General features: G+C 54.8%; 85 protein-coding genes and 2 non-coding genes across 87 annotated transcripts; 48 read left to right on the top strand and 39 right to left on the bottom strand.

Moving 5' to 3' along the window:
- Positions 1 to 7,519: 7,519 nt before the first annotated feature.
- ColSpa_00359 (protein esc1) lies at positions 7,520 to 9,098 on the top strand (the record flags this gene model as incomplete). Its single annotated transcript, XM_049266571.1, has 3 exons — positions 7,520 to 7,634; positions 7,695 to 8,678; positions 8,731 to 9,098. The coding sequence occupies 3 exons, from the start codon at positions 7,520 to 7,522 to the stop codon at positions 9,096 to 9,098; spliced, it is 1,467 nt and encodes a 488-aa protein (XP_049122528.1).
- Positions 9,099 to 10,103: 1,005 nt separating this feature from the next.
- ColSpa_00358 (ribonucleoside-diphosphate reductase large chain) lies at positions 10,104 to 11,462 on the top strand (the record flags this gene model as incomplete). The annotated part of the gene is made up of 3 exons (XM_049266570.1): positions 10,104 to 10,234; positions 10,314 to 10,682; positions 10,817 to 11,462. 3 exons carry the CDS (start codon positions 10,104 to 10,106, stop codon positions 11,460 to 11,462), a joined length of 1,146 nt encoding a protein of 381 aa, XP_049122527.1.
- A 1,352-nt stretch (positions 11,463 to 12,814) lies between these two features.
- On the bottom strand, positions 12,815 to 12,898 carry ColSpa_tRNA_002. The gene is given in 2 exon segments: positions 12,815 to 12,850; positions 12,863 to 12,898. It is a non-coding gene; the product is annotated as a tRNA-Arg (tRNA).
- A 501-nt stretch (positions 12,899 to 13,399) lies between these two features.
- On the bottom strand, positions 13,400 to 13,933 carry ColSpa_00357 (2-aminomuconate deaminase; the record flags this gene model as incomplete). The annotated part of the gene is made up of 1 exon (XM_049266569.1): positions 13,400 to 13,933. One exon carries the CDS (start codon positions 13,931 to 13,933, stop codon positions 13,400 to 13,402), a length of 534 nt encoding a protein of 177 aa, XP_049122526.1.
- Positions 13,934 to 14,612: 679 nt separating this feature from the next.
- ColSpa_00356 (putative serine-rich protein) lies at positions 14,613 to 15,573 on the top strand (the record flags this gene model as incomplete). The annotated part of the gene is made up of 2 exons (XM_049266568.1): positions 14,613 to 14,733; positions 14,798 to 15,573. The coding sequence occupies 2 exons, from the start codon at positions 14,613 to 14,615 to the stop codon at positions 15,571 to 15,573; spliced, it is 897 nt and encodes a 298-aa protein (XP_049122525.1).
- Positions 15,574 to 15,852: 279 nt separating this feature from the next.
- On the bottom strand, positions 15,853 to 17,852 carry ColSpa_00355 (peroxisomal targeting signal receptor; the record flags this gene model as incomplete). Its single annotated transcript, XM_049266567.1, has 2 exons — positions 15,853 to 17,622; positions 17,658 to 17,852. 2 exons carry the CDS (start codon positions 17,850 to 17,852, stop codon positions 15,853 to 15,855), a joined length of 1,965 nt encoding a protein of 654 aa, XP_049122524.1.
- An 843-nt stretch (positions 17,853 to 18,695) lies between these two features.
- ColSpa_00354 (putative exopolygalacturonase B) lies at positions 18,696 to 20,795 on the bottom strand (the record flags this gene model as incomplete). The annotated part of the gene is made up of 1 exon (XM_049266566.1): positions 18,696 to 20,795. One exon carries the CDS (start codon positions 20,793 to 20,795, stop codon positions 18,696 to 18,698), a length of 2,100 nt encoding a protein of 699 aa, XP_049122523.1.
- A 2,186-nt stretch (positions 20,796 to 22,981) lies between these two features.
- Positions 22,982 to 24,760, bottom strand: ColSpa_00353 (N-lysine methyltransferase SMYD2-B; the record flags this gene model as incomplete). Its single annotated transcript, XM_049266565.1, has 3 exons — positions 22,982 to 23,892; positions 23,954 to 24,143; positions 24,209 to 24,760. The coding sequence occupies 3 exons, from the start codon at positions 24,758 to 24,760 to the stop codon at positions 22,982 to 22,984; spliced, it is 1,653 nt and encodes a 550-aa protein (XP_049122522.1).
- A 552-nt stretch (positions 24,761 to 25,312) lies between these two features.
- ColSpa_00352 (protein translation factor sui1) lies at positions 25,313 to 25,837 on the top strand (the record flags this gene model as incomplete). Its single annotated transcript, XM_049266564.1, has 3 exons — positions 25,313 to 25,574; positions 25,633 to 25,700; positions 25,814 to 25,837. 3 exons carry the CDS (start codon positions 25,313 to 25,315, stop codon positions 25,835 to 25,837), a joined length of 354 nt encoding a protein of 117 aa, XP_049122521.1.
- A 1,920-nt stretch (positions 25,838 to 27,757) lies between these two features.
- ColSpa_00351 (NADH-ubiquinone oxidoreductase 17. subunit, mitochondrial) lies at positions 27,758 to 28,482 on the bottom strand (the record flags this gene model as incomplete). The annotated part of the gene is made up of 3 exons (XM_049266563.1): positions 27,758 to 27,899; positions 28,003 to 28,244; positions 28,348 to 28,482. 3 exons carry the CDS (start codon positions 28,480 to 28,482, stop codon positions 27,758 to 27,760), a joined length of 519 nt encoding a protein of 172 aa, XP_049122520.1.
- Positions 28,483 to 29,071: 589 nt separating this feature from the next.
- ColSpa_00350 (nucleotide exchange factor SIL1) lies at positions 29,072 to 30,337 on the top strand (the record flags this gene model as incomplete). The annotated part of the gene is made up of 1 exon (XM_049266562.1): positions 29,072 to 30,337. One exon carries the CDS (start codon positions 29,072 to 29,074, stop codon positions 30,335 to 30,337), a length of 1,266 nt encoding a protein of 421 aa, XP_049122519.1.
- A 474-nt stretch (positions 30,338 to 30,811) lies between these two features.
- Positions 30,812 to 31,667, bottom strand: ColSpa_00349 (40S ribosomal protein S15; the record flags this gene model as incomplete). The annotated part of the gene is made up of 4 exons (XM_049266561.1): positions 30,812 to 30,881; positions 30,953 to 31,249; positions 31,418 to 31,494; positions 31,647 to 31,667. 4 exons carry the CDS (start codon positions 31,665 to 31,667, stop codon positions 30,812 to 30,814), a joined length of 465 nt encoding a protein of 154 aa, XP_049122518.1.
- Positions 31,668 to 33,597: 1,930 nt separating this feature from the next.
- Positions 33,598 to 34,650, bottom strand: ColSpa_00348 (arabinogalactan endo-beta-1,4-galactanase; the record flags this gene model as incomplete). The annotated part of the gene is made up of 1 exon (XM_049266560.1): positions 33,598 to 34,650. The coding sequence occupies one exon, from the start codon at positions 34,648 to 34,650 to the stop codon at positions 33,598 to 33,600; it is 1,053 nt and encodes a 350-aa protein (XP_049122517.1).
- A 4,610-nt stretch (positions 34,651 to 39,260) lies between these two features.
- Positions 39,261 to 40,787, bottom strand: ColSpa_00347 (sterol uptake control protein 2; the record flags this gene model as incomplete). Its single annotated transcript, XM_049266559.1, has 2 exons — positions 39,261 to 40,631; positions 40,719 to 40,787. The coding sequence occupies 2 exons, from the start codon at positions 40,785 to 40,787 to the stop codon at positions 39,261 to 39,263; spliced, it is 1,440 nt and encodes a 479-aa protein (XP_049122516.1).
- Positions 40,788 to 47,540: 6,753 nt separating this feature from the next.
- On the top strand, positions 47,541 to 48,796 carry ColSpa_00346 (cystathionine gamma-lyase; the record flags this gene model as incomplete). The annotated part of the gene is made up of 2 exons (XM_049266558.1): positions 47,541 to 47,656; positions 47,701 to 48,796. The coding sequence occupies 2 exons, from the start codon at positions 47,541 to 47,543 to the stop codon at positions 48,794 to 48,796; spliced, it is 1,212 nt and encodes a 403-aa protein (XP_049122515.1).
- A 534-nt stretch (positions 48,797 to 49,330) lies between these two features.
- Positions 49,331 to 51,051, bottom strand: ColSpa_00345 (uncharacterized protein; the record flags this gene model as incomplete). The annotated part of the gene is made up of 2 exons (XM_049266557.1): positions 49,331 to 50,733; positions 50,787 to 51,051. 2 exons carry the CDS (start codon positions 51,049 to 51,051, stop codon positions 49,331 to 49,333), a joined length of 1,668 nt encoding a protein of 555 aa, XP_049122514.1.
- A 655-nt stretch (positions 51,052 to 51,706) lies between these two features.
- ColSpa_00344 (arsenical-resistance protein Acr3) lies at positions 51,707 to 53,046 on the bottom strand (the record flags this gene model as incomplete). Its single annotated transcript, XM_049266556.1, has 4 exons — positions 51,707 to 52,342; positions 52,396 to 52,503; positions 52,562 to 52,704; positions 52,773 to 53,046. 4 exons carry the CDS (start codon positions 53,044 to 53,046, stop codon positions 51,707 to 51,709), a joined length of 1,161 nt encoding a protein of 386 aa, XP_049122513.1.
- A 2,661-nt stretch (positions 53,047 to 55,707) lies between these two features.
- ColSpa_00343 (uncharacterized protein) lies at positions 55,708 to 55,911 on the top strand (the record flags this gene model as incomplete). Its single annotated transcript, XM_049266555.1, has 1 exon — positions 55,708 to 55,911. The coding sequence occupies one exon, from the start codon at positions 55,708 to 55,710 to the stop codon at positions 55,909 to 55,911; it is 204 nt and encodes a 67-aa protein (XP_049122512.1).
- A 4,023-nt stretch (positions 55,912 to 59,934) lies between these two features.
- On the top strand, positions 59,935 to 63,980 carry ColSpa_00342 (UPF0613 protein PB24D3.06c; the record flags this gene model as incomplete). Its single annotated transcript, XM_049266554.1, has 2 exons — positions 59,935 to 62,651; positions 62,705 to 63,980. The coding sequence occupies 2 exons, from the start codon at positions 59,935 to 59,937 to the stop codon at positions 63,978 to 63,980; spliced, it is 3,993 nt and encodes a 1,330-aa protein (XP_049122511.1).
- Positions 63,981 to 66,690: 2,710 nt separating this feature from the next.
- On the bottom strand, positions 66,691 to 67,401 carry ColSpa_00341 (uncharacterized protein; the record flags this gene model as incomplete). The annotated part of the gene is made up of 1 exon (XM_049266553.1): positions 66,691 to 67,401. One exon carries the CDS (start codon positions 67,399 to 67,401, stop codon positions 66,691 to 66,693), a length of 711 nt encoding a protein of 236 aa, XP_049122510.1.
- A 3,662-nt stretch (positions 67,402 to 71,063) lies between these two features.
- ColSpa_00340 (monothiol glutaredoxin-7) lies at positions 71,064 to 71,964 on the top strand (the record flags this gene model as incomplete). The annotated part of the gene is made up of 2 exons (XM_049266552.1): positions 71,064 to 71,592; positions 71,645 to 71,964. The coding sequence occupies 2 exons, from the start codon at positions 71,064 to 71,066 to the stop codon at positions 71,962 to 71,964; spliced, it is 849 nt and encodes a 282-aa protein (XP_049122509.1).
- A 1,562-nt stretch (positions 71,965 to 73,526) lies between these two features.
- On the top strand, positions 73,527 to 74,591 carry ColSpa_00339 (uncharacterized protein; the record flags this gene model as incomplete). The annotated part of the gene is made up of 1 exon (XM_049266551.1): positions 73,527 to 74,591. The coding sequence occupies one exon, from the start codon at positions 73,527 to 73,529 to the stop codon at positions 74,589 to 74,591; it is 1,065 nt and encodes a 354-aa protein (XP_049122508.1).
- Positions 74,592 to 77,640: 3,049 nt separating this feature from the next.
- Positions 77,641 to 77,907, top strand: ColSpa_00338 (uncharacterized protein; the record flags this gene model as incomplete). Its single annotated transcript, XM_049266550.1, has 1 exon — positions 77,641 to 77,907. The coding sequence occupies one exon, from the start codon at positions 77,641 to 77,643 to the stop codon at positions 77,905 to 77,907; it is 267 nt and encodes an 88-aa protein (XP_049122507.1).
- A 2,860-nt stretch (positions 77,908 to 80,767) lies between these two features.
- On the top strand, positions 80,768 to 81,932 carry ColSpa_00337 (uncharacterized protein; the record flags this gene model as incomplete). Its single annotated transcript, XM_049266549.1, has 2 exons — positions 80,768 to 81,676; positions 81,735 to 81,932. The coding sequence occupies 2 exons, from the start codon at positions 80,768 to 80,770 to the stop codon at positions 81,930 to 81,932; spliced, it is 1,107 nt and encodes a 368-aa protein (XP_049122506.1).
- Positions 81,933 to 82,218: 286 nt separating this feature from the next.
- On the bottom strand, positions 82,219 to 83,360 carry ColSpa_00336 (ribosome biogenesis protein tsr1; the record flags this gene model as incomplete). The annotated part of the gene is made up of 3 exons (XM_049266548.1): positions 82,219 to 83,152; positions 83,229 to 83,285; positions 83,347 to 83,360. 3 exons carry the CDS (start codon positions 83,358 to 83,360, stop codon positions 82,219 to 82,221), a joined length of 1,005 nt encoding a protein of 334 aa, XP_049122505.1.
- A 1,786-nt stretch (positions 83,361 to 85,146) lies between these two features.
- On the top strand, positions 85,147 to 86,526 carry ColSpa_00335 (serum paraoxonase/arylesterase 2; the record flags this gene model as incomplete). The annotated part of the gene is made up of 4 exons (XM_049266547.1): positions 85,147 to 85,403; positions 85,472 to 85,901; positions 85,958 to 86,432; positions 86,483 to 86,526. The coding sequence occupies 4 exons, from the start codon at positions 85,147 to 85,149 to the stop codon at positions 86,524 to 86,526; spliced, it is 1,206 nt and encodes a 401-aa protein (XP_049122504.1).
- Positions 86,527 to 87,581: 1,055 nt separating this feature from the next.
- On the top strand, positions 87,582 to 88,455 carry ColSpa_00334 (peroxisomal membrane protein 4; the record flags this gene model as incomplete). Its single annotated transcript, XM_049266546.1, has 3 exons — positions 87,582 to 87,611; positions 87,674 to 87,789; positions 87,948 to 88,455. The coding sequence occupies 3 exons, from the start codon at positions 87,582 to 87,584 to the stop codon at positions 88,453 to 88,455; spliced, it is 654 nt and encodes a 217-aa protein (XP_049122503.1).
- Positions 88,456 to 91,328: 2,873 nt separating this feature from the next.
- ColSpa_00333 (chanoclavine-I aldehyde reductase fgaOx3) lies at positions 91,329 to 92,504 on the top strand (the record flags this gene model as incomplete). The annotated part of the gene is made up of 1 exon (XM_049266545.1): positions 91,329 to 92,504. The coding sequence occupies one exon, from the start codon at positions 91,329 to 91,331 to the stop codon at positions 92,502 to 92,504; it is 1,176 nt and encodes a 391-aa protein (XP_049122502.1).
- Positions 92,505 to 94,375: 1,871 nt separating this feature from the next.
- On the bottom strand, positions 94,376 to 95,354 carry ColSpa_00332 (ribosome biogenesis protein RLP24; the record flags this gene model as incomplete). The annotated part of the gene is made up of 5 exons (XM_049266544.1): positions 94,376 to 94,501; positions 94,560 to 94,695; positions 94,755 to 94,813; positions 94,872 to 94,973; positions 95,016 to 95,354. The coding sequence occupies 5 exons, from the start codon at positions 95,352 to 95,354 to the stop codon at positions 94,376 to 94,378; spliced, it is 762 nt and encodes a 253-aa protein (XP_049122501.1).
- A 605-nt stretch (positions 95,355 to 95,959) lies between these two features.
- On the top strand, positions 95,960 to 96,595 carry ColSpa_00331 (homocitrate dehydratase, mitochondrial; the record flags this gene model as incomplete). Its single annotated transcript, XM_049266543.1, has 1 exon — positions 95,960 to 96,595. One exon carries the CDS (start codon positions 95,960 to 95,962, stop codon positions 96,593 to 96,595), a length of 636 nt encoding a protein of 211 aa, XP_049122500.1.
- Positions 96,596 to 97,074: 479 nt separating this feature from the next.
- On the bottom strand, positions 97,075 to 99,708 carry ColSpa_00330 (serine/threonine-protein kinase nak1; the record flags this gene model as incomplete). The annotated part of the gene is made up of 2 exons (XM_049266542.1): positions 97,075 to 97,878; positions 97,927 to 99,708. 2 exons carry the CDS (start codon positions 99,706 to 99,708, stop codon positions 97,075 to 97,077), a joined length of 2,586 nt encoding a protein of 861 aa, XP_049122499.1.
- An 896-nt stretch (positions 99,709 to 100,604) lies between these two features.
- Positions 100,605 to 101,061, bottom strand: ColSpa_00329 (60S acidic ribosomal protein P2; the record flags this gene model as incomplete). Its single annotated transcript, XM_049266541.1, has 3 exons — positions 100,605 to 100,651; positions 100,711 to 100,840; positions 100,903 to 101,061. The coding sequence occupies 3 exons, from the start codon at positions 101,059 to 101,061 to the stop codon at positions 100,605 to 100,607; spliced, it is 336 nt and encodes a 111-aa protein (XP_049122498.1).
- Positions 101,062 to 102,051: 990 nt separating this feature from the next.
- On the top strand, positions 102,052 to 103,308 carry ColSpa_00328 (uncharacterized protein; the record flags this gene model as incomplete). The annotated part of the gene is made up of 2 exons (XM_049266540.1): positions 102,052 to 102,057; positions 102,127 to 103,308. 2 exons carry the CDS (start codon positions 102,052 to 102,054, stop codon positions 103,306 to 103,308), a joined length of 1,188 nt encoding a protein of 395 aa, XP_049122497.1.
- A 1,186-nt stretch (positions 103,309 to 104,494) lies between these two features.
- Positions 104,495 to 106,474, bottom strand: ColSpa_00327 (uncharacterized protein; the record flags this gene model as incomplete). Its single annotated transcript, XM_049266539.1, has 2 exons — positions 104,495 to 105,323; positions 105,375 to 106,474. 2 exons carry the CDS (start codon positions 106,472 to 106,474, stop codon positions 104,495 to 104,497), a joined length of 1,929 nt encoding a protein of 642 aa, XP_049122496.1.
- Positions 106,475 to 107,224: 750 nt separating this feature from the next.
- On the top strand, positions 107,225 to 107,992 carry ColSpa_00326 (DNA-directed RNA polymerase III subunit rpc8; the record flags this gene model as incomplete). The annotated part of the gene is made up of 4 exons (XM_049266538.1): positions 107,225 to 107,236; positions 107,301 to 107,496; positions 107,553 to 107,703; positions 107,758 to 107,992. The coding sequence occupies 4 exons, from the start codon at positions 107,225 to 107,227 to the stop codon at positions 107,990 to 107,992; spliced, it is 594 nt and encodes a 197-aa protein (XP_049122495.1).
- A 106-nt stretch (positions 107,993 to 108,098) lies between these two features.
- On the bottom strand, positions 108,099 to 109,053 carry ColSpa_00325 (ER membrane protein complex subunit 3; the record flags this gene model as incomplete). Its single annotated transcript, XM_049266537.1, has 4 exons — positions 108,099 to 108,283; positions 108,337 to 108,504; positions 108,551 to 108,945; positions 109,007 to 109,053. The coding sequence occupies 4 exons, from the start codon at positions 109,051 to 109,053 to the stop codon at positions 108,099 to 108,101; spliced, it is 795 nt and encodes a 264-aa protein (XP_049122494.1).
- A 358-nt stretch (positions 109,054 to 109,411) lies between these two features.
- ColSpa_00324 (signal recognition particle) lies at positions 109,412 to 110,206 on the top strand (the record flags this gene model as incomplete). Its single annotated transcript, XM_049266536.1, has 3 exons — positions 109,412 to 109,451; positions 109,515 to 109,798; positions 109,880 to 110,206. The coding sequence occupies 3 exons, from the start codon at positions 109,412 to 109,414 to the stop codon at positions 110,204 to 110,206; spliced, it is 651 nt and encodes a 216-aa protein (XP_049122493.1).
- Positions 110,207 to 110,839: 633 nt separating this feature from the next.
- ColSpa_00323 (MMS19 nucleotide excision repair) lies at positions 110,840 to 114,622 on the bottom strand (the record flags this gene model as incomplete). The annotated part of the gene is made up of 5 exons (XM_049266535.1): positions 110,840 to 111,907; positions 111,960 to 113,744; positions 113,798 to 114,387; positions 114,443 to 114,505; positions 114,568 to 114,622. The coding sequence occupies 5 exons, from the start codon at positions 114,620 to 114,622 to the stop codon at positions 110,840 to 110,842; spliced, it is 3,561 nt and encodes a 1,186-aa protein (XP_049122492.1).
- A 1,741-nt stretch (positions 114,623 to 116,363) lies between these two features.
- ColSpa_00322 (methylenetetrahydrofolate dehydrogenase [NAD(+)]) lies at positions 116,364 to 117,559 on the top strand (the record flags this gene model as incomplete). Its single annotated transcript, XM_049266534.1, has 3 exons — positions 116,364 to 116,569; positions 116,676 to 117,408; positions 117,467 to 117,559. 3 exons carry the CDS (start codon positions 116,364 to 116,366, stop codon positions 117,557 to 117,559), a joined length of 1,032 nt encoding a protein of 343 aa, XP_049122491.1.
- A 4,641-nt stretch (positions 117,560 to 122,200) lies between these two features.
- ColSpa_00321 (uncharacterized protein) lies at positions 122,201 to 123,050 on the top strand (the record flags this gene model as incomplete). Its single annotated transcript, XM_049266533.1, has 2 exons — positions 122,201 to 122,833; positions 122,907 to 123,050. The coding sequence occupies 2 exons, from the start codon at positions 122,201 to 122,203 to the stop codon at positions 123,048 to 123,050; spliced, it is 777 nt and encodes a 258-aa protein (XP_049122490.1).
- A 58-nt stretch (positions 123,051 to 123,108) lies between these two features.
- ColSpa_00320 (uncharacterized protein) lies at positions 123,109 to 124,623 on the top strand (the record flags this gene model as incomplete). The annotated part of the gene is made up of 1 exon (XM_049266532.1): positions 123,109 to 124,623. One exon carries the CDS (start codon positions 123,109 to 123,111, stop codon positions 124,621 to 124,623), a length of 1,515 nt encoding a protein of 504 aa, XP_049122489.1.
- Positions 124,624 to 126,257: 1,634 nt separating this feature from the next.
- On the top strand, positions 126,258 to 126,767 carry ColSpa_00319 (uncharacterized protein; the record flags this gene model as incomplete). The annotated part of the gene is made up of 1 exon (XM_049266531.1): positions 126,258 to 126,767. One exon carries the CDS (start codon positions 126,258 to 126,260, stop codon positions 126,765 to 126,767), a length of 510 nt encoding a protein of 169 aa, XP_049122488.1.
- A 576-nt stretch (positions 126,768 to 127,343) lies between these two features.
- On the bottom strand, positions 127,344 to 128,452 carry ColSpa_00318 (GPN-loop GTPase 3; the record flags this gene model as incomplete). The annotated part of the gene is made up of 2 exons (XM_049266530.1): positions 127,344 to 128,183; positions 128,405 to 128,452. The coding sequence occupies 2 exons, from the start codon at positions 128,450 to 128,452 to the stop codon at positions 127,344 to 127,346; spliced, it is 888 nt and encodes a 295-aa protein (XP_049122487.1).
- Positions 128,453 to 130,595: 2,143 nt separating this feature from the next.
- On the top strand, positions 130,596 to 132,094 carry ColSpa_00317 (S-M checkpoint control protein rad4; the record flags this gene model as incomplete). Its single annotated transcript, XM_049266529.1, has 3 exons — positions 130,596 to 130,673; positions 130,751 to 131,299; positions 132,035 to 132,094. 3 exons carry the CDS (start codon positions 130,596 to 130,598, stop codon positions 132,092 to 132,094), a joined length of 687 nt encoding a protein of 228 aa, XP_049122486.1.
- A 1,006-nt stretch (positions 132,095 to 133,100) lies between these two features.
- On the top strand, positions 133,101 to 133,199 carry ColSpa_tRNA_023. The gene is given in 2 exon segments: positions 133,101 to 133,138; positions 133,156 to 133,199. It is a non-coding gene; the product is annotated as a tRNA-Leu (tRNA).
- A 6,178-nt stretch (positions 133,200 to 139,377) lies between these two features.
- Positions 139,378 to 139,902, bottom strand: ColSpa_00316 (uncharacterized protein; the record flags this gene model as incomplete). The annotated part of the gene is made up of 1 exon (XM_049266528.1): positions 139,378 to 139,902. One exon carries the CDS (start codon positions 139,900 to 139,902, stop codon positions 139,378 to 139,380), a length of 525 nt encoding a protein of 174 aa, XP_049122485.1.
- A 1,361-nt stretch (positions 139,903 to 141,263) lies between these two features.
- Positions 141,264 to 142,679, top strand: ColSpa_00315 (1-phosphatidylinositol phosphodiesterase; the record flags this gene model as incomplete). The annotated part of the gene is made up of 1 exon (XM_049266527.1): positions 141,264 to 142,679. One exon carries the CDS (start codon positions 141,264 to 141,266, stop codon positions 142,677 to 142,679), a length of 1,416 nt encoding a protein of 471 aa, XP_049122484.1.
- Positions 142,680 to 144,610: 1,931 nt separating this feature from the next.
- Positions 144,611 to 145,908, top strand: ColSpa_00314 (uncharacterized protein; the record flags this gene model as incomplete). The annotated part of the gene is made up of 2 exons (XM_049266526.1): positions 144,611 to 144,924; positions 144,957 to 145,908. 2 exons carry the CDS (start codon positions 144,611 to 144,613, stop codon positions 145,906 to 145,908), a joined length of 1,266 nt encoding a protein of 421 aa, XP_049122483.1.
- Positions 145,909 to 146,295: 387 nt separating this feature from the next.
- ColSpa_00313 (uncharacterized protein) lies at positions 146,296 to 148,386 on the bottom strand (the record flags this gene model as incomplete). The annotated part of the gene is made up of 2 exons (XM_049266525.1): positions 146,296 to 147,852; positions 147,880 to 148,386. The coding sequence occupies 2 exons, from the start codon at positions 148,384 to 148,386 to the stop codon at positions 146,296 to 146,298; spliced, it is 2,064 nt and encodes a 687-aa protein (XP_049122482.1).
- An 890-nt stretch (positions 148,387 to 149,276) lies between these two features.
- On the top strand, positions 149,277 to 150,318 carry ColSpa_00312 (putative dehydratase NIT22; the record flags this gene model as incomplete). Its single annotated transcript, XM_049266524.1, has 2 exons — positions 149,277 to 149,400; positions 149,558 to 150,318. 2 exons carry the CDS (start codon positions 149,277 to 149,279, stop codon positions 150,316 to 150,318), a joined length of 885 nt encoding a protein of 294 aa, XP_049122481.1.
- Positions 150,319 to 150,617: 299 nt separating this feature from the next.
- Positions 150,618 to 151,285, top strand: ColSpa_00311 (tumor susceptibility gene 101 protein; the record flags this gene model as incomplete). The annotated part of the gene is made up of 2 exons (XM_049266523.1): positions 150,618 to 150,789; positions 150,840 to 151,285. The coding sequence occupies 2 exons, from the start codon at positions 150,618 to 150,620 to the stop codon at positions 151,283 to 151,285; spliced, it is 618 nt and encodes a 205-aa protein (XP_049122480.1).
- Positions 151,286 to 151,288: 3 nt separating this feature from the next.
- On the top strand, positions 151,289 to 152,455 carry ColSpa_00310 (tubulin-specific chaperone E; the record flags this gene model as incomplete). Its single annotated transcript, XM_049266522.1, has 1 exon — positions 151,289 to 152,455. The coding sequence occupies one exon, from the start codon at positions 151,289 to 151,291 to the stop codon at positions 152,453 to 152,455; it is 1,167 nt and encodes a 388-aa protein (XP_049122479.1).
- A 338-nt stretch (positions 152,456 to 152,793) lies between these two features.
- ColSpa_00309 (uncharacterized protein) lies at positions 152,794 to 153,126 on the top strand (the record flags this gene model as incomplete). The annotated part of the gene is made up of 1 exon (XM_049266521.1): positions 152,794 to 153,126. The coding sequence occupies one exon, from the start codon at positions 152,794 to 152,796 to the stop codon at positions 153,124 to 153,126; it is 333 nt and encodes a 110-aa protein (XP_049122478.1).
- A 164-nt stretch (positions 153,127 to 153,290) lies between these two features.
- On the top strand, positions 153,291 to 154,157 carry ColSpa_00308 (uncharacterized protein; the record flags this gene model as incomplete). The annotated part of the gene is made up of 1 exon (XM_049266520.1): positions 153,291 to 154,157. One exon carries the CDS (start codon positions 153,291 to 153,293, stop codon positions 154,155 to 154,157), a length of 867 nt encoding a protein of 288 aa, XP_049122477.1.
- A 1,016-nt stretch (positions 154,158 to 155,173) lies between these two features.
- Positions 155,174 to 156,163, top strand: ColSpa_00307 (pyridoxamine 5'-phosphate oxidase; the record flags this gene model as incomplete). The annotated part of the gene is made up of 1 exon (XM_049266519.1): positions 155,174 to 156,163. The coding sequence occupies one exon, from the start codon at positions 155,174 to 155,176 to the stop codon at positions 156,161 to 156,163; it is 990 nt and encodes a 329-aa protein (XP_049122476.1).
- Positions 156,164 to 156,792: 629 nt separating this feature from the next.
- On the bottom strand, positions 156,793 to 158,742 carry ColSpa_00306 (cytoplasmic dynein 1 intermediate chain 2; the record flags this gene model as incomplete). Its single annotated transcript, XM_049266518.1, has 1 exon — positions 156,793 to 158,742. One exon carries the CDS (start codon positions 158,740 to 158,742, stop codon positions 156,793 to 156,795), a length of 1,950 nt encoding a protein of 649 aa, XP_049122475.1.
- A 1,020-nt stretch (positions 158,743 to 159,762) lies between these two features.
- On the top strand, positions 159,763 to 160,319 carry ColSpa_00305 (ATP synthase subunit e, mitochondrial; the record flags this gene model as incomplete). The annotated part of the gene is made up of 3 exons (XM_049266517.1): positions 159,763 to 159,786; positions 159,944 to 160,133; positions 160,246 to 160,319. The coding sequence occupies 3 exons, from the start codon at positions 159,763 to 159,765 to the stop codon at positions 160,317 to 160,319; spliced, it is 288 nt and encodes a 95-aa protein (XP_049122474.1).
- Positions 160,320 to 161,338: 1,019 nt separating this feature from the next.
- On the top strand, positions 161,339 to 163,874 carry ColSpa_00304 (dolichyl-diphosphooligosaccharide--protein glycosyltransferase subunit stt3; the record flags this gene model as incomplete). Its single annotated transcript, XM_049266516.1, has 4 exons — positions 161,339 to 161,465; positions 161,674 to 162,348; positions 162,400 to 163,549; positions 163,604 to 163,874. The coding sequence occupies 4 exons, from the start codon at positions 161,339 to 161,341 to the stop codon at positions 163,872 to 163,874; spliced, it is 2,223 nt and encodes a 740-aa protein (XP_049122473.1).
- A 1,904-nt stretch (positions 163,875 to 165,778) lies between these two features.
- Positions 165,779 to 167,485, top strand: ColSpa_00303 (uncharacterized protein; the record flags this gene model as incomplete). Its single annotated transcript, XM_049266515.1, has 1 exon — positions 165,779 to 167,485. One exon carries the CDS (start codon positions 165,779 to 165,781, stop codon positions 167,483 to 167,485), a length of 1,707 nt encoding a protein of 568 aa, XP_049122472.1.
- Positions 167,486 to 168,896: 1,411 nt separating this feature from the next.
- ColSpa_00302 (serine/threonine-protein kinase RIO1) lies at positions 168,897 to 172,774 on the bottom strand (the record flags this gene model as incomplete). Its single annotated transcript, XM_049266514.1, has 4 exons — positions 168,897 to 171,557; positions 171,613 to 171,912; positions 171,965 to 172,662; positions 172,744 to 172,774. The coding sequence occupies 4 exons, from the start codon at positions 172,772 to 172,774 to the stop codon at positions 168,897 to 168,899; spliced, it is 3,690 nt and encodes a 1,229-aa protein (XP_049122471.1).
- Positions 172,775 to 174,776: 2,002 nt separating this feature from the next.
- ColSpa_00301 (uncharacterized protein) lies at positions 174,777 to 176,350 on the bottom strand (the record flags this gene model as incomplete). The annotated part of the gene is made up of 3 exons (XM_049266513.1): positions 174,777 to 175,049; positions 175,308 to 175,736; positions 175,775 to 176,350. 3 exons carry the CDS (start codon positions 176,348 to 176,350, stop codon positions 174,777 to 174,779), a joined length of 1,278 nt encoding a protein of 425 aa, XP_049122470.1.
- A 185-nt stretch (positions 176,351 to 176,535) lies between these two features.
- On the bottom strand, positions 176,536 to 178,861 carry ColSpa_00300 (protein SKG3; the record flags this gene model as incomplete). The annotated part of the gene is made up of 3 exons (XM_049266512.1): positions 176,536 to 178,317; positions 178,460 to 178,617; positions 178,744 to 178,861. The coding sequence occupies 3 exons, from the start codon at positions 178,859 to 178,861 to the stop codon at positions 176,536 to 176,538; spliced, it is 2,058 nt and encodes a 685-aa protein (XP_049122469.1).
- Positions 178,862 to 188,120: 9,259 nt separating this feature from the next.
- Positions 188,121 to 188,868, top strand: ColSpa_00299 (putative protein transport protein Sec61 subunit gamma; the record flags this gene model as incomplete). Its single annotated transcript, XM_049266511.1, has 2 exons — positions 188,121 to 188,757; positions 188,813 to 188,868. 2 exons carry the CDS (start codon positions 188,121 to 188,123, stop codon positions 188,866 to 188,868), a joined length of 693 nt encoding a protein of 230 aa, XP_049122468.1.
- Positions 188,869 to 189,344: 476 nt separating this feature from the next.
- On the top strand, positions 189,345 to 190,298 carry ColSpa_00298 (rubrofusarin-specific efflux pump aurT; the record flags this gene model as incomplete). Its single annotated transcript, XM_049266510.1, has 2 exons — positions 189,345 to 189,522; positions 189,574 to 190,298. The coding sequence occupies 2 exons, from the start codon at positions 189,345 to 189,347 to the stop codon at positions 190,296 to 190,298; spliced, it is 903 nt and encodes a 300-aa protein (XP_049122467.1).
- A 1,196-nt stretch (positions 190,299 to 191,494) lies between these two features.
- Positions 191,495 to 195,196, top strand: ColSpa_00297 (uncharacterized protein; the record flags this gene model as incomplete). Its single annotated transcript, XM_049266509.1, has 2 exons — positions 191,495 to 193,891; positions 193,943 to 195,196. 2 exons carry the CDS (start codon positions 191,495 to 191,497, stop codon positions 195,194 to 195,196), a joined length of 3,651 nt encoding a protein of 1,216 aa, XP_049122466.1.
- Positions 195,197 to 198,636: 3,440 nt separating this feature from the next.
- ColSpa_00296 (uncharacterized protein) lies at positions 198,637 to 200,050 on the top strand (the record flags this gene model as incomplete). The annotated part of the gene is made up of 2 exons (XM_049266508.1): positions 198,637 to 199,012; positions 199,104 to 200,050. 2 exons carry the CDS (start codon positions 198,637 to 198,639, stop codon positions 200,048 to 200,050), a joined length of 1,323 nt encoding a protein of 440 aa, XP_049122465.1.
- A 1,066-nt stretch (positions 200,051 to 201,116) lies between these two features.
- ColSpa_00295 (golgi apparatus membrane protein TVP23) lies at positions 201,117 to 202,110 on the bottom strand (the record flags this gene model as incomplete). Its single annotated transcript, XM_049266507.1, has 3 exons — positions 201,117 to 201,720; positions 201,897 to 201,942; positions 202,011 to 202,110. The coding sequence occupies 3 exons, from the start codon at positions 202,108 to 202,110 to the stop codon at positions 201,117 to 201,119; spliced, it is 750 nt and encodes a 249-aa protein (XP_049122464.1).
- A 741-nt stretch (positions 202,111 to 202,851) lies between these two features.
- On the top strand, positions 202,852 to 203,867 carry ColSpa_00294 (citramalyl-CoA lyase, mitochondrial; the record flags this gene model as incomplete). The annotated part of the gene is made up of 2 exons (XM_049266506.1): positions 202,852 to 202,897; positions 202,951 to 203,867. 2 exons carry the CDS (start codon positions 202,852 to 202,854, stop codon positions 203,865 to 203,867), a joined length of 963 nt encoding a protein of 320 aa, XP_049122463.1.
- A 5-nt stretch (positions 203,868 to 203,872) lies between these two features.
- On the bottom strand, positions 203,873 to 204,253 carry ColSpa_00293 (uncharacterized protein; the record flags this gene model as incomplete). Its single annotated transcript, XM_049266505.1, has 1 exon — positions 203,873 to 204,253. The coding sequence occupies one exon, from the start codon at positions 204,251 to 204,253 to the stop codon at positions 203,873 to 203,875; it is 381 nt and encodes a 126-aa protein (XP_049122462.1).
- Positions 204,254 to 206,534: 2,281 nt separating this feature from the next.
- On the bottom strand, positions 206,535 to 206,795 carry ColSpa_00292 (uncharacterized protein; the record flags this gene model as incomplete). Its single annotated transcript, XM_049266504.1, has 1 exon — positions 206,535 to 206,795. One exon carries the CDS (start codon positions 206,793 to 206,795, stop codon positions 206,535 to 206,537), a length of 261 nt encoding a protein of 86 aa, XP_049122461.1.
- A 6,870-nt stretch (positions 206,796 to 213,665) lies between these two features.
- ColSpa_00291 (cold-inducible RNA-binding protein) lies at positions 213,666 to 214,567 on the top strand (the record flags this gene model as incomplete). The annotated part of the gene is made up of 5 exons (XM_049266503.1): positions 213,666 to 213,685; positions 213,763 to 213,835; positions 213,988 to 214,094; positions 214,190 to 214,434; positions 214,491 to 214,567. 5 exons carry the CDS (start codon positions 213,666 to 213,668, stop codon positions 214,565 to 214,567), a joined length of 522 nt encoding a protein of 173 aa, XP_049122460.1.
- Positions 214,568 to 215,142: 575 nt separating this feature from the next.
- Positions 215,143 to 216,336, bottom strand: ColSpa_00290 (glutathione-specific gamma-glutamylcyclotransferase; the record flags this gene model as incomplete). The annotated part of the gene is made up of 2 exons (XM_049266502.1): positions 215,143 to 215,714; positions 216,165 to 216,336. 2 exons carry the CDS (start codon positions 216,334 to 216,336, stop codon positions 215,143 to 215,145), a joined length of 744 nt encoding a protein of 247 aa, XP_049122459.1.
- Positions 216,337 to 219,260: 2,924 nt separating this feature from the next.
- ColSpa_00289 (programmed cell death protein 6) lies at positions 219,261 to 220,338 on the top strand (the record flags this gene model as incomplete). The annotated part of the gene is made up of 4 exons (XM_049266501.1): positions 219,261 to 219,301; positions 219,370 to 219,388; positions 219,516 to 219,816; positions 219,875 to 220,338. The coding sequence occupies 4 exons, from the start codon at positions 219,261 to 219,263 to the stop codon at positions 220,336 to 220,338; spliced, it is 825 nt and encodes a 274-aa protein (XP_049122458.1).
- A 737-nt stretch (positions 220,339 to 221,075) lies between these two features.
- On the bottom strand, positions 221,076 to 221,482 carry ColSpa_00288 (uncharacterized protein; the record flags this gene model as incomplete). The annotated part of the gene is made up of 2 exons (XM_049266500.1): positions 221,076 to 221,228; positions 221,267 to 221,482. 2 exons carry the CDS (start codon positions 221,480 to 221,482, stop codon positions 221,076 to 221,078), a joined length of 369 nt encoding a protein of 122 aa, XP_049122457.1.
- Positions 221,483 to 223,038: 1,556 nt separating this feature from the next.
- On the bottom strand, positions 223,039 to 224,391 carry ColSpa_00287 (uncharacterized protein; the record flags this gene model as incomplete). The annotated part of the gene is made up of 1 exon (XM_049266499.1): positions 223,039 to 224,391. The coding sequence occupies one exon, from the start codon at positions 224,389 to 224,391 to the stop codon at positions 223,039 to 223,041; it is 1,353 nt and encodes a 450-aa protein (XP_049122456.1).
- Positions 224,392 to 232,528: 8,137 nt separating this feature from the next.
- Positions 232,529 to 233,393, top strand: ColSpa_00286 (uncharacterized protein; the record flags this gene model as incomplete). Its single annotated transcript, XM_049266498.1, has 3 exons — positions 232,529 to 232,669; positions 232,734 to 233,192; positions 233,274 to 233,393. 3 exons carry the CDS (start codon positions 232,529 to 232,531, stop codon positions 233,391 to 233,393), a joined length of 720 nt encoding a protein of 239 aa, XP_049122455.1.
- Positions 233,394 to 234,256: 863 nt separating this feature from the next.
- Positions 234,257 to 234,879, bottom strand: ColSpa_00285 (uncharacterized protein; the record flags this gene model as incomplete). The annotated part of the gene is made up of 2 exons (XM_049266497.1): positions 234,257 to 234,534; positions 234,630 to 234,879. 2 exons carry the CDS (start codon positions 234,877 to 234,879, stop codon positions 234,257 to 234,259), a joined length of 528 nt encoding a protein of 175 aa, XP_049122454.1.
- Positions 234,880 to 235,324: 445 nt separating this feature from the next.
- On the bottom strand, positions 235,325 to 235,609 carry ColSpa_00284 (uncharacterized protein; the record flags this gene model as incomplete). Its single annotated transcript, XM_049266496.1, has 1 exon — positions 235,325 to 235,609. The coding sequence occupies one exon, from the start codon at positions 235,607 to 235,609 to the stop codon at positions 235,325 to 235,327; it is 285 nt and encodes a 94-aa protein (XP_049122453.1).
- A 793-nt stretch (positions 235,610 to 236,402) lies between these two features.
- On the top strand, positions 236,403 to 236,705 carry ColSpa_00283 (uncharacterized protein; the record flags this gene model as incomplete). Its single annotated transcript, XM_049266495.1, has 2 exons — positions 236,403 to 236,447; positions 236,556 to 236,705. 2 exons carry the CDS (start codon positions 236,403 to 236,405, stop codon positions 236,703 to 236,705), a joined length of 195 nt encoding a protein of 64 aa, XP_049122452.1.
- A 2,051-nt stretch (positions 236,706 to 238,756) lies between these two features.
- Positions 238,757 to 244,558, top strand: ColSpa_00282 (uncharacterized protein; the record flags this gene model as incomplete). Its single annotated transcript, XM_049266494.1, has 7 exons — positions 238,757 to 239,434; positions 239,487 to 239,506; positions 239,576 to 240,051; positions 240,204 to 242,253; positions 242,308 to 243,087; positions 243,140 to 243,387; positions 243,438 to 244,558. 7 exons carry the CDS (start codon positions 238,757 to 238,759, stop codon positions 244,556 to 244,558), a joined length of 5,373 nt encoding a protein of 1,790 aa, XP_049122451.1.
- A 577-nt stretch (positions 244,559 to 245,135) lies between these two features.
- Positions 245,136 to 246,638, bottom strand: ColSpa_00281 (protein ESC2; the record flags this gene model as incomplete). The annotated part of the gene is made up of 2 exons (XM_049266493.1): positions 245,136 to 246,273; positions 246,343 to 246,638. The coding sequence occupies 2 exons, from the start codon at positions 246,636 to 246,638 to the stop codon at positions 245,136 to 245,138; spliced, it is 1,434 nt and encodes a 477-aa protein (XP_049122450.1).
- Positions 246,639 to 248,038: 1,400 nt separating this feature from the next.
- Positions 248,039 to 249,215, bottom strand: ColSpa_00280 (putative MFS-type transporter; the record flags this gene model as incomplete). The annotated part of the gene is made up of 4 exons (XM_049266492.1): positions 248,039 to 248,469; positions 248,556 to 248,641; positions 248,698 to 248,708; positions 248,865 to 249,215. 4 exons carry the CDS (start codon positions 249,213 to 249,215, stop codon positions 248,039 to 248,041), a joined length of 879 nt encoding a protein of 292 aa, XP_049122449.1.
- A 907-nt stretch (positions 249,216 to 250,122) lies between these two features.
- ColSpa_00279 (uncharacterized protein) lies at positions 250,123 to 251,155 on the bottom strand (the record flags this gene model as incomplete). The annotated part of the gene is made up of 2 exons (XM_049266491.1): positions 250,123 to 251,058; positions 251,108 to 251,155. 2 exons carry the CDS (start codon positions 251,153 to 251,155, stop codon positions 250,123 to 250,125), a joined length of 984 nt encoding a protein of 327 aa, XP_049122448.1.
- Positions 251,156 to 257,380: 6,225 nt separating this feature from the next.
- On the top strand, positions 257,381 to 258,373 carry ColSpa_00278 (uncharacterized protein; the record flags this gene model as incomplete). Its single annotated transcript, XM_049266490.1, has 4 exons — positions 257,381 to 257,579; positions 257,685 to 257,713; positions 257,775 to 257,918; positions 257,990 to 258,373. 4 exons carry the CDS (start codon positions 257,381 to 257,383, stop codon positions 258,371 to 258,373), a joined length of 756 nt encoding a protein of 251 aa, XP_049122447.1.
- Positions 258,374 to 259,351: 978 nt separating this feature from the next.
- Positions 259,352 to 260,643, top strand: ColSpa_00277 (putative transaldolase; the record flags this gene model as incomplete). Its single annotated transcript, XM_049266489.1, has 2 exons — positions 259,352 to 259,420; positions 259,654 to 260,643. The coding sequence occupies 2 exons, from the start codon at positions 259,352 to 259,354 to the stop codon at positions 260,641 to 260,643; spliced, it is 1,059 nt and encodes a 352-aa protein (XP_049122446.1).
- Positions 260,644 to 261,114: 471 nt separating this feature from the next.
- ColSpa_00276 (uncharacterized protein) lies at positions 261,115 to 261,424 on the bottom strand (the record flags this gene model as incomplete). Its single annotated transcript, XM_049266488.1, has 2 exons — positions 261,115 to 261,184; positions 261,237 to 261,424. The coding sequence occupies 2 exons, from the start codon at positions 261,422 to 261,424 to the stop codon at positions 261,115 to 261,117; spliced, it is 258 nt and encodes an 85-aa protein (XP_049122445.1).
- Positions 261,425 to 261,727: 303 nt separating this feature from the next.
- Positions 261,728 to 262,588, bottom strand: ColSpa_00275 (uncharacterized protein; the record flags this gene model as incomplete). Its single annotated transcript, XM_049266487.1, has 3 exons — positions 261,728 to 261,924; positions 261,975 to 262,243; positions 262,413 to 262,588. 3 exons carry the CDS (start codon positions 262,586 to 262,588, stop codon positions 261,728 to 261,730), a joined length of 642 nt encoding a protein of 213 aa, XP_049122444.1.
- Positions 262,589 to 266,789: the final 4,201 nt, after the last annotated feature.

The raw sequence follows: 266,789 nt of genomic DNA, 5'->3' as shown, positions 1-266,789 counted from the left end.
GGCGGGTCCCTTCCGTACAGAGAAGCGTCACCAACGCAAGAGTCTCTCCAGGCGCATGTCAAGTCGAGGCATCCAGAGGCAAGGGGGGACACGAAACGGCGATACCGAGATAGGGGTTCGTCAGCAAACAGGCAAGCCCCGAACCCATTGTTTATTTTGGTGGACGGTGTCGATCAAATGCATTGCTTCTTTGGTAGTGATTGTTGGAGCCGAAGTGATGGAGGGCGGCATGAAAAGGAAATTTTTGAGGGGCCCAGCGACCTGGCTTGCCGGTATGTTTGAGCAACGTGGCTGGCGGCGGATGTGAGTTCGTGCGGCCATGCAAGCAAATGCCGTGCGGCAGCGAGCATTGGTTAAAGTCTGGCACGACTTGATCAATTGGCGGCGTCCTTTGCAAAGGCACCAGGCGCCGCTGCATTCGGCTCTAAGACGAGATCAAGCACAAGAGGGTTTGGTTTACTGCCGGGGGCGTGCCTGTGGTGTCAGAAGATGCAAAGAAGCAATGATCGACGTCAAGCCTCTGCGCGGGAGGGATTGCCGTGATGGAGAGGTGGGAGATCCCCTGCCCATGGTGGTGAGGCTGTTGAAAGGTGGGAACCGGTAATAGTAGGGACTGGGAATTGAGGAGGAGAGGCGTGAGAAGGTTTTCAGCCAACGAGCATGTCATGGGAGCCGAGCAGCAGGTACCTCGGTACTGTGGCGTGGAGTCGGTACGTTGTAGGACGAATATAATTGGCACGGCCTCTCCATGGCAAGCAATGTTGAGGGCGGATGAACCTTGTGACAGCCATGAGGCACGACGTAGTGTAGGAGCTGCGGCAAGCGTCTATCTGGCCGCGTGGTGTAATCGTGTCAGAACTGAGGAGAAGAAGAAGAAGAAGAAGAGGTGAAAGTTTACTTACTTGGAAAGGATAAGTTGGGTCCTGGAAAGGGTGGCGTTGCATGTACCTCGTCAGTACTCGGTACAACGCTCACGTGGTCGGGAGATCGCGCATTGCAGCAGCGACGGAATGGGAATGAATGCTGCCGGGCTCGCATGGCGAGGTAGGTACTATGTACACGGAAAAAGGGTACCGCCTCGTGGAAGCCCCGTGTGCTATGCAGCGGAATATACCATAGTAGGTAAGAGCCTGCTGACGACATGGTCCAAGGAGTCGATGCATTACCTAACACGCTGTGGAGAAGAAGGGACTTGGGGAAAAAACGACTGAAAAAAAGAAAAGAAAAAAGGCCCAGCAGGAGGGACGGAAGGATCGACGCTGGACGTGGGAAGGTGCTGCGAGCCCGCTTTTCCTGCCGCCAATCCGATGCCAAAGGTGGATGAAGTTATGTGGGAAGCGACCATCGAGCAGAAGTTGTGCAAGCATGCACTTGGTTGGATACAGACAAGTTGAGCGAAGGTGATCGGTACGTCTCCACGTGCCCGAGAAAAGCTGAGTGCCTTGGTCTCGGGCTGCTCTGTGCTGCCCGAGCTGAGGCCCCCACCCTCTCTTCGCCTCCCACAATTCACCGCAGGCTGGCGCCACGTTCGCCTTGCACAAAACACAAAACAGACTCGGCGGATATGTACCTGAGGTGAGGCAGCGTAACGGCACCCCACACGCGCCAGCGGATCGACAGCTGCTACCGGCTTCCTCTGCTCCATGCTCATCCCAGTCCTAGTCTTCAATTTGATAAACTATGTACAATGAGGGAGACGAAGGGGGGCTGCTGAGATGACACAGCGTACGTAAACCACCTGGCTGATGATGGTAAGGAAAAGGTACCGCTACACAGCGACTATCAGTGCCCGGCTTAGACCCGATCAGCTCCCAGCATCGCAGCATCTTTTCCAGCGCAGATCACCGACCGTGCCGCCGAGAATAACTCAATGCAAAGAGGAAATAAAAAAAGAAAAGTCCTTCTTCCCTCCCCCACTTCGCACGAGGCTCCCTTGTCGAGACTTGGCGGCTAGCGCGATCACATCCTTCCAACACACACACCACACGCACCGCACCGGGCCCACCACTTCGTCCGCCTTTTCGTCGTAGCCGCCCCTAGGCCCAGCCACTGAGGCGCGGACTTTATCTGTTCCGGAGCTGCTTGTCAATATTTGTCGTTGGGCTGGCACGTTAGGAGGGAAAACAGAGTTGACGGTATTTGCACGGAGACTGGGCGTTTGTCTCAATCAGACGGACGTTCCAGACCCAGAGCTGGGTACGATCAGAGCCGAGCACTGGCCGACAGGCACACCGCGTGCGAACCTCGCAATGAGAGTGTCCTTCCTCGCGAGTACAGTGGCTAGCCCAGCAGAGGTGGGCCGGTAGTACAATACCACGTAGGTAATGTAGGAGAGGCTCCCCGTTGATGCTGCTGCTGCTGAGTTGCGATGCTGAGCTAAAAAGACATAAACGCAAATCAACTCGGCTCGAGTCCGGACAGTCCGTATCGTGCGTCGAGCGATGTGGAAACTCTGAATCCAAAGGGCCGCCAACGTGGGGTTTTTCTTATTGTCTTGCATGCCACAACGGACGCCGACACAAGCACCACCCTGATGCTTTGCCTGCATGTGCCATTATGGAATCTTTTCCTCGAGGTCATGTACGTCCCGTGTGCTGTGACCCGGAGGACATATCTTATTGCCCGTCTGATACCTGGGATTGGGAGAGCAAGCGAAGAAAGGACCAGATCCGCGAGGAGGAACCGGGCTGTACCTGCCACTTGTCGAGCCAAAACGGTCCCCGACCAGTGCTTCAGCCGTCTCTCTTGACGGAAACATTCCTCTGCGCCAACATCTAGCCAAGCCGCGCGGGTTTTCATCCATCGCAACAACAAACAACAATAATAAGACCACAACCGGTCCACCCACTCACCCAGATGCCTACCTACAAACGTAGATACGCCAGCGGCTCTTTGTTGGACAGCGTTGCATCACCGCCAGTGGACACGAACAAACACCACCACCACCAGCGGGCACCTGTAATTACCTGTCAGCCAACGCCGGCCATCACCTTGTCGCACTGGCACATCTTGCTTTGCAGTGCCATGGTTCACTGAAAGCCAAAAGCAAAGTAGCCCCCAAAAGAACCGAGACATATTTTTTTTCTTCTTCTACTGTGGGTTTGTCGGGTCTTCCCCTTGTCGTCGTGCTTGTCCGCTTGAATACTCGCAGCTTCCCCCTCCCCCCCCCACAGACAGCCGCGAGTATCTGTACGTTAATCTAGACGCAGTGCTCTGGGTTGAGGATTGCCCTGGTGCTGGCCAAACGAATTGGCTTGTCCGCTTGGCTGGGCGTTTCCCTTCGCGCACGGTTGTGTTTCCTGCTTACGTCTCCCGTCTCCCGTCTCCCGTCTCGGCTCAGGCTAACGTCCCTAGCTCGAGAGGGGGCGAATGACGATGGACTTTGGGGCTCTTTGTCGATGGTGGTGGTACAAAATCCTCGCAGACACTGACGCTTTGCCGCATGGTATGCACATGGGACCGATCGGCCTAATCCAGTCGCCTGGATTGCTACTGACATGGCGGGATGGATCCGTCACCCACGAATGGACGTGCACATCCCGCATCGCCCATCGCCCGTCGCCCATCGCAAACGGTGCCGCTCCCAGCTTATTCCCAGCCCGGTGCGCACGAGGCAAACAGCTAACGCGACCTGCAAGGCCCCGGCTGGAATCGAGGGTGCTATGACCGCTGCCAGCTCCGCACGCGGTTACCATGCCATGCTCCGCCTTGTACACTATGCTGGGGGTGCCCACCTCAATCACCACCTACCTACTGCGAGGCACAACCCATAGCGCATTTGCTATAGTACACCATTATTAGTACCTAGACAGAATCCTGTCCTACCACCATGCAGTGCGGGTACGTACGGTAGCGACCTCAAGGCTCGAGTAGTGTAGTGTACAGGTAGCAAGCCCCTGCCACTTGGTCGTTTTCTTATGCTCCCAGCATCGCCAACCCGATGTGGTGGCTCGTGGATCCGACGACGCTGGCTCTGGCCGTCTACCCTGCCATCTATCGGGTTACAACCAGGATGCAAGAAACACCATCCTCTTCCGTCTCGTCCCCGGGACCGGGGGCTCATCCTAGATTGACAGCCCTGTCCTGGCACCCAGATCCCTTCCTTCCTTCGGTGAAGAAAAGAGAAAAGGGACTCTGAGAGGAAGGGATCCTAGGCTTCAGATTTTCCAACCCCAACCCCATCGGCATCGACTACCAGCACCACCCGACCCGTCTTCTCCCTCAACTCGGCAAAGTGGTTGCGCAGAGTACATTACAACGCGTCAAACTCCATGACAGACGACTTTCCTACGCCGATTTGATCATTGTAGTGTACCAAACCACAGCAGCGGACCAGGCAGCACCGATGGGGACTCGATCGAGTCGTGAGAAAGGGGCACGAGGGCTTTAGGTTTCGGGGATGGACGATCGACTCCCTTTCTTTGTTGTCGATTGTCCTTGTTTTGATTCGGGTCCTAACTGGACTTCGCTACGCAATCCCATTGCCATCAATCGATATCTGCAGCACATAAAAAAACATGCTAGACGGCCGGAAGTGTGCCAGTTTTGGCAGCATCTGGGCCTCGACCTTTGCTCCTGCCACCGCTGGAATTCTCGGCCGACCTCCCCCCTCCTTGGCCGCTGTGCTGGCTCCGAAAAAGTCGACAGGGTGCCTAGACCGTGATACGACGTGGCATAGTTTGCAGATGTCTGTCCTGGGACGGATACTGGCGATCTTGTTCCGGCTGCAAACAACCACATCGTCGAAATTTGATCCAGGGACCAGATCGGCGTTCGAGTCCGAGCCACGAGAGTGACGCCTACACGGCCGCGATGGCGTTGACACACGCTGTTCCAAATACCTAACAAAGTGTCCAAACAAACGATCGGGCCGGCTTCCTTGTCTCTTTGGGTCGGCGTGTCTGGCATTCGTGGCTCGCCGAGCTTCCCAACTTGCTTATGGCCCCCTCCAGTTCGCAAGCCCCGGGCCCGGGTGGCATCTGGTCTCGATCACTGTGAGACGAAACATGAAAACAGCGGGTCCGTCATCAGAATCCGCCATCATTTTTCATTCCTTCTGTTGTTAGCCGCCTCTCGACGTCGTCCGCGAGACTCGTCTTTGGAACGACCTGGCCTGACCAACGTGCAGGCCTGATTTGGTCAGGCATGGCATCGGCGGCGTGGCATGGTGCAGTGCCTGTGGCTCCGGTGTCGCTCGGCAGGGCTTGCTGCGGTTCTACCTATGGGTAGGAAACATGGCGATTGCCGGTCGCCTTTTTGACGCATCCAAAAGGGTTACAAATTTCGAGTGTGTCTGCAGCTGCCCACTGCAGCCGCCGCCGGTGTAATTACGCAACTGTCTCGCTGTCTCGAGCATTCACCCATCCGGTTGGGAAACCCGTCTGGCTTGTGCTCACACGAATACCAGGACTGGAGGACAATGCGATGGAGGTCCCCAGCAGAGACTGAACCACAACACGAGGAGCCAGAAGAGCAGCAGCATTGGGGATGGCGCACAGTTGCTCGAGGAAGGTGTGTTGCCCCCGAGCCATCAAACGTAGAGCTGAATAGAGGCTTTGTTCAGAGAATACTCTTGACATACACCTCCACCACAAAACACGAGAGTACGCACACGCACACCACACACGCACCACACGCGGCTGTTAGCAAAAACCTTCTCCAGGATGCCACACGGCGAGGGGGATGCTCGATGCATGTGAGGGCGGCGGCCCCACTTTCATCGGAGACGTCCCCTCCCCTCAAGCTTCCCAGAAGGGGTGTGGTACATCCACGAGGGCGTACGTATCGATACATGCGCGAGACCAGGCTTTCTGGAGGTCATGTCCGCGCAGGGACAGGGATAGTCATCGTGGGCTGAGACAAACAAATTAGGTACTCGCTACCGCCGAGTCCGGGAAACAAGAAACGTGAACAGCGCCCATGCGTGCACAAAATCCCCAGAGCAGAGTTCGGCTTTGCCGCCGTGTCGGCCACGAGGCGGCTGGTCTGCAGGGTAGGACAAAGAGAAAAATCGAGTGACACACCCTAGGCACACAGCGTAAGGACCGAGTCGAGGATACTTGACCGCCAAGTACTGCCTCGCCTGGCTTAACACGGACGGTAGACCCCCATGCGCCCTGGCTGCTTGTTCTTGGAGGCGTGGACTGGCGCTGGACAGTCGTCGGGCACCAGTGAGAGGGCCGGCAGCGACACCCCAAAAGGGCACGGGTACATTCACTCGATCGGGCTACGTCCACACTTTATTCAAGGAGTCCGCCTGTCTGCGGTAGCGCTATAGTACCTTACCTTACCTTACCTTATTTCCAGGTTTGAGGATTCCTCAAGCGCGCTGGATGGCTGGAAGACGGGGGGGGAAAGGGGGGAGAAGCAGAAGAAGGTGCAACAAGGAGGATAGAATGGTGGTTGTTGATGACGAAGGCCAGAATCAAGTCAGTCTTGCCAAAATTACTTCCGCGTCATATGCGTTGGTTTGCCATCTCTTGCCCTGCCCGATTCTTCTCTGGCTGTCCCCGATGTGCGATTAATGTCCACAAGCACATCTTCGCTGTTGCCCCTGATTCTTTTGGCAATTATTCTTTCTTCATATTTTTTGCGGATAAACAAGGTAGACTGTTCTCCTTGACGTGAGTTGGGACGTGGGACAAGGAAGAGAGTACCTCAGATGCAGTTTAGTGCCATCCACCAGTGTGCGAGTCTGAGAGTGAGAGAGAGAGAGAGAGAGAGAGAGAGAGAGTTTAGCTTCACTCCCCCTCCCCTTCTCTGTTCTGTACCCAGAAACCCTGTCTTGTCTTGCCCTGTCCTGGGCTTGTCCTAGCCTGCCCTGTACGTCCTCTCCCCCCAACCAACCCCGGTACGAAGACCGTCGTCTTGACGCTCCCCCCCCTCCACCCTTACCACCAGCATCCGTACTTCCTACAGAGGTACATATCTGAGCCTGCTACTGCTGCTTCTGCTCAGGCCAAGTCGCCCGCCCTTCCACCCACCTAGCGCTCCCGCCTGCTCAATTCCATCTTGTCCCCTCCCACCCCAGCTCCCGTCTTCTCAATCTTGAAACTGACTGCCTCGAGCCGTCTTCCTCCACACACCCGCCTTTCTCTACCTCACAGCACGTCGGCCTTGGAGTTCATTAGACCTCTCCTCCTTGCCCCCCGACTTCGTCCTATACAATCCTCCCCATCCCACCTTCGCCTGCTCGATCTCTTCCCCCCTTTTGCCAACTTCTCGCTCGTTTACTATCGATCCCCAACGATTCGAGCAGCCTGCGCGTTCAGACGCCTTTCGAGAGGCTGCTGTCGCTTTCGCATGTTGAGCGCAACTCGACCCTAGTCAATCTGTTTCTTCGCGGCGGCTCTACCAACCAACCAACCAACCAACCAACCGGCCCCTTTTCTTCGTTGCGCCCTTGTTTCGAGTCTTCACCCGGCCATATCACGCATCACGACCAGAAGGTTCTTACGCCGTCTTCGCACCCGTTCCTCACTCTCCAGCATTTGTTCCCAGACAGCTGCCGAAGCACAACATGGACACACAGCGACCAGGTTCTCAGAAGCTCCCTGCGGGATTGGCAGGGGTTTTGAACCCGGACGAGAACCGCGACTCGGCTTATTTTTCCAGTACAGATGCCTCGAGCAAGCGTATGTTGATCAAGAGCCAACAACGTGCTGAAGACCGTGATTGACCCTTTACCTGTGCAGACAACTCCGCCGCTTCAGGCATGGGCACCAATGTCCTCAGTCCCACCGGCTCTGGCTACCAGTCTTCGCTAGCAGACAAGACGCCTTCACCTGTCACCACGAACATGGTCCCTCAACCGCTGGTTTCGCCTGCGCAGAGTAATATGAGCGTTGCTTCGATGGTGTCGCCAACAACGGTTGGCGGCACTGATCCGCGTCGATTCGAGCGTCCAACGTCATTGGACTCTGGTGTAGCCCACGACATGATGGGTCCCGGGTCTCGCAGAGAGAGCGTCGACAGCAGGATAAACCAGGGTTTCCACGACATGAGATTGGGCGGGAACTCCCCGTACGCAAGCCATAACCAGTCGACAACCTCGATACAGAACACCCTTAACCAACAACGCAACCCCCGTAATGGCCTGGACAACCTTTCCGTACACCGCATCTCCAACGGGTATCAACCCAGTAATGACCGAAACCCCGAGAACCCCAAGATCATCCGAACTGCTCCGGCCATTACCGGTCCTGCGACAAGCAACATTGCGAGAGCTGCGGAGCCCACAAAGGGTCAGGCATGGGCGTTCCCCGAGGAAGATATACAGCGAATCGGTCCTCACGACACCTATCTCGACTCCAGGCGAAGCAGCATTGCTGAGTCAATAGCCAGCAGCCAATTCACGACGGAATCGAGACTACCACCCGGTCAGAGGCGCTTGGACGAGCCTGCCGACTTCAACAACCGTCTGTCGAGCACGTCTTCCGAGTTCCCTCCCGTTCACCATCATTCGTTGCAACATAAGCAGATTGGAGACCTGCGCGACGATGACGCCGCCTCGCGAACCGGTTCCCAGCCGTACAGCCGCACACCCGAGCTGCGCAAGAGCCATAAGCTGGCGGAGCGGAAGAGAAGGACAGAAATGAAGGAGCTATTTGACCAGCTGCGCGACTTGATGCCGCAGGAGCGCGGCTCCAAGGCATCCAAGTGGGAAATTCTTACCAAAGGTATGTGCACCCCACCTGTCGAGGTTCATGACGTGAAGCTGACACAGCACAGCAATCTCGGAACACCAACGGATGGCTGAGGTCATGCGTATTGTGCAGTCGCAAAACACTACGCTGGCTCAGGAAAATGACGGCCTTCGGCAGGATAACCACAACCTACGCGTCGACATTCAGCGTATGCAGAACGAGTTGCACAACATGCGGCTACAACAATCTCCGCCAGGCCAGGCGCCAGCTCAGTCACAGGCCGCCCCACCGCCTCCGCCGTCAGCGGCCTACCAGACAGATCCCTACGCGAATCGTCGTGAGTTGCCACCTATTCGGGGCTTGAACGGCAGCATTACCAACGGACCGGATTCAATGACCGGCGTTCAATACGAGGCCCCGAGGATCAATGGGTACCGTCCCGAAAGGTACTGAGTCTTGCGAACTACGGGATGAGATGATACCTCGGGGGGCGCCAAGTTCTGGCTTGCTGAACGACGCAAGCTTTTCTCGTCTCCCTGTCACGATGGCGACCTCTGCGTCCAGGGCTCGGGACACATCCGACAAATTAGTGATTGGCCTGGATGGTCGACCTACCAATACCCTTTGCACCATATCCGCGGCCCGGATCACGGGTCTGCGTGTTCTATTACAGTTCTGTACCTACACCGGAATGCACTGCGCACCGGGATGCCCTTTGTCGGCTTGTCTCTTATGTTTTTTTTTTCTTGGTTGAATGTGTCAATACTAGCAGTGCGCCAACGGCTCACACTTTTGGTTGGTCTGACAAGGCGGGACAACATTGTACTTTCGTCCTTGGTCAGTGGGGAAATAAAAAAAGTCGGACGGCGCGAGTTCTTTCTAGTGTTTGGGGAGTCAAAGCTCGACACGGGAATACCGAGAAGGCCATGGCGGGATCGAGGGTTGGAGTGTCTGGTGTATATACCCACGTGATGGTCTACGGGAAAGAGTCGATGGCTCCTGGTGCGCTTGATGTGGTCCATTGCTTTGCGTTGGGAAGAAGCAGAAATCTCGTGGGAGGATCCGTACACCGGGTTCAATGGTTGACGGAGGAAATCAATGACTAAAATCCAGTCTGTCTGAACAGACGGTTAAAAATGAGTGAACAGGCGACATTGGGTTTGTTCTATCGGGGACGAGCCTAGGCCTCTCCCTGTCAGCGAGCAGTGTATGACTTTCGGGCGATAATCTTCTCCTAGACGAGATATTCAGATTCAGCAAAAATCAGAAAATTTTCCACGCCAATCTGAATCCCATGGCGAACCACTCCTGAATCTTGACGAAACCCGCCGACAGAGCTCAAGCCTCAGTCGGCAGGGGTGGACAGGCGATTGTGGCTCCGGGTGGATCCCCGGCGACGGGAAGCTAAGGCCAAATGGAGGCTAGCGTCTGGCAAACGTCAGGACCCTCGACACGGTCATGCCAAAATTTCTGTTCGTCGTTCGCCCAGGCGACCTCACCTACTACATCAGCACCTTTCGCCGCCAACCCTTTTGCCCTTTCCTCTTCATCAACACATCCCATATTTCCCGTCTTTCCAACCAAAAAATGTGAGTACTCGTGCAATTGTATCGGTATGGCGCTGGTTGAACAAACAAGAAGCTAATCGAGGACTTTCCCCAATGGCAGGCATTCCATCCGTCGCGCGGCCACCCGCGCCACCTTGACCAGCTCGGTCTCCGCCGCCGCTGTTGCGCCCAAGTCACAGACCATCTCGTCCGCTCTGCGTGCCCTCAACGCCGCCGCCATCTCTGCCAGATACTTCTCCGTCGCTGCCCCCAGGGCGTTCTCCCGTTCCGTTGCGTTCCGCGACGAGCAGCAGTACCAGCAGGAGGAGGGCTCCCAGGCACCTCGCGAGCAGAGACAGCCGCGTCAGGACCCCAGCGAGCACGTCCTCTTCGTCCAGAACTACTCCTTCGACGTCAAACCCGATGACCTGAGCGAGGCGTTTTCCAAGTACGGTGAGGTTGTTGGCGTTTCGATGCCGCCCAAGAGAACGTAAGTTTGTCCCCGTTGTACTTGGCGTACAAGATGCAGTGTTTGCGTTCCAGTTTTCCCCGCGGAAGAAGATGGGGCGCAGCTGAAAATTCTCCCATCACATCGATCAGGGGCTAACCTCTCTGCGCGCACAGTTTCTGTTTCGTCTACTTCAAAGACGCCGAGTCTGTCATCACGGCCGCCGAGAACGTCGACGGAACCTTCTGGCACGGCCGCCGCATCGTCGCCAAGCCCCGTCCGGCCGGTGAGCGTCCCCAGGGCGGCAGAAGGGACAGCGGCGACAGGGGAGACGGCCGGCCCGCCCGCGTCAACCGGGCCTACGACGGCCCACCGACTAACACGCTGTACGTTGGCAACATCGCCTTCGAGGCGTCGGATGCGGACCTGAACAACCTCTTTGCCTCGCTCAAGGACGTCACGGACGTGCGTGTCGCCGTGGACCGCGCGACGGGCTGGCCGCGCGGCTTCGCGCACGCCGACTTTGCCAGCATCGAGTCCGCTGCGGTTGCCATTGAATCGCTCAAGGGTGCCCAGATCCGCGGCCGTGACCTCAAGGTCTCGTTCGCGCCGGCGACCAAGGAGACGGGCCGGAAGGACCGCCAGAACCGCAAGGGCCGGAATCCCCGTGAGCGCGAGCGTGGCAACAACAGGTCGCGTGACTACAACAATTCGCAGAAGGAGGTTGAGGAGCGCGTCGAGGTGGAGCACGAACAGGCCGAGGAGGCGCAGAAGGAGCAGAAGCCCGAGGCTGGCAAGCAAGACATGAACTGGAACGCCTAAGTTTGGCGAGTCTGCAAAGACGGGAGAGAGGAGAACTCCAGTCCAGTGTACGAGAAGAAAGTGGACGCGACTCTTCTTTTTTTTTTAAGATACTTCTGACGTGTCGTATTTTCTACTTTACTACTTTATTTCCCGCGCAAGCCACAGACGAGCTCGTGGTGAGATGGGGGGAGCAGAGGTGGAAGGCTTAACCGCGAAGTGTCATGAACAGGCGAAACGATGGCAAGGCGACAAACAGCGGAGGTTGTTGCAATGGCTCCATCGAAGCGAGCGACGGAGACAGAGAAGAAAAAAAAAGGGGGCTGTGCCGAACGAGGCTTTGTATAATATGAAACTTGTAGAAAGAAAGGGCCACGACGACGGCTTTTTGCATACATGACGGCCTCATGTATGGAAAGAAAAAATGTATAATCTCTTCTTTACAGGCCCATGTTTCCCGCTGTTCGTTCCCGGTGCCACACTGTTCCTGGTCCGTTTCCTTGGCTCGGTTGTCCCCCCCGGGCAACCTGTCCCGGCTCCAAGCGGGACGAAGGCCGGCTCTGGGGTGTCGTCATGGGGAGCCCGGCGAACAAGAGGAGCCATCGACAAGCCAGCAGCACCCCGGCCTTTCGAAGCACCGACCGGCGGCCGGCCTGAGATGTGGGGCGGCCCTGCCGCCAGAGGTTCAGTGGTGCTGGTCAATCCCGACCCCCGGTCGTCGTCCCGTCCGGCTCTTATCTCTCTTCCCTCCCCCCCCTCCTCTTTCCCTATCTCCCCTTTCCCCCTTCTTGTCTTTCGGCATAATCCACACGGGCCATGCAGTCCAACCCCGCGGTGCTGGGCAAAGCTTTTTTCTCTGCACGCCCGGCGATCCCCGTCCGTCCGCCCGACGTCGAGTCAGTCTTGACGTCTTCCTTTTTTGGAACAGCCGCTCCCGCTATTGTTTCCCCCCTCCTCTCCTCTTCTCTCCTCTCCTCTCCTCCCCACAGTTGCAATGTTTCTCGTTGATGGGCGAACAGGCAGGGCCCGGCGCATGTGAAGGCGTCCCCTAAGCCGGTGTCGCCGTAGCGGCCTTTGGCTTACTGCTTCTTCCGGCTCCTCGGGCCCCCTCCCCTCCCCCCTCTGGCGTGGGGTCGGCGACTCCACCCGCCCGGCCCCCCGGCCGAACGACCTGCCCCTTTCTGGCACCCTCCTTCCAGCGCCCTTTTCCACGTTCGTCGTGGCCCGGGCACGTGGTTGGTCCGCGCTTTGGTCAGGCCCGCCGCGTCGAGTCCCACCCACCACGGACGATCCTCGCTAGTCTCTCACCCTAGCCCACCGACTTAAAGAAAAAAACAATTGGGCGGAATCCAGCACAGATTGCAAAAGAATATTGACCAGCCTGGGGGTCGAACCCAGAATCTCCTGATTGCACGAACGAATCGTAGTCAGACGCCTTGCCATTGGGCCAACCGGCCGCTTGTCCTGATGGACTTGAGCTTTGCTTGTTGAAAATTCACAATGGAGAGTGGTTCAAGAATGGAGAGACTGTCGTGATCATGTTTAGCAACCACTTTGAGGCAAGAGTGCCGACGACCATGGCAGGGAGTCACGGCCAGAGAATAAGCAAGAGACGTTGAAGATTGTTGTTATGTTATTCTCCTGTTAACCCAGGCTTGCTTTTATCATCGAGGCACATGTTTCTGAGTCTGCCAAATAGTGAAGAGTGAAAAGAAGAAATGCTCTGACCACGCAAGCGAAGAACGAGCCAAAGTCATCGTCACAAGTTCTATTTATACTTTCCAACGCATTCAATCCCGCGGTAAGTGAGCGACGTTTCGACTCGTGCGTTTCCATCACTCTTCTCCTTCGATAACAGCGGTACACTTGACCTCCACAACCATCTCCTCGCCCGGCAACTCCCTAACGCCGACCGTCGTCCTCGCCGGCGCCTCCTCGAACCTCGGCCAGAACCCGTTCTAAACCTCGTTCATGGCTGCGTAGTCCCTCTTCATGTCCACCAAATACACAGTCGCGTCGATGATGTTCTCCAGCCCGCCCCGGTTGTTCGTTACCTGTTTGATTACGTCGTCGATGTTGCGCAGGATCGCGGCCGTCTGCTCGCGCACGTCGAGCCGGAGGGTGCTTCCCTCGCTCGGCGTTTCAACGTCGTAGGAGCCGGGTGGGCTGTTGGAGACGGTCCCAGCTCCTGAAAAGGTGCCGTCTGGACGGCGGGACGACGTCCCCGAGATGTAGAGCGTGCGGTGGACGGCTGCCGGGGCGAGACGGCCGCGGGGGTAATTTGCGAGGCCTTTGACGGTCCCCGTAGGAAAGATGGCTGCCTCGCCGTTGTTTGGCACAATGAGTGCAGTTTTTACTGGACCTCTGAGCGTATCTAGAATGTGATGCTGTGCTGTTTGGCTGCTGGTGTTTCTACGCGGCGTTGCTCCCAGGGCAACGTGCGTATTTATGGTCCAAGGAGCCTGGAGGTAAAGCCCGACACCGGTCCTCATCAACAGTATGCTCTTATAATTGCTTGAGCCTTCCATAGGGTACTCTATAGGCGAGAATTCCCTGTTCCAAAGTTAACCAGCCTGTCGTCGGAGTCCTGATGCTGTCGCCGAGTGACTATCGGCATCTTTTCAAGTCACGCCGTTAGTGCCAGTCCCCTGACACGCGACGACACTCAGTCGATGTAGGACATTTCAGCAGCAAATGCAATGTTGGCTTGTCTATTTAAATGCTGATTTCCTATCGCAGTGATTCGGTTTTTGAGGGCAGCAGCTTTCTTGATTACTTGTTCCCTGAACCTTTGGTGTTGGAACCAATCGTCGATCGCCCTGGTTGAACACACTCGCTCAGTCAGTGATTATTATCTGCGCGAGTTGTCTCGATGGGGATTTGGTTTGAAAAACGAATCAGAACGCATATGAATAGATTTCGAAGCCAGCAGCCCAGACATAACCCTTCTTCTATCCAGTATCAGCAATGGCAAACCTCTCAACATGTCCTCCCCTGACCAGGGACTCAGTTGTTCAAGCCCACAAACTCATCGCCTCTCACATCCATCTCACTCCTCTCCTCACAAACAAGACCCTGAGCCAAATTGCCTCCACCCCGCGAGAGCTCTCGTCGATAGGCGGCCGCAGGCCTGCGAAGCCTGTCCTCCGACTTTGGTTCAAGTGCGAAAACATGCAGCGAACAGGCGCTTTCAAGGCTCGCGGTGCATTCCACGCCATAGAGCGACTCAAGCAGGAACCGGGCTGGCTCGAGAACGGCGGACGGGAGAAGGGTGTCGTCGGATACAGCGCAGGTAAGATTCTCGTGACCAAACGGCTCTTCCCCCTCGTCTCGGTCGTTAACGATGTAACCGCCAGGCAACCACGCCCAAGCTCTCGCCCTGGCTGCCGCAGAAAACGGCATCTCCTCCCACATTGTCATGCCAACCACGACCCGCCCCAACAAGATCGCCGCAACGAAAGGCTACGGCGCCAACGTCGTCGTCTCCGGCCCCGACTTCTCCGGCCGCGAAGCCGTTGCCGCGCAAATCGTCGCCTCCACCGGCGGCCGCCTCGTCCCGCCTCACGACCACCCGGACGTGATCCTCGGCCAAGCCACGGCTGGACTCGAAATGCAGGCTCAAATCGCCGAGCAGGAGCGGTCCCCCGCCAGGTTCGACGCAATCATCGCGCCCTGTAGCGGCGGTGGGTTGTTGTCCGGTACCGCGCTGAGCTGCGAGGGCACTGGGATCAAGGTCTTTGGCGCCGAGCCCGAGTTCGAGGGCGCCGATGACGGGCGGAGGGGGTACTACTCCGGCACGAGGATCACGGAGGTCAAGACGAGAACGGTGGCGGATGGTTTGGTCGGGACTATTAGTGCTACGCCGTGGAGTCTGATCTATGAAAGGAGGCTAGTGAGCGGCATGTATGCCGTGTCTGAGGAGGAGATCTTGGAGGCCACCAAGCTCATCCTCGAAAGACTCAAGATGTGGATTGAGCCAAGTTCTGCGGTCCCACTGGCGGTTGCGCTGTATAATGAGGATTTCAGGAGCATGGTCGAGCGAGAGTCTGGCGAGAAAGGTTGGGATCTGGGGCTTATCGTTAGTGGAGGGAACATTGGTGTGGATGGCTTGGTGAAGCTGTTCTCGGCGTAAGCCAACTCTGCCACATGCTTGCAAATGGTATAAATAAATCACTTCAATACGATTTCAACAGTACGGGACCCCATTGAAAGGCGTGAAGGTGGCAAAACTATGCCTGCTGTTTGTTCCTATTCAATGCGCCTGTTAATGAACGTCCCCAACAATGAGTTTGCAGGACGTAAAGATGCTCGTGATAGGCGTCGTCTCATCATTCTTTTCAAGCCACCCACGTGAAAGCTACATGTTTGGCGAATCCAGGTCCGCTCTTCCTTCCACGCTCCACGACGACACCTAGAAGTCGAACTCGCCTCTGAAGATCTCGGGATCTACACCCGCAACCGTCTTCTCGGCCAGGTCTCGGCGTCCCATCTGCGTGAACACCCTTCTCAAAGTGTCGTAGAGCGTTGTGCTCCGGTTCTGGGCCGTCATACGGTCAATCTGCTCGTCGAGTTGAGCTGTGTTGGTACCGCCGCGTGAGCTCTCGCCACTGCCCAGAATCTCGTACGCCATGTTGCGGCCGCTCTTCTCAATGGCCTTGTGCATGTTGAGCGCCGCGAGGAAGTGCGACGCAGCCTCAGCGTGGCATCCAATGTTGATGCAGCTGACGCCAAGATTGTAACGGGCACGCACGAAGTTGGGATGAATGCTCAATGCCTTCTCGTACGCAGCAATAGCCTCCTCAGAGCGGCCAGAGTTAGCGAGGGTAGCGCCGAGACGATTCCAGAGAAGATGCAGCTGCTCTTGCTGGTTTGAGGTTCCAAGTTCCGAAGAGTGCAGAGCCGCCGTGAAGCAGTCGACAGCCTTGTCGTACTCTTCAGCACCATAAAATAGGACGCCGAGACCGACCTGAACATCAGGATCCATATGTTCGCCATCCGGGCTGAGTTGTGCAGCCTTGATGAACAGACCGGTTACCTTGTCATGCAGCTGTTGGCGGTCGGTGAATCCCATCTCGGCCATGGGGTGCAAGTCCGTTGGTGCGATGATGTTTGGGTATTTAACCGAGAGCCAGCGCTCGAGTGTCCGGTAGGCGGTGCTATCGTATCCTTCGTTGGTGTAAGAGACGGCCAAACCCATGAGAGCAGCCAAGTTGTTAGGATCTTGCTTGAGAGCTTGCTCAAGCGCACGGATTGCAGCAGTCTCCTTCTCGTTCTGTGCCTGTGCCGATCCAAGGTACACCCAAGCCTCGGTGTGCTCTGGGTTCTGCTGGACAGCAGCCTCGAATGCGAGAGCTGCCAAGGACAGGTTTCCTCCCTCGCGCATGATGCGTACGCCCTCATCGAATGCGTTCTTCTCCTCGCTGAAGAAGTTGTCCTCCTCGAAAAGGTAATTTTCGATCACAGGGTCACCGAGTCTGCCCCAGTCTCCGTTCATGCCGGTGAAGTCTGGACCCCAGTCTTCGCTGTCGAACTTATCGAACGTCGTGTCGTCGACCATGCCTTTTGCTGCTGCAGTTTCAGCCTGGATTCCTCTCCATATTGACTCGAAATCGCCGAAGCCTGTCTCACTTTGCATTGCCCGGTCCATTTCCTCCAGTTCAGGCTCCGCCGCCTGGGCCTCGGCGTCTTCCTTCTGCTGCAGTTCCATCTGCGCAAACTGTTCTTCCCATTTGTTGTCGTCAAGCTCCACAAGCTTCCCCTTGCCCTTAACATCCTCGTGCTGCGGTTGCTGTTGCATAGGCTGCTGTTGCATAGGCTGCTGATACATAGGCTGGAACATGCCCTGGCCCATCATGCTGTTGTATCCCATGCCCATCCCCATGCCCATCCCCATTCTCGGTTGCTGGGCCATCTGACCGGGCATCGGGCTTGCTCTCGCCGACGAAGGCTGCTGGTTCATCTGTCTGAAGCGCGCGAAATCCTCAGGGCTGAACTGTGTGCCTTGGGGTGCGTTAAAGGCCGACTCCATCGCGGCTTGGTTCTGGAAATCGTTCGCCCATGTTGGTGATGTCGAGTTCGCGCGGAGGTGCACACTGTGGGCAGGGTCTATCCGGACAGCGCCGTTCTGCATGGGCAGCTCTTGTTGAAGGCCGGGTGCCTTGTTGAGGAAACCGTTCATCATCTAAGATATCGTTAATTAGTCTACAATCATCTTACTTCAATACTGGGGATCATGTCTACCTCATCTTGTGGGGTGCTCGCGCCAGCGCTTCTGAAGCCGCCAGCAAGAGCATTAGGGCCACGCTGCACCAGTCTGTCCCTCTGTAGGCTGTTGTCATCTTGGACATGTTTCTGAAACTGGCTGAGGGGGTTGCCAGAGGTTGAGCATTCTGCGCCACCGAGGAACGACATCTTAACGGTCGCGGGCCACACGGGAAGCGTCGGCTGAAAGTGAGATCGTGGGACTGCACGCGATTTCCGGATCAGATTGTGTAGCCAACAGTGTGTTGATCTGGTTTTCAAGATGTGTGAATGCGAAGGCGAAGACGCGTTGTTGGTTGGAGAAGGCCAAGTTGGTAGGCAAGAAGGACTGGTTTGTAATTTGGGCTATGTTGAGCAATTGCGTCTCCGAGCAGATACCGAGGCAGGCCGGCGGCGGGGGGCTTAGGCGCGGCAACGGTTGATTGCTTTCTCCGCTGCCGGAGGCGGGGTTAGCCAATCAGAGAGCATGTCTAGGGAACAGCCGATAGTGGGGGAGCGTTTGACCCCGGCGGCCCAAGCCTGGAACTCCGAAGCGCGCATGTGAGCTGCACATGGGTACGAGTCGGAATATGTCACTGTCACCATGAGCTGAAACAACTGCCGCTCACACTCCGGGGTGTCATCCGAGCATCCATATTTTGCCGGCGTAGTTAGAGCTGAAGAAACTATACCGTCTCGACTCCATAAGGGGGATGGATACTATATTATGCTTCAAAATGTGAATAGAGGCACGTTACTATGGGAATCATTTTGTTGGAAGCTGAGGTTTCGGATTCCTCCCAAAAGCGGGTATCCTCTCTATACCGTGACCTAGGGGTATCATCTATGAAAATCTGACCAGTCCAGCAGCCGCTGAGATGCATCTTCTTCCTTTTGAGGGTCCCGTGTGTTGACGTTGTGTTAAATGAGGTTGATGTACAGAACAAAGGCGCTCAATGGGCCCTTCTGAGTGACCCCAAACCTCTCCCATCCTCAAAATGCCCGGTTAAAAGGCTATTTTACACCGATGAAGCCGATGCTCTGTCTCGCCTTTCTGACCGCACGTCGGAGGGCTTGCTCCTCCTCGTCTGTCCATTTGACAGATAGTTGATCCCACTTCTTTCCGGGGGTGTTATACTCCCGCTTCCATTGCGAGTGCATTGCTTGGAGCCTGCTCATCTCGCGAGGATCGCCGGAGCCTGTGTATACGATGAAGGCCGTGCATGGCGGGAGACTGGCGTGGATGGCTTGGAGAGAGACTGAGAGACGTGCTAAGCACTGCTCAAGAGGTGACTTGCCTAGCTTTTCGTCAAGCTTTGTATCAAACTCGGGAGGGCCACCATCACTGTTGGCGCTTTCAACCCGGTTCTTGTTCCACCAGCCTTGCAACGCCTCAAGCTCTCGCATCCGACCCCAAACAAAGTCAACGCCACCGCCTGGGATCTCCAACCCGTCTGCATCGCCCTTTACAGCACGGATGACGCCGTTGACGACATCCGCGTCAGACTTGCAGCCAATTTGGTAGGTCGCTCCAGCACCAGGACCCTTGGACGGGTCACCCCAGTCCACAGCGGCGCTCGTCTTGCCCGTAACTAAACCACCTGCCTCGCCGCCCTGCGCCTTGTATGCAGTTCCAGCCCTGGCTAGCCGGCGAAATAGGTTCTCGCCCTGGGAGTCGGACGCGCCCCACATTTTCCCCTTCTCGCACTTTTGTCTCACAAGATCCAGGCAAGCGCGGGCGTCCTCGATCGGGTTGTGTCCGTTGGCGCCGCCTTTCTGGATCTCGCGGTTGAGATACTTCTGACTCAGCCACTTGAGCGATGATTTGAGGGGCGGGCCTCTCGGGTGGGGGTAAATGAGGGAGGTGTCGACGATAAACGGGTGAGAGAAGCGAAGAGCCTTCAAGTCGGACTCAAGCGAGTGACCGATGAGAATGGTTCGCGGAGTGATCAGGTCGAGGAGCTTCTGTTGAATATCCTTCAGAGTGGTCGTGACAGGCTTCAGCATCTCCTCTGTGATACCGGAGAACTGAGTGACGTAGTTGATGATAGGCTTTTCTGGCTTCACCAACTCGTCCATAATCAAGTCTCCTGACCATGAGATGACACTGATACGCGTGAGAGAATACTCGTTCTCGCCTGTCATGCACATCTCGCAGTCCAATGCGAGGCATTCTCGGCCAGCTGTCATGCTGCCCTGCTCGACCTCTCCCTCGGGCACTTCGCCATCTTCAAGCTTGTCGACCTTGGATACGGCCCATCCCTCCGGAACCTTGAATGCCGCCCTCCTCTCTTCGTTCTCAATGAGAGCTGGATGAATGAGATGGCCAGCAGTCTCCAGTTCTTCAAGTGAAGCCAAAAATTCGGTGATACGGGTTCGCTCGTTCTTCCAGCCACTGGGCTCCCGTGCCGGTTTGGGGCCCTTTCTGTCGTCCTTGTTCTTGGGCATAGGTGCAGTCAGAAACGTGCCCATGGGCGAGTGGAGCTTCATGTACTTGTCATCGCCAGGTGCCTTGACAGGCCATAGGTGAGGGAACATGTTGGCGAATCCCTGGAGTGCCAGCGGAAGACGCTCAGCCGAGAGAGCTCGGGGGTAGTAGTCGTCGGGTGTCGTCTCCGTTCGGTCCTGATTACTAGCCGGGCCAGATGTATACTTGTCGAAGTTCACAGCCTCGTTAAACATAGCCTCCTCCAACCCAGGTATCATCAATACCACAATCTTTCTGAAGTTCGGTCGGTGCGACACGGAGACCCAATTGGGACCCGTTCCGTCGGCGAAGAGGTAAAGAACTAGGTCGCGAAGCATAGCAAGGTTGATCTTGGCGAACAATTTCGCACTTGAGGAGAAGGTAATGGCAGGATAGTTGTTGGAACCCTCGCGAGGAACCTTCTTGCGCTTCTTGTTGGATCGCTCGACCTTGGTCCACCCCTCGTCGTCATCGTCAGGGGCCGATCTTTTCAAGCTTCCACTGCTTTGAGTCTGCGACGAGCTCTCGCGCGAGTCGGATTCGCCATTTGATGTCTTGCTCTCGACTATCGATTGTTGCGGTAGGCCGGCAGTAGTTGTTTCGGCCTCTTCGCCACCGCCCTCGCGGTTTCTGCGGTTCTTCCCCATGTTCGTTGGCCTCCAGTGATCTACGATGCTCAGCCAGAGGTTCGGACGTGGAAAGAATCGAAATGCGTCTGGGACAGTGGTGGGGTTGTAGCTTCGTGAATTTTCGCACTCGAAACCCAGCAAAAAAAAGTCCCTTGAACTGAAGAGCGCAAATGCGATGGTCAATTACGGGCTTTGCGGGGCGCGTCAATCGACATGGGTTTAGATAAGATAAGGCCCCGGCCAGGGGTCCTGGTCTATAGCTCCTACGCCTCACTTTCCCAGTCAGGGAATTACACTGAGTGTTGGCCGACCCCAACGCTGCTGTCGTAACACAGCTCGACCTGTGGCTTTCCTCCTCAAGCATGCGATCTATTTCAATTACCGAACCTCTATCAAATCCTCCGTAACTAACCCGTTTCTGATCAGGGAAATATTTCATGTATCCCGTGTTCGCCGCGACACTCCAATGCCACCCAGCTTCCTGTCGTTGAGACACTATCATAATCGGTTGTTAAAGAAGTGCGAAAACATAGAGATCATTCACTGCCGGTGCAAAAGCTGTCGCGCTGTGTTGGCAGAGTTCTTCAATATCTGGGTCCAAGTTGGGAAAACTTATTTCAGTCCGAAGATCGAGGCCACGGGCGATGTTTACATGGACGCCAAAGAACCTACAAGAGTCGGCGAACCACAGACTCTTGTTGCCGAATGGTAGGGAACGGGACTGCAATTGCGCCACTTGAACGCGATGATTCGTAGGACTGATAGCGCTTCAAACAGCGAACTTGAAGATGTCGTATGTGCCAATTGCAGCAAGGTCGTTGGCCTCAAGTGCTTGAGTAGCCCCGTCAATCATGTTCTTGACGAGTAAGTCTCACTCCCTTGCGCGGGCACCGACTAATCCACTTTAGCTCCCAAGTGCTACTCAGAAAAACTTCTGTGGTTTTCTTGACAGACAACGGCAAAGCGGCACAGCTGGAGATACGTCGCAAGCTGAACCTACGTGATGGACCACGAACAGAGTCGCGTCCAAATCATGGGTTTCGTAAGTCGTCCGACTCGGACGCTCCCCGCTTCAGCAGTGGACACACGCCCCTTGACTCCGAGCCCATCAACCTCTTTCGCATACAGGCCGATCACGAAACCCAGCGAGAAGACATTGAGAGGATCGATACTGCAGGATACCGGATAGCATCCCAGCTCGATAGCGCCATTTCGCGCATCGAAAGCGAGGCCAAGAGACTCCATGCAACTATAAGCGGACTGCAAACAAACATCGATAATCACAAGGCCGACCTGAGCACCGCTAGAAAAGAAAGTCTGAAGAGAGGGGACGACATACATAATGACTCCAATATAATACAGTTGGGGAACCAAGTTCAAGCAATAAGCGTTACTGTACCCGAGATACAGAAGCTCTCAAAAGATGCAAGGAGTGAGACGGACGAGCTTCGAGCAGAGACCCAAGCTACTCGAAAAGACCTGCCACGATTAGAAGGAACACTGTCAGACTTACGACAAGAGCTTGCTTACGTGAAGAAAGCCTCCCAAGACAGTCTCAATACGTCGAAGAATAACATCAAGGAGATGGCCAGTCTGGGGCGGAGCTGTCACAACTGAGGCAAGCCATGGAACAATACCGCTCAAAGAGACTGGTTCCGGCAAATCCACAGCTTAATGTTAGAGAACTGGACATTCTGGCAACCAACATCACCAAAATTGGGACTCGAGCGAGCCAGATCGAGTCACTGCAGATAGAGTTCGATCTTTTCAAGAGCAGAATTCAGCGATCGGAGTCCAATGCAGAGCATTCTGCACAAACACAGGAAGAACAAGTATTGGCATCGATGCCACAGACTAGTCATCCCCCCGAAACTGCTTTCCGAAAGCCTAGCATCAAGGCGATATCCAGCGGTCAAGATCAGGGAGAACCGATTGGGATCCCTTGTAACACTGTAACACCTTCATCCCCTGCTTCATTGCCGCGAGGCCGTAAAAGAAAGCCACCTACAGAGCGTCTTCCACAGCCGGCTGGGATCGTTCAGGCCACACGACTCACTAGGTCAAGTACAGGTACCCTCGACCGCAGAAGTGTCAAAAAATCGAAGCCCTCCAAGCCTGCCAACGGCGATGGTTGGAAGTAGCCCCGATGGAAACACCGAAAGTCCTGATAAAGGACGCTGAGCCGTTTTACTACACAGGGGATATCATGAGGCGGACAGATCATGGTCCTGGCCCAGGTCTACTTCTAATACAACTTTTCCGAGCTCGGACAACATTTTGACCGGCTCCACCAACCCGTACCTGAAGAACTCCTCCATTCCGTTCGGATCGTTTCTCCAGGCATTGATCAAGGCGTTATCTTTTTCTCGCCCTGGGAGACTTTCGATATCGGTCAACATCTCTTTGGCCAAGACCACGACTTCCCAGTCAGCTGACGGCGCTTGGGGGCTGTAGACGTCGATGATCGCAAGGACCATCTGACACAAGGAGACTTGGTCCAGGTTTTCTAGGACCTTGACTCCCGCTTCCGGAAACGACTTCATCGCAGCCATGTCACGGGCGAGCTTCGTGAGCTTGGTGGGGTTGGGTGCAGTGTTGGACAGAGCAATTGCGATGGAGGACAACCCCTTGAGTCTCTGGGGGTGGAACGGGACAACATGCTTGTACGGCTCGATCTCGTAAGCCGACAAGCATGCGACTGCCAATGCGCACTCGTGGTTGTCACGATCTTTGCCGAAGTAGAAGGCCGCCTCATCCACAAGCTGTGCGAATGGCTCGATGGCGTATCTTCCAACCTTGGAAAACCATGATGCTGTCTTGTAAGCTTTTCTCAACCACTTGTGCTTCTCGTCGGGCATCATATTGCGAGGGAGCGCGGGGAAGAGCTTATAGAGCTTCGAGCCCTCTATTCCCTGTAACGGGTTAAAGTTGCCGCCTCCGGGAGGGTTCTTGAATCTTTCAATGTTGGGCATGACACTGAGCGTGTTCAGCTCAATGGTTGGATCCGCCATAGCGACTTGATACTCATCAAAGTCGTGCTGGCATTTGATACAAGAACACTCGAAATGGTAAAGGTTGAGTTCGTGTTGTCTTTTACTCTTCGGTTGCGTTTGGTCTAGGGATGTTAGCCTAATCCTAGATTACTGCCATTCAAGACGGCTGAGTATAGGTCTTACCGACGTATGAGATTTCAATCTCATTGCCGGGGTTAATGCATGACGCGGCACGGAGCGTAGCCGTTCTCCCACCAAATTGAACCAGCGCATTTGGTACGCATGAGTGATTTATCATAGCCAACGTAGTGTCCAAGAACACACCGCCCGTTTCGAAGTATTCCTCCGACCTGCTAAAGGCATTCGTCTGGAGCTACACATCAACTTCGTTAGCATCTGCAAGCAACTGACTCCTGCTAATAAGGACCAATAACCAACCTTGCACAGAACCTGAAAGGCTCCCTCTAACGCCTCAAACGTGCCTGTGTCCAACCCAAGACACCTCACAACACCCTGCGACTGAAGCTGCAAATCCGTCTCATCCTTCTTCCTCCACTGCTCAACATGCCCCTCTAGCTCCTCAAACCGTGCCAACACCTGCGGCCGGAGCATGACCTGCGCTGCGGCGCGGATCGGCGTCGGCACCCAGTTCGGCTCGTGCGCCGGTTTGATCTCGTGCAGTCTCTGGATGGCCTTGCATTCGAGCTTGTGTATCAGGGACCAGTTAGCTCGCTGGCACGTTGGGCCGCAGTAGGCCACCGTTTTACACCCCGTGCAGGCTCGGAGCTTTACGCCACCCGCCTGCTGCTCTTTCTTCAGGCAGTGGTTGCAGTACTCGAGCGCGCGGTGGCCCGGCGGGAGCACCACGGCCGGGTCTTCGAAGCGGGCGATGACGTCCCCGGGCTTGAAGCGGCGGGTTGCATGGATGGAGCGGCCGCCCTTAGCGCCGCCTTTGGTGCCGCGGACTTCGATGCCGTCGTTTATAGCCATGCCAAAGGAGCTATACTTGAGATACCACTGGAGAAAAAAACTGGGTTATAGTTCGAAGTTGATCCCGATATTCCAAATCGTTGGTGAGAGGACTACTTCTGCATGCGCCACACCCTCGAATGTGGCTAATGCAAGGTACGGTGCCGCCAGGAGTCGAGATCGAAGATCAGATGCCCGAGGGGTAAATCTGGAGAAGCTCACCGACAAGTCGAAAATCGTGGCGGTGCAGGCCACCAGTGGGCTTTTTTGTTCAGATGGAACTTCACCGAAAGCGCTGCACATCACTGCCGTGCACGGGCCTGCTCTTTACCTTGCAACCCCGCCTCGTCCCTACTCCATCCCACCAACCCAACTCCCGTTCCGCTTCTTACTCACTTCTTTCTTTTCTCAGCCTGACATACACCAGCCGAACAACTCGCCTTCCACACGCGCAACCCGAACCACTCCAAGGCCCCTTTGCCCGCTACTATCACAAGCACAGGACTTTAAATCAACGCTCCAATCGCATCACTACAAAACCAGTCACACGCTCACGCGACAAAGCTCTTTCTCATGACTACCATCGAAAACCTCAAGACTATCGACCCCTTCGCGGACGCGGACGAGGGCGATGCCAACAACGCCCAGAAGAAGGGCCAGGACTACATTCACATCCGTATCCAACAGCGCAATGGCCGCAAGACCCTCACCACTATCCAGGGCCTTCCCAAGCGCTTCGACCAGAAGAAGATTCTCAAGGTCATAAAGAAGAAGTTTGCCTGCAACGGTACTATCGTGGAGGACACGGACCTCGGCGAGGTCATTCAGCTCCAGGGTGCGTTTGCGACAAACGATCCAAGACGAAGAAAAGGATGCTAACGTTGGTAACACAGGCGACCAGCGCAAGGCCATTCACGACTTCCTCGTCGACAAGCAGGAGGGTCTCGAGATGGACTCCAAGGTACGTCGACCCTCTATCCCGCTGGGAGAACCCCACCCAAGAACCTGTCCAAGACACATCCACATTCCACGCCTAGAAGCCTCAAGACAATGCTAACTCGTTTTTCTCTCCAGCTCGTCAAAGTCCACGGCTTCTAAGCGAGCCGTCACTGCTAGGAGGCGCCGTCTCCCCCTCGCAGCCGACCGGATTCCGGTGACACCACCCCCTGGGGAAAGACGACACGATTACCGATCAGCTCCATCTACTTTTCTCATATTTTTCTTCGGCTTCTCACACAAAACACTCGTAAAGAGGGTTAAACCCGATTAGCTCCGAGACTGGGATAAAGGACTGCTCCGAAAGGTCGATTCCAAAAAAAAATTGCGGGGATGGGGAAAACCGAGAGGATCTTAAAGGTGCCTGCGGGAGATTTACACCACGATCCGACAACCTCTAGCCTGAGATGGGGCTCTCCGGGGTGACTCGGATTGCATATGGTGTGTAGTGCTGGAAACTGGCAATGGGATTTTTACGTCTTGATGAGATTTTTTCTGAGGACTTGTTTATCATATGCGCCCTTTCTGGTTGTACCTCGCTCTTCCTTGTGACAGCAGGATTGATCCAGAAATGAGCAAGCATGGGATACGAACGATTACTACTTATGAGCAGTACGCCTGATAATAAATTCGTTGACAATAATTTTTGCTGCCCATCGCCTTCCACAAACCGCAACAGTCTGTCGACATATTCCTTGCGCGGTCGCCATCGGGTGATCAGTCGTCGCAAAAAAGGTGACGCAAGTGACAAAAGCAACGCAGTGCGCTTCGATGCTGTCATTGGGGTACTGCCGAAACTTCCGTGTCGAGCATCACGTGCAAGACCTGAGTCTGATTTGGTCCCAGCCGCCGTTGGAACCCAAAGCTTCATCACCTGATCACAGTCACTCCCGCTCTCTTCGATAGTGACAACAAAGTTTTCCTGTTGCTGTAACTGTCCCTCCCATTCTCCCCGCCCTAGGCTCTGTAGTTCTACATCTCGTTCTAAAGGTTACAGTAGTCCAGGGAGGATAGAAACGACTTGGATGGTAATTTCGCTAGTTCTCTGAGTAGCTGATTTATAATGTCCGTCTCGGACAGCTACCCTTTGTTTTGGTTATCACGACTTCTGACTCTTAGTGGTGCTGTATGAGAATGAGTGTCTTCTTCTTCATCCCCAAGTCTTTGGGGCTTTGGGGCATAATAGCCTGAGTTTCTGCCGTAGGGTGGTCTTTCCTTGGGCACTTGAACTTCAACAGATATCTTGCTGCTTTGTGCCAGTCCCACCAGGAGTCTTTCGTGAGATGCTTAGGTTAACCCTACTGCGACGTCGCGAAGGGGCTGTTCTCACACAACAGGCGTAGGTAGCGATTGAATGGAATGCCATTAAACAGACAAACCTCATAATTGGCGAGTACTTCGAAAGCGAGGTTAAAGCTCTGGGAGGAAGATGACCAGGGACATTATGTGGTGAAGATAACGAGAACCATGAGGGCACATTGCGACAGGTAGGTCACTGATACACAGACGACAGCGCGGGATAGAAAGAGCCACTGTTCATTAGTTGGCAACCAGGTCTTCGGCGCTGCCCTTCCCGTGGTGATAACTCATCATATAGAAGGCACAGTTTGTGTGCAAATAAGGATAAAGAGAATAGTCCGCCGGTCAAGATTAGGGGGAAACCATCATTAGAACTAAGAACGAGCCTGGCTGAAGATGCAAGGCAGTGTGCTAGGATAGTTTCCGTCTAATAGGCTGGCTCCTACAGTCTGCAGCAAGGTGCGAGGGCGTGTTCAGGGTCGGGTGCCTGTATGTGCTTCGTGAGGAGTCTAAAGAGAAGGATACCCACCCGATTTCCGTGCGCTGCGAGAGGAAACTGAGCTCCTGAAATTAGATCATTATCCTATATCAGTTTGGGCACACAAGAGATAACCCTGCGTTTCCCTCGACATTCTGACGAGAGGTCAATTGGCAACAAATGAACTGAAAGCTTGATTCAACCTCGGTTTGATCTATGTACCGGTATCATACACCACCTCCCACTCATGCCTGCTTCTGCGCGGCAAGCTTCTGCACTTTCCGCTCTTCCTCATCGAGATGCTGCTTCTTGTAGTGGGCGATCACGTGGTCCAGGTTGGTCTGGGAACCAGCAACGACGTTGCGCGCGGCGTGGTTGGAGAGGGCCCTGTACAAGAGTTGATTTGTCAGTTTGATGGTTCCCTTCTTTCTGAATTTGCTAACTTGTTTCGCTCTATCTCTGTCTTTCATCGGCAAGGGGAACGACTCACTCGGGGAATCGGAGGTCAACATCGCGGTTGGCAGGGGTGGAGAAGAAGAGCAGCCTGTCGTAACCGGCCTGCTCAACGGCCTTGGTGTGCAGCGCGTTTCTCTCTTTCCACGTCTCCTGCCAGTGGGCGTACTCCTGGATCTTCTTGGTCAGGTACGGCGGCTCGCCGTCCTTGCCGGGGGCGGTGATCTTGTAGACGACGTATGCGGAGGGGATAACGGCGATGACGGCCCAGAAGAAGCCCTACAGCGACATGGGTTAGTCAATTGACTCCAGCCACGATTCGACAACAACACAAGGACGGCAATTGGTCGCAACCATGGAGGGGTTTGTGCGTGGGACGTACTCCGATGGGCTCCTCGACGGCGTGGGCGTGGTGGTGGCCGTGGTCACCTCCAGAGGCGTAGGATCTCGATTGGCGCAGGCCAGTCAGCCGTGACTGACGCGCGATGCAGACAGCCCGCGTTCGAATGGCCTGCATCGTGAATGACGTTGCTGGGCGGTGTCAATTGACAATGGTAATTCGGTTTACTGGAGGGGGCACGGCGTCGAACTGAAGGAGGGAGCTTCGGGGTGTGGAGGTTGAACCCAAGGTGCCGGAGGAGCGTCACTTTTCGTGAATAAGCGCTAGCGCGCTGAGGCGCGGTTACGGCGTCTGATCTCGCCAATCACACGCTGCCGAATTCAAATAAGTGAATTCGCCTCTTACTGGGGCTTTTCAAGACAACTTGGCCAGACGGACGACTTCGACAGATTTCTATTTCGTGATGGTAAACTGTCCTTTTTCACGGTTGACTCATATTCAAATTTGAAGGTGATTATAAAGGTGTAAGTTCTCTACAACTCGAGTCGTTGCACCAAATTATCGCCGTCGACGATACTGTTCAGAGTCAATTGGTTTTCGCCTGCAGCCACCAATTCTGATTAACATTGAGCCGTACCTAGTTGGAGTTTAGACTGGGGTGATTGATATCTTTATCACACACACCACTCGAGCCGACTTCAACCCATCAAACTTCTTTTATTTGACAAGATACCCCCAAACTCCAGGCGCTCTATTGATTTCCAATATGGCGTCGAGAAGCTCCACTCGCGCATCCCTCCTCCCTTTCACCATCTTCATGGTATTCCTCGGCCTAGTCTCCCTCGCTTCATCAGCTTCCGCCTCAGCAGCACCAGTCGCACCTTCACCATCAGCCGATGTCGAACTCATCTGCCACACAGACAACGCGGCAGAATGTTACCCTAAAATCTTCCAACCAACAGAGGAGTTTCAAACAGTTCACGATGACCAAGAACTACCACACGGGCTTCATGTACGCATGAACATCAACACGGGCCAAAAGGAAGCCAAGATCAACGACCCTAGTGAGAAGAACCCGGCCCTGGAGGGCCTCCCTGCAGACCGCTCAATCGTGGTCGTGGACTCGGACAAGGCCCCCGAGGCCGAGATCCCTAAAGACGCGCCCAAGTATGAACCCGTCGGCATAGTCAAGCAGCCGCAACAGGAGTCGGGCGAGTTCTACACCAACCTCGAATTCGTCAAGAAGGGCGCGCACGGGAGCGACCTCCCCATCGACGAAGTTCTTGAGTTCCTCGAGGACATCTCGCATGACATCTACTACGGCCTGAAGATCACCGAGACCTTTGACACTGTCAAGTCCCTCTTGTGCTTGATGGTTGATCCCAAGACGCCGGCCCCGTCCGAGGGCGCCGTGCCCCGTGACCAGCAGGCCGCCGCCATCATCTCCGGTGCGCTGCAGAACAACCCTACCGCCCTCGAGGAGGTGACCAAGGTCTGGCCTCAGCTGATGGACGCCACATGCCGCTCGCCCCACAAGGCGCCCGAGCTCAAGCTCCGCGACGGGTTCTACGCCTCTTTCGTGCCGGCGCCGGAGGACAGTAACCACGACGTTGCCCACGCGGCGAACAAGGCCAAGGCCCAGGTCGCCGCGATCAAGGGCCTGATCAAGAGCCCGACGATCCGGGATGACTTCATCGCCAACAAGGGCATGGACCGCATCCTCGAGGTCCTCGGCCCTCAGGACGCCCGATGGGAGACCGCACAACGCAAGGCCGGGCAGTTTGTGCTGGACAATTTCCTCGACGAGAACATGGGCGCCGAGCTGGGTGTGTGGCCCCTCTTCAAGGCGTCCGAGACCGACAGGTCCAAGAGGGTCGCCGACCGCGTGAGCGACGAGAACTGGAAGGTCGCTGTGAAGAGCATCATGGAGAAGAACAAGGGAGACAAGACCCACTGGAGCCGAGACCTATACGACCGGCTGGAGGCGCACGAGAAGGCGCAGTTGAAGGTGCTTGGGAAGGAAGAACTGTGAGAGTGTGCATGTCTGATACCATAGACTATGATATACCCAAATGTTTGATTGCCTCTGTTGCCGATGGTCGTACATGGAACCTATTGTAATCTCATGCCAGATGTGAGTTGCAAATGGATACCGATCTTGTGGGCCCGGTGCCACCCAGGGTTCGGTCAGTGACAGTCCAGCACATGGAAAATTGAGGTTTGTCCAAAAGGCCAGCCAAACTCTTTACTACCGGTTGATACGATAGGCACCTGGTCACGGCGAACGCAAAAAGTGGAAGAGTGCGCATGTAATTTTGGTATCTCTTCGTTGAATTCATTCCCATTTTGAGGCTCAAACTTTTTAGCGGACAACGATGTTGTATTGAACTATCATCGCCCAAACAACATGATAGCGGCCTTGCCTTGCTACCAAAACCATTTCCCGTTTCGCCTTGATGCCCGTTTGAATGCAAGAACCTCCCCAAGACAGCCCACAACCATCCTCTTACTTCAGAGGAATGAAACGAGAAGAGTGCGTGGCACCGATACCAGGTCTACCGTGCTTGACAGGCTTGCTGTTGGGTTGTTAGCGCTGTTCCGGGGGCGTCTGCTCCGTCGAGAGCCGGGGTGAAGCTGGGGGACGTACTAAGAGATAGAGAACTCGGCGAGGTAGTGACCAACCATCTCGGGCTTGATCTCAACCTGGTTGAACTCCTTGCCGGAGTAGATGCCAATGACGGAGCCGATCATCTCGGGGACGACAATCATGTCACGGAGGTGGGTCTTGACGAGGTCGGGCTTCTCGTTGGGCTTGGCCTCCTGCTTGGCCTTGCGAAGCTTCTTGATCAAGCCCATGGGGCGGCGCTTGAGACCACGGTTGATGCGCCGGCGGGCACGGGCGTGGACGACATCGCGGAGCTGCTCGGAGTCGAGGTCAAGGAGACTGTTGGAGGAGAACCAATGTTAGCCTGGACCATTCTCTTTTCGTGGCAGATATCCTGGTTCTTCGAATCGTGGGAATGGAGGGGGAAGATGATGAAATCATCCAAGTTCGTCGACGATCGTGGGGTGCGAGTGGTGGAATGACGATGCAGGAGTGGGCTAAACGTACGCATCAAGGTCGATTCCGCGGTAGGAAAACTTGCGGAACGCTCTTCTCTTCTTGAGCTCGGCAGCCTCCTCGGCGTTCTGTACGATTGTCTCCAGTCAGCCAACAGTTCTGTGCAGCCCACCAAAAGTCCTCCGTCTCCGTCGACCCTCGCCATGAGGGCCTCGCGTCCACCGGATTGATTTTATTTCCTTCCATCGCTCAGGAGAGAGGGGAACAGGGTCGCACGTACGTATTCGGGGTCGTCAGCCATCTTTGCGGTTGTGAGTCGTCAGGAGATTCGCTTTCGATGCGGTCTATCGAAGGCGAATAAGCTGAATTGCCGGTGGTGTCGAAGTTTTGGAGAGGGTGCTGGGGCTGCGATCGCTTGGAGGTTTCGCTTGTTCCTGCGCGCTCAGCGGACCCGCTTTACTTTTTTGTAGGGTTGACTTGCCCTCTCCCCGCGGTCATGTGATTCTTTTGTGCACCTTCCCAAGCGAGGTGCGTCTGGCGCTTGGACCATCCGTCTCTACCTACTTCTCTTCCGCCCATGCACCAAATGCACCGGACGCTTTGCTCCACCACCGCCGACGATTTTGATGATGGCCGCCGATGTGGAAAGCGCCGCCCGGCGGGAGGCGGCCTCCACTTTCCACTTATTCGGTCAGCTTCTCCGCGGCATCGACAGTGTTCTTTTAATTCTTCGAGCCACTTTTGCGGACTAGAGCTTCTGTGCCCATAGCATACGTGAAATTTCGGAACCTGGCGATCGTTACCGGTGGCATCTTGTATGTTGTCTGATGTACCTATGAGTCTTGGTCATGGATGCTCATCTCTTCAGGTCAACCAGCCAGATCTCAGCGATTGCCAGAAGCTTGAGAGATATATACAGAAAACATCGACCATCAGAACAGTTTCCAGCCGCCTGCCATTTGCCGGGGCAGACGCCCGTGGCTGTGTTACTGGAGACTCGCTTGAAATAACAAAACAGTATAGCTGCTCTTGGTGGTCAGAATTGCTGTGAATCGAGAAGAGCTCTGCCATAATTCAAGTTGTTGCGGTCAGGCTTGCCAGCGCTGATGTATCTAGCTGCTCTGATTAGATCGGATTTGCAGTGGATTTGCTGGCGGCACCTTTTGGGCTAGCCTCCACCATGATGATGAGATGAGTGAAACCGAACTGTGTCGTATTAACATTTCGATTCCACCAGTTCCGTCGATCACTTAACGCTGGTCTACCTGTGGCACCTGGGCGGCAGTACGATAGATCCTTACACCAACTCCGTTCCTCAAGATGCAGTAAGGTCTCAACGGCGTGCCTTTCAAGAGGCCGGTTGCAGGGTACAAGTTCCGACTGGGCTTACGAGGTACCAGCTCAGCAGCATTTACGAGCATACGGTTTTAGTTGGTATCCATTCAGCCCAATGACACAATGATATACTCACCTCGATTGTCCAAGGAGCTCGTTGGTAGAACAAGCTCCCAAAGACATCCTCGGTCTGCATTATGAGCAGGTGAGCTGCAGTGGTTTCTAAGGAAGACACAACCGGTATATCCACTGGCACCCCTTCAACGGTCTACCAGGTTTGGCTGGGTGTTTGGTGTCCGGGTATTGGCGGCGTGGACGATACACAATGTCACAGACTTTGTTTGCATGATTTGATGATTGTTTTGCCGTAAGCAAAAAAAATGAGAATATTACAGACTACCCTCAGACACTCTGCGAACCTCCAAACGATGAACACACATGTAGGACCTCGGTTGTAGTCAAGTCGTCGCCTTCTGTGGCGCCCGTACACATCGCCCGATAAAAAATGGAATGATCAAAGTCATTATTGGAAGAAAGCGGAGCGTCTAGTTACCATTCTAGAGCAATTTCGTAGAAGGCTACATCCCGTTGTACCATTTATGCACATGTACGTAGGCAATCTAGCCGACATAGTCACAACAGTTCCAACGACGACATGTAGAAGTGACATGGCGAACCGAGTCGCTTATTAGGGGGCTGCCAAATATGTTAAGTTGGCAATGATTTCTTATATACCGCCAGGGCGCTTGCTTGAGCTACCAGGCTCGGCTACATATGTACAAACGACGCTCAAACTATATACATCTCAAAGTGAAGTCATCTACGTTCGGGTCCTCCTTCAAAGGTGGTGTTTCCATCCCGGAGAGTCCCCGACACCGACGCCCAACGTTGCGTGCTCAAATGCTCTTGAAGACATCCAAGCTCGACAACGCAGTACCGGGCCACGAGAACAACGTGTTGGATGGGCAGCTAGAGCCCAAGGCCTGGTTGTCGACCCAGGCGGGCTCCCAGTAGTAAAGGCCCTTGCCGTTCTTCACGCCAGCAACCACGTCGGCGACCCTCTTTACAAAGGTCGTCTGTCCGGCGGCGGAGAAGGGGATGTCCTTGAGGTCGCTCGGGAAGGCGTACGCGGGGCTCGGGCAGCTCGTCGGCCAGTTGGTCTCGGCGACGACAATCTCCTTCCCCCACTTGTTGGCCATGTTGGTCAGGCTCGTCTTCAGCGCCGACAGCGTAGCGCCGGAGCCGTAAAAGGGGTAGTACGAGACGCCCATCATGTCAAAGTCGCTCGCCTTGAGCGCGTTCTGCGCGAGGACGTTGGTGTACCAGGTGTTCTGCGTGTTCCAGTCCCAGCCGTTGTCGAGGTGGATCATGATCTTGGGCTTCGGGCTGAGGGACGAGTCCTTGATGCCGTAGGCCGCCGAGTTGAGCAGCCGGGCGACATTGTACCAGTTGGACGTCTTGCCCGTGTTGAAGAGCAGACCGGCGCGGATCTCGTTGCCGATGGAGATGATGGCGGGGGGGACGCCGGCCTTCTGGAATGCGTTGCTGACCTCGAGCGTGTAGTTGTACAGCCGCCAGCTGAGGTTCTCAATGTCCGAGGGCCAGCCCGAGGGGATTGCCTGCTTAGTCGGGTCCGCCCAGGTGTCGCTGAAGTGCAGCGTGAGGTAGACGGACAGGCCCTGGGCCTTGGCGCGCTTCGCGAGGGCGAGGTTGTAGTCGAGGTTGTAGTCGCCGTTGGAGGGGTTGACCCAGACGCGCTGGCGGACCGAGTTGACGCCAGCGTTCTTGAGAATCACCTCGAGGGACTGCGAGGCGCCGGAGCTGCTCTTGTACTTGATACCGGCCTTCTCCTCGATGGACACCGAGGACCAGTCGGCGCCCTTGTAGGTAAGGGCGGCGTTGGCCGTGGAGAGGGCGAGGAGGAAGACGGAAGCGACGGAGGGGAGCATTTTGGGCAACGACGATCGATCGAACGATGAGGCTGGCCTTTTTCGGATGTTGCTCAGGGGGAAGGAAGGGAAAAGAAGGGAAAGATCCCTCTCGAGATACAATAAAAAACAGGCAGAGAACGAGCAAAGATTCTCTATTCTCCCGCCTAGTCTTGGACTAGAGAATGGTATATACTTACCTCCGTCTCCCCCCTTTCAGTAGCATCGGCATCAGCATCAACTGACCCGAGACCCGTCCGGTCCCTTCCTCTAATTGACGGGATCCTACGAACCCATCCATCTCTTGGAGATCCCCGCTTTCAAATACTACCGAAAGCAAACACTCACCAGCAGTCAGCAGACAAGACTCAATGTCACTCGTATAACTCGTACAAAGGGGACCTCCTTGTCCCCCGGCCAAGCCACCCCGTCGGGCTAACAAGATCGAGGAGTTGACAGGCATTGGTTTGCCTCGGACATATTAAAGAAAGAGGCGACGAACCGCTTGTTTGCTTACCAAATACCGCCCAAAGGCAAGCTGCCACGCTGCCACGCGGCCACGCTGCCAGGCAAGCCCGTGGCCGTTCCACTGCGAGTCGGTTCCGGTTGGCTGTGTGGGGAGCTTGACGTTTCATCGCGCAACTCCTGGGTCAGAGAAGAATTGATGACCCCTCCAATGATGGCCGCGCTCCCCCACACTTTGATGCCTTTTCCATCAACTTAGTGAACCTTTGCAAAGCAACCTAACCCCCTTTTCGGTTGTGCCCTGGCTCTGGCTTGCTTGGTTCACCCTCCGAACCCCCAACAAGCGAGCTTCCCTCTGCGGACACTGCAGGCTCTGCGGGCTCATAAAGGCCCTCAGCTACTCGGCCTCCCAGACCATTTTCGGCGTGCAGCCAGCCTGCTCATTTTAATTCAAGTGCCGTCCTGAAGTCGTTAACGCCGAGTGTGGGTCGATGGGGAAAAGGTCCGAAGAGTCCGAGCTGGCTCGCACCTGCATCCGAGAAGGAGGTCCAACGTCGTCGGCAGGGCTATCTGGCAATGTTTCAGCTCCCGAGAAGCGGCTCTGAGAACGAAACGGCCCAAGGCCGTAAGCGCGGTCCTTTTACTGAAATGACTGCTTCGTTGCGCTGTTTGTGTCGTTTGTTCACGGCTAGGCCGGAGGACAGGGGATGTTGAAATAAGCTTGGGGTCGGAGCCACGACCTGAACGCCTGCGACCAATCCCTCCCCTAACGCGCAGCTTTAGCGAACTGCTCATCCTCTTGTATTGGCCTATCAAGTAGCTGGATCATCGCCAACGCGGGGGAGACATCATTCGTCTTTATTACCCGCATCCAATTCATGTCCAAGAACCTCTTTTTGTAGCAACCACTGTGTCCATGATGAAAACCTTCACGTATGCCGAGTCGAACTGCTCTTGGGATGCCGCCCGACTTTGTCATCGCTGACGGGTGCTCTCCGACTAGGGGTGTCCTGCACGACAAGCCCATCTTACACCGACGATCCTCGGAGAACGGCTGTCGGTTCAATTGCTACTGAGCCATCCCGCTCCACGCTGCATTTCTCGATATTATCCGCTGAGACCCGTGACAGCCCCGGCGCCACCAGCGCGCATCATGGAGTCCACACGTCTACCGGCTGCGAGCTCGGCTCCCGATGCGCGCCAATGACACACCTCGACTAAGTTGAACCCCAACTCTGACAGCCGTGGCACCGTTGCTAGCCCGGAACTGGGCCTGCTTGAGAAGGAGATTCGTGGAACATCATGGCTCCTTCAATAGTGGGTTTTCTATTTGTCCTTCTCTTGTACCCCACGGTTTGCGCAATAAGGTTATGGGCCTGCAGAATGCCACCAGAGGAGCGAGTACATTCATCACGCCCAGTCGCACGAAGGTGCTGTGAGTTGCTTAGACTCAGACTCGGGCTTTGATACGTTGGCTAGTCAAGTGTTCCGTGTACCGATGAGATGTTGACTCGTGCTGCCTGTGCAACTATACAAGGGTGATACAGCAACAGGTCACCCGTCCTCTGACCGAATCCGGCCATGCTTCGCTCCAGCATTGTCGACGAGCTGAAGAGACGCCCCCCGGTTCTTCTCCTCTCCTCCAAGAATGTTTTAAATCCCCAGAGTGCCCTGTTGTACGGTTCCCTTTCTGCCAGGCCAAAAGAACAGCTTACACGGTGAGGAGGGGATTTGGCTCTGCTCGTGATCAAGTAGCACCTTGCCACGGGTAGGCAGGCCGCGGCATCTGAGCAGGATGAGGCATCACAAGGGTCGCTCAACAACGACATGCCATTGTGGATAAGCTTTGGCGTTGAAGTCTGCCATGGCGCACGAAGACCAAGCTTTCCAGGCATCCCCGTGTCGGCATTCCTACTCGGCATCTAAGTACAGCGTCTGACAGACAACGACAACAGGCCCTGGCTTCTGTTGGGTTTAAGAAAAATGATTCAAAAAAAAAAAAAAAAAGGAACCAACCCGAAACTATAGTAATAAGAAACAAAAGTTACCCGAAACGAAGCTAACCCAAACGCATGTCCGTAATTACTCTTCAGCTGATCAAACAGCCGCGTCGAGAAATCAAACCCAGTTCTAGCTTGCCGAACCACCGCCGCCGCTTCTTCCAACGTTCCTGCTTCCATCCAAAACAAAAAACAAAAAACCACCCCCAAATTGACAGTCATCCAGTCGCAGCCAAGAGCGAGGAAACTCGGAAACAAGACAAGACAAACTTATTCGGAAGCGAACCACTGTCAACTGATCAAAAAGCTTGTTTCTGTTGCCATCCACACAACGTGGAAGACCATAAAAAAAAATCCCCCAAAGGGTGCCCGACGGACCCAAGCCATCGGGTTGCTTCATGCCCTCAAAAGGATAAATCCATGCCGCCACCCATCCTCTTTACTTTTGTGTTTCTTCTGACAACCCAAATGGTCGGGGGAATCGGGGTGCATCGAAATACCAACAGTGACCGCCGTCTGGGCGCATCGACAAGGGCGCATCCTTGCATTTTATAAAAAAGGTTTCCTACTCACTTACAGACTTATCTATCCAGCAACCCTTTTTCTCCTCTCAAACGGCAATGCCAACCGACGACACCCATCAAGCTGGCAGCCCTCTCATGGGACGTCATGATCCAATGGCAGATCGGCCGCACCCCTTGTTAGTCTTTTTCTTCTTCTCTTTCCGCAGTGGCAGCGCAGCCAACGCAGACCCGGTCTGCGGGCCCCAACCTCGACACCGACCCCGTCGCCGCTTGCGTTTGCATGTCACACTTGCGCGTACTACCGCCTCCCGGCAGTTATAACCTGCCAAAAGAAACACAAAAGACCCACCGTCTCCGACTCCGCTTCTCCTCCGCTGGCCGCCGAGGTCAGAATGCGGGGGGGTCTCCGCGCCACGGAGCACATGATTCCTCCGCCTCCTCTCTTGTCCTCCTCGTAGGCATCTGATCGCATCGTTTCTCTATCACTGCTATTCATGGCCGCTGGGAGAGGGGGAGGTGCCCGTCGCCTTCCCGCATCGTGTATGTCATGGCTACGGACAAACGCCACCGTATGGCGAGTCCGCCTCACCCGCCCAGTCGCACTCACGCATCCGCAGCAATCACAAGCCGTCCCAACTTCCTTTCCTAGAGCGAGAGAGTCTAGACCTCCCATGCGCTTCGGGCAACCAGGACGCGGCGATGACGCAAAGGACATCGGCAAAACTCTACTCGACAAACTGCGGGTCAGAACAGGGTTAGTATTCTGATAGCATGAACTTCTCACCAAAGGAGAAGGAGAAAGCGACGTCGGCCAGAGTTTGCACGATGTTAAGACGTAGGTCCCATATCGGAAGAGCTTGCGGAGAAAGAATACAAAAAGGAAAGAGACGGGGAAAAAAAAAAGGGCCCTGACGTCGCCGACCGCCGGCTAAGCTGGCACACGTCTATCACATGGTGCGTACGAAGTCGCAAAGTTCCTCGGCATCTTCACCTCGGGAGACTCAACACAGGAGTGTGGGGACTCGTCCGAACTGGGCAATAACATATCGGTAGCTGTCAACCTGTAACCAAGCAGATGGCATGTCTGACTAGGTCGCACATGGCTACAGTTACGTCTGTTCGTTTGTATCAGGGGAACCCCTCGCGGGAGGTGACTGGAAGCTTGCTGTCCACTACTTTCGTGATGTCATCAAATTCATATGCTAGAAATCTTGGAATATGCCAAAAAATTCGAATATGCTCTGCCTGAGCTGTCCTGGCCGTAGAACCCCGCTATCAGCCGTAGTATGTCGTCCGTGTCAAACACCATAAACCCATTTCCGCAATATGCTAACCTCTTGATCCCAAATACCGTGATAATATGCCTACCGTGCCAATCTCCTTGCGGGCCGTTGGTCGCACAAAATAAGCAAAAAAAAGACAGAACGAGCCCAAACCCAAGCACTCCATCCATGCTCCGTGCCTTTCGTCCAGAGACTGGCCGTTTCCTTACGGCACTGAAACACCGTGGTCCCAAAAACTCCGCTCCCCTTGTATGTGCTTTTCCTTTCATGCCGTATTGACCAGCCAATCTGGTGGAAGCCCCAATCTGCAACATGCGTAATCCCGAGCATTGTGTTTGCGTAGCAGCCAGCTGTTCCGCTTACATCGCATGCGCCGGGATGGTAATGCCAGGTATCTGATACTGTTGCGCTCTGGCAAACGCACTCGTCAGGGTTTCAATGTGGCTCACAAATGACTCGGTAGTCATGTTGTGGCCCTTTTCCGCTTTGTTTTCCTCGGTGACCCAGTCCGATCCCCAAACCTCTGGCGGAATGATGGAGTTCTTGTACAGAGCAATCCGCACAGGCCACTCGAGGTGCTGCCACCAGGGGCTGGTGGCTTCAAACTGTGAGACAATGCCCATAACCTCTCTACGCGCGACGCCGTCCAGCCACCATACCGATGCCTCGTAGCCCTTTAGCAGCGCGAAAAAGCTGGCAAGAATGGTCAGGGCACGAGGTCGGCGCTCTTCCAACAAGTCGATAAACCGCTTCGAGACCGTGGCGGGGAAGGCGAGGGCAGCACCGCGGTGGGGCAGTTTGTGTGCCCAGTTCAGTACTGCAACCGCGTGCTGGTATGATTGTCTCGTCGCCATGGCCAGAATGGCTTCTTCGCCCTGTATCTCGTCGTCCAGGTTTTCCAACAGCTTCCCGAAGAAAGAATTCGGTGATGTCGCGTCCAAATCAAGCTGAAGGACAGGCTGTGAATCAATAATGGGAATGACAACACCGCTGTTGCGAATCCAAGGCCAGGACGTCGCTACGACAGTCTTGACACCCTGGAACGCGTGGAACCACGAGAGCGGCAGAGAGTAGGCGCTGGAAGGGTCGTTCGGATCGGTCTCGTCGCGAATGAAAATTCGAGTGGCGGTAGACTGGAAGGCGATGAGAGCGGCAGTGAGGAAGAGGGATTCGGCGTTGGCCTCAGTGATGCCGTTTTGCAGGCAGGCACAGTACGCCGCAAGCGATGAGGCCATGTATGAGTGCGACGCTCTAATGAGCGCCTTGTCGTCGGGGTTGAATGACCGCAGATGTAACGCTGATACAGCGAGCATAGCATCTGCGAGATAAACGGCACCGCCGAAGGCCAGCTTCGGAACCGTGTTCATCCAGATGTCGTAAGTAGCAGGCGTGTTCACCACCAGCGTACGGGAAGTCTTTGAGGTGAATTGATGCATCAACCGCAGTTCCAGTAGCCGGTTGTTGGAGGTTGTCGTAGTGGAAATGGGAGCGGTGGAGGGCCGAGTGTAGAGGGGGGGCGAACCCGCAAATGTCGGCGTCTTGCCTCGATTCGATCCGGCAACGGAGGGGGAAGGTGCCGTGGACATGGCTCTGTCGATGGGGGATTGTGATGCCTGGGTGTTGGAGGGTGTGAAGGCGGTGAGGAGGTCGTCGAGGATGTCTGGGTTCTCAAAGTCGCAAGGCACGCCGTGCTTGACGCAATTCCCGCATCTCGGATGGACTTCATCGCACTATCGACAAGCAGGATATTAGTCGCTGACTGATTTGGGTGTGGGCGTGAATAGGAGCGGCGGGGCATGGTGACACGGCGACGTTACCTTGATCTTGCGCGACTTGCACCGCTTGCAGCCGGCTCTCGACTTTTTGTGTGATCTCCTAGGAGGCATGTTGACGGCAGAGGTGGGAGGGAAGGAGGGTATGAGTGATCAAAGGCCAAAGATGTTGACCAGGTTGGGTATTCAGCCCGAGGGGTTCCCACTCTATAAGGTCAAGGCTGGTGGGTTGATCTTCACGTGTCGTTGACAGGACAGCACAGTTGACGTCGGCGTCTTGTTGTGGAATCTCAAGAGTGACAGGCCTAGGCGCATGACAGACAGGCGGCCCTGTTGATGAGTGAGCCGGGGGGCTAAGAGCTGTGAGTAAAGGAGGGGGGGGGGGGGGGGGGGGGGGCGATCTATTTTTTAAAGAGCTGACAGACGCGAAGGGCAGTGAAGCGGGACAGGTCGAAGAGTGCGTGGAGTGGAAAGAAGAGAAGCAGAGTGTGTGTGATGGCGTCGAAGTTTCGAGGAAGATTGGCTAAGTTGTAGCTGTGGAGAGGGACAATTCGGGGTCAAGGGGCCGGGGGGTCGGTCGTTGGGTCTGTGTACCGTCTCTTTCGATTACTCTCCACCAAAAACAATCGGCCCAGGAAAGGGATCCGCGTCGCAGGGCACGGCACGTCGAGACGAGGCAAGACAAACGGGCCAGGCCGGTGGTGCTGGGTCTAAGCCTCATATGCAAAGCAGTACGTGCCTTTTTGTGAGCGTCCAGGTGAGGAATCTAGGTCAGGCAAAGTAAACTAAGGTTGCTGCAGTACGGCATGAGGGGGTGTCGGTAGCCGAGGTCGCGGGGATGGGTGTCAAGTTGCTGGTATCATCAGACTGAAGAAGATTAAAAGAAAAGAAGACGTTTTTGTTAGCGTTGTCGACTGGTGTGCCACTGCCTGTGGTAGGGCGGAGAGGCCAAAGGCAGACCGACGTAGGTAAGTACCTAGGTAGGTACACTAGAAGAGGGCGGGGGGGCGGAAATTCGATGCGGTGTGGAGACCTAAGTCATTGAGTTTTAACATTGGCCGTACCTACCTAGATCATGGGTGGTGTGCATGGGCAGTGCAGGTGGTGCAGCCATACCGAAAAGGGCCCAGTTGGTTGTCGAAATCAGTCCCCATAATTATGGACAGCTCTGGCGTACAGGTAGGTACCGCCTGTCAGGGGAAAACTGCCACACACACAAAAGTACCTATCTCTCTCTCTCTCTCTCTCTCTCGTCAACCAGGTTAAATCTCAGCTCAGCATGGGGGGTTTGCGTCTGTCACTGTCATGCTCCGCCACGCCATGGCCCCCCCAAACGATCAGAACCCAGGATCCGCGGAGCCGACGAGTCAATGGTGGGCGCCGAGCCACGGAACCGGCGGACGACTGTGCGCGTTGCTCCCAGGATGCACGTCCTGAGGGCCGTGGTCATCTGCAGCCGCCGTGTGGGCTTGCATCTCTTTACACTCGCCGAGTATGTACACATCCCTGAGGCACTTATGCTTCGGTTGATGACAGACGACAAAGGCTTCTCGAGATACCTTGCTCTGAACAACAGCATTGTCATTCGAGTCCATCAGACACGGCATCGTCCCTTGGCATGCAAGCCCATCCAGACGCCTCACAGAGAAACGTTTGCTCAAATTAAAGTACGAATCGAGTTTACGAACCCGACACGTCAAGTTCATCGGGCCCCGGCCCCCGTCTGCTCTGGCCAACACACATAGTAAACCCAAACTCCCAACTAGGCAGCTGGGCAAAAAGGCAAATAACCAAGCTGTCTCACTCGAAAGGCGTAGGGTCTGGACGGCGACCCGTCCGCCTTACACTACAGCTTCCAGATCTGCTACAATGCCCTGACAGGAACAACCATGCATCGCCGTAACGGGTACCGTTCCCCCCCTTTGGCCCCTTTGGCACTACACGAAGGGTGCGCCGTGCTCACAATCCGGAAACTCAATGATGGCAACGGGGTCCTCGCCTAACGTTTCGCTTTGTGGTGGAGGAGTAGGGACGACGCGGCCGGGAAGCTGCGGGATTGGTGGGCACGAGTCCATCACGAGACAACCTCCCACACGTTGGTGACCAGCGGGCGAGTGAACGTCTAGATCGGAGCAGAGCGGAGGAGGGCGGGGACGAGAGTTTTGCTGGAAAAAACCTCTTGGTTCGTCGCGGATGTCGTCTTTGTCGTCCTCGTCGCCGCTTGGATGATCTGGGGAATGGAGTAGGGTAGGGTAAGATGTCTAATTCCCCTTCAGCCCCGTCTGCGGTGTTACAGTCGGCCGATACTCTCCCTAAACACTTGTTCACCCTTCGGTACTCTTGCCGAGACACAGAGTCTGAAGTTTCCTCTAACATGAGTCGGGGCCAAGCAATGACGAGCCTGGACGGTCCGGGCGGGCGGGCGGCGGCGTGCAGAGTGCAAAGGCATGCGCGGCGACGAGGCGCGGTAGACAAGGGAAGCACGTCAGACGAACAACTCGTAAAATCCGACTCCGATCGACGGTTGCTTAGAGACGCGCCGAACCCCGTCCGTCGAGCTTTCCGGTGTGTGATTGATGGCGCAGCAGGATTGACCATCTTCAAGAAACGCTCGTGGCATAGCTTTAGCAATGCCTAGAGGAAACAACAACGCCGGCAAACAAACATCATGCATCAATCGACACGTTGTCTTCCATGTCTAGTCGCTTCGTCGCTACAAGTGTTCGTCCGCTCAGTACGGCGTTGTCGCTGTTCGACATCCACCTGCAACTAGCTTGACAGGTTCGACGTTCCGACAACGCTCCCCAACCAATGTGATCTGCGATCTGCTAGTGCCGAACTTTGAGGGACCGGCTGGCTTAGTGGGGTAGGGGGGTCGGAGGTGATGATGTGATGTGGTGCCCGTCCACCTTCGGGATTGAATGGCGGCGACCATCGTCGAATCAACGACCGTTGAGAGCTTGATGTTGTGGCGTGCGCGCAGGAACCCGGTCCCTGCCGTTGTATCGGGGGCTAAGGCATCCGAGTGGTGTGACGGGACGGAAAGGAAGCTGGCCCCGATCTGAATAAGAATCGGACATTCTTCTCTCTACCTGCATCACTGTTGGGGCGGTCAACCAAGCTGCAGATGCAAAAACACGATCATCGAAACATCTTAGGGTGCTTGCATTGGAGTCGGGTGGGAAGACCAAGGCATCAAGTGTTCGGTATTTGTAACGTCCATGACGGCCCGGTTCTGGGGCCGTCCTCTGGTCTGTGGGGAGCACCCTTGGTACAGTGACATGACAACCATAATCCTTTACCTGCCCGCCCGTCCGCTGGTTGAGTTTCTAGAATACACCTCTCGGGAACCCAGTACATTGCACACAGACGCTGTTTGAGAATACCCCGTAGTCGACGGGGACGCCACCGACCGCTCCCGGGTGTGATCTGGATGGAACCTTGACAAACGACCCTTTTGTCAGTCTTGCTTGGTGAGAGCCCGTGCAGTCGTGAATGTAATTTGTCCGTTGGTAGACCGTAGGGCAGTTGTTGTATTCACCAGAGATATGGGTTTGTCAGGCCAAAATAAAAATGAAGGCCGATCAAGCTCTACAATGGCAGGTAGGACAAGGTCGTTGCAGTTGACAATGCCAGGCAACAGTGGCGGAGGGCAGCTTCAACCGCCTGACATTGTCACCCGTTCGGCCTGGCTTCCTCGCCACCTCACCAGAAGCTGAAAGGCCATGTTTTGGCATGGTGATATTGAGCCAACGACCAACAAGATGCGAACAGTATTATCGGATCTACAGATGACAAAACCCTGTCGGCTCGGGAATGACGCCAACCTTCAGTCACGGGTAATCCTCCCCTTTCGACTCTCAAGTTGGTGGTTGGGACTATCGGGGATGACAGTGTACACGGATCTGGATCATGAGGGTACCAAGCCTGTATCGTGCGAGATGTTTAGATGATCGTCGAATCGTATCGGCGCCACTAAAAACTGTAAAATCAGCTACGGGAGTTCGTTACACTTCCCCCACGTCAAGGTGATGGTAATCATTTTGCCCACAAGAGAGCACTGGAATACGCCGAGTAAAAGAACGTGTCGACTCTGGCTTCGGCGCTCTTAAAACAGGACGATTGCCTCCCCAGGTGTTCAAGCGTACACTCAGTGCGTTGGCGCATGTGCCGCATATCTGGACTTGGGACGGGGGTAGGAGTTCCCCGACTATGCCTACAAGGTGCAGCACATGTTGCGTCGTCTTACGGCGATGCCTCTGTTGAGAAGCCAAGTGGAGAGAAACCTGATGTGCTACGTTGGGACCGTCTGTGGCCCCGTGCCATCCGTCTCGCCGGATCACCCATTGGGCAAGCAACTCGCTGGATGCACGGCAAGTCCGCCAAAACAATCGGCGATGGCGGACGGGCGGGCGGGCGCGGACAGGCGCGGGGTTGCCTGTCACCGTCTTCTCCCTCTGACTCAAAACGTGACTTGCCATGACATGCAGGGACGTCCAAGCCAAGCGGGTGGACTACAGCCATAAAAAGCATCACTTCCCAATTAAGGATAGTATTGGGGTCCGTGATCGACTACAAAGCGTCGTTAGCACTGCGTAAGGTTCGTTCGAGTCCACGCTTTCTCCGACGGAGTTTTTACTACCCAGTAGACTAGGTACTGTAATCTGTAAAGCTGAGCGGATGCCCATGCTTGGTGCTTGGGAGCAAACCATAGGATGAAGCACATATACCTAAGACGCCCGCCCCAACTCGTCGAATGTTTCTTTGATGAGGCGTTCAAGTACAAGACCCAGCGGGTAAACCGGCTCCCACCGGCTCCCGCTGGTCACACGCCACACACCGGCCTATACCAAGATACAACAACCACCTTACGACAAGAGAGATCGCACCTAAATCAGACCTCTGCGGTTTTACCGCCAAGTTGCTTCCTCACTGAACAGGCCGTGGCGCAGGTCCAGGCGGAAAGAGGAAGCCCATGCGCGAATGACCTTCCCCTTGGGGAAAACAAACGGACCCGCGGCCCATACTGCCAACGTTTGGTTTCATTTCATCGCTGCTGGCGTGTCGCGATTGTTCACAACGCGACGGTGGACTTGCACATGTGGAATGCCACGTCCCAAGGGCATGGGTAAGCTTAGACGCCCGCCGCCGGCTGCAGTGCAATTTGTCAACTTGCCTGTGAGAGGGGCTCGAGAAGAACACCCTGCGATTAACGCCTTGCTGGTTCGGTCGCCGCTGGAATACGACACTTTACGTGTTTGAGGGGAGACAGAGTTGACAGGTAAGACACCAAAGCTGGGGGCGGAGTGAAGCAGACTTCAGGTGAAAAGACGGCTGTCAGGGAGTTGGATGGGTGGTAGAAAAGGTTGATAGGGTGAAGCAACCTGCCAACCTTGATCTTGCCAGCTTGCCAGCCTAGCCAGCTCACACTTACTTTGCTGATGCACGGTGGGTATTACTATATACTAAGCTACATACCTAGGTATTTGTTTCGAGGAACGGAGATGATGTAAGCAGAACCATTAGTCATGGAGTCGAACAGAGGCCGAGGCTGGCCGTCTTGCCGAAGGCCTCGGCTCCACTTTGCGGTGGTTCTCCGTCCTTCCCGTCTGGTCGGCTCTTGTCCAATCCTTGGGGCGCATCACCGCATGCAGTGCAGCTTTGTGGTCTGGTCGCCAAAATTCCATCCAAGAAGAGGATATGTCAGCATGCGGAACCAAGGCCCCGGCGACCCTGTTCATACCGATTCAGAAGGAACTTGCGTCGCAGCGTGGTTGTCACCTTGGCTGCCAACAAGAAGGCAGCTTAGCTTATCTCACCCTGCTGCTACATGGCGAATGCAGATTACGGGGTACCATAAACAGGCACGGCAGGGCGCAAACTTGACAGTTTCGCATCATCGGGGTTTGTAATGACGGAAGCTCATCGAAGTATGTTGCTCATCAACCCAGCTTTCTCAGCTCCCCCAGACTCTGTCAGCTCGAGAACGAGGCGGTGAGTCTGGAAAGGGTTCGCAATCGAAGGCGTCATTCAGGGACCGAGATATAAGATGTGATTCGATCTCGCCTTACTCGATTTGTTATACAGAGTAGACCTTCCCGATCAAACGATCGACCGCACATGCAAGCGCGACCCTAAATAGCCTTACCCCGGGGAATTCTCTCGAGCACCTCATTACCTGCCTACAAGAGCTCAGTGCCTTGCATAGCTCCGGATTGCGCCATCCTCAACATCCACCACACCTGAATCCCCGAGTGACTGATTGTCAACTTGACCTCATTCAACCGTCGCAGCCCCCCATTCCCGGCGGGCGTATACCCTCCTCAACAGAGCCCCTCCCAAGTACACGAAGCCGACGATAAATAGCAACGAACTTGTCCCGCCCTCTTCCCGCGCGACGCTTCATCACCACGAACCCCAATTGAGCACCCCAAACCGGTCATTGACTCACCATTTTGGTCAGCAGGCGGCGCGATTGCGTGATTGATTTGTTTTTCGAGCTTGGGGCACCCCCGAAACAAAGCACCGTCTATTTTTTTTTTCTTCGGCCTACCGGCGAAGCGGGGCAATTTCCACTCAAATCGTACGGAGACCTCGACAACTTTTTCTTCTTCATACGTAACATACGACATACTACAACAGGGGGGGAAATCAAGGACCCCGCGACTCGGTTACCGTCGACTTTACTCACACACAAACGCCGAGCCGTCTCCTTCTCAATTTTCCCTTCTTCTCTTGATACCCTCAACCTTCTCGTCTTCTTCAAAACCAAAATCGAGGCACCCGTTTGAAAGCCACGATCGCCAGTCTCCCCGCCCAGTACCCCTCCAAAATACCCCTCCAAAGAACCCCTCCATCGTAACAATCATGACCGTGCCCGCCGAGCACCCTATCGAGACCCCTCCTCGGGCGCCCTCTCCCGTCCACAACTTCGGAACTCTCGCCGTCCACGCCGGCTCCCCCACGACCCCGTCACTGGCGCCGTCATTGAGCCCATCTCGCTGTCCACGACCTTCGCCCAGACCAGCGTCGGCAAGCCCGTCGGCATCTACGAATACTCGCGTTCCAGCAACCCCAACCGCGACAACTTCGAGCAGGCCGTCGCCGCCCTCGAGCACGCAAAGTACGCCCTTGCTTTCTCCTCCGGCTCTGCCACTACCGCCGTCGTCCTCCAGTCCCTCGCCGCCGGCTCCCACGTCATCTCCGTCTCCGATGTCTACGGCGGCACCCACCGCTACTTCACCCAAGTCGCAAAGGCCCACGGCGTCAAGGTGACCTTCACCCCCGAGATTGAGGTTGACATCTCGGCCCACATCACGCCCGCGACCAAGCTCGTCTGGATCGAGAGCCCCTCGAACCCCACGCTCCGTCTTGTCGACGTCCGCGCCGTCGTCACCCAGGCCCATCAGCACGGCATCCAGGTCGTTGTCGACAACACCTTCCTCTCCCCCTACGTTCAGAACCCCCTCGACCTTGGCGCCGACATCGTCGTCCACTCCGTCACAAAGTACATCAACGGCCACTCCGACGTCGTCATGGGCGTCGCCGCCTTCAACTCGGACGACCTCAAGCAGCGCCTCGGCTTCCTCCAGAACGCCATCGGCGCCGTCCCCTCCGCCTTTGACAGCTGGCTCGCCCACCGCGGCCTCAAGACCCTGCACCTCCGCGCCCGCGAGGCCTCCCGCAACGCCACCGCTGTCGCAACCGCCCTCGAGGCCTCGGACAACGTCATCGCCGTCAACTACCCCGGCCTCGACTCCCACCCCCACCGCGCCATCGCCAAGAAGCAGCACCGCGACGGCATGGGCGGTGGCATGCTCTCCTTCCGCATCAAGGGCGGCCACGCCGCTGCGGAGCGCTTCTGCCAGTTCACCCGCATCTTCACCCTCGCCGAGTCCCTTGGCGGCGTCGAGTCCCTCGTCGAGGTCCCCAGCAGCATGACCCACGCCGGCATCCCCAAGGACCAGCGTGAGGCCGTCGGTGTCTTTGACGACCTCGTCCGCATCAGCTGCGGTATCGAGGACGTCGAGGACCTGCGCCGCGACGTGCTGCAGGCCCTCGAAAAGGCTGTCGCCGAGCAGCAGAACGGCACCAACGGATCTAACGGCGTCAACGGACACTAGAGGAGGCAACCGAAAAGGAAGAAACCAAAAAAAAAAAAAAAAACCCACCAACCCTCATGATTGCTGGGTATCTGGAGCTATCTAATCCAAGGAGCCTGTCGCCGCGAGCGAGCCTAGAGCGCCGCTGCCGATATGTCTCGGGCGGCTGCACGTATTTTTTCTTTTCTTTTTCTATTCTTACGAGCTAGAGTCGGGCAGAAGGTTCCGTCGACAACTACTAGCGTCATGATCAACATCATCATAAAGGGCAAAAAAAGGGAGCATAGGCATATGAAGCAATTGAAATTTCTAGAACAGGGAAGGGTATTATCCATAGCCTCGTAACAAACTCCAATGAGACCCATGATATCCTGGCCTGAGATGCCATTGAGAGAAACCAGTTCCGTCCGTCCAACGCCCGACACAATCAAACCCGTGTCCCCAGTGCTTGCGTCCCATGTGATTGGTGATTAGATAGTAGTGATGTAACCCGGCTCAGCAGCATGCTTCTTCCTTGAGCCCTCTTTTCAAAGCCGTGGCATCCCGAGAGCCCACTCACTCCTCTGCAAAGTTCAAATTCAGGAGGTTTTCCGCCAAGTTTCCACCACCACCACCGTTGGCGCCATTGCCGGCCTCCCCACCGCCGCCCTCATCTCCCTGGCCCATGTGCTCGTTACGCTGCCGCTGAATTTCGTTCATGCCCTGACACGCCGTTTCGGCGATGTAATGAAGTTCCTCTAGCGTACCGCTGTTGCAATTCGGAAACACGCCATCGATGCTGCGCTGCCAACTGCTGGTGCCATTGCGTACGGCTGTTTGGTAGGCGTTCACGTCGTACTCCGTGACCCGCAGCGCACGGGTGCGGGGTCGCATCTGGGTAAGGAGGTAGTCGTTGGATTCCAGTACCGGGAGGTAGCATACGGGGCTGCCGTCGGACTGTGGCGGCTGGTGGTAGCCAAGGGCGACCTCGACAAAGCGTTGCGCGATCGAGCGGCCCAGCCCGCAGGGATCAATAAAATCGAAGTCTGGGGACGATGGGGCGGGCGAGGGCGGCAAGTCGTCACGGGTGTAGAGGTCGTAGCCTAGGAAGGAGGCTCTGCAAATTTCGAGCTTGGGACAAGATTCGCGCACAATCATAGCCATCCAGTCGTCGTGAAGGCCAGGGCGCTGGTTCGGTAGGCCAATCCAGAGAATCTGCTTCGAGTCTTCATTGAGATTTTGCCCTTGCTCGGCTTTGAGATAGACCTCGTTTAGATACAGCTCGCGTAAGGTCACGCCGAAATTGCGAGCGGCGCAGCGTAGGAAAAACGGGGTGATCTCGACGCGCTTCAATTCGAGGGCCGTCAGGAAGGCCAGTGTAACTGGCGGGGGAGGCAGCGCGCGGGCCCGCCACTCGTCCAGAGTCATGTTCCATGCTTTTGTTTGCTTCAGGCCTCGTGGTGGACGGTCGTCGTCGGTACCAGATAGGCATAGTGTTTTCAGGACATCCGCATTGTGTATGAGATCCCATAGACACGTGCCGTAGAAGGACACGCGGGGCGGATCGACCTCATGGCGACGGAAGGAGAGCACCATGTGGTCGAGATGGAGGATGGCGCGCATGATGGCGAGGACGTCGGAGGGGTTGGTCCAGAGATCGACAATGGCTTGGTCGGAGACATTTTCGAGAACGAGCGTCTTCAGTGACAGAGAGTCCTCCGGGCGGCGAGAGAAGGCGGAAAAGGTATTCGCGAGGATCATCGTCGCGGCATTGCAGCGGTGACCAACGAGCTGGAAAGGTAGGTTGAGGCGAAGAGAGGAGACGAACTGGCAGTTGAAGAGTATCGTTTCGAGCGTTTGCCGATAATCTAGCGTTGTAAAGGAGGCCGGAGACATGCAGTATTCGCGCTGTAGAGTCTGGACGAACTGCTTCATGGAGGGGATGCTGTCGAATATGGTGGACAGAAATTCAACTTCCACTGGTAGGTAGTCAGTACTAGCTTGCTGGCTTTGATGGTCGCCATCTACTTACATTCATCGCGAAGGACCATCAGGTCAATATACATGGACTTGCAGTGGTATCCGATCGTCTGGAGGGAGTCGACATCAGGTTGCCGGCGGCGGCTGTTCTTGCTTAGACGGCTGAACTCGAGCGCAAGGGTCCGGCATGCGTAGGGTTTGAGAAAGCGGTCGAAGGCCCTGCAAACGAGGCGCAGGTCCAGAATATGATTTCGGGGTCCCAAGGCGACGCATTGCTTGAGGATAGCATCGATCAACTCACGGGGAAGCGACTCCATGGCGGGATCGTGGGGAAGAGCTCCGAAGGATCGAGTGGTACTGCTTCGACGCCAGCTCGGAGGGTTCGATACGCTACTGGAGCGCTGTTATCCGTCTTCGAGCAGCTCGATTACAAATTGGCGGCAGAAAACCCTCTTCAGGATTCGGTGTGGAGAGCGGTTGCTCCAACTGGTCGTGGGATGACAGTTGAGGAGATTGGAGGTTGACAAGGTGAGTTGGTGATGGAACTAGCGGTCGGAAGCAAGACGGGAACCTGTCTGGAACGAGGAGATACCACTGTGACAGGGAGCTTGGGCGCTCCAGGGTCCCTCCGGTTTGCGGTGCAACGTGCGCTAAGGAGGCAGGGGTTCACCCGTTAGGGGTCCCCGAGGCCCGCATAACGCTTACTTGAAAGCCTTTCTAGGCGTGTCTTGCAACATCTCTCCGATTAGGATTGAAATGGCATCTACGATGTCCTGGACCGGCACGCTCATCTCCGAGCCCGATCTTTAGATTTACAGATATTTCAAACGCCATATTCCATAGATGCTGGAAGGCTCCAGCTTCATGGGTGCGACCTCACCCGCAAACCTTGCTACTAGCTCCTGCAGACTCTTAGACCCATGACACCGGCATGTGGTTGTGTCTCATCACGCCGGTTGCTTAGACTCTGCCTTAGTCTTCCCAACCATACCGCCGAGCAAACCACTTGATAAAGTAAACCAGTCCAAGGAGCACCGGAACCTCGATGAGCGGCCCGACGGTCGTGGCAAGCGCCTCGTCCGAGTCAGGCCCGTATGCTGCAACGGCAATTGCGATAGCCAGCTCGAAGTTGTTGCTGGCCGCCGTGAAAGCCTGTGTGCATGCGAGTCCGTAGCGGAAACCCAGCTTGCGGGCCACGAGCAGCGTCGCCGAGAAGATGACGGAGAAGTAGACCACCAGCGGTGCCGCCACCCGCACCACAGAGACGATTTGGTGGACGACCTGTGACCCCTGGGAAGCGAAGAGAACGATGATGGTGTACAGAAGGCCGACCAGTGACCACGGCGCCAAGAATGGTATCACTTTGGCGCTGTATGTTTTGGTGCCAATGGTGTAGATCAACGACAGGCGGGTAAGGACGGCTGCACCAAGGGGGATGCCGAGGAAAACACCCACTGCGGATGCAACTGTCGAGTACGAGATCGAGGAGATGCTGTTGTCCTGGCCGATGACCCGAATAAAGAGCAGCGCAACGGGGGCGAAGAGGACAATCTGCAGAAAGGAGTTGACCGCTACGAGTATTGCGCAATAGTCACCGTCTCCCTTGGCCTGTCGGACCCGTCAGTATGCACCGATGCTTTCAGTACCGGGGAATTACGAACCAGACTTGTCCAGATCAACACCATGGCGATGCATCTCGCGATCCCAACAAGAATCAAGCCATTCCTCAGACCCTCTTTGTCTGGTAGAAATGCCCATGACAAAGCAAGCTATGCTCCTAACGTCAGTCAGGTTTCAACATGGGACTTGAAGATATACCACACTGACCATGAACAGGGGTGCAATAATCCAGTTGACGATTACACTGAAGCCGAGCTGTATCCAGATCTCCCGGGTTCGGAAAACGTCGTGCAACTTCTCGTACTGAACCTTGCACAAGATGGGATACATCATGACCAGCAGGCCGACGGCTGTAGAATGTCAGACGTGTTCTCCGGTGTCTTCGGATACATTGACTTGCCTATTGGTACAGACACACCGACAAATTTACCCTGTTGGAGCGCTGGCCCGGCGTTGGGAACAAAGTTTCCGAGGAGGATGCCTATCAACATGGCGAGAAAAATCCAAACGGCCAAAAAACGATCGAGGATACCAAGGGACTTGAAAATTGAAGAGACTTGAGCGTTGCCGGCTTTGGGGTTCTGTTGCTGCTCGACATCGTGGTCAACATCGCCGCGAGCGAGCTTCTCAGCTGGAGCTTCATCCTTGTTCGAGTCGGACTCGCGCACAATACCGGAGGAAAGACTTGACATTGCGGCAGGGGAAACAATTATTGAAAATTACAATTAAGTATGATAAATGATGGTTTTGACAAGTTTGCCCTCGGTCCCGTTCGCTATTCTATTGTAACCGCAAACGGGTGGGCAACAACCGAGGCGGCGGCGGCGGCGGATTTCTTCCCGCAAGTTTTCAATTCTGGCCAATCAGAGCAAAGAGGTGACATTTCATCCAAACCAATTCTATGACGGTGGACTGATATCCCATTTGGTGAGACCTTGCGTCGTTTTTGAAGTCTAACGAACGCTTTGCCTACTTGCTTCTTGAACGAGGCAAAACTGCCTTTCGGTTTTATCTCACAACCTGAAGCCGCGTTACTCTTTGGTTTTGTTTCTGGGTTCTGGTTCCTCGTTGCTCCGAAACCTTAACACGGCGTACTGGTTTCACTATGATTCTCCCGGATGCCGGGGAGCAATCTGAATTTCATTGGGATTTGATTGCCTCTCACTGTATACGGACGTTGATTGCGGCGAGCGCAAAATCGGGAAGTCTATATCGATTAATTCCGTTTTGATGGTGGCAAGGAGCGCATGCTTTTGAAGTCCGCACCAGATTGTCCCCAGCGGGCCAAGAGAGAGTCAGCTCCAGCCTCATTCATGCGCTGCCCGAACCAATTTAGTTACCGCTGTCTCCATCCACTCGAAACCGCTAGACTCCTTTGGTAGGATAATGTAAGCAACAGAACGTCAACAATTCCCCTACGAGCTGGGAAAGGCTGAAGAACCAACATCATGACAAGAGTTCCTTCCCAAAGTCAAGCACTTGATGGGGTGTTCCTGATCAACCCGAATTCGATGGCCCATGCGAGATGAGCGGTAATCAGGATGCTACACGCTTTAATCCCGATTAGCACTCTTGTGAGGGAGCACACATAGTACACGAATGGCGGGCGCTTCGCATCGTGAACAGACGCCGCGGAGGCTGTGTCCAGGCCAGGCCTTCTTGATTTCATGCGTAGGTTTTGTCGTAGAATTACACATCCATCGTAAAGGGAAACCGATTAGGGTCGATCTTCACCTGGCGACCCATCCATCTTTTCCCGCCTGACTTTCATAACTAATTTCAACTTCCCCGCACCGGTTTTCCATGCATCCCTTGACCGGGAGCGGCGACGGCGAGCCTGGGAGATCCCAGCTCCGGCGGAAGGTGCACCGGCCAACGCCGTTTGTCGTGATTGTGGTCTGTGCACCGGCGGGGACTTGGATTGGTCGGGCCGAGACACCTCCCGAGGCTGCAAATGCGAGCTGTGCCCTTCTATCCCGTGCCTGGGCGCCCCTCCCAATTCCGCCTTCCTGATAAAAATTTCTCCAGCCATATGACCATTCTACATTCCATCTTTCCTTCACTCCGACACCTTCACCCAAACTTGGAAGCTGGCGTTGCGACCGCAATTCCCCTCGAAACACTCCGCGTCTGCGGTGTTGATTTTTCATTCGACATTATGACGCTGGGTGTGTGGAACAGGCCTCCCCGCTTGCAACGTTGTCGTTCCCATATTGGCGTAGCGGTCGCCTTGATAGGATGACGACTGCCGTTATCTCCAAATGATGATGGGCAATCTCGATCTCCTTACGGCTCTCTGCAGCACCTGATCCCCAACCTTTGGGCCATCCGACCGCTGTCGTTGGAAGCAACCAAACGAAGCATCCGACTTCATTTTGTCGTGCCTTCCATTGCGCATTGGTGTCGTTTCGGATTGGACCTCGCTACGAGGACGCAGCCGTGAGCTACCATCGAGCCAAGCGCATCCCCTCTTGGCGCTCCGCAAGTGCTAGGCGCTCCTGCTCACCACGGGATCCTGAAGATTCGCAATTCTCTGGATCCTCCAATTGACGCGCTAACCAAGTGAGACCAGCTTTCTGACATCATACGTCCTTTCCGGACAACGGCATTTGTGTGTACAGCAATCGGCTTCTCTCTGTGCCATTCTTGCTGAAGGAAAATTTCAACGTGCCAAGATCAAATCCTGCCCTCTCATTACCAAACACCTATGTTGCTCTATACTCTATAGCTCTGGTGCATGAAGAAACGGCAACACTTCACATGATGACTTGTGATATGCCGACTGTAACGCCCGTGGAACACGGGGGACGTTGGTCCCAGAGTAAGACTTCCGGGGCTTCCCCATGGCAACGGATTTGCTCTCGCTACGGGGACCGTCAGGGGCCCGTTTGGTTGGGAGCCTCAAAGGAAGCCCAATGTTAACCCCATACCACCAACCTGCCCCGTTATTATTGTCCGGACAGTCCGGCTCACCGCCAGCGAGCTGCGGCGACGGGGCTCGAGAGGAAGGGCTGTCCTCCGCGTATCGGCCGCTGTCCACAACGGCCAACCGCAAGACCCGAGATTTTGGCTTACCTAGCAATGATCTGACAATGATGCTGGTGGTGGAGCCAGGGCCTTCAGGGGAACACTTCGCTAAAGCGGCTTGGCTGCCAATTGACTTTGATGGCAGATTGGGGCAGAACGGGGGGAAAATTGCTCAATAGTCACAGCCAAACGAGAAGCTCTTTGGGTTTTGGGCGCGCGAGCGTAGTGTTCCAGCGCCATCCGGATCCACGAGCCTTGCCCACGGACATTATCAATTTCTTCGACACGCCGGAAGCGTCCCAATTTCCCGCTTGCTTTTCCCGACCATGCCACCTGCTTCATTCGTGGAATCGACTGGAGCTCTTCCGACGAACCATCAGATGCGAACTTGTGAAGAGACCAGACGCCGCGAGTCCGTTCTATGGAGAAAGCGTTATGACCAGCATCTTGCCTTCAAGGTACCCCCTTCCTGGCAGGCCCTGAAGCTGGGCTGGCAGGGCAAGGCCCTTGTGCTCTGTCCCAGGCAGTAATGGCAGAAGCCGCCTTGGGGTACAAGGTGGGAGGGTTAATGACGAGCTAATGTTCCCACTCCTGGGCAGGGGAGACTTCAGGCATGGCATTTCAAGCAGAGTCAGGATTGCGATGTGCGGGTTTTGGGCAGATGACGGGCAGAACGAACCTAGGACGCTGTCCTGCCCAGGCGCACATCCATCCAAGCCGCTAGGTGCTGGCACACCGTTTCCAGTCGACAGTATGCGTATCGGACACTGAGTATGAGGCAGAGACAAACCCTACACCACTGGCCGAGACATTCAACCAGTGTAGCGAGAACAAAGTTCTCATCTGCGATCTTGCTCTCCCCCCAAATTCCAGCTGCTGCGTAGACAAGGCCTGCTCAGCTGAAGGACAATAGCCCTGCTGGCCCTTGCGTACCGGCGACGCGCCGACTAACCATAGCCAGACAGTCCCAAGAGGGGAATTTGTGGCGCTTTCGCAAAAACCACACGGAGTTTGAGCGAAAGGGGCGCAGGTACATTTTCATTACAGCCGTTTCCCAGGCGCTCATCGTTAATAAGACTAGTGAGTGCACAGGACGGAATCGTCGGGCACGGGAACCTCAGCCCAAACCGCATCGGACTTCTAATCCAGCGGCTCCTGTTGGACGCTCGGAGTCGAGCACTCCCGCCGCCCCTTTCTCCCTTGCGTGCAGAGCACCCGTCTCTGATGCAGGCGGTAGCTGCAGCACGCACCTGCAGCGCCCTCAATTTCGGCCGAATTTCAACGTACATACAGCAGGCGAAAGGAGAGCCCCCACGCAGGCAGCCCACCCACACTGGACGACTTGTGAGTCGTGATGCTGGCTCTGCCCATGGTACTCTGTACCCTGCCGAGTGCCGATGAAGCGAGCGGGTCAGTGACGGCCGACTTTTGTGTTTGATCTCCCGCGCCGCCTTGCGCGCGCACTGAGCCAGGACAAGGCCAGACAAGAATCGCCCAAACACTTTTGTTGCAACGAGGAGCGCGAGGGGGTTCAAGGTCCATCGTTTGCGGGTGTTAGCTTTCCATAGACGCGACTCGAAGCGCGGCAGCGCGTTCGAACTTTGGTTGCTGATCATCTGTGCGTTCCCGAGAGATTTTTGATTGTTCAAAGGGGAGGGCTCCATCTCGCGGCCGGACAAGAAGCTTGCCAGGCTGAGCCTACACTACATGGAAGGACGCCGCACCGCCTCGCGACGCTAGCAGATTGCGCTGGACGAATCCCCTTGTGATCGGCGAGACACGTTGGAGCCGGTGGCTAATGCTTCTTGGCCCCAGCCAGGGGCTTTGGTGGTGGGAAGCAATTGAAGACAAGCCAACCGCCAACGGGTAGATCCCCAAAGGTGACTGACGTGTGCAAGGAGGGTGAGCGTGCCCGGTCTCAGACTCTCAGGTCCCTCGAGTTCGTCGGTAGAGAAATGGAGACGGACGCGAGGGTACCAAGGTCATCCAGGGTCTTTTTGGCCGAGTATCGAAGCCTCCTTTGCGTGTCATGAGAAGCCCGGTTGACAGGCACGTGCTGGCTGGAATGTCAGTTGTGCACTGACCGGTGTCCACCGCTGCTCTGTATGCATGTATGTATGTATGTGTGTGTGTGTGTATGTGCATGGAGAGCGTGCTACGGCACTGGTGTTCTTCTGCGTGTCGGCACAAATGCCAAAACGACGAGTGAGACTTGCTTGGTACGAGGAGGAGGAGGAGGCACGCAACCCAGAGGTCCTCTCCTCTCTAGGTACTCCTCTCCTTGCAGGCATCTTTCGGTCTGCAGGGTCTGCCCGGGGCCAAGGCAGGTTTTTTTGTCTCTGTTCGTGGGCCGGCACTGGCAGGAAGGATTGAGAAAAGGCGGACCCTCGTTCGTATTAATCCCCGCTGGCGCTGGGCGATCAACCATCCCCTGTCCACCCATCCAGCGTCAGCGAGGACGAGTTAGCTTCGATGCGGTGCTGTACACCACGGCGAGGGAGGAGGCTGGGGGGGGGCGACCTTTGTGTGTATACAGAGTACATGAGGCGACGAGATTGCTCCTTTGCGTTTGATTTGGCTGGCCTGGCTGGTGCCTGTCGCAGCGCCTTGGGGAGGTCGTCGCTCTCGGTCACACATCTCACACATATACTCATGTATTGCTCGACGGAGCGATCCTGACTCTGCAGGAGCCCTTACCATTCTCACATCAGACCAGACGGGGGGCGAACGTTTATTTTAGCCGTTACTGCTTCAGGAACAGGACGGCGTCTGTGTGTTGGCGCTGGAGCTGAGTTCCTGACACCGTCTTATCCTCAGTCGTGGGGCGGGCCAATCTGATGATTGATCGAAATTTGAGTCTGACGGCGCCCGCCCAGCCTTTTGCGTTCGCGGCCTCGCAATCTTGCGGCCTAGTGGCGGGTTTTTCGTCTCTTCTTGTGCATATGTGTGTGTGTAAAGGGAGTAGAGACGGAGTCGGGGTCGAGGACGAAGGCCAAGTGCAAGTGCAGAGAGGCCTGGTTCATGGTTACTCCAGTCCGAGTACGTAGTCTAGTGATTAGTACATAGTATGTGGCATAGTAGGCGTAATATTACTACTCCAGTTGCTAATACCAGATCCCACTGACGTATTATGTATACGCGCTCCTGGGTTCTATTATTACTGCCACCGCGCCTGCGGACACCCCTGTCCCCCCTCCCCTCCCCCCTTCGTCCCGTCTCCCGATTATTCGATCTTCCTTGGGCTTCCTCGCCTCTGCCTTGAGGAGCTTCCCGTCGCCGTTCTGTTCTGCTGCGGAAAGGTTTCCTTCTGACCTTCCCGTCCTCCCGCACCCTGGTCCCAGCAAAGGCCTGACTCTCGCTACCCTTCCAACTCTCCTCCCCTCGCTTGTTTGCTTCTCCGTTTTGCGTCTGAGACTGGTCGATCGAGTCCTGTACGGTACAGTCCGTCCCCGTCGACATTAGAGCCTCTTGGGATCGGCTAGCAACCAACGGCGTTGAATTGACATCATCCACCGTCTTGTCACAATACGGCGCGCGTTCCTCCCCTCGCCAAATCCCAGAAAGAAGGAAAGAAAAGGGTGGAGGTCGTTATAATTCCAAAGCTCCGCTATTTTATCGCTCTTTCACTTGAAACGTCCCAGCTCCGGACTGGACAGGGAATCCTCCCCCCCCGACTGTCACGTCCCGCTGCACCTCTTCAGAATCCCGTCTTTCTTCTCATTGCTCAGGCTCTCGACTCTTCGACTCCGTGCCTCCTCTTTTGTCTCTTTTCCTCGACAGACCATCCCCGACGAAGCGGCTCCTGGATTGGACCCTGTAGCAACCTGGCCAAAGCAAAGAAAAAGAAAGAAACCCCCATCCCAGACAAACCAGACCACCACAAACACCCACAGAATCCCCCAGCCCCAGTCCCAGACCTGAGAAGGGACAGAGCAACAGCTGGGACGCCTCACCTCGCCTCACCCGCCAGTCACTCGTTCATCCTTTTCCGCCCACTGTACACGCCAGTACCTGCTACTCTCTGTACCTGCCGATTGCGGATCCCGTGCTATTCATATCCACACCTACCCAACGAACGACCCTCTTCTTCCCGCCTTTGTATCTGGTTCCCTCCTCTGCCGGCTCAGAGATACCGTCCTGCCGACGGACCAACAAACCAAAAAAAAACATTTCCTCAACTGTACACACCTTGGCCCCAGGTCTTCTTTCTGTCAAGTCGGATTGAGGGGGAGGAATCCAGAACCTGCCTACATTACCTTACTGTACCTCATATCTCACCTTACATACCTTGGGAGGCACCAGACGCCGTGTTACCGTGACACCGAGCATTCCGACCGGCCCTCCCTTCCCCTACCCAAGCGATCTCTCCCATTCCCAATCGCAAGCGCATGTTCTAGGTTGCAGTTGCCGGCGCAATCGCAAATAACAGCCCACCAAGCTCGAGGCGGGCAGCAGCATCCTCCACAGCTGCAGCTCCTGCAGTGGCCGGGGAGAGAAACTCCCTCTAATTGCGTGGTGGGACCTGCCATGAGATGAAAGGCCCGACGCTGACGATGGCTCCGGCCGTTGTCGAATCAGCAAATGCTTCTTACCTGCACCGACCACACACATCCGATGACCGCCCTGACACTGCACCCGCAGGAACAGCATCGACAACAACTACACGCCAGAGAGGGCCGAGCGTGCAGGGCCGGGCGGCGTTCGAGCTGCCGTCCTTCGACACAATTCCCGAATTCAACACGAGGCTCTATCTCGACGGCAAGGGGTCCAAGGAAACTGCCGCAAACGAGAAGCCGGCACCAGCAGTGACCGTCACGACACCGAGATCAGACCCGACGAACCTGTCGAAGCCTGCAAGAGACGATGACAAGGAAAACACGAGAGAGGGGAAGCAGAAGGAGAAGGACAAGGACAACGAGAAGCTGCAGAAGAGGGGCAGGAGGACATCGTTGATGGAGCGACGGAAATCATGGCTGCCATCGTCGAGATCGCCGTCAAAAGTCAAGGAACCGCCGCTGCCCGAGCGACCCGTCATGCCGGAACGGCCCAGCACTCACGCCGGAGACCACGTGGGCGATGCTGTGTCATCCGCCGCTCCGGTGGCACCGACGCGACCGGTCGAACCTGAACGCCCCAGAACGGTATCGGAGAGTTTCGCTACCTTTGCGAAGAAGTCATGGATGTCCACCTCCCGCTCCCCGTCTCCGAAGAGAAAGCTAGAACCACCCGCTCCACCTCTAACTCGTCCTTCCCGCAGCAGGGCCTCGAGCAGCGATTCCATCAAAGCGGCCGAGTCGCCGCGCAAGAGGCCCATCTCTATGCTTGTCGAACCAGACTCTGCCGCTGCGAAGAGCGCCGAGTCCTTGAAACCCACTCGCGCTCTCAACCGGACAAGCACGTTCCTGACCAAGATGAAGCAGCGGCCGAAAAGTATGCTCATCACACTTGGATCAAACAGCGACTCGGACGCCAACAGTGCACCTGTGTTAACAAACAGCTTGCCGCCCTCCAGCGCCTCCCCAGGGAGTGATCAGCGCGGTAGGAAGGACACTAACAGTAGCGTTAACAACATCAAAAACCCCGAGTCGAAACCGGCATCCGTTATCGAGTCTCATGCCACGGCGACGGACGAGTCGTGCAGCGAAATGTCAGTCAACAGAGATACGATTTGGTCTGCCTTTAAGACGATCGACACTGAGTACGGAGGTTTCGCTACGAAGAACATGGCCCAGCGGATGCACCTAGTACGCGTAACCTTGTTGCCATTTTTGCGGACCTATATGAATCACATCACCAACAAGGGACTCAACCTCGAGGATGTCGAGCGGAGGGCGACTGTTCTGAACAAGTGGTGGAGCGGCTTGCTGGAGATGCTAGACTCGCAAAATCAACAACTGGCAGGTGTCGACCGACCGGTTTTGCTTGAAGCTTTGACGATGCTCATGATGCGACCGGAATGGCGACAGACGACGACATATTTCATGTCTTTGACGGACCGCTCACCGAACGAGCGTGTTCGGCCTCGATCGGGAACCGAGTCGACAGCGGACTCGTCACAAGCATCCAGCCAGGCTTTCCTTGCTGAATCAGCCGAGCACAATGTCCGGACCATGTTTGTGAGCAATCTCATGAGGCAGATGCAGATCGTTGTGGACAAGATGTCACTCCGACATGCGCCTCTGAGTTTGGTCAACTGGTGCGGCAAGGCCTGCGCATATGGCTTCTTCTTCTGCCCTTCCGTCGCCGAGATCCTTGTCCGGCTGTGGGACCTGCGGCCAGAACTCATCAGGCGGACAGCTGATGAGTTCGGCTTGCCCAAGAAGAACGGCGGCGAAAGCGAGGACATCATGGCGCTTTTCCCGCCAAATGTCGGAGTGCTTGGTTGGCAATCGCAGAAGACCATCAGCGCCCGCTTCAAAGAGAGGGTTAAGCTTTCGGTTATGGCAGCGAGGATCCCTTGGTTCAGCCCTTGGGTAACCAGGTGGCGCGGCGGTGATACCGACTTGTTCTTCATTTTCTGCAAGTATTATCACATTCTGTCCGAGGAGTTTATGCCCGCGGGGCTGCCACTGCTCGAAAAAGCGCGCTCGCCGGGCTTCGTCCTGGTTCAAGCTCAGATTCTCGCCTGCATCGAGTCTACCATCCATCGACAGGCTGAAGTGGACGCGATGATGAACCCGCTCCCGCCCACAGACTCGTTTTACGGGGCCGATGCCGCTGCGACTTCGATGACAGTCCCAGGCAACCTCTTGAAGAACATGGCCGAGAACCGGCTCATCGTGCTGCTGAAGGATATTCTGGGCGAATCACTACCTGTCATCGCTGCCGCGCGACGGACCTTTGCCGAAGCTTTCCTGGCCGTAACTCGCGCTGCAACCCGCCGGGTATCTGCTTTTGACCACAGCGCTGTTTTCACGCTGTGCGATTTCTTGGAAGAGGTGTTGGTGGCCTACGACCAACTGGACGATCTCGAAAACCCGAACATTGCCAAGAGCATTGACTGGCCCTTCTGGCTCGACGTGTGTAGGAAAATGCTCATCTCCGACAACGCCATGACGGAAGTCCGACTGCTTTCTTTCATCTTCTCAACTTGGGAAGCAGTCACTGCGAACCCGGAGAGGAAGAAGAGGTTGTGTTTGGATTGGTTGCTTTCCGAGGAGACATTCGACGCCTACTTCAACCACTGGTGCCCGATGGTGCGTAGCTACTACATGCGCCTGCTCTGCTGGCGGATTTGTCGAGACGCTGGCAGCGCGAACGAGGTTGATGCGTAAGTACAGTGTTTTTCACGAGAAACGATGCTTAGGCGCTAACATCACACAGTCAAATCTTCGTCGTCGCTGCCACCCGGCTCAAGACCGTTTGGGCTCATTACCTCTACCTCCGCAACGCCGCAGATGCCACCGGGAAACTCCCTCCCTCTACTTCGCCTTGTCTCCCTACCCCGGGTAAAAAGTTAATGATCATTCGCACGGAAGTCAACATTCCGCAGCCTGGCTACTTCAATCAGCCCTTCGACTCATTCTCCAAGATTGTCAATGGCGAAGGGGTTGTGGCAACGCCAGCGCCGCCCGAGACGAAGGAGGTTGTTCTCAAGGCAGACAACAGCAAAAAACGCTGGTCTTTGCTCGGAAAGGTCCTGTCTTTGGGGGGCAACGGCTCGGATAGCGAGGACAACAGCGAGACATCACGCAAGGAAGCGCCGTCGAAGCCTTCCGCACTCTCCAAACGTCGTCAAGGAGGCCCGCCTCTGCCGCCCAAGATCTCCACTTCCACCGCCTCCGCTGTTACCACGGCCTCAGATGGCAGCTCCCCGGGCGCTTCGCCCATCTTCATGGAGCAGAAGTTCGTCTTTAAGTTCACGCTGACCTGGCAGCCCCCTGCCGTCACCCAGCCGCGTGACCGCATTCTCACCCGCCCGCGTCTTCCCGCCCCAGCGCAAGCGTGGGTCAGTGCCCGGTCGCGAAGCGGCAGTTCGCCTCCTCCGCCGCCCGCTGGTCTTCCGGACCCCACACGGCGTGTCTCTGGTTCCAAAAAGAAGGGTCTCGTCGACGAAGCCAAGAACGCTAGCCCGCTTGCCTCTCCCACGCTTGAACGCAAGTCGTCCGTCACCGCTGTATCCTCCTCGTCGCTGGCACGCAGGCTCAGTAACAAGTTCGACTTTGAGAACAACCCCAACGCGGAGTTGATGACTTTTGACTTTGAAATCGCAGAGAAGTCCTCAGCGTCGTCAATGTCATCCGCCTCGTCAACGGCTTCATCGCCTGCTGAGAGCAAGGCCGAGGAAGAGCAGCAGCCGCCCCTATCGCCGCCGCCCCAGCCTCAGCATCAGTCCCAGGCCCAGCCTCAAAACCAGCAGCAGCAGCAACAGAAGTCTGAGAGTCGCAGAAATGGGCCTGAGCCTTTGACGCAGCCCCTTCGTCCATCAGGCATGTACACCAAGCGCGCCGTCTACACCGGCCGCGCCCTTGCAGAGTGGAGCATCATCGTCGCTGAGTGCAATGGCTTCGTCGATCGGAGACGGGATGAAGGCGTTCTTGGCCTCAGTGAGGTGGAGGTCCCAATGTTGACGGTCGAAGGCTTCCGGAAGATTGGTTAAGCAAACCCTCACCTATAAGAACCCGCCCTGTGGCATAGTCTACATGCGTGCGGAACCTACACAATCCTTTGACGACAACGACAGTTACGACTGGTCTGGATAGAAATGCTGGACTATTTTCTTCCTGCATGACACAACAACAGCACATCGAAAAGTACGGCGTCACATTCATTCCTAGCCACCTGATTTGCAAGGTGGCTTGCTATTCGTTCCATGTTGTGTGGAGATCTTTGGCATCGCCACTGCGTTCAACCATCTGGTCTGAGGAGAGGGCATTTTACGAAGCTCTCGAACGAGCTCCTACCATTCATCTTCCGTTTAGGGGCTCTTCTTCAACCTCTTTGCCCCGGGCACTCCTATTTTCTAAAGCTCTGGTGGCTTTCTGCTTTCATTCATTGTCAGTATTGTTCGACCCGACATCATCAAAGTAATGATAGTTTCTACTTTCAACTGTGTGTTTTGCTTTTAGGGAACGGCGTTTGGGAGGGAATTGGAAACAGTGGACCAACAATCCCTGGGGTTCAAGTGTGTAGTGCGAAAGGACTGGGCTGGGAAACATTGATTGCAAGTTTCATGTTTCTCGCAAATCCCTCTGGAGTCTTTTTCCTTCGTTTCCTTCGTAAACCGGGGATTACGGGACGGGCTTTTGTTTTCATCGGATCGCATTACAAACGCACACAGACGCACAAATTTTGTTGCTTTGTTCATTTTTGAGGGGAATTGAGAGACAGAGAGAGTCAGGTATCGAAGGATATATCCCAACAGCCAAAGTCGAAATGAGAGACAACTTGCTGATTAAATCGCGCCGTCCATGATGTTCTGTTCTTGTGCTTATATGCGTGCATGTGGGTATCGGCGGAACAGGAGACGTCGAGCGAAGATGAGAAAGCGATAAGCTGGCTCAGGGGTGACAACCTGTTGGCCATTTGTAAATTGATGACGTCCAAGGTGGAGGGTCTGCTTGGCCGTCAAGAGCAATCGGCAACCGACGCAACGTGTTTGATGTACTAGGGACTTGCTTCGACGCATGTTTGAGAGCAGGTCTACTGAGATTCAAGGTGCAAGACAGGGTAACGCAGCTGGCTTCTAGAGGGTGGGAAACAGCTCTCGGTCTGCGGAATCTTTTTTCTTTTTTTTTTTCTTTGGAGGTATGGCATCGAACGGTTCCAAGAAACACCGCCCTGAACATGTAACTTGCAAGCCTTTTATCCTCGTCGTAATATCCGGGCCGGAAGGTTGGAATTGTACGTGGGAGATCACGGGCCTCGGTGTAGGCATGTTGTAAGCACCATACTGGAGTGTACAGTAGACACTCTGTGTCACCCATCAATTGACTGTCCCCCGCCGCCAGGAACAAGCGGAATGGGGAGTGTAGTGAGTGACGAAGTGCTCTTCTGCTGGTCATGTGGCCTTGCGGTGACCCGACTTGGCCTTGTACAATCACCCCACGTAAACTTGAGAGTTTTACGCCAGAGAATCATTACGCAGAATACTGACTGCCACACGGACGCCGCGCCTATGTCATCAGCCTAAATGCCCGTGAATCCGTGTTTCTTACACGGTTCTAGAGCGGTAGATGTCGTTCAGCGTGGTGAGTTACGGCACTTGATGCTTGTCGAGACGAGGAAAGAATAGTGCACAGGGGGTGAACCAGAGATGAACATGGCCAGCTATTTCGCTGCACAGGTCACCAGACCATCGGCTCATATGGAAAGGGGTGAATGCAACGAGACCGATCGTCTATCGGCACACTGGAAGTCGCGAGGAGCGACGGTGGGATATGTGTGAACCACCGCTAAAGCCTGCTACCATGTACTTGCCGGCTTGTGTCTTCTGGTGTTTTGGATCAAGAATACCAGTCATTGATACCCAGAGGTTCATTTCGATGCGTGATTTATGGCGCCTGCACTGTCAGATAACACTCTGGAGTCCTGTTCAAGCTGGGTATCCACGACTTTTTGTATACTGAACAAAACTCAGACCAACGCTTCCGGAAATACATCAGCTGCCAGTGCGAAAACAAGACCATAAACATCAGCAAATACTGTTTGGACTCCTAAGGTGCTTTCCCATGTGTTGGCTGCGATGGTTTGGTAAAAGATGTGGTTGCAATCTCTTATCTCCTAATCAAGTCTGCATCCAATTCAGAGTTTACCCAAGATGAAAGCATGCAGTCAGTACCTGCTCGCCCGCATGAAGTAAATAATATCACGCCTTTTCATACCTGTAGGTCACCATTGTAAACAGCTGCGAGGGTTCGATTCTGCCAATACTTGATGGTACCGCAGGACTCCGAGGCCAACCATTGTGATCGGCGCGAGAAGTCTTTGCGCCGTCCGCCAAGCCACCGCCATTTGTCAGCAGCACCACACAGATATTGTCATGGTCGGGGTATCGGAACATTAGGGCGAAGCCGACATAACATGGTTGGGAGAGGAGCAAGCACAATATCGCTTGTCAGCAAGGTGAGAAACTCGAATGGTTTCAAATGTTTAAGGTTGCTCTAACTTATAAGATCTCACAACTCGAAATGACGAATCTGCTATGGAACTAGATTGGCGGAGGTGGGGTTGATGTAAGGCTTCTCAGCTGCGGTGCCGGCGGTGATGTTTAACGAAGCAATGAAATGATACGAGATAAGAAAAAGGTCGTATGTTCACAAAGTGGAAGTGTTCCGCAAAATGTTCACCCTCCCAAGGATCATGGCTGTTTATACGTCCAACCCGTTCTCCTTCCTCCACTCCAGAATGCGAGCAAGCAGCTTGTCCCGACGAACCAACGCCTCGGGGCTCCAAACGCCTTCCTTCGACGGGTAGAACCCGTCGAAACGAGGCTTCCCATCATCAGCAACCTCGACGAAGGCCTGCTTGCTGCGCATAAAGATGTAGGCGTCCGGACCGCCCAGCAGAGCTGGGGAGTCGAGGGTACCGACGCGGACGAATTTCATCAAAGGGCCAGTTCCATCGTAGTTGCTCCAGACGGGTGTCAAGCAAAGGGGGCAACGGGCAATGTGCTGCGGAGCGCCTGAATCGGCTGGAACAGGTAAGATGACAGGCGAGGGGATCTCCGCCTCGAGCCTGGACTCGGCGGTCTCACCACCAGAGCCGCCCGTCTCATCGGTCTCGTGGGTTGCGCTGGGTCTAGACTTTTTCGGAGTCCAATCATCGCGAACGGAATCCGTAAAAGAGGCCAGCGGCTGAAGCGGTGAGGCCGAAGGAGTGCTGGGGAGGAGAGTCACCTCATCTCCCTCGACGACGGCATTCAGGGCAAATGCGGTGCCGGTCTCACGCTGGCAGCAGGTGCAGTGGCAGCAGTGGACGACCAGGGGAGAGGCATTGAGGGAGTACCGGATGTTGCCGCAGGCGCAGCCGCCCTCGAGAGGGAAGATGGAAGAAGGGTTCTCGTCGGCGTGATGAGACATCGTTGGTGTCTGTTTCTCGGCGGCTGTGGCTCGTTCTGTGTGGTGCGTAGGTGGAGAGACCGGGTATTGTGTGGCCCGGGTGATCTACCGACAATGGGCCAGACCTGGAAAGATCGTTGACGTTTCGTAAGGTCTTGGTGGTGGCCTTTGTTGAAAATTCCTGACGGTGGTGGGAGGGAGTGTTCGGCGAGGAGGCCGGCGGTCTGGATCGACAAAATTGTGTAAGTGGGATGTCTGGAGGAGGCTGGGGAAGGGGAGAGGGAGGGGGCTTCTTCACCAAAGTAGAGAGGGATGTCTTGGAAGGACCCTGAGTCTCAAAGCGTCTGGTCTAGACGCGATGTTATAGCAACTGTAGAATGAGGAAGAAGAAAGGAAACGAGTAAGAGGTGGAAAAGAGAAGAGAAAGGAGGGCACGAGAGGAGGGGAAACGAAGAACAACTTGTCCACGGGGCTGAGTGAATTCGAAGGTGCCCAGTCAGAATCGAGGTGATGGCCTGAATAGGCAAGTTGCTTATCTTATCGCCCAGAACGCGCCTTTTCCTCTCTTCCCTGCTTTTAGGCAGGCAGAAGTGGGGGGGAAGGATTCAGCTGGACAGGCGTCAAGCTGACTTGTCCTTCGTGCACGACTGCACTTTTACGCTGAGACGGCTTTTGTTCGTGTGAGGGTGTGGCTTTTTTGTGATTAACACTTTTAACTAGAAAGTAAGCAGGCCGATGCGAAGGCCTCCGGACCCTAATGTCAGGGCGCTTGCTCAGGCTATTTCCTGATGGACCGTCTCTTTCGCGACCCATAGCCAAGACCAAGCCAGGAGCAACGAGACTGAATAAAACAACGGATCAAGAAGCGGTTTCTTGGCTTTGGGGGATCCAGACATTTGAATAGGTCATTCATGAAAGATGTGGTGTTGTGAAGGAAGGGGTTGGATGGTTGACTAAGACAGAAGACCCTTGGGGCTTGAGGCGAGGCTTTGGGAGCCATCACAGGGTCTGAATCGTGCTGGCTTGGCAGCATTCCAATCGGTGGCAGGTTTTCATCGTTTGAAGTTGGCACAAGTGTGCCAATTTTAGGTGCCGTTGGACGTGACGTTGAGTGTGCTTTGGCGTCATATGTCTGACAAGTGAAAGGTTTCTGTAAACCGTCGGGTCTGTTTATAAACCCCTCGACCTCCGACTCGTTCTAGACTTGTCAAGACATTCAATATCGAGAATTTTTGACAAGTCTAGCGTCAATCAAGCAGTAGACGCTGGGCTCATCGGTCCAGCAAACCCCAGCCCCTCGACGATACAAAATCAAAACGATACTTTGACCGAGATGCAGCCCGTTGCGTATCTTGGAATGTTATTGCTCCTCACGGCACAAGCCCAAACCGCACCATCGTCGCTTCATTCTCATCTCCAACGCCACAGAGACCGCGCCGCTACACACGCTCACTTGAGCCATCAACATTCTCATCTGTTGAGGCGAACCGAGGCGGCCCCGATGAAGCTCTTGCAAGATGCCGTGCCGGTGGTTCATCATCTGGCCACGGAAAAGCCATCGGCACCTTCACCATACGACCAATCATCTTTGACGTCAACAGAGTACGGAGATGGCCGTCTGAAAACAACGGGCGCAGAGACCCAGGAATCTTCACGACGAGAAACATATGTCATGACTACCCTTGGACAACCAGGGACCGAACGGTCCAAGTGGACGGCGGCGCGTGGCGGCGGTGGATTCGGTTCAGTTGCAGATAGTACGAATAGTCGGCATGTCGATGCGGCGATGCGACTTTTGCGCGCCCATGCAATCGTCAAGCACAACAGATTTCAACGCGAGATATGAGAGGGACTGGTTCCTCGAGAGATTATTGGGTTAGCAGAGTTTGGGCTTGGCTAACGAGATTGCTTCAGCCGTTGGCTTAGCGGCCGTTGAAGATGACGAAATGTCGGACGAAACCCGCTGCGGGATCAGCGAGGGATGCTAATAAGTGAGAGCGGGACGACAGGGCTGGAGATAGTTCTAGCGTTTAGGAAATACCATGCTCCTCCCAAACGCTTGACGCGTTGTCTATAAAATGACGTGCAATCGCATCGAAAAAGGTCTCGTATTACTTGTTGAGAAAGCCAAAAACCGGATCGTTGATGGAGAAAAGAATTGGACCCTGAAATGGCCATTGTCGCTGTTTGCGTCTGGCGTGGGAGGAAGTTATCCATTGTGCAGGGAAAGCTGGCCGTCTGTTGGCGAAAGTGTGTCAGTCGCCCTCTCGCACCCCTGGCGGTCTCGAGTGGCCGGAACCTGCTCAGGTCTCCTGGCGACAATGTCTGTTTCGTCGGCATTCCTCCATTCTGAAGCGGTCCAAGATATGCGGGCGGGTCATATTACATCCCTTGGGTTTGGGATTGGGTGCTGATCATATTGGATTCTTCGTCATCCGTTAACTGCAAAGGTATCCGGCCGACCGGGTTGTTGGCATTGCAGTATCTTGGTTTGTAAGGTGTATAGTAGGCGGGAAGTGGACATGTCTTTTCTTTTTGTTTCGAACCGATTCAAGTCGTCCCGTTTTGTTTCCTTTGCGCACGGGGGGCCGGGTTGACGGTGCGTTGAGAGTGACGATCTTCCGAACCGTTTACCTGCTACTATTGACACTGTACAAAGTACCGTTTCTTGGTGGTGGCTCGTACTGTCTGGGGTTGACGGCAACACAGTACGCGTCGGACCCACCGATTGGTGCATGAAGCCGCGACTCCACCAAAGCTGTCCCCGATGGTGATGTGCAGATACGGGGTCGAGGTAGGTACTGCAATCTTGGCCCGTTCTCGGGGATTTCCCGCCGCCCGTCTTTAGGGGGGAAGAGTGCAGCTACGCGCTCCCTCGCCCTCTGCTCTTCCTGTGCCTTGCCTTACTACACTAGGTATACAGGTAGCTGCAGGTTTCCGCGCAATGCCCGCGGGCCAATCCCTAGAGGTACTGTCGACCAATCACCTCGTCTCCGACGCAGCCGTCCATCGTGTACTCTGTACTTTGCATCCCTGGCTTCCAGCTTGTTAGCCCAAGGCGCACTTAGTTGCCAGCGGTGCAGTACCTAGCAAGAAGTGGTTAGTCACGGTCACGGGAGCCAAATTGTCGATCCACTCCCAGCTCGTCAGCCCTCCGACGCTGCATCCACCATCCCTCTCTGTCCCCTTTTGACATTTCCTCGACTCGACGATAGCGCCCGCCCATTGCGACAACGCACCCTTTTCTCTCCAAACGCTATACTCGCCATTGCAATTCTTGCGCTTGCGACGCCAGAAACGCCTGGTCTTTCTTACGCCATCTGCACTTTGTCCATCAAGTCGAAACGTTCAAAGCGTCCAATTGCTGGGGAAGCTCCGAAACGCTGGGGCTTCTGCTTTTCAACAGCAACACTCAACCCGCAGGGAGCTCGTATTGCGTCGAGGCCGAAGTGTCTCAGGCCGCCTTGTCGACAGCTTTTTGCTACCGTGGCACCTGTCAGATAACCTTCTTCGACTACATCCCATCGTTGCGCCTCATTGCCTGCCACCTTGTAGCCCGCGACCATCTCAATACCCCCGACCGACAAGCTCTCGACTTCGAAGTCCAGGTTTGCTTCTGCACGCCCTTGCTACTACCAAGGCCGCCGACCGATCCAACCACCCCCCTCTCCGAACGCACCGAGATGCCTTCCCAAAGGCAACTGCGCACCCTCCTGGTGGGTGTGCTGATCGGCGTTGTCTTCGTCCTCTTCTACACGTCGTCACTACGGGCGGACGAAGTCAAAGATGATCGCACGATCCAGGATTTCTACCACAAGACAGTCAACGGTCTGAAACATAAACAGCCGCCAAACCAGGCAGTGTTGGATCAGAATAAGCCCAAGGCTGTCGGACACGTGCCCGTCGACAAGGACGCCGACGGCGATGTGGACGCAGACGATGAGAAGCTGGCCAAGGACATGGCGGGTCGGCTGAAGGCCGCCGAAGACAAGGCCAAGGAGCTCGCGAACAAGAAGTCACCATTGAAGCCCGATGCGCCAAGCGAAGTCGTCGGAAAGGGCAATTCGGCCGCTGGGCAAGACAAGAAGAAGGAAAAGACGGGTGCTGGAAAGGAGGTCGCCGACGACAGTACAGACGAGAAGAAGAAAGCCGAGAGTGACGAGGAGCACGCCGTTGAGGTTGAGCTGAACGCCATTCTGAAGAAGTCACCAGGTAGGGTTGGCCTTTGCCCTCTGCGCATCACTGCATACTGACGTTGTTATAGTCATCATCTTCTCCAAGTCCTACTGCCCGTACTCGAAGAAGGCCAAGACCCTGCTGCTCGAAAAGTACTCGATCGAGCCTGCGCCGTTCGTTGTCGAACTCGACCAACATCCTCTTGGTCCCCAGCTGCAAGCTTTCCTGGGTGAAAAGACCGGTCGAAAGACAGTCCCCAACATTTTGGTCAACAGCGTGAGCATTGGCGGAGGCGACGACATTGCCGAGCTGGACGAGCAGAAGAAGCTGGTCCCCAGGATTGTTGACCTTGGACAAAAGAAGGTGGAGATGAAGGTGCGGTCTGCCAGCAATCAGAAGCAAAACTAGCTCACTTGAGCCCTTTCACATTGTCTTTTCTATATCGCTCGACGTTTCAAACCGGCATCTTTGCTGCGGGAGTAGGCACCAAGGTATGGCGGGAATTCGAACTGGCGGCGCACAAACCCCAGTCAAGGACATTGCATATTTCGGCGTTTTGGGATCAGTTTGGATCGCCCGTCCTCTGTGACGGGGGCTTTGGGCAGAGGCATAGGCTCTGTTTGGGGCTGGATTGCGGGAAGATGGTACCACGAGACGACTGCGCAAGGACTATAATGCGGAGGGATGTGTACGATTGCCCTAGTATGCTCAGAGATATCATGACCACACCGTCGAGCTGGCCATCAATCAGTGCGTCATTGTGTCGTTTTATATACGCATGGTTGACTCTCGGCTTGCTGCGATCGCTTTCACGTACCACGGCCTCGGCCTGGCAGACCTCGGGACGCACTTTCTGCCCCCTCCTTGTGTAGCGCGACACCTTGTCCAAGCAAGAGCCTGAGTTCGAAGCGGCGACGTATAGCAGGCCAGATGCGGCTCTGTCCAGGGTACCCCGCCACGACCGACTTCAGAAACGGAATGGGAAGAGACGACTGACAAAGAGCGCTGCAGACACCCTGGCGGACCTTGATGGCTAGTTAAAGATAATAACTGGGACGAGGGTTTGTTGTCGTTTCCCAGATTACCCGCTCTACTTGGCAGACATTATGGGGGTTGCAGGCGCCGGTTGAGTCGCGGGGTTGGACTGCGGCCTCGCGATGCAAACCCCTCTCTCTCCCTTCTGCTCAACTGCCATGATGCGCCCTCTTACACCAAACAGATGCAGCAACCAGTACATTTGACGGGCCCATGACTCAAATGCCGCACAAAATACATCTTCTTGGCGATCTCGGACACCAGTTTTTTTTTATCTGGACAATTCTGGGGCGGAGTGCAGCATCTTCGTCGTCCGTTGAGAACCCGGATGGTCGGTCGCGACATCATTCAAAGGCATCCGGGTCCGCACCGCGCCTGTGTCATTCTCATTCTGCGGCTCAGTCTTCTTTCCATTTATTCCATCTCAAGTCTTTGGAAACCTCACGTGGCTTACAGTCACCTGCAGTGAACCACTACCCTCGGGCGGCACTTGACAATTCATCTCATATTCTCAGCGAAGGAGCTGATTCTGGGGCCTCATCACCGAATCACTTACACCCCATACACCTCTTATCAGGCACATACAACCCCACGCATACAGCCCAATATCTACATTATTGCATTCTACCGCAGCCGGTATCCGATTTCTTGTTCTGCTTGTTATCTACGTCTATTCTCGAATCGCCCCGACCCGAGTAGATCCCGGACCACAAGAGGCTCAAAACCAAGAGCAATTACCGCCCCGTACTAGCTACCTGTACAACCGCGTACCCCTCGAAAGAAGCAGTCACCTCTCAGTCCAACAGGAATCTGCTATCTGCTGGTTCACATCCCTGGGGCTCCTTTATAGCCTACCCGAGCACCCTGACCGAATGAACCTCTTGACGGCTCCAAACCAAACATCCACCTCTCCAATCTTCTGCATCTTGAACAAGATGTCGCTCTTACCTGCACATCTACTCCTTCTCGTAGCAGAGCACGCAGACTTTGCCGGGATCCAGGCTCTCCGCGCAACATGCAAGGATAACCGCACTGTCCTTGACCGCTACGAGCGCGCTGTAACCAGACTCAACGCCGCCCGCTACCCCTGCGCACCTTGTAATCACATCCTCGCCTCCGACACGCGCGAGCGAGAAGTGCTCCCCAAAGACACGTTCGAGACCATCCGGGAACTGGAGATCAGGCAACGCAACATTGAAGAGATTGTCAGCGGCCCATACCTTGCGTTCTGGGAAGAATACGACCTCCAGGATGCATCGAAAGCAGACACCATCCGCGCAAACCTCAAGCGCGCCCTGTGGCAGTGCTCAACAATCGCCGACCTGGAAACACATTCCATCAGGTATAGAGACGACGTCGTGCCTCGGCGCGACCCCTGCGTCAAGTCTCTGATCAACCAAGACATCATGTTGCGCGACGCTCCGCCGCCCGACGGCTGGCACCTGGCCCTCAAAGAGGTTCACGAGTCCAACCGCCAAGACGTGCGGTTCCGTCAGATAGCACACGTCCGCGACCTGCCCGCCCAAGAGCTGGCGGGCATAGTGGTCCTCGCGCACCTGACAAGCCAGGGGTATATGCGGTACAGGGCACCGAGGAGCGGGGTCTCGCGGCCCGATGTCGTCGAGATGGGCGTCTGCATGGCGGAAAACACCATCCGGCACGGCGTCTTCTTCCTGCACTCCAAGGTGCGCGGGGACGAGGACGCCAACCACCACGCCAAGCTGCTGCTCGACGATACGTACGACGAGATGCGGCGCTGGGAGGCCGGCGACCCGAGCGTGCTGCCGGGCCTGACGATGAACGTTGCGGCGACGCTGCGCGAGAGGATTGGGTGCGAGCACCGGGATATGCTGAGCGCCGCGTGTACGCTGCTGAGGGGGGACGTCTGGCGGCCGGCGGACGTGGACAAGGACGACGCCGAGCCCGAAGCGGAGCGGGAGAAGCCGGATGGCGGGGCTGTGCAGGGTGCCGCGTTGGGGGTCGAGGAAGAGGCTGCATGAGATTGTACTGGGTAGACCGCTCAGTAAATTACGCATTATGACCTGACATGATTTTACTGCTAGCTCTGATGGCCCCGTCCACTTGTCCGCCGTGTACTCCATCTGTACCATCACCTACGCCTTCTCCGCCTTCGTCATTGTCACTCCCGCGAACGAATTCGAGGTCGAAGCGGAGGCAGCAGTGCTCGAACAGAAGAGCCAAAGCTTGCCACAGGAGAGTCTATTGAGACAATGAGAGGAGGCCTCGCCTCCGCCGGCTTTTGACATTCCGATCCCCCTGATACCGTCTTGATCACAAGCCTACTTGCTTGAGGGATGCCTTGTTGCCAAACACTCCAAGGGGTCTGAAAGGGGTTCCCTCTGATAGAATTGGTTCGAGGTTTAAAAGAAGACCGGCTATGGACAGTGATCCAGAACCCAGCAGACACTTGACAACTGGTCTAAAGCCAGACGAGGGACCCAGAACAGGTAAGCGGGGGGGGGGGGGGGGCGAGTATCGGCCGCGAAAAAGTACCTTTGGTCTCACCCAGGATATTCACATCTGGCAAGTTTCGAACGTTGAACCTACTGCGACTACCGTCCGCCTGTGTGACTTACTTCCCCCCGATCCAAGTCCGGCCCGCTAGCCTCGTCTCAAGAAAGGGACCTTGGTCCCGATAGGCCATTGTGCTCCAGCAGGGGAACTGGACGGGAGCCTGGGAGACGCATAAGGGAAGCCTGGCGCTCGGCGGTGCACCATCAGGAAAGAGGCACGGGTTTCAGCGAGCGCTTGTTGCCTTGAAGTTGTCACGTCGGCAGCCAAGCCGGGAGGGTAGCCAAGGGGATCAGATCGGCTGGCGTGGCTTATTTTGTCTTGGAGACAAGCTTTTTAGAGGGGACCAGGGGGAGGTGGAGTTGCGGGTTTGGAGCCGCGTAGATGACTACGTCGCGGGGGAGCCGCATGGGAGGAAGTGAGTCTACGAATGGCGGTGCAGAAGCGCCGAGAGATGGAGTCACTGACGGGGGGGGGAATGTCTGTGATGACTGTGATGACGGGCGCGTATACGAAGGACTCAAAGGAGATTGTGGGTTCGTAGGACTTGAGACGTGTCGTTCATCTGTCCCGAGTCGAAAAAACGCTGTCCTTTGCCAAGGCTCGCTGTCAGAACTTTGGGGACATGCATTCGCAGTGACCGCGTGCGAGGACCCCTCCCGGACGCAGGTTCCTGGAAAAAAGTCTGTCGGAAAATTCTCTCTCGTCAGACGGATGAAATGAAATGCCCACACCGGCTGTCGTGGTCCATGCTGCAAAGTCCTGCAGGCGATGCCCATTCGGGCGAGCTAGCGCTTACATTGGTCGTCGTCACGGGCTCCCTGGTGCGTGTTCCTGGCTCGCTCCGAGAGCCCACGCAACCCGCCCCGCGATGATCCAGGACTTTGTCAATATGCAACAAACGTCAGTCATGGAAAGTCTTCTCCCCCCCACCCTTGTCGGCCAGGTGACTCAGGCCAATATTGCCAGTTTCTCGTCTTCTCACCACGTGGTCCCCACAACTGCCGTGTAACACGGTCCTAGATTTCACGCTAAGGGCGGTTGTTGTTGGTTTGTGAGTCGATGGGCCTTACGCAAGCAGGGGAAGCTTAAAATTGCAGAAAAAAGGTTTTGTCACTCGCGCCTTGCTGCGGCATTAGTGGTGCCGGGAGCCGAATCGTCCCCATTGGGGGCCGAGGCTTCCCGAGGCGACCATCCCGCCGGCGCGTCGGGGGGTGGTCCGTCACTGTCGCTGAACGTACCCGGAGGACTGGCGACGGGAGAAGATCTCTCATTTCGGGGGCCGGGATGCGTGGCTGGAACGGATGGCGATTGCGTGTATCTCCACGTCACATTGTCGGTATGAGTCTGCCAAGCGATCGTAAACATAATCATAGTGACCAGGGCCTAGTCGGTTACGATTCTTTACGAAGAAGGAAAAGAAAAAACTACGGTCATGTTCCGAATGAATGGCAACGCTGTGACGGCCGGGGAACCCCATGGTGCGTCCCCCATGGCTTGGGAGGCTGTGTCCAGTCTTTGCCAAGATGCCAGTTGTGGCGTGCGATAGTTTGGCACTTCAGGAGCGAAACTTTGAATTGCCGTTGTCTTTGGTGATGGATGGGACGGAGAGACCGCTCATCTGCCGCGCTGCCGCCTTGCCGCCAGGGGAGAGACACAGGTACCGGCGTGGTCTATGCGAGGAAGATGGCGATGCAGACGACGCAGGGCCGGCTTCCAGTACACTACGGTAGGGATCGAACCCTGGCCCAGTGACTCACGGCCGGAGGACGTCGAGGAGAAGGAAAGGGTCGCCTTGACGCACTGACGCGAACTGGCGTCACTTTGGCTTGCTACCAGCACGCCAGGCAGCCGATGGCAGGGAGGGGATAAGCTCAAGCCTACAAGCATTCGCAGGCCCCAAACCACTCGCCTAGTGCCGCCGTCCTGGGCTTGGGAAAAGCTACCTTACGCAATGGTGTGGAGAACCCGCCCTTGTGTCGCATCCGGCTGTCTGGTTGGACGGGCGGTTTGGGAAGAATGACGGGGGTGGTTCGCTATCTGATGAATTGGGAAATGGGGGGACGTGTACGTGGTGCGCGTGCGTGTGTGCCGACATGGGATGGATTGGCAATGTTGGGTGGCCTTTTGCCAGGAAGCCTTGCAAACGCGAAAGGGAACATACCTGTTTTGCGCCCGTATTGGTAGAATCCGCGCCATTGGTTTGGTGGGAGAAAAGTCCTAGAGGGGGGGATGCATACAGGATGTGGTGACATTGCATGCCATGGCGTCGAGGGGGGGCGGTGCACCGCTCGCTCGACATATAAGAGCATTCAAGACGCCAGCTGATGGCAATGGTTTCTCTTGGCCTGCATCAGCAATCAATTACACTTTCCACTGCACAACTATCAATCCAGTTGCAACACCTACAAGAAGCCATTCATCACCGCTTGCACCACCAGTCTCATATCAGACTTGACCATCATCATCACCGCCATCACCGCCAATATAACCACCTCAACAAACAAAACCGCCAAGATGGACAGAACCTCGTACGCCCCCTCCACCTTCTCCGAGACCTCGACCGTCTGCTCCTTTGAGAAAGAGCCAGAAGTCGTCTCCGAATCGGCCGCCGCAGCACCGAAGGAACGCCGCTCCGTGAGGCAGCGGGTCAAGAAGGCGCTCCGCGACGTCGGCCACCCGCCCACCTACCGCTACGACCTCGAGCACGGCATCCAGACACAAAGGACGGTCCCCGTCGGGCCCATGGGCTGTAACGTCCTCAACATGCCGTCGCGCATGTAGGCCCCTCGACACTTTTGCAAAATCGGACCGGATTTCTTTTTGTTTCGAAAGCCAGAACGATACCAGCGGCGCAGCGTTTTTTCATCATGGAGTTTGGGACCAAGGTTTCCCCGCGGGGACCTTGACGGGTCATTTACATCCGCTTGGGAAATCTCCTTTCACGAGACACACACAACAAAAAGAAGAAGAAAAAAGAAAGAAAAAAACAATGGTCTCGTCTCTTTTTCTTTTGCACGGCTTCGCTGAGCGATGCGGTGTCGGCAGAGACGGACCTTGGGGACTAGGGAGTCTACCGTGAGCAAGGGGCCGCAGCATCAGCGGAGAGGGAGAGTCTATACTTCGTCGCCTGAGAAAAGGCGCCAAGGTACGGCTCGCCAGAGCTGGATAATCACTGGGGAGAGAGAGGAGGAAGTCGTATGCTGCTGCCAAACGTCTCACGGGCTGCCACACTCCAAGGATTGGGTCGACACCCCGCTCAACTGTCGGCATCGACGGAATGTTCCTTATAGATATACATGTGGCAGATTGAGGCCATGGTTAGATGAACGAATGTTATGTCCCGACGGATACCCAATTTTACTACGTCTTTAATTGATCTTCTTTCTTCATGTCTTTGGGCAACCCCATTCTTGGTCTGTTGTGTTTGCGGAGGAGGCGAGAATGTATCTTCTAGGTCACCGCCCCAACCGTGCAAGTAATACTCTGCAAGGAATCATCGCTCGACTGTGCTAAGAAATCCCGATTGACGCTTCCGTCCCCTCCGGAAAGCCAGGCTCGTGAAAACCATTGAAGCAGAGACCGGGACCCATATTTGCCGACTGCGCTCCGGGTACCGGATTTAGTGGGGCCACCGGACCATGGGCTGGTGCCGAGTGTTTCAATCACTACCTCGCCAGTGAAATATACGGATCCAAATGGACAGGTCTTGGAAGAGCGAAACACGACTTGCAAACTGTGGAGTGGCATTGGGATGGTAAGTTGCAGGTTGGGTAGTCTGGGGATTTGTCCGCTTTCTGGCTGCTCTCTCCTTGTACGCATTGCATTGCAGACAGCTGATTTGCAATACACGGGCGAACAGTTTCAACATCTCTGCCAGTCTCTATTATTGAAAAAGCCTCTTCTCCGAGCAGCCTCCGGTAGCTTGGGTGGCTGGTTGTTACCTTTGTCGCTCGCTTTCCACAGCAGCTGTGCCTGTTCACACCACCGAGAATGTTCCAAAAAGCCGTCTCGCGCATATACCATGTTGCGAGCCTCGAGGGCCCGTTCCTCGACCCTGGAGCCGATAATGTCTTTTTCGAGAGCGAGTTGACACCCAGCACATGACATTCCGTATTCGACTCTTCCGGTTCGTCTATCATAGTAAGGTAGTGCACAAGACCCTATGGAGTTGTATCTTTGGTTTCGGTCAAAGTTCGCTGGATACGCCTGCGCTAGTGCATGCGGTTGTTGTCCGGAAACCGAAATGGCGTCATAAAGAGAAACGACTGTAATGCGAGATTTATATATGGATTCCTCCATCAAGTATGTTCCAGGCAAAGTCTTGAGTGACATCAGTTGGTTCAATTCGGCCTTGGTGAAGTGGAATTGCTCCCGGACAGCGGCAAGAGTTTGGACTTGAGTTGCCGGAGCTCTTTGGGGGCATACAAAGCAACATCGAGTCCAGGTCAGGAGGGATACAAATCACCCAAATTTGCCGCAAAGAGTACAAGCCTTGGTACATAGTGCGTCGTGAAAGTCAAACAGAGAAACGTCGGTAGCAACTTGTGTTCGTAGCAAGGCACAGAGAAGGTTTAGTCCATGCGTGGCCACCATCTGATATTGGTTCAGAGAGTCTACCGTCTGTCTCGATCTGAGATTTGTTTGTCGAAAGTTGAAGAGAGAATGCATGTCTAGATGCAATAACGCGCGTCATGCACGGGCTCGAGAGGTTTCGAGTAGATTTAGCGCCACGCCGATACGAGCTCGTTCATTCGTCAATTGCAAGTGTAGTATCTGCAGTGAAAGCGGAGCAGGAACTCCGATGGGAGGGTTGAGAGTAAACAAAGGGAATGCCAGGGTTGGTAGGCTTCAACTGATGTTTCGGCGAGACACGTTGGGGTAGAAGCTTCCATAGCACCTAAAAATACGTGATTGTGACGATCAGATCCTCAGGTCCCATGTACAAGCCCAGCGGTGAGGACAAATCGGACGAATACCACAGTACCATGTCAAATGTCTGAAAACGCTCACAGAGTACCACCAACACAGCTGTTTGGACAATCAGAATCATATCATACACATCTAGTAAAGATACATGTTAAACACGTATGAGTACCTGAGGCGAATTTATGCAGTACGCGCTTTATTTCTTTAGTTTTACTGCCTTGTGCCGCTGATGGTCATTTCTAGTAAGTAGCAGATGCTCCTGAGCTACGATTATAGAGGGCTACAGTGGAAAACACAGCAGCGTTACGGCTCAAGGTGGTGGGGCTACTATGTAGAACAGGTTTGCAGACTTTCGACAGTGCACTGTATGGGGGGGTCGACCCCACATCCAACCACCACTCATTTGGCTTAGAAATCACGACAGCAGGCCCCGGCGCCGAAGGCTTGCAGCCATTATTATTCAGCAAACCGACTGCGTGCTTGCGAGTTGATGCACTTTACTCTTGTCGGTAACACGATTGTTGGATGTTGCAAGTCGGCGGGGACTCGACCGAGTACAAAAATGGACTGAGTGCCCCTCTATTGTTGGGGGCCCTGATGTCGTGCAAGCTAGACCATCGCTCCAACTGCGTCACACACCACATCTTCCCCTTCACTTATACGCGTTTGACTTGCTGCAATTCATCGTCCACAACAAGACACACAGCTCACAATCATGGTTAACATCCCAAAGACGCACAAGGCCGTAGCCACGCCCGCCAAGCGCGCGCCTCTCATCCTCATCGACCGTGAGACCAAGCTTCCCGGCGAGGGCGAGGTCCTCATCCAGAACCAGTGGACTGCCTCGAGCCCCCTGGACCTCCACCGTGCTGACGGCGGCCTCCTCTGCAATCACCCGGAAGTCATGGGCAGCGGCGCGGCAGGCACCGTCGTCGCCGTTGGACCGGGTGTGGATCGCCTCAAGGCAGGCGATCAGATCTTCACCTTTGCGTTCCACGACTTTAGCGAACGTGCCCACCAGGATTTCGCAACCGTGCCGGAGTATCTGGTCTCCAAGCTGCCGCCTAACATTACGCCTCAAGAGGCCGTGACGGTGCCGACGAACCTAATCACGGTGTTCCACGCTGCGACGGCGGACCTGGGGTTGGAGTTGCCGTGGCCGAGGCCGGAGGGCTGGGAGCCCAAGCAGAAGGACGATGCGGTGCTAGTCTGGGGTGCGGCGAGCAGTGTGGGCGAGTATGCTGTGCAGGTGTTGCGACATTGGGGGTACCGGAACGTGTTGGCCGTGGCGAGCGAGAAGCACCATGCTTACCTCAAGGAGATTGGTGCCAAGGAGACGTTCAGTTACCGTGACGCTGACGTCGTGGACAAGATTCTAAAGTTTGTCGGCGAGGAGGGCGTGCCATTTGTGCTGGATTGCATCGGCTCCGTCGAAGGCACGCTGAGGCCGTTGACGAAGATTGCGCGCAAGGGGACAAAGGTCGCCATCATGCTTCCGGTCATCATCCGGGATGCGACGGAAGAGGTCGAGCCCGAGTATGAGATGGATGTGAACCGGGTCCTCGTCGGCGAGTGGGCTGATGGCGTCGAGCTGCGCGGAGTGAGAACGCATTTCTACCTGGCGGTAAGTCTATCCGGACCACGGGCAAGGAATACGAAAGGGGAAGCTGACTTGACAACAGAACGAGTTCTTCAAGGAGAAGATGCAGAGGGAGATTGTGCCCACGCTCCTGGAGCAAGGCATCATCAAACCGAACAAGCAGAAGATCGTCGAGGGTGCCACGATGCTCGAGCGGGCACAAAAAGCGATTGAGTTGCTGAGGAAGAAGGACCCCAGCGGCGAGCGTCTTGTGTGGAAGGTGTCGGATCTGAAGCTGTAAAGTTGAGGTCCATCAGTATCACTTGAGCACCTTGTATCAAATATCCCCGCAAATATAGATATCCCAACATAACGAAACTGATGAATAAATGAGGTCTTTAAATGCTTTTGACTTTGTTCCTGCTTTTGTAATCTGCCGACCATCTGCTGAAAGAAGCTCAAAACTCCGACCGTGGGGATGCCTCCTGACCAAAAACAAGAACGCCGATGAGTGGTCCTCCGCTGCGCCTCCTCCCACTCGGATATGTATACCAAAGTCCACAGCACATTCGGACACAGCCGACCCGTCACCAAAGACTACTACTGCCGCAGCATTCATTCCTTGCGGCCCTTCTTGGGCTTCTCCTCCGCGTCGCCCTTCTCCCCTCGTCCTCGCTCGCGACATCCCTGCTGCGCTTCAGACCCTTCATCTTGCGCGTCTGCAGCTCGCCGAGGTCCTGGCGACCGACGTGCACGCGACCCATCTTGTCACCCATGCCGTCCGTCGTGATGTTCTTCCTGGTGCGCTCCTCAGTGCCGCGGGGCTTCTTCATGGCCTCCTTGAGCATGGCTTCGTCGGGCTCGCGCATGCGGCCGACGCGGAAGTCCATCCGGGGGCCGATCTCGTTGACCTCGACGCGGGGCACCTTGGAGCCGCTGCGCTTGGTGCTGATGGTGTAGGCGCGGAGGCGGATGGTGGGCTTAGCACCGGCGACGTCACCCTCGCCGGCGGTCGTAGGCTCGTCGGCGGTGATGGAGACAATCCACTGCAGGCCCTCGACGTCGATCTTGTCCGTCTGCTCGCCACGGAAGAAGTCGGTGAAGAAGCTGCGGGCGTGGGTGTACTCGTTGGCGATGGGGCTGTCCCAGGCGGTGCCTGCGAAGACGAGCATGGGCTTGAGACCGATGGGCACCTTCTTGCCCTTGAACTGGGCGAGAGTGCGGAAGGACTCCGGGTCCAGGTAGAGCTCGAGCATGTCGAGGACCTTGAAGCCAAAGGTGCGGATGAAGGTGAGGGCGTTGGGACGCTTCTTGGAGGTGTGGCCAAAGACGAGGATGGAGGCGTCGTTCTTCTCCGAGAAGAACTCGAGCGAGTCGGTGTTGTCGAAGGGGTGGACGTCGTTCTTCTTCACGAAGCGCTTGGCCAGCGGCTGGCGCATCTGGTAGAGCTCATTCAGGGCATCTTGTGTCACTTGCGAGCACGACGTTCCGCGGAGGAAGAGCGCTGTCTTGGGGTTTTCTCTGCAGGTGGTGCGATGTTAGCTTGCGGTCGTCTTTGAGCGAGGAAGTTCACTGGTGAGGATGTCGGAGGACGTACTGGGCCTTGGGCTCGCGCTTCTCGAGGGCACGCTTGGAGCGCGCATTACGGGGTTTTCTGTGGAATAAATGTCAGCGTACTGCTATCGATTGCGCATAGAATGCTGGGCGCGGCTTACATTTGACGAAGCATTGTGCCGGTGGTCGATTTGTCTGTCGTCCGTCGGATTTGGTGTGGATGGCTGGGATGCGAACTGAACTGCGTCTGGAGTTGAGAAGCCCGTTCAAAAAAATTGCTTATCGTTATCGGAACGGCAGGTCGAGTCTTTTTGCTGCCCCGCGGCGCATTGGAAAGCCGCAGCTGGTGCCAGCTGGCGCAGTTACCCTGGTAAGCGGGACGGGATATCCATGCTTCCTATGGGCGTCGCCACGAGCATCCCCAAGAGGTTTATCACAACGGTTAGCCAAGTGATGGGGTAGAGTGGCCGATATTTCCATGATTTTGGTAGCAGACCTAATTATTCTTGGACAACCAAGCCCCTTGACCACTGCCGTATCATAGTTGCAAGCTCGAAACTTGACACATAAGTGATGGGGCCGACCGAGGCCCGATAGCCTCTTGGGGAGAATAGCAATGTGCCGTTTAGGCGTGCCCCTTTCCGGCGCTCACTTGTCATTGACATGTACTTCATGAATACAGAAATCTTGCATGGACCATAGAAACGGTTTCATCATAATCAAATGGAGGTCTCCGTCGACTAATTGCCAGCTCATACAACTGAGCAACAGCACCAAGGTTCCCGGTCGGAGCTTAGCTGCCTACACAATAAGTAAAGGTTTGCCGCATGTATTCAGCAATTAATTTAGCGGGTTTTCAAAGGATTAGTTGCATCCCTTTCCAAGAGAAATGCATCAGGCTGATTTCGCGTTATCAGATCCATTGCTCACCCCATTCTGGCCTCCTCTGCACAGTTTGTGGGAGTGGTTGATCAGTATTGATGCCGCACATGACCACTTCCGCCTATAAGCACAAATCCGTAGTTTTAAACTCTTACCCCATGGTCGATGCTCCAGATTGCCAAGCGAAAAGACAGTAAGCTGGATGTCAACATGTATCCTCAGATGCCAGGACGGCCAGAATCTAAGTATAAGCATCGCCGTTACGCATGCGATGTCCCCATCAAAATCCTCCATGCCACCCACTAAGGGACGGCAAGTATCTTCTCAAAGAAGCGCCTCACAAGATGAACTCGAACATTTCATCTGCCAAGGATTGTCAAGACGACAAGAAGAAAAGTTTAGATAACAAAACGCAAAAGTTGAGAGAGGATCAGAAGAAAAGAAGATATCGATCCAACTTGTTAGAATATGCCCGAGGACCCGGGGAATTCGATCCTCAGTTGAGGCACGCTTTTGCCTTGTTAACGAGAACAAAGACGGTAGGCAGGGGCGGCAGTATCCGGGAAGCCTCCGGCAGGTGAGAGGCGCCACAGCGGATTTCGGAGTCGCGCTGACCCGGCGGACGCGGAGCAAGTGGCAGAGCGGGGCAACATCAAGCCAGCGGTCGGTCGGGTCGATCACCAAGGTACGAAAACAGGCCCCGTCTTTCCGCTGTCCTTCGTCGCTGCATTTTGCCAACACCGGGAACTGCACACTAAGGCAGTCTTCGACGATGAAAACTTGGTGTGTTTTCCCTGTACAATTCCAAAAGAAATACCGCATAACGACCTTTCGACCTAACCAGGTCCTCCGTGCTCAATGAAGAGTTTATTTTGACAGGCCCAAATGAGCTCGTAGAGTGTGGATCTCTTCTGAGACCACGCGGTTGTCCCCGAAGGATCTGGTCTCATGTCCAATTCGCCTAAAATGGACTTTGGTCGTCTTTGCCCCAACATGTTTATTATAAGTTGAGCCAAACCTTCATCAGCTTCTCACAAGTCAGCTTCACCAAGTCCGGCCGAAGCTCAATCTCTTTCACAATGGGCTTCATATTGCAAACCAGCATCATCTTCGCCGTCATCCTCGGCGTGGCCTTGCAGCTCGTGTTCAAGGACCCCATCTGGCTGGCCTTTGGCATCGGCAAGACGTTCCAGCCTCTGTCCGACTTCCCCTACTCGTGTCGCCGCATCGAGGACCCGCGGCTGCAGGCATGCGAGGACATGTGGCTGTCTGAGGCCACGCGCCAATTGTTCCTGGCCTGCTCCGACTCTCTTTCTCGTCAGCAATGGATGCCCAAGTACGTCTTCCGTCGAACCCTTCCTCCGGCCTCGCTCCGGGCCGGCGCCGAGACTAACCAATTCGCAGCGCCCACAATTTCAATGCTTCGGGGCGCTCCACTCGGGATGCCGTCGTTGCCTTGGACATTGACAGCCCCAAGGGCGATGCATTCGAGTTCCGTACGCTGTCCACTCCTGGCTTTTCTGGCACAGCCGGCGATGGCCTGCTTCAACTCGTGGGGTTGACAGGAATTGATTCGCCGGAAGGCGACAAGATTGAGCTCCTTTTGGTGAACAATCGCCCTTCTGTTGATCCTGTCACTGGTGAGCTCCTCGACCAGGCCAGCGTAGGCGCCAACTCCACGATTGAGGTATTCGAAACCGGTCCTCAAGCAGTGGGGATGAAGCACGTCCGCACCTTTGCCGGTGCCAACGTTTCAACCCCTAATAACATTGCGGCACTGTCCAGCGAGGCCTTTTACTTTACAAACGACAAAGGCGCCAGCAAAGTGGGCTTGGTAAGGCTACTTCCATCGGCTTGTAAACCAAATTCCATGTAATTAACACACCACAGAAATCCCTCGTCGGTCCTTTGCTGGGCCTTGGCGACATCTCGTTCTGCTCCGCTTCATCAGGATGCAAGCGCGTCTCCGAGCGCCATCGGTACCCCAACGGGCTCGTCCACGGCCATGACGGCCTCATCTACGTCCCGAGCTCCATGGCGGGCGGCGTCCAGGTGTACAAGGTTGTCCCCGAAGACGACGGACTTAAAAAGGTAGCGGACATCCCCGTGCCGTATTCTATCGACAACCTGTCGGTGGACGGTAAGGGTGACATCTACGCGGCTGTGTTCCCACGGGGCATCGAAACGTTGCAGTCGGTCAAGGACCCATTAAACACGAGACCCAAAAGTGCCGCTGTGCGCATTAGTAAGGAGGGCGAAGGCGTCTACGTATGGGAGAAGGTCATCGAGGATGGAGCTGGTGAGGTGTTGCCGGGGTCAACTGTAGTTGTCCACGATGCGAAGACGGGAAGACTGTTCTTTAGTGGTGAGTGTGCTTTTGTCTTTCCTTGATCGCATGTGGCTGACATTTCACAGGTGTGACATCGCCGTTTATCGCAGTCTGCGAGCCGAAGAACTGAGACCGAGCTGGTTTGATGATGATGCGCAGTCACTGAAAAGGTGAAGCTGTTATCAAGAAGACTCGGTCCAATTGTTGTTTGTGCAAACTGTAGATAGACGGTGCGGTTTTCATATCATTTGCTTTCGGCTTAACCGCTTGCCAATGGTTGAAGTACATTCAATTGCATTGTACGATTGATCTCCGAGCTGTGGCACAATCTAAATGTCAGTTGCGACTCACATGTTATGGGGATAGTGGGCTCTCTTAAATTGTCCCATTTTGGTGGTATCAGCGTCAAGTCAGATTCACATGGAATTCAATCCCACGTGGGACACACCGAGACACCGACTCTTGTAGCATTCAACCAGGGGTTCTTCAAAAGAACCAGCAAGCTGATGTCGATATGCGATTCAAGTGCACAGTCTCCTAGAACTACTAAGAGGACCATCAATAGCAAGCCCCAACTTTCCATGCCATCTCAACTTTGGGACAACCGACAGTGCTTAGGAGCACCTAATGGGGAACCCATTTTCGATGCTGTGCTGTCGCAATTCGCATCGCCCGTCACATGCCAAAAAGGCAGCACCAAGACTTTCCCCAGACGGGCATCCCCCGGAGGGCTTAGCGGCGCGCCGGCCCTGCGTCATAGGGGCATGTGGGGGAACCTGGGGCTGGGAGGAGTTCACAGTGCTCTGAACCCAACCCAACCGGACTCCAGCGTCGTGCTGCAGCGTGACTCGCCAGAGCCGAAGCCGTCCAAGAGCCAGGGACCGAGGTACCGTCGTCCACGCCCACGTCCACCACTTCCTCTCCCCGAAATACCCAGTGCCGTCCGCACCTCACACACACCTCCGTTCCCCTTTTCTCCGGTCCGATATTCCCACTTTCCTCTCGTAGACGCAGCACTGTTGTCGCTCAATTCCCGCGCCTCCTAAGATCTGTTGCGATCCTCATGCGCTGAGCGGAAGTACGTCGATTGAGAGCGACTCCATCGTCGCAAGCGTCATCCACTTGGGAGCGACCTGCAATTGCCGAGGCTAGCCACCACAACAACCACACCCTTCCGCCACCAGCATGTCGCTCGCCGCTCTCGATGGCCTCAAGGTAGGCCCGCTGCCGTTCGAACAGCACTGTCAAAAGGCCCGCAAAGACTGACGCGCATCCAGGCCGCAATCGAGCGCATCATCCTCGACCCGAAGTACCATGACATCCTCACCGTCGTCAAAGGCGCCCGCAATGGAGCAGTCTACGGCGCGAAAGTCCGCTTCCCCCATGCGCTTGTGTATGTAGCGATAACCACCCTAAATCCTTTGGATACCGGCCATTGCTGACTCCTGGTTCATCACAGCATGATCTTCCTCTTCCGCTCGGGAACGTACGTCCACCCTCTCGCCTCCCGCCACGAGACCATTGTCAGCCGCTAACACATACCCCCAACAGATTCCGCCAAAAGGCCGGCCTCGTCTTTCGTGCGACCCGAACCCACGCCCGCAACCTCGCAAAGTTCGCGACGATCTACAAGCTCACAATGTACCTCTTGAAGAACTACGGCCCCACGCCGGGCAAGGAAGGGCCCTACGACGCCTTCTTCGCCGGCCTGCTGGGCGGCTACGTCGTCTTTGGCGGCCGCTCGCCGCGGAGCGGCAAGATCTCGAGCGTCAACCAGCAGATTGTCATCTACGTCTTTGCGCGCGTCGTCCTGGCCCTCGCCCGCCTCGCCGTCACCCCCGGCAAGGGCCTGCCCCTCGTCAGCCGCGAGGACCTCTCGACCAAAATCAGCTACTACGCCTGGCCCGTCTTCGCCAGCACGAGCTGGGCCATGGTCATGTACCTCTTCCGCCAGCACCCGTCCGACCTGCAGCCCAGCTTGCGCAGCAGCATGACGTACATTTACCAGCAGAGCAACGAGTGGGACTCGCTCCGCAACTTCATCTGGCACAACAAATAGACGACGTGCGATGCGGCTTGTGTCTTCGTCTTTGGCGGTGTGTATTATCAGATGACTGGCGTTTGGTGCTTGGATATCGGGGTGGGCTTAGGTTCTACGACAAGGTAAATGGACGACGGTACGCATTCGGGGGAATCTTGATTCCATTTTACAGCTTCATGACATGGCATTATAGACCAGTCTGTTGACCATATACAACGACAAATTTGACTACAAGTATTCCCGAGATCACGAATCAATAGGCGTTAAGCATGCCTAGGTTCTTTTGTTCCCAGGATCGATGGTTTTGTTGAGGGACTGCATGCCACCCGGCTCATGTTGTGACGGTTCCATGGGCTGCGCACCGGTGACCCAAGCTTTAAACCTTCCCACTGCCTGCTACTTAAACATCATGCGTACTTAAGTAGCGACCTTTGGATACCGATTCGCCCACGACCTTATCAGTGTGACCTGCGGCGTTGAGAGTCTCTACGTTCTTTTTCTGCTTGCACGCCGGCGCACTACACGCAGCACGCGCATTGGGTTCCGCCGCACACTCCTTTTTCACGACTGACATACTTATTCTCGTACATCGGACGGCACCCGATTCCTCCATACGTAACACCGCGAGACTATCAACAGCATGGAAACTCTAAGCAGGCTCGGCATAAGATAGCGAGCATCGACTGCGATGAATACCAACCAGCCGCTCCATGCCCATCACGGGGATGGACACACCGGGCGTGCTGAGGGTGGATTGAAGGGAGACGAGCTTCCCTTTTAGGTCGTTGTGGAAGCCGGACTTGACAATGGAGAAGTGGATGTGGCCACTACTGTTCTCCGGCCGCCCCTGCTGCTGTAGTCGACCAGGCGGAGTATGGCTTTCGGAATAAGACGAGGATCTTCTGTTATGGTGGGCGCTGTTGATGAAGAAGCCGTTGTTGCGTTGTTGCCGTGGTGTAAGGAGCCAAATGGGGAGAGGGGACAAAGGCTGTGGTCACAGCGATTTGGAATCTGGGCATCATAACTTCTAATGGAAGTCCAGGAGTCAAGAAGGGAGCGAACTACCTCGTGAAAGGCATTGCTTCTCAAGTATACCAGTCACCCATTGCGGATTTCTTGACCATCTGCGCAATAAGCATATGGAAGGGCTTGACCTTACCCCCGGAACATGAAATTTGGGAATGAAGCCGTCGTGAGATTGATCCCCTGCGTAATCGGGGTTGGCAGATGCGGGTTGCGTCAGGCAGCATGAACCCCATTTACGTCCCCTTGCAGGACTCATGGATCGCAGTCGGCAGCGATCGTGGCGCACATGGCTTGATAGATCCCTCCCCGTCCGTTAGGAGATAACGAGCGCCACATCGGGCTAATCGCCGACGACAGAGACCCCAGATCCCGGGCCGGCAGCGGTGAAGGGATTCTGGAATCGAAAAAAGAGCCCGTGGCAGGGATTCCACTTACGAATCAAGCCGAATAGTCAGCCCATCGCTAACGCGCTTGGTCTTGTGTGCAGAAACCTGCAAAGAACCCTGGCAACGTCTAGAGCTATCGTCTGGGCCGGCTACGCAGTAGTAGTCTGACACGGCACCTCCAGTCCATTTATCGGCGACAAGATTCCTGTTCAGTGCAGCAGCCAGGGGAAGTATACTATGGTACTATTCTGGGCTTGCGGGCCTCCCTCCTTTGCTTTCAGCGTCGTTCTCGGTAACTGCAAACTACACTCACTACAAGCCTCATGTGACAAGAGAGGCTCACCCTTACTTCTTGGTCTTGTTCCCGGCGAAAACCCGGGTTCGGTACGACGACAAAAGGAAAGAGTGGAGATCCCGCCCCTTGAAATGAATCGCCGGGCCGTCACCGCAGCCCTCGTGGCATTTCTCAGCATGTCAGAACTTTCCTCCGACGTTTAAGTTACTGTCCCTGAGCGCCACCACCAAACCCTCAAAACTCAATGGGACGGATGGGGGGCAAAAACGGGCATCCATCATTGGACCCCGGGACCTTGTTGTCTCCAACGTCATTCCCGTTTCCCCCTTTGCAGGACAGAGGAGCCCCCACTCACCTCTACCCACGGCCCCGTCTCGTTGCCTCGCGGTTTCTAGTGTGGTGTACTGAGCATCGTACTATCGGATTTCTAAGCAACGCAGAAAAGTTCGTCTGCCGACGTGGCTGCTTGGAGGCCCGGGCTCTCAACCCGCTTTTGGCAATCTCGGGCCTCAGTCCGCCACCTTGATTCGCTGTGTCAAGGTGCTCTCCAGTTAACGGCCTTTGCCCAGAAAGGCACCGCTGCGGAGCCTCGGTTTCGACAGACCCTAGTGACTCTGTCGTTTGTTCGAGAACTTTTCTTTGGCCGGGAATCCGCAAGTAGCGCTTGGTCTACCGCGTGGCTGCTACCGCCCTGATCCGTGGAGCACGACAGCGAATCCGGCTTCGGTTTCACCGCTCGGAGGGTGAGAAGACGTGGGCTTTTGCTGAGAAATGGACGGCAGGGCGAGAGGACCCGCTCTCCGAGTTGTCGCCGTAGACGACGGAAGGGACTCCATTTCTAAGCCGTCCAGGAGGGAAAAGTCTTCACCTCGTGGAACAGCAAACTCATGCGGGCAGATCAAACTGTGGGGGCTTGCCGAGGGCCTCTGAGGTTCCTGGTGGGACTCTCCAGATGATTCCACGACGATGCCTGCGGTGGGCTCTTGTTCGACTTATACCAAATCGTGAGGATACAAATACTCTCGAGATGCCCGCTTCAAATGAGGAATTGCTTCCACTTAGACACAACATTCTCTACATATAAACCACTGAGATACCATTGCTCATACATTTCGTTCCGTTCCTGTAATACTGTTCTAGATACCCCTCAACTTTATACGCAAACTCGTCTCCAAACACTCACAATGGCCGCCGAGAACACCAAGCTCTTCCAGCCTCTCAAGGCCGGCAAGATGGACCTCGCCCACCGCGTCGTCATGGCCCCCCTCACCCGTTACCGCGCCGACGATGACAGCGTGCCCCTGCCTATCGTCTCCCAGTACTACGCCGACCGCGCCTCGACCCCGGGCACCCTCATCATCACCGAGGCCACCGCCATCTCCCCGGCTGACGTCGGCGACCTCGACCTCCCCGACTTCTCCACCCCGGCCCAGATTGCCGCCTGGAAGAACGTCTTTGACGCCATCCACGCAAAGGGCAGCTACGTCTTCCAGCAGCTCTGGTCCCTCGGCCGCGCTGCCGACCCGTCCTTCGTCAAGGGCCGCGGCTACAAGTACTGCTCTTCTTCCGATGTGCAGATGACCGGCCGCCCCTGCCCGCCTGAGGCCCTCACCGAGGAGGAGATCTGGGAGAAGATTAACAACTGGCGCGTTGCCGCGCGCAATGTCGTCGCCGCCGGAGGTGACGGTATCGAGATCCACGGGGCCCACGGCTACCTCGTCGACCAGTTCACCCGCGACTCGGTCAACAAGCGCACCGACAAGTGGGGCGGATCCGTCGAGAACCGCGCGCGCTTCCTTCTCGAGATCATCAAGGCCGTCGTCGACGAGATTGGCGCCGAGCGCGTCGCTCTGCGCCTGAGCCCCTTCGCCACCTTCCAGGAGTCCTACTCCTCCGACACCTGGGAGCAGACGAGCTACATCGTCCGCGAGATCAAGAAGGCCGGCTACAAGCTCGCCTACCTGTCTCTCGTCGAGGCCGTCGGCAACCCCGTCAACCTGGGCATCGTCCCCCGCCAGCCCACCGACGACGTCCAGCCCTTCGCCAAGGACCGCCCTCAGACCCTGGACTTCATCCTCGAGGAGTGGGACAACCTCTCCCCCGTCGTCGTTGCCGGCGGCTACCTCGGTGACAGCGCGCGCTGGGCTGTTGACGAGCGCTACGCCAAGTGGGACGTCGCCGTCGCCTTTGGCCGCTACTTCATCTCCAACCCGGACCTCGTCTTCCGCGTCAAGAACGGCATCCCCTTCACCCCCTACGACCGCACCACCTTCTACAAGAAGAAGAGCAACGACGGCTACAACACGTACGAGTTCAGCGAGGAGTACGTCAAGGCTCACGGTGCCAACGGTTCCGCTTAGAGAAGCACTGGAAAGAAGGTGGTGGTGGGATAATGGAAGAAAGCATGGGACATTTCTGCATAGCAATGGAGTTTGGGTATATTATGATAGATCTATGAGGGTCATATAGACATGCGTAAATACATTTTCTTTGTCTCTAACCCTGAAAGTTGTATGGCGCCAGGGTTGCGAGGCAAATTGATACGGACGCTTTAAAGATCATTTTGCATTTCCAGTGAGTTTCTTTGAGATGAAAAGACGAAATGTTGGCTATTCACTATGATATGGTGCAATGACACCGGGACGAGCATTCGTTTGAAGGGCAAAATTGTGCATGCGTACTGATATCGAAAGGAGTATCGAGGTGAAAAGTGAGCCACAAATAGGCTGCCATCACATTCTGGCGGTCCTTGAGCTTTTCATTAGTCCAGCCTTCGAGTCGTTACAGGATGTTCCCGAATACACTTTTCAATGCCTTTCACAACCCATTCTGTACTCTTTCAATCATGTTCGCTGTTTGATAGATCGATCCCGACTACTTCCAATATGTGCGCAAAATGAGCTCAGACAAGTCAGGAGTCATTCCTTAGTCTAAACTGGGCCTGCTCAAGCTCAAATACTGACCGCAACTTGATCTTCGAAGGAATCATTTTGCGACATATCAGTGTTACTGCCTTGAGTATGTGGGAGACAGATGATTAAGGATACCTAGTGATCCCAGCTCAATCAATGCCTCCGTGATACTTTTTACTCTTGTCTCGCGATGACTTGCACAGACAAGAAACAGTACTATCGGCGTCTATGAATTCTTTTTAGGTGAACTCTCAGCATGTGGTGTCCTAGAGACACCACAGGGCCAGTCGGCTGATGAGCGGTATATTCCCTGAGACCCTAGGTTGACATACAGACTTTAATACAAGATACGGGGACCATATCAGCTCAGGATCTCACTTGTTTACGCCTCGAACTCTACCGATAGCCAAGGGTTCTCAAAAACCAACGGTTAAACCATTAGAGGAGCGGCCGCCTCAACTAAGAAATAGAAAGGCTGATAGGCATCATGCCTTTGTTGAGCCTACACAAGAGCCGAGTGAGTACTGAACGAACGAAGGGCCCCACGTTTTGTCGCCTTTCTTCCACAAGTTCGATGCGCATCATGCTCGTCTATTTTCTCTCCGAACCAAGACTTTGTTGTTGAGGCTGTGATGGTATGCTTCTTTGCGACTAGTCTGGCTGAAATAAGACACTTGTTGCCAATACAAGGTCACTAGTCTTGGCACAACCAGAAATCGCCAAGAGGGGTCCAAAGGCTGACCAGCTCAGGATCCCATTTGGTAGTCAATCTTAGGACGTTGGAAATGAATGACAAAACAAGGCTTGGAGACGAGGTCGACTCTGCCTAATATGCAAGATGCTACTTGTGAAGAACATGTGAATAGACCTAGAAGTAGCACAGGACCTTGCCACAATGAAACCTGGGCCATTGTACCGAGCTAGAGCCACCAAGAACTCTGACTTTGCCAGCTGGGCGAGGAGGATCGAAGTGAGCAGTCTCCTGTATCAACCCACCACTGCATGAGAAATGACACCAATCAATCAGTATGTCTCAGGAACAAACAGCTGGAGTCACCGAATTTACTGGATTTCAATGGGTTGCATTGTCTAGGCACAAATGGGAATATTGTTTCATCTACCTAGGTTCAAGTTGATGTTGTCAATCTAAGGCATCCACCCAGCCCCTTTTCTTGTTTGCCATAACTCCAGACGCCAATAACGATGCAGTACCCTTATTAGAGAGCACTCTAGACACCTCTTATCGTGGCTTAAACAAGCAAAACACCGTTCACACAACCATCGTTCTCGGCTAAAGAAAGTTAGCGGAAATGTCCATTTCAGGTTACCAATGGGCTTTTCGTACGGTTATTCGTGATTTGACAGTAACGTCCCCATACAACCTTTCCAGCGGTTGTCGTAAGACCCAACTCGCTGACATTGACCTCGATAATGGTACCCTTGGTCTGCGGCGAAAGTGTGAGTAAAGTACCCAAGTGTTCAAGGGTTACCGTTTCAACGTACCAAAACTCCCAGGTTGGTATACAACGGGTTCTGAGGGTTCTTCTTTACGCCGATAATGGGCAGCTTGACCGTGACTCCAAGCTCGGGATGCGTAACGTGAGCATGCTTGTATCTCAGTCCCATTGGGCGAATGAAGCTATGTTAAGAGGCACCATTAGCAATGAGCCTTAATGGCAGAGGAGGAGCGCAACGTACCGCTCGTGTTTCGGGTCTCTTCTTGTGAAATTGGGTCCGACGAAAGTGGGCTTGGTGATCTGAACCAAAAGTTAGCAAGAGCTTCTCTGCAGGTTTCCAAACCAGTAGTAACTGTACCATGCGCTTCCACGACTTCTTGTGTGTCTTCTTGCCGGTGGAGATGACCTTGAACATCTCCTCCTCACTGATACCCTTAACCTTGGGCAGAGGCACAGCAAACTACCACACCGTCAGCAATTGCCCAATAGCATTCCAACACACGGAATCCCATACTCTTGCCGCCTTCTCAGCACGCTTGTTCTTGATTTGCGACGAGATCGCCTTGGCGTTGTTCGGGTTGCTACGGTCAAGCAGGTAGGCAGGCATGGGCTCGCTGGGCTCCTTCTCGTCGTTCGTCTTGATGTTGCGCTCTTCGTGGGCCTTGATCTGCTTGCGCATCTGGATCTTCTCGTTGTGGCGCTTCTTCGCGTGAAGCTTGGCCCGGAGGCCGCGCAGGTTCTGCGCATCCTTGGAGGCCTTGTGACCCTCACGCGCCTCCTTCTTGCGAGCTCTCTCTTCGTGGTCCAGGCGTCTTCCGTGGAGCTTCCTCCATCTCTCCATATACTCGTTCTGGGGCTATGAGAATTGTCAGATATTATGTCATTCGAAATAAATACGCATTTGGCGTATTCCAGAGCCAGGCGGGCGTACCATCTTGGCTGATTTGCGCTCGTAGCGACTCTCCTATTATTAAGTGTTGAAGGAGCGTTACTGGTTATTGACGAGGCTTCAGGGGTTCGTCAGGTCGTCTTTCGTTGTCGGCGACGAAGGTGTTGAGACTCGTCAAAGGTGGTAGTTGTCGACGAAGCTACAGTGTACGGAGGTTCGTCAAAAGTGGCGGGTCAAAAAAAGTTCCCATCACTATCGATACTGACAAGAGTGGAGTAGAGGGACCCTCCAAAAATTCCCTGCGCGCGGACCCTCCCTGCTTGGCCGATCTGGAATAATAGTTTATCCGCCATCTAACCAGGAGAATGGGCTGCAGTCTATCCGAACTTTTTTGAAGCTTCAATGTTCCGACCTGGTGCTTGCTCGCGTGGAAAGCCAGAGAGAAGCCAATAACGACGGAACGAGGAGAAAAGCAATTGGACCACGGCTACACAACGCGAACCTCAGGTCCAATTGTTGTCTTTGCATCGCGAGCGATATACTATCAACCTCCGAACATGAGTCGATCGCTGCTGCGCTCCGTTCTGGAGCTCAGGACACCAATCACCCGCCTCCCGCCGACCTTCCTTCTCCCGATCCACGCCCGGCGGTTCAACTCTACGGCGCCAATCATCGAGCCCGCTGCCCACGATGCGCCGCCCGTCGCCCCCTCAGACGCCGCAACGAAGCCCTCAATAGCACAGCAGGCCCAGGCCGCTGCTGCGAAGACCGCGACGCCGTCCTCGACGACCCCGATCGCCGAATCTGTGCAGGCCGTCCTTCCCTTCCTGGCTGCCCAGCCCAACCACTATATCACCTTCCACATCCATGGACGCCCTTACCTTGTCCAGCCCGGCGACAGCGTACGTCTGCCCTTCAAGATGCCTGGCGTTGTACCCGGCGACGTCCTCCGCCTGAACCGTGCCTCCGTCATTGGCAGCAGAGATTACACTCTCAAGGGCGCGCCTTTCATCGACGAGCGTGTGTTCGAGTGCCGCGCAGTCGTGACAGGCACCGAGAGCGAGCCTATGCGGCTTAAGACAAAGACAAAGAGGAGGCAGAGGAGGGTGAAGACGGTCAAGAGCAAGCACCGCTTCACGACACTGACTATCAGCGAGCTGAAGATCAACGGCCCTGAGGAGATTGAGGCTTGAGTCGATCATGCTGGTTGGGGCCATTCAGGATTGTTCGAGTATGAAAGAGGTGTACAAAGTCATGGAATCAAACGATCTCTTGTACCAGTGTCGTCCCCCAATCGGGGCTGTATAATAGGCAAACACAAAACACTTTAACGCTGTGCAATGGTTCGGGCGTTGTGTAGTCGCTGAAAATGTTTGAGGCCGAATGGCTCAAGTTAAAATTGAATTAGACGCCGTGTCTATGCCAGCGTCTCCAAAATCGTGCGCAGCCGTAACCAAAGGTCGAGGCCTTGGAAGTGATATTCAAAGCATGCGAAGAAAAGAAAAGAAGAAAAAACAAAACAGAAAGGCTGCACCAAGCAGCTGAACAAGAAGCAAGACCAACCCGTCCAAGGAACTCCAAGCTATGAATATTGCCCATGATCATTAAACCAAGGTGAGGTTGCCGTTGACGCCCTTTCCTACAGCTTTCCAACATCCAACGCCTGTTTTCATCATCTGTTCGAATTCGTTGCTTTCTTTACACTCGACCAATAGGCTGATGGCCAGACCGACATGGCCTCAGTCTCGGTCGGCATGCGTTCCCGACATCTTGTAATGACGCTTTGGATGATTCTACCAAGAAGCTCTTCGTCCACCGGGAGTGCCTTCTCGCTCATCTCATTAGGATAGAGGAAAGGATCGGTCTCATGGAGGAGTTCCTCGCATGTTGGTCGCATGTGAACCTCACGGTTCAAGCACCGCCTCATGGTTCGCACGAGAGAGGGGGGCACTGGGACGCCGCCCATGCCTCTAGAGGGAAACTCAATGTTGTGGTCCCAGTTAATAATGGCTTGGCACCGAGCCATCTGGTTGGCAATGTGGCCAAAAGGAGGAATGCCGTATACAAGTTGATAGAGAATGCAGCCCAAAGACCACACGTCGCTTGGTTTTCCAACTTTCATCAGCTTGGGCCTCCCGGGAACGCGGCCGCCTCGAGGTGCGTTGGAGTCCATGAGCGACTCAGGAGACATATAATTCGGTGTGCCAATTTGCGTTTCGCGGTGAACGTTTACTGTCTCATCTGTTTGAATAGCGTTGGCAATGCCAAAGTCGATTAGTTTCAAGCGACCCTTGACAAGGACAAAGTTGGCCGGTTTAAGGTCGGAGTGGACAATCTCGGACTGGTGGACGGATTGAAGGCACTCGAGCATTTCTTTCCAGTAGAAGCGGACAAAGACGGGGTCGAACTTGGCTGACTCAGGGTTTTGTCGACTTCTAAGGAGAGTGTTAAGATCCAACTCGCCCATCTCCATGAGCTAGGAAAATGTTAGCTTTGCTCTGAGTTCTGGGAACAAACTACTTACCAAAGTAAGCATCTTCTTTTCGTTGTTCATTTCGTAGTCAAAAAGGTTGATGACCCGATCATTGCCCGTCAGCTTGCCTAGCAGGTCGATTTCGCCTCGGAACCCCCTGACAGTCGATTCATCGGCGTTCTCCAGGGACACCCTCTTCAGGGCAAACATCGCTCCGTTTTCGGCAGTGACGCGGTAGACCTTAGCGCTACCACCTCGGCCTAGACAATCCAGCCTCGTGTAAGACTTTCCATTGACACGAAGAATGTTTCGCCTCTGCTTTCCCTGCGATGTTGTGGCTGCCCCAGCCGAGGTGGTTGCAGCATCGAGAACCGACATCTTTGGTGGAGGAGGCGGCGCAGGCCTGCGTGGAGTGTTGTTTGCCAGCGAGGACAATGGTTTTCGTTCGGGAGACGCAGCAGACCTATGATGTGCAGCATCAGTGTGGATGGGGCGCTTGGAAGCCTTTTCGATGTCCCTTTCAGAGATTATGCTGACGGCAGGCTTGGAGTTTCTCAAGACAGAGTGTATCTCGTTCTCCTGGTCATGCGAAGATGGCACCTGAGGGCGTGGCACAGGTAGCTTATAGTGAATCTCTTCTGGGTCGTCCATCTCCTTGGGAGATGGACCCGCGACGCGTGGTACAGGCCCGGCATCGTATGCTGCCCTTCGATGACTTGCTCTCCCGGAATCGCCGAGCGCTACCGGGCTGCCTGACGAAATTTGCCCGCCATTGCCATAAAAGGATGACGCGAGGTCGTTCTCCATGTCTTGGCCCTGACCGTCATGATACTGACTTGAGAGTAACCCTTCGCCATCGCCATTCGCCTCTGCTTCTTCTTCGCTTTGCCTCCTGCGGCCACGTCGAGCAGGTCCACTCAGAAAGCTTCCAGGAATTTTGCCGACTCGCTTGACGCGCATCGAGCCTTGTAAGGCTAGGTTGTCCTCAGGCTTGATATTTCTTCCCACATTGGTGTGGCGGGATACGCTACCGGGATTGGTGCCAGAAGCATTGCGTGCTGCAGTCACTGGCTCTTCAGGGTAGTCCTGCTCCAGTTGGGATCCTGAGCGTCTGGAATGGCTCGATGAGTTGGTAAGGCGACTCCTGTTGCCGGATGAGCCCGCGGCAATGCGGACGACGCGTACTCCCTGGGCAGGTGTATTGACATCCTTGGGTGGTTCTTGTCTCTCATCCGAGGACTGGTCCCGGCTTTCTGGCCGATTTCTCGATTGAGGGCGTTGGTTGGTAGATCGCGACAGCGAGGTAGACCTTCTCTTGGTGGGGCGCATCTGGCTTAGGCTTTTGGGCGTGGTGCTCAGCCTGACAACTCGTTTTCGCACAGGACTGTTCTCCCTGCTTCGCAATGGCGACGTGTGCTTTGTAGACCTGGTATCATACGCTTGTGCACTCCCAGATCGAAGAGACCTTCTCTCTTCCGTCGCAGAAGTTGTGGACGCGGCGAGATTGCTGGTGCGACGACGTGTTCGCGGCGGTGAAGGAGCGCGTTGGGGTTCGGGTGCACCGCCGTCATTGAGCAATGCCTTCGTGAGAGCGCTGAGCTTCATGGGTACGGGGATTTCGTCGTCAGAGCTGTCGTGCATGGCGTACTGCTGCGAGTCTGACTTCTTTGAAAGCGCGGGCGCGGCGGCGGTTGCGTGCACTGGGTTGGATTCGCTTCGGTTGAGATGGGGCCGCGATGGCAGCCTCCGAAGACCCTGCCTCTGGGAAGGCTTTCGCGAGAGACCGGTTCCGGCGGTGCCCAAAGGCGTGGGCGAGGCAGTCGACATGTCCATTTCGGGCGGTCGGGGTTGGTGATTGTTTTTGCAATTGTGAGCAGCAGGACAAATGGGGCTGAACGGCGCGACCCTCCACGTCTCGGCGACTGAGCACCTTCCGCCGGAAAAAGCGATTGTTATGGTCGACTAAACACTGTTTTACGTGTCGATGGTGCCCATGATCCGAAAGATTGCGAATGGAGAAGAAATTAGTTTATGCGGCGCGTCACTATCATCTTGTATGTTGGAGGGATACGTCGATTCCTTGTCAAGTTGGGAACGCTCCCGTATTTGGGGCTAGCAGGGGTTGGCCAATGAGAAGGTACGACGAGGGGGATTGGTTGTCGGAGCAACGCAAGACTGGACGGGATGAAAGCAAAGCGGCACATTCCTCGCTGGGCGCATTAAATTTTGGGGTTTGCAGTGCTGAAATGCCTGAGGCCGAAGAGTGCCCTCCAGCTAGAGTACTTCCTACACTTATCTTCTCCGATGTGGTCAAAGCTTCTTAACGAGCAAAACGTTTCCCACATAATCCTTTCATGCAGGGGATAATTAAGTGCCCTCGCTCCCTCTGTCGCGAACGAACATGTCGCCCCGCACGGGTGAGAACGTGGGCTGCAAGACCTGCGCATGCAACGCGATACCACAATAGTGGAACTAAAGCATCATAACCCTCACTCAGGGGGCAATATACCAGACAAATCACATAGAATCAAACGAAACGCTTTCAAAGAACCAGCGAGCTTTTTATTTGACCGAACCTAGCAGGTGTTCCTACACAAACGTGTGCCGAAGCCCAACCCAAGAGAGACTTTCCCACGTCAATGACATGCGAAAACGTCGGCCGATTGCTGCGTGACTTCTTCGATGAGACGGGGGCGCGGGGCCTGTCATCAGAGGCGTGAGAAAGGCGCTTAGTCGAAGAGACCGAATCCCATGTCGTCGTCAGACTCCTCCTTGTCTGCAAAGGGGTCAGCAAAACTGTCGAACGGGCATCTACAGGCATGAGAATCATCTTACCCTCCTCCTTGGCAGCCTCCTCGGCGGGGGCGTCACCGCCAGCAGCGGCAGCACCGCCAGCAGCGGGGGCAGCACCGCCAGCGCCACCAGAGGGGACGGAGGCGAGCTTGCCAGAGCCCTCAGAGATGAGCTGTGCAATTGGTCAGCGCGGGTGTCCTTTCGTTCGTGCCGCATCCGGATATCAAAACGAACCTCGTTGATGTCCTTGCCCTCGAGCTCAGAGATGAGCTTGTTCAGGCGCTCGTCATCAGCCTCAATGCCGACGGACTCAAGGACAGCCTTGACGTCCTTGGCAGAGGGGGAGGTGTTGCCACCGAGGCCGAGGAGAAGGTAAGCGGCGAGGTGCTTCATCTTGAATGTGGTTTTTTCTGCGACGGACGAGTGTCAGTCAAGGGCTTTCGGCAATTTTCGCGAAGACGGCAGATGTGTGACAGGCGGTCGGAAGCGAACGTTGTTGTCGAGGAAAATAGACCGAAAGGAATACTCACAGTTTGTCGTAGAGAACACGAGAGGTCAATCAATTTAACCGCGAAGTTGGGCGGAGACTGAATCTTCGAGTCCTGGGAGGATATTTCGCGTGGTTGTTGCGATTCGGAAAGTTTGCGAAAATCGAACTTTTTTTCCATTTTGTGAGCGGAGGGTGCGGAACCTACCCTAGCGACTTGGCCGCTTAGGGCGGGGACGGGCGGTGGCTGGGAACCTCCAGCGAGGATGTCCAGTGTCCGGCCTGACTCCCATGGTACGCACCAGCCACATCTGTTTGCTCAGGTCCCGCCTTGGCCACACTTCAACTCACGAGGCCACCTTCCACCATTGACAGCCACCCTTCTCCAGGTTCCTGCGGGCTTGGTATGCAGGCCAGGTTTCCTTTTGCGCCAGGGTCCAAGCACGGAACCGGGGCCACACCAGCTTCCGAAGAGGCTAACAGATTGGATGCTAGGCCTTGGTGGACGGCGCTGGAAGTACCAGTGATTCCACTCCCCCCCCCAGTCCAACAGATATAAACTTGCCGACTCTAACGCCACTTCTTTTTGTCACCCCGACACCCAACTTTCGATTTTTACGACTGCTGGTTGTCTGTCCCGTGCGCTTTGCGACCGTCTTCTCATTTTTCGCGAATTTTCCCTCATTTTTCTCGACTCTCCGTTCCTCTCTGGTCCTCGACGATTTCTTGGCCGCGTGTTCAGTCCTTTTCAGAGAGGGGGCCGTTGAATCGCAGAAACTCGAGTTCCCGTGCTTTCCATTACTGATGACTCAAGCGTCTGCCTGATGCATCCTGACGGCCGCTGCAAGCAACCTAGACACTTGCTTGACGATACTTGGCTCTAATAGTCCGTCATCATGCCTGTAAGCATTAGAAGCCCGCGACAGCCGCTTTTGCAACGTTTTGATGCGCTAATCGTTGAGCCTATTCAGATCGGGGATCTCCTCGCCCAGATCAGTGGCGACAAGTCACAGAGCACATCACCAGCTCCATCGAGACCGCCCATCCCCCCTCCGAAACGGAAAGCCGATGACGACCTCCGGAGCACTTTCTCGAATAAGACGCCGCGAACGAGCACAAATGGCTCCGGTTCTTCTGTCCCCCCGAAGCCGGCGGATGCCCAGAGACCCGCGCGGTCTGCAGAGAAGCCGGCGACGACCACTACCGGTTATCGAGGCAGTGCAGGCCGACCCTCCGATCGACCCGTATCTGCGCCGAAGCCCGTTGGTAATGGCAGCATCGCCGCAAAGCCCAGCTCTTCTGGAGCTAAACCATTAAATGGGTCCAGCATGTCGAGGGTCACGTCTAACCTGCCGAGTCGGCCACCGCCATCCGCTCCCGCCGCTGCACCCAAACCGGGTGCCCCCCCGAAAAAGGGATCTTTCGCCGAGATCATGGCACGGGCTCAACAGGCTCAGACCAAGATGGGCCAAGTCGGCAAGATCCAGCACAAGCCTGTGGAGAAGGTCTTCACCAAGAAGGAACGGGAGGAGATGAAGAAAGAGTCCAAGAAGGACCCAAAAGCTGCTGCAAGGCAACCGTCCAAGTTTCAAGGGACCGCGAGATCATCTTCTGCTGCTCCGTCACGTAATGGAGCAAGCGCCAACCGAAATGGGGCAGCCGACAGAACAAAGGATCCCCGGGCCGCTGCGAAGGCACGTGCTGCCGCCGCCGAGGAGGAGAACCAGAAGAAGCTCAAGAAGGCCGCCATCGCGACAACGGGGTACACAGGCACCGCCCGTCCAAAGCCTGGTGCGGCGTCGGCCAAGAAGAAGCCGGCTCCTGGAGGTGCGCTCCTCAATGCACGCCCTGCCCCACGCTACGGCGGCTCCGCGAAACGGTCACGTTACGATGACGAGGAGGAGGACGAAGAACTCGACGACTTTATCGAATACGATGAGGACGAAGAGGAAGCCGGGCCTCGCTACACGTACGACTCGGACGGCTCTTCAGACATGGAGGCCGGCATGGACGACGTGTGGGAGGAGGAGGCCAAGGCGGAACGCGTCGCGCGACTCGAGGATATTCAACAGGAGAAGCTTGAGAAGCGACTAAAGGCCGAGAAGGAGGAGCGCAAGCGCAGGTTCTACGAGCAGCAGAGGGCTCGACGCTGAGACAGTCTCACCGTCGAGAGGGAACACCTGGTTCACCAGAATGGGGGTTAGAGGCATTTCCACCGGCAAAGGCGTGGCAGCATCAACATTAGCGACGGCGTTCATCTGTGTATTTTGTATCGTCATTATTGGCAGGGGAGAGATCACCACACATCGCACGGCCGGCTGGGTTACCCCCTTTTTTTTCTTCCTTAGGTATTCCCTGAGCAGCTCATCACTCAGGGGATAGGCATGCACGTGCAGCGGCGCAATGATACCTGGGAGGCCAACCAAACAGTATCCTAATATTATTACGTCTGTACTTCACTTCCTGGCTGGTGTAGCAAGTTCTCCCAACCCTCGGGGGAAAAGCTCATGTTAGTTTCTCTGACAAAGCAGACTTGGCGATTCCCTGACATGTGCCTCGTCGAGGCATAATCACGTAATATGTCCACTCCGCTCCCTTAAACTTAGGTTATCTTTACGTAGTAGCACGCCGGACGACATTGTTCTGCGCTGACTGAAACCTTGTGAAACATAAAACTGGTTTTCGCATTCCATTCTATGAGACCTGGTGCCAATCCCTCCTTGGGGTATCGATTCCAGCCGTGCCAGACTGCAGTCCGCCCCAAACTCCATCAACAATACCAAAATGCTTCCAGGGTTGTAGATGCATTTGCACAGAGCTACTAAGCCCCTTTCCATCATCAACCGAGAACTCCGACAAGTGTGCTACTCAGTAGGTTGGTGAAAGAAGCCGCTCAAAGCCGCCGCTTCTCCGGGCACTACTAATTTTGAGTTGGTGTTGTTACACGCGATCTGGGATCGCAACTTTGCAGATGAAGCCCTTAAGGCTTTCGACTTGAACAAAGGAACCCAGAGCATGGGCCGCCTATCCGAACCATTTGAGTGTGATGAAAGTGAAAGAAAAGAGGCCGGCCAGAAGAACTACTGCCGCCTTATCAACTGCCTCCCTCTCCCTAACTTCCCCGAGGTTGGAATATAATCAAGTACAAAATGCAAACAATGCTACAGGTACGAACTTGTGCATCGGGATGACTTCTCCGCCAAAGCGAGAGACCCTCTGCAGTGCTCGAAGCCGCCATACTCAGACGGACGACGCATAAGACCTCGTGCAAGGTCTAGGTGTATAATATTCGGGCGTTCGTGGAGGCTTTAGAGTCTTTGTCGGGGCGATACCAGCATCCTATGGGAGATCTTCCGACTTGAGACCTGAGTTCCCATATCCGCTCAGATTCCAGCCTTTGTATCGAACTGTGGGTCCTCCATTGCCTGTCGACAATGCAGAGGGAGGCGGCTTGTGCGGAGGAAGCCCATTGTGATGCTTCACGGGCGGTGCCGGAAGAGAAGCATGTGCGGCTGGAAGACTGCTGGACTTTTGGCGTGATTGAGACTGGGAAGCTTGGGAGCCACCAGATGCATGATGCCCATTGGAACCTTCAGGCTTATCTTCAGGTTTCATCAAACCTTTCTCTCTCAGGTACTGAATCGACTGCAGAACAGTGAGGTCTTCCTGGTCCTTGTCGTTGAGAATCAAACGCTGCTGGATAGTGAGATGGCCGTTGTTTGCCTCTCGCTCTTTCATGGCTGCTTCTCTGACAGCGGGATCGTGGACGAAGCGGCACTTGCCCTTCTTGCCGCAAGTACCTCCCGTAGAGTAATACTTGCAATGCTTTGAGATGTCTGCCTTCTTCGCCGGAGGGGGTGGAGGGGGGGCTGGCTGAACACGACTTGACGCCACTTCCGGCTCGTCATCTTCAGACTTGATGTCAATGGAAGGGCTGTCTCTCATCTCATCGCCCTCGTCTTGCTGTTCACGCTTGCGCTTGATAGACGATTCGACCTTCTCCAACTGCCTTCGTAGCTTGCTGGCAAGGTTCTCTTCTTTCTCCAAATCAGATGAAATCTTGTTGCCGCTTCCTTGCGTGGTCTCGGCAGACTTCTTGGCCTTGACTCGCGCGGCAGTAGGAAAGCGCTTCTTCCGCTCAGCGATGTAAGCGTCAATATCATTGACCCTGCAATACCTGGTCAGCCACTATGAGACCTTGAGTCAGCATTCGACTTACTGTAAGGCATCTGCTCCAATGAGCTTGCGGAGCGTCTCCTCCTCCATCTCGTCGTCTTCGGATTCCGAGTCTTGGCCCGGGGTGAGACCAAGGGTGTTGGTCTTGCGCTTCTTCTTCTTGCCCGATGCCGCGTTGTCATGCTTGTGATGAGAACCACCGCCATCTTGGCGGTGGTTGTGATTGCCCTGTGGACGATGACGGCCCCTATCATTGCCATGGAATGAGCCTCGACCTCGAGGATTGCCACCGCGATGACCACCGCGGCCACGTCCTGCCTGTCCATCGTGTTTGTAAAACGGTTCCTGTGGAGGAACCGAAGCGTGAGGTGCAGGAGGGGGTGCGTGGTACGGGTACTGTGCTGGGGGTTGGTATGGCACAGGTTGAGCGCGTGGATCTCCGTACGGCTGGCCGTATGCACCATTCGCTTGGTGGTGCATCCCATCACTACCGTAGGCTACTGGCGCGGGTGCACCCACGTTATGGGCTCCTCGGGAGCCGCCTCGGTCGTTTGCGTAGCCGCCTCGGCCACGAGCCGCACCATACTGGCTTGGAGCGTGAGGGTCGTGACCCGCCCATGGTTGCGGAGCGGTGTATGGTGCGGGCGCGGCATAAGGCTGACTGTAGGGCTGCGGAGGCTGCTGAGGCCCATATCCTGGCTGATGAGGCGGCGGCTGAGGGTGTTGCGGGTGCGCATAGATCTGAGGAGCATAGTTCGGGTGGTAGTTGGTAGTCGACAGCGGCGCGGGGGCATGGGCGCCATGCTGGGGAGCACCATGCTGAGGCGCACCATGGGCGTGGTCCTGGTGCCACTGCTGCTGGGGAGGATAGTTATTGGCAGTGGGAGGCTGAGCGGGATAGCCAGGACTGTGCTGAGGATACGGTTGCTGTTGTTGTCGACCATACTCGTACTGAGGCTGAGGGGCCGGGGGGTATTCGGAACGGCCACTCGATTGGTAGCCGCCACGCCCGCCCCGAGCAGCATGAGCACCACCGCCTCGAGAATGTTGTTGATAAGGGGTGTTATGGTGTCCGTACCCAGGATGGCTAGCCTGTGCTGCTGGAGGGGGCGGCGGCGGCGGACCGTAGTTGTAGCCCGACATATTGGCTTGAGAACGTCGACGTGACCTTTTTATCTTCACAATCGATTCGCAGTCAAGTCGTGTTCGGGGAATAGCGTCAGGCAACGATGACGGAGCGCGATCGACTTGTGACGGGACTCGGAGGGTTCGTGGAATAAGGTACTGTTCGGAATAGCAGCAAACAATGGTGATGAAGTCGATGGAAGGGACAACGAGTAAGAGTCGTGTTCAGACCTAGCGTCCACTAAGTAAAGACATCAAATTTGGGAGACGGGAAACTCGAGCAACATTCAACAGTGCGAAAAGAACGAGAGATGTGGAAGGTTCGAACAGACAGCTTGACACAGGTTTCCACACGCGAAGCTGAAGAAGGTGGTGGAGCCCAAACAGCTTTCCACGGCAAAGTTGGTCGTGATCTCGGTTTCCGCATTAACAGTTCCAGCGGCTGCAGGCAGCATGCTCAGGCCTTGATGCCACTAGAGGCGAGTGGTGGGCCAAGCCTCCTAGGTGGGTGGGTGCTAGACTTGATTCAGCGGGCGGTAAGACTCAGACTCGCTGCCTCTGACCAAGCGCCCCGCGATTTTGCCGATTTTGCGACTTGACTGAGCCAACCCAGAACGAATCGCGACACTCTCCGGAATACCCATTTGTGCCCTTGCAGAGAGGCGTTGAGGGGACGGATGATGATCTCGGGACCCTAGACAAATTTCAATACTGGCATCTTTCTGACCTGCCAAAGTGCACCCGTCTTAAGGACGAAAGCGGCCCAGCATGTTCATCCTGGTAAGGACTCCAAACTCACAAAATTTCACAGAGTGTGTCACTAACACGGCCCCAATGAAAAAAGACCAAGATCGCCGACCTGGTCGAGATCGCGCCAGAGGACTTCCGCAAGAAGAGCGTTGCCGCCATTGAGGACAACATCAACGCAAAGTATGCGAATAAGGTCATTCAGAAGATTGGCCTCTGCATCTGCCTTTACGATCTCCTATGGACCTCGGAAGGTCTCATCGGCCATGGCACGGGTCTTGTCAACGTCAATGGTGTGCCACTACCACCGTCATCTAGGTGACCCTTTCGTGCTGACTCTTGTCACCAGTCGAGTTCAGACTCATCGTCTTCAGGCCCTTCAAGGGTGAGGTTATGTTTGGCAGAATCAGAAGTTCGACGCCGGCTGGTATTAACCTGAGAACCGACTTCTTCGACGACATCTTCATCCCCTTTGATGAGCTTCCCGAGGGTGCCGAGTTGTACGTCAAGCATGTCTTATGAGGTCACTGAGACCGCCGCTAACGCATCGTCAGCAACCATTCGGAGCAGCTGTGGATCTGGAACATTGAGGGCGACAGGCTTTTCTACGATAACCATGAGATGGTCAGGTTTCAGGTCATTGACGAGGAGTGGCACGACCAGACGCCTGCGGGCCCGAGTCAGGGAGAGGAAGCTGCACCGCCCAAGCCGCCCTACAAAGTAAAGGGCACCATGGCCATGGAGGGTCTCGGCGTGTGCCTCTGGTGGGACGGACAGGGCAGCGAGTAGGACTCGGGTGGTCCTTGATCTCCCAACAAAGATTCTCACGAACAACGATTTAAGCTTGACAAGATGAGGCGTATGGATGGCGCGGATTCTGTATGATTCTACAATTCTATGATTTGATACCCGCGAGCAGTCTCTGCTCCACATCATCCAGAACAGAGTAGTGTTCAACAACGGCAATGTTCTCAGCTTCGCCCTTGAACTGCTTGTCGGGGTCGACACCGGGGCCAAACATCTGGGGGGCACCTTGAGCACCTCCCATCTGTCCCATCTGCTGAGCCATCTGGCTGGCAGCTTTGAGGGATTAGCAATTTGAAAGACAGATCCAGATTACAGCCTTGACTTACCGTTGTCACTTCCCAAGATGAAGTTGAAGACGGACTGCAGACCGAAAATGCACAGGAAGTACCAACTGATACTAGACATCCAGCGGGGATCCATGTCCTTAGTAGCAACACCCGCTTGCAACATGCTCTTGAACTTGATGGTAATGGGAAACGGCAGTTTCACTACATCTGTCAGCTACAAGTCGACACCTTTACCAAATTCGGCAAAACTTACTAATGACATATCCGCTAAAGAAGGCGTTGATCCAGCTCATAATTAGCGTATTGGGGATGATCATGGCCATGTTGTTCTTCATCATGCCCATCATGCCGTCCATCGCGCCCGGGTCGGTCAGCGGGTTCGCAGGCGGCTGGCCCTTACGGTCGGGATCCTTGAGGTACGCGCCGGATTCGTAGGCTGCGATGAGCGCATCGCGACGGGCCTCGAACGACTTCTTGGAGAGGACGTGGTGGTTGGTGCGCACCGTGACGCCGTGCATCATGGCGCGCTGCTCCTTAAGCGCCGGCTTGTCGAGCTTCTTGGGCGGCGTGGCGAGGAGGACGGTGGCGTAGTGTCGAAGGATACCGGTCAGGATCATGACCACCGTAATCGGAAACAGGATCCAGTAGCTGTTCAACGTTCAATTAGCGCGCGAGCTTGGGCGACGGGGGAGGAACCGGGACTGCATACAGGAGCTGAGGATCCCGATGGATCGTCTGCACCGGAACTTGGGCCATGGTGGGCTTGATTTGACGAGCAGTGCCGGGTGACGGAAGAAGGAGGGGATTGTGATGGCGTTCGTCGATGCGATACTGCCAGGTGGTTGTGAGCTCTCCCGTTGCATCCATTCAATCTAGTGGAGTTGGGACGGGACCTTGGAAGCGGGAATGAGCTCTTCGGCGGCTTGTTTCGCCGTAACTCCGAAAGACCACCTTCCACTTTCACCTCTACCGTGCATTCACACAAGGGTCCAAGCTGTCCTAGCTCTGAAAGCCAGGCTGGAGGTTACAAGACAAACTATCGCACTCTACGCCCGCCGAATCTCCGCATAGCTGTCAATTTTACACAGAATCCCCCGCGAGACCACCGGACACCATGTCTTCCTCCGAAAGAATAACAGTTTACAACTTGGCGGGTAAGCCTCTCACTACTCCAGCTCAGACATGCTGTCGCATCACACTAACACGATGCTCCTCAGACCTAAAGAACACCTCGGACGATGCACTCCCCAACTACCTCAACTCCCTCAAGTTTACACAATCACACACCCTAACCGACGTCCGCCTCGCGCTCGGCTACTCTGCCTTCCTGATAGCCGGCGCATGTTTTCTGTGGGACTATAAGCTCGGCTTCGAAAGCACAAAGTACTACACAGCGGCTGCCGTGGCCCTCTACTCACTCCTGAACGGTGCCCTGACGCTATGGATCTGGCTTAAGGAGGCGGGCACTGTATATGAGGGCACATCTCCCTCAGGAGAGAAGGTAAGTTCTGCCCTAACTCGCCCCCTTAACCAACGGGTAAATTTCAAACCGGTGGTCCATGACTTACACGACTGCAACCAGATCAACATTGCAACTTTAACAAAGAAGAACGACCCCACCTACCACATGAAGATCACAGTCACTGCCAAGAACGGCGAGAAGAAGACGTTTGAGCTCTCAAAACCCTTTGCCGAGTGGTTCGACTCCCAGGGCCACTTCGTCGTAGTCCCCTTCCAGGAGGTCCTCGCCACAAACATCTCCGCCATCGGCAAGCTCGACACCAAGCGCGTCAAGTCCGCCTCCCAGGCGTACTCGGCCGACGTACTCGACGCGCTGTACGCGGAGAGCACGGCGACGGGCAGCGGCGTCGAGGCGGACAAGGGCGCGAGCAAGCGACGCAAGGCATGAGACGGACAATGTTGCAGAAAGAGGATTTGAACGTCTGCGCAATGGATCGATTCCTACGTGGTCATGTACACTACGGATAATTGAGACTCTTGAAAAGCACGGAGTTTGCGTTTCGCATTGCATACCCATTTGGGCAAATACGAACCCGTCTTTGATGAACCGTCCCTACCTCATCCGCAGCGCATAGTGCTCTTAGTTTCAATCAGCGCGTCTCTCGGGGTCTATTCTGGCTCTCTAGTGTAGCGGTCATGTTGCGGGAAGTCCTGGCGCTCGAAGCTGATCAGAACTAGAGGCACGAGGACGATACATGGACAAAACAGCCTGCTTCAACTCGGGCTTCGGGTATAAATCAATCACTCGGCAGACCATCCTCAATCACAGTTCAGCCCGTCGTCTTATTAAACTCAATTGTCTTCTCCTGAATACGTACTATGGAACCTCCAAACGCCTCGCCATGCCGGCATCCCCACCCCGATGCTGCCTTCATGCCATCCGAGTCGTTCCAAAAGCCCTCGCCCACTTTGTGCAGTCCACCATGCAGTATGTACTCAATTAGAGTCCGTTCTCCCATATTTCGTCATGTTCAAAAAAGACCATGCGAACTCATGTTTGTTTCTCCAAGCCTCAATGCCTTCAGTTGACCTCGTCCCACTTGGCGCGGGCCGTCAGAGCAGCCTCACGAACGTTGCGCACTTTGTCACCCGAAGCCTGCGCCAACAAGCGCTTAGCCTGAGATGCCGAGTCGAGAAGGTGGCGGTGCTCGAACTGAACGGGTAAGAGACCGATGATGCGGACGACCTGGCAGCGGCACTGCGACCTCCAGAGCCCTGAGTGGTCGAACGGGATGTAACCCACCGGCATCCAGGCATTGTCTTCGCTGGCTTTCGTTCCATCTCTCTTGAAGATGGACATGCATGCCTCTATAACGCTCTTGAGGAAGGGCTGAACCCTCTTGGGCGAGTTCTGCGTAGTATGCTGTAGAACGTTAAGGGCAGCCGCCACGTCCTTGGTTGCCGGCATGTATCGAATCGCGCAGAGGATGAGTCTGATTAGGTCCTCCGTGTCGTCTTCGTAGACTGGGTATTGTATGTGCTTGACGGCCGCGAGGACTGCGATGCTGTAGTTCGCGGCAATGAGCATATCGTCCCTACTGTTCGAGCCAGCGGGCCAGGCTTTAGCCAGCATGGGCTTGATCATCTCAAAGTAAGCTCTCTGGGCCCAGAGAGGGCGAACTTGACCGTAAAACTCTTTCTTGAGGATCTCGAGGCCGCCAAAGATGGTCTCAAGGTTGCGACCAAGTATGTGGCCAATCTTCTTGTTGCTGGGTCCTTCTTGAATGGTCACAAGGAGCTGGCGGAGGGAGTTGCCGCTGTAGCGTCGAAGAATGCCAGCAACAATGGCATACACAGGTCTTGCTAGCTCCGCTCTGATCTCATCTGGGTGCCCACCAGGGATCCTGTTGGCCTCATGCTCAAGATATCCAGTCACTTGCTCCAACTCGTCAGACTGTCTCTCTTCACCAACAACGAAGTTCATCTGGAGCTGAAGCATAGCGACAATCTCATCCAGCTTCTCGACCGGGTATTTGTTGGAAATGATCGTAAGGATGGCTGAGACAACATGGCGGCATCTAGGGGAGGCTGAGTGGTCTCTTGCAAGGAGACCGGCGATGAGGATTTGGTGTGCAGTTCCTCTTTCGACCTACGAAAAAGTTAGTTTTATGTTTCTGTCTTGAGTATGGAGTCTTTCTTACCAGACGCTGAATTGTTGTTGGGTGGAAAGGTTGGAGAACGCCAAGAGAAAGAATGACAGTACGTCCCTGGCTGAAGCCACTGATGGGAAACTTGGGAGGGTTTGTCATACTATATGAAGCCTGGGGGGCCCAAGTTCTCAGCATAGCATCCCGCAGCTCGGAATTGTGCCAACGGTGTCCGGTATGAGGGCCGGGATGATGATACTCGTCATCTCCACGGAAGAGTGTCACAACCTCTTCATTCAGAAGTAACCTGGTCTGCTCGAGCTCGGTCATCTGCTTAATAACAAAGGTAGCCATCTCCGAGAGAACATGCAAGTAATTGTCCTCGATCTTCCTGTCGTCGAGGTCCTTGCTGCTAAAATCGTCACTCAGAGCGAGGGAGAGCTCAGTATCGTCGTCGTAGCTAATGATCTTAGTGGCGCGTCTGTAGAGCTGTCGGACCACGAAGAGGCTGACAAGTATAAACTCTCCGTGTAGCTCGTCGCCGTCGTTCCCTCCGCTTTTGGTCTGTTCATCGATATCCATTGCGTCGTCGCCGTTATTGGGGATGATGTTATCGTCGAGCCGCGGAAGGTCAGGGTATCGGTTAGCGACGTAGCTGAACCAAGTAAGCGAGAAGCGCTTGTCGTCAAAGTTATTCGTCTTGGAGCGCGGGCGTAAGGCCTCAACCGCGCTTTGGCAGAGTCTCATTGCCAGGTGTATTCCGGAAACAAGTATCCACCAAAGCCTAGGGTGTGATTTGGAACCGAGCATCGAGTGCAGAATTACGAGAGTCGCGCTAAGGAAGGAGGTGTATCCGCTGAGCACGTCACCTTGATGAGGGAGTTCGTAACAGCAAACGAAGGCCAATCTCTGGACTCTCTCCTGCAAGACTGGAGCCGCCGTTGGAAGGGATTCTCGTCCGGGGGAAGCGAGGTACGACTCGCACAGTTTGAGGCAGTCCTTGATGACCTCTGCCCGACCTTGCGGATAAGCCATCAGAGCCTTCTGGAGGGCGAGAACAGCATCGTTCTCTAGTTCGGAGCGAGCCTCGGAGCGAGCCTCGGCCATCGTGGGCTGTTCGGGTGTGTTGAAGATGACGCTTGCCAAGTCGTTGCACATTTCGGAGAGGGTTGATTCGGGAAGCATAGGTTGGGTAGACTCTCCTGTCTGTGCTGCTCGCTGACAAACCATCAACCCAAGACCCTTGATTGCCTGTTGGCCTATGGCAATGTCCTCCTTCTGAACCGTTTCTTCAAGAGCTTTTCGGAACAGAGGCAAGTACGTCTGATTGTGAAGCGGGGCAAGCATTGGTTCTGTTGCCTTGAAAGCCTCAGCATCTTCAACGCTCAACTGCACACCTCCCCCAATGAGGGCCTGCCGAAGCTCGAGCAGAGAGTTCAGCAGAATCAAAAGATTCTTGGTATGTTCAGGTGACTTTGTGTGTCGAAGGTTCTCCTTGACATGAGTGACCGAAGGAGCGATCATAAGCGCAAAAGCAGCAGGCTTTGCACTGTGGACAGAGATGAGGAGCTTCCCGGAAGCTGCCGTGTAGATAGGGTTCGACAGGTCTTCCAAGCAGTCACGCTGGACGGCGAGGGCGAAGTCTCTAAGCTCGTCTCCGGTGAGTCGTTTGGCAATCGTTCGGATAACTTCCAGAGTGGCGTTGATTGTGTCCTCAATTTCTCCGTTGCGGACTTCGTACTTGAGACTGCTCCAAATCTTGTCAGAAAAAGGGACCACCCCTTGTTGTACATGCTCGTAATTGCTCAGGCATGCAGTCAGGGTCTTGAGAATATCGACCTTTCACAGTGTCAGTGCAAGCTTTTGAATCACGACAACGGAATCGGACAAACCTTGACGTTAACAGTCACACTGTCAGGTTGGTCCAGCCTGCCGAGCAGGTACGGGATGGCTTTGCTGGCTACCCGATGGTGCGCTGAAAAGCAAGCTCTCAGAGCAAGCTTCAGATCATCTGCTGTAATTCCAGAGGGATGTTGGGACGTCCTCAAAGAAATGGGGAAGTATGCGGAGAAGATGCCAAAGATCTCGTCGACAACTTCTTGTGCAGGAGAATATTCTGAAAGGAACACTGTCAGAATCTTGAACCATGTCATCAGGCACCGAGGATCTCGCTCGTTGCGGCATAGTTGCAACAGGTCTGTGATGAAGCCAGCCGTTGTACCATGTTGGTACTGCAGGTCGTTGGCAACATCTGGGTTGGTGATGAGATGGTCGAGGAGCTCATACACAGCAGCACGTGTGTCGGCCACCTGGGCCTTGAAGTCGTCCTGGAGACTGCAAACACTCTGGATGATGTCGTTTCCTTTCTGAGGTTGAAAGGTTTTCATGCTAGCAGTTCTTTGGAGTGCCTTGGCAGCCGGCAAGATGCCGGCTTTGTGGTCAACCTTGAACATGCTGCCAAAGAAGGCAACAAGAAGATTGACTTGAGCGCTTGTGTTAGCAGCTTTACGGTAGTTGCCAGGCATCACTCAACTCACCTTGATCCGGCTTAAGAAACTCAGGATCCAAGTGATCCAACGTGCCAGCCAAGAAGCTTAATGCTAGAGATAACAAAACAAGTCAACACCGGCGTGAGAACGTTCTAGTCGTATCTTCTGCATACCTTTGGATCTGGCAATGACATCGCCACTTGCCTCTCCGTCCTCACCATCTTCCATCTGGTCGTCATTCGCACTAGGCATCCAAGGTCTGATAGACTCAACCCATCTTGCGACCGGGTTGCTAGGCCTAGGCGCTGATTGGATTGCTACGTCAAAGTCAGCATTGTGCCTGGGCTGTTAAGTCTGGGAGGCAACTGGTTGTGAGGTTTGTATACCTGAAGCTGCCTCTTGTGTTATTGCTGCTTGTCTTCCATTGTCGTCGCTGAGTACGAACTCAAGTGCAAGTTTCCGGAAGTCTGCCATGATTGCAGAGTTGATTGTCCGAATCAAGAGTGGTGTGCTGCACGAGGAGCAGTTGCAACCAGACTTGTTGAGATCGATTTACCGCAGGAAGAAGTTGCGATCTGAATTATCGTGATTGACTGGCCGCAAGGGGTAGCTGCGATCTTAGCTGCGATCTGACTTGCTGTGTGCAACCAACTTCAGTAGATGGATGCAATGGTGACTCCTTGATGTCGGTATAAGGTCGAAGTTAGGTTGACTGTGATCAAAAGCACCGTTTATATCTCTAGTCGATAAGCCGCATGGGGACGCTGCTCCAGTATCCAAAGATCTGTCTTGTGGTGACTGATGGACCACAAGGGTAATCGTTGACGTGAATGCTTGGTGTTGTTCCAAGATAATCGGGCTTTCTCTTGAACTGATAATTTAAGTTGTCGTCGAGATGTAGTTGGAAAAAAAATGTTTCTGTGAAAGACTGTGAGAAGTCGAATTGCCCACCCTCACTTTGTTCGGAGTCTGACCCCGCGCCTTCTTAGGATACTATCAGGAAAGGGGAGGTGCGATTGAAGTTTTTCTTGTCAAAGCCGATAAGATGATATCCAAAATTGAATATGCACCGGGAATTCGGGTTCGGCAAAGGATAAGGTTGCCTGGTAGCTGGTTCGTCGAGTACTTGTCAGTAGTCGTCTAACTTGACGCCACCGAAAGCCGGTGATGGGTTGTGAGATAATTACTCAGGCTTGCTGGGTTGGTGGTGGTGGGGGAGCTCCTATCAGGAAAGCGGTGTGAGTCTTATCGACCTTATCGCGGTCTGGAGGAACCAATCTCCGACAGCGGCATCTGTCCAAGGCTTAGCGCGGTTGATGGGTTCTCTCCTCTGCTCCTTCAATCCAGTTGCTGCCAAACCTTCAGGCCGGAATGAAAGAGTTTGGCTACTAAGAAAATTTCTTAGAATTGTGTTAGCAAAAAATGCCATTGAATGCGACTTGACATTTTGTTGCTGCTCGCGGTCTCGAGAGGAATTGCGATGAACGGATGCAGAGTGGAACTAGTCCTATTCGGGTAAGAGGGCATGGAGGGGTAAACACAGGCCGCGCAGGGGCCGCGGGGTCCTGTTCCAACGACGAAAAAAATTTGGAGTGTCGAAGTCGGAGGTTGCCCCTCCAAAAGACTCGGAGCCATTTACTCATCGAAACTATCCTTTTTCTCACTTCTGCCGCCTCAATTCACTCCAGAAGCCTGAACTAGATCCTGGTCCGACTGTGCGTCCTCTTCTGCTTGATCTCCGTTGTTCTCACCAGTCAGTTTCTTCCCCTTCCCTCCCGAAAAGCCGTTAGAACTCGGTATCGCGGGGTCGGAAGCGGTGGGGCATTTCACGAGTGCTAATCCGGGGGTTAGACGCCGAAGCGCAACTCACTCCGAGCCAAACCACCGTGAGTTTTCCCGCACATCTGAGAAGGCCCGACTAACATGACAGAAGGATATCTGAAACTCTCTTGGAGTTCTGTTGATAAACATGGCCTCCAACGAAGTTGTTCCCAAGACCTGCAAGGTCATTCTGGCCGACACCATCGCCAAGCGTCTCCTGGCTGAGGTCCACGACACCCTCGCCAAGGTGCAGGGCAACGGCATCTTCAAGCCCACACTGGTTGCATTCCTGGCCAATGACGACCCGGCTGCTCTCCAGTATGCCGAGTGGTCTCAGAAGACCTGCGTCGAGAAGTAGGCCGACCCCGCCGTTGCAGAAGATTTCATCTTCTGCGTGTGCTGTGCAAAATGAGCAATGAGTGCAATGGTACTGACAGGCGACCCCTTTTTTCTCTCACAGCGGCTTCAACTTTGACCTGCGCCGGGTCGACAAGGAGCAGCTCGAGGACAAGATCACCGAGGCCAACGAGGATGACAAGGTCGATGGCATCATTGTCTACTACCCCATCTTCCCGGGCAACCCCATCCACGACAAGTACATCCAGGAGACCGTCTCCCTGGCAAAGGACGTCGAGGGCCTCTGCCACCAGCACATCTTCAACATGTACCACAACGTCCGCTTCTTGGACCCGCCTCAGAACCTGAGAAAGTCCATCCTGCCCTGTACGCCCCTTGCCGTCGTCAAGATCCTGGAGCACCTCCAGATCTACAACCCGATTCTTGCCTACGGCAACCGCCTGTTCGGCAAGACCATCACCGTCATCAACAGATCCGAGGTCAACGGCCGCCCGCTGGCGGCCCTGCTGGCCAACGACGGCGCCACGGTGTACTCGGTCGACATCACCGGCGTCCAGCTCTTCACCCGCGGTAAGGGCATCAAGCAGATCCGCCACCAGGTCGAGAACAAGGAGGGCTGGGGTCTGGAGCAAGTCCTGCCCATCAGCGATGTCATTATCGGCGGTGTCCCCAGCGAGAAGTACAAGATCTCGACCGATCTCATCCGCGAGGGTGCCGTCTGCATCAACTTCTCCTCGTTCCGCAACTTTGACGCCCCTACGGTCAAGGAGAAGGCCGCCATTTACGTGCCGTCGGTCGGCAAGGTCACCATCGCGTGCTTGTTGAGAAACTTGGTGGTGAGTAAACCCCCTTTTGTTACGGGTTCTCGGAGAACAAGGTACTGATTGCTTCCAGCGCCTCATCGCCAACCGTCCTACGACCAAGGACAACGGCAACGAGGACGCCTCCACTGCGCAGGCCAGGAGCGAGGCTTTTACCGAGGGCTAAGCGCACACATGGGATTGAAAGGACACACTTGGGTTTGGCTAAAGAAAAGCATTGAGGATTGTTTATACCTGGTCAGCCATACGGGAAGGATCACTGAAAGTTTGCATTAACGGGATGGCGGAAAGAAAAGAAAAAGCATAGACTACATGGGTATATCCGGGACATTTCAACATAAAAAAGAAACGTGCATTTGCCCGTATCACAATCGAAGGAGTTTGGTAGATGGCGCGTTTCCCGAGCACTTTCAGTAACTTTCAGTGGGACGACGTCGAGTTCGAGGCCATGATGGTTGGCATGTGGATACATGCCATGCCGCTCGCGACAATGCTCTTGTCGTCAGCCCGCATTGCAAGACAACATCTGAGACAGAGAAGGAGCGGATCCGGACCCTGAACATTTCTTCGCACACGGTAGAGACACGCAAAAGACATTATGTGTAAGCGTGCCCACAAGGCGGGTGGGTGTGTGCATGTCAGCGAGGCCGGGAGCGTCTGGCTCGACCGCATCACCGTGATCAGGTAGATTCCCCGGAGAATACCAACTTGCCTTAGAGAGAGGTATATCAGCCCGGGCCACGGCCAAGACCGAACGAGATAGGCGACGAGATCCGGGCGCAGCGCCTCATCGGCCGGCGTGATAATCAGGCTGCGTGGGGAACTGTGCAGACCGTCATACTCATTTCCCCCCGTCGTAGAAGAAATTTTGGAGTCAGTCAGTCAGCCACCAGTCATGGACAGGTCATTTCTGGCTAGCCTGCTTTCCATGTTGACGGGACCGAGTGCAATGTCCTCTTGGCCTACAGAGTGCTCTCACAGGTTTCCTTCCCACGTTCTCGGAATACCGGTCTCGTCCGCAACGGGTCTCCTCCGGTTTGAACGTCACAGGGGTTTCGCCTTTGAGGGGAGGTGCCGGATCGCTGGATTCGCCCAAGACCAAGATTTGCGCCGAGAAGCGTGGTCAAAGGTTGGTTCGGCGACGAGGTTTCAATGCAAACGGAGCAGAAGAAGAAAAAACCAGATCGACGAAGAGGGAAGGATATAGCCAATGTGTGATAAGAGCTCAGATGTCATGGGCCTGCGTGGGATTGAGAAGAAATGGCGTCATAGAAGATGTAGAAGATGAGAATGCATAGAACGGAACGGTCGAGGTGACATTGTCCGTCCCATACAGAGGTACCCTCAGGTCCAACGTTGGACTTCTTTCTTCCTTCCCTTTTTGTTCTGGGCTTCTCTTGGCCTAGGCGCGTTACAGGCAAATTCAGCCCAGGGGCAGAGTGTAACACAGTGCACCCAAAATGCGACGCAAGAAAGATAGCGACATCCATCTATGGATGGGTCGATCGATGTATTATCGACCAGAAAAATGGCAATTGTTCCAGAAAACCCGAAAAACTCGGCTGGCTTGCTCGCTCTCGGTTGCTTGTGTCGCTCATATCGTCTCGCAGCCCCGCCCGCTTCAGCGGGCTGGAAAGTCTTGGTACAGAGTGAAGAAATCCACACTCGGCCCCAGAAGCCAGAACGAGCTGTAGAAGGGGGTTAATTATCAACAAATGAAGGAGTGTCATGGAATGGAAGCCTTAGATCGTTACCAGACCAAGCCAGCAGTGAGAAGCCTCATAGAGGCTCGAGGGTGGCTCAACGGCCAATGTCAATGTCCCCCCCCCCACATCTCACCGGTAAGGTTGTGTGTGTTGAGGGTCATGATAGAACTTTCCAGAGCCCACTTTAGGACGGACGGGTTCGTCTCGAAAGGCGAGTGACAAGCGGGGACAGACGGGCGGGAGAAGCGATGGAAGACTGACGGGCATCACCAGCGTAATGCGTAGGGTGCATCGCTACCGCGAATGATGCTCGGCGTCCATAAATGACCATGTTAGGGGGCGGCCACAGACGGCGTGAGAACCTGGGAGAGTCAGGCAACGACAGGGTTTTGCATGCGGAAGGCTGATCAATTGCCGAAATTCGAGGTTCCAGCACTGCTAGACTCCACGGTGCGAGAGTGTGCGGCCTCTGAACCAGCAGCCAGTGAGTGCGAGTGCATGGCGAACTTGTTGCACCTGGATGGCCATCTCCATCCCCAATGCTCCAGCTGCTACAGCTCCAGATTCCATTTCGAGAACGTGGAACGGCCAGGACCAGGAAAGAGGCAGCCCCGAAGAAGTGGCTCCCTCAATACCATTTCCCCCCTTCCCAATTTGATCCCAAGACGGGGTGTTGATTCTTCTCGATGAGTCCTGGCTGCTCGGAGAGTCCTCATGAGCGCCGAACCCACCCCACTGGTCAATGCTCACGGAGGAGACTGGGGGCGAGCATTCGGTTCATTCATCGGGTCCAATCATCCTGAAAGAAGCTCACTGTGTTTCAACCTTTCCATGCCAGGCACCGCAGGGCAGAACCTGCAGCAAGCAGCAAGTGCAGCAACAAGGCAAGGAACGGCGCTTGTCCAACACGGGTTAATCTCAGGACCAGGTAGGTACACCGGAGCCCACGCAATGATATCGCCTTGCATTGGTGGCTTCCAAGCGGAAGCCAGCTCGCAGTGCAGGGCTCCAACACTGAAAGAGAAGGAGGAAGACCCGCCGTCATGTCCTCCCCCCCCTTCTCTCTCTCCATGCGTGCAACCATGCAGCTCAACCAGCTCTTGGCAAGCCACTGCGGGCTACTGGGATGAGCGGCCTAAGGGGGAGCCAAGTGCGAACCAGGCTGCACCGGGCTTGGTCTCCCCCTCTGCAGGAGCGAGAGATTTGAAAATTTTACGAACAGAAGGGTTGCTGGGGCATGGGGAATGCCTGTTCCCTGTTTCCTTTGGGGCCTTGGGTCCGTCTTGCGAATGAACAGTCGGGAAGAGCATGGTGGACTGGCCTGAAGCGAGACATCAGGGGACGGGACGGGGGGTGCCAGACCACAACACGTCAGGTCTCGACTTCGTCAGCATCGTGGACAATGCCACGCGACAGACCTTCTTTGATGAAGGGCATCTGTCAGTGCCACTTGCTAGTAGTCGCCTCTCAATCTACCTACATAGACACGCCCACCAATGAATCGTCCCTCATATACGCCATTGACTCGCTGATCGACGGGCCAAGAAAGTTGTTCTGCAGCTCGCTACTGCAACACAAACAACTTAACTTTCCCTCCGGCCTGGTCCAGGCTTGTGCGCCTCTCCAGCCCGTCACTGCCACGCTCCTTCACCCAAGAGCACTCGCCCATTTCTCCCACGTCTTTCCTTGCGGCAGAGCGTCCTCTGTACGGACGGGGCACGAGTGTTCGAACAAACCACGGAGAAACTCACTTTGCATTGGTCCATCAACTGCCGCCTCGGTTGGTGTCTCAAGCCCTGCGATCCTGCAGAGACAAACCTCGCCTCGGACCCTGGGTCGCTCATCTCCCGCAGCCTCTCATCTTATCTCGCTGGCCCGGCCAACGCAGATTGGTGAAGGGGAATCCGACGAGGAATACGACAAATTCACCGGCACCATCTTCCACCTTTCACACATCCACCTCCGCCTCCAGCTGCTGCTCTTCTTGCCGCTTCCAACTTGCGACTTACCACTGCTGCTGCACCTCAGCGAGAGACAGGCCAAGCACTAGAAAGCACCCGCTGCATGTCTCACACGCATCCGCCCGCCCTGATTGGTTAACTTTCTTCATTATTTCAAACATCCTGCGGGACCCCCCATCGTTTTCGCGCTCAGCACCAGCAGCTGCAACCCCTTAAACCTCGGAGCCTGTCGCGACAAGGCCGTATTTCAACAGCCAGCGTTTTTGCAAGAGGAGGAAAAGAAGGGGGACAGCCAGATTCACGAAACACCGCAGGCGTTTGTTCTGGAACGCGATTCTTTCTTTGACCGACGACACACGGGGCAATCCGAGCTCCTCATCCCAGCCATCTTCCCGGACACGGCACTCTGTTTGCCTGGGCTGCGCATGCATACAACGAAGCTCTCTATTCCCGCAAACGGTCATCTCATTGCTGCATCGCCTTCCCCATTCAACACTCAGCAGGGCCACGACATAATCTCGCATATCTGTGGTCGGGCCCCCGGACGTATTCGACGCAGGCAGGATTTCTGCCATTTTAGCGTTCAACCTATACGGTGGCACCAGCGGCATCCCGATTTCCCGCAACTTATTCACAGCACGTCAAGCTTCATCTGATCCTGTTGCAAACCAAATAACAGCGCTTGGCCCTGAGTAACAAGTCTTCTTTCATCCGATTACGACCGGACGGGCTACAGGCCAGGCTGAAGTTTGGGATAACGGTTCTTGCTCTACCCGAAACTTTGCTCGAATGCCTTCGTCCCATCTGTTGCATATTGACAACGAGTAATCGACCATCGAGGGTTCTGCGCTACGAAGGGTTCGCAGTTTAGAAACAGCAAACCGGCTATTCCGTCAGGGGCCGACTCGCGTTGGGTCCCAACGACTCCACGGCCGCTGCAACAACAATCATCGCCTGCAGCCAAGATAAACACCCACCCGCGCAGGAAGCTACACGGCCACTGCCTGAATCGTTTGCCAAAATTTGGCCATCAAAAACCATGGCGACGCAGACGGTACACGCCCACGCGGGCCACGCCCATTCGAGCTCCACCTCCTCGTATCCCCGCGGCCTGCGTCTCCTACATTGACGAACCCCGACATGATTCTCCCCGACTACGATCGCTCGCCTTCTCCCGAACGATCGACTTCTCCGCTAACCATGTGGAAGAACGCGCATGCTGTCGATATGAACATGCAGTTCCAATTCCCGCCGAGCGCATACATCGCCGGCCCCGTCACCCCCACGACACCAATCATCTATGGCAACGGGACCATGCTGTCTGATATTGGCGAGGTCACCGAGGCTGAGAGCACACCCGGCAAAGCTTCGCGCCCGACTTCTGTCATCTGGTCGCGACCCAACAACGGAGGCGCCGACGAACCGCGATACCCGTCACCCACGAAAGCGCTGGAGAGTTTAAAGCAGCGAGCAGCGCGGGCGACGCGTGAACGGCGATCCTCCATGGACTCGACAAGCACCATCACCACGATGCAAGACCAAAACGCCCTGTTCGCCGACTTTGACGACACCGTGAGCGTCGACGACAGCAACTTCCAAGGTGACGACGAGGAGAGCATGGCGGAATCGTATGTAGAGAACTCGCCTGTTCGCCAGGGGCAAGGCACCTCGCTACCCGTCCCTTCATCTCTCGACGATCCCAACAGATACTCGACATCTCTGATAAGTCGCCGAGCCGAGCAAATCTTGGCAAATGCCAAACGGAGGCTCACGGTATGTGCCCACGGTTTCTCCATCCCCAAGACGCTTGCTGACGCATACAGACCATGGAAGGCAATCTTTCAAGAGCGCGAAGTTCATTGAGCATCTCGACGCCTTCAATGTCATCCCTCGACGGCAGCCACTCAACTCCTTCTCCCCCGATAAGGTCTGCCTCATCGGTAACCTCTCCGATGTCTGGTGGTCAGGGGCATGCAAGGATGCTAAGTGACACATCAATCAGCTTCGATGTAAACGCGGGCAACGTTCCCAGAAGGTCAGCCAGTGCGATGGGAGCAGCAGGTGGATACCGACAACCATTTTCTGTACACAAGGCCTCTAACGATGTCTCGTCGGACCGCCACAACTCGGGAGGCGAAGGACATCCGCGCTACAAGGCCGCTCAAGAAATCGGCCTGGAACCACTTGGAGAGGACGAGGTCGCACAAGAGTTTCACTCGGGGAGTGACAGTAACAAACGGGAGAGTCTCTTGGGCCCGGCATTTAGCTCCACGAGTCGCGATAGGCCATTGACACGCTCGGCATCAGTGGCGCAAATGCGCGATATTAGGGGTCAGGTACAGGACCTGAAAGGAAAGATCTCATCTCTGAGAGAGCAGGCGCGTGCCGACAGCATGCGAAGACGCAGCATGCAGAGCCTGAGAACCCCCAGCCCGTTCACTCACGCTCAGGTCGACCAGTGGTATGCCGAGCCCCAGAAGCAGCAACCACCGGAGGAGCCATCAACCCCCAGTTCGGAAAAGAATCCGTGGAATGCGGACGCGATAAGCGTTGATGGACTGGTCGAAGAGCGAGAAGGAAGAGCCGAGGCGGGTGAACCATCAGTCGTGGATGATGAGTCGGTTATCGAAGAATACGATACTGCACAAGAGGTCATTCGGCAGGGGGAAAGGCAAAAGGCACTCGATGCCATCGAGTCAAATGGGAATGTGGAGGATGAAGCCGATGAAGACGACATCTCCGACATGCAGACCGAGGACGGTTTCGAAGACAGCGTGCAAGTACAGGAAGGGGAGGGATACGACAGCGACAGCGGAGATTCACTTTACCATGATACCGTGCAGACTTTCATGTCTCACGAAGACCGCGAAGATGCCTTCGACTATGAGCATTTCTTCCTTCACAGCGCGATGGGTACCCTCAGCCAACAACGTCGTGGTAGTGTTAGTTCCGAGAGCTCTGTTGAAACGACTCGTGGGCCCATCGCCTCCAACGAGCCGGTTCGGCCGAGGTCGCAGCACAGACGAGGCAGCGGGGACACCACTTCAACCATCGAGTCTTTCGCCACAGCACGCGAGGGTCGGTCCAGCCGAGTAAGCACCAGCGAAACTAACGAGGAGCTGAGGCACGGTATTCTCACACCCCCAAGCGTCAGCCCCATTAGCGAGCAAACTGAGAGCCCGCCAACCGCCAAGCGATCAACCAAGGGGGGCAACACGGGCGGCGAGGATGCTTTGGAAAAGCTACGGAGCCGTGCCCGCGCAGGCTCGACGGTCTTCCGTCGGCCGATGAGTACCCAGGCAATCATGGGCCACCGCCCGTCGACTGCATCCTTCGACTCGACAGGCACCAACCGGAGCTTTCCGTTGGTGGGCAAGGCGCGTCTCAGCGCTGGGGTGCTCACGCCTCAGAGCTCTCCCGAACTGGAACTCAAGACCATCTCGGATGCCCTGATGAGCGAGACGGCGAGCGTTTGCGACAAGGAGAGCATGCACACGCCGGACCAGCCTGCCCCATGGAGCAGCTGGCAAAAGAGGACCAGATTCTGGTCGAGCGCTTTGTAGCCAGCCTGGGACGCTGCGTGCTCGGCATGAGCGAGGCCGGCAAGGCCTCTGCAGAAACCCGGATGTACAGGAGGCGCATTGATATGGCGCGTCGGATTTTGGAAGGCATCGACGGAACTTCATAAAGGCGACGTCATTTTCTTCTTCCATTTAAGACGATATGCTTGGGGGGGGGGGTTCTGGTCCTAGACCATGATAAGGGCCCAGTTGCATGCCACCGCTGCGACAGGGACAGGTCCAGGACATTGACGTTGGCGTCAACGAATAACTGATAATGTCAAATGAAATGCGAGGGAAGCCGCGATCGGGAGAGGGAAACGACGCGGAAGAGGCTTTTGCTTGAGCAGGCCGAATGATGATTTACATTTCATAGATTCGATTCCGATACCCTTCTTTGTACTTTTTATATTTGGCTGGTGTACCAACCCTTTTTCTTTCTTCCTCTTCTTGTATCCCAAACGTTGTCTATCCACGCAAGACCTGCCCGACATTGTTTTTTTCCTTTGTCTAAAGAGAGATTCTACATCTGGAACGTCTTGGGAACACCAGTGCTGGGAGTATATTATTAGCCTCGAAGGGACTGGGGAAGTGCCTTTGTATCCATCCAATACAAGACATTCCTAGACCTTATTGCGTCCAGTGTTTGGGTATTACGAGTATTTGCCTTGGGGAGCAAGACAGGCGAAAGTAGTCTCGGAGCAAGCGGAAAAGGGTTCAAAGGTGGTTCGTCAACATCAATTTCCTATCATACAACCCCGAGATTCGATTCGAGCCGGAAATTGTGGCCGGGGTCCAGAGCCTGCTTGTGCGCCACGTGCCATTCATAGGTTCTGACATTTTGACAGCTTCATTTTGGGTTTGTACAGCTGTAGTTGAGAAACAGAGGGAACGATAATCAACCCTCAAAAGTGATGTTTCTGGCGTGATGGATCTGCAGCGTTTCCCCAAGAGAACAACACCTATGCGACCAACGGTACTTGGTCCGGACTTTGGCCCGGGCCTCTCAGATGCAGTCAGGTTGACCTGTAGTCTCGGCACTGGGGGCCAGCTCTGGACCGTTCTCCCACATGCTTTGGAGAACAACCAAACACATTGAACCACCACCCGTTGTTTTCTCCACTTAAAACTACCACGACAGGACTGCGAACCGCACACAGGTCCCTTTTCGCACACCGCATTTGCTCGTGCTCGTGCTCGTGCTCTTGCTCTCCAAGGGTCCAAATCCACCAAACTCCACCCTGACCCCTTCCTTTCTTCGCAACAGACAACAAGACCTCACCGCGACTTGTTTTTGTTCCTCCCCTGCTGCGCCGACTTTCACGAACAAGCCCAACCTGGCAGCAGCAATACCTCTTTGCGTCACCTCTGTCCCATCCGGCGACGGTGCCTTGAACAACCTCCTCTTCCCACCTCTCTCTTCAACTCTCGCACGTGCGCACGCGACACAGCAGTCCTACGGTCCAACGAACAACGAACAACCAAAAGAACCAACGGCCAGCAAAGGAGTAGAAGGCACATCGGAAACTTCTAAATCACCCCCGACGGAGAAGAGGGTTGAAAACACCAAAACGACGCTTCTACCAACCAGGATCAAAGCAACAACGCGAAACGCCACAAAGAGACAAAGGAAAAAAATGGCGGAACCATCCATCGCAAACTTCCTCCTCCGCTCCCTCCTGCCCCCCGACGCCGCCGACTTTATCCACAAGAACGCGCTGCACCCGGCCTCCCCGCTGCAGCAGCTCCGCGCCCAGGCCCAGGCGGCGGCCTCGCGCGCCCTCGACCAGCTGTACCCCTACCTCGCGCCGGCCGTCGACGCGACTCTCGAGTTTCTGCACTCGTCGCCCGAGCTGGTGAGCTTCGCGGTCCTGCTGGCGCTGCTGGCGGCCACGGTGGTGGTGCTCAACTGGATCCGGCGCGTCGTGGCGTTCTGGACGGCGCTGGTCCTGAGGCTCGCGTTCTGGGGCGGCGTCGTCGTCGTCGTCGCCGCGGTGTGGCAGAGGGGCGTCTGGGAGACGGCGCGGGATGCCGTCGTCGTGGGCGGCAAGGTCGCGGGCTTCGCGGTGGCGGTCAAGGACGTCTGGGTCAGTGAGTACAAGAGGTACGAGCAGGAGACCAAGGTGCAGGGGAGCAGGTACCGGTAAAGGGCTGGCGGGGAGTAGGAAGGGGGGCGGATAATGCGAGATGGAAGGGGAGAGAGGGACCGCTGGCATACGAATGAATGGTGGGATATACCCCGAGGGAAAGACGCGTTGGGAGGGCGGGGCAGTGATGATATACGAGCAGTGTCATACCACAGAGGATTCGAGGCGGTTGTTTTGTGGACGAGGCCGCGGGACAGCGGCAGCCACCACGGGAGAAGTACCAGACTGGATACATACAAGGCCACGGCTGGAGGTTGGACAGCGTGGTCGCAGCCTGAGCATGGGCTGGCACGCACATACGCGGTACGACATGCAGCATAGGGACAACGTCTCGGGACGTCGCCGGATACGATTATGAACGAGTCAATGGATGTTTAAATCAATACCAACGCCAACGCTATGCAAGCAGCCATATTCCCCCATCTACCTGATGCCTGTTCTTTTCTCTCCTCGACTCTCCCGTCCGTCCCTGCTTTGGTCCTGGGTTCTCTAGCCGGCATCTCTTCCCACAAACTTGAACTAAACCCCCGAAGCCGCAATCGCTCGAAGCCATGCAGCAGCATACGGCCAACAGGCCTAGTCGTCGTTGGGCTCGTCAAACTCGTCGTCCTTGAGCTCCTTGGGCTCCTGCGCCTCGTGGTACTGGATGATGTCGTCAATGTAGCTCAACACGGCGCCGACGCTGTCCTCGTCCGTGTTGTCCAGCTTCAGGTAGTTGACCATGCTGAAGCTCTCGATCAAGCCCGCGACGGCCCTGTTGAGCCGCTGGAAGCTCTTGCCGCGCATGACGAGGTCGCGGTCGTGCACCTCGCCGCGGCCGTCGTCGAGGTCGCCCCCCCCGGCGGCGACCGGGTCGTCGTCGAGCAGGCCCGTGTCGGGCGTGAGGAAGCGCTTCATGTCCTTCTTGCGCACCTGGTCCTTGACGAGGTCCATCTTGGACAGCACGTTGATGTGCGGGATCTCGAGCATGATCATGGCGCTCATGGCGCTGAGCGTGCCGGCGAAGAACTTTGCGCGGTCGACGACAAAGGTCGCCTCGAGGAGGTAGGCCGCGCAGAGGCGGATGTCGAGGGAGCCCGGCTGCGAGAGGAAGCGGGCGAGGGCCGGGAGGATGGGGATGTGGGTGTACAGCTCGATCTGGCCGGGCATGTCAAAGATGATGAGGTACTCCTCGGTGAGGTTGTCGAGGGCCTCGGTCAAAAAGTCGAGGTTCTCCATCAGGAACTCGAAGCAGTAGATGAGGCCACCGTTGGGGCCGAGGCCAACCTCCTCCATGGCATCGTGCAGGGAGATGAGGTCCTTGATGTCCAGGTCGGGGGCGTGCTCGAAGGACTCGGCGGCCGGGTCGAGGTTGACGTAGAAGGCGGAGCGGCGGTTGAGGTTCAGGTGGGTGATAAGAGAGGCGCAGAAGGTGGACTAGAAGAGGGGGAGAAGCGGTTAGTTTTCCGGTGTTCGGGGGCGCGGCTTGGGGAGGAACGGTGGTGGGATTCATAATTCACCGGTCGGGCCGGCCACCGCGGCTGACGCACGGGACAATGTCTGCATGAGACACCCGATCGGAGTCCGGCACGGAGAACCAGCAACGAGGCGAGCGGGACTCAGGGAAGGGGGGGGAACATGGGAAGGAGGATATTCACCTTGCCGGCCCCGGCAGGGCCCATGACCATGACGCCGTACTTGGACATGATGGCGTGGATAGGGAGAAACGGGACGGGAGCTTGCTAGGGGTCGTAGGGCAGTAATGTAGGGGGAGGAGCCAGGAAGGGTTCGGCGACTCGTCTATTGTCGTCTGTCTTGGGTATTGTGCGGCGGTAGGTGGTGGCGGTGGCCTTGATTCAAGATCGGCAGAGTCACTTGTCGCAGAGTTTTGGAGGAGAGAGGAATGATGTTTTTGCTATGGAAATTTACCCCGCCATGCAGGAACGGGTGCGCGTCTAGGGGTCGCGGTTGATCAGCCTTTTTTGGCGCCACTTCTGGGTCAGGCTCGAGAAGGGCCAAAATTCTGATGCTTTGTAATAAGGCAAGAGAGTGATGAAAAATCTCCTGGTACAGAGGCAGGTGAGGTATCTTCCTGGCGGAGCGGACTACAACGTGCTGCCCGGTGAGAGTCAAAGGAAAACATAAGAAAAAAAAGTTTTGCCTTGTGGTTGCGGCCATGCGGCTGCGATAGCTGGCGATAAGAGACAACAAAAATCCTAGTCACATTCTCCCCCCCTCCCCTCAGGACTGCGTCCACTCAGGACAATGGGCGAGCTTGCGGACGGCTTGCAGCGGAATTACGGGCCAATGCCGCTCGCACGTGTAAAGCACGGGAGGGGCACATTCTCACCGGCCTCTTTAGACATCTTCTACAGCTTAGCTCCTTGTCTGGCTTAGCTCTTGTTTCGGCGGGGGTTTCTCACTCGTCTGACGATTCAACGACAACACCCCCAGAGAGGCATCTGGAAGGGGGGGGGGGGCTTCGCGGCGCGCTCTCGGAATGCGAATCCTGTAGGAAGCATAAGCCCCCGAGGGAGCGTGGGCCATGGACACAATAGCGGGCCTCCCTTATGAAGCGGGTGAAGGCGGGCACGTTGGAATGTCGCCGAGCGGTGGACGCGCCCCGTTGGCATTCCGTACCTTAGACAGTCACCGTCGACCTTCGCGCGCCGTGGAATGCGTCTGTCTGTTGGACAATGCATGGTGAAATGGCCCGACATACTCCAGAGTCAGGGCTGGCGGAATTGCCGTTGAGAGTTTCAACTCCCGTAATCGTCCATGATAATTGCGCAATGTGCCTTCGGCTAGGCACGAGCATCCGGACACACACACACACGCACACACGAGGCTATGTTAAGGTTCTTCGCCTGCCTCATCTCTCACCAACGCACCCGTACCTTAGCCGGAGATAGGTAGAAAGTTGGGCGACGAAACAGAGGAGCACCGAGCTCCCTCGGGGAACAATCACCGCTACTCTTGTCGGGTGCGTATCCTGGAGACTGTGCAAATCCACGAGCTGCCCTGGATCACCCGCTGTTGAACCACCAACCAAGCCGGCTGCAGCGGTCCACGGGTGCCGTTAGGTGGCCTTTGGAAGCGGGCATAGAGCCAACGTACCTACATGGATGGCACTTGAGCGTGGGAATTGGCACAGAAATGCTGCGAAGGCGGTCAAGGGGGGAAAGTCGTGAGGATGGCGCAATCTGGAGAATTTTGGGTCCTCCCCCTCGACAGGGCTGGTACACGAGAATGGAGGGGTCGACCGGTGAATATACCTCCTCCTCAGTGTGAATCACTATGCCCACGTGGGTACCTACCCTGTCTTCCGGCCCTCGGCCAATGTCTCCCACGAATAATGCGTCAAATCCGCTTGAGCTTTCGGCCAGAGAGGAGTGAGTGAGCGAGAATTTCTTCCCAACCATCCCGTCCCCGGGCACCACGTCTCTGGTCTGCCGCGTTTCTTTTAAAACCCGAACGGCCACATCTTCCTCTTTTACTTCCTAAACTCTTTTCCCCTCCTTCTACATCCACAAGCCTCGCCTTCCTCTGTGTCTCTCTCCATATACCCAAAAGGTATGCAATTGACCTTGCACTGAGCTTCCAGACCCCGCGCGACAAACACTTTGTCCCCACGCAGACCCAGCAGCCGAGAGATAGAAAGAGAGAGCACTGCTGACCCAGCGATAACAGAAGTAGCTTTTTTCCCTCTTGCTATCTTCATAGCCCCTCGGAGCCCCGCGTCGGTAGATTTAAAAATCGCACCGAATCTCCCTCGACCTCTCCTTCTACCAACTCTTTCCCTTCTTCACACATCCTTTTCTCACAACCCCCCACCCATCCCCATCCAAAATGTCTGCTACCAACGGTGTCAACGGCAACGGCGTTGCCAGCCGCAAGCACTACAATGAGGGCAACTTCCTCTTCACCGTAAGAAACCACTCTCTCCTCGCACTCGCCGCTGGCGGTGAAGACGAAAAAACCCACCTGCTAACTTTACGACGTAGTCCGAGTCCGTCGGTGAGGGCCACCCCGACAAGATCGCCGATCAGGTCTCCGATGCCATTCTCGATGCCTGCCTGCGGGAGGACCCCCTCTCCAAGGTCGCTTGCGAGACTGCCACCAAGACCGGTATGATCATGGTCTTCGGTGAGATTACCACCAAGGCCAAGCTCGACTACCAGAAGGTTGTCCGTGAGGCTGTCAAGGGCATCGGCTACGATGACTCCGCCAAGGGCTTCGACTACAAGACCCTCAACCTGCTCGTCGCCATTGAGGAGCAGTCCCCCGATATCGCCCAGGGTCTCCACTACGAGAAGGCCCTCGAGCAGCTCGGTGCTGGTGACCAGGGTATCATGTTCGGCTACGCCACCGACGAGACCCCTGAGCTCTTCCCCCTTACCCTCCTCTTCGCCCACAAGCTCAACGCTGCCATGTCCGCTGCCCGCCGTGACGGCTCCCTCCCCTGGCTCCGCCCCGACACCAAGACCCAGGTCACCATTGAGTACAAGCACGACAACGGTGCCGTCGTCCCCCTGCGCGTCGACACCATCGTCGTCTCTGCCCAGCACGCTGAGGACATCACCACCGAGCAGCTCCGCAAGGAGATCAAGGAGAAGATCATCAAGAAGGTCATCCCCGAGAAGTACCTTGACGACAAGACCATCTACCACGTGAGTCATTTTCCGTATGCCGACTGCCTTGCACCGTTGCTGACAACCCCTCTCCCAGATCCAACCCTCTGGCCTCTTCATTATTGGTGGTCCCCAGGGTGACGCCGGTCTGACCGGCCGCAAGATCATTGTCGACACCTACGGTGGCTGGGGTGCCCACGGTGGTGGTGCCTTCTCCGGCAAGGACTTCTCCAAGGTCGACCGTTCCGCTGCCTACGTCGGCCGCTGGATCGCCAAGTCCCTTGTCAACGCCGGCCTCGCCCGCCGTGCCCTCGTCCAGCTCTCGTACGCCATCGGTGTCGCAGAGCCCCTCTCCATCTACGTCGACACCTACGGCACCTCTGAGAAGACCTCTGACGAGCTCGTCGAGATCATCCGCAACAACTTTGACCTCCGCCCCGGTGTCATTGTCCGCGAGCTCAACCTGGACCGCCCCATCTACCTCCAGACCGCCAAGAACGGTCACTTCGGTACCAACCAGAGCTTCACCTGGGAGCAGCCCAAGACTCTCAAGTTCTAAGCGAACTTGTACTGGACCGAGAGCAGGATTCCTTCAACAAGCTTCCTGCATTGCAACGACCTAGACGTTTATAATAATTTTGATATTCATGCGGACAGGCACTCAACATTGGCGTACGGTTCTCAACGAATCCCGGTTTCAAGCCTTTTTCGGGGTAAAGGCAACACACAAGACACAGGGCGTGGTCTTTTGGTAGGGTCATTTTTTGTTCATGTCAAACGGTGTTAAAAACAATCGGAACAAGGGAGCGGTGGCGTCTTTCAACAAAGACACAAGCGGGATTAGGATCATATCCTGCAACTTCTATTTTCTTTTTCTATTTTCAAAGTCACAAAAAGAGCAATGCATTATGAGAAGATACCCTTCGCATTGTTCGAAAGGGGACAACAAACAAAGCATCTACATCGGCGTTAACGGGGAAACAAAAGAACTTCAACATCTTTTCTTTCCTGGTTTTCTGGCCGACCATCTCTTGCGCGGTTAGGAGGGGAGACTGATGTGGCAGGGCAGGCCGAACGGCCGGGGCTCGGAAGGTTGTAGATAGGTAGACCATTTGGCTACTAGCAATAGAGATGAGGTTCTCTAGGACTATTGACTCCCGCCGCTTGTTTGACTCGTGATTATTGGTTTGGACTAGGAGTGTGTCGTTACCGTTGGCACGCGTGGTACACCGCCTGACGTGGAAGTCTGCGTCGAGTGTATGGCAGGCATGTAGAACGAAGCAAAACGCCCCAACGCGCATCACCGCCTTTTGGGCATGTCTCTCAACTACATAATGCAGACGGCGCACCACGAGACGCTTGACCTTTGGTTCCTGAGGGCGGTGGATGACCAGCTTCAGAAGACTTACATGATTATGTGGGCAAGGGAGCCCGCGTCTAGAAAAACTCCGGCCTCGGGCACATATGTAGTCCAACTCTTGCCTAAAAAAAACCAGTTTACTTTACAAGTAGGGGGGAGCCGGTAGGAAAGGAGAAAAGAGGCAACGAGACATCGGCGGCCGTCCCCATCTGGCTTCTCCTCGGTGACAAACCGCATGCATCTCGACCTGCTACCCAAGGGGGTGGGACGAGGCCAGTCCTCTATGGGATGTTTCCAGTGCAACCACACCAAGTTCGTCCGATCCGGTGGAGTAATCCGCTGGACACCGGACGGACGCAACATGGAAGGGTGGCCGAGTTGGTTATGGCGCCAGGTTAAGGTCAGCTTAACATCTGTTTCCTGGTGGGGCAACCCGCGCGAGTTCGAGTCTCGTCCCTTTCAATGTCAATTTTTTGCCGTTTCTGTCGAGTCCGTTGTGTACGTGTTCTATTTTTCTGCGTCTGCGCTCCTGGTTGGTTTCTTCCTCCGGCATTGTGTTTGGTGGTGTTGATTGGGAATAGAAGTTGTCGTTCGAAGTGTTCTAGCAGGTATTATGCTGGACGCCGCTTGCTCTGATTACATATCGTTGATGTGTCTCCTTGTCGTTTCTCCTGCGGCAACGTGTAAGTGGTTTTCCTCATGGTTGTTGGGTGGATAGTTCGAGACTCCTGTCTGCTGCATCTATGCATGACCCACGTCTGGTTAACCAACTATTTTCATTTTAATCAAATCGACACTTTCCAACTCAAAGACGATCACAAGTCATACTTCGGATGACGTCCAGTATCACCTGCACCTTGTTCCGTTGAAGAAGAGTTACGAGTCAGTACTCAGACACCGATAACATGCCTCAGGTGTATCTGCTGCACATCGAAATTCAGTTGCCTCAAGTTTTCTTGCTTGTAAGTTTAGTGATCAAGCTCTTAGACTGATGGAGAACTCTGGCTTTGACGTCGGCTCGTTGAGAATGTAAGTTCCAGGCAATGGCTTGAGTGAGTTGAAGTTGTAACGGCGCTTGGGAACCAATCTTGAGTTCCCGAATATCGTCACTACTAGAGGGGAACATCTGCCTGAGAGGACCGACTTTCTTGAGCAAACGCTATGCGAAATGGAGGCTAGCCTGATCCATGAGCTCTCTGCAGTCGAGCTGCGATCAACTCATTGTCTCACGAGCGACTACTATGTCCAAGATTTTGCTTCCTCTCCTGAGTGGCTTTCAACATTCCCAGCCCCTGATTTCGTAAACGAAAATCAGATTGTAGAGCGTACTGATCTCATAACCGGGAGTCTCAAGGTGTGCTTCTCAACATAGTACCACAAGTGATCTGCGTGAGAACGCGACAAGACTGAAGCTGACTCCTCTTCCCTGCCGCTGGTATGTAGGTACTGTCTCCTGTTACCCTGACTGGACCATCAAATGAACCGCGCGGTGGCCAGATCTAAGGCTTGTGTAACCGCGAACGACCTCATCTTACATCGTACAGTGACAAGTTGATTGGATGCTGGCATTTCTGCCAACACGGTTAGCGCCCACGGTGGCATATCCCGTCGGTAATTTGAGAAAAAGACAAAAGGTAAACTCAACTCATGTGTTGGCCACCCCAGTCGAACGGTAGCCAATGAGAGGATCCGAGAGACAATATCGTCTCATCAACGTTCGCTGAGGGTTACTCTCGTCATGTGGCTTACTGTAGAAGCGCACATGGCAGACATCTGGTTGCCACAACTTATACGAATTTGCCAAAGAGCTGAGGCATTGCAGTTAAAACAGTTACCGTTATATTCTTAAGTGCCGAGCTGCAATAGCAGAATGCTGTAGCAAGTAAGGAATGCATGTCAACAGGTAGCTAGTTGCTTCCGATACGGAACGGGGAACCGTCAAATGATATTTTTCTGCGTGTTATGGGTCACTGCTGGCTCTCTGTCCGCGAGATGTGCCTATCATTGCCAAGAGTTTCGATCAGGTTGTTGTCATACCAAGAGGGCTTACGCTGAGGATCGTAAGAATCCCGCCTAGGCATCGACCTGGTCAAGGTAGAGTCAGTCTGGCCGTCTTTGGAGATATGGCACCGAGGTAACCCAATGGCAGGGCTCATGCGTGGCTCCAACCCAAGAAATTGATTGCGAATTCGAGCGGCTGGATGAGTGAACATGTGTCGACCTCCGGTCTCCTGAGGCGTTGGCCGGTCATCAGATCTCTACAGCGAACCGATGACATGGTTATGGACCCATTGAGTGGTCATGACTTGCACGCCGAGCAGAGAAACGAGATATTAACACACCCAAAGTGACTCAATGGAGCTAGCCATATGGTCTCAAGTTGGTAAGCCAAGTGCTCGCTACTGGGAAATGCATCCATCTCAGCGCCCGCGCGAGCGGTGGTGTGATGGTTGTATGGAAAGGGCAGCCGGTGTGGTAGACAACATCGGCATCGCTCAATTGTCCACTGGCCTGCATAGTTATCATGTTTGACCGATGCTTGTAGACCTTGTATTTACCCCGCTGGGAGGGTCTAGGTCAGGGCGATGCCAAGTCTATCCATCCTCCTCGACATTCCATTTTGATGATTGCAAAGGCGCCAGCGCCCGGCGACATGGTTCTACGGAGCAAGTACCATATTTCAGGGGGTATTAATTACGCCTAGGAGCAATGTGCGTCTAAATTTGATCCAGTCTCTCGCCGTCAAGTGTAAGATGATGTTGGACGCAAGATGGGCTTCAAGAGTTGGCAAAACAACCTCGGAGCAACAAACGAGCTTCTCGACAATAATTACCCGCATGGTCCTTGTAAAGCGGTAATATTCTGCCTGACTTAGATTTGCCCCCAGAATCAACGTATTTTCTGGTTCCGCTCGGGGTATCTCGGTGGCTAAAAGAGTCATGCATCAGCTATGTTTGCGTTCACGCCCAATCTGAACGATAGTAAGCGAGAGCGAAGGTTCCGTCAGCCATGGCAGACTCCAAGCGAGCATGTGATTGGAGTCCTATAGCAGCATGCAAGAAGTTATGCCGAGAAAAAAGGTGCAAGGTCTCGGACTGGGATCAGGCCCAAACCCTTCTGGGCTCTTAGCAGGTCAGCGCGGCATGAATACTATTCTTTCCTTTGAACGTCGATATGTTTCGAGTGTTTGACAATTCTGCCATAATCTCTCGACTGAAGTTCATCGCATAGACTTTGCTGGCTCGTACTGAAGCCATCCAATACCGGCCCCAATAACGGTGGCCCGGGAGAGGCAGTGTGGTTGATTAGGGGTGCAGGGGTGTGTTCTTGCTCAGCGATTCGGAAGGATGATATGCCACAAGGTTGAAGGTTTAAGGGGCTCATTCATAGCTAGACGCCGGGACTGGTTCGGTGATTTCGGATAGGGCTGCCGCTGGGTCGAATGGCAGATTAATTCTTTAGGGGACGGTTGTGGTCGTGGTTGCAAGGCCTGAGGTCTTTGAACAATAGAGAGTTGCTCCACTTACAACGGAGAACAATGAAATACTGTTCACGCAACAATGCGAAGAGTCGGCAAGGTGGGTCCGTCTTCCGTGTGCCCTGGCACACTGTTCCTCCTCTGCCTTGCTCCACGCCATTAGCAATGTAGTTTTCCGAGAACAATAACGCTGACGACGCCATTCAGCCATGAAAGGCCGCAGTCCGTTCGCTTCGCTGCGCTTTCGGGCTTTGAGACCGGGTGCCCCAGTTAGCAGATGCAATGACCAGCTAGGACATTGTCCGTTTTGCAGATCCCATGCCGCTGGGACAAAGCACCAAGAAGATCCTTTACTCCAGGGTGTATGGGTTCCCAAGACCATCTTCTTCAATCTGCGCAGACTGGCATGATTGGCTCCTCAATGTCGTACCTGGCGTTTGTCGCTTCGCCGAACTCTCGAGACATCTCCTAGTTTCCACCGTAGCCACAAAGGTGTAGTCCAAGCAAGAGACACGGTCTTGGTCAAACAGATGATTGCGAAGTCTGGCTCAACCCTTTTCATTCGGTTGACTCGAACATGGATAATACCGCCAAGGGTGCTGCAACCTGACCTGGGTGCTTATACCGTTCGTCCGGAGATAGTGTAGGCGGAGTTGACAAAGCATTCACTGTTGATGAATAATTGTACCGAGTCTTAAAGATAAGCAATGGCTTATTGCGCCCACCGAGTCTGTTTCCAATGTCTGCACTGCCCGCCATTTGCCCGCGGAACGTGGGACGCCAATATATCAATATTCTTGTCCGTGCCATGTGCATTCTTCCTACTTGCTCTCATGTCTCCACTATAGAACCAGATATTTCTTTGGAGTTTTATAGTACCTGATCAAATTGATAGATGTATATGATATACTCCCTCTGTTTCGTGGACCTGCAACTGCCAGTTTATTATACAATGCTTCCCTTTCAAATTCCTCTTTCCATTGAGAACTGCTACATGGGATCAACATCCATACCGATTCAGCTACCACAGCTACCCATATCGAATGTTTGTTTTATAGCCTTTTCCACCGCACAAAGTATCAGAAGATGACTTCCGCAAATCATGGCATCCACCCACAGAGGCTCGCCGTACTGTCGGGACTCCACGTCCTTGCCGGTCCCAAGAGAAATGACTCTTGTCAGCACGAACAGCCTCCGGCGTACACGCCGCCGGCTCGACCGAGAATGTTCGAAGATGTCGCTCCCAATTTCGTTGGTCAAGATGCTGTTCCAGAAGGTGGTGGTCCTGGAACCATCCAACCTCTCGATTCTTTCCCGGAAGCTCTCGCTGACGATGACGTTGAGGAATCATCACCTATTTCTTTACGAATATCGACACGGATTAAAGTAGCTAGCGACGGAAATCTCATCGCTCTGCCCTGCGCACCCAAAGATGAAGCGAACTCCATTGCTAGGGCAGTCATTGAAGCCATCCAAGGTCGAGATTGGATGGCGGGGTTCCCAATGATTGATGAGAATGGCCGGCCGAGGCCACTCAAACTGGAGATCGATGCAGGTATAACAGTTGAGGGATCTTCGAACGTGATTGGAACGGAATCAGTCATCGATCAGTTTCTACGGCGCGGCACAAGGACACAAACCAGATCACCAGCTTGCCAACCTACAAGCGAAACGTCAGATTCGGTAACACCTCTTATGTCAACAAAACGAAGAAGACAGGAATCAAAAGTGGACGCGACTGAGGAGGCTGTCCGCAAGCGAGCTCGAAGCGAGTAGTAGAGCTATCGTGGAGTGACCTTTCGTCCGCCACTCTGCCTACGCTTCGTTTATCACCTATCGGCATATGGTTGTTCTCCTGATAGACATGCAAAGACCATGAAACACCTTGTTCAGCATCCCGAAATGAGGATATCTGGGGGGGCGTTACAAGCACCCGTACTGCTACAATTACCTTTTGGCAAGGTAACCAGTGCAACAGCAACTCCGAGTCATACGGAAGAATAGACATTTACCTAAATGGCAATTAAAAGTAGGAAATTGGTTTATCTTCTAGCCTTTGCAATCGGCATGTACAATGAGAGTGGGCAACCATTCTAGGTTTCGTATATCCAACGAACAGAATCCCATCCGGCTCATGTTGAAGCATACGCTTCTACATTCTAGTTTTACCAATGTAATGCTTGCAAATTCTTTCGAAAATGCGCCGTCCAATTGCACATGGCCTTACGTGCGTAGAGCTCACGCCGCTGTTGGTTGTGCAGGCCCCTAGCAAACAATATGCGTGGGGGGCCAAGAGACTTGGGTATACCCGCCGGAGCCCTCAAGGGATGTGATTTGATGAGAGAACACTGCGGGGACACAGCTCGGGATTGATGAATGTGGCAAGCAAATAATTAACAGTTTGAGAGTTGAATACAGAGGCCGTTGAAGAAATACATTGGTATCTGCCTCCTTTTGACAGTGTAATTTACCACAGTCTGTTTGGCGTTATCACTGATGACACCTACCATTTGAAGACATCGAAAGGTGACTCTAGAACTGACTGTTGAAAACACTCATTGATTACCATATGGCAATTGCATCTATCCGTATACTAAGGCGGATGATGGCTCGTTCGAGCATGTGTAATCAATGAAACATGGCGGAGAACGTTTCTCGGGTGCATGAGCTGCCAAAGAAATTCCAGATGCTGCTTCACTAAACCCACGGGTTGTCAAATTTTTTGGATGGTCTTCCAACAATAGTCTTACGCCTGACGAGGACAGTGCAGCTCTTTGAAGCCTTCCTTGACCAAAACTGGTCATACCCATTTAGCGATTCAATATCTACAGTAAGAGAAGTAAGGGGGCGAGCAGAACCAAGCTCATTATGCATGAATTAGAGTATTTGATCTCATTCGGATACACGATTGTTGGTCATGAATCTGTTATGGGTTCATTACCCATTTCTGCCTCAAATGCTGGCCTCTGCAAGCAATGTGCGTGGCTCAATCTATAGACTTTGTCTATAAACCAATGTTTTCTCGCCAGGACGTGCCTATCTTCGAAATTTCCCAATTTCACCGCTTGATACCCTTTCCCCCTAAGCAAACATTATCTCTTCATGTGCGAGCATTTGCCAGCAGGTTGGTCAGCCTCGTCCTACGCTTAACCGCACTGCATCTCAAGCAGAACGCCTTACCCTCTTGGTGTCGGGCGGGCATGGTGAGGTGTTGTTCGGGTAGAAGATCTCGTCACCAACCCAGACGGGCCAGACCTCGTTGATGGTAGCCGTCGTTGCACCGTTCCTGGAAGCGGTGACCTCGAGGAAGAGCGTATCAGCCCGCTTGGCGGGTGACTCGCCATTGGGGCCTGTCAGAGGCACGAAAGTGAAGTTGCCCTTGGCGCCACATACGCGGCCTTTGGTCACCGGCAAGCCCCAACCGTTGCCGCGGACGGTATAGTCGGTGATGTAGTCGCCCGAAGACTGGACGTAGAAGCCGGCGTAAGGGGGATCCGCAGAATTGAAGAGGAAGGAGAAAATGGCTTCGCCCCCCGGGGGAATCGTAGGGGACCCAGAGGTCGTCACGTCGCCATCGGTTTGGTTATACCAGCCACCATAGTTGTGCTGAGGCCAGGTGTTGAACTTTTGGGCTGCCGCTGAGGCAGCGAGGATGACGCCCGTGGTGATGGAAAGGAGGTGAACCATTTTGGCTGAGATGGGCTTGAGGCTTTCAAAAACAGAAGAGTTTGGGTTGAATAGCGAGAACCAAGTCAACGACGAGTACAGCTTAAGTATTCTTTCAGACCGATTGTTCCAGCCCAGCGTTCCGATCCATTTGCACGTCAGCCCTGTATAGAAATAGGCAGAAGCGCCTATTGTGGAGCAAATGGCCTTCCAATGACCGAGCTTGACCGGGGCCTGCCGCCCGAGTAAGGTATCACGATCACAACCATGGTGGATGAGTTGCCGAGTTGGGCCTAGGTGTGAATGATCTGTCACTGGGGGTTCAATGTGAGTCTGTAAGCTCGGGTGCATTGTGAACAAGTCGAGCCTAACCGACGATAAGGAGGAGAATCGGTAATATTATATGCTAACTATGAGTCGGGGTTGGAAAAGCAGAAAGTCAATGACAAACGTGTCGAAAGTTTGCTGAAGTTCTATCAACGGAAGGTTGAGTTCGGTTCCACGAAATTAGCTCTTTGAAGGGTCCTCTGGAGTAAGGTTAAATGCGAACACGTCATAGGCCGCCCAGAGGACGTGCTCCTCCCAAACCATTAGTTTTAGGCATCGGGCCACCAGCTGAATCGTCTATTCACTTTAACTCGACCAACTCCCTGCGGAAACCTGAAGGGCTAGATCTTAAGTACCTAAGGGCCAGGTAGAGACGTCAACTCAAACTTATTCCTTTCCTTTTGTGGTTCTGACTATTACTCCCAGCCGTCCAGTTGCTACTTGGTCCGAATTGACTGTTGCCCATCAGCCTCAAACCGTCTCGTCTCGGCCTATCCAAGTCACAAGTGGCAGGGAACCAGGAACACCCCCCACTTCAGCTCGAATTGACAGCTCCCCGCGGCCCAATGAGCAGCGCCAATTGCAAGGACGGTATCTGTCTTTTCATCCACTGGCGAATCGTGACTAGTTTCAGGACGCCAATGGCCAACTCTACTCAAAACCAGCTGCGCTACGAGCTCCATATTGTAACCTCAACCACACCACTGTGCAGTAGGGAGGTGCTGCCGGCCTGATTCAGGCACTTTACTGAGGGAGCCAAGCTGAACCATGCCCGATTCCCGAGACGTTGAATCCCACCCACAGCGAACCCCTCCAGGCCTCCTTGGCTGTAGGCCAGCCCAGCTGCCAGAGGCCCCATTTTACATGCAAGTAACGACCTTCCAAGCCTTCCAAGACGGGCCCTGAACCCGGCCATACACGCGTACACGGTACATGAAGCCCGTCGGAGGGGCTCTAAACCCCCGCGAAAATCCTCCGCGATGGGCATATGTTGTTCACTTCCCTTCCCCTTCCCCTCCTCTCCCGACTCCTCCGCCACCTTGCTCCCTTCCGCCATGACCAACTTCACGATCCGCAACCTCACGGCGCTACCTGTCACCCTCAAGCGCGTCGAGCGCTTCGAGGGTGAGAGGAAGCGCACAGGGGACATCTTGGGCAACACCTTCGGAACCATCAACTCTTTTATCAACGCGACGAACTTCACCACGAGGGAGACCCACGCCAAGGGAGATGCCCACCAGACTGAGGACGTCGACGTACACGTCGAGCCGTTCACCATCAACGCTACGGACATTGGCGCGCCGGACCTCGGCAACAACGACGTTGTCCGTCTGCAGTTCGAGATCGAAGGCCACCGGTACGAGGTTGACGCCCCGAGCCCCTCTAACCGCTCCTCCGTTATGAAGAAGCTTAACGATGCGCCCCTCGAACTGACAGCCATCTACGTGCCCGATGGCGCATTCCTGGCCATTATGTCCTCGGCGAACCTCAACGCCTGGATGCGCGAGCTGCGCGACGAATACCCGCTGCCCCTCCTCTCGATCCCGGGCACCCACAACTCGCCGACATGCCACACGGCGCTGCCGTCGGTGCGTTGCCAGGCCGTCGGCGTCCGCGAGCAGCTCGACAACGGCGTGCGCTTCCTCGACATCCGCGTCTCTGTCGCCACAGACAACGACGACCTCACCCTTGTCCACTCTGCCTTCCCCATTTCCCTGACAGGCAACAAGTACTTCGCCGACATGCTCGGCGACATCTACGCTTACCTCGACGCCAACCCCTCCGAGACGGTCCTCATGTCTGTCAAACGCGAGGGCACGGGCAAGGGCACCGACGAGCAGCTGAGCCACTACCTGCGCGACCGCTACGTCGGCCGCGACGCCCACCGCTGGTTCGTTGAGCCGCGCATCCCCCATCTCGGCGACTGTCGTGGGCGCATCGTGCTGATCCGCCGGTTCGGCCTCGACGAGCCCCTGCGCGGCGAGCACGACGGCAGGGGGTGGGGCATTGACGCCCAGAACTGGCCCGACAACTGTGAGGACGGCACCGTCGGCGGCGGGCTCATCCGCGTCCAGGACTTTTACGAAATCGACCAGTCGACCAATGTCGAGAAGAAGATCAACTTCTCCCACGGCCAGCTCGAACGCGCCGCCGAGCAGCTCTTCCACCTCCCCGGCATGCCCGACTTCAACGCCGAAGCCCCGCCCAACCCATTCTTCGTCAACTTCCTGAGCGCAAGCAACTTCTTCAACGCAACCTGCTGGCCAGAGCGCATCGCAGCAAAGGTGAACCCCGCTGTGATCGAGTATCTGTGCATGCGTCATGGCGAGCCAGGCAAGGGGCCTCATCAGCTAAATGTAGGCGACGCAGCGACGGGTATCATTGTTACGGATTGGGTTGGTGCGCATGGCGATTGGGACTTGATCCGGTGCATTGTGGGTATGAACGCACGTCTCCAGCTGAAGCACTAGTTGCCTATATAAAGCCTGTGGGGAACCATCATGGATTGGCGACGCAACGAATGCACACTTGGATAGCAGGAATGGTGTCATCACAAGGTCAAAAGAGGAAGCAAAAGTGCAGCATGCGATGAAATAGGTGTTATTTAGTCAAACTATGAACTGGTATACTGTGATCTCATATAGATCATGGGTTCCTAACGGGTGCCAAGTTAGCTAATGTCTCGGTAACAAGATGCAAAAACATTTGTAAAATGGTAATCTCTCAATCAGTTCTCCAAGGTGAATCGGTTATGTTTTTTCGTCATGATGAACTCAGTACTAGAGCTAATAAATGGTCATCCGCGAGAGTGGGTTGGTTTGTAAAGAAAAGCAGTATTGACCTACCAATGGGTATTGTAGCAAAAGAAAGTCGAATTAAGACCGATATCCTACCTATGTCGCGGGTTAGCAACGCGATCGTTGATGTGAAGCAAACACCAAGTGGTTGATCTGAAGATGAATTAGCCATAGGTCTGTGAGCAGAGGCGAGAGAAGAATTACCTCAATAGTATCAGAAAGTGTTAGTTGTGTTCATGTCCGACATACACCGAAGTGAAGCCAGTCAAACAGTGTGAATACTTGATCAAATCATCATAGTATTGAACGAAGCGCAGCGTATTGCCGCTCCAGACTAGGAACATGGAAGGACCAAGAAAGAGATGTTTACCTGCGTTCGGTCCAGTCAGCATTTTCTGTCTTGACCATAACAACGCAGGCTGTGAGGGGTTTCCCTCTGGAAGAAAAACCCGACATGCCCAAGTGAAAACAGGTAACCACAATCAGTTGACGATCATCTCAACAAGAAGCCCCGAACACCCAACACCACGGGGATTGTACGTCCCCGTTTGTTTCTGGCGAGGGGCGTCGAGGTTCGTTTATGTCCGCCCGTTCGTTCAAATCTTCCTCATATGTGGTGGGTAGTGCTTGTAGGAAGGAGGGACAGTTTGCGCCCGCAGGCTAAGAGCAATTGATATTTACCTATCCGATCAATGTTAGCAAAGGTGCTATCAAGATAGATACGAGCGACAAAGGAGTGGTTTTGGCTCTAGATCAGACAAGGCTGAAACTATTGCACCGGATTCAACATTATGTATTCTGCATGAGGAATCCCTATGGTGTACGAAGTGTTCATCATATAGAGGGTAAGAAGGCTATAGGGCGGGGGCAGAGAACTGCAAACGAACCTTTTGAAAAATTGCAGTGGGCGGAGGCTTCTAAACATTGAAGCCATGAGGAAAGTCCTGGAATGAAAAAATTCTGCCGCGCGTTAGTATGAGCTCCAAAAACCCCAAACGCGAACGGCAAGTGCTTCGTAAAGAATTATGCTCAGGGTATTTCTAGAGATAATGTGTAACACCACGGGTAGGTCTGATTTGGATTGTTCAATGTTGATCAATCATCATCGCAAGACAAAGGAAAACACCTGGTGAGCTCGAGTAGATGTCAGAACGTACCCTTGGAATCCAACTGCCTGCCCCGACGCGACCGGCGCGATCGTTGAGATATGGGCAGACAGTAAAAGGTTTGCTGACCTTTGTGAGGATGGAAGAGAAGAAGTCTGTAACAGCTGTCAGAGCTTCGTTGAAAAATTTAAAGGAAAGAAAAAAAGCACGGAGTGGGGGGACCATTTGGTTCGCGAGAAGAAGCTAGCTCTATTCGGATTGGCGCGGGACACACCCACTCGGTCTATGTGTGGCGGTGCGCCCGGGAATGTCCGCTGACATGAAAGTGGCGAAGTCTATCTTATCGCCTCCCTCTCATATAAGTGACTCCCCGCGAACTCCCGTCAACCCCAGGTTCCCTCCTTTCCTAGGCACAACAACATCTCAACTTCAGCTTCACGTCTTTTCCGCTAAAAGGCTGTGAACTTTTAGGAGTCACTCCAAAAGCAACCCGCCACAATGTCTGCTGCGGGGGGCATATGGGCTCCAGTAGCCCTACGCCTCCTCCGCATGGGCATCACCAAAACCACAAAGGTGATACGAACCAAATTCGCCAATGCTACCCGTCCCGCTGTCCAGGGCGAGTTTGTACACATTCCCATCCGCACGACTGGTCGCCAGCCCATCCACCCGTCTGCTCTTCTCAGACAGAAGCGAGCGGGACGCTGGTACTCGACTCAGAGCGTTCACAGCACCGTCCGCCGATGGATCTCCACAAGCGGCTCCAGCACCTCCGGTAACGCCGGCGGTAGCGCGCGCTTCAGCCGAGCATCGTTCCCGAGCTCCAACACGGCCCGCCGCGTAGGCCAATCAACTGGCCGCGCCCCTTCGCGAGTACTCTCCGACCGAACCTCACCGGCGGTGCCATCGCTCGCACCCAGGGCGGCTACACTCTCGGCGGCGGCGGTGGGGCCCGTTACTTCTCTCACACTCCCGCCGCGCCGGCGCAAGTGATCCAGAACGTCTCGGTTGCGATGCGCGCTTTCTGTCTCTCGGGCCAGAAGGTGAGATATGACGGTCTCAACGGCCGTGGTGACAAACGCTACCGTGCCGTCTCGGAGCTCGAGCAGGCCGCACACGTCAAAATGATGGGCGCCTCCACCCGCGGAACCCCCGGCTCCTTTGTCGACTTCCACATCAGCCCCACCGTTACGGCTCTCAGCCCCTTGGCTGCTGCGGCCGCCGCGGGCTTCACCTCCGCCAATGTCGAGGCCCCCGCGACCACCCTCAACGAGGACGGCTTCCTCGACGTCCTGTCCATTGACTTTGCTCGCGCACTCAAGGACCTTGCTGTTGTTTTCGCCGATTTGAAAAGGCTCGCTGTTTTGGGCGATTTGCCCATCACTATGGAGAAGGGAAGTGTGCTACGAGTGCGGTTTCCCGGAGTTGATGCCGAGACTGTTGAGCGATTGTGCGATGACGCCGGCGTTCAGCGTGGTGTTGTGGGCCAGGATGCCGAGTTCGACGCCGACGTTGGTGCGCCGATGGCCCTTCACTTCCCTTATGCCCCCGGTGACGATGTGAAGACCATCACCTCGCCTGGCGGCTCAGTTCGATCCCTTTCCGGCATCGACGTTGACTTGGAAGAGGCATTCATGGACGAGATGGAAGAACACTCATGGACGTCGGACCCTGAGGGGTATGAGAGCATGATGCCCACTCCAAAGACGAGCGAGCAGTGCTCTGACGAGTATGAGGGTTTAGAGGGCATTTATAGGTTCCTCGAGGAGTGCGACCGCAACAAGGGACGGTTTTAAGGATGCAGTGTCCTAGTTTTACGAATGCTTGATGCTACAGATTGGTTTCTGGGCTATGTAAGGATCCACACTCATTGTACAGTAACATATGACTCTGGCCCCCCTTGTGGTCGAGTTCCTGATCACATTTTCTATGTCGCCAAAAATGCTATTCACCAACAGGTGATTTTATCTCTTTCTTATTTTACTTTCATTTTTGTGCGTAAAATTAATATGGTAGCATTTTCAATAGCCTGTGCGGCATTTCCATGTTGGTTGTTCCTAGCTAGCTACGACAACCCTATTGAAAGCTTGCTAGTCCAGCTCCATGTTGCTCCCTATGAAGTGAAATCCATTTTGCAGGATAATTTACATCTTCAGTTTGCCAAGCTTAGGTGACAAAACAATTCAGTCGTCAAGCGGGAGACCCATAGCCTTGAACCAAGTCTTCTTTTCCTCTTGAAGCAACTCTTGATCCTTCGCAAGGAGCTTGCTTAACGACTCCGCTCGTTCGCCGCTACCAAGAAGCGCAGCATATGGGGTAATGAGGCGGATGAGATCCCCAGAGGCACGAACGCCTGGAGCAGACATCGGGCCCTGGGAAGTCGTAGGACGAGGCTTCAAGGGCATGAGAGGAACCTGAGCCTTCTTGGGTCTTCCTCTTTTCTTCTGCTCTTTCTGCTCCTGCTTGGGAGGGGGTGTTGGGGAACCTTGGTCGACTTGGGTCGGAGCGTCGACCTTGCCAATAGTCATGATGACACTCTTCGAATCATGATCGTCTCGGTTTCTCTTCTTCTTGCGCGATCCAGCAGTGTGGAGAACCCAAACCTGGCCATCCTGCGCCTTTGTTGCCTTCTCGTTGCACTCTACGGGGGCGCAAACTGGCTCGGGGGTCTGGATGCTGAAGGTACGGCGAAATCCAGCCCATGGGTTCAAGAGGTTGTAACCAGCCATCTTAGAGAACGGAGCGACCGGAGCAATAGGGGATTCGATGCGCGTGGGCGTGGGGCCCCTCGAGGCGGGTTTGCTGGTAGAAGACGTAGCCTCGAAATCATAGATATCAGAGCTGTTGGCCTTGTCCTGGCTAGGATGACAGAACTGGCTCTTTGTCTCGGTGGTTATGAATCTGGATTTTCGCTGTCTCTTCTTGTTGCCTTCATTGGTAGCAGCCTGCTCAATATCCGTGGTTTGGACAGGCTCTGTCAGCTCGTGGCTTTCTTGCTTCATATAGTCGAAGATGTCATCTGCAGATCGCTTCTCTTTTTTGATCTTCTTGAGCGCACCGGCGCCTGAGTTACTGTCATGGCTAGAACAGGTCTTGCGTCCCTTGAGACCGTTTTGTTCATCTGCGTCATTGCCAATGAAATCAGCAGAGATGGATGCAGTTGTCTTAGTATTCTTCTTCTTTGTCTTGTTCTTGACCATCTTTTCTTTCTTGGCAGTATCAGCGGGCCCAGCGTCGTGTTTCTGCGTCTTGGAGACCAGACCAGTGACGGTTTTGGATTTGTCGTCTTTCACCTCTTGCTCAATCTCGACGGTGGCGACACAGTTGGGTTTCTGAGACTTCTTATTCTTGTTGGTCTTGCCGCCCTCATCAGTTGAACCGTAGTCTGCTTCAGCTTTGACAATGCTGTTGTGATCCTTCCTGTCGTTGGGATTCTGGAGCTGGGTAACGACGTCTTGCTTGCCACCTTCCTCCATGATCTCAGTCTCAATAGAAGATATGGGTTTGTACTTCTTGTTCTTTTTCTTGCTCTTCTTCGCACCCTCCTCCATCTTCGTGTTGCTGTCCTCTGTAGAAGTTTGATTGTCAGCTGCGGTAGCGACCTCTGTGATAGGCTGCGGGCTGGTGTTGCTGGTTTGTCCGTTGTTTGCCTTCTTAGAGGGCTTAGGGTACTCATCGGCTTGTTTTCTCTTCTCGGTCTTGGTACCATGGGCCTTAGCGGCAGCGGTATCCTTGTCCTTCTAGGACACGGAGCGCTTGGGTCTAACGCCTAGGTCGCTCTTTGGAGCGCTGTGATTGTCGTTGTTGCTGTTGCCTTGATCCCTTTTCTTAGAGTCCCAATTGACAGATGAGGCGTAATCATCACCGTGACCGTCCAGCTTCTGCTTGCATCCGCTTTCCAGAGTCTCGGCCTCACCGCGAAGCTTGAACAACACGGTTCTGAGGATTTCGACATCGCGAGTTCTGGCATCCGAGGGGTCCATTTTCAAAAGCTTCTCCCTGTCGGCCAAGACCTTGCTCTGACGGCGAATGAACTTATTCTCCTTGGCCTTCATGCGAACTGACATCTGGAGCAACTTCTCTTGCTGAAGTTGGGCGCCGTTGGGCTTGTCGGTGCGCTTCATTGCTTCTGTCATCTGGCTGTCTGTCTCTCCTCTCTTCTTGATCATTCGTTTGACTTCTCTAAGCAAGGCACGGCGGTCATTGTTGTTGAAAGGCTTGGCCAAGTCGGGACCATCGCCATTCAGGAGCTGCGCTGCCTTGAGAGGCGGCATCGTGGTGGTCTTGAGTGATCAGTCGAGAATAAGTCGTTGAAGGAGGTGAGAGAGAAGCGAGTTGGAGAATAGCCGGCTTTGATGTATATCTCAAGACCAAAATATCATACTCTTGTCGGATAAGGAAGCGAGAGATGCCTTGTCGATTCAATTCAGTAGTGAAATTTGGGAAAGTCGAGGGTAATGAAGGAGCTGAAGGAAAGAGCTTAGTTCAGATGAAATGTTAAGGAAGGCACCTGTCAGGGAAGTTTTTTCGTGGGTACGTGGGTACGTAGGTAGGTACCTAGAGCTTCGGAGGGGAGCTTCAGGCAGTCGGAGCGAGCAATGACCGATCTCCGCTGTTAAGCGACTGAAGCGGACACTGTGGAGCCTCTTCACCTCTGAGAAACCGCAACATAGCGTATCCGTTCAGCTACATCTCAAAATCTATCAACGAAGCTTCAGACGACTTCACGACGGCAAGACAGCATTAGTGATAAAGATGAGGCACAGTCGGCACTAGCCCTTCCTGGAAATCGTTGGCCCATCATACAGATCCCGAGCTCAAGATCCGGGGTAGTCGCAGAGGGCCCTATGGCGCAACTCCACCCCCACATCTGAACCTCGGCATTGGCGGCCTACGTTTCACTGCTACTGGAGCTGACCTGCTCTGTCCGGCTAGGTGGCCGGTTAGTTAGCCACAGCTACGCCGAGGGAAGTTCTTCCAGCGCCTGTTAAAACCGCCGCGAGGTCCCCAGCGCTCGGCCGAGGCGCAACGCAACTTTCGATTGCCAGATCAGAAATTCCCCCGCCCTTTTTGGTATCTTTACCAATTGAACTCTCAGCTCGAATCGCCTCACTGCCTGCAAATACACACACTATACATATACACGTTTCTCAAAAAAGCCACAATGAGCGGCCCCGGTGTCGGATTCGAATACCCTCGCCAAGAGGTTTCTTGGCTGAAGCGCGATGTGCTGCTCTTCGCGAACACCATCGGTGCCACCGCTGACGAGCTTCACTTCCTCTATGCAAGTCCTCCTTTCTTGCCCCGATACCTGCGATATTTTATAGCTAACCCTGAGCTTCCAGGAACTTCACCCTAACTTCGCCGTCTTTCCCACCTACCCTCTCATCCTTAGTGAGCCAATCCGATTCGACATCACTTACGTCTTAGCTCACAACTAGCCAGCGTTCAAGGGCAACACCCAGGAGGTAATCGACTTCTACGCCGCCCAAAAGGCTGTTCAGATCCCCAATGTTCCCTCGTTCGATGCCCGCCGCGTCGTCGACGGCCAGCGCAAGATCCTCCTTCATAAGCCCGTCCCCACCACCTCGGCCGGCAAAAAGTTCGAAGTCCGAACCAAGGTCCTCGGTGTTTACGACAAGGGCCGTCCCGGCTCCGTCGTCGAGACGCAAACCGACCTAGTCGAGCTCCCCAGCAACGAGGTCTACGCCAGCGTCATCACCAGCAGCTTTTACGTAGCCCAGGGCAACTGGGGCGGCCCCAAGGGCCCCGCGACCGAGAACTTCCCTCCACCAAAGGACAAGAAGCCTGATGCCACTTTTGAGCAGCAGACGACCAAGGAGTCGGCGCTTCTGTACCGCCTCAACGGGGATTACAACCCGCTGCACGCAACCCCGGAGCCGGGCAAGAAGATGGGCTTCCCCGGAGCCATCATGCACGGCTTGTACTCGTGGAACTCGACGGCTCACGGTCTGCTGAAGGCCTTTGGTGGCAGTGACCCTGCCAACATCAAGGAGTACCAGGCCCGTTTCGCCAGTCCCGTTATGCCTGGCGACAAGTTGGTGACAGATGCCTGGAGGACAGGCAATCTTAAGGATGGCTGGGAAGAGGTCCGTTTCCAGACCAAGGTTGAGGGCGGCAAGGTCGTTCTTAGCAACGGGCGGGCCCTCATCAAGATTGTGGAGTCTCCTAAGTCGAAGCTGTAAAGTTATGTCTAAAAATACTTGTCGGATTTATGAGTACAGCTATTTTTAATTACAAAAATAACCAACCTACATGCCGTGGTGGTGATCACGCTTATTCTCGTAAGATGTGTCGTGTAGTAGGGGTGCTCTCGCTAACAATTGTGGCCTTCGGGGACAGCTCCAGTGAGAGCTCAATCGCCCGCATTCTGTGGAACTTTCTTGTTGCCTGAACATTACATTACAACATCAACTAAGCACTCAAGAAATGCGCTTAAGCTGCCGACCAGACCAACGGTGTCAATAAACCACCGAGATCCAATATGGCGTCCAGTAATCACATCGGCCAGCGGCTGTCCTATGATGGCGCGCTTTGCACGGTCCGCTACATTGGGCCCGTCGACGGCACATCGGGCACATGGCTCGGTGTAGAATGGGACGACGCTGGACGCGGGAAGCACGACGGCCAACATAAAGGCGTCCGGTACTTCTCTTGTAACTCGCTTTCCATGATCTGATGCTTTGATCACCCAATCTCTGACCAGCGTGGACAGGCCTTTCCAAGAACCCCACCGCCGCCTCATTTGTGCGGCCGTCCCGCCCCGCCGACGCTGCGCAGAGCTTCGTCGCCGCGCTGCACGGCAAGTACAATGCCGAGGCGGTCGCGGAGCGCGAGTCGGAGATCCAGATCGTCTTTTTCGGAAAGAAGCCTGCCGAGGAGGTCGGCTTCGACAAGATCCGCCGACAACTTGCGCGTGTTGAGGATCTGACCATCGTGATCCTCGATGGGGCACGTGTCGCCATCGATGTTGCGCCTGGGGACAAGAGCGTCAAGGAGACGAGCCCTCTCATCACGGAGCTGGATATCAGCAGAAACCTTTTTGAGGAGTTTGAACAAGTAGTGAAGATTTGTCGGGAACTCGGAAGCCTGAGGAGCCTGAGACTCAAGTGCATTCTCTTCGCCCCCCACTCTATGTGTCGTCTGAACTGACTTATGTCTAGTGGCAACCGTTTCCGGGTTATCGAAGACGAAGAGACCAGTGCGTTCACGAATGTTAAGGACTTGGAACTCGAGGAGACGTTGTTGGGCTGGGAAGCTCTTTGCGGGATTGCTTACAAGTTTCCGTCTCTGTCAACTTTGAGTTGTAGCTTGAATCAGCTGTCGGTCCTCCCAACCGTTTCATTCGGCGCTCTCGCCGACACACTGACGACTTTAACACTCGAATTCAACGGGTTCACCTCCTTTGCCGACCTTGCGTCCCTATCCTCTCTCAGCTCTCTCCGCAACCTCCACCTCAAGGGCAACAGCATCTCTACCATCTCCCGTCCATCCGTCCCGACACCCGTCTTTCCCCCAAGTCTGCAGTACCTCGACATATCCTACAACGCCGTCATGACATGGTCATTCGTTGACGTTCTCCCCACGTCCTTCCCAGGCCTCACAGCCCTGCGCCTCGCCCACAACCCCGTCTACGATCGCCCCGACCCAGACGCCATCGGCGGCGGCACCCAAACAAAGTCGACAGACGAGGCCTTCATGATCACCATCGGTCGCCTCGGCGGCCTCAAGGCCCTCAACTTTACCCCGATCTCGACCGCGGATCGTGCCAATGGTGAGATGTTCTACCTCTCCCGCATAGCTAAGCAGCTTGCCTCTGTCCCCGAGGCCGCCGAGCCCGAGGTCCTAGCCCAACATGCTCGCTACGCCGAGCTCTGCGATATTTACGGCGCTCCGGACATTATTCGCCGCGACGAGATTGACCCAACGTACCTCGAAGCTCGCCTCATCACCGTACACTTCACGCACAAGACAATGACAACGAAGACGATTACAATTCCAAAGTCTTCCGACATCTACGCCGTCAAAGGCGTCGCGGGAAGGCTGTTTGGTGCCGAGCCGTTGCGTCTCCGCCTGGTATGGGAGACAGGCGAATGGGATCCCGTCGGCGGGTTCGATGAGGACGAGAATGCGGATGACAGCAGCGACGAGGAGGATGCCGGGGTGGGCGGTGAGGGAGCTGAGACGGGGGCTGATGCTAGTGCGCGGGAGGAAAAGGGTGGTAGGTGGGTGAAGAGGGAGGTCGAGCTCAAGGACGGACCTAGGCAGCTGGGCTTCTGCGTGGACGGGATGGATGTCAAGATCCGCGTGGAAGATAGGTGAAGGCTAGATCTCCCCCAGCACATAGCCCTGTTGTGGATGGTCTTTGGCAGATTTGTCGCACGGGAACTTGCATGTAGACTGCGTCTGGTCTGGCGTGTCATTTTGTTTGCTATGTCTGCGCAAGCGACATGGAAAGGGACGCATGCTGCCGCGCCAGATATTGGACATCTTGGCCCTGTAACTCAGACAAACGAATGAGGTAGAAAGGAAGATATGGAAGGCACACCGGCATTTCTCCCTCCCTGCGTGCTTCCACTACAATCTTTTATCTCCTTCAGCAGCATTTCTCACGTTGCCCCCTTCAAGCACCTTCGCGGACCATTCAATATCTAACAGCAATGCCACCCATATACTCCGAAGCCTCTGGCAAGTTTAGAATGCCTCCAATCAATAGCAACAAGAAGGGCCTCACTCAGTCCATCCATAACCCACAGGCCGCCGATGACTGGCAGTTGCGGCCAAAGCATTTCATTGTCCGCGAGGGGGGCGCCATCGTACCTCTCATCCCCGTAGACCTGCTACCCACGTACCTCAAGATCCACGGCATATCACGTACAATGAGCATCGAGGACACGGCCGGCATGTCCAACTTGGGCATATTCCCGCAGCCGGAGGGTCATTTTCAGTTATACCCCTTTCGCCGACCAATGTCATACCTGGCAGCTCGATAGACCTTAGTCACAACGACCTATCTGCCTTCGATGAGTGCACTCCTCTCCAACAGATCGAACGGCCTCGCAATATCGCACATGAACCCGACCCTAGGGCCCCGGTGGCGACTTGGGATTCCGAATCAGTGACGAAAGACTCACGAGTTCCACCCTCCCCTCAGAATATGGCCCCGGAAAAGCCCCAGCCCCGGCCTTTGGCATTGGAGCCTCCAGCTCATAGAGTCCTAGACTGGGCCGAAGACACAGAGTCCGTCTCCACTGATAACTTCTCGGCCACCGACGAGGGCCACTCGACCTCCCCGACATCTAATACGGCGTCCAATCCCAGGAAAGAACCTCAGCTTCAGCGGGCCTCCATCATCAGGAAGGAAACGTCAGCAGTCGAGATCGCCAACGGCATGCTCGAGCTCGGTCGCACCCAGTGCGCCACCCGCCAGGCTCTGCCGCCTCGGACGAACATGCAGAACAATGGTGACGGCACCACGAAACCCTCCAAGACGGGTAAGCAAAGGGTGCCCCGGCCCGCGGGCAGCTTGTGCCGGCACTGGTGCCAGACTGGCCAGTGCAGCTGGGGAACAGAGTGCCGGTACACGCACCAGATGCCAGTGACGCTCGAGGGGCTCACAGATGTCGGCCTCACGGAGCTGCCGGGCTGGTGGCGGCAGGCGGCCGGGCTGCCTGTGGAGGGGACGATCGACGTTCGTATCTTCGCTGCTGCTGCTGCCCCTGCCGCTGTCGGCGTTGCGAAGAAGAGTCCATCCACCACTCTGGCACGAGGCAACACATTGATGACCCCATCCCACCCGTCTAAGAAGGGCAGATTCAAAGCTAAGAGGGAAGAGAGTAAGATGACGGAGGAGGTTCACGTGATCAGGCTTGGGGTCGAGAGGACCCCGACAACAGCTGCACCTCCCATGGTGATTGGACTTGGGGGTAAGAAGAAGCCGGTGCTGAGACAAGTGCAGGCGCAGATGCCAGCGAGAAAGGATCAACCGCAGTATGAGGAGGTTGAGAAGCTTGTTGACATCTGAAGCTGCAAATGTGAGCCTCTAGACTTACTCGCAATCATGATCTTAGACATGTCGTTCCCTAGCGTAGGAGCAAGCCCTTGGATATGAGGTATCTCATTGTCCTTTGACTTGGTACCTTCAACCTCGCGACATTGTGAATCTTAATTTCAGTGTGGCCCTGCTGAACTCGCCATTTATTGCGGCGCGACGAATAGCCGCCGCCTGATGCTGATTGAAAGAAGGTGGTAGCCAAAATGCACTTTTGCAATTGGATAATATTCCCACTCCCGCGGCTGTGTTACCAGTATTGAGAGCATCAACACGACGTCGAAGTTTGATACCGGAAATGAGAAAATGCAGGCAGTTAATTCATGCGAAGCCATTTCCTACATCCGTGTACTGGCTCAACTTCTCGGCATCGGACCATTTGAAGGAACGGCGACCAAGGTGCCAATGGAATGGATTTAAGCATCTGGACGTGGATTCCTCCTAAGTGGTCTCCAGGGTGCAGTCTGCACGGTTAGAGTGCTGCTTAAGTCCAGTCCTTCAGCTCGACCTCTCACAATTCCGACCGGTCGGGAATCGAGGGATCTCGTTGTTGCTAATTCCGGTGTCCTCTCTCTTAACCCCGGCCAATCAGACCTCTGAGATCTCAATTCGGACGCCAATGCAACGAAGCTTTTACGGGAGACCCACTCTTTACGCCAACGTGCATTCCGCTTCCTCGTCATTGAAGACGGGGAGAGAGAAAAATGAGAGAGATACTTTGGTACTTGCGTGCGGTTCCAGTAAAAAGCTCTCTTTTTTTTGGAGACGTCGGAGTTGGTGATATCACATTGAAGCCTTTGAAGACCAAGGTATATATACCATGGGCCCCTTGGTCTGGTCTAGCATATCTTGTTGGACATCAATCTCGATATCCACTACACTTCAATAACCATACTACCCCGCAGCCCAGGGCAAAGTCACTCAATTGTTCAGTAACCTAACAACAACAACACACTCTTCACACATACATTCACAACAGACAACGAAAGATGCCTCAGCTCAATGGACAGGAAGTTGGCCAGATCGGCTATGGCCTTATGGGCCTTACCTGGCGCGCGCAGCCCTGTTCCGAGGAACAAGCCTTCGAGGCCATGCGTACCGCACTCAAGAACGGCAACAACTTTTGGAACGGCGGAGAATTTTACGGAACCCCAGAGTACAACAGCAGTGTCTTGCTAGAGCGCTACTTTGCCAAATACCCCGAGGACGCCGACAAGGTCGTCCTTAGCATGAAGGGCGCCGTCAACCTCGCGAATCTGCACCCGGATGGCTCGCCCGAGGGCATCCGTACCTCTCTTGACAAGATTATTGGACAGCTCAAAGGCCGCAAGAAGGTCGACATTTTCGAGTGCGCACGCCGCGACCAGAACACGCCTCTAGAGGTGACCTTTGGCGTCATCCAGAAGGAGTACATCGACACGGGTAAGGTCGGCGGCATCTGCCTCTCCGAGGTCTCTGCCGCAACAATCCACGAGGCTGTTAAGCATGCGAAGATCGTCGGCGTCGAGGTGGAGCTCAGTCTCTTCTCGACGGATGTCCTCGACAACGGCGTCGCTGCGGCATGCGCGCAGTACAGCATTCCGATCATCGCCTACTCACCCGTCGGCCGCGGCATGCTCACGGGCCAGATCAAGACACTCGATGACATCCCCCAGGACGACATGCGCCGCCACTTCCCACGCTTCAAGCCTGAAACGTTCGACATCAACATTAAGCTGGCTGAGCAGGTCGCGGCGCTGGCGAAGAAAAAGGGTGTCACCCCGGCGCAGCTGGCCATCGGCTGGACGGTGGCACTGTCGAAGCGGCCCGGCATGCCAGTGATCATTCCGATCCCCGGTGCCACGACGGCAGAAAGAGTTGAAGAGAATGCAAAGTTGGTTGAGCTTACCGATGAGGAGATGGCCGACATCGACGCGACATTGGCCAAGTTCGAAGTCGCCGGCGGTCGTTACCCTGACGGGGCACCCGTCAACACCTAAATCAAAGTTACATGTTCGGTCATGCTATCTGCGGAAGGTCTTTTTGCGAGTTAGCCCAATGTTCTGTACTTAGGATCAAAGTACACAATGGATGATGATGGAGAAACGGGCTCAGTGTTGCAGTAACGCGAAGATTTTATCCACAGGTCGGCCTTGCGGCCTTCAGCATTGCAGAATTCTAATTTGTTCATCATATTGCCGTGAAAAAGTAATAGAAAACACACTCAATGACTTACCATTCGCGATTCATGAAATTTCGCAGTCGCCCGCTGTTGAAAGCTGGCGGTTGATGAAGGTGGAGTGAACGAGGTGAGAAAATTGTTCGTCGATTCTTGGGAACAGCCTTTATCTGGTGGATGACTAAGCAGATCGCTTCTCAGTTCTGGAGGGCCACGCAAGGAGGTGGATGCTCTTGGTGCCCACCGTAAGCCGTACTCACTCACTTACGTCAAGAATAGAAGGAAGCCGTTGGGTGCTAGGCGCTAGGGACGGACGCTTCGACAGATAAATTTGACATGCTCGAGAATAACACGGTATCAGGGTATACAGGAATGCGCCTTTTACCAACAAAATCGAATAGTAGTAAATCCCCACCTAGAGGTAGGGCGTACGCAGATAGAAGTTGGCTTCTACACCATCGCTCCATTGAGCCCGTGGGCCTCAACTCTATTGACCAGCTTCTTCACGTTCGTCCACTCCTCCGCCTTCAAGTCATCTCTACCGCCCAGACCAGACGTGACCTCGAAGACGGTCAGCACTCCATCGATACCTCCTGTGGCCAGGCGCTTGCCCTCGGAAGGCTCCCAAACAACCTTGTTCAAGCTCTTAGCCAGCATGGTTCTACCATCCTTACGAGAGCTTGGCGATATTCTCGCGACAGGCTCCTCAGTCTCGACCGTGATGTCCCACAGCTCAAGCCATCCCGCGCCATCAACGAGAGCGAACACGCTAGGCTTAATCGGCGACCATTGGGCGTCGTAAACAACATCTTCTCGCACAAAGTCGATGAGCGGCGAAACCGTTGGTTCACCTCCTGCAGTAGAGGTTGCAGCAGGCGCGCGAACCTTCCATAGCCTGACACTCCAATCGAGTGACGATGAGAGAACCAAATCGCCGAGATCCACCGGTCCGCGCGCAGGATGAAAGTCTACGGACATAACAGGTGCCGTGTGACCCTTGTAACTGACCCGAGCATCAACACCTGCCTTTGCACCAGCTCGGTCGTATCTGTGGCAGGGGAAAATTGTGCCCTCCTCGCTACCGACGAGAAAGAAGGTTGGATCGGTCTGCGGGAATGCCAAGCAGGTCGGGCTGACATCGTCCAACTTGTATCCGGGTGGTGCTTTGAGCTCCAGCAGCTCCTGTGGCTGGGCAAATACATCCATGCTCCAGCCGCAAACCACGCCGTCCGTCGAGGTGGAAATGATGTTATTTGCGTTCTGGGTACCGACGATATCGACGGAGTAGATGGGATGCGTGTGTCCATATCCTGTAAGGGGCGTCTTTTGCACGGGTGCCGATTTCGCTCTCATGTCCCACAGGAGCACCTGGCCGCTGTAAGTGCCACCGATAATGAGGTTCTGGTGGTACGGCGAGAACTTGGCTGTAAGAACATCGGACTGTGCATGGAAAACATATTCGGGTCTGTCGCGTAGGGCCAAGCTCCATACTTGGACGAGACCGTCTGGCTCATGTGGTGCAGTCGGATTCTTGGTGTATGAGGCCAGCATCAGCTCGGAATGATGATGTGAAAAGTCGATACTGCTGATCATGCGCTTCTTCGACCACCTTTCATCAAAGAACTGTGCCACTTCCTTCACCCTACGGCGGCCCTTGCCACCAAAGTTGCCGCTTTCGTCGTCTTCATCATCAACGTCTTGACCTTGGAGTGCGTAGTCGGTGAGGATGTCGTACTCCTGATCGAGTGCTCGCTCAATGACCTTGGTGGACTTTTCAAGGAAATCGGCAAAGTCAGGCGCACCAGTGACGGCCTCGAGCTCTTCAGTGGTGAGTTTGCGCATGGGGTAATTTGCCTTGGTGGAGGCGTCGTTCGGAATGACCCCGTCCTTGAGCAAATCCAGCGAGGCCTTCAACTCTTCTTCCACTTCCCTTCTGATGTCCTGTCGCAACTCTTCCTCCCGATCCCGCTGCCTTCTACTCAGCCTCTTGCTGGGTGTCGATGTGATTGGGGGAATGTCCTCGTTGTCGGAGAGCGACTGAGCTCGGGGTCGAGTCGGCGACGTCCATGCTTCGGCCGTTTGTACTCCCTTGCTGTAAGAATGTACCTCCTTCACAGGTGAGGGTGGGCATTCGTATATTGTGGTAAGCGGCGCCGTCGTCAGGCTCAGCTGTACAGGTGGTGCTGCGGGAACTGGAGCCGGCGTTGCTTGACCGTTGGCGGGGGTTGCGAATTCCGAGGTCGCGGTGCTCAACTCCCCGGCGCTGAGGACGCTGTTTGGTCGGCTGCCCCTACGAGCCGGCGATGCTGCCCCTCCATTTGTAGATCCGGGCCTGCTTTCTCCTACCAAGCTGTTGATCAGAGTCTCGATATCGCGGCGATTTTCGGCTCGGCCTGGCATAGGCGACACAAGCTGTTACTTCAATCAATAGGTTGTGCGAATACGAAGACCAAATGAACATACGTCGCCTGGGCTTCCTGTGCTTTGCCGGCTTGCTGTTGCTTGGCTCGCGCGAAGCTCCCTCTGTCGCTTGAGCTCCGCGAGCTTAGCCTTCTTCGCTAGGATTTCATCTCGTCGCTGTTGCATCCTAGCTTCTCCTTAATCCCATCGCGGGACTCGCCGACTATGTGTAACAAACGATCGCGGGGAAGGTAGGCACTGCTATTGCAATAATAGCTGGGGTTCGCTAAGCAAAAAGGGGAGGCGGTTTGAAGAGAGCGGATCGTCGATTCGCTGTTGACAGAGTGACTGTGACGAATGTTTGGCAGCCGTAGTGTCCTGGGCCGTTTGGCTTGATGGGGAGTCCTTTACATGCGCGTTGTCCCGTCGCGATTCCAGAGAGACCCCTGTTTAGAGGTAGGTACCTCAGCTGCTGGTTGACTGCAAGAAGATACCTTAGCGGCCCCTGCATTAAAGTTGACATTTGGTCCCTATTTTCCTGAGGCCGGCGGATAATCCCACTGGGAAGCAGCTCACCTGGCAAGACAGATGATGCACGTGATTGCGCCAGATCGGCAAAGGACCGGCAAAACTGTCCTGCCGCCTTGGTACGCCAGGCAAGCTGCTCTGAGCAAGCGTGGCAAGGTAGCCGCTGTAAGCTCTCTCAGTCAGCAGGCTTAGGTGCGTCCGGCGCAGGCATTGGGCGACCATGGCGCGCCATTGGCAGTAGTGCTGGGCTGGTGTTCCCCGTCCGAGCTCCAAACGCCCGGGAATGACCAGACGGCCGACCAGTGGAAAATCTGCGAGTTTTCCCGAGCCAACTCGCATATTTTCAAAACTTCACACCTTGCGTCCCCTAACGTAATTCCCTCGACAGAGCTCCGAAAGGGTCAATTGGCAGCCATTGTCAACCCGCGCACTGTCCTTCCCATCGCTCGCTCCCTCCCGAAAGCAGTCGCGCAATCCAGGCAATTGCCCTCAATGTCTTCCTCCTCAGGAGTAAACGTACGTCTTGTCCTTCGCCCTCGTCCGCATCCCACGGAGCGACCAGCCACCCTCTCCTCCCTGAGCCGACGAGCGCCCATCACCGAGCAAACAACACCGGACCCTACGCGCTTGTCTCGAGAACAGGAACAGCCCGGCTGATTGATGGACTTTATAGGTGCTGCGATACACGGCCCTCGGCCTGGGCGTGTTCTACGGCTTCACACATCAGCGATCGATCACAGCAAGCCAGAAGGCTGCCGCCGCCCAGAAGGAGTACGAGCGCAAGGAGAAGTTGATCGAGCAGGCGAAGGCCGAGTTTGCGAAGAAGAACCAGCCCCTCAAGTCGGCGGCTGCTGATGCCGGAGGTGTGTTTCTTTCCTACCCAGCGAGACATTGCAGGACCCCAATGGTGCAAGACAGACTTGTCGCCATCGATAGCTGCCCCCATATGACCCGAGACGCTGACACTGGATACAGCCAACGTCGACCCGATGGACCCCAAGTTCGACCTTGAGGCCTACTTTAACAACCTGGTGAAGCAGAACCCGTAAGATGGATGATCGCTTGATGGAGGGGACGGCTTGCACAACGGATAGACAGGGTCAGGATCGGGGATACGCCTGCGCAAAGAGAACACGAAGAGTCCTTGCAAGGGACTAATAATCTGGTCTTTCGGCAGCAGTAGGTGCATGGAAGGCGCCACGCCCGATGTCACTGCATAGACATTTCCTTACGTCTGTTTACCGGATGTACATGTGTACAATACGCTCAACTAGATGACAATTCCAAGGAACGAGCCATTGGATGACATCAATCACTTTTTCCTCTTGTACAGAGTTTGGATCCCTGCCAATGATCTGGAATCCATGTCAGGAGGAAGCATTCTCTTTGTGATTTGTAATGCTTGATGGGGCGTTTGTCCACCTTCTTGCATCACGTGCATCATTTTGCTATGGCCGTGAATGTTCTCTGCGGCAGCTTGCTGGTGAACAATTGAGAAACACCTTATCTGGGCAAGAATAACTGACTGCTTTACCCATCAGTAATACCTGGGGACAAAGTGGAAGCTAGCTGACACCTAAATCATGAAATCACCAGTTGACCTTATGCTAAGGATGAGTACAGAACCTCGCATGATTCTGTATCTCACTGTGAATGAACGCAATGTCTTCTACCTCGACTCCCTAATCATCTACCCGAAGATCTCGGAGACGACAACTTATCATCCCCAAAGTCCCCAAGGCCGAGCCCGAAGCCCAGCATTGGCCCGGCCACCCCGGATTCTGTTGATCCGGGTCATTCTTTGTCCGAAGCACGTGATGCCACCTCCTTGACTGACGTGGAAGCACGACTCCGGGCGCTCGTCAGTGGGTCACACCACTGAACGGAGAGGCTCCTCACCTCACCTCCTGGACCGTGCACCCTCCCCCTGCACCACCGATTCAGATGCATAAGCTCCAAGCTGTCCTTCTCAGATACCTGGCTGTGAGACAGAAGGTTGTCGTCGCCAGCTCCATTTCGCAACCTTCACAACCACGGCCACTGCCACTTCACACCAATCGCGGCCAAAATGACGGCCAAACCTCTGGGACCCCTCTCCGGAGGCAGCAACGAGAACACTAGAACTGTTCTTAGAGTCACCATCTTGTCTCTGATTGCAGCTGCCGCTGTTGCGAGTCGTCTCTTCTCCGTCATTCGTAAGTGCCCCTCGACAGTTTGCTAAGGGTCGTCTTGCATCAATCATCACCACCAATTGGTGGCCAGCCTGGCAAGAAGGGCTTGTAGTATTTATCGGACTGCATATATGCTAACTCCAGTGATTCAGGCTTCGAGAGTATTATTCACGAATGTTGGTTTCCCTTCGCTCTGGGCACCTTCCCGCTCCCGATACTAACTGCTTCCTAGTCGACCCCTGGTTTAACTTCAGAGCTACGAAATATCTCGTCGCCAATGGATTCTATAAGTTTTGGGATTGGTTCGATGACCGCACCTGGCATCCTCTCGGTCGGGTTACTGGAGGAACTCTCTACCCTGGTTTGATGGTAACCAGCGGCGCCATCTACCATGCACTCCGAGCTCTTACAGTCCCCGTCGATATCCGCAACATCTGTGTCCTTCTCGCACCCGCCTTCTCCGGGCTTACCGCTTACGCCGCGTATCTCCTCACCAATGAGATGACCACATCGCCTTCGGCCGGCTTGCTCGCGGCCATCTTCATGGGTATCGCGCCTGGTTATATCTCTCGATCAGTTGCCGGCAGCTACGACAACGAGGCTATCGCCATTTTCCTTCTCGTCTTTACCTTCTTCCTGTGGATCAAGGCATTGAAGCTGGGTTCCATGCTCTGGGGAGCCCTCTGCGCCCTGTTTTACGGCTACATGGTTGCCTCGTGGGGTGGTTACGCCTTCATTACCAATATGCTGCCCCTGCATGCCTTGACCTTGATCCTTATGGGTAGATACAGTACGCGTCTCTACGTCAGTTATACCACCTGGTATGCCCTTGGAACTCTGGCCAGCATGCAAATTCCCTTTGTTGGCTTCTTGCCCGTCAAGACCAGCGAGCACATGCCTGCTTTGGGTAAGTTAGAAAACCACACATCTGCTTGTTGCCGACTAACTTAAGAACCAGGTGTCTTCGGTTTCCTGCAGCTCGTTGCCTTCATCGACTATGTCAGAGGCGCTATCCCCAGTCGCCAGTTCCAGACCTTCGTCTACACTTTCCTGGCTGCGACTTTTGGCGTTGCGCTCGCTGGCTTGGTGGCTCTGACCTCTTTCGGTTACATTGCCCCTTGGGGTGGTCGTTTCTACTCTCTGTGGGATACTGGATACGCCAAGATTCACATCCCTATTATCGCTTCCGTCTCTGAGCACCAGCCTACCGCCTGGCCTGCCTTCTTCTTCGACCTTAACATGCTGGTCTGGCTCTTCCCGGCTGGAGTTTACCTTTGCTTCCAGAACCTCAGGGATGAGCATGTCTTCATTGTCGTTTACGCCCTTTTCGGCACATACTTCGCTGGTGTCATGGTACGCTTGATGCTCACTCTGACCCCTGTCGTTTGTGTTGCGGCGGCCATCGCGGCTTCGCAGATCCTCGACACCTACCTGGTCGCCAAGTCACCTAACCCTGAGGACTACAAGCCTGAGGACGCCGTCGAGGGAAACCCCAAGAAGGCTGGGAAAGGTGGTCTCAAATCGACTAGCAAGCCCGTCGTTGGCATATACACCTTCCTGTCCAAGGGAGTTGTTGTCGGTGGCATGTCTGTTTTCTTGCTTCTCTTTGTGCTTCACTGCACCTGGGTAACCTCCAACGCCTACTCTTCCCCCTCCGTTGTTCTTGCTAGCAGATTGCCCGATGGCAGCCAGCACATCATTGACGACTACCGTGAGGCCTACCAGTGGCTGCGCCAGAACACGAAAGAGGACGCCAAGATCATGTCTTGGTGGGACTACGGCTACCAGATTGGTGGCATGGCCGACCGCCCTACCCTCGTCGACAACAACACCTGGAATAATACTCACATTGCAACTGTTGGAAAGGCGATGAGCTCTCGTGAGGAAGTCAGCTACCCCATTATGCGTCAGCACGAGGTCGACTACGTCTTGGTGGTGTTTGGTGGTTTGTTGGGCTACTCCGGAGACGACATCAACAAGTTCTTGTGGATGGTCCGTATCGCTGAGGGTATCTGGCCTGAGGAAGTCCAGGAGCGCAAGTTCTTCACCCCCCGCGGAGAATACAGAGTCGATGACCAGGCGACCGAGACTATGAAGAACAGCTTGATGTAAGTGACTGACGAAATCTGTTCAATGATGAATCGATACTGACAACTGCGCAGGTACAAGATGTCTTACTACAACTACAACTCGCTCTTCCCCGCTGGTCAGGCTCAGGACCGTGTTCGTGGCGTCCGTCTCCCCGACGTGGGCCCTACCTTGAACACCGTCGAGGAGGCCTTCACCAGTGAGAACTGGATCATCCGCATCTACAAGGTCAAGGACCTTGACAACATTGGCCGCGATCACGTGGCCGCTGCCGCCTTTGAAAGAGGCCAGAAGAAGAAGAAGCCGACGAAGAAGCGCGGTCCCAGAGTCCTCAGAGTTGACTAAGTTAACAACTCTTTTGAGCCATCAGGAAACATTTTTTCATGGCCGCATCTCATTTCTTTGTTTCGGGACAGGGATAGGTGGTTCTAGATTCCACATGTAGACAGAAAAGCATGCTTCGACAAATGTACACTACTTGATCATGACCTCTTCATCGTGCAGCCTGTTGAATTCTCATCATGGTTGAGTGTGACAAACCCACGCGGCGCCCTGGCCATGCTCATATTAGAAATTATCCATGATGACTGTTGTTGAGACAAATAGGATGAGCTATTATATATCTCGCCTCTATCACAAAGCTTAGGAAATCCGTTTCCTGGATGGCGTTGGACAACGGCTGACAGGTTGGTTATTACTGCATACAATCCCACATTGGCCCAGATCTAGGCAAACTACACATACCGGGACAAGCATTGTGGAATTGTGCATAACTCCAAGAGACAAGCCTACAATGTTCTTCTCTTCAGATCGGGCCAGTAAAACATATTTAAGTATTAAGACTGGGTCAGGTGTCCTTTCTTCAAGCATCTCTTTGTGATAAGGCTTGATTTTGTATCGTTGCAATGTCGTTTGCTATGGGCAGACTGGAAGATGTCCTCAGGAGGGCTGAGGGAGAGCTGAATCAAGAAAACATGGCAGCATGAGAAGGCACGTATCTATACATGTTTAGAACCACGTGATTTGGGTTGCTCCTTCAGTTAGCGCTGCTTTGAAGTTGTGCTCTTGAGGCAGGAGCTCCCCTGACGTTATTTCCTTGGGGTTGTCCCCGCTCCATTCGTCAAAAGACCTTTTGCTCCTCGATGACCCATCACAATCTTTTGGAACCCTCACATATTGTTTCGGGTTCCATTTTGACCACAGCTTTGGGACATCGCGAAATACCCTAGAGGCTACATGAGTATTTGCAAATATGGCACCGAAGGGAAAGGCTTCGACATCGAGGGGTGAGGAAACAGAGTCTTCCCAACACTGCTGTAAGAGCCCCTCTACCTTCACTAGAGGAACTCAAAACATACTGAATCTTGTCTAGCGGCTACGTGGAACGACTCTCCTCGTCAAGCTCAGCAGATTGACAACGGGTACGGGCGCCAAAGTCGGCTAGTAGAAGAGCCTCGCCGAAGACGCATCAAATCGAGCCGTGTATCCGGCCGTCTGAAAGCTTCTTCACAGGCTGGTTCAAGCAACCGAGTTGCCAAACTATCAGGACCTCATCATCTCTCGGCCCACGCTGACGACTCCAGTTCAAGGATGGGTATAAATCATGTTTGTACGAGCTCCTCGACGACGCGCACACAGAATCATTTCCAGCTTGACTCGGTGCCTTGTTCGATCATTTCTTCGGAGGAAGTATCTCAAGCCCATTCCATAACTACTCAAAGAGATTCAGAGACGACAACCAGAATGAAACACTACACCGGAGCCTGTACCGATCGATCGCTCGACCAGTCTCTAAAGCACACCATAGATGACAACAAGAACAGCAGAAACGAAGAATCTCGTGATGAGGCACCCGAGATATCCGTCCATCTTGACGACAACTCTGACGGCTACTATTGTTGTAGTTGTGGCATCCGCCGGTCTGACGAGCACCACCGAGTGCGCAAGTTCCATGTCGGAGACCCGGCCTGGCGCAACTTTTGCAGGCCATGTCACGCAAAATACCTCGCCAGAGGCGAAGGAAAGAATGTTAAGGCGTATGGCAACTTTTGCTTCAGCTGTGGATTTGCGAGATCTTCTCATTTCAACAAAGAGCATCCCATCAAGCGGGGTCAGAGGCCGGTCAAGAACTTTTGCGCCCATTGCAGGAAACGAGTCTCCAGAAAGGCGTTTATTCCAACAGAGACTCTAATCGGCAGCGTAATGTCTTTTCTTTTCCCCAACTGTTTGCGGATCCATGTCTAACTGATATGATCCAGTCTTCTGACGAAAGCGATTCTGAATCTGACAGACAACACAATGACGAAGATGACACCGGTAGACGAAACCCTGGTCACGAAATTCGTCTTTCCGTCTCTCAGCAGCAAGAAGCAACGGCGCTGAAACCCGATGCTCCCAACTACACTGAAGAGCTTGGGAACATTCCGAATGAGCATTCTCCATCAGAGTTTGTTGTAGAGCGACTTCGCAAGCGCCGTTCTGCCAGGGCAAGCAGCGCGACACCTTCGAAGGAAGACCAATACAGACCCGAGTGGCTGACGACCGACGGGTATGAAGACGATGTTGAGATTTCTCCTGCGAAAAGCACCAAGCATCAAGCTCCTGCCGTCGAGGATGTATCTACACAGCCTTCAAAACAGAAGAGTGATGGCGACATGGCTTATGCGTTTTGCAACTCGCCCCTAATTAACGACTATCCGCCCATCACAAGACCCCCCGATGCAACAGCGACACTCAAGGCGCCTACTATTGCGAGGGACAGTGACATCGAAGCTGATTCGTCTTTGGGAATTTCGGACTTGAACTCGCCTTCCAAGCGAACTACCTTCAACGAATTTGTCGAGGTTCGCACGTCTCCAACGTACTGGCAACGAGAGCATTCTGAAGGCGATGGCCCCTATGCTCAATTTTCACACGAGCATTATCACGAGGAACTCCGCTCAGGACAGAAGGCGGTTCCGCTTAAAGATCCTCTGAAAGACCCTGATGGCCAGAGTGCAAGGCAGCTTCACTTACCCCCCTACGGTATTGACGAGGAAAGCTTCAACTCTTGGAGTGCTCCTGGTGCCGGCTGGGATGCGTTCACAGCTCCAAGCTTCGGATATAACTCTTCCACAAACAGCTCAAGCGGCAGCCAACCCCATCCAAGTACATTGTACATTCCGAAAGGTTACAATACGAATGATGATCCCGGCCTCTACGACCAATCGTCTGGTTTCGACAAGACACGACCGAACCCCAGCAATCGACAACATCAGTCGTACAATGGCAACGATTTCCCTTGCGGCCAGGGCAAGGAGAACCAGCCCTATCCCACAAGCCCCAATGCGCCCAAGGGACCAAGCCCTCCTTTTAGCTTCTTTGATGATCGCTGTCGCCCTGCGAAAGCCCATCGGCCCAAATGGTCTCCGCGAGACGACAGTCCATATCCCAGTCGTGCCAATTCCTCCTGGTGCCCTGGGGGCCCTCTCTCTAATTGTGGCTCTCGCTCAGTCCAGGAAGACAAGCACTCGGGCTTCTACGAAGACATCGAATTCGACCCGAAATTTCTCTCGAAAGACCAAGAAGCCATTGCGGACGACCAAGACTTTCATCAGGGCACCTCGCATTCTGACTTTGGCCACGGAGAATACTTACGGCCTCGCCACTCACGCACTTCAGATGGTGAACAGACTTGCAGCAACACGGAGCCTTTCAATACCCATGAGGATTTCAAAAAATCCCGGCCTCGCTTTCCTCGCACCTTTCCTGGTCATTCAGCAGAACGAGCATCGGCTATCGAGCGCGACATTCCGTACGACACCGACATCCCTTTCGATTACTCGAACACGACCACGGACACGTTTCGCGAGCCCAAGCTTCCTCCTGTTGGATTTGCCATGGAGATCCCGGACGACATGTCTGACAGCGACGTCCACAACCTGCTCATCCCAGGCTACGATAACTACGTCCCCTAGCGCGAGACGAGCTTGACCTGATTCGCAGCAACTCCTCTCTAAAGGCGGTTCTTACCGATTCCTTTGTTTTGTCTGAATCTTCCGCTGGGAGATCAGGTCGTAATAATCGTCACTCGGCAACTCAGCTAAATGACGACACCGCATGACAACTCTGCAGCGGGAACGAATCTTGTCAAGCTATACAAGTCTGCCCGCAAACAATTTTGCAGGATTTTGCTACGGATTACTTTACCTTTTTTCTTGTATGACTCTTCTTTTTTTTAGTACTTTGCTGGTTACTTCGCCCCTTTCCTTGATTACACGACATATTTGCTATTACCACTCTTCCCCATCACGCCATTCATCAACCAAGCCTGTTTGCACCCATCCCCCTTTTCCTTTTTCCACGACCTTTCACGACGAAATATGACAAACTACTTCAATACTCCCGTAATCGCCTGCGGGAGACTCTTGTGTCTTTAGTAGCACCTCGGAACACCCGAACATTTTTTCGATACCGAGGAAGCGACCGCAGGGCCCAGAGTCACGTACCGCGGGACACTGGTTCCTTCGGAGACTACCCTCAACTTGGAGGATTATGACCCTACCTGGACTAGATGCTCGCAGCTTTGGGAAACATCGAGACTGAGAGATACTGGGTACTTACCACCTTTGGAGCGGCTGTCAGGGGGAGGAGGACTCTCTAGCTGTAGATTGGAATTCTCCGAGACTGTCGTGGAGAACGGCCAACTCTGTTATGCTCCCATAATCTGGAGAATGAGAACCACGAGAGGCAATGGGACCAAGCTGTAACCTGTACTCAGATAGTAACACGAACGAGAATGCCATGATCCACTGTGCCTCTCGAATGGTTGTGATTTGAGACGATGGCCTGTGACACGCAACATGCAGTGGCCTGTAAAACAACATGTCACAAGAGCCTGGGCAGGTCAGTCTCCTCTGAGCGTGAAAACGTGGGGAGGCACTAGTGTCGACGAAGCATGTTTTTCCACTGGCACATCCGGAGTGACGTGATAATAATAGGTGGTATGGTTATTCATGAGTCTTGTCTTTGTTTTCGTAGTCATCTATTCTACCATTGCCCGTCAACAGCGTTGTTTTCCATAATGCAGCTCCAATGGGCAAGAGGCGGCCCCGCTCGAACATGTGCTTTCTCAAAAGTGTGTTAAATCCAACGCTGTTTTGTTTTCTCCGCAGCCCGGGTCCTTGCCGGTAACAACAGAAGCGCCCGTTCCGGTCCGTTCCGGTCCGTTCCGGTACACCTTGCAAATATCCTCTTTCCTCGTCTTCGTAATGTCCAGGGGATCTGGGCAGAGATCGGACTCGGAAACGGCCCATCTCATTTCGAGTGCCAAGCCCCCGCTCTCATAACGCCCTAGGAGCCCCTGAACTAAGCGTCGTGATCGGCCTCTCAGTTTTGAGGGCTGCTAGACCGGGCCTCCTGCAGCGGCGAAGGCGCATTCAGACACGGTGTCTGGCCCCGGAGAACGGTGGTCGCGGGCGCGCTAGCCGGTGAACCCCTCCTGGACGCCGTCCTCAGCGCCACGAACCTCAGCGCCTCGAGCCGCTTCTCCTCGAAGACGCGGCTGCGCTCACGCTCCCTCTCGATGTTCTGCTTGCGCTCGACCAGTTCCTTGTCGACCTCGCTGTACCTCTGTTCCTGCTCGGCTGCCGTCTTCAACTTTCTCTCGTATCTGCCGCATATCTCGTCCATCTTGCGCGCCGCTGATGAGGAGACCAACTTGGGAGGGGCATCTGGGTGGCGACGCTTTGCGGAGTCACCGTAAAAGCAGCGGAAAATGACCTTTGTCTGGCTTGTTGTGTCGGTGGCGGTGCCCCATACAACAATCTCGTCGCCATCGTAGACTTGGACCCAGTTCTTCGATGGGCTTGTGGGATTCTTGCAATCGTGCGACAGAAGCTCGCAGCCATTGAGCAAGATCCCGTTTGTGGCCTTTGTTGATAGGTAGAAGGCGAAGCCCTCGCCGTTCGGGTATTTGTCCCAAGGATGCTTGGTCGTATCCTTGGAAGGATCGTAGCCATCCCTCCACAGCAAGACCTTGAGAGCATATTTGGGTATTTTGACCTCTGTCTTGGGCTCGTAGATGACCGTATTGGAAGGTCCGCGGCCCCACGACATGAGTGAGATCGTCACAGGAACGGAGATCCCAGAGACCAATGAGTCAGGGGCCGACTCAAGCACGGCAACAGCCCGTTTCGGTCCGTCGTCGGAAATGGGAACGATGATTTTGTGCTGCGTCTCTGGCGGCAGAGTGTCGGGAAGCGAATCTTCTTCAGGCGGGGGAGCCGTGGCGGGAATGTCCCATTCCGTGCCCTCCAGCACTTTCCTGTCGTCCCGCTTTAGCAGCGCCCGGTTTGTCTCGTCGACGGTAGGCTGGTTCTGTGTGTGCATAGCAGGCACGCCATTGTTTGGTGGGAAGTACTTGAAAGCCATTTCCCATAACGGGGATTTGCCTGGGCCAAATTCCTCCCCCCGGCTTTGTGCTGCCTTCTTGAACATTTCGTACTGCAGCTGTGTCATCTCAGGGTAGCGGAGATGCCACGTATTCATGTCCTTCCCCCAAAAGTGCATCTTGTTGAAAGGCCCATCGATCTGTCGCCCGGATTCCAACCTCTTGATCTGCGGCACAGAGGCAAGCAGCTTGTACTCCTCCATTTCCTCTTCTGCAAGGGCGTCAAGGTTGCCCTCCGACTTGAGGCGTTTGAAGATGGGCTTTTCTCGCGGCCGCGGCTCGAACTCGTCACTCGTATCGACTGATGACGGTTTCCGTTTGCTAGCGTTATAGAACGTCCCATTGACATGGGAAGTGGCCGCGGACTTCATCTGGAGATCGCTGCCAAAATCGGTTGCGCCCAGACTCTGAGAAGCGACGTTTTCGACCAGGCTACGGAGCTGATCTTCGGACTGCCCGTTGGCCGCAGAGGCGGAGAGCCGAGCGCCCCCGCTGCTCCCTGACTTCTTGCCGATGATGGTCGAGGCATCGTCCGACTCGTAGCTGTCCCGTATTTCTGACCCTAAGCTCTCGTTGCCCAGGACACCCGAGTCGGCCACTGGGAGGTTGAGCCGTTCCGCCGCTATTGCGCCCCTGCTGCCCACCGCAGATACATTGACCTCTCCAAAGAGTCTCGGCCCAGCACCTTTTCCGGTGGGGCCGAACGTCCCATTCTCCTGTTCCGAGTCTTCCTCGATGAAGTCGTTGACAATATCATCCACACTCTCGTCATAGGGTAACTCCGTGTCGGCAAGATAACGCGATTGTCCTTCCTCCAGACTGAGCTGGGATGCGTTAACTTGCAACTCTTCGTCTTCGTCAGTGATTTCGTCGAATGACTGGTCGCCATTTTGCGAAGGGTTTAGTCTATGAACTCCCAGCCAAGGGTGTGTCTGGAGTTCTCTGACTGTCGCCCGGCATTCTGGGCGTTTCTCCAGCATATAACAAAGAAACTCGATGCCCTGCTGCGAGATACCCTGCCGGACCAGCGGAAGCGTGTCAAGAGGCCTCGTCATGATCGTGTGTAGCAACTCCGAGTAGCTCACACCGTTCTTAACGGGGTAAGGCGGATTACCAGTGAGCGCGTAGAAGAGCACACCCCCGAGAGACCAGACATCGACGGCGTGGTCGTATCTCTGTCCGACTGCTGCCCGCTTTGCCCTATTCCGCGGGTTCCGATAGCCGTTATCGTCGTACTCGGCGTACTCCGAGTATACCTCTGGCGCGCAGTACAGCAAGGTGCCGCAAAACGTTCGCAGGAACGTTTGCTCGTTGTCAACCATCTTGGAGAGACCAAAGTCTGTCAACTTGACATCGAATGGGTTGAGCGATGAGATGAGGATGTTGTCGGGCTTGACGTCTCGATGGGTAATGTGGTTTTCGTGCAGGTGGGCCAGGGCACTCAGCAATTGAGCCGCCATTTGCTTCACTGACACCTCTTGCAACGGGCCACGGGTACTGATAAGCTTGCCAAGGTCGCCACCGCCGACAAACTCCATGATTATAATAAAGAGCCGATTATCCCAATCAAAGTGTTCGATATATCGGACGATATTTGGCTTTCTCGGGTCAGCGGTTGTCAGATCGAAAAGGGGAGACATTAGAACGACTTACATGTTGAACCCTTTGCATGATTTTCATCTCGTTTTCCACCTTTTGATCCAGGACGCCGTTCTTGATGAAACGCCGCTTCTCAAGCTCCTTGGCGGCGTATGGGACTCCGTCAAACTTGGACGTGACCTTGTAAACGACCGCAAATGCCCCCTTGCCAATCTGGCCCACACGGTTGTACTTGCCAGAACCATCCCAGTCTCTCGGGAATCGATCAACGTTGTCTTGTGTCGTTCCAGATGGCAACGCTATTCTACGCGTCGTGGCGGTCGGTGGTCTCCGAGGAGCAGCAAACAAGTCGACCTGATCCAATTAGTTTCCATCCCTTACCAACGGAAAAAAGGGCGCAACTCACATGGCCGCCCGGACCCGGCACTACCGTCTCATTGTGATTCACCCGCAGAGTCTCCAGCTTTGCAAAGTATTGCTGTAGCTTTGCGGTGTAGGCCATTTCGTACTCACCCACGCGCTTCGGTATCCGGACCAGGAACTCCAAGTCATGCTGCTCGTTATGCATCAATACTTTGATCTTGGAGCCATGGCTTAGAACCCTCTTCGTATCACACTTGTCGTTTGCGTTCTTGGGCTTCGCGCGCAACAGCGTCCCTTCGACAAAGGTTCCGTTGGTCGACTGGTCCTCCAGCATGACCACGCCGTACTCGTTGACGTAGATGCGGAAGTGGATGTTGCTGAGACGCTTCATGGGGTCGTTGGCGAAGCAGATATCGCAGCGCGAAGCATTCCTGCCGAACATGAAGCCATGTAGCGGATCCTTGGTCTTAGCAGACAGGCGGAGTATGATGGCATGCTCGATGTTGGGCGGCGTCAGCTGGAACTGGTCGGCCCTGTCCTCCTGCTCGTAGTCCGGCTCCACGGCGTCTGCCTCTTCCCTACCGACGACATGATGCGAGTGCTCGCGGGCTATACGGTGGACCTCGCGACGGGCGAATTCGGAGTGGGGATAGAGGAGGCAGATGATGTCGGAGATGTCCTCGTCAGAGAAGCCGGAGTTTTGCTTGCCTACGCGGCGCGGATCGAGGACATTCTGGGTAGCTGAGGAGCAAAGAGGCAAGGATCAGTCTCTGGTCTGTTGCGCTGGGACTCGCAGAACCCGGATGAGGTGAAGGAACATACCTTGGGTGGGCTGCGACCCATCGCCTTCCATTGGGACCGACGAAGGAGCAGAGAAGCTCGTGAAGCTCGTCTAGGCTGCCGTCTTGAGTCGCGGGCCGGAGACACACGGCCGACGTAGGGGAGCGAGTAGTTCAGGATGCGCGTCCAGGACAAAGAATTTCGCGGCTGGACAGGAGAAGCTGACAATGCATTTATTGAACGTGGGTAACTGTAAACGGCGTCGATGTCGATGTCATGCAAATCTAGGGTAGTATTCGCTATTTGCTTTTTTTTTGGTGGTTGCTTCTTGTAGCATAGGCTTCAACGCGGGGAGAACGTGTACTCGGGGTGACACTTTTTTTGGCCGCCTCGTTTCTCGATATTCGGTGTGGGGGTTTATGGCTCGTGGTTGCGCCGTCGTTCGCCAGAAATTCGCAGTTTGGAGAAGACCAAGGTGGCTCGGTACTGCGTTGTATCGGCAAATGCGAATGGCAGAAAGGTGGAGGGGTTGTTGTATGTATGCGAGACGATCACCCCCGGTCACCGGGCAACGTTTTGTTCTTTAGAAATCAAGGATGCTAGGACGTCATGCAGACAAATGATGCAATTTGACGATGAGGCGGGTGAAATATCTGAGCAGAGGTAAGAAGACAATGGGCACGAGAGAAAGATCAAGAAAAAAACACAAGCCGCAATCAAGACGCGTGTTACGTGTGTCGTCCTCGACCCGGTTCGGTGTAGTGTTCAGATAGGATGCAAGTCAGATGATGTAGACCTCCTGGACGCGACGAGTGGGCGTGGACTCGACCTCGAGAACGAATGTCTCTGATTTTTTGGGAATGCGACAAGGCACTGGCCCGCGAGGGGTCTCGGGAACAGGCGGGTCGTCCTTTCTTCCAGTGGCCACGAGGCAGCCTCCGGGGCAGGACCTTGGGGGGGGCTTGGGCACCTGCAGCCGCTGTCAGCCAGTCGGCGCTTTGGTTGATCCCAGTCCTGCCCACTAAGCCATCCACCGTCCACGGGTCTAGTACACACTACGTACCCAGACCTCACTGGGGGGTGCCTGCTCGACTGGACTAAGACGCGCCTGAGGGGACGTGGCGGCTAGGAAGGCGAAGACGCGATGACGGCAGGACGCGATGAGGAACGGCAGGACGGGAGGGGCTCAGGGGAAACGAGAGAAAGTCACTAGGCGATTTCCCATGTTAGTCCGGCTTTGCTAACGAAAAAGTTGGCCTCCGAAGCAAGGTCCCGGAATGTTCGCCAAGTCCTGCCAGCCACCGAGTGGCAACAAGGTCAACCCACCATTGCCTGGAGAAACAGTTCGGACGCCTTTGGCTCTGCTCTCTGTTCTGCCAACGGCACACGCACGCTGGAGACAGGGCACGGCTCTGCGCACTGGCTGGATGGGTCGTTGGCAACGATTCACAACCGTCCTGTACGCTTGCTGCCTTCCATTAGCTTGGGTTGGGTTGCTGATGGTGGCGGCGGTGTCGCCTTCAGCTTCCCTGCCAAGGCCTATCCTCGATAGCGTCCATGCGCAGCCAACACTGACTAGTTGACATTTCCGACTCTGGTGAACCATATGGCCTCAGTCACTATGCATCATCACCTCACTCGTCTGCCTACTCAAGGGAGGGCTTGCTTTGCCCGCCTAATCTGGCGATAGACAAGTCACCATCAAGCAACATCACGGGCACCTCAAACACCCTTGTCTTGAAAATTGATGCAGTATCATCATATGCATTCGGCCGTCTCTACTAATCGTCATGCCACTATCCACCAATGCTGATGTTCTCACGCTCTGCTCATGCAACAAAAGAATACCCAGATGCTTATCCAGTCTAGAAACCCATGTCAATCAGCTTTCCTGCGGCTGAGGCTTCCTCCTAAACGCCTTCCATGGGGCTGTTCCAATTAAATATCATCATACACTTCATCCCAAGCCTGGGGTATGCTCCTCGTCCATTGTGGTCTCTTGATGCGATTCCCTAATGCTTCCCCCCCCTCTCTCTCTGCCTCTCACAATCTCACCACTACCTTGTATTCGGATTTTAAAATGCCTGTCCCTGTCCAGGGTACTGAGACGGGTAGGCCTGGCCTCGGCCGCCCTGTTGAGATCCGGGTGAATAAGGTCCCTGAGGCATGAATCTGGGATCCATCATCTGGGGTCCAGGCGACTGACGACCCTGGCGCATAGCCATCGGGTTGGCGTAGCCGCCTCCCTGGCCGTAACCGCCTCCTTGACCGTAGTTGCTCACAGGGCCGTAGCTGCTGCCTTGGCCGTAGCCAAAGCTCTGCGCGGGCCCGGCGCCATAGCCGTTCGGCTGTCCTCGTGGGGGTCCCATATGGCCGCGAGACATGTTGCTCTGAGCGTACATGCCTTGAGGGGACATGGGTTGCTGTTGAGCGTACATTTGTTGTTGCTGATAGGCCTGCTGCTGTTGCTGCCACTGCATCTGTTGTTGGTAGGCGAGTGCTTGTTGCTGCTGTTGTCGCTGGTTGATAGCCTGCTGCACCGCCTGCGTGTTTAGACCCTGCTTGGCCTGCTGTCTCTCGCGTTCGCGGGCGTGAATGGCGCCCACCAAGCCTGCTCCAGGCTGGCTCTGTTGGCCGTTTCTGTTGCCAGCCATGGTGATGAGGGGCGAGCCTGTCATGCGTGCCACATGCTCTTGCTCGCGGGCCGAGAGGTGGGACGAGACCTCGCCGCTGCTGGCAATATCAAGCATCGTGTTGGCGCCACGAGAGCTGGGGTGCTGCAAGAGGTCTGCCGAACTACTGCGTGAGTGACGGGCAAGCATCTCTGTGGAGCCACTTCGGTTCATGGCAGGGGTCGGTGTCATCGATCGCATGGTCAGGATGTTGCCAGATGGTGACCGACCGTGACCATACATAGGAGTTGTAACTTGGGCGGCACGCTGCTGCACGAACTGCTCCGGGCTGATGCCTTGGCCGGTCGACACGGCTGCGGCACCGGGTTGCCAGGCGACCTTCCTGACCGTATCCTCGGATTCCTGTCGGCTGTGGCCCTTGTCATGCGGGGGGACATCACTCGGGGTGGGGAGAAAGGCCGCTGTTGACTCGGCACGCCTCCCTGGTAGGTCAGGGGCGTTGGCGTCTTGTTCCTAGCGGGTTGGTTGGCGGCGTAGTTGACCGTAGGACCAAAGTTGACGTCGGGAATGTGGAAGTCTGAGCTCGGAGACTCTGCGCCACCCACGGTCTTCAGAACGCCGGCTCTGGGCCGTTCGAAAGATTTTTGGGAATGCTCGGTCTCACTCGATTTGCGACTGGCGTAGTCTGGGCTGGCAGTCGACGATGCGTCGTCGTAGTGACTGGTATCACTCCTTTGAGTTTGCACTCTGTGAATTTGTTGCTCGGGTAATGGCGTCCGCTGTCTGGGGTCGCGAGGTTGAACTTGCTGGAAACCCGCTTGGTCGATGATGTTATTGCCCCAGCTGCCGCCGCTGGACGTCGACACGGGTGTCTCATGAGGGCTTCTCAAGCTGTCCGAGCGAACCGGAAGTGGTTTGCGTTGGAACGCAGCAGTCGTGTCGATGCCGGGAAGTGGCATGCCGCGACCCTGTATGCGATGGTCTCTGAGTTGATGTGGGGGAGGCGGTGGCCCCATGGTTTGGGGGTTCATGCCGCGGTTTCTCATCTCCGGGGTAGGTACTCGACCCGGTCCCCCGATGGGAGGCGTTCTGGCTCCCTCTGGCCGGGAAAAGTTGCTAAACGACGGCTGAGGACGAATCTGCTGCTGAGGGAACTGCGGAGGATGGCCCTCGATGGGGCTTCTCATTTGTTGAGCATCTCTCATATCAGGGGGAGGGCCGCTCGCATCTTGGGGACCGCGAGCTTGGGAATGAGGAGGCAGAGGACCCTGGGGGTGAGGGCTGGGGGACCGAACGACTGCTGAGCAAGGGGCGATCGGGAACGCTTCTGGTTCATGGGCGGAATAGGAGGCGGCAGACCACCGGAGGGGGGAGGGGTTGGATCAGGGGTCATAGCTTCACGAGACAGAGTATCGTTAGCAGTGCCTCCTACGGGATTGGCTTGAGGATGTACCAATGGGTTGGATGGCGCGGTATCCTCTCCACTTCTACGCTCGGACGAGGCATCAGAGGAGCTATCGGGAGGGATCACGAATCCTCCTGCCTTTGTCAACTGGGACAAGGTGGTGTTGGACAAGCGCGTGGTGGCCCTGCGAAGATCTGGGGAATGGTAAGGTTTGCCGGCAGGCTTGGAGTTAGGACCATAGTTGAAAGCAGGCGGCGCAGCAACTGGCTCTGGCGACTCCATGTTGCGCACGCTTCCCTCGAGTTCGCGCACTGGCGTGCTGCGAGCGGTGTCTTCCTCTGAGCTCTGGGTACCCGAACGGAGAACGCCTCTGACAGGGGTAGGGCCGCGTGCAGGCGAGTTGTTGTAAGAGCTGTCGTAGCCGCGATCTTCATTTCGCTGGGGCGTCTGGCCGAGCAGGTGAGGGTCTGAAGAGTTGCGCGCATGGTTTGCTTTGTTAATGCCTGCGAGCGGAGGAGGCACGCGTGAAGTCGTGACGGGAGCCGTCTCTGAGCGGTTAGGTGTGCCCAGAGACATGGACCGAGACGAACGGTTGGAGATAGCATCATCGGCAAAGCCCACTCTAGGCTTCGCTGGAACAGGGCTCGAAGTGCCGTTGCCAAAGCTGAGACGAGTGCTCTTCTTGCTTCCGCTTCTTTGACGGGCGCCCTGGCTCTCATCGACGGCATTCATCCGCTTACCAGTGAGCTCTTTGAGCTTCTTCCTCCACTCACGCTCCGACCAGGATGAGCTTCCCTCCTCCAAGATCAGCCCAGCAACATCGAGAATCTCGAGGTAGCCATATCTCCGATGCTTCGGCATGGCAAACATGAGTGATCTCGGGTCCAGAACACTGGCAACGAGCCTACCAGGGCGACCGTAGAGGCCAAAAGTATCCCACGTCGGGAAGAGGAAGCGCAGCAGCATCTCGAAACCGCTGACGGCGGGGTGAGTCTCGGGCATAATAAATACGAAACCCTCCGTTGACGAAGGCGGCTCAGAGTGGATGGTAATGTTGCCCTCAATCTTCAGCAGGGTAGATGCATCGATCAACGACTTCGCCTGGGGGTAGATGGCGTATGACGAGTAGGCATCGGTGATTGTAGCGATGGGGCGGGCCTTCTTCTGCTTCTTGCCGTCCTTCTTGGTGTCGTAGAACCTGATGTCCCCCTTGAGGGTAGGCGTCGAGCGGTCGTAGGGCGACTTCTTGCGCATCTCCTTCTGTGCCTTTGCGTACTCCTTCTCGTCGGGCGGAGAAATGACACACCAACACCGCCTCCAAGGGACTCCGGCGCCGAATCGCACGCGCACCCACTCCTCGGTCTTGAACTTGGATCTATCCATGATCAGGTTAATGTTGTTAAGGGACTTGCCCTTGCCGGCGATTAGGGCACCGGTGTAAGCCTCTTGCAGAGTCGAATGCTCGTACATGGCGAGCCTGATGCCAGCGGTCCATTGTATTAATGAGTGGTGGGAGTTGAAATGCAGCAGATAGCGATTCCTGCCGGCAGTTGAGATGCTCAGGATGTTCTGCAACGGCTGTTCGTCATTCGATCGTGTTGGTAGGGATTCGATCTGTTCGCCAAGGGCCGATTAGATTAGCACTCGATCCCCCCACTATTGCACTCGCCATCTCCGGGTTCTTGGGTCTGAGCACGACAAAACCCCGTATTCGACATACCATCTTGATGGACGCATCCGTCAGGTTAATGAATTTGGGGAGGATCTCGCCGTCCTCGCCAGCGGCGTCCAGTTCTGCCGCATCCCATAACGACAGGACAGTGCCGACGAGCTGGGCGAAGCACTCGGTCCATGTGCGGTCAACATTTGGCTTTCCCTCTGTGAAATTGATCAGGTCAGTAATCGGTCCAAGTGCAGTGCGCACGCGCGCACGCGCTGCTGTCAGCTGCAGCAGCGAAAGACTAAAATAAATAAATAAAACAAGTTCGGTAAACAAAGACTTACGGGTGTTTTGGTCGTCCAATTTCAGGAAGTAGCCTTCCTGATACAGCTTGTTCGCATGGCTGTTGAGGAAGGTGAAGATGGGCTGGAGCTCGGGAATGGTATCTTCATTGATGTCCATGAGGGGCGGCTGGTATGGCATTACCATCGAAAGTGGGCGGGAGGAGCTTCGTTGGCGGCCGGTGACGGATCTGGGGCTATTTACGGGCGAGCTGTTGGCGGTTCCGTTGGCGGGCGATGACGCATATTCGGAGGGTGGACGCGTCGGCGAGGTAGGGGTTGCGGGGCGATGGCCAAAACTGGAGGGAGGTTCTGGGAAGGGTTCTGTTTTCTGGTGAGGCGGCGGCGGAGGTTGCGACTTGAAGTTGTACGGAGGAAAAGGTGTCGTCGAGTCGTGGGGAGGCGACGAATTTGGAGTCGGTTGATTCTTGCCGGCGTCCCTGGGCGTACCAGAAAACTGGGACATGAAAGACAAGACTGTTCCCACGGAAGACGCAGATTTGGTCAGCATAATGCACGTCCGTCTAGCAGCAGTAACGCTGGTGGCCAGAAAGTAATATTATTGCCTGAAGCCCAAGTAATTGGCCAGGACCACACGACGGGGATGCGAGGGGGGGTTGCGAGGGAGCGAGTAAAGGGGAGGGAAGGGGGGCCTGGCGGCGGAGGAGGACGAGCGAGCAGGGCGGTGATGGGCGCCAGGGAGGGATGTAGGCTTGGGGGGGACGACGAGGGCGACGGCTGTAAGGACTAGGACTAAGTTCAGGAGGAAGTGGTGATCCTGGACCAGCTAAGCTAGCTGACTGGGAACGTGAACGAAGAGAAGAAGAAAAGGGCCCGACATGGGTATTTGATGCTCGCGCGTGGGCGCCACAACATCAACGCAGGATGGGCAACCGAGTGGAAGGGATATCGGGGGGTTGCTGCGTGGGATTGGGATGCACGCCGGCATGCGCCAGCGCGAAAAGCCTCCTACGCACAACACCACCGCATTGCGAGACACGGCAAAGGCAAGGCAAGGGGCGGCGCACTTGAAGGGGGGAGGGAATGTGGGAAGGCGAGCAAGCACGAACCTCGATTACGACCCATCTTGCTGGTGATGGCGGTGGTTTCTCAGCCAAGCCAGCAACCATGCAACCAAATTACTGAGAGACACTCAACTTGCGCCGTGCACAACCAAGACGGTCTTGGATGGGCAGGACGAGCCGGCCGACGCGGGAAGGTGACGAGGATCCCGAGGATTCGAGGAATGAGCAGAGATGGGGGCCTAATATGCGCCTTACTGGGTACTCTAGGGTTCGGGGTCGAAAGGGTCTTGTCTCCTGTCTAGCGCGTTGCGTACCGAGCACAGGGCGTGGGTTTCGTGGATCTCGAGTTAAATTATCGTATAGTGGTAGTGGATGTGGTGGCAGACGTCGTTAGGCGACTGAGTGGGCAGCAATCCGAGCCTTTAGGGGTGAGCGACTGGAGAGAGAGAGAGAGGAAACGAGCGAGAGCAGGGTCGTCGTCGGAGGTCGTTGTAATCGATGTCGCGCGTGTGCTGGGTGAGTTAAATGCGTTTGAACTGAACGAATGGAGGGCCCGACCAAGGACGAGACGACAAGAATTAGGATTCGGACATGGGCGTGTATGTGTATGCCTGCCTGTCTTTTGGGTTTCTCTGTCTTGTCCCAAGACTGCCGTATGGAACAACCTCTCCCGTCTGGGTATGCGTTGCGTGGACAAGTTGGCACGGATGGGCGAGGGTTAGGTGGTTTTGTTAGTGTTGGCGTAGGGCGAGGTCGAGGTGACGGAGAGGTGGGAAAGAAGCAGAACAGAGAGACTAAGACCAGGAATTCCCAAAGATGATGTATGAAAACCGCATGTGAGTGAGGACGTGTCAACCCAGAAAAAGACGAGGCGTACGGGAGGCGTATTATGCAACAAGAATTAGCAACACCGCCTACTCGCCTACCGGCCGGTCAAACACCTTGCTTGGGACCGGATCTGAACCTGACCTGGCCTGATCTCATTCAATTGCGGCAGGAAGGTGTGGTCCCAGGACCAGAAACCAGTCCCAAAAAGACCAGCTTGGAAGGCAAGGCGAGGCCTCCTCCTGTGCCTCGTCCAGTATCTGCTGCCGCGGTGAGGTGAACCCGGGCTTGTCTCTGCTCGTATCCTGGGGTAAGAAGAGCGGGAGTGACATGCACAAGTGACCTCTGGCCACCGACTAGCGGCGACAGCAGCAGCAGCAGCAACAGTAGCCGGGGCCAGGCCTGGTACCAGCCCAATCCAGGCAAATGCACACATACCAAGGTACCCCCCGCGAACGAGAGCCGACGACGTAATGGCGTTATGCGGAGAGGGGGGCTTGCTCTCTCTCTGTCTCTCTCTCTCTCTCTCTCTCTCTCTCTCTCTCTCTCTCTCTCTCTCTCTCTCTCTCTCTCTCTCTCTCTCTCTCTCATATTCTCTCTGCGTAGTTTGTCCTTCCCACGCAACTCACGGCTTTGGCGGTCCCTCGGGCTAGCCTGGGCGGCCGTGGTGATGATGATGACAACGATGATGTTGATGACTTTTCCCTCCTCAATGGCTAGCTTGTTCGGCGCTGGCGGTGCTCTAGTGTCCCCCGAGCAAGCGCAGCGCCATTGTCCAATTGTCCTACTTTGCGGTCTTGGACGGTCTCGGGGAAAGGTGACGTTGTGCAAAGTATGCTTTTTTTGTTTGGTCGGATTGTTTCTCTTTTCCGACCTCTCGGTTCTCAAGTTTGGGTTTGCTTTTGTGTACTTGATCTTGATGACTATTCCATCTCCGTCGGGTCCTCCTGCGGTACTCAAGACACTGCAAAAGTCATCTTCGTCGAGGAAACGAAATGCCTTCTTTTTCTCTGCAAGGGGTAGCCCGAGGGAAGTGCGCTATTGATTCATTATTTTACCAAGAGGCATGGAAATGCATCAGCAGAGTGCGGGAGAACAATATGGCAATTCCTTTGACAAGTACTTGCAGATACCTCACGGACTATGGAGTCAAAGTCCTTGGCTTGCGGAAGAGCCGGACGACGCAGAGACGCAGCACGTCAGGGTTTCTTGGCCCGCCTTTTGGCCCCAAAAAGTTTTCTAGACTCTGCAAGAGACCCAAGCCCCTTGGCCGCCAAGAACAGCCAGCTTCCGGCCGGACGCTGCGGGCTTGGTATGTTCTTCGCTGGATGCGCTCTTTGTTTCCGCAACTCATTGCCACGGGTTGGTAGGACAACTCTCATCGGCCTGTTCCCCTTGAATTCCACCAGAGAGGCATCACGGTTGTACCATTGGTAGTCACGACAGCTGGATGAGCCAGAGGAGGCAGGGCAGGGCGCGTGTAAGACGAAGAGCCCTCGAGCCGCCCAAACGACTGGCGCCACACAAACATCAGCAACAACCACAAGCATTGGACACCGACTGCAGCTGCAGTTAGTTCGATAGCCGCAAGAAAACGTGCCAGGGTACGGCGCTGTAGGTCCCTCAACTAGAGGGGGGGCCGGACAGGGATGGTGGGTGGTGGACGCGCAACGCCTGCCACATCAAGCCCCAAGGAGACTGGCTAAAGAGATCGGGTGGATGAGGCGATCGCTGGCTGAGACCGACCGGAGGACTGCAGATGGACAGATGGAGACGTCTTGAAAAATGCGAGGTCGGGACGCGGGCTGTGGCCCTGCTGTCCCCCCAGTGTCCCGTACGGGTGAACAAGGTAAGGCGCACTAGGAGCGGGACTAAGGGACTTGTCAGCGCAGGCGCCGGCGTAGTCGTGATTCGTTAGGGAGGGGAAGGCCGAGCCCGTCTGGGCGGATGCGGCATTGCAGATATGCCGGGTCAATGTATCCGTATCTCGATGAGGTGCTGTTGCTAGTTGTTGAGGGTCTGTCGTATCTGCCCATTCCTTCTCATTTGCGCAACTATCTTGTGCCCAGTTCCCTGCCCAGGATGCCGGTGGTTGTCGCTCTTCTTGTCTCCGTGTCCGGTAATTCTTTCGACGGCCTGTCGTTTCTGAACTCCGATCAGCGATAAGACGCAGAAGGCTCGACACCTCCCCCCCTGAAAAGACGGCGGCGGCGTAGTAAAAAAATACCGTGGGAGGTGCGCCTCCCACCCTCACACCAGGTGCCCCCCCGGGCCCTGAGTGGCCACACATCGTGGCTATCGTGTGGACGATTAAGGTAGGACACCTGACGCCTTGTCCCAGAACGTGGAGGGGGCTAGAGGTTTGGGAGAGGTTGGGAAGATAGTACCTATTGGGCAGGGGGAAAAAAAAAAGGGGGGGGGGGGGGGGGGAGGCGGGATGAACTGCAAACCTCCAAGACAAGTTCTATTCGTGCTCGGCTCTCGTTATGTTTCTACAACTCCCAGTTGCCAGAGGCTCATAACCAACCTTCTTCTCAAGTGCCCAGATACATGTACCCGCCAAGAGAAGTTTCTCCAACTCACGTTTGGCTCGCTTGCTGCTGGGCAATCGGTTCTAGACTAGGTAGACTGCGTACATTCCGTTTGTGGGATGCCCGGGAGTCAGAGAGACGTGCCCTGCAGGAGGACGCAGCTACCTAGTCCACTTAATCTGACCTACTGTCACCAACTACACTCCTCACTATTTCCGGGTGGCTGTGCAACAAGCAGAAGGGGACCAGAAGCGGAAGCTCAGCAGCAGCCTGTCCTCTCGGACGGATAGTCCAACTTGTGCAGGGTCTTGCCATCGGGGTCTCGGGTCTTGTTCTTGCGTGTCACCAGGGTCGAAATGCCTGTCGCCGCTACTGTTCATCGGCCCTCGCAGGCTCCCAATATCCGTTTCGGTTTCGGAGCTCTCGCCCCTGTTAGACCGTTGAGATCGGTATTCGCCTGTCGCTCTATTCCAGAACTTTCTCACTTTGGCTTCTCTCTCTCTCTTTCTCTCCTCTTTGACGAGTCCAACGTTCGAGTTGAGACAGCCCCCAGCAGCTGTAATGAAGATAGAGGCCTCGAATCCGAGCACTGTTGCACGAGGGGACGGGTCCCCGTTGCTCAACCATCAGCTGTGCACCACAGCCAATGGAACGATGTCGTTCTGTTAGAGCACAACCCATGCTTCTCCCTATGCCGACCAAACATCGTGTTTCAATTTTTCGATGAGGAACACCTGTTCTCTAATCACAGAGACGATAGACCAAGGATGGTCTCAACGTAGCAGAGCCGTACCTTTCCCCCCGGACTGACAACCCATCGACGATTGCAATCCGATGATTTCGCTTTCATAAAACTTTGTTGGCCGTCCGATATACTGCATCCCTGGCAGGTTCGTGCAGTGCGTGACCAGCTATCCCACAGTTCCAAGACACTTCAACACCCTCTCATCTGCAACTTCGCGATCTCCACTAACTTCAACCTCCCACCGCTCTGGCCTGGTTCCGGTGACCGAGATCACAGGAACTTCAGCGTCCATACCGCTACTCCATTCAGAACTTGTACGTACCGACGGCCATATCTACTCGGAACCCTACACTTCAGTGACAACGTGGCTGTAATTTGAAGTCGGACCCACGAAGGACTCCCACTGCCGACTTGGCTTCTGGGCTTTTTGCCAGCCGTTCCGCGAAAGTTGGGTACCCCGGCTTCGTAGGCTTCGAAAGTCATTCTATCTGATCTGTGCCCGCAATCGGGATACGCCCGTATCTCCAGCGGAGCAGCGAACCCGCTGCCAACCCTTGAACACGTAGTCCCGTGGATGCAGCATGGCATGATGTGTGATTAAACCCAAGTGCCATGCTGCCTGCCCCATTGAGGTGCTGGCGCCAAAAATCGACAGGGTCTCCCAGGCGGATTGGGACCTCAAGAACTGGGGCTTAGATGGGCCAGAGGATCAAAGAGGGGCCGTCGACGCCGGTCCCCCTGGTCTCTCCTATGTTCTCCGCAGAGTTATGTTCGTTCACTGGGACAGCTGCTGCCGCCTCCATTGACACTGCCTCTCGGCACATTACAGTCCAGTCTGGTCTGAGAAGATCTGCCGTAAGACTTGTGTCCGATATGAAACCGTTTGGCCGGGCCATCGCTCCCGTCATCATCAACCCCTTCCGAACCCAGTGCTGGGTTGTGCTGCTGCTCTGTGCATTGGACATCACAAGGTCAACATCGGATGAAAGGCTGAAAGCCCTACCATCGTGGAGCTAGTGCTGTTACCACTCTTGGGCTCTGCTCGCATAGGCTTGCAGCCGCCCCATGTCAGCTTGTACCGAGAACGCGGACAGGGAGCTTTTTTCTTCTGACTTGAAGGGTCTGCTGGGCTTGTATAGCATGCATCAATACTACCCTTCCTCCTCTCTGTCCCCATTATCATGCAGTTCGCACAGGGACCGTCGCCCCCTCAGCGGTCACTTTCACTGAAGGTGGCTGGATCCGTGCCTAATGCTGAGTAAGAGTCGAAAGCTGTGATGATAGCATCGGGGTTCTCCCACATGCCCGGCTCTGGTGTAACGACGAGTGATTGTTGTTTGTATATATAAGATCCAGAAGACCTTGGGTCTTTCCAAGGTCTTCTGACAAAAAGCTGCATCGGGAATTGTATGGTAAGGGTATAGAAAAGCGTTGCTGTTTTTTGTCGTCCGAGTGCGTACGTAGCAACGCAATGAGAAACGAAGCTCCCAACCTCCATCTTGCGTTGTGCTATGCACACGCGTATTGGTTTAAGATGACCTCCAGTACGCTCGAGCAATGCGACATCCGGGACCTAGTGGGGCAAGTCGGACGCTGCTGTTGTTCGCGGAATCGACTTTTTTGTCTGGCGCTGACTAGTCGACGGGCGTATACGAGAAGCTAGACGGGTTAACGGTCAAACATGTGTACCTTTCACACTGTTGCATTGCCCCGGGAAAGCGCTAGAATACAGTTGGGCGAGGGCGTCACTCTATTTCTCCTACCTGAATGATGGATCAAATTGTACAGAAGGAGTCGGAGAATGAAAGCGCTGACGTAAGATAATATTGGTCGGGGGTGGCTTTGCCGCTAATTGAGACATCATTCCGGGCGGGATGGTTAGCTCGCGGCTTCTAGTAGTTCTCCTCGACGACGCGCGTTATTTGTCCGCAGACGGTGACAGCACGATGAGAGACATTCAGCGGTCGAAATCCCATTTCCATCATACGACGGGTACTCGTACAACCCGGACGCTGAACCATCAGTTTGTCGACGCTGAGCGCCAGCCCCCCATACGTCATGCCTAGTAAATGGGGGGCTCTGAGCATCCCTGCTGAGCTGGCGTCAGGTTGACACACACCCTACGCTAGAGAGGCAGCGCAGCGTTATGTCGACACGGCTTTGGGATGTCTGAGGCTAAGACGCAAACACGTCGAATGGCTGGCCTGGTTTCGAGGCCAATACCGTGCAAGCACAAGCCATTACAGTTAGCCAGTTGGTTGATTATTCAATGTCTCGGCCACGGTGGTCCATGAATCACCAACTTGTCGTTGAAACGTTGAACAGAAAGATGAACGAAGAATGGCCGGAAAGCAGAGGCCGCCAGAGACCGGATGGTTCGTCAGAAACAGACCGACAATCCGAACTGCCCGGTTTGCGTTCCCTGTCATTCACGCTGTCGAAGAGATACTGTTAGAGAGAGATCAGCGCAGATCAAGAAGCTCTAAAATCCGCTTTCCAGCTCGTATCATGCCGTAAGACCCATCCTTCAGCCTCGACATATTGTCAGAATGAGACTCTAGAAGCCGGCCATCTGTCAAAATGCGTGTTGCAAATGATCATCGTTGCCTTCCCTGACCACACGGTACCTAGTACCTGTCTGCCGGATGGATGAAATGCTTAGAGGTGACGCAAACTGCCCCAGAAGGCAGGCTTCACGGTTGGCAGCAGGGTGTGGTGTTTATTTTAGCTATGTTACAGCCGCAAGGGCTGCAGACAAGCGGCGGCCACACCAGGCGACCGAGCTGTTGTCGATCCCGAATGTCGATCGACCAGCTAAGCGTGTGTCCAAGTTTTGCACTGGGGAAGACGGAAATCCGCTTCGTCAACGTACGGGGTGGACATTAATGTTCTCTCCAGGCCGGAAATGCCGATGGGACAAAAGAAAAGATGACACGAAAGGAACAGTGAAATCTAGAAAAGCTTGCAGGATCCGTCAATGTTGGACGTGCTTGCTACTCTCCATGATGAATGGCAATCTCTGCAGTCGAGTTGCAGTGATTGCCACTTATTAGCCCCATCGACAACCCGCTAGAGTGCAAGAGTTTTCAGTCAGAATTTTCGTCAGACTTGTCGATTGTTGGCTGTTGTTTGCTGGGTATCGTGTATGGTAAAGGGTAATGCCAGTGACGAGTTAATGCTTCAAAGTGCGGTCAGGAAGACAACAGGGGAAGACCCGGATAATCAGCGTCGATTTGAAGAAACGGGAAGCTGTGGCTCAGCCGGCTCTCCCTTTTGAGGCGCGGGAAGGAACTGTTGGGTCCAGTGTTCTTTGGTGGAGGGGAAAACATGCCTATGTACCTAACGCACGATGGGCGAAGGAGCACTTCAACTGGGCTTACCTAAGGCGAGCGGGCATTGACTACCGTACTTGCCTATGTACAATGTCAAGGCTCAACATCCATGGTGAAAGGAGGTACCCAAGTTGTACGTGCCCAGTCCGCCTGCTGGAGGTCCTGTCCAGTTGCGACTCTGCAGCTCAACGCCATTGCGCCGTCCAAACGCGTTCGCACGTGTGCCCCCAATTTAACCCCCGGTTCGGAGAGCCCCCAACCAACACATCGACCCCCCGGCCATGCCTATGCCCACCACCCAGTGATACCCTTTCCAGCGCCAAAGATAACGGCTCCAGGCCCAACCATTTCGTCTTGTTGCGATCCAACATCGCAAAAGGCGCCTGATCTGCCTCATAGTGGGAATGAGGAGGCTACCTGGGCCCTTGTTGGCGACATCACCCTTTACAGCGCGGCCACCGAGAGTGCCTCGAAGCGCATCATGGCCGCCGCATTTGCGACCAAAGACTGCCTCTCTGTCGACTACGGCTTCGCGAGCAGAGTCTTCTCATGAGAGACCACGAGCGCAACCCTTCCGCTTCGAGACCGGAGTTTCGCTCTTCGCAAAACGAGCACCGCGACCTTTTCCGCCGCCCTTTCTCTCCCCTCCGTCTGGCTCCTTCTCCGATCCGCTCAGCACCCATCACCGAAGCCGCGATCGCCGTGCCAGAGTCAACGGAGAGATCATCCTCGGACAGACGAACGGAGACGACGCGGTTTTCGCCAGTGAGAACTTCATCTGCGCCAACGATGGCGTCGGCGCTTGGTCAACACGCCCAAGAGGGCATGCTGGGTAGGCACATTCCTATACTTGTCTTTGCCGTACAGTACTGACCGAAACAGTCTCTGGTCGCGGTTGATACTTCATTTCTGGGCCACGGCTATGCAACAGGACGTCGCAAATCCTCGATCGCAAGAGCAAGTCTACAAGCCCGATCCGGTAGCGTATCTCCAGATGGCATACGAACAAACCCTGAAAGCGACATCGGACCCCGACTGGCAAGGCACGACAACGGCAAGCGGAGCGCAGCTGCACTACAAGACTGTCGATGGTGGCGGAGAAGTTCCTCAGGTCTACGTGACCAATCTAGGCGATTGTCAAATTATGATTCTGCGACCCAAGCAAGACAAGGTTGTCTACAAGACCAAGGAGCAGTGGCACTGGTTCGATTGCCCGCGTCAGCTCGGCACCAACAGCCCCGACACGCCGGAGAAGAATGCGGTCGTGGACGTGGTGGAGCTCCAGGTTGGGGATGTGGTTCTTGCCATGTCAGACGGTGTTATTGACAATCTTTGGGAGCATGAGATTGTCAGCAGTGTTCAGAACAGCATTCAACGTTGGGAAAACGGAGAAGGGGGGACAGAGAAGTTCGAAGGCGACCGGACAGGCGGCGCTAACGGAGGCATGAAGCTCGCTGCCGAGGAGTTAGTGGCTGCCGCGAAGAAGATCGCAACCGATCCCTTTGCGGAGAGTCCATTCATGGAACATGCTATTGAGGAGGGCCTGGCGAGCGAGGGAGGTAAGCTGCGTTAGCTATGGTGTTCTGCGAGAAGCCCTAAACTAACAATGACTAGGCAAACTTGACGACATCAGCGTTGTCGCCGCTCTCGTAAGGAAGCAGTACACATGAGTCTGATATTATAATACGAAACGATGATCAGGAATAGATTTATGGGATGGGCTTCGCGAGGGCAAGGTTGCAACATTTTGGCATATGCCCTGTCTAACTTGACAGAGGCCATCTTTGGGCGACATATGGCGTTCTGCGGGCCGTCAATTTCGGTGAAGACTTTAGGAAACCTAGGAGACATGGAAAAGCATGTCTAATTAAACACATGCCAAAATCTACCTTTTTTCCCCGAAGATTTGATGAATCCCAATGTGCTTAGAAGTGACGTTGCTAGGTACCTTACCTGTCTGGCTTGTGGTGGGGTTAAATCGGCGTTCATGGGCCCGACCTGCTTATCTTATCGCAGTTTTTCCTGGAGAGAAATTTCGCGACTTGAACGCAAACATTGCTTCCACCACCGCCTTGCAACACCAAGCAAAACGCCTTCAGCCTCCCTCAAACTACGGCGCGGCGCCACTTGACCGCCCAACTCCAAAATGCGCGGAAAACGAAGCAAACAGTATCGCAAGTTGATGAACCAGTACTCGTTGACCTGGGGATTCCGCGAACCGTACCAATGCCTGGTCGACGCTGAAATGGTGGTTGACTGCCACAACTTCAGATACGACCTGCTCGCTGGACTCGAGCGCACATTGCACGGCAAGGTCAAGCCAAGTATGTTATCGCTATAGATTTCAGGACGAGATTGCAACTGACGGTCCATAGTGATCACACAATGCGAGATCCGCAAACTGTACCTGCGTAAGAACGAGCCCGACATGAACAAGATTATCGACTTCGCAAAGACGCTGGAGCGCAGACGATGCGGTCACTTGCCCGAGGAATACCCCGAACCCCTGAGCACGATGGATTGCATGAAGGCCGTTGTCGACCCGAAGGGAAACCTCGTCAACAAGCACCGCTACTGCGTCGCAAGTCAGTCAGTCGACGTGCGCCGAATGCTCCGCGAAATCCCTGGCGTCCCGCAAATCTACATCAAGCGGTCGGTCATGATTCTCGAGCCTATGGCGACGGAGAGTCTGGCCATCAGGACCAAGGAGGAGAAGAGCAAATTCCGCGATGGTCTCGTTAGACCCGAGAGAAAGAGAAAACGCGAGGAGGCTGACGACGATGAGAGCGGGATGGAAGGAAAGGCGCAAGCCAGTGGGAACCAGGAGAAGAAGAGTCACAAGAAGAAGGGACCCAAAGGACCAAACCCATTGGCAGTCAAGAAGCCAAAGAAGGTCACGGAGGGCGGTGCGAAACCGAAGCCCGAGTCGCGACCGGCGGGAAGCGGAGGCGAGGGCGAGGGTGAGGGTGAGGGTGAAGGTGAGGGCCCTGCGAAGAAGAAGCGCAGAAGACGACACAAAAACCAGACTGGTGACGCGGAGTCGGGTGCGCCAACAAGCCAGGGCGAGGCTTCGGCACAGCAAGCGGCGGAAAGCTCGTAGGGGCTTGGGAAAAGGCATACCAAAGGCGTTTTTGGGAACTATGGTTGGAATGTAGGTACAACAAAAGCTTTGCGATACCAAATAATGGGATACTCTTGCCACATCAAGACTTGGAGGTCTCATCGAGGAGGGTGTGTTTCTAATTCGTCTCATGACTTCGCCGTGGAATTTCTCATGTACTACAAGTTGGCCCATTGATTAGATTCAATGCGCAGATTTTCGTACTCAGGCTTCGCTCTCTACGACATGTAGCTGAGATACTGAGAATGGGTTCCTGTACCATGACACCTACCGTCTTGAAAACACACAAAATCCTAGCGGAACAAACAGGGCAAGGTACAGCCAGGGCTGTCCATGGTAATACTCAAAAAACAAGTGTCGTCAGACTCCAGAGAAACCGTCCACCTGAAAGTGCGAAAGGACTAGACAGAGGTCAGAGCTCCTGACGACTGAAACAATGACTGTCGTGGGGTGTTGGCGGCATGCACCCCAATACAGCTTACAAGCCTACAGGACCTGCAGGTGAGCACAGTCCTTCGTTGCCAGAATTCGATTCCATCCCCTCACTCACCCACCTCCGATTTGCATGGTTCATGTCAGCGCAGCGAGGTGAGGCGAAGCTTGACATGCGTGGGTGGTGTGTTGCGCTGTGCCAGTCGGCCCCACAGGGAATGGTACTTTGGCGGATCGTCATGGGGGGATTTGGTCTCTTTTCCCAACGGCCAGATTCGCTAACGACCTCTTCATCCCTTTCAAGCTCGCGGACCCCTCAAGAATCACCCTGCCAGACACACACAAAAAAACACGTGGAAGCCTCCCTGTCTTCATCCCCGTCTCCTGTCCACCCGTCAGATGTGTTTACAGACGAAGACTCGACACCTCAAGTACGTTCAACTGCAACGAGGTGCTTGCTTTTGCGCGCGTCGGCACATTGGGGAAGCATAGGTATTCCACAGTAATCCTAATCTTAAGCCACTTTACGGAGTCACTAGCCGGGCTTTCGCACTACTGGGCTTATTGCGCGTCGTCTTACCCACGCACGTCTCGACCGCCAAAGACCCGCAACCCATTCGGTTCTCTACGCTCGAAACGAAAAACGGGAAAGGCTACCACCCTCCCCTCCTTGCCTCGCCTGGATATATTGGCACGTTTAGACGGCTCGTATGTTTGTGTAAAGTACACCAACACCTCTCATCATGGCGGGCTCCGGTGAGTCTACCACCACACACACCAACAACAACCCCTCTCCGACAACGACGACTGCCGCCACCGCCGATACGGAGGCAACCCAAAAGTTACCGAATGGCACGCATGCACCAGATGCAACTACACCACAGCAACCGACAACGACTACGGCCATGACAAGCGAACAGCCCGAATTTGATGACTTTGGCCTACCCATCAGACGATATATACCACCACCACCCGAAGAGACCGATCAGACGACCGACCCTAAACCCGACCTGCAGCAGCCAGTGACCGAGCCACCACGAGACGGAAGGAAAGTGGATGATGCCAAGGAGACGAAGGCGGCCGAAGATGGAGCGGCAGGTGGCAATGACGCCGAGTCAGAAAGCGACGATGATTTCAAAGATGCGCAGTCTGAGCAGCCTGCTACCGCCGCGGTCTCGGGAGCCAACTCGAACATCCCATCGACCCCTGTGACTTCGAACTTGGACAAGGACGAAACCAAAGACAAGTCTATGCCGACAAGTAGAAGCAAAGGCGAAAACAGCGACCGGAATGCCCCGAATAATGGCGGAAAGAAGAAAGAGGCGGCGGACCAACCGCCAGAGGCACCCGCCGAGGAGCACAAGGCAGATCAGCAGTCACCGGTGGAAGACGAGCCCACGGAAGAGGACGCGGTGAAAGACAAGACCATCCCGGTCAGCAAAGTGGCAACCCAGACAGATGCAACGGGGCCACAGCGATCGGCGCCTGCTGCTAAGCTGAACGAGGAGAGACCAGACTCTCCTGTGAAGCTGGTCGACAAGGCGGACGAGCCAGGACCCAGGAAAGCTGAGCCAACTTCTCCAAAAGGCCATCATCAGAGAGACACGAGCACCGCTAGTAACGCGGCCATGTCCGAATTCTCGCATCAACAGCTGACGTCAGATAAAAAGGAAGAGGAAAACAAGGAGGATGCTGATTGGCAAACGATGCCAGCATATGCTCCCTATGACATTTACGACGATGACAACAGATTGGTCGCAAAAGAGTATACCGCCGAAGAAGAGGACCAAACATACGGTTATGGTGGTCTCGGAGGCGCAGGGAAAGGATATACCCGAGTCATCATGGACGACGACGCCGAATCGGCAACGAGCATGGACGACAATACCCAGTACCTCTTCAAAGAAGTCAAGGGTACGAGCATTGGCGAAGATGACAGTGAGGCACGTGATGCCGTTTCCCAGATGCAGGCAACCAAGGACCTGCTCACCGAAGGGCAGAGAGTCGCCTACGTGGGACTTACGAGATTGGAGATCCACAACATGGTTAAGGAGGCCGAGAGTGTCGAACACACAAGGTCTACAAAGAAAGAGGTCAACATGTCCGCTGAATCAACCAAGATGTGGGGACAGAAAATGATGGTCCGTCTGTACTCTCACATGGACATTAGTTCCGCGGAGCAGATCATGGTTGAGCAACTGAGCGACCATGGCGTCGTGCCCTCCGACTTGACGCCAGTTTTAATGGCTAATGCAAGGGTACAAAACCCCATGGCTGAGGATAACTCCCGGAGCTCGGTTTCTCTATCGTCGCCCAAGACGCTTCCGCCTCCTTCGCCGGCTCTTTCTGAGAACGAGAAGACCGCCGACGCCCCGCCGCCATATGAAACTCATGAGGGAGAGGAGCTGCCCCCTGTCAAGACTCCCGCCCAGATGGTCACGTCTGACAAGATTGACATCGACCTGCGGTGGACTGTGCTATGTGATCTCTTCCTGCTCTTGATTGCCGATTCTGTGTACGACTGTCGGTCTAGAATACTCCTGGAGCGAGTCGGCAAGAGTCTTCAAATTGAGTGGTTGGACGTCAGGAAATTCGAAAAAAAGGTGACAGATGCGTTGGAAATGCAGCAGGCCGCCGAAAAAGAGAACTGGAATGAGGATGAGCATATGGAGCATAGGAGGAAACAAGCTCTTAGGAAACGGTACATGATGATGGGCTTAGCTACAGTCGGCGGCGGACTGGTCATTGGTTTGTCGGCTGGTCTGCTTGCTCCTGTCATCGGTGCTGGTTTGGCAGCCGGGTTCACCACCATTGGAGTGACCGGAACGTCAACCTTTCTAGGGGGAGTCGGCGGAGCTGCGATCATCACATCCAGCGCAGCAGCGTCTGGCGGTGTCATCGGCGTTCGGGCCGCAAACAGACGAACTGGAGCTGTCAAGACCTTTGAGTACCGACCGCTCCACAACAACAAGCGAGTCCATCTTGTGGTGACTGTGGCCGGATGGATGACGGGCAAGGTGGATGACGTCCGCTTGCCATTCAGTACCGTGGATCCGATCATGGGTGACCTTTACTCGGTTTATTGGGAGCCTGAAATGTTGAGAAGTATGGGTGACACCATCAACATCCTTGCTACAGAGGTAAGTCGAGTCGTTCCCTGCCCCTTACCGGCCCTATCTGACAACTGCTAGGCTCTTACCCAAGGTCTTCAGCAAGTCTTGGCAAGCACCATCTTGACAAGTCTGATGGCTGCCCTGTCATTGCCAGTCGTTCTGACGAAGCTGGCGTACTTGATTGATAACCCATGGAGCGTTTCACAGGACAGAGCTTGGGCCGCTGGTCTGATTCTGGCGGATTCTTTGATTGACAGAAACCTGGGAACACGCCCAGTAACGCTTGTTGGATATTCACTTGGCTCACGAGTGATCTTCTCCTGCCTCCTGGAGTTGGCTAGAAAGGGGGCGTATGGTGTGGTGCAGAACGTCTACCTGTTCGGATCGCCCCTCATCATCAAGAAAGACGAGTACTTGCGAGCACGCACTGTCGTGCCCGGGAGATTCGTGAATGGATACAGCAGCAACGACTGGATTCTCGCCTACCTTTTCCGACTGACGGGTGGTGGCCCTCGCAAAGTGGCCGGCTTGGCCCCTATCGAAGACCTCCCTTGGATTGAGAACTTTGACGTGACAGAGTTCGTCAAGGGTCATATGGAGTACCGAAAGGCAATGCCGCGTCTCCTCCGGGAATGCGGGTGGCTTGTGGAGAGCGATGAGTTTAGCGAAATCGAAGATCCGGACCCAGAAAACCACCAGGAGCGCCAACGCGAACTTATCAACGAGATTGAGGAGGCCCGCAAAGAGCTCGAAAGGGAAGGGCAGAAGAAGAAGAGCAGATTCTCCATCTTTGGACGGGGAAAGAAGGCTGATAAGGAGAAGTGGGAGATTTACGAAGACTCGGCCAAGGACGGAAGCAAGCCGAACCCAAGGACGGAAGACAAGGAGGGCAACAACCACGGGGTGTTGTTCGATGTGGAAGCCATCCGAGCGGAGCTGGCGAAGGAGAAGAACACCTCGGCGCAGGATGATCCTGAGGACTTCCAAGTGAAGGAGCTGAAGTCTACGCTTCCGCCAATGAAGCTTGACTTGAACTCGTCAAACTCATCGCTGAATCCGCGGGACGCCCTGCGCGAAACAAAGAGCGCGTACGCCGTGCCGGGTCGTACGTCGTACGAAACGACGGGCTCGTATTCTTACACGCCGGAACGAACACCGACGTTCCCATCGAGCCAGACGCTCTCGCCGACGCAGCGAGCCGTGTCGCCATACCACGCGGCCCCGTCCCCGCTCGAGGAGGAGATCGAGATGACGTTCGACACCTCGTTCCACGACCCGCCGCCAGCGCCGCGGCCTCCTCCGAAAGATGACCCCCGAGCCGGCCGGAGATGAAGTCGGCACAGACGGCCCCTAATATGGCGGCATCAAACCCATGGGCGGACATTGACGACGACGACGATTTTGGGAAGGAGAAGGAGATCCAGATGACTTTTGCATAATGGAGGGATGAGGGCGCATGAACATGGGATTTCTACTTTTTTCTTAATTTCTGTGGAAGCGTACAGATTTACGACAGCGCATTCTCTGCCTGCGAGGGCCATTGCTGCGTTTGAGGTCGTACAGGCGTGCCGCCAACGAAGCGAGCGCACCCGCTCTGTTCTTTACGAATGGGATGTTGTCGATTTTGCTTATAGGGGTCTCGCATTGGGTTACACTACAAAACCGTAGATCGTTCGAGTACATAATTCGTCTGCATTGACGCTGAAAGTAATACTAAAGATGGGAGATACAGTCCCCCATATCATTATCTCAAGACCGACCCCCAATTCTTCGTGTGCACTATGTGAGCCGGTGAAGGTGAGTTGGGGGCAGTGCATCGCGATGTCTGCCTGACCATTTTCCCTCTGGTCAGGGCAGATAGCCGCCCTGTGTCTTGCATGTACAGCTGCTCCTCCTGCGACCTCTTTTTTGTCAAACTGCAAAGTCTCGGAAGCTATTTATGGCGTCGGTTGTTGGAGTGGTCTTCTCGGCCTTTTTGCAAGTACAAGCACGCGGCCGGGGGGGGTTGGGGGGGTGGGTTGGAGGTAAGGAACAGGAACGAGTCTTGTGGACGATTTTGGGCAAAGGAGACGGTTGGGACTGTCTGTTGGAGGGAGGGCTCGTGAGAATGGGGTTTGACGAACTGGCAACCCGGGGACATTCAATGCCGTCGTCGGTCATGTCTAACCGCGAGAAAAAGAGAGACAAACCAAAATATGCACGGAACGCGCGACGGGCGAGTCGCCCGGTAAGTGGGGGTAGGTATGTCTTGAGGATATCATCAGAAGGCGGCTGTTGGAACTTTGGGACGTTGGATGCGATGCGGGAACGGCATGCACGAGGGTCACATCCGAGGCAGAGCGCCGCGGCCGGGGGTCGGATGGGTGGGTGGGTGGGTTGGTCGGATCGGCAGGCAGCAGAGGTGATCGGTGCCAAGAAGCAGGACACCACCAACGTAGCGTAGCGAGAGGGCGGGCTGGAGAAAAGGACTTTGTGCAGTGATGGGATGGAATGGGATGGGATGAACAGAGGCAGGTTGGGTTCATCTCTGTTCCCAGAGGACTTTGACGAGTTTTGGCCGTTCGTTCCTTCGTCTGTACTGAAGTCTCTGCATGTCTTCTTTCCTGGAGATGGATTTCCTTCCTCTCATGTCAAGGGATGGAAGATGAACTGCACTTGCGGTAAGCCGGGGGCTACGTGCGGACGAAGACCGTGCGAGAGAGAGTACTGGGATGCAGCTCGAGAAAGCTCGTGCAAGCTGACTGCTTCATCGGAACCCACAGTGATATGTGTCTGTATACGTAATCCCCTGCCCGCGCCCTGTTGGCTGAAGTGTGATCGTGCCAATCCTCCATTTCAGATGCCTCTCTCCGCCGGGGTAGTCGGAGCAAAACGGCACAAGCAGCAAGCACGCAAGGACGGCGCGAAAGCAAAAGGAATGCCCCATCAAGGTTGGCGTCGGGAGAAGGATTGGCATCGCCCCCCCCCGTCCAACATCAGCCGCAGCGGCACTAGCGGCGTAACGCTAGACCTTTGGCGGTCAAACGGGTGTAGGGTCTTTCGTCGCCCAGTCGTTGATTCTCTGCTGTCTGCCTCTCTCTTGACCTATTCTTGAGCGGCAGCCTTCTCCTCTCGCTTTGCATGTCTGCAGGGGGCCAGCGCGCCTTTGTTTCAATTAATAGCATCAAGTCCGCGCCCCACGTTCCATTGGATGGTGCTTACCTTATTTGCTTACGCTGGGGCTGGGGTGATTTGGCGTCCCCACTTCTGTCCAGCCTTACCACGCGGGTCCACGACGGCTTGTCCCTAGGAATGTCACTTTCTTCCTTGCCTTGAGGTGCTCCTTGTCTTCACGGTACACGCTGATGCTCACAGTCTCCCGTTCCTTCCAGTGTGTCCGTTCGATATCGATGGAAGGGGAGAGACAGGTGGGTGACTAGGCGGGGGAGATCAGTCCGTCGTAGTAGTAGACCTGCTTCTTGCTGGTCGTCGGAGTGGGTTATGCACACTCCTTACCTGCCTTGGCATCAAAACAGCCCCCGGGGCGGAGCAGACTGCTTGGTGTGAATGCACATCAGCACTTGTTGCTGCCGTGGTGTAACAGCTTACTGAGTCCTTGTACCGAACCTGAGATCGTACACGGATGGTTTGATAATAAGGGTCGAAAATGACAGGCTGCACCTTTTCAAAGGGAGAGAAAGGGGATGAGGTACGAAAAGGGAACTTATGGAATTGGATAGCCTTCCTGAGGATTCGCAACCCTGGAGTGGGATGCCTGCTACATGGGTTCATGGACGACACGGCGGACCCTACCCTGCCATTTTTCTGCTGGTAAGACGTTTCCAATCTTCGAGAATCGGCCAATTCCAAAGCCCGCCTTCGCCTTTGCTCGCAGTCCCATCACCGAGGATACGGCTTCTTTTTGGTGAACAACACCAGGCACTTGAGCCCTCAGCCCCGGATGCTAACAAAGCTGCACAAGGCCAGACTCCGCGAGCGAGTCGACAGCGCCTCGCCGCGATCAGCTCCTCAAGAACCAGCCAAGAGAGAAAAGCGGATGAGAAAGTCCAATGGGCGAATCCTTCTTTCCCACATTTCTCTTCGCGGCGTAGCCTTGGCGTGTGGCTTGCTGCAGTTGGTGTAGTGCAGATCCTCGAATCCTTGCACACCAACCCAGCCCACGTTCAAGTCGGTGCCGCTCCTCAAACACTAACAACCGGGCGTCTCCAGCTGAACGTCTCACGGCACCAATACCAACACCAACGCGCCCGCCCCATTCAGCAAACCGACCTGGCGCCTCGGACCTGACCAACAGAAAGACGGCAGCAGCAACCCCTGTTTGCTTTGCGTCCTTGTCTCTGCGGTTTGCTCTGTCTTATTCTCTTACTCTCCCACATGGTCACACAAGCTTGGGGGTAACTGGTGGCTTTCTTTCCCACTTTCGAAGGGTCCTCTCTCTTACTCTCTCAGCCCTGTCTTCCTAACTTTTTCCCTCTTCCATTCTTCCTATTTTCGGTTCTCCATCTTCAGTTCGTGCGTCACTCTTCGGTCTCGATTTCTGGGGCGACGGATACTTCGACAAAAGAAAGGGTTTGGGGGGTTCGACGAAAGCAGCCGATGGGTTGCATCACGACTTACATGAAAAACGTGCATATTACTCAAACTCCGAGGGATACTCACATCCGACTACCGAGAGCGACGGGCTGGGCCACAGGCTGATTATTGCATGATACAGCACCATACGACACGCCGAAGTCGCCGAACCGCCCGGCAATACCACATCTTTCGTCAAAATGGCTCTCGCAGTGAAGGCACCATCCGTTGCACCGTCAGGAGCCGTGTTCGTCGATGAAGCCGACGGCAATGCCGCCTTCGGGACTGGCGAGTCTTCTCGGCCTAACTTTTCGGCCACGCAGAAGAGTCCCGGGACTATAGGGAACCCCGAAGGCAAGAAGATAGATTTCAACATGATGACTTTCGGCTCGCTCCCCAACTACAACGATCGTGTCATCACGACTAGCACCGGCACCCATAAGATCAACTGGGGGAGTTCCGCCGGAGTTAGTGTCGACAGAGCTCTTTGGCTGGGAAGGATAGGCGGCGACAACATTACCATCGAAAGGTTCGAGAAGGCGCCCAGTTCTGCACGGCTATCTAAAAGGTCACTAGGTAAGTCCTCATGCTTTCATGTTAAATGACGGGCGACTCGATTGACAAGACTTCGCGTCTTTCTTGTTCAACCGCTAAAGTCGCAATATAGGTACTGTTTATGACGACTACCTCGAGCTGACATTCCACGAAATAAATCAACAGTATTATGACTATGACATGTACATCCAACTCCACTGGACGTTGCTTGATCGATCTGGTACAACAACTAGCGGCGTCTTTGCCGTCTCCAACGGCACTTCCGGGTCCTCGGAATACAGCGCTGCGGCAGACAGAATCGGAAAACTAACGGCAGGTGACGACAACAATGCCGACCGCGAACTCAACGGCGTGGAAGACGACGATTCGACGTCATCCGCAGACCCCATTTCGACCGCGGTAACAGCTAGCCCCTCAGCGACCGCCACAGGCAGCGCATCAATCTCGACCCTCGGCGCAAGCGCCGGCGATAGCGGCGGCGGCGGCGGGTCTAACCTCCCTGCTGGTGCCATCGCCGGTATTGTCATCGGCTCGGTGCTTGGCATCTCTCTCATCGCCTTCCTGATCTGGTTCTTCCTCCGTCGGCACCGTCGCGCGGACCATGTGTCGAACGGCGCATACGACTCCGGCCACAGCCCCCACCAGTACCTCACCGATAAGGAGACTCACGCCCGCGTCACCGAGTCACCGCACTCACCCTACTCGGACGACGGGCAACAACCTCAACACCCGCCTGGGCAGCACCACCGCATCCAGCTGGATGACCCGGAAGCCGTTGCCCCCGCCTCCGCCGTAAGCGGTACGGAACGCCATCCCTTGGCGCCGTATGGCGAGGAGGAGCACACGCCCATCGCTGCCAGGTCGGTGGAGGACATGACCCGGAACGGCGCACGCTCATCGACGCCAAACGTCAACACAAACGTTTCGCATCTGATTGAGGATGGCATGACGGAGGACGAGATCCGGCGTCTAGAGGAGGAGGAGCGAGCGTTGGACGATGCAATCGAGCAGGCTGGTCAGGGCCAAGGCCAGAGCCAGGGGCAGGGGCAGCGCCGGTAGCCGTAGTCATCGTCTGACCAACGTCCCCTTTTAGTTCGCTATAGTGCGAGTTCTTGCATAATACTTCTTTTTCTTTTTTTTTTTCGTTCGACCAAATATTGCTGTAGTGGGTTGATGCTTCACGTACTGGATAGCGTGCTTGCAGTTCGAGCCGTTTTGTACCTGTGGCACCTCGGTCATTCGTTTCAGAGGAGGGTTGCTGATACCCCCCATACGGACATGGAGAGGAAGGCTTCGTTGGTGTGTGTTTGGACAAGATAGATAACGCTGTACTTGTGGTTTGGCGCGAGAAATGAAGTAAAAAGTCTGTTGTCTAGCACATCCGCCTGAAGCGTCGCGTTGGAGTGCAAGGCTCGAGAGACGCTCCGCATCGCCTACGCGCCGCGCCGCAGTGAGTGAAGGTGAAGACGATCCCGAGATCCTTTGAGCCCACGTCGCCGGCGAGGTGGGAGGGGCACGCACGAAGCAACTCGTGTGTTCAGAGTCCCCCTTTCCAAAATCCGCAAGCAAAGAGACATGGCCTGGGCGTCTACAGAGGCACTCTTGGGCTGGAGGATACGAAGTCGACATTCGTCGCCATCCAACTCGTCATCATAGCCGCGAGGACAGGAGTCTCTTCAAACGTCGCGGGGGTTTGGGGCTACGCGTTGTAACCTTTCGCCGTATTCGGAGCCGCCGACACCACGCTGCCAAAGCAGAAGCAAAGAACCCTAAGTCATCATTCGAAAAAGACACAACATTCCCGAGTCATGCTTCCGTGTCTAGTATACAGTTGGGAGGGTATAGCAATATTCCACAAACCACCGATTCGTCCGGCCTCGCGGCGAACGGCTGCGCTCGTTTTTTTCTTCTTCTCCATGTGTTGTGTTTCCCCCTCTTATTCCCTTCTTTTGCTTCCCGCGCCGAGTAGCAGTATCAGTGTCACAAGTCCTGCGCCTGCAGCGGGGCCAAAAAAACAAAAAAATAATACCTCTATTTTGTTACAGACCGCAAAGCCCCTGGCTATATTCCGTGCCCCCCCGTTCTCCGTGACCGGCTGCCGTTACTCAAGTACAAAATATGTAGCTCAACCGCGGTTAAACAGCCGGCCCACCATGTTACTCGCGATGCTGCCCGCCAGGCCGCCAGAGTACAATGCGCTGCCAGCCATGTTGGACGCGTGGCTGAACTTGTCGCATCTCGAAAAGGCCATGGCGTTCATGATGGTCAGAACCAGGGCGATGACTGCAGAGTCCGAGTTAGCGTTTTGTCTAACGCTTCGCACAATCTTCAAGCGGGCCGCACTCGCCGACCACAACGATGAGGAGCATGATGCAGTCTCCTCCGTCCCCATCTCAAGGGATAGAGAAGGACAAGGATAATCAAGAGGGGGTTGTTCACACTCACCAACAAGCGGCAACCACAGGAACTGCAACCGCACGAGCGCAAAAATGGCAAGCAGCACCCAGAGGATCGGCTGAGTGTAAAGCGCGAGCCAGAAGAAGCGGCTGTCGGTTGGGTTGATCGTCTTGGTCCCTGGCTCGCTGCTCTCAAAGACCCACTGCGAGTCGCCCGTCTGCGCGTCCACCTCGTTCCACCACCGCAACCCCACGAGTCGGCGGCCGGCGATGTTCTTGAGGTAGTAAAAGTCGGCGGCGAGGAGGAGGATGGTGATGATGAAGATCATGATCCTATGAGCGAGCGGGTTAGTGTCTGGTAGGTGTATCAGGGTGACGGTCACCTTGAGCACGTGGGCTCCAGCTCCAACACATTCCCACTCTTCGGAGGATGGTCCGGGATGGAGCAGAGGTTTGTTGAACGGAGCCGGTTGGGGGGCTCGAGGGTGAGGAAGTATGCGACAACGTACATGCTTCTGATGATCCACAACCCGAGGAAGTACACGAGAACACTTGCTATTGCCCAGCACCGTGTCAGTCTGCTGCCCCTACAACCAATTCGTGAAGCTCGCAGGTCGACTTACATATCCGGAATGAAAGAAACGTCAGAAGGGTGATGGGATGCGAGCTCAATCGCCAGCTCAGGGAGCCTGGCGCATCTTGCTGCTGTTGCGAGGGATCCATCTCGGGCAAGATTGTTCGAACCGTCGCAGTAACCGTAGGTAGAGTCCGACGTCCTCAATAGTCTCGTTGTTCAATTCGGTTGGCGATCAAGAAATTGGGCTTGTCTACTTCGTTGCCGTCGTCGTCGTGTGCATGTCGTGGCCTCGTGGAGGAGTTGTGTTTCCTGGTGTCAGGACGAGAGGGATGCCTGTTCGAAAAAGGGCCAGAAACTCATTACGGTACAGCTGTCGTAATGCGCGGGCCGCAGGCGTGGATTCAGCTGTCCTCCCACACCTCTCACTGGGCCAGACCTGTTGAAGCTACGGTAAGCTGTTCGGCGGGTGGAGGCTGAATTATTCCGCCAGGGGGCCGTTGGAGCATGAGGCCCACTTGTCTAGCGCCTTAGGTGTTCCAGGGGTCCAGCAGCGGTCACTCGTGGCAGAAACTGCAAGCTCTCCATCTTTCGGACCCAAGCTCGCATTACGTCATCAACGACCCCAGCTTCCTGACCCAGTCCCGTCTCAAATAGCCGACTTGGTGCTAACCGCTCCAGACCCAAGTTACCGAGCGTCGTTCGCAAAGTAAATACGACCTGCCGGCCCCGGTGTTAAATAGCTGCACTTGTGCATTTCGGCCCATGTCCATGATACCACATCACTGGGTTCCGTTCATTCTTTCAATCAACGTTCAATCAACCCCGAGGTGACAGGCTAGAACTACACAGGCCGAGAGGGTGTATGTACGGTGGACGACTTATCCATCATGGCGGCCAGGTCCTCTTCAATTGTCCGCCGAGCGCTGCTCTATGGTGAATAGAACCCAAATTAGACCCCCAGGACAACCCAACTAACAATTAACCAGTGCCCTCGTCTTCGGAAAAGATGCTCACCAAGTCGCTGGGCCTCAAGTCCGATAACGTGACATATGATCTGGAAGACTCGGTGACGCCTTCATTGAAGTCACAAGCCCGAGGCCAACTTCGTTCTTTTCTCGAAAAAAACAATTCGCGGCCGCCGTCCATCTCCGAGCTGGCTGTGCGAATCAACGCAGTAGAGACCAAGTTTGCTCTGGACGACCTAACTTCTCTCGGGTCATTACCCAATGTCGATGCTATCGTCGTTCCTAAAGTTAACTCCGCCGCCGACCTAACGTACGTTACCGATGTATTGCGTCACGTAGCTCCTGAGAGGCACGCATCCACGTCCCAAAATCCCATAAAGATCATTGCCTTGATTGAGTCTGCTCGATCGATCATGAACCTTTCCGAAATCTGCAAGGCATCACCTTACCTCAGCGGCTTGGTATTCGCTGCTGAGGACTTCGCTTTGGATCTATCTCTGACAAGAACACCTTCCCTGACCGAATTTCTGTATGCGCGATCTGCCATCGTTACCGCCGCGAAGGCCGCCGAGTTGCCCAGTGCAATCGACCTTGTCTGCACCTCCTACAAGGGGGATGAAGGCCTGAAGCGGTTGGAGGAGGAATCTCTCGGGGGTAAGTCGATGGGTTTCAACGGCAAACAGTGCATTCATCCCAATCAGGTGGCTCTTGTCCAAAAGTTATTTGCCCCTGGCGAAAAGGAGGTGGAATGGGCGGTACGTGTTGCAGTCGCAGACGAGAAAGCAAGTAAGGCGGGCCGTGGAGCATGGACACTCGATGGCATGATGATCGATGCCCCGGTCACAGGGAAGGCGAATGCCACCATTGCCAAAGCGGAAAGGTGTGACATTGACGTGGCAAAGCTTCGGGAGAAGTGGAAGGGTCAAGAGCCTGAGTAGTTGTATCAGTAATAAGAGTAGTTGGGCCGCCAGAATGCATTCATTTCCTCCCTTTCGTATTCTTCTTTCTGTTCGATGAGCTGTTGCCGGCTTGCATAATGGTAGTTTCGTGGTTGCGCATGGAACTCAGTCTCCAGAAACGGCTGTGCTTTTGGTCCGCTGGCACTAACGTCTCCTGGGTAGGTCAAATACGATTCTTCGAGGAAACGATCGAAACCAGGAGTTCCAATGGTTTGAGCGCTCTCCATGACAGACTGGTTCACTGGCGTTAAGAAACTATCTGTCCACTGCTGGTAGACCATGTCGTTATGAATTGATCCCCACGCAGGTTCGCGGTTATCATTCCGCAGTGCATCCTGTTCAATGCGCGCGATGAAGTCAGTCATGCTCTCTGATTGTTGAGATTGATACGGACTAAGCTTTGATTCCGACCTGTATCCTTTTGTGGTAAACGCACGATTAAGACCTTTCGGATGGCTTCCCCGTGAGGTCGTTCGAAGATAATCATATGGCTTTGGAGTCGCCTCTTCCTCGCGAACAATTTCGTTACACCATTGGCTTTTTGAACCGCTCATGAGAGATCTGTTCTCGACGAGGGTTGGCTGATAGTAAGTCGCTCTGTCTAGAGCCAGGAGGTGGCTCATTTGCCTGCTTTCGTTTACCATATATGATGCCTGAGACATACCAGACAAAGCAGACTCTGCCCTTCGTATCTCTTCGTTCTGGAGCTTGGCCGCTGTCTCTTTTGCAACTTTGAAAGTAGACGTAACTTCGACATGAGGCCATGCAGCGTTGACTGACTGAACCTCATTCTCATTGGTCTCTGGGCGCTGGGGCTCATCAATCATCGGTGTTTCTACCGATGTTCTCTGGAAGACTTCTGGTGATGCTCGAGCAGGAACACCCTTTCTGGACTGTGGTTCTAGGCACGCTTGCGTAGTGGCGTCAGTTCTTGTCGGAGGAGCGTCTATCTTGCGGCTGGTCTCAGCAAAACGATCTGTCTGTACGTTCCTCAAACCTTTATCGTTAATTGCCAGTTGTGTCGGCAGACTCGATCTCGCCACTGCCTTTGAAGACCTCGAGCTTTCCGCCGTGGTCGCACCAGCCTTGTCTCCTACACTCTTGAATGCCTCTAGTCCACCCGATGGCAGCTGGTGTTCATTGTTCGTCATGGTCCCTTTTTCTGTATATCGAATGATTATAGGCTTCTTCACCGAGGTCTGGGATAGGCTAATACGTTCCTCCCCCTTTCGTGAGTCTCGGTTTTGGGTGCGCAGATCGTCGGCCTGATGAAAGCTGGCCCTCAAATTGCAATCATCTCCCCACAGCCCAGTTCCGCCAAAAACTCCAGTCTCCCGGAGGGCTTCTCTAACCGGCTCGGGGGTGCTGCTAGGTGAACGGTCAATGGCGTAGTTTGGCACGGATGTTTGGCGGTTGCTGCTGATGGGCCATGTCTCATAGCTTGTAGCTCTGCTACTCGACTGAAATCCGTGGTTTGATCTGACATAAGGCTTGATTTTCGGTGGTTGATGTGTCTCGTTTCTTCCTGGACTGGCTTCTTCCATAATTCTTGTCGACCCTATCCGGGGTCTAGTCCGTCGGCTGTAGTTGTCGAAAAGTTGTTCCTCTGCTTGCCAATTGCCATTGATGTCACGGTGCCGCCTTTGCCCATTTTCTGCATGCTGTTCCGCTGCTGTGTTTTTGCGACCAAAGAGAGTCGCCATCTCTCCCAGTTCCTTTTCTCGCCACTGACTTTCCTTGACTCGGGAGCGATTCCCCTGCTGGAAAGAGGACTGGCGCGATGGAAGATGCTCAATGGAAGCCATCGAATTGTAGGCCAGTTCCTCAACTTATACACATTAGCAGACGACTCGATTAGCAGTCTTGAAGAGCCAACATACCGGGCTTTCGTGACGATGCGCGGCCATTTTGGAAGAGTCCAGGCGTAACGCAAGGTTGTAGCTAAGGTCATTAATGGTAATCCTTAACTGTGGCCATTACTTGCTCACTGTGAGTCGGTCATTGAGAATGACTTCCGAGCGAAAATTATCCATCACTTCGCGGCTCGAGGAATTCGGCTTTTTTGGCAGGTTTTTGGGAGGCACAGGCCTTTCTTCCGGGCAATTCTTGTGTTTCTGCCTAATCCGTTCCTGGGGGTCGTATCGATCTTCTCTCGTCTTATGCCTTGGCCGTTTCTCAAACCTTGGTGAAGGGGTGCCTGCTAAGACAAACGTGTCGCTCGGTTCAGTTGGGCCCATTTGTTGGTATCTTTCTGTCGTTGGAGGTACCCGGGCTGCTATCTTGGCTGGGTTGGCGATGATGGAGCTGTCCTGTGAACGAGTGCGTTTATGGCTGCGTCGAGGCGCGTCCTGAAGAGGAAGGCCGTGAGGTCGCCAGGTCAAAGGATTCGAATGACCTTGATCTTGATGATATCGGTCCACGGGCTCCGGAAGAACTACTCCTCCTCGACTGACGTTGACAAGCCAGTTTTCCACCAATCCAACAGTGTTGTTTCTTGCATCTGAAGCCAGGACAACGCCCGAAACTTGATCTACTCGTCCTGAATTGGAGTCAAGTTGATGCCCTGCTTTCTCCTTTGCTTTAGAAAGACTATGACGGTGGCCGTGTTGTTCATCATTACGATGTTGAGCACGACTCCGATGGTGCTTAATAAGGCGGTGTGCCATCGCATGCTGCGTCTGCGCTCCTCGGCGTAGTGGCTGGATCGTAGCCCAGATCGTTCGGCGGCATGCAAAGAGCGCGGGCCGAACTGAAGGAGGAAACAGCTGAATTGGTATACTCGGACAGTAACGGTTGGGTTCTCGAGTTGGAGACTTCACTGCGGGTGGTTGTTGTGATATTCTTCATGGAAGGGAGCTTAGCCGGGTCGAGTGCCTGGTCTACTACGATGTCCACAACATCGGCCATTTCTAGCAGTTTCGTGACCTATGACGGTCTTGCACTTTCTCCGTGTTGAATTTTGTCGACATCGCTCTCCGTTAGTTGTTGCCAGTATACCTGAAAGAAGGAAGACACCGTGCCGTCAGAACGAAATGGAAGGTGGGGCCTTCCTCGTCTGTGGAAGACTTCGGCTGTCGTTCTACGACGATGCAAAGAAATCTTCTGGTGACAGGCACCAGATTTTCTGCGCAATGTAAAAATGGCAAGTATGAGCCCCTAAGCGAGAAGCCAGCGTATCCCCAGATCATGTGCCGAATTCCATGTTTCTCCCGTGGCTTCCTTCTCATGTCCACCCACTTCTCTGTGTCAACCTCCACTGCGTTGCTACACGCCCTTATTTTCAATTCAACACAGCGCCGTTCGTGTCGGGGACAAATGCCATTGAACATCACTTTGTACGATTTTCTCTGGCTTCAAGGGAGACAAACTTCACCTACCTTATCCGAAAGTTCTTCGCGACAAGAATGCTAACTTGACAGTAGTTATCTCGCCTAGAATATTGGTTTTGGGTCTGGCATACTAGTACTCAAAAACCCCTCAGAACTGTGAACCGGTGTCAAGATGTTCGTGTACAGCGCCGGCATGGCACTTCCGGCAGTCTTCTTGGTCAAGTTTTCAAGCTTTGTGGCAGTAGACCGATTCTCCATCGCTTAGCTCTCCCTGCGATCATTGGGCATAATTAATGCACCGTTTTACTCGTCGCTGGGAAATCTCTCGGTTCTACCGCATGCCGCCGGTTTTACAAGGAATACCGTAGCACGATGGTTCCAAGCAGGCCGAGCTATGACACGACGCAACCTCGAACGGTTGCGGGGTACGAGGCACAATGGAAAGTCCTGACTTCCTATGGAGGGATTCGTTGGGCATTACAGCATCGCTACCCAATTTGACTCGATGTTTGGGTCTGACCAAAAGCGACAGCGGCTAGTCGGCGCACTGGATATGTGATCTATGCAAGCCCCAACTTGCGGTCGTCTCAGGATGCCAAGACATGGCTGGCTGGTGGTGACGGAACCTGTCTTGTGTCAATCCCCGGCCGAATGCTATTGATAGCATCGCCTTGGCTATGGGGAAGCTGCGCCGGATAAGAGCCGCCCTGACAGATGATTGACAGCCGAGTATGCAGGCCCTTACCGATGGCTTGCCCATGACCGTAAAATTGCCCAAGCCGTGCCTTCACACGTATTTTGATATTGGCTTGCCAACCCAATCTTTATCATTATCTCGATCCAAACACTGCCACTATAGGTATCAAATGGTCTCTGCATTCATCACATGGCCTGGAAGAACTGCGGATAAATGTTGCTGTTGCCCTTGCGGCACGGCATTTTCTTGTGACTGCGAGAAATCAACGGCCGGAAGTTTCGGTCGACTACGACGTCAACGGCGTCACAGCATCTTGATCATTCCAAAGATTCGGTCCAGATGCGCGCTGAAGCTATTGGCATTTGAGATCAGCCTAACCGACATTGCGCAGGGTCGCATCGTCCGTGACAACGCACGTGGCTGCAGGAGTTCCCCCCTCACGGAGCAGGCCAAGGCGCGGTATCTGGACATGTCGAAGACAACGTTGTCCAAAGCTCTGCGTGTTTTGCGGGCAACAAAGTCCGGGTGGACCTGCGAAGAAGGCGCAGCAAGTTTCACCTTCGTCCAGTCAAAACATGTTAATTATAGACGATCCCTAGCAGTTTCAGATGTCTCTGGGATCTTTAGAAGAGCTGCCTACCAGGCACACGAAAATCATCGACAAGATGGCATTTTAGTGAAAGCCAAGGAACTATGATCAGAGAAGCAACCAAGCGGTGTGAAGACGCCGGAACATGGAGCCGTCTTTCAACCTTGTATCTCCGGCTGGATCGCGGCCATGTGCATTAGGTTTCCTGCTGGTAGTATTCCAGAGGCCAAGTTACCCCTCCATTTGCTCAACTGGAGGTCCCCGGCTGTTGGCCCATGCGGCATATCATGGCGACTATACTTCCAAGGGTGTGGACTGATAGAGGTTAAAGGTCCCACTACCTTAGTCCCTGAAAATGGGCTGCCCCAGCGTTCGACACATCGCTGCATCGCGTTTTGTGATTGTCGAAATCTTTCACATGGTGCGCCGTTCATTCCCGCGCATCGAAACTCGGTGCTTGGAGCATGAAGGCGGTGATGGCAGCAGAGCACAATGGCCTTGGGTGCGTGTCGATGGCCCACCGGATTGGTTGTTTGCCGTCGAGTCGCACAGACGGAACGGACAATTATCGGGTGATAAGGTAGCAGATATACCGGATTCATTGAGGGGTCGTTTGTGCGCCGTGCGCAGCTTGGGGGAGGGGCAATTTACTGCCAAAACCAAAATTGACGATGCCATTGTACGACAGAGGGGTTATGGCTATCCGCGTCTCCACTGGATCGACCATCTCTCCACTGGCATGGAGGACATGGACTTTCGGCCGCACCCACATTATGAAGTTGTCAACATCACAAATTCACCCACATCGCAGTACTTAGCTGCTCCTGGACCTCTAGCTGGTCAGTGCCGACCAAGGGGTGGAGCTTCGATGGATAGCATTGAGCGTTTTGTGCGCCAAAAAGAGGTTGGTTACCGGGATCTCTCCAAGGCCGCTAGCTCACAAGTCGAGCTCTCCCTAAAAGGAATGCCTCGCGCGCCCTCTCGCACGAGGAGTATTCAATGCCGGTGAATAGGGCTCGTCCCAGCGATATGGTTGGTCACATCTCCGCGTATGAGAGAGAGTGTGTGAGACCACGCAAGAGGACGGAAGGACAAGCCGAAAAATGATGAGGGAAACGTGTCGGAAGAAAAGGTTGGATCCTTGAAACGCATTGGACGACAGCCAGGAACAGACTGCCGACCGATACTACATACCACGAGCAATTCAACGGACGAGGGATATAATATAAGAGCAAAAGAGAGGAAGAAGAAGGCTGTCCCGGTCCTCCATGACGCCTGCGTGGGATGTAGGCCGCATGGACAAGGGCATGCCGATAAACGAGTGGACGGTTGCGCTAAACACACAGCATGGGTGGCGGCAAGGGGACGGCGAATGTCGCAATTCGATGGCTGGACTAGATCAAACAGACGAGATGCACCTTCCATGTAACGGAGGTCTATTCCGTATCTTGCCATCAGCCATGAACGTTTGGTCGACACAGCACATGGTGGAATGCAAGCCGAGTCAAGAAATCGGTGCAGCAGGCTCTGCAGCAACGACATGGTACACAACTCAAGTCAAGGACTGGGAGACCCACTTTCAGGAGAAGGTAGACGTTGGAGAATGATGTTGCAGCTCCAAGATGTTCATCTTGGTTCAAACTGGGCATGGTGAAAGGAGGCTGTGCAAAGTGTGGGGTCGAATGGGAATGTCACTCTTGGACCAGTGCGTCCGCAAGTAGGCAGGCCAAGCCTGTCGTCCCGCGCAGGTGTTTTCCAGCACCAGCACCAGCACGACCGGCAGCCATGGCGGACGGGATGCAGAGATGCCAATCTGTTTCTGGTGTCAGGATCCCACCCTCTTGTTCTTCCCTATCCCTTTCTCACTTCCTCTCAGACTCTCAGAAATTGCTCTCTGACACAACATCCCGACCTTCTCGATGCCACACCCCTCTACAGAGTACGGCATTGCTAGCCTCTGTCCGCCCCCTCCTCCATGATCAATCTGTATTTCCCCGTCGCCTGAGTCTGTGCACGAGCAAAGTCTCGACGGACTGCCGCCACAATCCAAGCTACATCGTCCATTCACAGTATGTACCAAATCAGCGTGCCGGAATTTTGCTCGCCTGCAACCAGGCAGTAAGTCTTTTCGCCTGACAATCCCCTGCATCGGCTAGGTTCATGGGTTCTAAGAAGCTTTCCGTGGCCCTGGTCTCTGCATCCCATCCCACCACACTTGCAGGCGCTTGGTCAGCCATTTGGACTGAGAGTGTGGGCATATTGGGCACGATGATCCGTCTTGACTGACGGGCAGCAGCGGGGTGCGTGAGAACGGAGGCTGGTGATGGCGGCGATGATGATGAAGCTGTTGGGCGCCCGGCGAGGCTCAACTGTTGCGTGCAAACAGGCCCCGAGGAGTGGTTGCCTGGAGGCAAAAGTACGTAAGTGCGTGCGTCTCGTCGTGCGTTGTCTTACCTGTACCTGCCGCGAGACGCGGCAACGTCTACGACGCCGGTTGCGACAGCAGGGTCCCGCGGCGACGACGACGATGTTGCGACCTCCCAGAGCTGCGCCGCACCTCAGGCAGCTCCTACCCCGACGGCGGTCTGGCAAACTGCGGGCGGACCGAGGCTTCGTACAGGGCCGGGTTGGTTTAGACCGACAGGAGGCAGTCAGTCGTGTCTTGTGGTTGAGCCTGACTGGCAAACTGGTTGCGGCAGGGGATATGACGGGGCAGAGGTATCGCGGGCTTGTTTGTATCTGTACAGGTGAGGCTTTTCGTCTGTTTGATGCTTGTTTGGGAGGGGGAGCCAACCCTGGTGCCACACTTATGCTCTGGTCGAAACATTTCATGGGCGTTGGGCCCTTCCTTCTTCCTTTCCATTTGGTCGTCTATCCCACCCCTTGCGCTGAAAAGCCGAATTTGGGATGTGGGCGGTCCCCTCTTTACCATCCCCCATGACACTGAATATTCATGGATGGATGGATGGGTTTTCATGGGTCCCTCTGCCCCGGGCAGATCTCCCAGATGCCTTGGCCCTTGCCTCGTGTGCCTGAGCAGCAGTACATAGTAGCAGAGGAGGCGAGCAGGGAATCAAGCGACCCTGTGAGGTGCGGGCATGTACTCTTCAGGTTGGATTAGGGTGAATGGCAAGGAAGGTACAGTGCTTGGCGCGCGTATGTGTATGCGTATCTTACCGCAGGCAAGTCATTTCTCCTAGGTACGCTTCGTTTGTTCTTCATCTGGTAATGCAGGCCAGGTATCAAACTGCCGCAGCGGCAGAGTTGCTCGCCCTGATCTCGTCCTTGGTCGCGGGTTTTCGCCGCCCGCTGGAGATGGAGCCCATGGCGGCGGACCCTGCGTCCATCACATATAAGATGGAGGGACCGGCGACGCGGTTGGGATGGCGGGACGCGGAATTCAAGGCGAAAAAAAGCGAACAGAAAGTTGAGAAAAAGCGCGATTATTCGAAAACAATCCCGACATCGACTGACCTACGCCTGTCCTAGTTGAACCTCTTCGTTTCCCCCCCCCTCTCTCTCTCTCTCTGCCTGCCGCTACTACTACCACTACTACCTTGTCGTTCAGGGATCGGTACTTATTTTCTTTCTCTGTGATTCCAATCAAGCCCCTTTGCGCTCTTTGCCGCATCGTACTTTTCTTCCCCTCCTCCCTTTGAATTTTTCTCATCGTCTCTGCATCAACAACAAACGACAAAGAATTCCGCAACTGGACATCTGGACAAAGGAACCAGTCACGACAGGTACGTCTCTGGGTCTCTCGCGGTCAGAAAATTCATCCTTTGCGCCATTCCCATCTTGCGTCTTTCTTTTGCCTATTCTCCCGCCGTCCTTCTTAGTGTGTATGAATATTTTCTTGTTCCTACCTTCCCGTTCGCCCGTTACCTTTTCCTGCTGCCGCCTCAGGCCCAAGCTGGCCCAGACTGTGGTCCGTCCCTCCAGGTACCTTGCAGGGTAATTAGCGACGGGCGGTACATGGACCGTCATTCTTTCTTGCCCTACCGTCATCCAGAACAAAGACGGTACCTGCCCCCTCCCCTCCCCTCCTCCACTTGCCCCGACTCACTGGACCCCTCCACGTCCCGCCGCCACGAGCTCTTTCCCATGCGTGCCCGTTCCACGTTCCCCCCTCCTCCTCCTAAGGCCCGATTGCAGCAAGAAACTGGCTGCGGCGGCGACGTCGTCGACAAAATAACGGGCAATTGCTGGCCGGGGAGGAGCTGGGAAGCTGGAAGCTGCTGCTGGAGGAGCTGTTGCCTCCTGCTTCCTGCTTCTGCAGTCCCGCGGCCCCCCGTTCCGCTCCTACCTTGCCTTTCCTCAATCCACCCCGCCTACCTTTACCGGCACCGTACCGTCCTGTCCTGTCCAGTCACTTGCCTTCCACTCCCACTCCCACTTCCACTCCCACACTCATACACCACAAACCTTACCTACCTTGCCTTGGGGCCTATTTTTTTGCACTGCCTCAACGCCCTCTCCTCCATCCATTCAAAAATTTCCCGCTAAGCAAGCAAGCAGCACTCACTTCCTTTCTCTCCCCTCAAGGTGGCCTTTCATATCCCTCTCTCTCTCACACACTCACCCCTCCTTCCTTTTTTCGATCCATCAAGCCCAGAGATCCAAACCTGACGTCTGTCAACCACTCCCACCAACAGCCCACCTAATTCCAACCACCAGGTCCGTATCTTGCCCTCGCTCTCTCCTCTCCTTCTCCCTCCCATAACACAATACGCAACGCGACCTACGCATACGCGCACGCCCAGCACTTCTTTGTTTGACACAGCCTGCATTTGCTGCCCTCTGCCTCCCCGCATCGCCATCATCCGGCTTTGAATCCTGTACGTTTGCTTTGTCGCCTCTGCCGCTCCGCTTTGCGCACCATCATCAAGTGACAAAGGCAGTATTCCAGCACTGCCTCCTCCATTTTGCTGTGCGGATCGATGCAGGCCCGCCAGAAGCACCTTGGCTCTTCCACTGGGAAGTCCCAAAAAGAGCCTTTTTCCTGTCCCTCGTCTTCTTCACTCGTCCGGTCCCCGCTTGGCGCCACTTGAGACCACTTGCATTTATGCATCGCAGTCTCCCTTGGACTTTTCCCGTCAGACAGACCCTAACCCGACCAGACAGACCATCAAGCTCTTTCGCAAAAACAAACAACCATCAAAATGTCAAAGCTCTTTATTGGGTATGTTTCCCCCGCATTGGCGCATCCAACGACGCCAACCATGCCAAACATGCTTTTGCTGACAAGACGTTCTCCAGCGGCCTTGCATGGCACACTGAGGAAGGCACCCTCAGACAGAAGTTCGAGGAGTTCGGTGCCGTTGAGGAAGCTGTAAGTACTGATCGTCCGGTCCGCGAAGAAACTTTCTGGAAACTTTCTTGAGAGTGGCGTTGCAGTAGACATTGGAGAGACACTCTGTCCCAATCGTCCAGCAAAAGAGAGAGAAAAAGAGATCTGACCCGTGTTTTTTCCCGTTCTTGAAGGTTGTTGTAAAGGACCGCGACACTGGCCGCAGCCGTGGCTTCGGCTTCGTCCGTTACACCCAAGATGGAGATGCCCAGAAGGCCATTGCCGCCATGAACAACGTCGAGTACGCTGCCTTTGCCAAACTGTTTTCCATTGCTAGCTTGTCCCGGCGCAATGATCGTGTGAGAAGATCGCCCAACTGACACGAGCCATTGATAGGTTTGATGGACGCACTATCCGCGTCGACAAGGCCTCCGACAACGGTCCCCGTGGCGGCGGCGGCGGCGGCGGCTTCCGCGGCGGTTTCGGTGGTGGACGTGGCGGCTATGGCGGCGCCCCCCCTGTGCCCTACGGCGCTGCCCCCGGCGGATACCCGGTTGGCGTTCCCAACATGTATCAGCAGCAGCAGCCGGCTTACGGCCGCGGTTACCCCCCTCAGCAGCCCTACGGTGCCCCTCCCCAGGGTGAGTTGGTTCCGTGAAATCAAGTCGTCGAGTACACCGCTAACATTCATTTGTAGACGGCGGCTACGCTCCTCAGGCCCCGTATGGCTACCAGGACCCGTCTCAGCAGCCCCAGGGCGGCCGAGGCTATTAGTGCTCGCTAGATTTCGGAGATTCGTTGCCCGCTGGTTGTCGATATTCGCAACTCGGGAGCACGCGGCCAAGAGATGTTGCCGACGATACCTCCTCCGAGTCTGACAGACGTTCGTGTGCGCGCCCGTTGGTTCGATCGAGCATTGGTGATATTCTTCGCTGCAACACAATACCCGGTTCTTCTGTTGCACTGGATCTCTGGAAAATTAAAACCCCAACCCGCGGTCAAGGGTTGGTAACGGCCTAGTCTTCTCTCTCAAATGGAATGGTTTTCTGTTTCTGTCTTCATTGACCTTTACCTCTCTCCCTTGGATGTTGTTGGTTGCTGCTCATGGTTGATCTCGTTCGCAATTGGTGATGCTTGTTCCTCGTGATTCTGGGTGAAGCAGGAGGCTGAGGGCTCCTCGAAATCGTCTTGGAAGTCGACGGATTTGTGGTCTAACGCTACTTGTCTGCATGCTTGTCTATGATGCGTTTAGAACAGGGTACTGGGCTGACATGGCTCTAAAGTGTGCCATGATGGGGCAAAGGGGTCATGATAACAAGGAAGAGGTAAAAGAATGTGCATAAAACTCTTCAGCCTATCTTCTCTGTCTCCTCCTGCTCCTTGACACTGGCTTCTTGCTGAGAGTTGTTGCTGACAGCGGATGGCGGGAGCGGTTGAAACGAAGCCACATCACCGGAACCCTCATGCTCGGCGGCGATGATGGCCCGGACTCGGTCGGAGAGGTCAGTAATGTGAACGTCACCGCTCTCGGGGCTCAGCTCGTCCAGGGCTTTCTCAAGGCCGAGGAGGTAGTCGATGTTCAGTCCACTCGGACCGCGGCTCTTGCGAATGTGAGCAGCGAGAGCCTGGGGATCCTGAGGACCGACAAACTGGTCGTTGTCCGGAGTGCCAATGTACACAAGAGTACGAATGGGCTCAGAGCCGTCAGCCGGGTAGAATGGGGCGTAGTGGATGGTGTAGCCGTTGATCTCGCGGATGTCGAGGTAGTCCTTGACCTCGGCGACCTTGTCAGCCTTGATGCGGTAGGCGACGCCCCATACACGGTCAGGAGCTGAGTCGTGGTGGTCGGTCAGCTGTTCCCAGAACGAACGTTCGATGAGAGTGACGACACGACCCGGGGCCTCGGGTGTGCCTCTGTGATCTTGACTGATGATGGGGTTAGATGTCTCGAGGACAGAGAGCAAGCACGTCATGGACCTGTTGGGATGAGATGATTACCTTGCCTAGAGAGGAGTCAGTAAGATGAAGTGAGATCGGACGAGAGCAGAACATGTAGTGCAAATAAGCATTGGTGACAGCGGGCGCTAAGGCGAGGAGAAAGCCTCACGTCCCGTGGGGCCGGGTAGGACGAGTGCGGCAGGGGGGAAGGGAAATGGAAGACGAACTTGCCAAAAGCGACGGACATATCCTGTCACCCAACCAGGGATTCTCCTATCTGCGGGGTGTAAGATGACAAAGATCAGCCGGCAGCTCGGATGATGGCTAGAGAGGGGAGGTAAGGGGGGCGGAAGGGAGATGAGGCTAACCGAAGTGTGGCGGAGGCTTCCATATCAAACTCCTGAAGAACGGGGTTTGTAACGTTAGGACCGACATGCGTAAGGCTTGTCCGCAGCAGGGATGTGTGCGGGAGGGTGGAAGAAGGTGAAGGACAAGAATCGACCGAGAGCGAGACCGACAGGGATCGGAGATCTCGAGGGATCGAGGACGTACCCATAACCGTAAAGCCAGAACTCGCCGTTAGTCGAGAGGTCATTGTCGGCCATGCCGGATGTCGTAAGTTCGGCGGGATTTCGGAGACAGTGCCCACGCGAGGGAGGTGTGACAGACGTGAGGATATGAAAAGTGACTGACAGCCGAGTTGCTGACTTTCCGTCTGGTTCAGAGCGAGAGCAGGGAGGTTTGCGTCTGGTACACACAATCTTCTCGAAATCTGGAAAGGAATATCAAGCAAATTAGTCCTGATGTGGTCTAACTCGCGTGCGGCCTTCACGAGACACTGGAAGCAGTAGAAACAGCTCGGTGACCCATCTTGGATCTCTTAGGCACTTGCCTGGCTGCGAGATGGTCAAACGTTGTGAGAGCCGTCAGTGACATCCGAGAGCGGCAAACCGCAACGGTTGAATTGTCGTGATGTGAGGGCTCCCAGAAAAACGCATGCGCACATGCTGACCATTAACAGGTAGACAATCTTTCAGGAACTGGAGAAGAGAAAAAGGAAAAGGAAAGATACGAGGAGGGGGTGGTGGTGATGGTGGAGGAAGAGTCAAAAACGGAGCAGACGGAAAAGACAAAGGGGGAAGGGATGTGTAATCTGAAATGTTCCGGGGGGTTCGCTTGAGAAGAGAAAATGGATCAGCGTACATACAATGAAGAGGGGAGAGAGAGGCGGACGGGGAACGGAGGGAGAAAAGTTCGGTGTGTTCGAGAAGGTTGGGCAAGAGACGAGTTGAGGGCCGCGAATCTGCAAAAGCTGGAAAGCATACGCAATCCCGCTTGCCGGCGTCCCGTGCTCGAGGCTCGGCGTTCTGGGGAGGGGCGTTGGTGCCGGGGCTGTTGTGGGGCGGGACTGGAGGGGAGGGAGGAGAGGTGAGGAGAGACGCTGGCAAGGAAGGGCGTTGGGGTGGTACGGCTGGGTACTGTCCACGCTCACGCTTCACACGACGAAAAAAGACGAGATGTCCGTCCGATATGTTTCTGTCTACTAAAGCACACATGCGAAGAAGAGTTACCCTCGAGGTTAAAAACGGCGTCTGCCCACTGGCCGGATCATGTCAGGTGTGTTGGCAAGTCGAATTGGCCTTGACAAAATAAGCTTAACGGGGATACCATGACGACTAGTCGACCACCTCATATTAACGATGTCATGCCGTCCGGCCCGGCGAGCAGGTGTGTGTGTGTGTGTTGAGTGAATGAATGAATGAATAATGTATGGTTGGATGGATGGGTCTCCCTGTGGTAGATACATACTGGTCTAACACATGGTCCAATGTTCCAACGTGCTGTGTCTGATGATCAGGCGCGAGGGAGTGAGTAAGACTGTCAGTCAGTAAGGCGGTGGGTGGAAAGAAGCGATGCTGGACCACTGCAGCGGTTCCGGGCTGAAATAAAGTGCTCAGGACCCTTTCCACTTCGCGATCTGTATCTGCAACCGTATCAAATACCCGGTTCCGAGACGAAGGAAACACCCCTTGGGACCCCTTGGGGGCATTGAGTGGATACATCGTGCCGAATCGAGGGCCTACCGACGCATGTCACTGTTGAAGATACGTATACCGTACATAGTACGAACTGACGCTAAGCGCGTATATTGATGGTGCTGGGATGAATGCTAGTGCTATTTCCACACCTGAGCCTTACGGGCAAGCTCTTGACGGGGGCTGCCCGGTCCATTCGATTGGCAAACCGTTACTGTAGCATGAGCAACATGTGTCCTCCACACCAAGTTGTCGAGGTACCTATTTCCTGAATTGACAGCTCACAATTCCCCCGGTGCCGCGTCGACTTTTACTCACAACGGAATAGATGGTGTGGTGGGGTTGCCAAACCAGGCTCACTCATTGCCCGACTGTCAAGACAACTACTGACAAGATCAGGGTGAGGGTTCCGGACCCAGTACGCTTTCCACTTCCCGGTCCCCCTTTCCTGGCTGCCTTGTGACTTGCTTGCGTCTGGGTCCCGAAGAGCAGGAAAGAAGGCCCAAGAAGTCTGGCGTCAATATTGCCTTGTAGGATTGCATAGTCGATACCCAACTTTAACTTTTTTCTTGCCTCGCCGAGTTTCCATACGACTTCCTTGGGTGAGACTCTTTTCCTGGCGGGGTTTTTTTTTGAAGCTCGCATTCCCAGAATATCAATATCACAGACACCCACCTCGTAGGCCGACTGTGGACAATCGCCGGTTCATCCCATCCCGTCTTTGGTTTCATTTTTGCCATCTTCGCACTCTCTTAGGGTGCAGCCCAACTAGCATCCGCTGCCGTTACACCTTTTTGCGCATCACACATCCTTTCTCCTCACCCTCTTGACGCAAGACGCAATACACGAGACGCAGCGCCCAAACGCCCCGACTCGTACACCGAGGCCTTCTTCGACGTTGCTTCCCTGCGTTGTTGCCGCCCGTGCCATCCTGCGCCCCAAAAGTTGCCCCGGTCCGTTTACCGAGCGGTATTCCAAGGCCAGATAAGCCTCTCGTCCATCCACCCTGCCATCACCCTCCCCCCTCTCCAAGGAAAGAAAGCCTCGTCCTGCCTCGAACCGACGACAAACAACATTACACCAGCAAAGCAAAAGCTCGCTCAGCCTAAGCCTCACTTCACACACCGGAGCGTGCGGCTGAACCCCCCTCTCTGCTTATCACGTTGAGCTCCGAGCCCGATTGGCACTTCCACAGCCTCCGCCGCAGCCTAACACACATACCCGCGTGGACCAGCCCAGCAGCCCTACTACCTCTCTTGCCTAGCGTGCCGACTGCCGCCTGACGTTGAGTCGTGGTCCCCTGTCTATCCTCGCTTTTTCTGCCTTCACTAGTACATAGCTACTGCGGCTCCCCCCCCTCTCTCTTCAGCCCACAGTAATCCCCCACCTCAGCGACTTCATATAATCCAGGAGCCGCGCAATCGAGTCGTCTCCAAAGAACGGTTTCCTCCTCTCCCCTCGGACGATCGCTCTCCTTTCGCGTTAAAGTCACAATGGCGTACAACAGACCCTACAACCCCGACGAACTTCCAAGGTACGTTTCACGAGTCCTCCTAGCCCCTCGCCCAATTTGTTTTGCCCCGCAGTGCTAACCCCTCTCAGGTTTGCGGAACCCGAGCAGGTAAGTTACCTACCGTCCTCGGCCTCCGGGTCACTTGGCGCCTCCCCAACTTCCATATCATCCCATCGGCCTCCTGCGCGCAACAATGGACCGTCCATCCGCAGATAAACTGACTCTCCCATCACAGAAGGGCGGTGCTGCACCGAAGCCTTCCCAACTGCCTGCATCCCAACCCCGTTACGAGAGCAAGCCTCCTCCGCCAGTCCCCCGTGACGACTACTACCGTCCCGACCCTCGCAACGACCACCGGCAGAACCCCAACGCCATGTACGGCGTCAGCTCTCCTCCCCCTACGGGCGGCCCGCGCCCGACCGCCCACCACCGCCCTCCTCCCAACTCGAGACCGCCCCCGTCTCCTGCCCCCGAAGCCTCTGCCGACGGCTCTGACCCTACCCTATTGCCTCTCTTCAGAGCTGTCGATAAGGATGGTAGGTGCCGCTGCTCTTGTCACTGCGCAAGAACCGCCGACTAACAGGGTCCCCGCAGGTACTGGTCAGCTTTCCGAGCGCGAACTGTCGACCGCCCTCGTCAACGGTGACTGGACCGCTTTCGACCAGCAGACAGTGCGCATGATGATCCGTATGTTCGACTCGGATCGTAGCGGTACCATCGGTTTCGCCGAGTTCTGCGGTCTCTGGTCCTTCCTCGCCTCGTGGCGTACTCTCTTCGACCGCTTCGACGCTGACCGCTCTGGCAACATCTCGCTCCCCGAGTTCAGCAACGCCCTGGTCGCCTTTCGCTACCGCCTGAGCCCTGGCTTCGTCGAGCTCCTCTTCCGCACGTACGACAAGCGCGGCGAGGGCGTCATGTCCTTTGACCTCTTTGTCCAGGCCTGCATCTCACTCAAGCGCATGACGGATGTGTTCAAGAAGTATGACGACGATAGGGACGGTTACATCACCCTTAGCTTTGAGGACTTCCTGACAGAGATTCTCAAGCAGCTCAAGTAGAATTGGGGCAGAAAGAGATTTAGGCATAAGGTAGCAGTGGTCTTGGAGTGGGTCTTATATGAGTGTACAGCTGGGTGCATAAACTGACAGAAGGAATGAAGGATCCACAACGCTTAAAGTTAGCTGAGTTGGAATGAAGAAGCGGAAGCATACTCGGAGATGCGCGTCTCTGCAGTGAGAGGCATGCCTCGTTTTGCATGGGAAATTTTAGATACCCTGGGTGGAATGGGTGCAGGTAATGGAGGGAGGTATCTTTGGTATAGGAAAATGGCACCCTGTCCACAATGGGCCGTCTTATAGTATCTGGATCGCATAGGAGGGAATTCCATCTGGAAATAGCAAAGTTTGGAAGCTTCTCCGTTCGCTGTCAGGTGCGCCAATGGTTGATGTGAATTGGCTTCGAAGCTTGATGTACAGATGTAACCATGATGATGGTATGTCTCGGTTCTGAATGTTGCCTAGGTCGACTTATTCTGCCAGCCAAAACCTCAGGGTTTCGAGGGCGGTTTAACCCCTAGTCTTCACAGCATAGTGAGACAATGCAATGCCGTCGGTGACGGCCCTCGCAGCCATCGTGCTCGTATATGTATGCACACACACCAAGAGACGCAAAGCCCAAGGGCAGTACCAGATACCAAAGTATACAAACGTCTCACCTTTTGCTCGCTATTTTCGCAGTTCACAATGGTTTCACATCGAGTCTACTGTTTTGGGCTGGTCGGCATGGCGGCACTTGTTCAACGCCTCATGCATGTGTCTGCGTTGAAGCGTGGTGCAACCACGCCAATTCCGATGCGGCATGTTACACCGGTCAGCGACTTTTGGGAAGCATATCTGTCACGACAGGAGTAAGGCAGGGATGTAAAGAGCTGCTCCCGGGGTGTTTGGCACTGTTAATGTCTCGTGACTTTGCCGTCCTGGAGCTTACAACCGACACGCCGGGACCGAAGACGGCGCCGCCAAGGGATGATGGAGTGTCAAGCCCCAGGCTGCGGTCATCTCGAAGGCCAACGGGCTTTTCGAGAGGAAGGCCGTGGATCTGGCCATTGTGCTTGGGGTGGGTTTCGACGTACACGAGGCCGTTCAGGACGGCAAGATCACCCACGATGCCTGCGCGCAGGCATTTCCGCTTGGTTATCCGCATTTGTCAACGAAAGAACTAGGAGAAATAAACCGGTGTGATTGACGACAGAAGCATCCAGAGAGCTGTGACGAAACATGCATACCTCGACCGTAACGCCGAATCGTCAGTGTTCCTCTGTGGTCACCCCAGGCACAAAGCTTAACACTCGCTGGCTCCGCTCCCGTGGAAGGAACGTTAAGCTGGGGGAAAGCTTTACTGGTTGTCAGGTGCTCATATCAGGCCCAAGTTCAATAGCTCCAGGAAGTGGGATGCAGATACAGGCTCAGCAGGGAAAGGAGGGCAAAAGACACAAACAGTAAGCTTGGACGACTGTGGCAAGCAAACGCCCACATGACGAAAGCTTTTATATTCGGCAGTGAAATACATCAAGGACAAAGAGGGAATGTGACGGATAACGAAAATTTGTCAAGCCAACCCCATATCGATTCATGGCATCAAGACCAGAGACATAGACAAAATCGCAGTGCCGCACGCCGCTGTTGCTATTTGATCAAATACAAAGCGAAACTCGGTACGTGGTTCTGCTGCACCCACCAGAAGGCCTCAGGACAGATGCAGACTGTGCTGGCAAGCCGTAGGTCGGGCCACTCTCCCCCAGCCCCGAGGAAACCACAAGTAGCGTACAGTCAACACGAATGCCAAAGGGCATTGAGAGTGCGTACAGAATCGTTCATGCACGATGTGGCCTTCGAGGAGGGTCATCAAGACGTGATGATAAGACCTGAAGGCGTGGGAAGAAGCGCTTCTAGCTTTGAGAGAGAGAGAGAGAGAGAGAGAGAGGCGTAATATAAGGGTGGTTCCAAGCTCAGCTCAGACGCAAACGCAGCTTGTGAGACTCGCGCATATTAGTTAGCATATAAGCAACATGCGGCCTCAATGGACCTGATGGCGGTGTGGATGTGGATCTGTGTAGTAAGCCTATGGGCAGGGTGCCGAGTTCCATATCTATATCATTCAGCACAATAAACCAATCGGACGGGGAAGGAAACAGAGCATGGACGAGACCCTGTAGCAAAGCACGCGGGTTGGGACTCCTTTGCTCGCTGTATGGCCTGCATCTTCCACCATAGTCCAAAGAAAACAATAAACAAGAAAGGGATGACAATGGCGGGAATCAAAGGGACATGTCTCTCTTTGTAGGAGGATCTTCATTGATGGTATTGTTCAGAGGTCTGGCCACCTGGTTTGACTTGTCAGGTCAACCTAGCCTTATTGGTATGTGCCAATCACTACGTCCAAGATATCAACCATAGCCCAAACGCCAGAACATGCTGCCATCCTGGGCAGACATCGCCGGTCTTTTTGACGAGAAGAGAAGCCATCCGAGCTCCCTTTTCCGGTCCCCATTTTCAAACCCCATCGACATGCGCTACAATACGCTCTAGGTTGCTCATCCCATACGCTTTTCGTTTCCAAGGGTATTTCCATGCCAATCGTGCTCCGACTTACCAGAACCTCTATCAAACAAGTGACAGACGCGGGCAAGTGTTCAGGCCGTAGATCATCAAGTGGAAGGGCAAAATAACAAAAAAAAACCAAAAAAAAAACCACCAGGTTCATCGCCGAGGACCATATTTGGCCGTCGTGTCAACCGGCGCCAACCCCCGCCCCCTCGCCCGGCCCTTCAGTTTCCTCTCAAGCTCGGGCAATCCTCTAGAAGGGGGTAGCACCTGCGCCCCGGACTCGACATTCCAAACGCCCTCGCCAGTCATTGCAACCTCCTCGCCTACTCCGAGGACAAGCACCTCGGTTCTCTTGCCCTCCTTCTCATCGCCACCACGCTTCCCCCGACGACCGTACCTGTCAACACGCCTCTGACCAGACGATGCCGGGGCGGCAACCTGCTTCTGTGTGTACCTCTTCGTCTTCAGCATCTTGGTCACCAGCCCCTTCACATCCTTGTCACCGTCGTGTGTGCTGACCCATGCCTTGGCCCCTAACGCCGCCGCCGTCTCCTGGCCCGCCGGCATACCTGCCGAGATGTTCCCGCCGAGCCACCACGGAATCGACACTGTGTCGAAGCAGTGCAAGAGGGCTGTTAGAGGCAGCGCCGCTTCGGCCTTCAAATGGGTGTTGGCGTAGTTTTCGAGACAACGGTACGAGATGCCGTGTGGCGAGAAGATGACGGAGACGGCTCTGTCGCGGGCGTCCGGAGCCGGCGAGACGGAGGTGGCGGAGCGGACGGAGCATAAGGACCTGCTGCTTGGTGTCTCGGGGGGCGTCGGGAGACTGAGGTACGTGGGCGCATTTCTGGACCTTTGTTGGGACGTCATCGTGATATGGGGCGTGACGAGGCGGGACTGCTGCGAGACGGGCGTCTCCGGAGGCGTCAGGAGGTGGGTGAACCTTGGCCACGTCGGTGGTGGCCGGTACGTGATTCCAACGGCGGCATGTAAGCCCTTGAAGTCTCTGCGTTGTGGGATGAAGGCGATCGTCACCTCGCCAGCTTCGCCGCCGGGCAAGAACGGAGGCACTTTCACCCTAATCACCGACTGCTTCCTAGTTGCCTGCGGATCCTCCCATCGCGGAATGGTGTGCACCTTGTCCTTGTCGAAGTACTTCCAGCTCCGGATCACCTTGGCCGCTGCGGGTTCCGCCAATATCAGCGTTCTTGTCCCGCTGGCGGGCAGCTGCCGGAGTGTTGCTTCGTTGCAGTGGTCGCTCTTGTGCTGGCTTATGATGACAAGGTCGGGTTCAGGCAGGTGTTGTAGAGAACAAACGCATGGACACTCTTTATGGGTCGCGGTTGAGAGTATGGAATGGAATATGGTGGATGGTCCTGTGATCCATGGATCCATCAGGATCCGGAACGGCCTTGCAGTGATACCCGGTATTGACTCGGGGACGATGGGTTCAAAGGTTAGTAGGAACGAGGCATCAGCATTGAGCTGCTTCACAGTCAACGCCATGGCTCGACTCATCAATGAGGGGGAAATGTATAAGACAATATAAGCAGCCAACCGCACAATGATGAGTCGCAGATTGGCGCAGAGCTATATCCTGCTCCTGCCAGAACACGGTCATGGAGGGACAAGAAGGCACGACAGTTGGACATGTCCCATGATGATGGCAATAGCCGGGCCCAAGGGACGCGTCGGCACGCATTTTTGGGGATATGCTACTGTGAACGACTGGACGTGAATGAGGCCTTCAGGGCAACGCGACGCGAGTTCAGGAAACTTTGCCTAGACAAGATTAGAAACGTAGCCCCTGTAACGCCAATCCTATGGGCCACGACCGCGCCGACAAGGAGGCCAGAGCATCGCGGTCGGATCTTTCAACAGATCAACAGCCCTAAGGGCAGGTGAACGCGAAGTGCTCAGACTCCCGAGAGCCCGACCGATGATAATATGACGACCTTTCCAGGCGGACACTCGGCAAAAATCCGCAAAAGAGGCTGCCAAGTTGGGTCAAGGTCGGAGGCTGAAACTCTAGAGGCTGGGCCACAATTTGGTCTAGAAACTTGGGCTGCGTCCCTTGCAGGTTCCGAGGAGACAACCTCGTCAGCCCAGACCAGTCACGCGAAGCTTCGTCGGCGGCCCCTTGTTCCTTTCGTCCATCACTGGCTGAGGGGCCACCGGTGCGCGCCGAAGCATTCACAAATTCATCTTGAGTTTCTTGGTAACCAAGATGCGTCTCGAACGTCTGTGCACCACGCCTCAAGGGGCTGATCAACGAGGATCTGTGACAAGTCTGTTTGGGATTCTGAAGATGGATGGCTGTGATTGGAGGAAGCGAACCTCGGATGATATTAACAACAAAAACCTGGGGCGGGTTTAACGAGCCGAGTGCACTTACCAGTTAATAAGATGGCAGCTGGCCGCCAGTCATGAAAGATTGTAAAGTCAGTAGTAAATTGTCGACAAAGTCTTGCTTGTTGTTGTGCCACTCATGCAAGACTGACAGCCGGCTGCAGCGGCTCTAGCGGTTCCGGCTGCCCCCCTAACGAGGCAAGGGATGACCCATTGTATCATGTGCCTGGCGAGCTGTCTGGACTGAAAACACTGATGTCGCCGGTAGTGATTTGCAGCAACAAACCCATTCGAGGCAACAGATAACAATGGCGGTGGAAGTATGTCTTGCTCTGCAGTCGGTGGTTAAAACAGAGCTTCATGACGTCGAAGCAGAGCTTCGTCCGCAACCAGGGGACGCACTCGTTCTCAGCGCCGAGTCTCGGTTCAATGAGCACGGGTGGGCGATAACCATGAAAGTCTGTTCACGTGGAGGACTCACGCGTTGCCGAACTACCTCATAGTTCGTTCCCCAACTCGTTTGGACCGGCCCCCAATTGCAGGTCGGACGCAGTCAGGGCTATCCTGTGCCTCAGGGAACGAGACGAGTGAGTCGAGTATGAGTTTGGAGGTGTGGGAGGCTGTTTGAAGTGTTGCCCCTCTTGCACTGTGTTTCGTGTGCCTCCAAAGACAGACAAAGCACAGTGCTTGCATCCGAAGTTGACGCAGTTCCTTCAACTTGCAGTCGGGCGCCGGTCATCCCTGAGGCTTGGCCAAGCCCCTTGGATGCGGCGACAATGACGAGGTTGCAAGGCTACCACAACAGTCGCAGACGCAGACGGTGTCTCCGATAAGACAGTCTCTTGATTGACCGCCATGTCTCGGAAGACAGGGAGCCAAGGTGGAATTAGAGCCTAGAAGACGGTTGTCTGGTGGTCGAGAAGCTAGTGGGGTGATTGGGAAAACGAAGCCAGCATGTGACAGACACGAGAGCAAACCCCCCTTTCCATTTTAACTCGCCTCGCTTCCTTGTACTCATTAGCCATGGCTGCCAGAGAACCCAGAAAGCGAAAGCACGGTGGAAAGCGTTCTTTACGGCGGCTCGTGGACCAAATGCGCCATTACTAAACATGCCGGGCCAGTTTTCGTGGTGTCAAAGACTAGCGAGGGCTACTGAATCGAAGCACACGATTAATCAGGCGGAGCAAGCCTCCGTTGGGAGTGTGTCTAGAGCGGGTCATTCGCAAGCAAGTCTTTTTGCAAGTTCGTGTTGCAGTTCGGTTGGAATAAGTTGTTTGGAAACTCGAGGGGTAGTAAACAGGATTGAACAGCGACAGTTCACCCAATAACCTCTGCCTGACATGGCTGTGAAAACGAAGCTTTTGAAGGTTCGGCTGGAAGGCAAAGTTGCTACGCTAGAACCCTTGGAGGAGCTTTATCGTCAAAGCTGCTCCTGGCTTCTGGTTGGTGGTCTCTTATCAGCAGCGGTTGAGCTCTCGTTCTGGAGCTTATCCCCCACACCCTTTTCCATCCTGCTCCAGTGAGGAGGAGCTAGACAAAATGGGTGGGTGGTGACAGTGGGCGTGTCGCGACACGGTGCAGCATGAGCTCGCAGGCCTGTCTCTTAGGCCCCAGACTCCGGGCAGGCGGCAAAGAGGGCAGAAAGGCGGGGTTGATTCACCGCTTTCTTCATTTCTTTTTGACCACGCCAAGGTAAAACTCATTACTCTCGGTGAGGTTGGTCTCCTTCTGGGCCATCTCGGCATTTCGTGAAACCATTTGGACTGCTGCGGCAAGGTACCTCAGGCGAGGCAGCGAAAGTACCTACCTCAGCAGCGTGGCCGTCAGCGGTCTAGGGGAGGCGTTTGTGTAACGTTCCGTGGGCCGTCACGAGACGGACCCCCCAGCTTGGTCCGATTTGAGGGTCTCGATTTTGTCCGTACTTCGAGATGCTTACATGGTATGCGTATCTACTGCATCAAACAACCGAATGACTCTGTGTTCGTAGCCATAGACATAGATGAGTCGAAATTGATGTCCGACAGACCCAGAAGCCAATCGTAGCTTCATCGTTGAAGAAGTCGACGAAGACAAAGGGCAGAAGGACGCATAATCCCGGCCAAAGCAGGGTGATGTCACTTTTGTGCTCGAGGAGGACGGCTGTTGATAGATATCCGCTTTTTCTGCGAGTGTTGTCTGCCATCCTCCCCTCGAACCCATCGGTCGGTCAGGGGTCCAGGGGGTGAAGTGGCAAAAAGAGAACAAAAAAAACTTGAGAGCTGGAAAGAGAGTGCAATTGATTGGTCGTTGAGCAGCTCGTCAGTTCGTTGATTCCGGGGCTTCTCAGCGCTGACTAGTTAATATCCGCAGTGCCATGTTGACGACCCATAGGCCTATTCGAGTGAGGTGAGACACGATCTGTTGTGGTAAACTCAATGAGAGGAGACTTGACAAAACTTGAGAGAGAGAAGCCAAGAGAGATGGGGGCGCAAGGGCGGTATCTGAACAAGGCTCGGGGCTCGGACTGGAGCTGTGTTCTTTGAGCAGATGCCGCCTCGGTGAAAAGCCGTGGTTTCGGGTTGTCAATGGCAGCTTTGGCTTATTTCCAAAGAGGTTGGCTTGGAGAGCAAGGGATAAGGTGGGGCGGCTCTAACTGCAGTTTTTGATTTGGTGCAGACCTTCGGTGTCTAGTTCTGGAGACGGGCCGCTTGGGAGTTGCGAATTTTTTTTTCTTCTCCTTTTCCCTGTCTCCCTTTTCCAGGTTTTCCCCATCTCTTTCCGCTGCATCGCATTCATATCTGCCGAGTGGTGATAGGCCGAGGTGAAGACTGAACGCGAAGGAACTGGAGGGTCCTTCGTGCCGAAAGTGGGGACCTTCCCTGGCACATCCGGTACGTACTGGCTTTGCCTTAGCTGTGCTCACCACCCAATCCGAGGAGCAGAAGATGAAGAATCGAGAGCAAAGTACACAAGAGCAAAGCTCGGAGAGAAGGTAGGCAGGTACATTTCAAGTTCGAGTATCTAACCTAGATGGGGCAGGACGTGTTGCTTCTCCCGCGTGATAGACACGGCTACTTCTGGGTGAGCAGGGTAGCTTAAGAGAAAGAGGCAGGTTGACGTGCTGAAGAGCCCCTAGGGCCCTGCGGAATCCTAGCATCTCAACATACGTGGGTAGCAGGAGCATTGCAAGGGAAGGGGAAACCAGATGAAGGGGAAGCAAGAAAAAAAGAAAAAAGGGAAAGAAAAAACCCTTGAAGCAACTGTTCTGCACCTGGTACTGTAGCCACCCTAACACTCCGTCAATACCACAAAGCTATCCACTTACATCCGCACCCACATCGTGATCCACATCCACGCATCACGCCCTCGCCCTCCAGTGTCGTCCCCTGCCTCTGGGTCTCCACCCCGTCAAACCCGCCTTCCTCTCCGCTTGTGGAACAGACGATTCGGCGCCAATGGCCACGGGTCGGGGATGAAGTCTCCACTGGTGCGTGCCTTGGAGGCGCTGCAGACGCTACAGACACTACGGGCTGCTGCAGCTCCAAGGTTCACCTCTGCAAAAAATGGCATCGACTTGTCAAGGCAAAGCAAGGGCCCTGCATGCGGTGGGCGCCGTGCTTCGTGCTTCGGGCTGCCTGGTGCCGACCCGACAACAGCTGCGGACTGCAAGCAACACACAAGGAAACCAACCTCGTGCTGCTGGTCCGTGTTCCTCTTCTCAATGCCCAACGGCCGCCCCGATCATGCCTTTCCTTGCTGAGGACCGTTCATCGCTTTTATCCCGGAGATTTGGTCTGGACCTTCTCATCTTGCCGTGGCAATGCCATCACGGCGCGGTTAATTTAGCTCAACACCGGTCAGGCCAAGCAAGCAAGCAGGCAACTACCTTACCCAAGGCATTCAACCAATTCATGCGCGAGGTCGAGGTCGAGCTTGGCCACGGCGGCGGAACGAAGCAGCGAAAAGAAGGATAGAGGGCTACGCCTCGCTTAAGGTACCTTGCCTTACCTTGTGCACAAAGCTACTACCCGCTCCTACGGAGAAGTGCCATCGTGCGAGCTACCTTACTTGCTGTGCTTACCCAGCATCCCAGGCCCCCTACCCGTCGGCCGGGATGTCCAACGTGACGACCAGCAGCGGGGATCCAGTCGCAGGCAGATGTCGACCGAGGCCAGGACCACGTCCGACCAGTGGAGGTGACAACTGAGCCAGGGGTCCAGCTCCGCTGTTCTGTCGCTAGCGGAACGCAGACGCAGGTGAGGACGAAGGGAGGAGAGATGGGCATATGCAAGCGACAGGAGCCACAGCAGACGCAAGACACGGCAGCGCAGTAAGTCAAAGCCAAACGATTGGAGATAGGAAGCCTGAAGCAGCAGCAGAAGCAGTAGCAGCAGAGCTGAGCTGAGATGAGCCGAGCAGACATGGTCCCGAAAAGTATGAAGTTCGGACACAACAAGCCGGGGCGGGCGGTCAGAAAGGTAAGGCGGGAGACGGCCCAAAGAGAGAGATGGAGACAGTGACAATGACAGAGGCAAAAAGGCAGAATCAAGAGCTCCCCTGCAATGCGGCAAGGGCCTCTTTTCTCTTCCAACCACTCGCAAGCTCCGAAAAGAAAGAGCAAAGCAGGCGCGCCCCACTTTCTGCCTTCCATTGTTCTGCTCACCCCTCCCCCCTTCCTTCCTTCCTCTTGTTGCTTGCCTTGCACTTGCTCCAGTGTCGTCCCCTTTCCCCTCCCCTCCTCTTCCTCCTCCCCTTCCACCCCTCTTCTTCCGTTGCTTCCCTGTCGTGCTCTGCGATCCTCCTGCCTCTTGTGCCTCTCTTCTGTACACTCTTTGGCCTGCCGTGACTAGTATCCGTCTTGCTTGCATTCACGCCCCTCCTTTATCGTCCTCCTTCTTCCTTCCCTTTGACCCTGGGATCAACCAACCCAACGTGCCAACCCACCAGACACACTCCGTTCTCGATCGAGTCATTCATGTTGTCAATCGACGTCAACCAATTGCCTGGCCCTGGACCTCCCCGGCGGGTCGACCTGCCGACTTTTTTTTTTTTCTCTCTTCCCTTCCTTGGCTCACCTAGTGGAACAGACCTTGCCATTGCTGACCCCGAGCTCACGGATTGCTGGGCTGCTATTGGAAGATGACAACGCCGCCGCCGTCTTGTACCTCGAATAAGCACCAAAATGGTCAGCCATGTGTGTGTGTGGTGTGCCGAAGCATCCAAGCACCAGACCTGAACCAAAGTGCTCCCACGGGCGTGCTTCTCAGCTGGTTACCGCCATTCTCGGCCAAGTCAGGCACCTCGTGCTGCAATCTTGTCATCGAACAAAGAGAAGAGGCGAATGACTGACTCGAGAGGAAACATCTTGTTACTCGTCTCTCGGGCAATGCGTTTAGCCCACCGGCCTTCTTTTCAGGTTTGAGGCAGGATTCATGGAAAGCTCGGCCTCGGCGACGAGCCGGCGCTGCTGTACGTGATAAAGTTGCCCGGCTAACAGCGAAGCTGGTGGTGATGAAGCTTCAAAGCATCTCTCGTCTCTGCTTGGCCAGCCACTTACACCACCGCATCATTGCACCGACCAAACCGCCGGCGCAGCGGTCTTGCCATCAACAGCAACCGACCGTCTGTTGCCCACTTTAGTCGCAACTTACACTTGAAGGAAGAGTGACTTTGACACCGTCTTGCCACACCAATCTCAAGGTGGGCTTGGTCCGTAGGTTCACCTAACCTTGCAACGAATACCCAAGTCTCAGCTTATAGCTTGTCAGCTGTTCACTTCAGTCGCTCCTAAGACCTACCTACCACTCACTTCCTTGCTCCTCGTCTTCCCGTACATCCCTCGCTCGCCCCGTCGTCACCTCCCTATCCGCGACTGCTATTGTCACTCTCTATGTGCATCTTTCACCCCATCTATAGTACAAGCAAAGTAAGCTCAGGGGCAGCCTCGGTTCAGGCACGGGACAGACACAGAACAAACAGGTACGAGCGCACGCGCGCGCAACTCAATTATTATTGCAGCACTCTCGGTGAAAGGTAGCTCTCATAGCTGGTCATTGGGCATGATGTAAATGGGTCTTCGAGCTGCGTTCGTCAGCAGCTCTTGCTCCCACCCTCTTGATCGATTCGCTACTCCACGGCCCAAGGTCGGAGACAAGGGCGGCTTGCCAGATCCAAGCTCCTCCTTGCTCGCCCACTTGACATGATCCGTACCTCATAATAGTACTCCTCTCATCCCCATCCCATCCCATGCCCTACCCAGCATAGGTGACTAGGCAGGCCTACCAAGTCTCTTCCTCCTCGCTGGGCTGCGTGTGCTACGCAAGGTAGCTAGCCCTGTCCTGTCCTGTCCTGACTTGACCTGGACCTGTCCTGGCTGGGTACTTCATTACCCACCAGACCGAGCCACACCCCTACCTAGCCTGTCGAGTGTACCTCTCTCCCCCATTACCGCTACTTACTGCTTTCGGTCAACTTCCCTTCTGGCCCCCAAAATCAGGTTCCTTCTCTTCCTCTTCCTCCCCGTCCTTTCCTCCCCCTCCACTACACCTTGTTCTTCGAAACACTCTTTGTAACACGCCTGATTGCAGAGAGACGAGAGCTTCCAAAGCTCTAAACCGCTGCTCACCGAGTTTCACAGCCTTTCGTCGAACCGTCAAATGGTCAAGCTTCACCACGTCGAGTCGCATTCAATTGACCTCGCTTCCGCTTCGCGATACACTACTGCCGCACTTATCGCACCTCACCCCGCTCAGTATCGATACCAGCCTTCAAGCGCATGGTGGGGTCAAGATGCCGCCCAGATCTTCTCTCACGTCTTCCTTCTCAATCACCGACTCCAACAATGAAGTCGTGTGTCCTCTGCGAAACCAGGATGGGTCTAGCTGTAGGAAGAGATGCATCGGTGTAAGTGTTGCCTGCATTACTGCATTGGTCTTGTCTTCACGACGTCTACTCCGCCACAAGCACCGGGCGTATGCACATTCTGTGACTCCAGCGTAGAGCTTTGATTACGACAGCCAAACCCACCCGACCGAGAGAAAGAAAAAAAACCAGGGCTCCTCTGACACTCTTTTTTAAACCGCAGGAAAAACGATATCGTTCCATGCAAGAGCATATCCGTCGAGCCCATCCAGAGCACTACATTTCGAAGCTTCCAGCGACCGAGGAAAGCTTCCTACTAATGATCAATACCCCTCCGTCTGAACGCCCACCGATGCAGCCAAGCGCGACTTCTGTTCCTCAGGGTTCGTCCCTCTCAATCCAGGGCTTCCCCTCAAAGATTGACCATCTTCAAGGCTTCAATCATGACCGCCACATGTACGACAACAGCAACCCGGGGACGCCCCGCGCCATGGAAGATCACGCCGTTGGCTCCATGCTTCCCGCTGCCAGTGCTGCCGCTGCGTTGGCTCAGTTGCATGGTCACAAGGTCGAACCTGAATGGGAGTCCGAAATGGTGAGTTGAAAAGCCGTCGATTGTCAGTATGGAAATATGGCTAATCAACCCTACTTCCGACCAGGGCTGGCATTCCGACAGCGAAGGACGTCGAATCCCCAGGACATCAATTGAACTGCCGCCGTTGCACTTGTCAAATAACGACATTACTAGCGAGCCGTTCCCGGCTATGAACTCGAGCAGGCCGCGGGACATCCTCCCGTCGATTCTAGCAAATTCGCCCCCTGGTCGTTCTTCAACCCTGCCGCCAATCCAGCGACCCGTGGGACCCGCGCGACCAAGAAAACAGTCTGTCACCAAGAGAGGCAGAGAGGCACACCACAAGAAACAAAAGTCTCGCGGATCGGCAGCAGACTGGCTACGACGCATCCAGAACGACGAACGACTTAGACCAGGTAACAATGACCGTAAGGCGTTATCGGCTGAACCTTCTGCAGACTATGGGAAGAGATGGGAAGATCTCATCGACGCCGCCGACCAGGCTGCATCTGCCGCCGGCGATATCGATGAGGACAGGACTCCAGTAAGACCTCTCAAAATGATACTTAAGATTGCTCGTGCTGACTCGCATCAAGATGCCTCAATCACCAGTTTCCATTCACAGGGCTTCGTTGCCTCCGTTTCAACAACACCATGGATTCCAAGCAGCAACTGGAGGAAGCTACCAAGCTTCGCCGCTGCAGCAAGCCTTGACCCCGCCATCCTACAGCCAGGACACGATTGACCCATTCCCGTCGGTTGAAAGCGGTGAAAGCGGGGAGAACTTCCACATCGAGTCACGAGGTCTATCGGATTCTTCGCCGAGTTATTCCTCTCAGAATACTCAAATCTATTGCGCAGCCTGTCAGAGCGTCTCACTGCTCAAAGATTCGTACGCCTGCACAGAATGCATCTGCGGCCTGTGCCAGGCGTGCGTCGACGTTCTCATGGCAGAGCAGGGGGCCCGTCGCAAGTGCCCCCGTTGCGCAACAATCGGCGGCCGGTTCAAGCCATTCCAGCTTGATATACGGTGATCGTCTCCTTCTCATCGACCGTCATGAAAACGTTACGCACAAATGTCTTGAATTTGGGGCTGCATATTGCATTTGACATCACACACAAACACACACTTGGCGTCTTGGGAACCAACACGCATACAGAGCATCAAGCTTGACATGAGGATTCACGGCATCGTTTAATACCCCGGCGTTGCAACTTCGCGAGAGCTTAGACAGAGAGCTTTTCACGAGCCGGTTCCTACACATTCTTTACTATTTTAGGGATGAGTGAACTATGACAGTCTTGTGGGATAGGAGTGACCGAGACTCCATTTGCTCCATTATCCTTTTCATTACTTCTTCTGGGCTTTAACACGGGATATCAAAAGGGCTACAGGATCAAGGGTTGGCTAGCACGTTTTCATGACCTCTTCTCTTTTATCAATTTGGGTGGGTATTGGCAAACTATCTTTTTTCCAGGAGTAGTCACATGGTTTATAGATGCCAGTTATGAAATTCGATCATTTCTAGTAGCTTTACTTCTTTACTAACATGGGTATCGTCAAATGTGTTGATTGTCTCTTCCGACTCTGAATATGGTCATTTTTCGTCATCTTCGTGATTCCTTCTCCTTTTCCTTCTTGAGAAGCAAGTCGCGCATGGCGGCTCTGGCGTTGCGACTGCCTCCCAACTTCGGGCCCTTAAGCACTTCCTCGTCCGCCTTGCGAGCCCCGGCGCGGGCCGGCGCCGCGGCCGTTTTCTTCTTCTGTTGGCGCTGAACCATAGCGTCCATGAACTCGCGCCGGAACTCTTCGGCGATTCGATCGTCCGCATCGCCGTCGCCCTCATATTGGGGCTGCTGAGTCTTGGGCACGTCGTAGACATCGACTGGTGTTTTTTGTTAGCAAGCTGTCGCAGCGACTCGGACGTAAAGGGGAGATATGGAGGGGGTTTTGGGGTAGACAGAGAACGGGGAAACCTACGCCTATTCTCCCGCAGAATCTCCTCGACGAGCTGGTCCCGCTTGATATCGTCGCTGTTGCGGCGGTTCCGAGGACGCCAGGGCTTGCCGTCCCTCCCCAAGCGGGGCTTCTTCGCCCGTCGGCCGTCTGGGTTGTCGGCATCCACCCCGTCGACTTCGCCGAGAAGGCGGCGGGCGGCCTTTTCGGTCATGGCCTGGTTGCGGGCGCGGACCTCGTCGCCAAGGTCAACTTCCATGAGCTTGCCCTGCATGATGGGGTGATTCTTTAGGTCGGAGTCGGCGGCGGGCGGCGGTGCGGAGGTGGACGCGGATGCGGATACTTGTGATGCCGTCGACACGGGTGGCGGTGGGTTTGTCGTGGGTTGCGCGGCGAGGGTTTTACGGTTAGAGAGGTGGGATTCTATGTATTCCATCCTTGCTTGATCAGCCTCTGGCCAACGGCGCCGGGGGTGTGGACCTGAGACCCTCGTCCTCAACCCCCGGGGACGGAAAATGATGGTACTTACATGTGTTTATTGACGACGGTGGCGGCAGCTGTGCCCGTCTGCGGTGCGAAGCGCTTCGCGATGAGGGGTTCATCGTCTGGAGGGGATGCTGCGGCGGGCACCAGCGCGCGTGACGATGATGTTATGGACAAGGGATCCGCATCATCTGTCGAGGCTGCTGCGGTTGTCGTGCTTCCGCGCGCGGAGAAGCCTACGCCATTGAGGCGCTTGCGTGACCGATGGCGGAGGGCGGGGGGATATGGGATTCGGTCTCTTCGTCGGCGGCGGGGGCTGCGTCAAAGTCGGATGTCGTCGGCACAGCAACTTCTGGTTGGTTCGTAGATGGTTTATTCGGAGCTGATGAGGAAGAGGAGGCTACGGCGGTGTCGTCTGGTGATGCGACGCGCTGGCGGAGGCCTGCTTTGCGCTTCTTGTTTGCGCGGAAGAGGATCGGGGCCTGGTCGACGGCTGGTGTCGAATCGCTTGGGGACGTCATCTCCAAGTCGGTGCGCAACAGCGCGCGAAACGTGTATTATGACACCGGTGTTTTGGCTTTACTGTGGGTTATTGTCGATCAGAGTTGTTGGATGTTGTTGCGCGTGAGGACAGATGGATAGACGTGCAAAACGATGTGAGGCACAGCGTAGTATCGCAAATTCGCCCGAGGATTCGGATGCGAACGAGCCCCCGATGTTTAGCCTATCGATAGCGTTATGCGCGAGGAAGTACTGGCAGGGGTCCTGGCATGTCATCGGTGCGTGGCCACAACGTAGAACCCCCACTTCCCATCAGAAGATGTTCCCGCTTTTTTTGGCTCTCGAAACCTCGAGCTCGAGGGGAAGCTCCGAGCTACTTTTGACCTCCCTGCATTCCACCTCTCAGCACTGCAACCCAACATCTGCTTATAAAAAACCAAAACCAGGAACATGATGGTGAAGAGAGTATGCTGCTCCCCACTCTCGGTCGAGTTTGAGCCGTTTCTGATGAGATAAAGATATACTTTTTGGCTCATGGCGGCCAAGTACAAGGTACGTGAACCCCTCGTGTTTCTCCTCCACATGAGCTCCGAGCTTTTATCTCGGTCTGGATAAGAACGAGGAGGGGTGGTCATTTTTCCACACGCTGACGTCACACGCAGGCGTCGGATTCCGGTTCGTGATACCTACCCTGCACGACTTTTGTTCGGTCTCACGGGGGAACGAAGGCCAATTAGGAAAGAGTTGGAATTGAGTAAAGACTGATTGTTTTGTGATGGAATAGCTACTTCACTCAGAAGAGAGCGACCGAATATGGTCTCACGGGATGGTGTCGCAACACGGATAACAACAAGGTGGGTTTGCATGCACTGGTCGCGATCCCTGCGATCCACGTTTCGAAAATCGACGGGTGTATTCCTACGGTTTTCGAGAGGGTGTAATGACTAACAGGTCCGCGACACATAGGTTGAGGGCGAGGCGCAGGGTGATGAGGACGCGCTAAAGAAGCTGCTCAAAGATATCGACGAGGGTCCGAGGTCGGCCAAGGTCGTCAAACTTGACCAGGAGGAGCGGGATCTCATCGAGGACGAGAAGGACTTTTTGGTTAGACGATGAGCGGCGCCGAGCTATCAATCCTGCAATCTGCCCGATGCCGGTAAGCTGGAGTGAGATGGGGACGAGAGACGGGCTCGCGGCCCATTATGGCGTTGTTACAAGTATAATCTAGAGCAATAAAAATTTGTTTATTTCCAATTCGAAGACAATTTTCGCTTAGTTCGTCATGAAAAGACGACACCACTGGTTCATCGGGTCATTGATGCTGGACAGCTCGAGATGCAGTGGCCATTGTGTCGGTGATTTAAGTGCCGACCAGCACGCTTTTTACCACTTGCATTTTTAACAAAGGCTCGTCATATTTTCCACCTTATCCAAAAAAAACAAAAAACAAAAAACCCCCATGGAAGAAGACTTGGCATAAGAATAAGAATAAAAACTACTATGAAAGCCATCGAAGATTACGAAACCTACCGCGTGCCAGCAGGTCTACTCAATTGAGTAGGAAGGTTTACCTGGATCCCACTCTCAGCCAGTGGTCGTACTGGCACATGCATCGAAGGCATGTATAGAAAAGGGAAATCACTTGGATTCATTTCAATCCTAGGGCCGCCCGAGTGTAACCGTCTGTGGTTTTGCGCCTCTACACTCCTATAAGCGCCGTTTGATCTTATCGTGAAATAGTCTTTCTCACGTTGACCAATGGATGGTGTCAGATATCAAATTAGCAAACAGGCCTAAACCTCTGTCTCCGTCTTCCGCTAAAGTCGTGAGCGCATATCAAAATTGACCGGAGTTCACCAGGATGACGATCCTATTATGGAACTGGACTAGCCTCGACCCAAACATGCTCTTATACTACGACCCGCGTGATAATGTCGAAGTCGGTCACAGGTAGCAGCCTCAGAAGGCAAGCAAGAGCACTGAATATCGGCAGCGATTGCCAGGCCAATTGACATCCCGAAAGGACTAGGAGCTGAAGCTCATCCGTTTTCTAGATGCTCCTCTCCTTTGACTCCGAGAAGTCTCCTTGCTTGCATCAGTTTTCCGACACATGCGTTGAGATAATGAGTGATTCTAGAACGCGGTTCTGCCTAGCGAAGCAGTGGCAAAAGTCCAACGGATCACGTACAGACCCGGAAATTATTGCACAACATGAAGTCGACCCGTACCATCGCGAAGAGTGGAATCCAGGAGTTTTTGTGATATTTTGGACGATCTCATACAACATCCAGGCTCCAGCCGGCCTCGGATGTCGTTTATGAGTCTCGAATCGGGGTTGAGTCGAGTATGAAATTACACCAGGCAGGCAACAGCGGGCTGTGACGGCCAGCGGCGGGAGGAAAGAGTGGGGACGCCCCCAAAGGTCACTGGACTTCGTGTCGAACACTGGCGCGATTTAGGCAGCACGCCCCCCTGCATCGTGTCTACTTTCTCTTTTCTCTCGTTTCCAGCGCGCCTCCTGCCTGGGCGACACGCCACTCGGCGATTTTCCTGCGGGTCAGCGATTCCCGTTCGGCCATGGAGTCTTGGCATACCAGCCCTTGGATGTAGCCTCCTGCCGCTTTCCGCTTCAGCTTTGGTAGACGAGGTACATGTATTATACGCATTTGTAGTGCTTAGCCCGAGTACCTATGTCGGTTGAAGCAAGGGGAAAGGTACTTGGCATCTGACATAGCTCTGCCTGCATCCTATCCCCTCTTTTTTAGAAGCAAACGGGAAACTACCGGTGAAGACTTGAGCTGGCCCGGATACCTTCGAAATGGTATAAGATAGCTTCAATTCCCCTTTGCCTCTTCTCAACACTCTTCTCTCCCGTGTCCATATCGAGTTCCACCTCTGTTATTGTCTTGTTGTCTGTCAATTGATCCTAGCCTATTGTCTGTTGTTTGCTCCTTCCTGCCGGTTAACATAGCTCCATCGTTACCCCACCTCAAGGGGTGACATCCTCGAGCTCCTTGTTTCCAACCTCAAAATCAACAAGTCGACTCATCCAGACTGCCAGCAGACCAGTTGTCCTCTTTCGCTGGGGAGTGCTTCTACAACACTCGCTGCCCTAGAGTCCCATTGTCTGAGAAACAACTGGATAACTGCCCTAGAGCTTACCAAAAATGTCCGTCCCAGAGCTTCAGGAGTTGCCAGCCCCTCACGGGGAGCTGATCAACTACATCCACAACCACCCGGAGAAGAAGATGGTCGAGATCTTGGAGCCTTACCGCAAGTATGAAGCCCAGCTTCGATCCGTCTTCGCCCAGGACCGCAAAAATCCCGCCCTCAGCGACCCGCACATTAACCTCTTGCCCCTCTTCACTGAGGATACTAAGAACATCAAGACTCGCGCTCGATTCCTGGCCGCCGAGACTCAGGAGGAGAAAGACCGCTATATCATGGCCCTCCCAGACAACAAGCGCCGTGCCAACGGTTCCCCTGCTGTGGTCTCCGGCATCAAGGAGTTCCAGAAGAACTTTAACGTCTTCTCTGAGTCGGCCCTCGTTGACATGAACTGGGATAACGTCGTTGCTGCCGGATCATCAGTCATCAACACCCTTCTGCCAGTTCCGTCCGAGTTCAACACCTCCAAACGCAAACTTCGCGGATACTACCATGAGAAGTTCTGCCCAGCGTCTGACGTTGATCTGTTTTTGTACGGTCTTACCCACGAGGAGGCCATCGAGAAGATCAAGGACATTGAGACTTCGGTCCGCGATGCCATCCTGAATGAGGTCACGGTCGTACGCACGAAATATGCCATTACCATTGCTTCTCAGTACCCTACCCGCCACATCCAGGTAAGCTCTATATTTATCCTGCAACCGCTCCAATTACTAACCAGAATTGCAGATTGTCCTGCGTGTATACAAGTAAGCGGATGGTTTACTAAGAGGAACCTAACGACATATGTAAAGATAAAGACTAACACTATCCTTCAGGTCTGTGGGGGAAATCCTCACCGGGTTTGATATTGACGCAGCGGGTGGCGCCTATGACGGGAAGCAGGTCTGGGTCACACCCAGAGCTCTGGGAAGTTTCATCACCCAAGTTAATCAAATCGACCTCACTCGCCGAAGTCCTTCCTACGAGAACCGCCTTTCCAAGTACAGTCACCGTAACTTCGAAATCTACTGGCCAGAGCTTGAGCGTAGCCGTATCGATCCCACCATCTTCGAACGCAGCTTCCAGAGAACGCTCGGTCTTGCAAGGCTTTTAGTCCTTGAACGACTTCCCACGCAGTCTGTCCGGGATACGTACCTCAACAACAGAAGAGCAGAGAGAGGCCGTCCGGCAACGAACCGCTTCAATCCCCACCGCTTGTATGGAAACATCAAAGACAACTATGAGGACGAAGTTGCGGATTGGGTTGACGAGAATGATGTCTCCAACTACCATACCTTCACTGTTCCCTACGGTCAGCAGTACGTTGAAATCCACCTTCTGCTGATTTTCTCTACTGACCAAAACAGCTTTCATGCAAAGAAGATTGAAAAGCTTTGCTATACACGGGATCTGCGTGAGTATCTCAGCAATCAAATTTCACGCTCGCACTAACAACTCTGTCAGTTCTGAACGCCGAGTGGAACCAGCCGGAGCAGAGAGAGGTGTATCTCCACCGGCATCCCGCATTCTTCGGTCGCGTCGAAGACGTCATTGAGGACTGCTGCGGCTGCTGCCCAAAGCCTGTTACACCCGAAGAGGTCGAGGCGGACGAGAAGGAGGGCGAGATCTACATCTCCGGCAAGGTTTCCTTCCTGATTGACGACCCTGGCCGTCAACAGATTGGATCCTTCAACCCCCTGACCGAGGATGACTGGACCGACATGGCATACGTCGGAAACACTGCTCGCCTGTGCCAGAGCATTGTCGATGGCGATGTCGATGAGGTTCACGACTGGCTGTCCCAGGAGGGCGCTGATCCTAACAAGCGAGACTACACTGGACGCACGCCTCTTCATCTGGCGGTGATCAGCTCCACACCCGAAGTCGTGCGCTGTCTCGTCGACCATGGGTCTCGTCTGACTGCCCGCCTTGCCGACGGCAGGACGGCGCTGCATCTCGCAGCCGAGCGCGGGAATTCCGACATGATCAAGATCCTAATGGACAAGAGCGTTACCAACGAGGAAGAGGAAGAGGAAAAGGCTGATCGCCGCCGCAAAGCAATCCAGACTAAGTTACAGGAGGGTTCTGCCTCTCGGGCGATACATAAGCAAGACGACGAAGACATGGATGCAGAGGACGATGACAAGTCGGATGAAGCTTCCGATATTGAGATGGTAGACGCGGGCAACACCGAGGCAGATGCAACCTCGATTGCCACTGGGTCGTTCGTCAATGTCAAGAACGACAACGAGAAGAGTAAGGAAGATCTTGTCCTGGAAGAGTCGACCGATGAACCCGACTTCTACAAGATCGATGTCGTGGCTTGGGACGTGCCCTGCTCGCCTCTCCACCTTGCCATTTCCGAAGGACATGAGGATGCTGTCAAGGTTCTTTGCGATTACGGCAGCGATGCCCTTCTCCCCGTCAAATTCCTCGACTCAGACAAGCAGCCTACAGCGGCTATCTTGACGCTGGTACTTGCGCTATCGCTTCCTATTGAAAAGGCCAAGTCAATGGCCATTCTCTTGATGAAGCTTGGCGCCAGCTCATCCCAAGCTGACATGAATGGTTGCACCGCTTTCCATCGGTACGTCAAGAATGGCAACCAGGAAATGGTTGACACATTGTGGGAGAACGACAAAGTTGGCCTCAAGACTGCTCTCAACCACATGGTCTTTGGCAGCAACCACTGGAATCCCGTAGCAATTGCGCCTATTCATACCGCGATTGAGAACAGTGATTCGATTCTTGTTCTCAAGTTACTCGAGGCTGGCGCCAACCCCCAAATCGAGTTTGATACGTGGTTGAAGGCAGCCAGGTTTTCCAAGGCATCCGACAGGCTTGGTTCATACGAGGAGAACAAGAGTCAGTTCAAATTCAACACCGAGCAGCCCTTGATTATGGCTATCCAGAGTTGCTCTGAGCCTGAAGTGGCCCTAAACCTGATTGAAAAGGGGGCGGATCCTAACACACTCACAACGAACTCTTATCGCGCGATCGCGTTTGAGCACCATCGGTCGTGCTACCAGGGTCAAACAGCCCTTGATCTTGTCCGGCACCAGCTGGAACAGCTTCAACTCTACAAGGGTGAGAAGTTTACAGCATCAAAGCCAGAATTACCTTTAGGGATGGACGAGTTTCTTCAAAATTACGAAGAAGGGTCTTACCAACACTGGCAGGTGTCGGAAAATATCCACTGGCGTAAGATCAACTACAAGAGGCAGCAAGAAAGTTACGAAGAGGCAAAGAAGAAGCACGACGAGCTCAAAGGCGCTACCGAGAAGATGGAAGCCATCAAGGAACTCATTACGTCCCTTGAGAAGCTGGAGAAGACCATCGTCGCGAAAGGAGGCAAGACATTCCAAGATTTGTACCCTGATATCAAGTTTTCCGACATAAACACCTCGAACAGCCATGCATCAGAGCAGAAAAAGTCTCACGACTACGGCTATGTATTCTCCTTCCGAGGTGTCACTGATATCACTGATGTTAGGAATTCTGCTTACTTGGAGCTGTAAGTACACAGTACGACTGGAATAATTTGGTCAATATGCTAACTTTACAACAGCTTCGAGGCTGCTTGGTCCGGCGACGCCGAGAAGATCAAATCGTTGACACTTCAGGCTTGGGGCAAAGACCCGAAGGAGCCGCCGCTGAAGATAGCCGTGAGCGACAGTAAAGATAACACGCCGTTCTCGTTGGCTTACCTCAGAGGTCACCACGACGTTGCCTCGGCCATCCTGGAGATTGTAATGGCCCAGTACTCACCTGAGGATCAGGAGGCGACACGATACAAATTGGACAATGGCCACTCCGACGATGAAGAAGACGACGAGACGTACGAGAGCGATGCTGACTCCATCGACGACCCCAAGATCATCTCTGAAATCGTCGACAAGAAGTTCACGATCGAGAACATAGGCCAGGTTTCAATGCAAGTCAAGTCTACCGTCAAGCCCTTGGAGTTCCTGGCCTGGAATGTCCACACCTTCAAAGTTGAGGACGGCAAGGCCAGGAGTTGTAAGGAATCTAACCAGACCTTGTTCAAGTTCGTTCTGCAACAAGATGATCATGCTGGGCTGAAGACGCTTCTTGATATGGCTAGCCATTTTGCTGGCCAGAAGCTTGTCGACGGAGTGCCCGATGAGGAGGAGACGGGTGGGCGGTTCTCTTTCCCTGAGAGCGACTTTGTTTGGGCTGTCCACAACGGGAAGACTGCAGCTCTTGCGGAGATCATCAGTCGAACTGGTGCTGGAATCCCGCTCGACGACTTGGTTAAGAAGAGCGGCGTTGAGATGAAGCGGAAGCCTAAGTACTACCAGGGTCTTACGGTCTACGGCAAGAAGAGGTAAGTAGCTGCTCATCGAATTGATCCAACAATGTGCTGACCCGCATCATAGAAAGGACTGGGCGACGGCGGGACGAAACACGGTGGTTCGGTCCACCGGAGTGAAGACACCGCCCCTTCTTCACGCTGCCTATGCGGGTAACATCGAGAGTGTGGAATGGTTCCTCGGCGATGCCCCTCACCGGCACTACTTGGAGTTTGGGAAGTCGAAAACGGCGCGCGACGACCCGAGGCTAAAGCACCTCAGCCAAGCCCCTGGCGGCTTCGACCGAGCCATCTCCAAATGGCTGGGCATCCAAAGTAAGTCTTTCTCCGCCCCTGTACCTGATCGAGTCCTAACGCGAAACCAGATGAGCTTGTTCTCCATTGTGCTGTCATGGGTCCCCCAACAGAAAAGACCAACGATGTCATCAAGTATCTCGTCCAGGCGTGCCCCAATTCCCTCGAATACAAGTCGACTCTTGGGGACACGCCCCTCTGGCTGGCCTTCTACTTCGGTAGACTCGAGTTCGCAAAGACCCTTATTAAGGCCGGAGCAAACCAGATGACACGCAACAACTCTGGGGAGAACATAATACACGCCGCGCTGCAGGGAATGCCGAAAGCCTGTCGCCTTGGCCCTCTCCTGGACCTCGTTGACTCCGGCATCATCAAACACCTGTGCCAGCAGCGCAACAATATCCACGAAAGCGGGACGACGCCGTTGCATTCATGGATTACTGCGGTCTGCATGTCGGGGAACAACTACTCGAGGAAGAAGTACGGCAACAATAAGCAGATCCTTGACATATTAGACTTGCTTCTCAAGTTCTCCCAGGGCACCGAACTCGAGATGCTTAACGGCGCAGGCGACACGCCCCTCCATACTGCCGTCATGCACAGCGACAAGGTCATGACTGAGGCTCTTGCCCGATACAAGCCTAAGCTGCTCTACCGTGAGAATGCCGTCGGTCGCACGCCTGCGGAGGTTGCCCGCGAGAACTTCACCAGCGAAAAGTTTACCGCGCCGAGCCTCATGATGCTCAACAACAGCAACAACTACAACAACTACTACAACAAATACAGCAGCGCTATCTCCGCCTACGTCGACAAGTCCACCGAATCCTTTGTCAAGAAGGACGACGATGGGAAGGATGACCAGATTGACTCGGCCAAGCTGTCTGAGAAACAAAAAGTCTGGGAAGGCGTCCGCGGTGTCCTCGACCGGCACCCGGACAGGCGCCGCCTCGTCTCCCTCAACGAGGCCAACGACGTCGCAAAGCGGCTGGGCGAAAAGTACAGCGCGGCTCGCTATTTCAGCATTACGGCGCGGCAGGACGAGGACGCGGACCCGGAGGAGAAGGATGCCGGTAAGAAAGACAAGGAGGACTTTGCGTCCAGAACGCGGACGGGCGACACCTGGCGCGCGTGGTCATTCCCGGAGGACAAGAGCAAAGATGAGTGTCCTGGCTGTGGCGAGAGGCACGACTGAAGGGCCTAGGCGTGTACTGGGCATTTGTGGGAGATGAAGGATCAATCAGGTTGTTGCGTGGTTGGGGAGGCCTGAATGACGGAGGTGTTTACGGGCTTGAGGTCCTTGATGTGGTGGGTGCTGGGGTATGTTTTTCTCTAACGCGATTCGGAACTATTTCTTTGTCAGAGAACCATGAAGTGTAATAATTATACAGGCACAGATTGAACGAATGATTCAATGGCAGACAAACGTCGTGCTCAATGCTGATCCTTAGGGAGTTTATGTGAGTTGCGGGCATGGTGACCCGAAAGACGAAAAGGGGGAACCCCAGGACTGAAAATACACACATCGGCCCGGGCCCAGAACTTTTTGAATCCAATGCTACCGCCATGTTTCCTGTAGCTCGCCTCCCATGAAACGAAAACAAAAAAATAAAGACTGCTCGGAACTCCCCGGGTATCTCGAATAAATCCCACCTCTCCCTCCCATTTCCTCGATGCCTCCAGTCGTGGCTTCTCCTGCTTCCCACCATTCTCTTTCGCCCCAGGGCATCGCCCCTGTTCCGACAAAACTTTCAAGAGAACGACGGGGGTCCTCATCGTATGTAGACCTCGATCGTCTCCATGTCGCCGATATCAGCGTCCTCGACCGTCATGTCCTCCTCGAGCTCGTCGCCGTCAAACATGAGCGAGATGGGCGCGTCGGCCGCCAGCCCGCGCATCTTGCGGAACAGCTCCATGATGGTGCCGATGGTCGTCGACGGCCGCACCGACGTCTTGAGCGGCTCGTCCGTCTTGGTCTTGAGCAGCACCTTGATCTTCTTCTCGGCCTCCTGCTCGGCGGCGGGCGTGCCAACCTCGTTCCCGCCATCCCCTGCCCCCTCGTCGTCAGAGTACTCCCCGAGGTCATGCCGCCGCCTCCGGGCTTCTTGCCGCTCGTGCTCCTCCCATAGCTCGCGTGTCCACATCTGCATGTGCACGTTGGTCCAGTCGTCGCGGAACCCCTCGGACGCATCCCCGCCGCCGCCTCCGTGCTTACGGAACGTGGCGGCGAGGTCGAGGCTATGCAGCGTCGTCCAGTCGTACAGCTCGTGCCCGCGCCACGTGAGGAAGACGCTCTCGAGCTCGGCGCGCGGGAGGTCGACGCGGCCATCCTGGACGTCAATCCAGGCGTTGCGGAGGACCTTGAGGGGCTTGACGAGCGTGAAGCGGAACTGCTTCTCCCTGGTCCCCGGGATGTCGGACGTGACGAAGACGTTGACGGTCTGGTTGGCCTCCTGCTCGAGCGCCTTTTTGCGCTCCATTGCGCGCTGGACGTATTCCTTGAACTCGTCGTCTTCTTCTTCTTCTTCGGGCGCGGGAGCGTCTTGGCCTTGTCCTCCTTCGGCAAATGGGTCGTCGTCATCAATGACCAAGGGCGAGACCGCGGGCTCCGAAGTTTGCCGCCGGCGCCTGGGTTTGCGTATCGGCGAGGCCTCATAGATGTCGTCGTCGTCGTCCCCTGGCCGATCCTCGTCCTCCTCATCGGGATCGTCGTCGCTATCGTCGATCGAGATGACGGGTTTCGTCGGTATGACCTCCTGCTTCCGCGGCGTCCGCGATGCCGCGGCACGGGTCATGCGCTTAGAGGGCGTCTCGGTGCCGTCTCGGCGGGTGGTTTGGGAGGGTTTGATTCTCGACTCGGGCGACTCGTCGCTAGTTCGCGAGCGTTTCGAAGGAGGCGTGCCGGGCTCCCTGGTTGGAGCCATGTCAGCGTCGTTCAAGATACAACATCAAAGTCCTGGGGAGAGGGAAAGTCCGTACCTAGCCTCCTCGTCGTGCCTCCTGCCAGGCCCCTCGCTGGCCTTAGGCGTCGGCTTCGTCTCGTCGTCTGGCGACCGCGCTTGCGAGCTCCTCTCTCTCTCTGCCTGTTTTCGCTTCATGCGCCGTTCCTGCTCCGCCACCGCAACGGGGAAAAACTCGGCGGAGCGTTTGAACAGGCTGAGGCCATCGTCGTCATCTTCGTTATTGTCCTTGGGCGCTGGTTTCGGGTCTGACTTTTGGCGCAGGGCAGTGGGTTTGAAAGGGAGACGCCTCTTGGGCTTTGCTGCGTCGGCCATGTCTCTCTCGGGGTGGTGTGCCTTTTTGTACGCTGAGCAGAAGTATGGAAAATTCTGGGTTGTCGCTCTGCGCTGCGATGAGGGTTGCAGGGGTGGCGTGGCTGAAAAGAAGGTTAACACGGGGATGATGGGACCAACGGAACGTTTCCATGCAGAGACCGGTTTTATAGCCGTTGGGTGGGAAGACTAATTGTCAGACCACAAAGGGGAAGCACCGGAGGCTATGCCCGAGAAAACGAGGCAACGGACAGAGTCATCACGAACAGCGCGACGGAGTGGAAGGGAGGGAAGGCGTCCTCATACGCGCATATGTTGGTTGGGTTGGGGTCCTGGGGAAGAGCATTGTTTCCGTGGTGAGAGCAAAGATTGAATTACTGGACCCCACCGGGAAGCCTGGCGCAGGTGGTTCGCCCTGTACGCTGCTCGGCGGTGGGGTGTGCACCGCTCGGGTAGCCTTACAGTGCGAACCATCCTGGAAAAGCTAGACTCAGGGGGATGGTCCAGGGCTTGCCAGTCCGCCCCAGGGAGTCTGTAGTAACAGCCCTCAGCGCGAGTCCAAGGCAAGGTACTTGTCGGCAAGTACCCTTTTCTTTGCGGTCGGCTCCACACGGGCGGCCATCGTCGCCAGCTGCCAGCAATTCTGCGAACATCATCACCCCGTTTGACGTCCGCGCCAGCCTCACTCACATCAACCCCACGACTCATCTCACCACGACTGAGCAGCCGAGAGCACCGACAACCACCCGTAACTCACTACACCACACACAAGCGACCGCAATGGAGAACGGAAACATCAGCCAGGGCGAGGGCAAGGACCCCTCCAGCTTCCTTGGCGACATCATCGGCAACCCCGTCACCGTGAAGCTCAACTCGGGCGTCGTCTACAAGGGTGAGTGAGCCGAAAGTACTCTGTCACATCGGGGTTTGGGACAGAATGAGAAGCCTGGCCGTGTTTGATGAGCCCGCGCTGACGTGATGCCATCGCAGGTGAACTGCAGTCCGTCGATGGCTACATGAACATCGCGCTAGAGAAGACGGAGGAGTACGTCAACGGCGCCAAGAGGCGGTCGTACGGCGACGCGTTCGTGAGAGGAAACAACGGTGAGTCAATCATACATCTCGTTCATGCATATTTGAGTGCTGACGCATCTCGTAGTCATGTACATTTCTGCAGACTCTTAGGCGACGACGGATGGACATGTCAACCATGGATCGATAAGGGGACTCGGGCTCGGGGCAAAGGCGCCCTCGAACATTGTGCTCGTCGAGGTGCTTTATCAGCAAAAGATCTATGAAAAGCAAAAACAAAATATACCCTCAATTCCACCAAATGCTCACATGCCACTGCCCTCAACAAGGTAAACGCACCATCAAACGACTCCTGATGCTCACTCCCTCGCCTACAACCTCGAGGTCCACGCGAAGTACGTAGCTCCATGCAGCGCAACCTCCCCCTTCTCGTTCTTCTCCACGCTCTCCCCCGCCAAGATCGCATCGAATCGCTGCTTGAACGCCCTCGCCGCCTCGTCCTCCAGCACGGCGATCTGGCTCAGCGTCCGCAGCCGGTTCCACAGGGCCTCGGGCGTCAGCCAGACCGTGAAGGGCACCTTCTCCTCGCCGACGGGCACCGAAAACAGGGGCATCTTTCTCCCTCCCTCGAACACGATGTCCTTGACGGCGCGCAGCGGGTTCGAGTCGAGCTGGTTGTCGAACACGTCCTTCCAGACGAAGTCGCGGAAGCGCGGCTGGCCGTCAGAGCCGAGGCTGAAGACGAGCTCGTTAAGCGCGTTCTCCCAGGGCGTGCTGGCTTTCCAGTGCTTCGGCTTGTTGTCTGGTTCGTGTCAGTCGCGTCAGTCGTCTTAACATGAGTGTTGCGGGTTGCTGGTGCCGGGCGAGGGGGTGGAGATGGAAACTCACAGTCTTCAATGTTCCAGATCATGCCCAGCACAGCAGTCGGCTTCAGGACGCGGTGGATTTCTTTCAGAGACTCTGGCGTCGCGAACCTGTGTTCCAGCGTGAGCCACGTTCGATCGCATCTATATCACAGCATGCAACTCACCAGTGAAAAGCCTGTTCAGAAGACAGGTAAGTTAGCATCCTTCCCGTCATCATCCACCCACCATTTCCAGCACATGCCCCTCCCGCTCTCAAACCAAACCCCCTTGAACGTCACGAAGACCGAGAAAAAAAACCTAATTGAAAAATAAACACAAAACAAAAACTCACCTGCGCAACAACAGCACCATCGCCCCACTCCTCGTCCAGCGGCAACTTCGCCGCAAAGCCGTCCTTGACCTCGACCCCGCGCAGTCCCTTCTTCTCGAGCTCCGCGCGCATGCCCTCGTGCGGCTCGACGGCCACGACCTCGAACCCCTCGTGCCGCGCCGCCAGCACCTCTGTCATCTTACCCGTTCCCGCCGCGAGATCCAGGACCCGCGCGTGCGGGACGTCGGCGAGGCGCAGGTGCGAGAGGAACTTCTGGGTGGCCTCGGGCGTGTACGAGGGCCGGTAGGCGTCGTAGGTGGCGGCGTCGGCGAAGCCCTTTGTCGCGCCCTGGTGGAGGGTCGTGGGAGACATGGTTGCCGTATGCTCGTGTTTCTTTCCTAGGTGTGCTTGCCTCCAGTTGTGGGATGCAGTTGGGCAGTGATGTGCAAAGACCACCTGCCTGGTGTACGTGTTCAGGAACGAGCTTCGCCGGCGTGGGCAAAGATGATCCGAGATGATGTGATTTGAGCGATATTATGTATGAACAAGAAAGAAACTCCCCCAAAGAGCAAGTCGTAGCGGCCGTTTATGGTAGCCAAGTCCCTTCTCTCTTCCTTCCTCCAGCACGCCCATGTCTAATGTGTGGGGCAGACGCGATGCGGGGAGTTGGTAAGGTGGCGGGGTTTCGAACTCACATAACCGGCGCCGGTACCGAAATCGCGGGCGGATGCCGAAGGCCGGAGCGCAGAGGTGGGATCCGAGCACCACTAGCGGATGACGTTTCTCTTCCCCCCCCTCTCTCGCCGTAGGCAGGTGCCCTTCGGATTCTTTTAGGTGTTTGCCTGCAGAGTCCAAATTCGGGCGGAAATCATTTGAGCATCCGATGATGTGAAAATTCTTTCTGATTCTTTCTATATGATTGTTGTTGTGTGTGTGTTTAAAGATAGTTATACCCACTCCGATTTTGGGGGGGAGGGGCGACGAGAGATCTTGCAAGTCTCATCGTCCGGGTTTTGTTCTTTTCAAAAGCCTAAACGCCTTCGTGTGCCATCTTTGCATGGCCACGAGAAAGAAAGCATGCCGTTATTCCTTTACTTTCCTTCCTGCCGCCACCATTGCGGCAGTTTTGCTAATGATACAGTTTATGATATTAATCTCCAACGTGTGGGAAACTCGCGGAAAAAAACCTGGAAAAATCGCTTCCCTATCCAATGCTGCTCGCAACCTGCTCTGATTTCCGCCGAAAGCCTTGTTGGCTTGCCGTCGGCGCTGACAGCCCCTAAGAGTGGTGACTACTGCTGCTTCCGCTGGTACCGCTGCTGCCGTCACTAGGGTAACGCTGGCTGGCAATATACTCGTCGGTCGCAAATTTCACGTGAGGACCCTGCTGGGAGGGCAGAAGACCTTGGTCAGCGCTGGGAACCGGCGACCGAGACTCCAGAGGGGTCGCAAATGGGTCGGAGAAGTCGCCAGCAGCGGACGAGGCTTGAGAAGTGGTAGAATATCCTTTGCCGTCCTTGGGGTTCTGAAGGCTGCCGCTGAAGGCGCGGACACCGTTGCCGGTCGTGGGCTGCGGGTTGCCTCCTTTGACGCTGCGGACGTTGTTCAGGTGACGGTTGACGGGGGAAGCGCGGATGGGCACTCGGACGTCGATGCCGTTGTAGGAAGAGCGGTCGACAGGGCTGACAGGGCTTCCAGTCTCGTCTGAGGCCTCGGAGATCGCCTTTGCGCCTTGGGGCTGGTACGTGCTGTAGGACGGGGCATTCTGAGGCTTGCCCTCAAGCTGGCTCAGGGCGTCGGCTCTGCTCGTTACAGGGTTGTGGGCCGACTTGGGGCGATATGTCTGGGGACCGATGCCGCCACGAGACGATGTCGGAGAACCGAAGGGGTCGGAGATTGTAGAGGTAGGCGAGACTGGACCCATCGAAACATACTTGCCCTTGGCCCTGGCTGAGTTGGGAGGTGATTCGGTGGCCGGCGTGTTGGGGCGAGAGATCCAAATCCCGTCAACCTCGATACCAGACTGGATGGCGCGGACGCCGAAAGGGATCTCGGATTGCTTTCGCGGAGGTGGCGGTAGGCCGGTTGATTCGAGCTCTGCAACGTGTGCTCTTTTCTCGGCGTCGATGATTTCAAGCTTCGCGATGTACCGATTCGTCCACCATAGCTTGGCGAAACCGATAATGAAGACGACGCCGATAGCGCAGGCTAGGACCTAAGTGGTTGTTAGTCATGTCCATGTACGTTTGATCAAGGTGGCTTACGAAAGTCATCTGCTGCCACAGCTCCCAGTCAACGAAAACCCTACCCATCTTGAAAGAGTGAGTGGGTGGTGATGAGAAAGCGTGTTGTTGTGTGCTGGTGGAGCGTGCTCAGAGTCCGAGTAGGCGGATAAGGAAGGTGTGTGCTATCAGATGAAAAGCAGTCAAGGCAAGTTGCTTTGGGGTGGAGCACAGCTCTCTTCTTGAACTGGGGAAACAGGCGAACGGAAGGCCTTCTTGGACTGAAACCAGTCCTTGCCCTGAGGCGTGAAGTCGTATTGTTCTGCAATCGGACTGGTTTGGGTCTCTTTGTTCGAATGCGGCGAGTAGCAGCTGGGACGGACGGTATCAGTGGCGAGATATCAGCGCGACCACAAAGGTGGTATTCACAAGATAATGTGTCGAAACCGTTAGAATGAAAGATTGTTACGGTTGTCGTTCTGCCGCGGTGTAGTGCGGAAATATCAGTGTTGGTCGAAGGTAATGTGAAGAGGTTAGGCAGTCTGTGAGAGATCGGCGACGAGGTCGAGTATTAGTTACACAGGACGCGAATGAAAGTGGCCTCGAATCGAAACATCCAATGGTGAATGAATATAAGAGGCGTCAAAGGGCTCTCGGCGGTGAAGGGAACGAAAACATGTATGTGGTGCAAGATCCTGTCTCCAGTGGTCGGACGGATGCTGGCAGGTTTTGTACGAAGCAGGGCACACACGGATAGTAACAGCAAACATAACACGCTTCTTTCCAATTGTCCCGGACGAGCTCATTGGAGGCCTAGGCCTGGACCTCGATGAGCCACTGGACTAGGACTAGACTGACGAGAGTGGGAGCCGGCGTCCGTCTCGGGCAGAGGGTGTCAGTGGCTGGTCGTCCTCCATCGCCCAAGTGGAGATGGGAGGGCGGTGGAGTGCTTGGTAGACGACAGCGCCGGCCGAGGACGCGCCCGAGTGAGTGAGTACAGCCATGTCCGTCGATGACCACCCAAAGGAGAGTACAGGTCGGTGTGGTAGGAACGAGCTCGTGAGGTTTCCCGAGCGCAGCTCCCGCACTCACCATGCCCGGCGCAGGGCATCAGTCTGGGTCATCCTTGCTCTTTCACTCAGACCCCCATGTCGCGGATCGCGACAAGTTACTAGACCTGTTTGCGTTTAGTCGACGGCGGTTTGGGGAGGCTCTCGCTCAGTCAACAGCCTTGCTCTTGCATTGCCGCCATGTCAGAATGCTTGGGTTCGGCCGGGCACAGTGGCCGACTGGCACGGAAAGGCCTGCTTTTGCAAAAATTGAAAGTGCGAATCCGTAGCTTGACGCTACCTCTGAAAGAGAGTTGCGGGGGATTGACGATGGACACAGGAGCTAGACGATGGCAGTGGTCCCAATGGCCGTTTGCGGAATGCAAGGTACGGCGCGGGTTACCTTAGCCCTGCCCGCTTACCACCGAAGGATGGGCGGAAGGCAAGCCACACCTGATTTCCAGACCGGGACGGAACCCTGGACAAGCTGTTGTCTCGCCCTGGTCCTCATCCACCTCGACTGTGTTCTGCTGCATGTTTGCGGCAGCAATCAAGCCACTTTCTGCCACGTTCTTGTACTGTTTGGCGTGGTTCGTTGCCTGCCCAGAATCTCCGTGCCCTTTCTCGACGTCGTAGACATGGCCTCTAGCATTCCAAAGTTGGCGCATGCTTTCTGGTTTCATCAAATTTGATCCTTTCGACGTCTGCTGCGCTGCGTTCTGTTGATACAGTACTTTCAGACCGTTGCTTCCGGCTTTCGTCCGATAAAGGTAGCGGGAGCGCGACGCAGGAACGGATTTGATGTGATGCACCGCCTCGGTGGGTTACGGGCCCCTTCAGTCGCGCTGCCCCTGGAGATCCCACTTGCGTGCTGATCTTTCGTCTTTGCTCCCGCACGTTGCAGTTGGTATGCGAAAGAGTATGTGCTTTGCTTTGCTTCGCATACATAGCATCGCATCGCGGGTGGAGCCAAGGCGATATCGACCTGAAAACGACCAGTGGTCTTGGCAAGCGACGGGAACCGTGGGATCGAGTGCGACTTGAGCGGCGAAAGGACGTGTTTTAGCTTCAACCTCCTTGTGACAACATTTAACGCTGTGCAGCAAACCCTCATCGTCCGATCTGCTCGGACGATCTGCTCGGACGCTCGAGTGCTGATCATTTCATGTGCTTCTTTTCCTAGGTACCTTGGCGAGTATGGTGCCGGCCTAGTGCACCGCAACGAGGTCCAACACCAAGGGATGGCGAGAACAGACATCAACCCGTTGAGCCCGGCGACGAGCTGTCGAGGTTGAAGGCCCCAGAAAGGTGGGTTGTGTAGACGCTTGGTGTCAATGCGGGTTGCTAGGCGCGGACTTGGTTGCCTTCTCACAGACATTCGAAATTACATGCGTCTCAGCATTATGTAAATCTTGGCATATACTCGGCGCCTGAACACTCTTCGACCGTATTTTCTGAGAAACATTATTGAAAATTGTCAAAATGACGGGTGCTGGGACGGGAGACTGCCAAGTCTAGTACTATATCAAAGGGGGCTAGACACGACAACAACGCAAATGTCTGCCGTGAGCAACTGACAGAGTAAAACCGCATCATGTTTGGGGTTGTTGATCCGTAACCCTTTGATCGAGGCGCCAGTCGTGACGCGCCTGTTGGTTGTGGTTATTGTGACACCGATGGTAGCTCAAATGTCGCATAGTCAGGGTCAAGACAACTTGAGTGCAGCGATACATGACACCTCCTCAACCTGTGAAACTGTAGCTTGCGCATAAGTAACGAACATGCCCGCCGATACACCCCAAGTTCAACGTTTCCCACAAATCTTAGAGACTTCCTGTCGAGTTCACGGCTTCCTTTGTTTATGCACGTCGATCAAAAATGTAGAACCGAGCCGCGGTCTCGTCATGGGTCAAGTTGAAGTGGGAGCTTTGTTAGACACAACTTGACAGATGGGAAACAGATCAGACGCCAATGGCAATGATTTCGGTAGGGATGGCAATGTCGTAGGATCGATCTCGAAGACAAAGGCGTCGCGCAGGCGCCTAGCCAGCGGCGAAAGCTATCCCGTGTGAAGCGCGACGTGGCATCTGAACAACATTTTTGGTATCGGAGGATGTTCTGGCGATCGCTTCGCAACAAAGAAGTGTTCCGAGATAGGCGTGGTAGACCTGGCCCGATCCGGCCTTGATGGTGAGCTTCACAACACTAGCAGTTCTTTGCTGACGATGGCCACGAAATGTAGGCGGCAGGGCTGGTCTACCTAACCAAGTCTAGGCTTCGAGTATTTGTCGCAGCGCAATGTTGACCTTTTCCGCTCATCGCCGATGTCTAGAGCTGGGGGGAAAGTCTCGGCCGTTAGCTGCTTCGTTGATAGGTGCGACTCGGACCGTTTTGGTGTGCCCATGTTCCCGGATACCAACCAGACTGCGACCACCACGCACAGCAGCTTTCGACAATGACCCGATCCGGCTTGCGATATCGAAACACGGAACACGGCACATGGGCCTAGACCTGCCCGGGCACCTCTTGCATTTGAAGAATTGCAAATATCTCCCACGCCGGCTGACTCAAGCCTTTCCCCGTCCTGTTATCAAGCGCGAGAGCGACTCTGACCAGCAAGGGCGACAGTCCGGTGAGTCTTGGGAGAGAAGATCCAACGATGAGGCGATCTTGAGAATTGGTGGTGAGGCCATGGGGAGTGTATTCCGCATGCGGATGTTGGGTCCTGGAAAATAATGGCTGCACCCCTCAGAGCCCGATGGCCTACTTAAGAGGGCGAGAATGTCTTCGATGTTTTCCTGATAGACGCTCACCCATCTTGGTCATCGTCTTAACCGAGTCACTCACCTTCCACTCGTGGTTGATCGAGAGTCGCAACAAATGTCAATTCAGTTCGAGCATCTGTATTCCTATCGTCCTCCGGGCTGGTACACTAGCACGACGTGCCAACGACTCGGTAAGCAGTGCTGGCCGGCAATAGACCGAAATCCATCACGTGCACTTGCAGCACTCGCAAAACCAAACGGCCGACTTCGCTGGAAGCATCAGTTTGGAGGTCAAGGTGAGCGAGCGGTGGTGGTGGAGAACAGGTCGGGCGTTCTCCGACCACGGCGACGACCGAACCCGTTCCCCGTTCGGAAAGTCGATGATCCGTCTGGATCGCACCTAGCCTGGGCAAGGCGTCATGTATCGGGCAGACGCGTTCTGCGCATTACGTTCCGATGCGGTCAATCAGGGACGGTTAGACGGACAAGATGCAGGTCCGCCGAGGGCGGTGGCAGGACAAGGAAAAATCGGCACGCCGATCATTGGGAAGTATCCTCTGCGGCCGTGGTGCCGGGACATCCGGGGCGCACCATCCACATGTGCAAGCTCGTCAGCATTCGCACTGTAGATGGAGGTACGCGGGTGGTTGTTCAGTACCGTGTTCGTGAGAATGGAGGGACCGCCGATGTGCCTTGGGGGGCCCCAGAGTCGACACTTGTGACCGATCAGAGGTGGCCCTTTTCTGCCCAGATTTGGAAGAAGTCTCGGCCTACTCAACGATGCGCGCGCTCTGAGTGGTGGGTCCATTTAACCGCTGTAACCACGAAGGAGCACAAGGATAATCAGGGCAGGCTGCGGTGGGGACATGGCGCTGAAGTTTGGGCCGGACAAGGTGGATGACGGCAAGTGTCACCCCATCTCGTCAAAGTTTCCAGAAGGGAGGGCACCCTGCCAAGTTGCCGATGGAAGGAGAACCCAAGCCCACAGAACGGTATGAGGTACCTCGTGCGCTGCTGTAATCAAGGTGGCATCCCAAGTACCCGTGCTCAGTAATCCAGAGAAAGCTTGGAATCATCATCTGGTGGCGGCTGAAGGGCACGAGTGACATGGGCAGGGAAATATGGGACAGACAGACACATGTCATCAACCAAGGTCCCCTGTCCTACGAGGGCTTCACAACCGGTTCGGTGCGGCCGGTCGTCCACCGAGCTTGATGTTTAAACGTGACCCAGGTATGTTTTCCTCGGGGCCCCGGGTAGTTTCGTGGTTCGTTCCAAGTTTCCCGGGTTTCCGAATCCCCGTCCCGTCACTGTAGTGTACCTGTAGCCATCAAAAACTCAATTCTCGTCGGAATCATCTGCTCTCTCCCTGTCGTTTGCCCCCACTGATGGGCATGGCCGCGAGGACGCTGCTGCGATGTTGGGTGTGACGTTGGGTCCTGGTGCTGATCTGCAGAGCAAAGTCGATGATGGGAAACATGTGCATGTTGCACACCTCCATGGTTTAGGGACCTCGGACCCAACCAGGTCCCCTAAACTCCAAGTTCCCACTCGGCTCTGAAGATGATGGCAAGGTCAGGTCCGGTCCGGAATGTCTCCCCTCAGCGAAAGCCGGCCCCTCACCTCACCACCTCATGATCCAATAGATGCAGCTGCAAGAGGGTCATTCGTCACTTGCAAGTCTGAAGTGCCCCCTTGCATCTAGTCCCCGAGGGGCAGTAGCGTGTATCCGTACATATTGCTGTGGATGCGTACCTAGGCAGATGGGTAGGAAGCGGTGGCACAAGGAAAGGAAGCAAGTGTGGCCGTGGTGTTGGCGCGGGGCGGGAAGGGAAAGACATGGCAGGGACAAGGGGAGGGAAGGGGAGTGCAAGCACAGCCCAAAACCTGCAGATTCCCGCCCGATGAGATTGCCTCAAACGTACTTTAGCTGACATCTCTCTGCCGTCTCCCTCGATTCAGCACCTCTTGCGTCCAATCTCTCGCGTCCCTCTTACGTCCTCAACTTACAACAGCGGCACCCACATTCTCCAGTCCCCGTCTCCATCTACCTTGCGCCTCACCTATCCTCCTGCGCCCATCCTTCGCCCAGACTCCAGACCCAATCCATCCAGGCGTTGCGCATCCAAGCCACCATCTGACGGTTAACCCAAGACCGGACCCTGGCACACTGCAACGACTCAAACAGCACTGGAGCGAGATCAGCAAACCTCGACCCGACCAACGATACGGTTAAGATTGCCATATAGTTCATCGCCATCCCGCCTACCCTACCCCCGCCCTCTGGCTCCACTGATCGGGTTCTTTGTCAAACGGTTCCAGCATCAACCTCGAAACTCCAACACGACCCAAAACAACACTGGTCAATTTTTCTCTCTGTATACCCCTACCGAGCTTGCATCCTCGCCTGGCTTCAACCTCTTACACTATTGCTTGACGTTGAACATTGCACCTCGAAAACCAGACAACCCGACGATTCCGCTTTCCCACCATCCTCCGCCATGCCTATTCGCAACCCCTTTGCCCGCCGTCCGGGCCATGCCATTCACGCCTCAGTCGGGGATGAGAACATGCGACCGGACGACCATAAACCGTCGCATCCCGGATTTGAGAAGCAGGACACTGTGGGTTCCAAGGCCTCATCTTCGCTGAGCATAAGAAGCTCCAAGAGCCAGGACAACGGCGAATACAAAATGAGTGGTAGGCGCTTCCGCCCAAACGCCCGCCCCCACGCATCACCTCACCACACATCCCGAATTGTGACCATCATGAGACCAATTGACTGATTGTTTATCTGCGTTACAGTCGTGAACGACAGTGGAGTCTACCTGCCGGTATGCACCCTCCCGACCACCTCCATCGTTTCTTGAGACATTTGCTAACGCATGTGCGCAGCCATCCCCAACCGAAGAAAAGGCCTTGTGGCCGCGCAAGTACCTCGGCTCGGGTCGCAACTCGACAGACACCCGCAATGACAGCGGCGAGATCGAGCACTTCTCCATTTCGAGAGAATCTTTCGATTCGTACAGGCGATCATTTGTATGTTGAACTTTGTCGCCAAGCCAACGCTGCTCGATTTGGCGCCATCACTGACCGCATTTGCGCTGCAGGATATCACAGCACGGTCCCCCATTCCCCAAGGCGACTTCCCGGCACGCCAGAGTCTCGATTCAGCCCGTTACCCCCGACTACCTCGATCCGCGATTGACAGGCGAGCCGACCGGGACCTGCCCACCGCCGAGGAGGGCTTTGAGGACGTGGGCTTGGACGACCAGAAGCACCAGCAACACCAACCCAGCCGCATGCGCGGCTTGTTTTCGCGCTTCGGTGACTCTGACCACAAAGAGCCGAGCGCCAACTCGCCTAACTCAAGTGTCACGCGGTTCCTGTCGGGCGCAGGAAGGAAGCGTGGTCAGAGTGGGCAAGGTTCAGAGTTGGGCACCATCGAGCGACCCAAGTCGGCAGCGTCAGTTGAAACAACTGAAGTCCACTGATCGTGCGCCTGGCTTTCGTTCTCATTTTGTGTATTCAACCAGCCGGTGCGAGCCCTCGACGGCATGGGATTTGGCGTTACTGGCTGGGCTATGTCTCTATGTACGGGACGCATTCGCTATGAAATGGTTAGAACTAGGGCTAACAACCCAGACCCTCACTGGACCTAGCCGCATTATGCATATACGGGTGGCTGTAAGTAGGCCTAAAGGGCGGAGCTTTGAGACCAGGCGTCTAGAAACAAGCTCCCTAATGATAATGATAACCGTTTTGACACCACTTCGCTGCTGTGCCGTCGCTGGGTTGGTGGAAAGACCCTTGGGTAAGTGGCAATAGTATTTGAAGTGAATACAAGTAACGTCTTGGCCTTGAAAGTGATTGGGAATCTAAGGAATTAAGAATCCGAATACCGGAGGTCTGGCGGAGACATTCCCGGCGGCACGTTCCAATCGCCAGGCCGCTCATTGACATGAGATCAAAAAGATTGCGAGCTATCATGCATTCATCGCACCAGGACCCATCTTCGGGGTTTGCTTGCGACCCCACCTTCGGATACGTAATGGAGGGGCAGAGGGGTTCTTTCCGCCGGCCCGCCGCTCTCATCACCATCCAAGCCGGACGTCGATGACTCTTCATTTTTTCCCGTTTCCTTTTGGGATTAATACCTCGGGACCCTCTCCAAACATTAGATAGACCTCCGCCCTGTTCATCCGGTGAAACCTCAGGTCTGGCTGCAACATAACAGTCACCCCCCCTCATCTAAGAGAAAAGAAAGTTCAGAAAGGAAAGTAAAGAAAGAAACCCCGCCCACGTTCCCACGCAATGGCTGGAGACATCCCACGAACGGCACCCCGGCCTCCTCCGGAACTGGGGCCGCCGGCGGCTCGGATCTGTCGTCCGGCGTCAGCAAGCTGTCATTCGCCACGCGCACCGTTCACGCCGACGACGGCATCAGCGCCCACCGCGCCGTCGCGCCGGCCATGCACGTCTCCACGACGTTCAAGTACAACAGCAACCCGGACGAGCTGCGGCCAGGGGACAATGTGGATGTAAGTTTCCTGCTGCTCAGTCTCTCTCGCTCTGCGTTTCATGTTGTCGTGAAGGAGCCGACGTGTATGTGTGTGAGAGAGTGAGAGAGAGAGTGAGAGAAAGAGAAGGGGGAGAGCGAGAGAGAGAGTCGAGGTTGTGCCAATTCAGATGCTGACCCCCTCAACAGCCCAAGGCCCCGGGCGACTCACACGTCTACTCGCGCTACACGACCCCGAACACGACCCGCTTCGAGGCCATCCTCACCTCGGTCCTCGGCGGGCCCTCGCTGACCTACTCCTCGGGCCTGTCGGCCTTCCACGCCATGCTCGTCCACCTGAACCCGAAGCGCGTCGCCATCGGCGAGGGTTACCACGGCTGCCACGGCGTCATCAAGATCCTGACCAAGCTCAACGGGCTGAAGCAGCTCGAGCTCGACGAGGCGTCGCTGGAGCAGCTCGAGGCCGGCGACGTGCTGCATGTCGAGACGCCGCTGAACCCGACAGGCGAGGCGCGGAACCTGGCCTACTTCAAAGAGGTCGCAGAGCGCAAGGGGGCATACCTCACGGTGGACGCGACGTTTGCGCCGCCGCCGCTGCAGGACCCGTTCCAGCTCGGCGCCGACGTGGTGATGCACTCCGGGACCAAGTACTTTGGCGGCCACTCGGACATGCTGTGCGGCGTGCTGGCCGTCCACCCGAAGCACGCGGACAAGTGGGTGCCGAGCCTGTTCCAGGAGCGGTGCTTCATCGGCGGCGTGATGGGGAGCATGGAGGGCTGGCTGGGCGTGCGGTCGATGCGGACGCTGGAGCTGCGCGTGGAGAGGCAGTCCCGCTCGGCGACGGCGCTCGCCCGCTGGCTCGACGAGGAGATCCGGCGCGACCCCGCGGGCGCCGTGGGCAGCGTCGTCGACAAGGTCGTGCACGCGAGCCTGCAGAAGGAGGACCTGGCAGACGGCAAGGGGTGGCTGGCGAAGCAGATGCCGGGCGGGTTCGGCCCCGTGTTTGCGATCCTCTTAAAGGACGCCGAGGACGCCAAGAGGCTGCCGAGCAAGATGGCTCTTTTCCACCACGCGACCTCGCTAGGCGGCGTCGAAAGTCTGATTGAGTGGCGTGCGATGAGCGACAGCAGCTGCGATAAGAGGCTGCTGAGGGTCAGCGTCGGCGTTGAGGGGTGGGAGGACCTGAGGGACGATCTTGTGCAGGGTTTCAAGGAGTTGGCGGAGGAGAAGAAGAAGAGGGTCTGAGGGCTGCCTGTCTGCTCAGTGACGCCGTGTCTTTGAAGTTCCCCAAAGGATGGCTACTTGGTAGAGTATTGCAGGCTGATAGATCAGAGACCTTTCAAGGTTTGAAGAAGAGTGGCAGTTGCTGTTATTGTTCTTCGGGCTTTGCAAGCAGCTGACATGGCACCTGGTCTCATTTTAGCTGGAAACAATAGACTTTGAGAGGTGATGTATCAGGGGCCATGCCAGTCCTTAGTTATCTATGCATGGCGAGGGCCTCATTCGTTCTTTCGAACTCACGAAAGCCCCTTGAGCCAGCGTCTGTTTATTCCGTCGTCGTAAATATTTGCTTTCGACAAAGGGGCCAAGCGGAAATCAAGCTGAAGCTCAATCAAAGCAAGCGCAGCTCAGCCAACGTCGGTCGCCGCACGGGGTATCTATCCAACAACTTTCCGCCTTTCCGAATCTTTGTTAAGCCCCTATCCCCATCTCATCTTATAACAAGATATCCAGGGAGCCGTCTTCGTTCAGGCAGCCCTCCAGCTTGTAGCGGGATGATTCGAGTCTGTCGAAGTGAGTCAGTTGGTGCATTCTTACCGTTGAGAATAAGCACTTACGAGAACTGTATGGATCCCGTGACCATGCAACGGCAGGCGTCGCAGTAGGTCTTCATCATCCCCCGTCTCTCTTCACCTACCGCCTCCTCTAAAGTGATGGCAGCAGCCTCAAAAGCTGCCACGGAGGTGACCAGCTCAGCGAGAAGAGCGTCGACGGCCTGCTGAGGGGACTTACCCCCATGCTTCATGAGGATGGGAATGGCGTTCACAATGCTCTCGTTGCCTTCCTTGGGCTATTCGTGTGCGTCAGTACGTAGGATAATGGGATGGATAACAAGGGAAAGAGGGACACGTACAATTTCCTTGCGGAGGGAAAGTATATCATTCGTGCTATAAATTGTCAGTTGGTCAGCCGCCGTACTGCTAAGCAGAAAAAAGGGTGACTTTACATCCAAATAGCCCTGCTTGTCTCAGACCATATGGTTTGGATTTGTCCCATGTATCGAATGTGCTCTGGAATGTTATCTGATAGACCAAACCTGCTACACTCATTAATAGGGTCCGAAGACTTCATGTTCTCGGGCGACTGACTCGATGAGAGCGCACAGAGTCCAGACCGCGGCCGTGCCATGGCGAAGCTCTGAGTACGACTTGATACCGGGAAGAGTGCCCTGCAGACGCATCATCTGTTCTTCGTGGCAGTTGTTGATGTAGCGCCGCATCTGGTTCATGAAGATCTGCCTCTGCTCTGTTCAAGGGTCAGCCATGGCTCCAATATTCAGGGGTGTCGAGCCTCACCATGAGAGTAGGCCTTTTTCAGTTCGTCTCCGATCACCTTCAACTCGACATTTGCTTTGTCTAACTCGATGTCTGATCCGGCCTTGGGCGCAAGGTCGAGGACATACTCAAGCAGCTTGATGGTGCTGTCGCGATATGCCTTGGCACGGAGGATGTCGTTGCTCAACTCGCCGGTTCCCTGCTGGTCGATGGCGTCGTCCCAGCAGAACAACCAGACGATATAGAGAGCCAAGGTCCGAACTTGTTCCCATTCTGGATGAGGGTAGTACCTGCGAATATGGGATCAGTGGTCTAAAGATTATAGCAAAAGGGCGCCGCTTACAGACTGACGAAGCGAGCATAATCCGCCTTCCGGTAATTCTCTCGCAGTTTGGACGGCTTGACGAGACTAACCGTAGAGGATAAAGTCAGTCAAGTTTCCTTCTTCTTTGAAAGTACAAATTGCGCTGGACTTGCTGCTCAAAAGCGTCTTCAACGACAGGGATGAGGCGCTCGTAGTTGACGTTGGCCTTGATCGGCCATCCCTTCAAAATGTCATAAAGGTTTGGGACATGGATGGTCTCCCCCTTCAGGGCTTCGGTTATGACGTGAGTTTTCTGAGTCTTTGAGCTCATTGTGTCGGCGGTCGTATCTGACGCGTTTTCTTCATGCGGGTTGGCTCGGCCAGAAAGACCAGAATAGAGGAGATGTTGGTCGACGCACATCCTGGCGTCGAGACGTTCGTCCAGACTCCATTCATGCAAACGAGACAGCTTGAGAGTGAAGTTTCGTCTAAATCTTGCCAGTCTGAGAAGCATTATGGGACGACGGCAAGCCTGAGTCTTTGGTGGAAACTATGATGGAGACCGGTAGAACCCTCAGACAAGTCAGAACCGTCTGATGAGGAAGGGGGAAAACAAAGAAGTAGATGGGATGGGACATGACGTGAAAAACATCCAGGGGACATGAACAGGAAGGAGAGAGAGTGCTTTCGGTCCCTTTATGCCCAACCTGCCCTCCGTTCTTCTCAAACAAGCCCCAAAAGCCCAGTGGTCTTGAGGTACAGCGCCCTATCCTTTGACATGAACTTGATGATGAAATCCAGAATTGATTAGGTTGAAGAATTTTGCAAGGTCGCAACTCGAGTTTCTCACTGCATACCTAGGCTTTTGTTTTTTTCCCCTCCGCTTCCAGTTGTTACACCTCATAGAGTTACCATTTTACGTTATTTCTTGGTCTTGTGGATGCCAACCTCTCCTTTGGAGGCCTCTCATTTGCTTTCAGCATGTAAGCCATGTACCTGGTCTTCATCACGTCGTTGACGCGACACAAGTACTGCTCCTCACGAAAAACAGAGATCAGCTGAGCGGCTCACTTAATATTGAGTCCGAGGATCTGATCCGATATCCTTCTCCGTCTACATAAATCATGCTTCCAACTGAAGTGTCTAACACATTCTGCAAGCTTTTCGGCTCCCTCAGGTCGTGTCCTTCTTGGTAGCCAAAAATATCTGGTGCTGTTTGGTAAGTTTTCCGAGGGTATGGCTTCGGGGTCGTACAGGTTGTAATCACCACACATTGCGTAAGACCATTCATCAATTTTTATCCAACAAGACTTCAACGCTGCTACTTAGACCAGTCTTGGCGAAGTAGACACTGGAGACCGCTTGCAATGCTCCTCTGGTGTGATGAGATGTGGTATCTGCAGAATCTTGTATCGCAGTTGACCGATGGATCGGGCTCTAGCGGTTTATTGATAGACAACCACACACGCCATTGCTTCTGTCCCAGAGGTATAGATGAGACTAGGCGTTTATGCTCCATTTTCCCATGGATCAACGGCTACCTGCGTGGGAAAATACTGGTACTCGGATGGGCCCTTCTTGGGCATACATTGGAATTCAGACTCTGTAAAACACATGTGGCGCTTTCATTTCCGACTCCCTCACGGATACCAGCATGTAATCAATAGCCCCCATCGTACAACAATCCTCCTTGTCTGCACCGTGGTCAATACTCTGCGTACACCTCCATCTGATCCGTGTACCACCCATCTCAGCTCTTCTTAGGGGTCTCACTTGGTGGCGCCGCAGTCTTGTAGCACATTTTCTTTGTGTTGCCTCGCTAAAACAGCAGAAAGGAAGCCATGCCTCATCAGTCCACGAAGCCGCGATTTCGCGACCCTCGATCATGCTGAAACCCGACGCTTTGTGTATGAGAGGTCTGGACCAGGTGGGTAAAGTCTTTGCCCTGGCCATGCTGCCTCAAGAAAACACGGGTTTGCGCCGCGTACATCCCGGGTGTAGTGACGCGAATATGGTGCTCGCATTCTCAGCGATTCGATGCTGCAGCCGAGACCAGCTCCGGCCGTAGATACGCACACCGTTCACGGTTGCCGATACCCTTCACATGACTCTCATGGACGCCATCGAGATCGAGGCGGGGCCCGCGGGTAGGTGCAAGTGCAGTAGAGTATTTTGTAATGTCGCCATGTAATCTCCATGTAATGAACGACAAACTGTGGAATGACGAAAGGCTCATCTGTCCGTGTCGACTTCCTTCAGCAACTCCGTCAAGTTCATGATCCTGTAGCCGCGTCGTTTGAGTTCTGGAATGACCTTTCGCAGCATGGGAACGGTCCAGCTCCTCCTGTCGTGGCAGATAATGATGGCACCGGGCCGGGCCATGCTTAGAATGTGATTGGCGTTCATCCGCCAAGAGCTGATCTGAGCGTCGTGCGGATATACGCTGCCCAAGACCATCCTGTATCCCATCTTGTCGACCAGTCGCCGCATCTTGTCGTTGAAGAAGCCCGAGCCCGGTCGGAAGTAGCTGGCCACCAGGGGTTTATCCTGGTACTCGTATGCGACCTTGATCTTCCGGTAAACCTCGAATATCTCCGACTCCAGTTGTCCGTCGGGTAGGGATCGCGAAGCTTCGTCGTGCATGGCATGATTTCCCAGCTCGCTTCCAGACTCAATGATCGCATCCATGTCTGCTTCGCGGCCGTCCATTTGCGATCCGATGAGGAAGAAGGTGGCGTGGGCGTCGTTCTCTTTGAGGACCTTCAGGATCTCGGAGGTATGCTGGGATGGTGCATCGTCGATCGTCAGGCCGATAATCTTCTTATCCGTCGAGACCTGCCAGAGAACGTCGGGCCATCGTCGGGCGAAGTAGTTGATGAGAGACGCCGGGGCTTGTAGATGATGTAGAAGGGCACGACCAGGAGGACGACCAGGGCGAGGAGGGCCAGCAGGGTGGCCATTCGATTCCTGCGTACGCGCCGGCGCAGCTTGTTCGGGAATCTGAGGAGCGATATGCGTGCCATTGGCCGTCCATTCACCTTCGTGTTTGTCGAGGGAAGAAGGGGAAGGGCGACATCGTCGAGCTCCTCGAGTGGTGGTGAAACAAAACGAAACGAAGCTGAGCCTGGCGCACAGCTCCCATCAACGCAGCTGCAGGGGACCATCACGTTCCAGAGCTTATCCCCTGGCTGGCGCCTGTGGCGTGCTGTGGCCGTTGACACCGATGGGGAAGTATGGTCTGGCGGAGATCGTGGCTGAGACCAATCAGCAATTGTCACCCGCTGAAGTCCTTCCCGTCGGACTTGACCCACTATCAACCTCCCGCAGCCACTCTATTCACATGGTCACTTGCCGAGGCTTCAATGTCGTCTAATCCAACTTCCGAGCAGACACACCAGAACCAAAGTCCCTTTCTGCCGACGATCGCTGGATCTTTTTCTACCCCTCAACTGGATTCCGTGCTAAAACATGACCTTTTCGGTTGGCTGAAGTCCAGTACAGCGCCCCATCGTCCGTTATGCCATCGATTCCAGGCTGCATGATTATCATCCTGGCATAGGCTGCTATCACACAGGGGATGCCAATGGCGGTCCTCGCCGATTGAGGCCAGAGTCGATTTCTTTATATTTCGAAAACTTCAATAGTCTGGAGTTCCTTCCTTTCTCTACGTACCTTTTCTCTGTGCAACCTACCGCAGAAACTATGCACAGAACTATGATGTGAATTTTCTTCGCATGTGACTGATATGTTGGCATGGCTATTCTCAACACCCTTCAGCCTCGATAATGATGAAGAGGATATGTTCATAGTCAAGCGGCGATTCGGAGACACCAAAGGATAATGTTTTGTGAATATTCGGGTTGATCGGACATGCCACTTCATCTTGGTGTTCAGTCCCACCATGACTACTGACCTCGCCGCAACTTATCATCCCCTACCATTTTACTGAATATCGGCGCCTAAACAAGTTTTCACTAATTCACTAAGTAAACAGTAAAACGAAGACCTTGTTAGACTCGCCTGGGTTGTTGACGGAGCAGCTCCCCTGCGGTTGTTGACAGCTACTGTCAATGTCTGGCCTCGCGATCAGCACAACCGTCAATCCTGTAAGGCATCCTTGTAACCTTTCCTCGGCGCACTAGCCGCTCCTGCAGAGTGTTTCTCATTTATTCTAAGAGAGAGAGCCAGTATCATGGGTTTAATGGGCGACGGACGCCAGCACACCATAGTCATAGGGCTGGGACAAGGCTGCCCTCGGCTTCCCGAAGCCGACCCCGAACTTGATCTCTAACATTACACCCCAAGTTCTGTTAGTCTTCGCTGCAGTGTTTGGAGCTATATTAAATCCTAAGGAAACACCGCGACTAACACCAAGTTGAAAAAGGAAAAGAAGAGCTCACATCTTTAGCATCTGGATCCCTCGACATACCGTATCCAGCGGGCCGGAATCGCATTGAGTTCAGAACGACTCCACAAGATCAAGAAAAGACTCACCAGGATCTGGCATGGGGCTGTCGTGGTAGTTCGTGTAC

The sequence above is a fragment of the Colletotrichum spaethianum genome, assembly GCF_022836535.1.
Source record: "Colletotrichum spaethianum MAFF 239500 DNA, contig01, whole genome shotgun sequence".
NCBI lineage: Eukaryota > Fungi > Ascomycota > Sordariomycetes > Glomerellales > Glomerellaceae > Colletotrichum > Colletotrichum spaethianum.
The sequence above is the reverse complement of the archived record's forward strand: the minus strand, read 5'-3'. Positions and strand labels throughout refer to the sequence as shown.